Below are 265114 nucleotides of genomic sequence, written 5' to 3'. Positions count from 1 at the left end.
ACCCTGCCTGGCGCGCCTGAGCACACGTGGTCTCCCTGTTACTTCCAGAAAGAAAAGGGCCCAGAGCCCCTGCTGCTCATGTCCCCCGCTCGCCCTCCTGCCGCTACGGCAGAGGGACCCTCAGGAGAGGGTGAGACCCTGCTTTCCTTGAGAAGAAGCCCCTGAGGCCCTTCTAGGTGTGGGGTGGAGGGCTGTGCCTTGCCCCCCAGGCAGCTTGGCGGTAGTCGGAGCGCTGCTGGATGAAGCGTTCTGCTGGTGCCCATGGGCCCAGAGGTGGGCCTGCTTGGTGGTGTCGCCCAAGACTCTGGGCAGCCATGAGCATCTCCTGTGGTTCCCCCTGGTTTGGGAGCCTTACCGGCCCAGCCCCTCCACCTGGTTGGATGGCACTTCCCCACCGGCCTCCCAAGCAGGAAACCGAAGGCCACTCGTGGCCACGTGCCCTAGGGGCCCCGAGGTCCTCAGGCCTTCACCCCCCACGGGCCTGAGGGTCTCTTGGGGCATGGGCGGGGCCGTCGGGGTTGGGGTCTGCCCACTGAGGCGGAGGCCGAAAGTCACAGTCTGAGCTCCCCGCGGATGTGGGGAAAAGGGTGGTGGTGCCAGCACAGTGAGCTGGGCCCTACAGCACCCACGACCCCTGCAGCGCTGGGCTGCTTCAAGCCTCCTTCCACTGTGAGCCAGTCCAAGCTGGGATGATCGCCGCCCCCTTCCACGGGAATAGCCCTCCCTGTGACCCCGCCACACGCCATGCGCTTCCCCGCCTTCGCCCAGACTGGAGCATTTCCACTGCTAAACTTTCCCACCCACTGTGATAGGCTCTGCTCACTGGCGTCTGCCCCCGGAAGGTGCCAGAGACTCCTCGATGGGATCCCCGCTTCCCACCTGGGGCTCCGTGTCGGCTGGGTAGGGCCAGCACACCTAAGTATCTCAGACCGGTGTTGGTTTCCGGGAGACAGGTCTACAGGGTGTGGCCGCACACGTGTCCCCCGGCCTCCTGCTGGGGCTTAACTACCCCTTCTCCCTGCAGGTACTGCTGGATACCCAGCCCCCGGCCCTCTGCCTCCCCATCCCACAGAGATTGAGGGTCCCCGCAGGCCATGCAGCTGTGCCAAGGTATGGAGCCCCTCCCCAGCAAGGACAGACAGGGCCCTCCCACCTAGCTCGTGCTTGTCCTCGGAGGCCCGACCTCAGGGCTCTGCTTCCGGAAGCTCTGGGGGTTTCCCGTGCCCACTGACACCTGAGAAGACGTTTGGAGTCCAGCCTTTCACCCTGACTCCCCTGGACGTGCTGGCTGGAGGGGAGGCAAGAGGTGTAGACACCTCCTCTGGGGCCACCAGTTTGCCAGGGCCCTGAGCACAGAGTGATGTCCACAGGCCGGCAGCTGCCTCCTGGAGGCAGGGGCCTCGGCTAGCCTGAGGGTCCCCAGCCCGGGGGCCCTGGGGCAGCAGCTCTTCCTGAGGAGTGTTTACCATCACCAGCCAGCCTCTGCCCTCTCCAGAAGCTGCAAGGCCACGCACGTGGTAGGGAGCATTCTCCAGGCACACGGCGGTTTGCATTGGCTACGTCCTGTGTGCCCTGCTGAGGACCATAGGCACAGGAGGGGTGGCAGGTGTCCTTTACCTCTCCCTTGGGCCTCCCCCCACGTGCTGGGCCAGGGCCAGGGGCAGCCCCTGGAGCTGTGGTTGCAGAAAGGCCCTCCGGTGAGGCTGAGAGCTGGCACTAGGGCCCTGGGGTCAGGTCCTTTGCCTGAGGACTGCGGGCTTTCTGGGGGACCTTTCAGTCACTCATTCACGCTGCAAACATCCCGAGCACATCGTGCCAGGCACCCAGGCCCAGAGGAGTACAGCAGCCCCGAGCCTTCCTGGGGGGTGCTGCGTGGGCCCGGAGAGGAAGGGGCTCCTACGGGGAGCTGATGGGGTCCAGGTCTTGAGCCAAGAACCCACTGAAGGGACAAGGGGCCCTTCCGAGTGCCCACACATGTCCCTGCTGCTCTTGCACCTGAGGCCCTGGGCGGAGATTCAGGGACACCTCCCCACCCCCACCTCCGCGCTCCAGGCTCAGCTGTCCCAATCTGGGGCGGCTTGGAGTGAGACTTTTCTCTCCGTGGTCAGGTCAGAGGAGGACCCTCTGTTAGCCATGGTGATTTTCAGCCTGAACTTCGTGAGTCCCTCACCCCCGGTTTAGGCCACCGCCAGGGACCCACAAAGGCCAGGCAGGCTCACTGACGGCCCGTGGATGCCACGGCCTGGCTGGGCGTCTGGGCCTAGCCGGCAGGCAGGCAGGACTGGGGCCTGTCCAGCAGGTGTGATGGGCTCTTACTGATAAACCGTGTGAGTTTTGTCTTGTAATTTTGAATGTTGATGCCTTTAGTGATGCCTTCTCTCCATAGGCCTCACGGCTCCCACGGCCCTGGTGTCCTGCCCTGGCTGACCCTCCTGCTGCTGACCTCTGCTGGCCAGCCCCAGGGGGCACTGCAGCCCAACCCCAGCCTGGCTCTCAAGCCCTCCTTTCTGACCACCCCCCCAGGGGCAGTCACGCTGTCTGTCACTGCCCCGTCCCCTGTGCTCCGGCCGCACCAGCCTTGCTGCCACTGTGGGGCTGCTTCTTGCGGGCAGCGCCCCCTGCCTTCCTGGGGATCCAGGCCGGTTCCCCTCGTCTGCGTGCAGAGTTCACCGTTGTCCTGCGGTACCTTCCCAGCCCTGCTGGCGACCCGCGGCCCTGGCCCTTGAGACCTTGAGATGGATGAGCCTCCGTCAAGCCCTGGAAAAGACCCGCTGAGAGAGGGTGAGGGTCCCCCAGCCAAGGACCCCAGCCATGCCAGCAGCCATCTTGTCCAGGGTCGGCGTTGGGGGCCTCCCAGGAGACCCCAGAAACGGTGGGCAGTTTGCATTGGCTACGTCCTGTGTGCTCTGCCGAGGACCATAGGCACGGGAGGGGTGACAGGTGTCCTCTACTGGGTCCCTGCCAGCCAGTGCTCCTTCCAGAGGCAGCACAGCACGGGGTCAGATTCGGCTTCAAGCCACCGGCTTTCAAAGCCTGGCCCAGCCCTTTGCCCACAGGGTGACCTCGCCTCTCTACACCCTTGGACTTTTTATTTGAAAAATGGGAGTAATAGTGCCAGCTTCTTTTACAAGAGTTCCATGAGGATCAAAGTAGAAAATGCTTGTATATAGTCTTGAAAACAGTGCCTGGCTTTCCGTGAATACTCAAATTCTTATTCGCTCACTTTTGCCAGTGTTCTTTACCCAGGGTCACACAGGTCCAATTGAGGGAAAAAGGGGAAAAGGACCAAAGTGGGGTAGGAAGACTTCAGACGGGAGGTGATGTCAGAATAGGGCTTTAAAGAATGAATAGGAGTTTGCCAGTAAGTCCAAAGGCAAAGTCTAGGGGATCTATTGAGAAGAGAGAGGGGCTACTTAAGACTGGTCCCTTCATTTCTTCATTTCTTTACTCAGCAAGCCTTTAGCAAACCCTTTCCTGTGGGGTTCCGGGGATACAAAGAGCACCCCACTAGCCAGGTAGAAACGGGTCTAGGGACAGACGGTGCTGAGCAGGGTGGTTAGGGCTGTGGTGGGGCTGCCCAGGGCGGGAGGGACACACACACTGCCCACCTGTGCCCGTTGCCCTCTGGCCCCAAGAACTGCCCCGGCTTCTCTGCCCAGCCCACGTCACCCAGGCTGGCAACCAGTCCCACCACAAAGAGGGGAGACAGGTGGTCAGACGGGGCAGAGCCCCACTGCTGCCCAGCCTGTACTGATGCGTTTACATTTCTCCCCATAAAATGTGAGCACGTTGGCCAGGAGGACGCTGTGTGTGGAGCACGTCACAGGGAGGCGAGTGTTGGCGGGTCCTCGCGGGCACCTGCTGCTCGAGCTGTGTCCCCCTCTGCGTGCACCTCTGCGCTCTCCCCCCTTCACCGCCCACCCCCCTCTCAGTGGCGCCGGGCCCTCCTTCCGTCCCACCCTGACTCCCTGTCTCCGGCTCTCCCTGGCGCCTGGCGCCTCGGCCCATGTGCGTGGGGCGGGGCTGAGGCGGGGGCCGAGGCCTGGAGCCCACGCCTGGGGCGTGCGGTCAGCCCCGTCGGCCCGCCGCACACGGGGCTCCCGGCAGCGGGGTCTGCTGGCTGGGCTGGGGCGGGAGGCACGGCCGGCGCCTGGGCCACCGGTGTTGGGTCCGGCCCGCTCGCTGCAATATTGATGGCCCGTCAGGGCAGCCCTGATTCCTGCGCTTTCAGTTAAAAGGTTTCTGTTGTTGTAGCTTATGCAGTTGCTCTGTTGCTATGGAAACGTGACATCAAAATGACGTTTCCCGTTTAAAAGCTTTTAACTAAATTCCTGCCTGTCAGATGTAGGCCCCATTTTGAGCGCGGAGCTGCCTTCCAGGAGTGGGGCTCCCGCCCTGTGCGCAGGCCCCAGGCCCCGCCTGAGCTCTTTTAACCCCGCAGGTGCCTCCAGCATGGCGGCGGCCGAGGTGCCCGGCTACCTCGTGTCCCCGCAGACGGAGAAGCACCGGCGAGCCCGCAACTGGACGGACGCCGAGATGCGCGGCCTCATGCTCGTCTGGGAGGAGTTCTTCGACGAGCTGAAGCAGACCAAACGCAACGCCAAGGTGTACGAGAAGATGGCCAGCAAGCTGCTGGAGATGACGGGGGAGCGCCGGCTGGGCGAGGAGATCAAGATCAAGATCACCAACATGACCTTCCAGTACAGGTGGGCCCCACGTGCCGCACGCCTGCGCGCCCCCCCGTGCTCCCTGCCCGGCGCTGGCCGCTGGGGGCCGCGGGGAGCCCCTCGGAGCTGAGTCGGGAAGGCCTCGTGTGGGCAGAGCCCAGCCAGTGAGATGGGGCCTGCACAAACCGTGTGCGCAGCCTCCCGTCGGAGGTGGGAAACTGAGGCCCAGCGAGGGCAGGGCTGGCACAATTCGCAGCATACCCCAGGCCCCTGCCTTGGGTGCCACGTGCAGGCGGCTCCCGCTTGGCCCACACGCACCCTCCCGCCGGGAGGGAGAATGCAGGCCGGCTGCCCAGGCGTGGCTCTGCTAAGTAGGGTGCCTGCCGTACAGACAGGGAAACCAAGGCCGGAGGTGAGAAGGAGGCTCAGCTCCCAGGCCTGCAAGTCCTGCCTGGTGCTGACACTCGGTCGTTTCCAGCAGCCGGCGGCTGGCCGCGGTCAGGGAGCAGGGTGCGTAGTAGGGCCGATGTTGGAGCCCTGGAGCTCCCAGAAGGGCCTCACCTGTGGGAGGGCCCTCACTTGTGGAAAGAAGCAGCGGGGACCCAGGCCTGGCCCTACCCCACTGTAGCCACCCTGCCCTGGCAGCCAGAAGGGAGTTGCTGAGTCAGGGCCACAGACAGGGTTCCTGGGCAGGGGAGGAGCTCTGGCATCCAGGGTGGGAGCGCGTCAGTCACTGCGTGCAGATGGCCATGGGCAGGGCAGAGGTCACAGCCATGCAGAGGGCCTTCTTGGGTGAGGCTAAGGTCACAGGTGTGGAGTCGGTCATGGTCAAGGTGAGGGTCGTGGGCAGTCTGGGGTCTCCGGGGTGAGGGTCAACCTGGAACTGGGAGCCATGGGTGGAGAGTAGCAGTGAGGGGGGTGGGCGTCAGGCATATTGGGTGGGGGTGGGCCTGTCAGTGACCCTGGAAGGGGCCCTGTCCCAGGAAAACTTGGAGTGCACCAAGCTGCTCCCAGCCTTGGCCTCCTCCTGGCACTCCTCGTGGCTGCTATGAGCAGGGGAGCAGAGGTGCAGGCCATGCTGGGTGCAGACGGGGCCTGGGTTTGCCTTGGGCACCTCGAGAGGATCCTCGCTCCCAACAGTCGGCAAGGAGCCAACCCCTGCCCTCCTGGCCTGCAGCTCCCAGCCCGTCTGGAGCCTGGGACGTGCAGAGGCCCCGCAGGGCCCCCGACAACTTCTCGTGGCCCTTGGAGGAGGGGGTCCAGAGCCTGGGTCTGTCTGAAGGTGCATTTCTGCCCACAGCCCCAGCTCCCAGGCAGGCCCAGGGGCCAGAAATGAGGCAGCCGCTAAGGGTCTGAAGACATCCGTCACAACATAAACGATGATAAATTCCAGCCACCAGCTCGTGGCGTGAGAGGGCTGAGTTGTCTGTAGACGTGTGTGTGTGTGTGTCTGTCTGTCCCTGCCTCCTCCGTTCACACAGTGCATCCCTCCGTGCCTGTGAGGGGGCTGCAGAGGTGAAGCCGGCTGTTTTACCAGCTTGCCATCTGACTCAGTAATCCATGGGCTCTGATTGGTGTCTGGCCGACTCATTCATTATTTATCCTGAAAGCCTTCTTCAGAGTCCCAGGGGAGGCATTCCTTTCCACTCCTGGGGGGGGGGGGGGGTGGTGTGCAGGGAGGCCACGAGAGATGAGGCAGCAGAGCAGGAGCCCGGGCCCTCCAGCAGGGCTCCCCTGCAGACCCTGCCGTCTGTTCCTGAGGGCGAGGGCTGCACGTGTGACACTTCAGTTTCCTGTTCCCTGAGGGGGAAACTGAGGCCTAGAGCAGAGAGGGGACTTGCCCAAGGCCACACAGCCCTTAATAGGCTGATGCTTTGATTGGTTGACTAGTTCTTTATCTGTCTCCTCTTACCCCTACCCAAAGAGCCTCCCCTACCAAAGTCTTCTCTTATTTTTTCACTGTAGCTCTTTGCATATTAAGGTTGTCAGGCTAAGGAAGCCCGAGGGGGTGCCTGGGTTCCATGGAGCATGGTCTCTTGGAATACCATTCAGGGGCCTCCTGTGCGGGGCGGGGGCAGGCCTTCCCTCATTGCTCCAAGGAGCAGCCTGGCTTGAGTGGTCAGAACAAGCATAGGGGGGCTTCCAGATGGGCTAGAGGCTGGGTGTGGGCCCAAGCACAGTTCTCCACTTCCTGCGCCTGGAGTCTGTGCAGGCCTCCAGGGTGATGGACAGTAGTCCTGGGGTTGGGAGACGGAGCAGCCATGCCTCCCTCGGTGGCCTGTCCCTGGCTTTCTACCCAGGACATTCTGTATGCTGCTCCCAAGGCCACCTCCTGTAGCTGGCCTCTGCTCGCTGCCCTGAGCCACAGACCCCCTGGCCGTGTCCCACTGTGCCTATTTGCTGCTCGTTCAGAGGGTCAGCTCTATTTCAAAGACTAATGTGACCAGGGACCACACCCTGGCAGGAACCCTATGTCAGGAGACAGGAACCATCTGGCTACAGAGGTCCCTGTAGCCTGAGGGCCTCCCTACTTGGGAGGAGCATGGGGTAGGAATGTGGGGGCCACAGACTAAGGCTGGGTCTGATGGGGCAGACAGGAACACCTCCCCTCCACCCCCTCCCAAGTTATGGACTCCTTCCTGGCCTGGCCAAGGCTGCCCAGCTCTCCTGCAGCTGTGCCTCCCCATCCCCGACCTCCCAGAATTCAGCCAAGGCCTGGGGACCTGCAAGGCCTATCTGCAGGAAAGGATAGGACGCAGGGCTGGGCAGGGCTCCAGCCCATGGTAGGCAGAGCTGTGCTGTGCACACCCTTGGGCCTGGGGTCTAAGTAGGGTTGGGGGGTGTCAGGCCCAGCCCTACTGCCCCCTGATATCTTCAGCCAAGAATGTTATCTAGTCGGCTTGCTGTTTGCCAGGAGCTGGGCATTTCCTTATTAAATCCTCCCTACAGCTTGTGAGGAGTTTACTTTGCTCATCCCCATCTTACTGATGTGAAAATGGAGGCTCAGAGAGGTTAACGGACCTGCCCAAGGTCACACTGCAGAGTGGTGGAGATGAGACGCAGCTCAGGTCTATTGGACGCCGCAGACTGTGCTCTCCGGTTCCCCCTTCTGAGGCGTCCTCTTTAGGAACACACGCGTCTCACGTCATGATGTTTTACGTTTATATCATATGACACTTTGTTCCTACGTTTGCATACTTTATTATCTCTCGCAGGCTGACTACTTAAGAACAGCATTTGTTCACTGTAGGGAGCTTAGAAACTACAGAAGCGCAGGGAGAGGAACGGTACCAAACAGCCCAAGGCCCCAGCACTCATACGACCTCGCTTACATCTGGGGCGCGTGCTTCCTGTTAGCACCCACGGCAGGGTAGTCCCCCGGCCTGCCTTCTCTCCAAGTCTAATGTGTCCTTGGCCCTGGAGCCTGGCCAGTTTTTCTGGGGAGGCTGTCTGGCCACGAGTGGCTCCCCCTCATGCCCCGTGGCCCCCGGGGCCCCAGCGCCCCCCGAGCGCCCCTCTGTCGGGGGCCGGGCAGGACGGGCCGGGAGCAGCTCCGTTTCTCACCCTTGGCTCTTGTGTCTCTCGTTTCAGGAAATTAAAATGCATGACAGATAGCGAGTCCGTCCCGCCCGACTGGCCCTATTACCTAGCCATTGATAGGATTCTGGCCAAGGTCCCCGAGTCCTGTGATGGCAAACTGCCGGACAGCCAGCAGCCGGGGCCCTCCACGTCCCAGACCGAGGCGTCCCTGTCGCCGTCTGCTAAATCCACCCCTCTGTACTTACCGTATAACCAGTGCTCCTACGAAGGCCGCTTCCAGGATGATCGCTCCGACACCTCCTCCAGCTTACTGTCCCTTAAGTTCAGGTAGTGTGTGTCTTCCTTCCCCGCCCCCACCACCAGCAGGGGCCAGAGAAGGGGCCGGGTGCCGTGAGGGCCGGCTGATCTTCCGCCGCAGAGGACTAGGTGGTATGCAAGTGCCTCCCGGGCCAGAGAGGCTTCAGACCAGGCTGGCCTTAGACAGGGAGGCCTCAGGCAGGGAGGGCTCAGATGGGGAGGACTCAGGCAGAGAGGCTGGCCTCAGACGGGGAGGCTGACCTCAGACGGGGAGGCTGGCCTCAGATGGGGAGGCTGGCCTCAGACGGGGAGGACTCAGGCAAGGAGGCTGGCCTCAGACAGGGAGGCTGACCTCAGACGGGGAGGCCTCAGGCAGGGAGGCTGGCCTCAGACGGGGAGGCTGGCCTCAGACGAGGAAGCTGGCCTCAGACGGGGAGGCTGGCATCAGACGGGGAGGCTGGCCTCAGACAGGCTGACCTCAGACGGGGAGGCCTCAGACAGGGAGGCTGGCCTCAGACGGGGAGGCTGGCCTCAGATGGGGAGGCCTCAGGCAGGGAGGCTGGCCTCAGACGGGGAGGCTGACCTAAGACGGGGAGGCTGGCCTCAGACGGGGAGGCCTCAGACAGGGAGGCTGGCCTCAGACAGGGAGGCCTCAGACGGGGAGGCTGACCTCAGACGGGGAGGCTGGCCTCAGATGGGGAGGCTGGCATCAGACGGGGAGGCTGGCCTCAGACGGGGAGGCTGACCTCAGACGGGGAGGCTGGCCTCAGATGGGGAGGCTGGCATCAGATGGGGAGGCTGTCCTCAGACGGGGAGGACTCAGGCAGGGAGGCTAGCCTCAGATGGGGAAGCCTCAGGCAGGGAGGGCTCAGATGGGGAGGACTCAGGCAGAGAGGCTGGCCTCCAATGGGGAGGACTCAGACAGGGAAGCTGGCCTCAGACGGGGAGGCCTCAGACAAGGAGCCTGGCCTCAGACAGGGAGGCCTCAACAGGGAGGCTGGCCTCAGACGGGGAGGCTGGCCCCAGGCGGGGAGGCTGACCTCAGATGGGGAGGGCTCAGACGGGGAGGACTCCAGCAGGGAGGCTGACCTCAGACGGGGAAGCCTCAGACCAGAGAGGCTTCAGACCAGGCCAGCCTCAGATGGGGAGGCCTTAGATGGGGAGGCCTCAGACCGGGCTGGCCTCAGACAGGAGGCCTCGCACAGGGAAGTGTCAGACAGGGAGGCAGTTGGTACTGAAGTACAGGCCGTCCTGTCCATAGTCTGGGTTCATCTGGCTCCATCAATTTCTAGCTGTGTGGAAAGTCCTTGACCTCTCTGGGCCTCAGTCTCCCTTTGTAAAATGGGGATAAATCAGTACTTTCTCCGAGGATGGCTGTGAGTGTCAGAAGAGAGAACAGATTCAGGTGTGGGGCCTGGCACATGGAGGGAGACCAAGTGCCCTCCAGTTTCTGGCTTCCGGGCTTTCCCTCACCCCCAAGCAGACCCTGCCCTGGGGTCTCCTCCCTATCCTCGCCAGGCTGGCTGGTCTTCTCAGAACCAGGGAGGGGTATTGGGCTGAGCCTCCAGAATGTGCTCAGAAGCTGGTTCAGCGGGCATGCCTGTCCCCTCTGCTGTCCATCACAGACTTCCTGCTTGGCCAGCACTGGCCACGTGAGCCTGCCCTCGAGATGCCCACAGGAGGCTGGGGGACCAGAGGAGGGGACATTTGGTTGGGGTGGGCTCTCACGAGTGGATAGGAGTTGGCCAGTTGGGGAAGAAAACAGGAGGAGTGTAGGTTTGAGTTATGGCCCTGCCTCTCCCCTCAGCCCTGGCCTTGGCCTTCAGGTCTGCCCATCAGGGGTGATGGGAGGAGGCAACTCTTCAGTTGGTCCGGGGTCCCTTCCCTGGAGGGAACTTCTCAGCAAAGACCCCAGACAAAAATGCCTTTGTGGATAGCCAGACAGAATCAGTTGGGAAACCTGAGATTTTTGGCCCATGTTTCCACGGAATGACCCCAGTTCCCAGATTCCCTACTGCCCCAGACACTGCCCCTAATTTCTAATTAGGGCTGGGACGTGGGGACCGCTTCCTCGCCCCTGAGGTCTGCTGGGGCATCGCTCTGCTGAGGAGCATGGGGCCCCGGCTAGGGGACCAGCAAGGCCCTAGGGACGGGTGGGGTTGGGCCAGTTCAGCCAGGGATGCTTGCCTCCCCTGGCGGAGGGCGCAGGGCACGGCCGTGGTCACCTTCACCTCCCTGTGCGCTGGAGGCTCCAGTGCCAGGCTTCCCGGGAGAAGCCACCCTGCCCACAGCCCCTCCGGCCCTGCCTTCCTCGTCTCTCGCCCCTCCCACCCCCCTCCGCCACCCCGTGTGGCCTCTACCCCTGAGCCCCATACCAGGCCCGCACCCCCTCCCGCCCTGCCTTCCTCATCTCTCGCCCCTCCCCCCCCCCCCCCCCCCCCCCCCCCCGCCCCGTGTGGCCTCTACCCCTGAGCCCCATACCAGGCCCGCACCCCCTCCCGCCCTGCCTTCCTCGTCTGTCGCGCCCCCCCCCCCTGCCACCCCGTGTGGCCTCTACCCCTGGGCCCCATACCAGGCCCGCACCCCCTCTCGCCCTGCCTTCCTCATCTCTCGCCCCTCCCCCCCCCCCGCCCCGTGTGGCCTCTACCCCTGAGCCCCATACCAGGCCTGCACCCCCTCCCGCCCTGCCTTCCTCGTCTGTCGCGCCCCCCCCCCCCCCGCCACCCCGTGTGGCCTCTACCCCTGGGCCCCATACCAGGCCCGCACCCCCTCTCGCCCTGCCTTCCTCATCTCTCGCCCCTCCCCCCCCCCCCCCCGCCCCGTGTGGCCTCTACCCCTGAGCCCCATACCAGGCCCGCACCCCCTCCCGCCCTGCCTTCCTCGTCTGTCGCCACCCCGTGTGGCCTCTACCCCTGGGCCCCATACCAGGCCCGCACCCCCCACCCACCCAGGCTGGGACTCAGGTCACTGGCTGTGCCCACGGCCCCTTGCTGTCCCTGCGGGCGGGCTCCGGCCCCTCCTCGCGAGCTGCACGGGGCGGCCCCGGGCGGGTGCGCGGCTCAGCCCCCCTTGGGGCCTCCTCCGTGGCCGCCTGTCCGCGAGGCGGTGGGGGGGAGGGGTGGGCGGGCGGGCGGGGCCCCTGGTGCCCGGAGCGCGCGGCCCGCCGTCCACACGCTGGCGCTGTCCCTCCAGGTCGGACGCGCGGCCCGGGAAGAAGCGCAAGGTGCAGAACTGCCACCTGCGGAAGAAGAAGCTGCGGCTGCTGGAGGCCATGCTGGAGGAGCAGCGCCGGCTGAGCCGCGCCGTGGAGGACGCGTGCCAGGAGGTGCGCCGCGTGCTGGACCGCCAGAACCTGCTGCAGGTGCAGGGCCTGCAGCTGCAGGAGCGCATGATGAGCCTGCTGGAGAAGATGATCGCCAAGTCCGGCGTCTAGGCCGCCCGGCCCGCGGGGAGCGCCCCGGGGCTGCCCCTGGCTCGGACGGACGCGGGCCGGCCCCCCGGTGAGAACCTCCCGGAGGCTGTCCTCCCGTACGGTCACTGTCGGTGGCCCTTGACACGGCTTTGGGTATTACACGTGGGGTCTCGTTCCTGCCGGAAGTCATTTCCACAGCTCGCGCGGAGCACGCCAGGCCGGTCGACTGCAAAACCGAAGCCAAGGGGAGCGGCTTAGTGGCGGCTTTGTGCCCGGGACGGAACCTCTCCAAGGGGCGACGGCTGTCCTCGCGCTCACGGGGTCTGCTGCCCACCTCCTAGGATGGGCTCCGACGGTGGAGCCGACCCCAGACGGCCGCTGCATCCCTCTTCCCCGGGGCGTCAGGCCTCCCCGTGAGGGCGCCGGCGAAGCAATGACGGCTGTCCACGTGCACCACGCCGCCCGGTTTTCCAGGCCCAGGGATGTCGTGCTGACGGGGCGGAGCCCGGGCCTCAGGCACTCGCGCTCCAGCCGGGGAGGCAAACGAGTGAAGACGGGAAGGACGGGAGAGCGGGTTGTGGTCAGCGCTGGACGGGAAAGGCTGGCCCCGAGCGTGAGGAGCGGTGGCGCCCCAACCACCAGCGGGAGCAACCAGATTCCAGGAGCCCCGGACCGCGCGACTGGGCCACAGAGGCACGGGGAGCTTTCGCGTGCCGTGCTGGCTGTGGTGCTCTGGGTCCGGACCCGCGGTGCAGGGACGAGCTGGGGGTGGCGGGGTCCAGAGCTGCAACGTAGAGCTCACCTCCCCTGCCTCTGCCCTTTCACCAGCAGGAAAACCTGTCCAGACGCTTCTCTGCTGAATTGCTCCTAAGTCTTGTTGGCTCCTTGGGCTTTTGGTCCCTGGCTGCACAGGGTGCTGGGCACAGGACCGTCTGGTTCACCCCTGGGACCAGCCTGTCGCTGCCCACACAACAGGGCTCTGAGGAGACGTGGCAGGTGGGTTAGGGCAAGTGCCGTGGTTTCCCTTACGGTCTAGAAAAGCTCCTTCTGGCTGCTCCTGGGCAGACGGGTGGGGGTGGGGGCCGAAAGCAGAGGTCCTGCCAGGAGGCTGTCACCATGATTTCGGTGTGACAGTGACCAGCTTATCTGAAGTCAGCCGCCCGTGGCCGCCCGCGTGGTGCAGAGGCCAGCCCTCAGCCTGGCTGCGGTGAGGGAGACGCTGGGTGTTCTGTGGAGCCCAGAGGGCAGAGCCAGACTGGCAGGACGCCCCCTGCTCAGCCGCCTCGGGGACCTCCCCGGAGTGCGCGTGCCGTGGACTCAAACCATATTGCTTTGGTACTGAAGGCAGCGGTCTGGCGAACGTTCACAGGCGGCTCTGCTGAAGCGCAGACTTGCCAGTTCGCACGGTGTCTGCATTCCCACCAAGGCCGGTTCGGCTACCGGTGTGACGTCGCTGGACCCACGTGGGAGAGATCCACACAGAGCAGGCCCCGGCACCCCGCGGCAGAGGAGAACCTGGGGGGTCTCATGCTGAAGACCTGAGTGGGGGGCATGCCCACCGGAACCCACCAGTCTCTGAGACGAGATCCTGCCGCGAGAACTCAGCTGTTTCGCAAACACCGAGGACAGAACCCCGTCAGAGCGGCCGTGCCAGAGGGGCGCCCGAGGTGGCCACAAAGTTAGGCGGGAGGTCCCTCCCCTTACACGTCTTTGCTTTGCTGGCACCGTGGTTGTGGCGTGTTGGCGTGTGGGTAACTGCGGGGCAGCAGGCGCAGTTTTGCATTTGTGTTTAGAGATAATTTGCACTTTTTCCCAGCTCCCTCTCTGAGTGGGGGGTCAGTGCTGTTTCTGTGTCTTGCCGAGTGGGCACTGCCCACCTGTCCCGTGGGCTGGAGCGGAATCCGGACGGTCAGCGGAACTCAGCTGTAGGACCGCGTGGGCCGCGCCCTTCCTGGACAGCGTGTCTTCGGCGAGTTTCTGATTTGTTCTGTAGTTACTGGTCCGTGAAGGGGGGGAAAGTGGCCGTATCGGTAAACGCTAAGCTATTTGATAAGATTCAGCGAAACAACATGTTAACACTGAAAACAAGTCAGGAACCAGGAACTAATAACTAACTGTTATTAGTTAGCGTTGACGTTGATAGCTGATGCATTAAGACAAATGGGCAGGATGAGAGATGAAACGAAGAAATGAAAATTACCTTATTTTCAGGTGAGATCTTTGTATGCCCAGAAAGCCAAACATACAGATCAGGAGCTCTGTAAACTACCCTGACCCTGTGGCATCCGAGACTGGAGCATTCCATGCACGGTCATGACTGAGAACTACAGGGAATCTGTGAGTGAGTTTAACCAGAAAGGTGCAGGATCGACAGGAAGAAAACTGCGATTTATTGTTAAATCTGAAACGGTTCCTGAGCATGTGGGGAAACGGCATACTCCTCCAAGTTCCAGAATAAAGTGTCATCACTTTGTTAGTATAATTCCAACTATATTTTCAATAACGTTATGGTTTTCTCTTTGTTTTGAAATGGAAGGAAATAGTTTTGAGCTCATATGAAAACCGAGAGGGGCAAAGGGCCTGAGGCCAAAGACGGTGAGGAGGCGTGCTCGGCCTCATGGAGCGCCAGGTAATGCGGAATAAAACCGGAGTGAGCCTTCCATTAGTGGTTGAAGCTGGAAAACGTGGGGACGTGGAGACGCACACCTGGCAGGGGCAGTGGGAACTGGTACAAATGCTCGGGAGCAGCTGGGCCTCACCCCGCACAGCTGAGGCCACGCAGGCCTGCCGCGGCCCCAGCGCTCTCGGGGGCCCTCCGCGCACGCCAGGGATTGAAGGCCTCAGAGCTTCTGTCCGCGTGCCTTCTAACCGCCAGCATTAACACCCCATAGATGACCTTATGAGAAATTAGACCTGAGACTTAAAAGATCTTAGTCCTTTCAAGATAACAATAAACCCATGACATGCTAACATAAATAACAATCGCGGGAAAAATGTATTTTCCAAAACAAAAGGTTTTAGCGTTTTCCAAAACAAAAGAGTGGCGTTGTGTCACATACCCTCAAATATCCGGCCTGAGAGAAGCCAGCTCCACACTCAGTCTGCTGCGGGATGTGGCTCGGCTGTAAGTGTGCAAGTGTCTGTGCAAAATCCAGGGTCACACGGATAGGTGTTTGAAAAAGCAAGAGATCTTCTTGTTTTGTTTTGTTTTTTTGTAAGTTTATTTATTTTGAGAGAGAGAGAGAGAGAGAGAGCATGAGTAGAGGAGGGGCAGAGAGAGAGAATCGCAAGCAGGCCCTGCGCTGTCCGCGCAGAGCCCGATCGGGGCTCGAACCCACAAACCGTGAGATCATGACCTGAGCCGAAACCAAAAGTCAGACGCTCAACTGGCTGAGCCCCCCAGGCGACCAATAAAAACGACAGATCTTCTAATAACGTGTATGGATCACGCGGACATTCTTTCCCGGCAGGACCCCCACAGGCTTGTTGAGACGTGGAATCAGCCTACCACGAGCCGGCAGAGCTGTGTCGCAGCAGCAGCCATCCGTCCGTCTCGCGCTTTGGCGGATTGTCATTCGCCGTGCTTCTGGAACACCGTGCGTTAGGCATTTGGAAAATACTGGTTCACCGAGTTATGCCCATCTTCTTCGCCGACCCAGTGCATTAAACATCCTCGAAAACTCACTTTTGTCACTGGCGGGGTCACGCTCACAGCGAAGCCTTTCCTGTGGGACGTTAAGCTCATGGTGGTGGATGCAAGTCTTTCTGGCCTTGGTGTGAAAGCTAGACGTTTCCATCGGTCACCATGTGAGTTGGTTTCCTTTTGAAGGGACAGCTCCCTTTGCTCACTTCCAAGAGAATGTCCACCAGGTGCCCACGTCCTTCTCTCAAGCGAAAGTTGAGTTCCAGTGAGAAATGTTTTCAGCTATATTTCAGCTGGCAGCTGGAACATTCCGCAGGTGCTTCTCCCAGACGTCGACACAGGGGTGGACAGGAGTGTGTTACACGTACTATCCATGTGTCACAAGGAATATTAAAAGGATCCAGATTTAATAAAATTGAGTAATTTCTTACTGCCTCACCAGGGTCACTCTTCAGGGAAATTGGCGTTTTCTGTGGAGAGCATGTGGCGGGAGGGAGGTGCCCGCCCTGATTCTTGCTGAGGACCCAGCCATTGGACCCACGCTGCCAATGCCAACATGCTGAAAACAGCGGGGGACATTTTTCTTTCGTGATAATGGAGAATAATCCGGGCCTCAGGGACACTCGGGGGTCCACAGGCCACAGATCGAGAACTGCCCTAGGGAGGCCGGAGTGGGCGCGAGGCCACCGGGACGAGAATATGTGCCGGATCGCATCCTAGGATGCTCCCGAGTGTCGCACAGCTGGGGCAGGGGTGAGGAGGTGGGCCGCGGCCAGTGTGTGTGTGTTCTCCCCATACCTGAAAGTCCCCGTGGGTGGGCTGCTCCCCTGAGAGTGCTCAGAAGGAGGCCCTGCTCCCCTCTACCTAAGAGCGCTTCTGACCGCTGTGTGCCAGGAGCAGGGGAGTAGTTGGGTGTAAATCCGATCAAAATCCCTGTTCTGACAGGCTTTACGGCGGGAGGTGGAGGGGGGGACGCCCTCAGCAGACAAAATGGTCAGCGCCTGAGAGAGAAATAGCCCCCGAGGGGCTTCTGGATCGCAATGCACTGGCAGAGAGAAAGCCTGCGTGCAGCGAGCCAGGCTGGGGCGGGCGTTCGGTGAGGCGGGAGCCCACATTTTCCCGCCAGGGAAGCAGGGTCGACGTGCTGTCCCGGTTTCCACTGGGAGTCAGGTCCCCGTCGGGAGTCCCCACGCCGACTGGCTGGGCGGGGACCCCCAGGCACCGGCTCTGAGTCAGCTGCTGTCTCCAGGCTGAGCGAGCGCGGCCGAGACACCTGGCGGGGCTCGTGAGGGGCGGTGTTACACCCAGACCCGGCCCAGGTCCCTCTCGGGTGGGCCCAGTGGGACCCCGCACCCAGCCGAGGTCACCTACCCACTTCCTGAAGGTTCTTTGGGCCAAAGAACAGGCCCAATCCCCCAGTGGCCCCAGAACCACCTTACTTTCCAAAACTGAAGCCCCGACCGGGGCGGGAGTGTGGATCCCTGGAGCGTCTCCGTTCAGTTTCGGAGGCAGATGAGTCTCGAGGACAACAGGGGGCTCTGTCAGCTCGGTCAGGGGGAGGCAGCTTTGCAGCTGCTGTTGCACGTGAGGCCTGTTGACTGGAGCAGGTCAGCAGCCCACAGCCCGCACTTTCCTCCCAGGCAGTGTCTGTCCCCTGCCCCTGCCACTTCCGTCTCCAGGGACCTCCCCCATCTTGTCCTCCACCGGTCACAGCAGGGGAAGAGGAGGGGGCGGGTGCACGGACCTCTCGTGGAACCACACATGCACGTCGGAAGAGGAGGGAGGAGAGAACCTGGGAGGGTGCAGGGCCATCTCCCCAGGGGCTTGTGGGGCGTCCGTGGCCCGGGCCACGTCAGGAGGGCCCTCCAGAGCAACAGCCACTCGCTGGGGTGAGGGCACGGGGTGCGTTGACCCTCTGTGGGGTTGGGCAGCCACACGCCCCTCATTCTACATCCTTCGGACGTTCCGACCACAGCTGAGAGGAGTCGTGGCCGACCCACTCCAGGACGTGGCAGAGGAGGCCCTGTGCTTCAGGAAGTGGCCACACCGTCCTTGGAAGCTTACTGTTCTCCTTTGGACACAGCTCTTGTGCGTGTCCCTCTGAGCCAGAGTTTCTGACCCTCGTGTGGCCCTCGGAACTACTGCTGGTCTCCAGTGAACTCTTCTTGGTCACCCGACGTGTGTGTGACGTGGTCGGAGTGAGGAGCTGGCCTGCACAGCGCGTCTGTCCCCATCTAGACTTTGTCCCTCAACACAGCTCCGAACCGTCCTGTTCAGGGTCACAGCACACGCTCACAGGAGCCCCGTGTTACCGCAGACGAGCGCCCTCCTCCCCTGTAAGGGCAGCACCACGGTCCATGGGTGGCGGCCGTGGCTTCACGGGTCACCACTGATCGTCCTGTTCCAGGCTTTCTGTAGGCAGTGGCGCGGGGGGTGTCCCCGAGTGTGCTTGTGCACCCTAGCACGCAGTTTTTAAGTCAGACAAGATAGTTAACTTGAGGGGGGGACAAGTCGAGCACAAAAGCCCCCACATTCTGCTCCATGGCTCCCATGCAAGGGAGGGGCCCGGTTCACGTCTCCCACGCAGAGCCGTGCCACAGCGCCGTGCGTGGGCAAGCCTGTCCCTCCACTGCTACTCTTGGAACCTTTCTTTTTTTTTTTTTTTTTTTTTTTTTTTTTTAATTTTTTTTTTTTTTCAACGTTTTTTATTTTATTTTTGGGACAGAGAGAGACAGAGCATGAACGGGGGAGGGGCAGAGAGAGAGGGAGACACAGAATCAGAAACAGGCTCCAGGCTCCGAGCCATCAGCCCAGAGCCTGACGCGGGGCTCGAACTCACGGACCGCGAGATCGTGACCCGGCTGAAGTCGGACGCTTAACCGACTGCGCCACCCAGGCGCCCCTCTTGGAACCTTTCTTAACGGCAAATCGCCCAGGGGCGCCAGGCTGGCTCAGTCGGTACAGTGTGTGGCTCGCGATCTCCAGGTCGTGAGTTCAAGCCCCACGTTGGGTGTAGAGACTGCTAAAAGTTAAATAAATAAATAAGTAAATAAATAAACAAACAAACTTCAAAAACGAGCAAATAAATTGCCCCAAAACGCGTGTGTCTACATCTCCAGTCTGTGTTCCGTCCCTTATCAGTGATTTCTATTTTTGTGGCAACACGTACTGTCTTAACCACTGTAAGTCTTGAGCTCTGATACAATAAATCTTTCGGCTGTGCCGTTCTTTCTATAAACTGGATATTTTGAGTCCTTAGCATTTCCACGTGATTTTTTAAGTGTAGCAAAATGCACGTAAGATAAAACCTGTTTTGGCCACATTAGGTGTCCAGTGCAGTGGCAGGAAGTACGTTCCCGTTGTGAGCATCCCCAGCCTCCGCCTACAGAGCCTTCCCTGACTGACACCCTGTCCCCACTGAACAACACCTTCCCCTTCTCTCCCAGCCCCTGACACCCTGCGCCCTGCTTCCCGTCTGGGAAGCTGACTCCTCGGGGGGCTTCCTGTGAGCACGGTCGTACGGTGTCTGTACTTTCGTGTCTGACTTGTTTCGCTCAGCAGGTGCACCAGTTTGGATTCCCCCACACACACAGTGCACGAGGCTCCCTTTTCTCCACGTCCTCACCAACACGGCTGCTTTCTTATCTTTTTGAGGATAGCCATTCTGACGGGTGAGGTGGCATCTCATTGTGGTTTTGATTGGCATTTCCCTGAGATTAGTGATGTCGAGCATCTTCTCATGTTGGCCATCTGTGTGTCTTCTTTGGAAAAATATCTGCCCAGATTTCCTGCCCATTTTTTAAAAAAATTTTTTTTAACGTTGATTTATTTTTGAGACAGAGAGAGACAGAGCATGAACAGGGGAGGAGCAGAGAGAGAGGGAGACACAGAATCTGAAACAGGCTCCAGGCTCTGAGTTGTCAGCACAGAGCCCGACGTGGGGCTCAAACCCACGGACCGCGAGATCATGACCTGAGCCTAAGTCGGACGCTTAACCGACTGAGCCACCTAGGCTCCCCTCCTACCCATTTTTTAATTCGATTGTGTTTTCAATTCAGCTGTAGCTAGCAAGTATTTTTATGCAATAAATTCCTATGCGTGACATTGCAGGATCAAAAGGACAGGAATTGTCCAAAATGCCTTCACAAGATGCTATCTGAACTCTGTCAAACCCTAAAAAAGATGAAAACGTCCCTGTCCGTGTCTGAACCAACCAAAGCCTTAATATCAACCTGATTTAAAAAAATAATAATACAAAACAGGAAGATAAAGTGAAAATTCTAAGTAAAATATTAGCAAACATAAGACACGCACCACCGAGTACGCCTTCTTTCAGGAAAGTGGGGGACTTTGCTGTCAGAGAACCGCCCACAGAATTCACCAAACCCGCCGAATCGGCATGGGGGAGGTCAGCGGATTGCATCACGAAGACGGCCCCTTGAAAAGCTCCCCGCATACCAGGACCTGCAGGAAGACGGACACAGATGACGAGACCACCCCAACCAGCAAAGGAGAGACAGCTACACCCAGTAGGACTGTCACTGTGGGTCAGCATCAGCCAAGGACAAAGTCACGGTGCAAATGCTGGAAAAGGAGAGGCAATGATTCTCTCTTTTTGCTAGTGACATGATTGTAAAACCAAGAAACCTGAAAGAAAAATTAAAAAAAAAAAAAAAAACACTGCTAGATTAATAAGAGACAAGTATATAAAATTAATACATAAAATTCCTTTCTCTATATTATCAATAACCAGTTAGAAATGGGAAGACTCCCACTCATAACAACAAAAGCTATGAAATGCTCATGAATAAATGAAACCGGAGAGGACTCTAGTCACATTAAAGAATAGAAAGGACACCTGAACAAAGGTGTGGAACTGCATCCCTGGGTGGAGGGCATCTCTGGGGAAAAGGATGTCTCTGAGGGGGGATGTCCCTTGTGGGGGAGGATGTCCCTGGGGGAAAGGAGGTCTCTGGAGGGGGGATGTCCCTTAGGGGGGAGGATTCTGGGGGGGAGGTATGTTCTTGGAGGGGGGAGAACATCCTGATGGATGGGAGGACATCCCTGGAGGGGAGGACATCCCTGGAGGATGTCCCTGGGAGGGAAGACAGTCTTGGCATGAGGATGTCCCTGGGTGAGACGTCCCTGCGGGGGGTAGGATGTCCCTATTGGGGGGAATGTCCCTGGGGGTTAAGACATCCTTGGGCAGGGAGGATGTCCCTGGGGGGAAGGACACCCTTGGGGGAAGGACATCTCTGGGGGGATGTCCCTGTTGGAAGGGATGTCCCTAGGGGGGAAGGACATTTTGGGATGAGGACGTCCCTGGTGGGATGTCCCTGGGGGGAGTGGACTTCCCTGGGGGGAGGATGTCCCTGGAGGGGTAAGACATCCTTGTGGGGAGGACATCCGGAGGGGAGATGTCCCTGTGGGGAATCTTGCCTGAAACGACACGTTCTTTGTCTCCCCACTCGTGCACACGAAGGGAAGTCATTCCATCTTGTGCAGTGCTTGGACTCCTTTCTGAGATGAGATGCTGCCCGATTCATGAATCATCACTTAAAGCCAATTAGCTCTTCAAATGTACTCAGTTGAGTTTTGTTTTTTCATAGATAGCACCAAGCACACGGGGCCACGTGGACTTGCCTTGGAGACAGACCAGCCTTGGTGGGCAAAGATCCAGAACAGGCCAACTCCCTCGGGACTTGGGATCTGACAGACAGGAGACCCACACGTCCAACGTTCGGTGATAAGCGGTTGCATGTAACAGGCCAGGGAACAGGGACAAATCTCTCATAACCTTCTACCGGGTTGATTTCAGGTGGATTAAAGATTTAAATGTGAAAAGTGGGAAGCTTCTAGAAGAAATTTTGGAAGCACATGTGACCCTGGGGCCAAGACCTCTCTGATGAGACAAATCATAAAAGGAAAAAATGGCCTAATTTGCGGTGGCGGCAAAAAGCCTTAAAAACTGGAGACGCGCAAAGCCTATGGGAGGCGGGACTTGGGACCTGGGACTTCCCTACGGGAAGCTCTTGACGACAGGGAAGATCGAGTGTGCACGGGGCTGGGCGCTGGGGCCCGGCCAGGTCAGGGGGGTGAAGGGTGCCAGGGAGAGGGCCGCGGTGTGTGTGTGGGGGGGCCGGTTAGCTGTGCCCCTGAAGCCCCGCCCACCCCAGGCAAGGCTGGACTCCCTCCCCAGCCCCCAGGGTTGCCTCTGCCCCCCCCCAAGAGCAGCTGGCACCACCTCTCCCAGGTCCCTCCACCTCCTGCAGCAGCGCCCTCTAAGGCCCAAGGTGGATTTCTGACGCTGTGTTCTGGACTATTCTATCCATGCTCTCTGTGCTGGGAGCCACCTTTTCCAGAACCCTTCCCCTGCACAGTTCTGGGGCAGATGGGATTGAACGTGAGGCTGTGTGAGGCTTTGGAGGCAGAAGTGATGGAGATGCCATGGTGCTCTGAAGGCTATGTGTAGTTGGGGTGCGAGTGGTCAGGACTCTGGGCGGTCAGGCCTGTGGGTGGTCAGGGATCTGGGTGGTCAGGCTGGAGGTCAAGGGTGTGAGGTCAGGGGTGTCAGTGCACCATTCCACACTCAATTCTTTTTTTAGAAAAATTTTAATAGTTATTAATTTTGAGAGAGAGAGAGAGAGAGAGAGAGAGATTGAGCAGGGGAGGGGCAAAAAGAGAGGGAGACAGAGGATCTGAAGAGGGCTCCACGCGGTCAGCACAGAGCCTGACCCGGGGCTGGAACTCAAGAACAGTGAAACCATTGCCTGAGTTGAAGTCAGACACTTAATCGACTGAGCCACCCAGGCAGCCAGGACCCAGTTCTGATGGGTGTGTTTTCCCGTTGACATCATCTGTTTTCCAACACCAGCTGAGCGTCCCCCAGATCTGACTCGGTCCGACTCTGGCTCCCTGGAGATGGCGTCAGACCCCACGGGCGGGGGCTCAGTCCCCAGGGCCGCCCCCTCCCCTTCGGGCTGCAGGACAACTGGCTGTGGAGCAGAGGGTCCCACGACCCCCTCCTCGGCTTGGATCGTTGGCCGGGGCGGCTCGCAGCGCTCGGGCGAACGTGTCGCGCACTGGATCGCTGGTTTATGATGAGAGGATGTCTGTCACTGGAAGAGCGGACGGGAGGGATGCGTGGGGCAGGTGCACAGGAAGGTGCGGAGCTCCCCGCCCTCCCCCGGCCCGTGGCCTCCGCGGCTCCGCGTTCACCGCCCTGGAAGCCCTCCCACGCGGCCCCGGGTCGGCTGGGGGGTGGGTCCCGGAGGCTTCACGACCCTGGCCCGACTGACGGATCACTGGCCCTGGCCGAGGGGTCTGTCTGCAGCCCCTGTTCCCTCCGGGGTGCAGGGGCGGGAGGGGGAGACCCTCCAGTCACATGGTCGGTTCCTCCCCCAGCCCCCATCCTCGGGGGCTTTCCAGAGGCCACCTCACTCACACAAGACAGCAGTGGCAGTTGGGTGCAAAATCTGGGAATCGTCCTTAAGAAAGAGGCAGGCAGGCATACGGGGTTTTCTTGACATCCTCCTGCTTTTCCTTATCTCCTGTCCAGCAACAGAGGAGAGGGAGGAGATGTGTGGCTCTCCGGCAGCTCTCCAGCACTACGAGGCAAGGTTGAGGAGGAAGGGTGCAGCCCGCCAGAGCGGGAACACAGCAGCTCCGGTCTGACCACACCTCTGGGCCACTGCCTGGGCCTGGCTCCTCGTGTGTGAGGGAGAAATAAGATTCCGTCCCGTGTTATTTCCAGCCTCTGTTATTTGCAGCCGAACTCAGTTTTCCACAGAGAACTTAGTACCGGCAAGGCAGGAGTGCTAAGTGGAGGCAGGTGATTGGGGGGCGGGGGGATGGTGAGGACCTGCCCATCGCCGCCTGGAAGGCTGGTGGCCTCTGTCACGTCGTGGGCACCGTGTGGTCAAAGCCCACCTTGGCAGGCCGACCAAACAGATCGAGGCAGCAGCGTTAGGGGAAATGGCTGGGAATCGTTCACAAGTTTGATTGGTGCCGACCCTGTCTGGCGCTTAGAGCAAAGTCTGCAAGGGGAGAATGAAGGTGGAGGGAGCCCCCAGCCTGCTGCAGGGAGGGTAGGACACCCTGGCATCCAGGGGAGGGCTCCCCGTGCCCCTGCCGCTCAGGCAGCCCCAGGGCCCTCCTGGGGCTCTGCGGAGCGGCCCCCAGAATTACAGCCCTCATCCTAAGGCATGTCCAGCCCTAGAGCTCTGTCACCACCTGCTATCTCTCAAAGCTGCAGTGGGCCCCCGAGGGGGGCTGACCTCCAGGGACACAGCCCCGCCCTCAAGGAACCAGCTAGCGACCAGCATGGGAGGGGCTGGATGGCAGGGATGCTGGGCGTGTCAGGAGGCAGTGAGTGCGAGCCTGAGGCCCAGGCCTTCCCTGCACCTCCAGCTTGGCTCTCTGGGGTGCTCGGGAGAGGTCAGGACCCAACAGGGGGACAGGAGCTGGGAGGTGTGCAGGGTGTGATGGCTGATGTCCCGCCCCCGCCCCCACCATGTGTGCACGGCCCCTGAATCGGAGGAGGAGAGAAGCCAAGGCGCCTGGGGCTCCAGGTTAGCTCTGTGCCTGCTGGAGGGTTGAGGGGTGGGGGACGGGACACAGCCAGCCCTGCCCCCTCCCGGTCTCTGTCCTTCTGGAGCTGGGGCTGGGGCTGGGGGCAGCGGCCACGGTCAGTGGTAGCACCTCCCAAGGCCTTGTTCCAGGGGAGGGCAGAGGCGGTGCTGGCCCCCACCTGGGCAGGGGAGCAGTGTGAGGGGTGGGCATCCAGACATCCGCCCCTCCTGTTCCTGCTGCCACCTCACCCCACAAGGGTCTGCCAGCCCCGGACTTGTGTTCCTTAACCCCCAGGGTCACGGTCCGTACCAACCTAGGGTCTAGCCCCTTCTTCTTCCGGGCGCCACAGCTAAGGTCTGGGAGAAGCCTGCCTGCTGCAGGGAGGGGGCGAGGGGCTAGATTGCCAGAACCCGTTAACGTTGAAATTCAGACTCCAACTATGTGCCTAACCGCCCCCCCCCCCCGCCCCTCGTTTTCAGAAACGCCTGTTCAGAGAACTTTCCAGAGACTTTCCAAGTTCTGCTTGGGAACAGCGTGGCTCCCTGGGGTGCCAGCTGGCACTGCCTGCAATTATCCTTAAATTACAGGGACAATTTTAATTTCACAATAATTAGGAATATCAACTGCAGCTCAAGCCTTCGAAACTAATGGAATTTTAATGGGCAGCTGCTTAGGTTACAGCCAAGAATAGTAACGCTGCGCCCAGCCTGGACCCAGGAGCCCCGCGCAGCGCTGGCCTCTGGGAGGAGCGGGGGTGTGGGTGGGGGACAGGCCGCAGCTGAACATTCTGTGGGGCCCGGGGGTAGGGGCAGTGAGATTTGGGGGCCTTGGGACTCATCAGTCCCAGGGAGCAGGTCCTGCATCCCAGGCTTTGGAGCCCAAGTTCAGGCGTCTCCCCCTGGAAATGCAGCCTGCCCCCAGCCTCCCTGCTTGGATCTGAGATCTCCCCTCCCCAGCTGGAGCCCTCCCACCCCAGGTCCCCACGGCCCGCACCCGCAGAAGGCTTCTTCCCAGCGGGATGGCAGGTCTGGTGTGTCCCCACCACGCCTGGGGCTGTGCCGGCCTCGCAGAGAGCCAGGGGCTCACAAGGCCTCCTGTCTCTCCTCTCAGATGGACAGTCCCGCGTTCGAAAACAGCCCTGTCACACGTTTTGTCCGATTTTCAGAGTGGAGTGGTTGGGGCGGTGAGACACCACAGTGGAAAGTGGACATACATTGATGGTGCCTTTTGGTGGGTGGAGATTTTGCTTTTGAGAAAATCAAAAGTTTATTTTTCCTCTGTGGCTGGAACGTCCTGCATCCTGAGAAATCCTGACCAAGGGCCGGAGGGTGTTTTCATATCGGATTCTGGAGGATGTGCTTGTGTCTGGGTCTTTGATCCGTCTCGACTGGAGGCTTGTGCACGATGTGAGTTAGGTGTCCAGGGCTGTTGCTTCCCGGTGAGTCCCCAGTGACAACAGCACCATTTGTTACAAGTCTTCCCTTTCCCTCGTTGAGCTTTTCCAGAGCTGTCGTCCGAAAGCAGTTCGCTGAGGGGCACCTGGGGAGCTCAGTCGGTCAAGCGTCTGTCTTGATTTCAGCTCAGGTCATGATCTCGCAGTTTCATAGCTTTGAGCCCCGTGTTGGGTCTGTGCACTGACCGCTCAGAGCCTGCTCGGGATTCTCCCTCTCTCCTTCTCTCTGCCCCTCCCACATTCGTGCTCTGTCTCTCTCAAAATGAATAAATAAATAAACTTAAAAACAAAGTCACTGGGGACACTGGGGTGGCTCAGTTGGTTAAGTGTCTGACTTCGGCTCAGGTCATGACCTCACAGTTCCTGGGTTTGAGCCCCGCATCAGGCTTTTTCTATCCTTTTACTTTCTTCTTTGTTTAAATGTTCATTTATTTATTATTGAGAGAGACAGAGAATCCCAGGCAGGCTCCACACTGTCAGCACAGGACCTGATGTGGGGCTCCAATTCACGAACAGTCAGATCATGACCTGAACCAAAATCAAGAGTCAGAGGCCCAACCGGCACCCAGGTGCCCCTCTAACCTTTTACTTTCAGTATAAATGTGTTTTTCTTTTTAAAGTGTGTCTCTGTTAAACAAATTATAGCTGTTTGTTTTAATCCAGCCTGACATGCTCTGCCTTTTGATGAGTGTTTAGCCCATTTATATTTAATATAATAATTGATACAGTTAGGTTAACATCTACTTATAATCTTCCTAGTTGTTTTCTCCTTGTCCTGTTTGCTCTTTTGTTCCTCCTTTCCTGTTTCTTTTGGATTAACTGATTTTAAAATTTAAAAATTTTATCTACTCTGTTGTGTTTTCATCTGCAATACCCTTTTGTTATTTTCTAGAGTTTGCTCTGGGGATTCCAATATGGATCCTCGTTTACCTCAGAATACTTTGAAATCACATCATGCTTCTTCGTGTGTAAGGTAAAGACCTTTTAACACCTAGTTCCATTTCCTTTCTATCTTCTGTGCTGTTGTTGCATATAATTTACATGTACCTATAAAATAAACCTCAAGGGGGGTGGGGGGGATGGGTGGGTGATGGGTATTGAAGGCACCTGTTGGGATGAGCACTGGGTGCTGTATGGAAACCAATCTGACAATAAATTTCATAATTAAAATAAAATAAAATAAACCTCAAATACATTGTTTGCATTTTTATTTATTTTGAGAGAGAGAGCGGGGGAGGGGCATAGGGAGAGGGAGAGAGACAATCCCAAGCAGGCTCCACATTGTCAACACGGAGCCCAACATGGGACTCGACCTCACAAACTGTGAAATCATGACCTGAGCTGAAATCAAGAGCCAGACGCTCAACTGACTGAGCCACCCACGCCCCCCCAGCCTCAAATACATTGTTATTTTTGCTTTAAATGTTCAATTGTCTTTAAAGAAATGAAGAAAATAGAAGTGTCGTCTCTCATATTTGCAGACATTGACCATTTCTCGTGTTCTGCGTTCCTTTGTGTAGGTCCAAGTCTCCACCTGGCATCATTTCCTTTCAGCCTAAACAACCCCTTCTAGCATTTCTTACAGCCCGAGTGTACTAGCAATGGATTCACCAAGCTTTCATCTGTAAATGCCTTTATTTTGCCTTTCCTTTTCAAGTGTATTTTCACTGGATATAGAATTCTCAGTTGACAGTTTTTCTTCCCAGTCCTTTAGAGATGTTGTTCCTTTGTCTTTGGTTCTCCATTGTTTCCGATAAAAACTCAGCCATTTTTGGGGCGCCTGGGTGGCGCAGTCGGTTAAGCGTCCGACTTCAGCCAGGTCACGATCTCGCGGTCCGTGGGTTCGAGCCCCGCGTCGGGCTCTGGGCTTGATGGCTCGGAGCCTGGAGCCTGTTTCCGATTCTGTGTCTCCCTCTCTCTCTGCCCCTCCCCCGTTCATGCTCTGTCTCTCTCTGTCCCCAAAATAAATTAAACAAAACAAAACAAAACAACTCAGCCATTTTTATTATTGTGCTAAGTAATGTATGTAATGTATCTCTCTCCTCTGGATGCTTCAACAATCTGTGCCCAAGTGTGTTTTCTTTGTCTTTATCCTGCTTGGCTTTGTTGAATTTGGGGATCTGTGGGGTTATTTTTTAAATAAAATTTGAGAAAACTCTGGCCACTCTTTCTTCCATACATTTTCGCCACATTATCTTTCTGGGGCTCCAGTCACACATATGTCACATTACCTGATGTTATCCTACAGGTCAAGAGTGCTCTTTTTATTTTATTCAATCTTTTCTTCTTCTCTGTAATTTAGTTTGAATTATTCACATTGATCTGTCTTCAAGTTCGCTGGAAGTTTCTTTTGCAGTGACCAGAAGCCTAGCCAGTACATTTTTTTTTAATTTTTTTTTTAAATATTTTTATTTATTTTTGAGACAGAGAGAGACAGAGCATGAACAGGGGAGGGGCAGAGAGAGAGGGAGACACAGAATCGGAAGCGGGCTCCAGGCTCTGAGCTGTCAGCACAGAGCCCGATGCGGGGCTCGAACTCATGGACTGTGAGATCATGACCTGAGCCGAAGCCGGACACTCAACCGACCGAGCCACCCAGGCGCCCCTAACCAGTACATTTTTATTTCAGATACTGTAATATTGTAATTCTCAGTTCTTGAACTTCCTTTGAGATTTTAGCGTTTCCATCTATCTTTCCAAATACCACATCTCTTTATCCGTTATATCTATCCTTATCTACAAATTCTTCTACAAATTCGTATTATTCTTTTTGCATTATATGCCTGCTAATTTCAGTTACGGGACATCTAGGCCCTACAGGTTTTGACTGTGTTTTCTCTTGACGTGTCACATCTCTCTACTTCTTCGCATGTCCTGTAATTTTTTTTATTCCATTCCAGACACAAGTCAGCGGTGGAGACTGCTGTGTAATGTTTTGTTTTTATTCTGTTCTTCTTATTTCCCCCAAACGCAAACCATTTCGTCAGTTTGGGTGAGGGACTTACCAGTCAGATTCCTCCAAGGGTCAAGTTGACTCCAGAACTGTGACACAGCTTTAAATGTATTGAGTTCACCCGAGTGCACCCCACCCCTCTCCCTCCCTTCCTCTGCAGCCTTTTCCGTATTGCCAGAGTTCGATCTAGGAGTCCCGCTACAGTTTCACATCCATGTGGTTCATCTTGGATTTAACCCTGGCATGGCCCTGGGATCCCCACACCGTGAGAACGTGGACGAGTAAATGCTCTCACTTTGCTTCCCACACTTCCTTATCACTTTCCTTGCAAAATTTGAGTCAGGGTGGGAGAGGGTAGACTTCTGGGGCTGGCTCATCATTCAAGACCGTGTCTTTTCTCTTCACCAGCCCTCCTCCTTTTGCCAGTATGAGAACCAGACTTCTGTTCCAGGCATGGACGTTGCCACCACACCCTATTCTCTCGGAAGAGCTCACCTTTCTCCGGAACTCGGCTCATTAAAATTTCCTTGCATGTTCTGCCTACCAACCTGATAGAAAAGTACAATAATTTTTTGCCTGGTGTGCCCACTGTACCACGGGAGTGAAAGTGTTTTGCGTCCTGCTCCACCCCAGTGGGGGCAGAAGAGGTCCCGTTTTCTTTTATTTATTACTCTCTGCATTGAAAGTGCTTGGGCTGGTGGAAAAGACTGACAGACTCGCAAACCATTCTTCTCAGGTGGAGGAAATGCCGTGGATTCTCGTATCCTGAACACAGTTTCCCCATGGTGCCATTTGTCTTGGCTTTTCTTCCTATTTCTATTCGGGATTGTTTGCAGAGGTTCTCAGAAATTAGCAGAACATTGGTGACAGCCTCACACGGCAGCCAAGGAGCAAACTGAACATTCACACTCCTCTTCTGTCCCCATACGTGCTGGGTTAGACCGAATGGGAGTGACCTACCTCCACCGAACAGTGGCAGCAAGATGGACATTGGATGTGGAAGTTGTGACTCATTTTACCTACGAAGAGTCCACTAAATTTTTAAAAATCAAATAACACAATGTTACCGTTACTTAATACTTTATCAAGGGAAGACTGGAATACCAATGCCATCACAGCGGGTAAAGGAATAGGGAAACAAGCCAGAATTTTGGCCGAAAACCCAGAAGCCTTCTCTGTGCCAACTGTGGCACAGGGTCCGAGTGTGTTATCGGGAGACGTGGCTTTGAGGATGCCAGCGGTGATGATACGCTTTGGAATAATTCAAGGATGACATTTGATATTTTCTGCATCTGCCCAAAGATGGAGCATCCTGATGAAACATGTATCATATTTGACCTTATAATCACCCTCAGAAATGCAAAAAGAATGTCAACTAGATGCTGTCAAAACAATTAGATTTAATTTATACAAGACTCAAGCTGCATAGAAAAGTGAAATAGAACATCCTCAGACAAAGAGGAATCATGGTCTTGGGAGGAAAGTGAAACTGATTTCACGTGTGCTCTCTTGCAGCCATTTGGTGTGTTGGTTGCTGAGAATATTAGGAAAGCTTGCTAAAAAAGAAAAGAGTAGGGGCGCCCAGGTGGCTCAGCCGGTTAAGCGTCTGACCTCGGCTCAGGTCATGATCTCGCGGCTCGTGGGTTCAAGCCCCACATCAGGTCCTGTGCTGACGGCTCAGAGCCTGGAGCCTGCTTCGGATTCTGTGTCTCCCTCTCTCTCTGCCCCTCCCTTGTTCATGCTCTGTCTCTATCTCTCAATAATATATAAATGTTAAAAAAATTAAGCCTTTTTTTAATTGGAGAGAAAATAGCTTTTCTCCACAACAAATAAAAAACACTTGCATGTGAAATAAACGACAATGGCATTCTAGTAAATGTAAGGAAATCAGAACAAGGAAATGAAGATATTTGCACGAAGATGAAGTCGATTCATATAAAAATAACGTTAATTCTGTAGAGATTAGTTACCGTCAGTTTAGATGAAGACATGATCTAGATTGAAGAGAAATTTGAGTAAACTGAAAAACATTTTGGTATTTGTGAAATAATGTCTCAGTGTTAACAAATTTGGAAGAAGAACTTTAGAAATCCTCCTGCATTAATTTAGCTATTGCTTTAAGGTATGGTGAAAATCTTGCTTTTTTTTTAAATTTTGAAGTTTTAAAAAATAAATGTGTTTATTTTGAGACAGAGAGAACCAGGGAGGAGCCGAACAGAAGAAGGGAGAGAGAGAGAGAGAGAGAGAGAGGGAGAGAGAGAGGGAGAGAAAGAGAATCCCAAGCAGGCTCCACGCTATCAGCACAGAGCCTGACACAGGGCTTGAACTCATGAACTGTGAGATCATCACCTGCACCAAAATCGAGTCGGATGTTTAACTGAGCCACCCAGGCACCCTGAAAATCTGGCTCTTATGGTGATTTCTATAATGAAATTAAAGTATCTGGCCCTATTTTCTGTGATAACGTTTCATATGCAACCCAATCACAATGTTTGAACATAATACATGAAATCTGTGATTCTTTTCCCACTATAAATATTTGCTCTAAGAATTTTATGGATGGCCCTGGTGGCTTCTGCCTCCGCGGAAGAAAGTTTCACCAAATTGAAAATACAACACAAATTAGGTGGAAATCTGGATCATAACAAGCTAATTATAGATGTTGCAGAAACGGACACAAGAAAAGGTACTTTCTGGAATAAGTGTGTGAGCAGTTACGAATTTTGTGTGTCTGTTATTACCCATCTGGTCACAGTTGACCATTAACGGTCTCTAGACATAAGCAACAAAACGGTTTTGGTATTCTGCTGTTGTGTGGTCACCTCCAAAGCATAGCTTTAGAAGACATACAGATGGCCAGTCCGTGCACAAAAAGGTGCTCAACCTCGTTAACCATCAGGGAAATGCAAGTCAAAACCACAATGATATGCCGCCTCACACCTGGAAGGATGGATGGATCCTTTCGAAAAAACCCAGAAAATAACGCGTGTTGGCGAGGATGTGGGGAAACTGGGAGCCTGTGCCCTGTGGTGGGAAAGTAAGCTGGTGCAGCCACTGCGGAAAGCAGCGTGGAGGCTTCTTAGAAAATTAAACACAGAGCTACCAGCTGCTCCAGCAATGCCACGTCCGGGTGTGTCCACGAAGGAGCGGGAGCAGGGACCGGAGCGGATGCGGACGCACCTGTATTCGCAGCATCACCGTTCGCGATGGTGGAAGTGTGGAAGGTACCCAGTGTCCGCGGACCGATGGACGATAGACACAGCGTGGGCCGGCCACACAACGGAATGGTACTCAGCCTTAAAAAAGGAAAGAAATCCTGCCGCCTGCCACCACACAGATGAATCTCGAGCACAGGTTAGGGTCGGTGAATTGGGCCAGACACCGAGGGACAAACGCTGGGTGGCCGCTCACAGGAGGCCTCCCGCAGGGAAGCGGCAGAGACAGGAAGCGGATGGGGGCGCCAGGGGCGGGAGGGGCAGGGAGTCGGTGTTCGTGGGCTGGGAGGTTCAGTTGCGCGGGACGAAGGGTTGCGGGATGGAGGGTGGGCTCGGCTGTGTGTTACGAATGTGCTTAATGCCACTGAACTGGACACGTAACAGTGGTCGAGACAGCAGATTTCGTGTGTCTGTTTTATTACGTTAAACAAAATGGGGGAAAAGACCTCATCGCTTTACCTCTGCTTTTCAGTTTTGTTGTTTTATAGGAATTTTTGTCTGGGCGATATTTTACTGGAAACTTTGTTCGGTTTGGGACCAGGCCTAGGAGGAGCGGGGGTCTCCTGGGAGGAGCTGTGGGTGGCTGGGTGGGTGGATTCTGAGCGAGGGAGCAGCAGTGCCCTCGCCACGAGGCCTCACCCCTCCTGTGGCGCTGGCCCCAGCGTCGCCCTGCTGCCCGGGGGCAGATCCTTGGAACCCCAACTGTCACAGCGGGACTGAAGGGGGTGACGTAGACATTGTCTGAGGTCTTCCCTCGGGAGCACATGGGGCTGGGGCAGGGCTTTGTAGAGTTCTCTGTTCTCTCAGGAGGAGGAAGGGGGCTTTCCTGCCACAGAGACCGTGTGTTCCCGTCTGGGAAATGTCGTCAGGGCACTGCCCCTTCCAGGCCTGCTGTCAGCACTCAGGCGGCCGTGTCGGTGGCACGCTGGGGCAGTGTTACCAAGAGCAGGAGAACTGGGGTGTGGAGGAGGTTCCGGCTTCCTTCAAGTGTGGAGGGCGGGCGTCCTGCTTACACGTCAGGTGCCCGGAGGTGGGGGGACCTGGGGCTGGGGGGTTCCGAGGATGCAGGACTTCCCACGCCAAAACCCAGCAAGGCCCAGGCACTGGGACAGTTGGTCCCCGCGAAAGGGAAAGGTCACACTTTCACCCCAGTAACTCCCAAACCCTCCTCGCCCTCTGCAGCGAGTGACAGGGCGGGGTGGGGGGGGGGGACCGCCTCCTGCTACGGTCGGCTGGGGGGGCCTGGCTCTTCTGGCCTGCGGGACGGCGGGGTGTTGGGGACACATTGCTCCTTTTCACCATTTAATATTGGGGTCATACTGGTCCTGCCCGGTTTCTGAGGCCGGGTGACCAGGGGAGCGCCCACAGGTTCCCCATGCTGTACCCCAGGTGTCACCATAGAAAGCGCAGGAAGCACGTGGGAAGGGCCCCCTCAGCTCCGCTCGGTCAGCCACTGGGGTGGGTGTGGGGGCTCCTTCCTCCTTCCGCGCTGTCTCTGTCTCTGGTGCTGCCGCCAGGGTCCCTGAGCCCCGATGCCACCCTGTCAATCTCTGTGCCCCCGAGGTGGGAGGGAGGCCTGACCCTCCAGAGGCCAGTGTCTCCCGCTCGGGCCCTCCGGTGCTCGCCCACCCGCCCCAGACTCGGCGCTCCGTGGGTCCCAGGCGGAGAAGGACACACACGAGACCGGGTGGCCCCTCTAACAGCTCCAGCAGCCCTCCTCCGCCCACACGGCTTGGCTGGGCTACTCCTCTGGGGACACTGCAGGCCTGCGGTGGGTCCGCAGCATTCACAGCCAGCTCAGGGGGGCAAGAGGGGCCGCAGGGAGGGCTGGAGGCCAGGTTGGGGTGCCACACTCTCAAGGACACTGGGCAGGGCTACGTCCGCGGCCGGCGCCTGTCTCCTGGGCTCAGTCTCCACACCTGTAAATGGGCACGTGCGGGCTGAGGATGGGGAGGCCGGGGAGGCCTGCAAGGTATTACACTGTCGTTTTCCTATTTTGAGATGATGCTTTCTGATTTATTTCATGTTCATTTTCCGAGGAAGGGAGACACTCTCCTAAGCTACATCTCCCCCAAATAGGAAGAGACATTTCAAAGTCGAGTCTGTACAAGAGGGCGATGTTCACACCACGCGGGGGACCCCCTTTCCTGCTTTGTGGACTTGCCCAAGGCTGGCCTGCCTGTGGGGCCTCCCTGTCCCTGGCCACCAGCGCGATCCTCCCTGGAGCCCCAGGAAGAATCAAGTACTTTTCACGCAGGAACAATGTGCTCCGGTTAATTAGTGTATGTTCTGTTCGGTAACGATGTGGTCTATCTAATTACTGCATGTTCTATTTGGTAACAATATCCCTAATTAATACAAGTTCTATTTAGTAGCCATGTACTCTATTTAATTAATTTCATGTGTTCTGGGTAAAAACATTATGCTTCATTTGACGTATTTCCCCTGTGCACTGACCGTAATGAATTCCAAAACACAGAGGTGCAGCCGGTCGGTTTTGTGGATGTTCAGGGAAGGGGTGGCTTTCCCCCCAGGAAGGTCAGGGAGGGCCTCAGGAGGGGGCCTGGAGCCGGAGCATTTCAGGTGGGGGCGGGTGTGAGTCGAGCTGGGTTGGGGGCCCCGAGACCCACGTCCATCTCCCTGGTGACCCCTCATCTGCCCAAACCCTCTGGGTTCCACGTGGGTCTGTCCTTCTCTGGTCGTGCCTGCCCCCTTGGTTCTTGTTTTGGGGTCCGCACCCCTCCCTGGCCCACACCGCTGACCGCAGGCCCCCAGATCCACTGTCCCCATTCCGTGCATGACTGCCACTGCCCTTTGTTGTCCCCTCCTCCACACAGCCAAGGGCTCTTCTGGAACAGATCTGCCCAGCCTCCTGGGTGTGGTTCCCGAAGCGGCCCTGCTGGGCCACCACACCTGGACTTCCTGGAGCCTCCTCTCTCCTGCCCTGGACATTGTGTCCCCAAGCCTAGCACGTGCCCAGTGCAGGGGGCAATCAGAAGTGCACCCTGCCGATGGCCAGCTGTGGTCCTTTCTATCCAGGAGCTCCGGGGTGGGGGCCGTGGGACAGACGTGAACTTGACGCCCGTGCAGCATGGCAGGATGGAGACAGGTGTGTGTATGGGCCTCGTCTCCACCCGGGCAGCGCGTGTGGGGTGAGTTGATCCCTGGCAGGTGAGGAAGAAGCCGCCGGGGCGGCTCGCCAGCAGGCCCACGGAGGACAGGAAAGCAGGAGGAGCACGGGCTGGGGAGGGGGAGGGCACCCCGGGCCCAGGCTGAGTCCGTCCAGTAGACACTTGACCACAAGCACCGGGTCCGGTCTCGTCTCTCCTGGCACCAAGGGCTTTCGGCTGTGAGGCCCCCACGTCCCGTCTCATGACTTCTTGGAAGGCACACAGGGGCCAGTTGAGGACAATCGGCTTTCGTCCTGCAGAAGACGAGGCCGTGGGACTGTGAACAGGACCAGGCAATGTGTGTGGCCGGCCTCGGGCGGTGGCCCAGGGCTCAAGGGGAGGGGCCGAGTCAGGCTTTGGGATCAAATCCCAACCCCGTCACCCAGTCCTGACTTGCTACCGCCCCTGCTCCAGCCTCAGTCTCCACCTGCAGAATGGGTTCAGGGGGTGGGTGCAGGGGAGCGAGGGGGGGGGGACAGGTGTCAGGGGCAGGGTGGGAGCCAGGGAAGCTGACCTGGTGACGTCCACACCAGAGGTGTGTGTCTGAGGGAGGGGCTCATGTGGCCAGGCCTTTCTAGGTCAAGGACAGAATACCCCCCCCCCCCCCGGGAGCTGGGGCAACCGGGCTGCATGGAGTGCTGGGAGGACCAGCAGAGACCACACTGACCGGACGTACAGAAGGATGGGGTGGGCAGGGCAGGACAGTGAGGGGGCAGTGAGGGGACAGTGAGGGGGCAGTGAGGGAGGACAGTGAGGGGGCACTGAGGGGGACAGTGAAGGGACAGTGAGGTCACAGTGTGAGACAGTGAGGGGACCGTGTGGGACAGTGAGGGGCAGTGAGGGGGACAGTGAGGGGGACAGTGAAGGGACAGTGAAGGGACAGTGAGGGGACAGTGAGGGGGCAGTGAGGGAGGACAGTGAGGGGGCAGTGAGGTCACAGTGTGAGACAGTGAGGGGACCGTGCAGGACAGCGAGGGGGCAGTGAGGGAGGACAGTGATGGGGGACAGTGGCGGGAGATAGTGGGGGGACAGTGAGGGGACAGTGCGGGGACAGTGGGAGAAGGCAATGGGGTTTCCAGCGAATCCTTCCTGCTCTCAGAGCAGGTGAGGTGGATGTGCCCACCTGGCTCCAGATGGGTGACCCAGAGCGCCACATCCTCTCCTCTGGGTTGACCCAGCGCTGCCTACATCCCAGGGGACAGTAAGGAAGGTGAGCGAGGTGCAGGCCGATGGGGGGGGGGGGGGGCTGCTGGCAGGAGACCACGGGGGGCGGCTCGCCCCCCACCCCCCGGTAGCAAGTCCCACCGCAGGGAGGAGCAGACCAGTGGGGAGGGGGCAGGCACCCCGCCCCCAGGGGGAGCCACCCACGGGCCGGCCAGGAACAAGCCCCAGGCCTCCTCTCCGGAGTCCATGCCTGCTGGGGGCGGTGGGGGGCGGGGGAGGGAGGGGGCGTGTCCCCAGAGACCACAGGCTGCGGGCAGTCACTCCCACTGGTGAGCCGCCTGGTGGCCAGCTGGGGAAGGGGGATCAGCACTCAGCCCCTAGAACTCCCCCCCCCCCCCAACGGTGTCCCGACTCCCCTGTAGTCACCGGCAGGTGAGTTCCAGGAGCGCAGCAAACCCCGCACTGGTGGCCTTGGGGCCTCCTCCCCCGGTGGCATTGACCATCGGTGTGAGGGTGTGAGCGAGCTCTGGGCCTGCCCAGCTGGGGGTGGGAGGGCTCTGTGCCTCCTTTCCTAGGTCAGTGTTCTTAGTGACTGAGAAGCCGCTTTGTGCAGGAAAGCCCCCCTTTTTAATGACACGGGAAATTGGAAAATGCACAGAGCGGGGAGCAGGGGTAGAATGTGACACACACAGCCACCGTGTCCCCGCGAGGACCACGGATCGCATCGCCGTCCTTCGGAGTGTGGCTCGGCTTCTGCTGGATGGCTTTGCATCTGAGGGGACAGCCGTGGGGTCCCAGAACCCACAGGGCCGGGGACTGCTTGGGGGGGGATCCCGCCAGCTGCCGGGTAGCATCTGTACGATTTTACATTTAGGGGCGAGGGGGACATCCACGGGGGCTGCGGACCCACTGGTGCATGTGCTACGGACTGGGCCCCTCCATGCCAGCCCAGTTCTAATCTCAGGGCAGGACGGGGTTTGGGTGGCCTGGAGCCAGTGTCTGCTCAAACCCTGAAAGGGACAGTTCTCATGAAGTCCGGGCAGCCCTCTTTTGGGGACAGAGCGACCCTGGAGGCGGGAGACACGTCTGCCGTAGAGACCCGCATTGGCCTGAGGGGTCCTCCTGCCGAGGGGTCCCGCCTCCCCTCAGGCCGGCTCTGGGCCCCGGGAACAGAACGGAAATGGCCGTGGCTTTCCACGGGGCGGGGGTGGGGGGGGCACCGCAGCCTCCTGCCCACCAGCTCTCCTCTTCTGCCATCGTGGGAGCCAACCAACCTCTAGCGCCCGCTTGCCACAGAGCCCCGCGGTCCGGCCCCCACCCGGCTGCTCACTCAGGCGCCCCCCACTTCCCCCCTTGCGCCCCCGGGGCCTCAGCCCACAGCCTGTGGGCAGGCGCTCCTCAGAGGACATTTCTGAGGCTGGGTGACCAGATGCTTTATCGCCCCAAACGGGCTCCTAGAGAGAAAGGGGGAGCTATTTATAAGCCTGCTTCGGATCCTCTGTCCCCCCTCCTCTCTCTGCTCCTCCTCGGCATTATCTCTTTCTCTCTCTCAAAAATAAACTAAACATTAAAAAAAAACAGGGGCGAGGCCCCTGGATGGCTCAGTCGGTTGAGCGTCCGACTTTGGCCCAGGTCATGCTCTCACGTTTCATGGGTTCGAGCCCCACGTCGGGCTCTGTGCCGACAACTCGGAGCCTGGAGCCCGCTTCGGATTCTGTGCCTCCCTCTCTCTCTGCCCCTCCCCTGCTTGTGCTCTGTCTCTCTCTGTCTCAAAAGCAGACATTAAAAAAAATTAAAAAAAATAGGGGCGGCAGGGTGGCTCAGTCGGTTGAGTGTCTGACTCAGTTTTGGCTCAGGTCACGATATCATAGTTTGTGGGGTCGAGGCCTACGTTGATCTCTGTGCTGATGGTGTGGAGTCGGCTTGGGGTTCTCGGTCTTTCTCTCTCTCTCTCTGCCCCGCCCCCTGCTCCTCCTCCTCTCTCTCAGAAATAAATAAAAACAAACATTAAAAAAAAGAAAACACGGGTAAAGAACGAAGACCACGGGTGTGTGCCAGGCAGAGCCGTAGGGGTGCCTGTGATGAACTCGAAGTCAGCTTGCCTGGATCCCGGGGCCCCCAGACACGGGCCAAACGTCACTTCCGGCGTGTCAGGCGGGCGTCAGGCTTCACAAGAGTGGGAACAGTGTCCCAGGGCCACGACCAGACATTCTTGTTTTTTTCTGTTTTTGTAAAGCTTATTTATTTCTTTTGAGAGAGAGCACAGTGGGGGAGGAACAGGCAGAGACAGAGAGAGCCTGACGTGGGGCTCGAACTCACGAACTGTGAGATCATGACCTGATCTGAAATTAAGAGTCAGACGCTCAACCCACTGAGCCACCCAGGCACCCCTGGCCGGAGGCTCTTGTAAAGCACCTGACTGGTAGAGGGAACTTGATCGATAAGACCTGTCTTCTCAAATCGAGACTCAGTTTCCCTTTCCACCCCTTCTCAGCATGACTTTCCCCCACTTCCAGGGGTCCTGAGTGCCCCGAAGGGATGGGCCAGCACGGAAGCAGCTCCCCCGCCCCACCCCTGCTGCATCAGCACCCTCCCTTCTCCCAGGCGTGCTGCCTGCCTGCGTGGACCCGGCACACACGTGCGGAGAAGCAAGACGAAGGCAATGAGAGACCTGCTGCACCACCCACCTCCCAGGGCGGCTCTCCACTCCTCCTCCCTGCTCCGGAAGCCTCCACTGGTGGGACTCAGCAGGAGCCTAGAAGGCGAGAAAGCGGGAGGAGGGTGAGGGTGGGGCTATTTCCCAGCTTTCTCTGTGTGGAGCCATTCCCCTGCGTCCTGTCTGGCTGCTCCGTCTCTCCCTGTCTCTCTGGGTTGTCCCCACGCTCCCTCAGCCCTGGAGGCGGCACCTGTTCCCTCCACACTGTGGGTCCTGGCTCTGCACTCACTCTCTGCCTTTCCTACCAACTGGGGCTTTGTTAGACTCTTCTCAAATTTCCTCCTGGGACCGAAACAAATAATACAAGACCTAATGAGGAGGAGATCCCAACCAGGAAAACGCGGTGGGGAGGCATGGAGAGGGGAGACAAGTATTTCTGAAGCCACACAAGACAGGTGATACATTCAGAAGAGAGGGAGACGGGAGAAGGGACGGCGCTGCACGGGGTCCAGGACACAAGCGCGTGGAGGATGGACAGGCAGTGAGGGGCCTGTTTCAAAGGGAAAGAAGGCACAAGAGGAGGAGTCCAGGGCAAGCCGGAAGGAGCAGGGGCCCCAGCGCTGGTGAAAGGAAACGAGAGGATGAAAAAGGGACCCTGGCTTAAGCCGGCGGCTGAGACACAGCTGAGACAAGGCAGGGAAGACAGAATCTCGGGAGGCAGGAGGGATACGTGATACGATCAGAAGGGGCTGAGGCCTGTGACTGGGCGGGACACTGCCCATCTGCTCTCCTGCACCTGTCCCTGCACATACAGCAGAGGTAGGCTTGGGTGCTCGTCTCAGTCCACCTGGGTTGCTATGACAAAAATACTACAGACTGGTGAGGGGGACACTTATCAACAACAGAGCTCCTGAGGCTGGAAGTCCAAGATCAAGGCAACGGCAGGTTGAGTGTCTGGTGAGAGCTTCACCGGTTCACAGCCAGCCGGTGGCGAAGGACGAGGGAGCTCACCGGAGTCTCTTTCATAAGGCACGAGTCCCATCTGTGGGGGCTCCACCCTCATGACCCAATCACCTCCCAGAGGCCTCATCCCCAACACCACTGCACTGGGGGCGAGGCCGCAACATGAGTTCCCCAAGTACACGGGCCACGGCAGTGCTGCTGTGGAGACAGTGGGCCCCCAGCGTCTCAGAGCTCCCCATTTCTGGCCCCGTGGCAGCTCTCCTGGTGGCCCGCCCGCGTCCACCATGCCGGCTCCACATTCTGTGACTCTGTCCAGCTAGGTGGTTTATTTGCAACAAGGGGAAGACGCGTACTGACAATACGCTGTAGGGGGAAAATCCCCCTTGGTATCGTTTTGGGAGCTCTGGAGGGAATATGAAACGTGGCTTAGTTCTCCGGTTTTTCCATTCAACAGAAGGACTGGAGGCGTGATGGCTAGTGTATTTGTCGTGATGATTTAATAGACAACCCAGCAGGCTTCGGCCAGGTCTGAGAGCTGGCTGTGTAACTGAAAGCCAGGACCCAACTAGTCAGGAATCCTGCACTTGATTTTTTTTCCCCACTTAGAGTGTAGGGCAAATGCCCAGGGGACTGTTTCCCCAAAGTACTCTAGCTGGTCATTATGACTACAGAGAAAGTAATTTCCAAAGAAACAGTGATTGCTGAGGAAGAAGACAACAGGAGGCAGGGGAGAGGTAACCCTGGAGGGTCTCCTGGGGGACTCAGGCAGGAGGGGAGGGTTGGGGCAGTGCCCCTGGGGACCTCCAGGGCAACCCGGCAAAGCCTGCCTGGCTCTCGCACCTGTGGGAAGGACTAGGGGATGATTGTGCTCCTGGGGGGACAACACACTTCTCATCTGCTCCCCTCCCTTATTTCCAGGTGGAATTCAGTCTAGATGCACATCAAGGTCCTCTGGAGAGGGTGCGGGATCTCAGACTCTGGGCGGGGGCATGGAGGAAGCGTCCAGTCGCCTTCAGGAACCGGGCTGGAGAGGAATCGGGGCCAGAGTGGGGGTCTCGCGAGGGGGGCCCGGGCGGGGGCGCAGTTGGGACCCCGGGCTGGCGGGGAGGATAGGGGGCCCAGGAGGCAAGAAGGAACCCTGAGGGGGTAACTCGGGAATCGGGAGAGGACCCGGGTGGTGGGGCAGGAGGGAACCCGGGCTGGGGGGGATACGGGGCCCAGGAGACTCGAGGCAACCCGGGCTGGGAAGGGGGGAGTCGGGAGGAGACCCGGGGCAGGGACGCGAGAGGAGACTCGAGCTGTGGAGGAACCGGGGCGGGGGAGACGGGAAGGGACTCGGGTGGGCGGGTCGGGAGGGGAGTCCTGGCGGGGGCGCACGAGGGGCCGAGGAGATGGGAGACCTGGGCAGGTGTGTAAGGTGGAACCCGGGGAGGAGGCGCAGGAAAAGCCCCAGAATGGGAGGGGATCGGGGCCTAGAGAAAAGAGAGGACTGGGCGGGGTATCTGGAAGGATTCCACCGCGGGAGTCTCCGTCCACCTCCGCGCGGGCAGCGGAAGTCTTGTCCCGGGTCCGGAGGCTCCGCCCCCCCATATCCGCCGCTCAGGCCCCGCCTCCGGCTGAGGCCCCGCCCCTCATTTCTTTCTACCCTCGTCCCCTGGAAGCCTGGCCGCGCGCCCAGTCTCTCACCCCTGTAGACTCCGCCCCCGTAGGCCCGCCCCGCCCCTGGCGGCTCCGCCCCGTCACCGAGGCCCCGCCCCACAGGCCAAGCATTCTGGCTCGGTCTTGGACCCGCCCACGTCCTTAGAGACCACGCCTTCCACCCGCCCCGCCCCCGCGCAGACCACGCCCCTCCGCCCCCCGCCCACCGGGGCTCCCGCCCCCCGGGCGGGCGGCGGCAGCGGAGCGACCGTTGCGCGCGCGGGCGGAGCGGATCGCGGCCGGCGGAGCGAGCGGCCGGTAGGTTGCGGGCCGGGCGCAGGGTCGCCCCGCCTCCGTTTCTTTCTTCTCTGGGCGCGCGCTCGCGCGCTCCGCGGCCCGGCCGCCGGCCCCGCCCAGCGAGGCCGAGGGTCGAGGGGTCCTGGGGGCGGCCGGCGTCCCGCTCGTCTGGGTCCCCGCGTCCCCGGGCCGCCCGGCCGCCCGCCGCTCTCCTTTTGTTCCTGGGCCCTCCGCCGAGGACTTTGTCGTGGGCCCGCGCGGGCGGACCCCGCCGGAGCCTGGGTTGTGGGGTCTCCGAGGGGCCGACCGGTCCTTGGCAGGACCCGAGGGTCCCGGGCCGGAGTCGGGGTGGGGGGCGGCGGATGGGCCGAGAACCGGGGCCCGCCGTGCCCACCGCGCTCGCCCAGACCTGGGCCGGAGTCCGGGGGCCCGTGTCTGCGTCCGGTCTGGAGTTTCCTGGTCGCCCCCATCAGGCGGCCGCATTGTTTGGGTCGAGGTGTCTCCAGGGACCCTAACTCCAGCGATTAACTGTGGCAACGTCAGTGCAGCGGCCGGGAGGGTTTCCCGGTTGTGGGGTGTAGACAGGGCGGCCCAGAGTTGTGGGGTGTGGACAGAGCAGCCCAGAGTTGTGGGGTATAGAGAGAGAGTGGCCCAGAGTTGTGGGGTGTAGACAGAGCGGTCCAGAGTTGCGGGGTGCAGAGAGTCGTCCAGAGTTGTGGGGTGTAGACAGAGAGCGGTCCAGAGTTGTGGGGTATAGACAGAGAGTGCTCCAGAGTTGTGGGGTGCAGACAGAGCGGCCCAGAGTTGTGGGGTATAGACAGTCATCCAGAGTTGTGGGGTGTGGACAGAGTGATCCAGAGTTGTGGGGTGTAGACAGAGTGGCCCAGAGTTGTGGGGTGTGGACAGAGCGGCCCAGAGTTGTGGGGTGTAGAGAGAGAGTGGCCCAGAGTTGTGGGGTGTGGACAGAGTGGTCCAGAGTTGTAGGGTGTGGACAGAGTGGCCCAGAGTTCTGGGGTGTGGACAGAGTGGCCCAGAGTTGTAGGGTGTAGACATAGTGGCCCAGAGTTGTGGGGTGTAGAGACAGAGTGACCCAGAGTTGTGGGGTGTGGACAGAGTGGCCCAGAGTTGTGGGGTGTTGACAGAGCGGCCCAGAGTTGTGGGGTGTGGACAGAGCGGCCCAGAGTTGTGGGGTGTTGACAGAGCGGCCCAGAGTTGTGGGGTAGAGACAGAGAGTGCTCCAGAGTTGTGGGGTGTAGACAGAGAGCAGCCCAGAGTTGTGGAGTGTGGACAGAGTGGCCCAGAGTTGTGGGGTATAGACAGTCATCCAGAGTTGTGGGGTGTGGACAGAGTGATCCAGAGTTGTGGGGTGTAGACAGAGTGGCCCAGAGTTGTGGGGTGTGGACAGAGCGGCCCAGAGTTGTGGGGTGTAGAGAGAGAGTGGCCCAGAGTTGTGGGGTGTGGACAGAGTGGTCCAGAGTTGTAGGGTGTGGACAGAGTGGCCCAGAGTTCTGGGGTGTGGACAGAGTGGCCCAGAGTTGTAGGGTGTAGACATAGTGGCCCAGAGTTGTGGGGTGTAGAGACAGAGTGGCCCAGAGTTGTGGGGTGTGGACAGAGTGGCCCAGAGTTGTGGGGTGTTGACAGAGCGGCCCAGAGTTGTGGGGTGTGGACAGAGCGGCCCAGAGTTGTGGGGTGTTGACAGAGCGGCCCAGAGTTGTGGGGTAGAGACAGAGAGTGCTCCAGAGTTGTGGGGTGTAGACAGAGAGCAGCCCAGAGTTGTGGAGTGTGGACAGAGTGGCCCAGAGTTGTGGGGTGTAGACAGAGTGGCCCAGAGTTGTGGGGTGTGGACAGAGCGGTCCAGAGTTGTGGGGTGTAGACAGAGCGGCCCAGAGTTGTGGGGTGTAGACAGAGCGGCCCAGAGTTGTGGGGTGTGGACAGAGCGGCCCAGAGTTGTGGGGTGTGGACAGAGCGGCCCAGAGTTGTGGGGTGTGGACAGAGCGGCCCAGAGTTGTGGGGTGTGGACAGAGCGGCCCAGAGTTGTGGGGTGTAGACAGAGCGGCCCAGAGTTGTGGGCTGTTGACAGAGCGGTCCAGAGTTGTGGGGTGTGGACAGAGCGGCCCAGAGTTGTGGGGTGTGGACAGAGAGCAGCCCAGAGTTGTGGGGTGTGGACAGAGTGGCCCAGAGTTGTGGGGTGTGGACAGAGCGGCCCAGAGTTGTGGGGTGTAGACAGAGAGGCCCAGAGTTGTGGGGTGTGGACAGAGTGGCCCAGAGTTGTGGGGTGTGGACAGAGCGGCCCAGAGTTGTGGGGTGTAGACAGAGAGCAGCCCAGAGTTGTGGGGTGTGGACAGAGTGGCCCAGAGTTGTGGGGTGTGGACAGAGCGGCCCAGAGTTGTGGGGTGTAGACAGAGAGCAGCCCAGAGTTGTGGGGTGTGGACAGAGTGGCCCAGAGTTGTGGGGTGTGGACAGAGCGGCCCAGAGTTGTGGGGTGTAGACAGAGAGCAGCCCAGAGTTGTGGGGTGTGGACAGAGCGGCCCAGAGTTGTGAGGTGTTGACAGAGTGGCCCAGAGTTGTGAGGTGTTGACAGAGTGGCCCAGAGTTGTGGGGTATAGACAGAGAGTGCTCCAGAGTTGTAGGGTGTAGACAGAGCGGCCCAGAGTTGTGGGGTATAGAGAGTGGCCCAGAGTTGTGGGATGTAGAGAGAGAGTGGTCCAGAGTTGTTGGGTGCGGACAGAGCGGCCCAGAGTTGTGGGGTGTAGACAGAGTGGCCCAGAGTTTTGGGGTGTAGACAGAGCGGTCCAGAGTTGTGGGATGTAGACAGAGTGGCCCAGAGTTGTGGGGTATAGACAGTGGTCCAGAGTTGTGGGGTGTAGACAGAGTGGCCCAGAGTTGTGGGGTGTAGACAGAGCGGTCCAGAGTTGTGGGGTGTAGACAGAGCGGCCCAGAGTTGTGGGGTGCAGACAGAGCGGCCCAGAGTTGTGGGGTGCGGACAGAGCGGCCCAGAGTTGTGGGGTGCGGACAGAGCGGCCCAGAGTTGTGGGGTATAGACAGAACCCCAGGGTTGTGGGGTGTAGATGGAGAGCAGCCCCAGAGTTGGGCGCAGACAGGGGCTTCCGAGTGTGCCTCCTGGCCTGGCACCCGCCCGGCCACTTTCCTGGGATGAGGCCTTGGGCAGGTGACCGCCCACTCGTGCCTCAGTTCCCCTTAGAGGGTGGCTCGGGAACGTGGCCTGCCAGGAGGCCGCTCTTGGTCATGAGGGGTCTGTCTGGGGCCCTGGGAGCCGCCCGTGTCAGTGATGGTCACCGTGTGCTGTGGGCGGGGCCCGCGGGAGGCCGGCGGTCCCGCAGGGGGCCGGCTCCGGAGAGGAGGGGCGCAGCGGAGGGGGCAGCACCCCCACCCTGGCCGTGGGGTGAAGCGCACGGGGAGGGGTCCTGGCGTCTGGAACGGGCAGTGGGGGAGGGGAGGGGGAGTAGAGCGTGGTTAAAGTTTTACTGTGGAAACATAATTGTCACCGTGTGAACTTCATAAAAATGCCACCCCACCCGGTGGGTTTGACGACCAGAGACCGCAGGCACGCAGGGCTCGGCGCGGGACCCGGACTTGAGGGACGCTCCTCAGGTGGACGGCCCAGTGCTTGGGTGCCCACAGCGAGGGCCCTGGCCGACGGGCAGTGAGGGACGTGGGCACTTCTGGGGCCATGGGGACCAGCGGGGCGAGGGAGGCCGTGGTGGCCAGAGGGAAGGCCGTGGACTTGGGCTGGACGCGCGGGGCGGCCTTGGTGGCTGTGTCGTGGGGTGGGTCGGGGTGAGGAGAGGGGCACCGAGCAGGCCTGCGCGGCAGAGAGAGGGCAGCTGCCGGTGCTGGCAGCCCCAGGGTCAAGGGCAGGCCTCGCTCCCGCTTTCTAGAATGAAGGCTGCTGGGAAGGGAGGGCCGGGGAGCAGATGAGGCTGTAGGGCCGGGACTGGGCGCTGGCTGTGGATGCCGGAGGGCGTGGGGGGGGAGGGGCAGGGGGGAGGCTGGTTGAGGCTGCAGGACGCACGTGGGAGGGACGGGAGGGACGGGAGGGACAGGCGTGCTGGCGGCCGTCCCTTCCACCCTCCCAGGGAAGACGACAGGGGTTCACTTTGCGACTGTGTGGTCTCCCGCCCCATCTGTGTCAGAACCAACCGGGCCAGGCAGACAGTGAGGACGCAGGAGAAAACAGGGTGTCGGGGCGGCAGGCGGTGGGTGCAGCAGGTGCCCTGTTACGTTTTACCTTTTCTTTGACTTGGTGGAAGTCCTGTAAACATTGCTTTTTCGAATTAGCGCTTGAAAGAGTTTCCTGTGGCTGCTGTAACAAGTCACCACAAACTTCGGGGCTTCCGCATAGGAAGCCAGAAGTCCGAGATGGGTGTCACCGGGCCGAAACTGGGTGACACCTCGCTCCGGGAGAGCCCAGTCCGTCCCCTCTGAGCTTCTGGGGGCCGTCCTCCGTCCTTGGGCCCCGCGTCCCCGGCTCCCCGGCTCCCTGCCTTCCTCCCACAAGGGCCCCTGCCATTGCAGACCCGGGGCCTCTGCCACCTGCACGTTGTCACACCTCCAAGTCCCTGCTGCCTGTCGGTGGCGTTCCGGGTCCGGGAACTGGGACCTGAGTCCCGGGACCGCTGCCCAGCCCCCCGCCGTGCTCCGCACCCGGGGTCTGGGAGGACCGCCTTTCATGTCACACAGCTTCTGGGGTGGGGCCGGTGGCCCGGGCAGAAGATCGGCCTCAGGCGACTTGTTCTTACTGCTTGGGGGGTGGGGCGTGGTCGCTGCTCCCTTGACCGTCTGATGAAAACTGGAGTCTCTCCTGAGACGCGCTCTCTGTACACAGGCGCATGTGATTTTTACCCGTGATTTCCGGCTTCACGCGTTCAAAAGGTCACCTGATCCGTTGGTCCCTGTGCACCGGGCGGAGCTTTTCCCACAGACGACAGGTGCTTTGTCCTTTCTGGCCGTCTTCCGTCTCCCATCCCGTGGCTCGGCTGTCCCCAAGCCTCTAACCATGGTGACCCCTGAGCTACACCCTTCCCCGGCTGTGTTCCTGTTCACACGGTCATTTCTAGATAGACACACACGCACACACGCAGATGTGCACACGCAGATGTGCACCCACACACGGACGCACACGCACAGACCTATCCCTCCACACAGACACAAGACACCCACGCAGATACTGAGGGGTACACACGCACACAGATCCCCACAGAGGCACACACGGACACCTTCCCACAGACACAGAGGCACCCCCAGACACGCGTGCACACACACACCGTGCTACTCACCTTTTTCTGCATCTTGCTGTCCCTCAACCTGGGTCGTGATCACCCCTCCAGGACGCTGGGCGAAGGGCCAAGACGACAGATCGTCCACGCCTCCTGCAGTGTCGTCTGAGCTTTCCGTTTTGCCACAGGTGCGGCGGAACCTCTGCTCTCCCAAGGCCCCTCCACCCCTTCCTCTCCCTCCACCTCCCACCACAGTCATAGCTTTTGGTTAAACCTCTGACCCTAGGGATGGTTTGTCACCGACCGGCCAGGACACTGAGTGCAGCAGCTTTCCCACCCGGCCCTGCCACCCGCCTATTCCAGAACTCTCTCCTGCCTTACACCCCCATTGTGGCGGCGCCTGCTGTTGGGGCGTCTTCTCCCGGGGTCCCGCGTCCTGCCCCAGTCTGTTCTGGTCCCGGGAAGGCCCCTGCACGGCTGTCGCCCAGCGTCCCCTGTGCCACTGTCCCTCTGTGTCGGTCCCCGCACTCTGGACCCCTCTCTCCGCCTGGGCTCACTCCTCGTTTTGCTGAAGGAGGTATTCTGGATAGCTAAGGGACATTACGTAGATATTACTCTCATCTTTGGTTCTGAAAATATCTTCACTCCTCAGTTACTTTTGGTTTAGCTGGGTATAGAATATTGAAAATACTGAAAAATATTTTCTCAGTTTTTAAAAAAAGTTTTTTTTAATGTTTATTTATTTTTGAGAGGGAGGAAGAGAGAGAGGCAGAGTGTGAGCAGGGAAAGGGCAGAGAGAGGGAGACACAGAATCAGAAGCAGGTTCCAGGCTCCCAGCTGTCAGCACAGAGCCCGACGTGGGGCTCGAACCCAGGAACCATGAGATCATGACCTCAGCCAAAGTCGGACGCTCAACCGACTGAGCCACCCAGGTGCCCCTATTTTCTCCGGTTTTTGAAGATGTTGCTTCGTGGTCTTCCGTTTCCATCACGGGTGCCGTTCTGACTTCAGTTGTCCCGTCTGTGATCTGGCCCCAGGAAGCTCACGGGGGCTTCCCTTGCTCCCCCAGTGCCCCGAACTAGCCCATGATGGTGCTTGTTCTCAACGCTGTGCCGCTGTGCCGGGCACGGGGTGGGGCCCTTCAGCCTGGGGACTGACTTTTCTGTTACTCCCGTGAGAATTTCCTGCTTTCAATCTTGAGTTCTTTCTGGAACTCCGTGTATCTGGAATTGGGATCTCCTGGCTGACCTGCTAATCCCCTGATCTCTTTTCTCCTCTTGTTGATCTGGGAGACGTTTGCTCAGCTCTCGGGAGATTGTGTCCCATTGTCTCCCAGCCCTCTGTTAGTCCCTTTATCGCCATTATCCTTTTCCGTTTTCAAGAGTTGTTTTGGTTTCCCTTTTCTTTAAAAAAAAAAAATATCATCTTGTTCTTTGTTCAGAGATTTAGGACCTTCTTTTCTGGAAGATAGTAAACATACTTCAAGTTTTTATTCTGGTTTTCTTTTTTCCTTCTCCCCCCCCATTTTTCCTAAGACCATAAGACCATCTCTTCCATGAGACCAGGGTTTCTTCCTCAATAGCATTCATGGCTGATCTCAAACACCTAAAACTGCCGGGCGCGTAGAAATATCACGTAGTGTTCACATGTCCTGTGTCATTACTGATGTTGGGTGGGAGGGACTCGGGGGGTTTCCACCAGTTGCTGAGAAAGGTTTTCAGCATCTCCCAACACCGACTGCATTGGTCCGTTTCCGCTTTTTGCTCCTTCACGCTTGGTTCATGTGTGTGAATCTTTTATTAAGTTGGCACACGTTTGTGGGGATGATTGTGCTGATGAATGGGGCTTGAAGCCTCATATTAAGTCAGCCCTCCGAGCTTCCTCACGTTTACTGTTTGCACGGCACACCTCTTCCGTTCTTTTGTGCTCAGCCTGTTTGTGTCCTCGTGTTCAGAGTCAGCTTCTTATAAAACCTACGGTTGAGTCCCGATCATGTGTCCAGTTTGACAGTGTTGGCTTTTGAATGTGAACGTTTTATCCATTTACATTTTTCAGTGTTTAAATATCCCTCCCCCAAATTGAAGAATTTTTTTATTAGCTGATAAATAATAAACACAAATTCCTCCAAAGCAACTTGGGGGTGGGGAATAAATAATATTGGGAATATTCCTTTTTTTTTTTAAGTAGGGTTCACGCCCAGAGCAGAGCCCAACATGAGGCTTGAACTCACGACCCTGAGCTCAAGACCTGAGCTGAGAGCAAGAGTCGGACGCTTAGCCGACAGAGCCACCGAGGCACCCCTATTTGGAATACCCTGAAATTTTTTTTAATTTATTTATTTTGAGAGAGGGAGAGAGAGAGAGAGAGAGAGAGAGGGAAGCCCAAGCAGGCTCTGTGCTGTCAGCTCGAACTCACGAACTGTGAGATCATGGCCTGAGCTGCAATCAAGAGTCAGATGCTCAACTGACTGAGTCACCCAGGTGCCCCATAATTTTTGTTTTGAAAACTCATGTATTTGAAAAAAATTAAGGGGGGGGGGCGCCTGGGTGGCTCAGTCGGTTAAGCGACCGACTTCAGCTCAGGTCACGATCTCACAGTTCGTGAATTCGAGCCCCGCGTCGGGCTCTGTGCTGGCGGCTTGGAGCCTGGAGCCTGCTTCGGACTCTGTGTCTCCCTCTCCCTCTGTCCCTCCCCGACTTGTGCTCTGCCTCTGTCTCTCAAAAAATAAATAAATGTAAAAAAAACATCGGAAAAGAAATTAAGAGGGAAACACCAATATTTTAAAATATTTACTCACACGTCCACCGCTTCTGGTGTGCTTCCTTCCTTCCTGCAGATTTGTGTCTCCGTCTGGTATCCTTTCTCTTCCGCTTGAAACGCTTTAGCATTTCTTGCCTGTTCAGTGACAAATCCTCCTGGTTTTCATTTATCTGAAATGCCTTTATTTTCCTTCAGTGTTAAAGGATCTCTTTGCCGGATGTAGAATTCCAGGTTGCCAGCGTCTTCTGGCTGCTGCATTTGTATGAAACCCTGTCATAGCCGTGGCGTCCCGTGTGTTAGGTGGCAATGCTGCTTTCCAGCTCTCGTCTTTGTCTTTCAGCGCTTCTGTTTTGTTTCGTGTTTCGAAGTTTATTTATTTATTTTGAGAGGGAGAGAGAATCCCAAGCAGGCCCCGTGCCGTCAGCACTGAGCCCGACACAGGGCTCGGACCCGTGAACCATGAGATCGCGACCCGAGCCAAAACCAAAAGCTGGACGCTTCACTGACGGAGCCCCCGACACCCCTATCTCTCAGCACTTGAGTGCGATATGCGTGGGACGGTTTTCTTGGTATTCATCCTGCCCTGGCTTTGTTGAGCCTCTTGGATCTATACGTTTGTAATTTTTCACCAAGTCTGGGGAAAATTCGTTCATGGTTTCCTCAAGTATTTTTTTCTATCTCATTTATTCTCTCCTTTTGGTGTTCCTGTTACATTTATTGTTGGTGCTTGATGTTGTCCCACTGGGCATCAGGCTCTGTCCGTTTTAAAAATCATTTTTGTCAGTTTTCATATTGGGTAGTTTCTATTAATCTGTCTTCAAGTTAACTCACCCCTCCTTCTGCCTCCAGTTTGTTCTTAATCCCATCTGGTGAGTTTCCACATTTCAGTTACTGTAGTTTTTATTTCTAGAATTTCCACTTGCTTTACAAAAAAAATTTTTTTTTAAATTTTAAAGTGAGCTTTACACCCAGTGCGGGGCTTGAACTCGTGACCCTGAGATCAAGCCGCATGCTGTACTGACTAAGCCAGCCTGGTGCCTACTTTTATTTATAGTTTCTGTTTCTCTACTGAGATATGTCATCTGTTTATTGTGATCATATTTTGCATTAAAGTTTTCACTTTATATTAGCTGCCTTAAGGTCTTATCTGCTAATTTCAACCCCTGGGTTTCTCAGGATCAATTTCTGTGGACTTGTTTTTCTCTTGACTGTGGGTCATCCTCCCGTTTCTGTGAACATCGGGTAATCCTTGATCATGTGCTGAGCGTTGTGGACGGTCCACTGTGGTGATTCTCGTTTCTGGAGAGTTTTGCGTTTTGTTCCGGAGGTTAATTTGTCTTGACTCAAACTGAGATCTCCGCTCTCGTCTCTGCCTCACGCACTTGGCCTACCAGCTCCTCGCTTCTGCTCCTTGGGGCAGCTCAGGGGCTGGCCGAGGGCCTGGGCTGAGTTTACAGACCCACCTCAGGGCTATCTGTCTTCCACGCTGCCTCCTTTCTGAGACATTGAGGTGTCCCCCTCACTTCCAGCTGTGCCCAAACTCTGTTCTCGGCCGTGAAGCTAGGAGGCTTGCTGCCTTCCACCAGAGTTCCAGCCGTCTGTATGAATGCGTGTCTTACCCAGGGCAACCCGTTCTTTTAGGGGACGACCCCTCTGCTTTCCACCTGCTTTTCACGTTCTCAGGTGCCTTCAGATGGTTGGCTTTCGTATCTTGTAACCGGCTGGAACTTGATTTAGCAGCATAGGAGAACGCGTGAGGCTCTTTGCTTCACTGCTAGACCTCCTTGTGCTTTGCTGAGTAGCCAGGCATCGATCTTTGGGTTCACTTGTTTCTCGTCAGGAGAATCCGGGAACCAGGGAGTGAGCGCCTCTAGTCTAAAAGCTTTTCCTTAACAAACCCAGGACATCGTAAAGCCCAGGGCTGGCTCTTCTGTGACCTCTCGGGCTGGCGACCCCGGGGCCCGGCTTGAGTTGCCTGGGCGTGGGGCTCCATCTGAGGCCGGAGCGGAAGGACGCAGACCACTGGCTCAGGCACCGTGTCCTCCACCCCACCGTCTAGTTAGACCTGGGGCAAAATGCTTTCCGTGCGCGGTTTCCGTCGAAGGTAAGGTGAAGGATGGGGCCCCTGTGAGGATTAGCTAGGATAGCGTGTGTGCGTCTCACGTGGGGGACTTTTGTCGGTGACCGTTAGTGACGTCACGTCTGGGCTTGCGGTGTCGTTGCCTGAGTGGATGTGCCCCGGAGGTGCCCAGGTGGGAGGCTCAGACCTTGTGGAGCACGTCTTTTTTTTTTTTTCTTAATGTTCATTTATTTTTGAGAGAGAGAGAGAGAGAGAGAGAGAGTGTGAGTGAGCACGAGCAGGGGGCGGGGTGGGGTGCAGAGAGAGGGGAACAGAGGATCCGAAGTGGGCTCTGAGCTGACGGCAGAGAGCCCAGTGCGGGGCTCGAACTCACGAACCATGAGACCGTGCCCTGAACCGAAATCAAGAGCCGGACACTTCACTGACCGAGCTGCCAGGCGCCCCCGTGGCTCCTCTCTGAACGCGGTCAGAGGAGCTGAGCCCGGGACACATGTTCCCCGGAAGGTACTGGGCAGGTGCCCAGACCACCCGCTCCCCAGGGCCCCGCGTCCCTGGTTGCCTGGAGTCCAGCCAGATTCTGTGTCCAGCCAGATTCAGAGTGACAGCCGGTTCTGTGGGGTTCAGCATTCAGCAGCCCGTCGGCTTCCTCGCTGAGAGGCCCGGGCGGCCGGGGCCCAGGGGGAGGAGGGCTCCCTGCGCCCGTCTGTCGTGGTAGTCTCCTGCGGCTGTGGTGACAAAGCCCCACAAACCGGGGGCTCCAAGTAGCAGGAATTTGTTCTCTTGCCGTTCTGGGGGCCAGGAGTCCGCATCCAGGTGGCGGCAGGGCTGTGCTCCCTTCGGGGCTCTTCTGGGGGCCGCTGGTGGTCATGGGCTGTGGCCGCACCGCCCCGCCTCTGCCTCCGTGTTCACGTGACCTCTCCCCGGCCTGCGTCGGACCTCCCCTCCGCCTCCCTCTCATAAGGACACTTGGGATGGCGTCCGGGGCCCGCCCAGATCATCCAGAAGCATCTCCTGTCTCAGAATCCTTAACGTAAGCCCGCCCGCCCGCAAAGACCCTGTTTCCAAAGGGGGTCGTTTCCAAGTTCTGCGGATTAGGGCCTGACGTCCTTGGGGCCACCATCAGCCCACGACGCCCTGCCAGGACCTGGGAGGTGAGGAGCCAGGTGGGGTCGCCAGGGGGCGGGGCCTCCTGCCCGCGCGACCCCCTCTGGTCACCCCTCCTCCATTGCTTCCAAATGGGGTTCTGCCCTCAGCCTCCCCGTGGGCGGGACCCAGCCTTCCCCACGCTGACGTGGGCACCGGGACTGGGCGTGTTTGGGGCCTGTCCTGTCTTCCTGGGAGTGACAGAGAAAGATGTGGAGAGCAGAAGGATTTCTGTCAGCCCTGCCTGTTCCTCCAGATTCCTGTAGGGAATGGCCGAGACTATATGTGGGCAGGAGAATGTCACGTGGGGGGCCTGACATAAGGCCCATTTGTTGACGAGGAAAATCGTTCTCAGCCTTTTGTAGGTGTTCAGGGATGAGGCAAGGAGGCAGGCGAGGGCAGGGGATTGAGTGAGGGGGGCCGGCGGGCAGGTGGACGCAGGGTTGGCTCGTCCCCTCCTGTTCTTGGCCTGCCGCTGTCCACTCTGCCCAAGGAAGCGGCTGTGAGGGGTCGGGAGAGGTGCGGGGAGGGGGGGGGGCGAAGGGGGAGGGTGAAGGGGGCGGGAACGGAGGTGACAGTCCGGGTGCAGGTAATGGGAGACGGCCGGGCTCCCGCAGAGAGGAACCAAGGGCTACTGAGTCACCACGAGGGCCTCCCCCTCCTCCGTCCCTTCGGCTAGATTTGTCAGACAAAACACCATGCGGTATTTGGGACATATTTAGACTAAAAAGTTACTCATTTTTTACCTGAAATTCACATTTCACCGGGTGTCCTGTATGTTTAACTCGCTAAAGCCGACAACTCCGTAGTCCCGCTGTGCCCGGGTTGAAAAACCACAAACAATAAATATTGAGTAGAGATAAGAAAGGAAAGTTAGGGGGCACCTGGGTGGCTCAGGTCACGATCTCGTGGTTTGTGGGTTTGAGCCCCGTGTCAGGCTCGGTGCTGACAGCCTGGAGCCTGGTAACCTCCTTTGGATTCTTTTTTTTTTTTTTCTAATTTTTTTTTTTGATGTTTATTTTTTTCTGAGTGGGGGAGGGTCAGAGAGAGAGGGAGACACAGAATCCGTAGCAGGCTCCAGGCTCCGAGCTGTCAACACAGAACCCGATGTGGGGCTCAAACTCATGGACCGCGAGATCATGACCTGAGCTGAAGTAGGAGGCTTAACTGCCTGAGCCCCCCAGGTGCCCCAAGCCTGCTTTGGATTCTGTGTCTCCCCCCTCTGTGCCCCTCCCCCGCTCCTGCTCTGTCTCTCTCTCTCTCCTTCAAAAAATAAAAAAACGTTAAAAGTAAATAAGTAAATAAATAAATATTTAAAAAAAGAAAGTCGATTAACAACAGGAAGGGAAAATCGAGATGGCTTAGCCCCCGTATTTCAAGATACTGAGCTAGAATTTGTTTCTGGAATGGAGAATAGCCCCCCAGGCCCATCAGCTACAGATCCCGGAGGGTCGCAGTTCCCGCTTGGCGTGCTCCTGACTCTCGGCAGTGGTCAGGCAGGTGCCCAGAGCAAGCCGGGCTCCCGGGAGGTCTGCCCGCTGGCTGCGGGGGTAGGTTGGCCTCAGTCTGCCCTTTGGGTCCTGCTGGGTCCTGGCCGTGGGGGCTGGGCGGGGGCGGGCTGCGGCTTCCGGCCCTCCTCTGAGCTCCTGGTCGGCGTGGCGCTTCCCCTCCGTTAGGACTTCTGAAGTTCACGGCCTCGGTGTGTCCTCCCCTCTGGCAGGTGGACCCTGAGTGGATCCGGATCCTGCCTGGCCCCGCGTTGCCCTGCTCGCGGATGGGTCCCGATGCCCACACATGCTCCGAGTGTGGGTGCCGCTCCCTCAGAAGGACGTCGGAGGTGACCTAGTGCCACCCCTGGGCTGACAGCAGACGCGGCTGGCGTGTGGGGCCCGCCGGTCCGCAGGACAGTTGGGGCGTCGGTGGGCATTGGAGGAGATAGTGGGGTCCGAGCTGAGCCGGGGAGCGGTGAAGGATGGGGAGGAGTGAATTCTCCGAAGGAGTCGGGCTGCGTGGTCTCCCGTGCGTCCCCCTGACCTTCCGTGGGTGGCCGTGCCGTCCGCCAGCAGCGGCTGGCACCGGGAGGGAGGCGGGGCCGTCACTGTCACTGTTGACAACGGTCTTCCTGTGCTGCCGAAGGAGCCGGTCCGCAGCCGCCGAACGAATGAAGGCGCCCACGGGTGAGGCAGGCGCGGGACGGTCCCGAGGCGGTGACCACAGGCCTGCACGCCAGGCACACTGCGGTTTGGGCTGGCCTCGGCAGGCAGGCTGGGTCCCCAGAGAAGCGGGCCAGCGTTAGTGGTTGGAGATGAGCCCGAGGGAAGGTGCGGGCAGGTGGAGGCGGCCCCTGGTGGGCCTGGTGGGCCTGGTGGCTTCAGGGCAGGTGCCGAGTGAGCGGGAGAAGGCGCGGGGCTGAGCTCTGCCCCGGAGGCCAGGTGACGGCGGGCTGCTGCGGGGCGCTGGGGGTCTGGCTCGCCTCCCTTCTGCCGAGCTTCCTTCCGTAATCGAGGTCTTTCTTAAACTCCTTCTTGTGTGGAAAACGTCCTTCATGTGACGTGAATAAAGGAAGTCACGTCGCGGCGCCCCCGCCTCAGTAGCTTTGTGCCGTCCAGCACGGCGGAGGGAGTGCAGAACGACAGGGGAGAGTCCGCGGGGCAGGCCAGTGACCGGGCCCCTGCGTGTGCTCGGGGGACGCTGGTTGTGGATGTGGACGCCCATGCCTGGTGTCGTCCCAGGCTGCAGACTGCCCCACCCCCGAGCCCCTGTGAGCCCGGTATGACAGGGCGCACTGCCCTAGTGGTCGAGGTCTCACGTGTTGATTTCTCTTTGAGATGAGAGAGCATGTGACGTTTGCTCCTCTTGATGGGCTCGCCCACAGATTTTGCTTGATGTAAACTTTATGTCCCAAAAGATTAGAATCCCTCAGGAGATATATGAGTGTTTTTGAGCCAGTAAAACGGACCTTTGTAATTTAAATGATAGTCTTTCTGCCGAATGTAGACTTTGTCCTCCTCACGCTAGGAAAAGGGCCAGTGCTGGGTTAGAACTGCTGCTGGGAGCCGGCCGGGGCCTGTAGGTGGGACACCGGGAGCCGGCCGGAGACACCTGTGCCGCTGGGCACCATCCTGTCCCCGCAGGCCCTTGTGTCTGGAGGGCTTTGGGCACTTGCGGTGGTCGCGGGCCTCCCTGTGCGGCCACCGAGCCATGACTGGGGCCCGTGACTAGGACTGGGGAGCAGGGGCCGAGGGGGGCTCAGCCGCCCCCCCACCCCCACTCGCACCACCGCCCACTCAGGGCCACGAAAGTTCTCCTGAAGGAGGAGGCTGGGGAAGTTTCCGGCTAGTGTTTCAAGCTTTCTTTATGTAGTCAGTATGACATTAGCATAACTCTTTCTTCGACTCCACGGTATTTTCGGTGTTTTCGGAATTCCTAATGCTATTAGGCTGCGGGTAGTAACTGTACATACGTTTTTCTGATGTGTTCCGAGAGACGAGACCTTCAAGTTGCCAGGGTTTAAGCTCTTCTCTCTTTTTCTTATTTCTTTCTCCTCTTTCCTGATTGCTTATAATCGCCCTGTTTCCTGATCCGAGAGCTGCTTTGCTGTTGGAGTAAGTTCTGGTCTCCCCTGCTGATCCCCGCGGGGGTGGGGGGGGCTGGGGGGGCTGCTTAGCGAGGGGCTGGCTCTTCCTGGGGAGTGGGGAGCCCGGCCAGGAGGGCAGACAAGTCGCGCTCTCAGATCCGAGGTCCCTGCGGCTTGGCCTCTTGGTTTCTTTGGACGTGAAGCGTTGAAACCTCGGGAACCGGCATTAAAAAAAGCCCCACGCACAAAGGCTGCGTAATCACAAAGTGCCGAGCTGGAGCATTTTCTGTGTTGTGCTCTTCTGTTCAGCCTTCTATAAATCAGTCAACAAGCACACACGCTAATCATCCCCGTGGCTGCTGAGCTGCCCCCCAGGCTGGATTGGCGTCACACTGGGGGACGAGGCCACCGAGGAACCGAGACAGACTCTTTGAGGGCCAGGTAAGTAATTTTGTCGGTAGAAAAACCTCAAGGGAGGTCAGCCTCTCACGTGCTGACAGCGAAGCGAGAGGCGGCCGGGGGCGTGCCGACGGGCCCAAGCGGAATTAGCCGAGTGTGTTCAGTCATGACTGGGCAGCCTCGCTTTCCTCGTTGGCGCGACCTGCGAGGTCCCAGCGGGGAGGTAGTCATCCGGTGGCCCTTTCCCTCAGCCAGCGTGTTCCGCTCGGTCGTCCGTTTCTCTCAGGTGTGCACGGTACGATTTCCTGACTCAGCACATCACAGATTAGGTTTGAGGGAACGTATTTCGGAGCGTTAAGCATGCGTTGCTGCCCGGAAACAAATGCAGGCTGCTCTGTGTCGATAGTAGGAGTGAGAGCAGGTCAAGTGAAATCGTTCACGGTTTTGCTCGTCACCGCTGCTGCGTAACAGGTAGTCCCTGGCACGTGGCGGCAGAGGACGACCCGCGTTTCTCACCTCGCAGCTTCTCTGGTCGGCACTGTGAGGCTTAGTTGGGTCCTTTGTCCCGGGGCTGTGCCCGCGGTGGTGGCCAGGCCGCAGCGGGGGACGGTCTGCATCCGGGCTCGGCTCTCGTGGGGGCGGCGGCCCCGGAAGACGTGACGCAGCTACCGGCAGGCCTCGTGACCTCGCCGGCTGGCGGCCTGAGACATCGTTCTTTGCCGCGGGGGCTGCTTCTTAGGGCAGCTCGCGACCCGGCAGCTGACTTCCTTCGGCGTGAGCGAGGGAAAGCTGAGGAAGACAAAAACCAGTGTCTGTAGTGCTCTAGGAAGTGACGTCTCCTGCCTTCTGCCCTGTTTACTAGGGGTGAGGCGCCAAGTTCAGCCCGGATCCCACGGGGAGGGACTGCCGAGGGCGGGACGACTAGGAGGGTGCCATCGACTTGTATCACAAACACAGAGAGGCGGCAGGGGGCTCTGTCACTGTCCAGCCTCCGGCCCCAGTGAGCCCCGTCCCCCCCACGTGCAGAACACTCCTCCCGAGACCCTCCCACGGCAGCGCCGGCTCCAAGTCCCGAGTCCCGCCACGTAGACGGACTCCAGGCGTGGGTCGGCGGCCCGGATGTCGCTCCCGGGCACAGCCCCCCGAGCGCCCCCGCTCCCCATCCTGACCCGGGGAGGCCGCTCTCGGCCCCTCCACCTACAGCGGAGCGTGGGACGGCCGCTGCAGACACGCCTGCTGCTGACGAGGGCGTGCGAGGGCACGAGGGGTCCTCGGTGCGTCAGTGCTGCCTGGCAGGTGTGCAGGTGCCCGGCTGGGTCCCCGGTATTTGTGGAACGGATGCGGACAGGCACCAGCTTGCTCCGTTGTATCAGCAGAGCCGTTGTAGGGCCTCGGGTGTTTAGGGGAAAGCGTGAGATTGTACACGCGGAAGGCACTGCCGTCCAGTAGCCGTTTTAGAAGAGTGTCCTTCTTTCGCCCCCGAGTCCAAGATGTCTTTTAGGGAGGGCACGGGAAATCTCCCTTGCCCGGTCCGTGGGGGGCGCGAGCCCACCCCTCTAGGACGTCCGGGGGCTCGTCGACGGCGCACTGCTGGTGTCTCTCGGGCTCTTCGTGTCAGGGCCGCGCCGTGGACGCCGGTGGGGACCTCTGGGAGCATCGCCCGCCGCGCACCCGGCCGGCTGGCTCGGGTGAGTTCGGTCCGCGCCTCTGCCGACGCGGACGTGGGGGCAGCGGCCCGACCCCCCCAAGGCAGCCCCGCGCCGGCTCGAGCTTGCGCCACGGGTGAATAAAAAGACACGCGCCCGGCGAGTCCAACAAACGGCACGAACGGGAGGCTGCTCCCAGACAAGGGACACGCAGTTCATCGCGACCGCCGTCGCCACGGGCAGACTCACACACAGAATGCCTCGTTCGGCGCCTCCCTTGCCGTTCGTTGACCGTCGCGCTCACAGACGTGTTGGGACAGGCCACCCTTCCCTTGTGGAGCTGCCACAGGTTTGAAGTCTCGGGGACGGGTTTACGGCTCGGCTGCTCGCACGAGTGCTGGAGGGGGCGGCCGCACGTGGGGAGCGTGGCCAGGCCGCGGGCGCCCTGTGGACACAGCGTGGGGACACGGCCGCCGTGACCCTGCCGCGACACCACACCCGGGCCTGCCGGTCAGCCGCCTTCTCCCCGCTCGCGTGTTTGTTCTTCCGCCCGCCTGTGGGGAGCCGCAGAAGCTCCCTGGGCTCTGCCGTCCTCTGGTGTTTTCTGGCAGGTTCTGTTCCTTCATACAAGACCTGTCTTCTCTCTCTGAAAGTTTTTATTTTATTTTTTTAACGTTTATTCATTTTTTGAGAGACAGAGTGAGACACAGAGTATGAGCGGGGGAGGGGCAGAGAGAGGGAGACACAGAATCCGAAGCAGGCTCCGGGCTCTGAGCCGTCAGCACAGAGCCCGACGCGGGGCTCAAACTCCTAAATGGCGAGATCGTGACCTGAGCCGAAGTCGGACGCTCAACCGACTGAGCCCCCCAGGCGCCCCTCTCTGACAGTTTGATGGGACTCATTTCACTTACCCTGCGCAGCATTTGGTGGCCACTTTGTTTGAAGGTTCCCGTTTGTCTGTAGCTCGGGAAAAGAGTCCGTTAATTTTTGGACCAGCTAACCAACCAGGTTTTATTGGGTAAACATTGACTACCACTAATGAATTTAGTCAGTCTGTCCATCCACCCACCCACCCACCCATCCATCTGTCCACCCCCCCTCCCTCCCCATCCATCTGTCCTTCCCTCCGTCCTCCATCTGTCCATCCATCCACCCATCCATCCATCCATCTCTCCATCTATCCCCCCCCCCCCATTCCCTCCATCCATCCATCACTTCCATGCCCCGCCCCCCATCTCTGGACCTGTCTCCAAGATTCTCTGAAGAGAATTTTGTTTTCCACATAATGTACAATTTAAGTCCTACAACCCAAATGCACCCTACCAACCTGGGGAACCCTTTCTGGCTGCCCTCTGTGGGTGATGTAGCGACAGACGAACAGAGAGACTTATCACCGAATTATCCACGTTTTCTTCCCCTCCAGTCCCGCTTGTCCCCTTGGCGGCTTCCTGCTCCAGCCTATTCTGTATCGATCCTGCCCCTGGTCCCCCTGGTCCCCCTGGTCCCCCTGGTCCCCCTGGTCCCCCTGGCCTGCCTGCTCCCTCTAGAGGCTGCCCTGTGTTTGGGGTTTTGTAGACTCTGTTCACTTGTTCTTCTGTTTGTGGTAGCCTTTTCCTGAGGCCGCCTCTTTGTGCATGTGTGTGCGTCCTGGTTGGGGTTCTGGGAGTCTCTTTGGGACCCCGCTTGTGTCCGCTTCTGCCCGTGTGTCTGGCTGGTCACTGAGACAGAAGCAGCTTTGAGGAAGAGTTTGTTTCGACCGTTAAGTTTGAGGTGCCCCCAGACTTGCGGGAGGGTGTGGGTGGGAGATCAGCATGTGGGAGACCCTGGCCTCGAGGGGTCCAGTCGCTCGGGGTGGAGGGAGCGAGCTGGGACCCCCCACACTCGAGGCCAAGCAGAGCAGGACCCGGAAGAGAGAGGCGCAGCGTGTTGAGTTTGTTGAGAAGCCAGGGAATGCAGACCCAGCAGAGTCCGTGGGACGCGGCTCCTGGGCTCGTTGGTGGCCAGGCGAGCGTGTTTGCGGGCACGAGGGGCCGGAGGCCCGTTTGCAGAGGGAGGGCGAGGGTGGGAGGCGGGGTGCGGAGACCCCAGGAGGGCGAGCCTTGGAGGCGCTGCGAGGGGAGGAGAGGCGCTGCGGGAAGGTGAGTCCGGCGAGAGCTTTCCTCCTCTCCAGTTCAGGGGGGCTCGGGGACTGTGAGAAGCTGTGCGGTGGCCCACTTGAGAGGGAGCCACGTCACGCCAGGGGAGAAGGGGAGAAGGGCAGTGGGCGTGGCAGCTTCCTGAGAGAGTGGGGGCCTGGGGGGGAGGCCTAGGCGGAGAAGCCAACCCGAAGTGGGAGGGTGTGCGCAGGGGGGGAGGGGGGAGGCTGTGCACACCGGCCGCGTGGCCGCTGGGCTGGCGGGACTTGTCTGTTCCCTGCAAAGGAGAGCAGCAGGGGGCCGAAGATGGGTGGGTCTGGGTGCTCATGAGCGGAGCAGGACCCCTCAGGGGCTGAGGAGCATGACTTCGGGGCGGGGCCCAGGCCCCCCGGGCAATGGTGGCCGCACAGCACGTGCTGTGGAGAAAGCCCGCCGCCAGCTCCCTTGGGGTGGGGTGTCCCCAGGTGGGCGCGGAGGATGTGAGCGTGGACGAGGATCTGAGCGGGCTCTTTCCCGGTGGACGGGAGGCCGAGGGGGAAGGGCAGGGGTCACCAGGGAGCAGGGGTGAGGCCACGGTCGGAGAGGAGCCGGCGGGACACAGGTGGCCCTGAGAGGGCTGGCCAGGGTGAGGAGGAGGAGGCTTTGGGGTGAGGAGGCTCAGGGATGGCGGAGGCTGGGGGTGGCACAGCTGGTGGACTGCAGGTAGGGTGGGGGGGTGCGGCCTGGGCCCAGGGGAGGCGTGCCGTCCTAGGTGCATAGATGGATGGGGTGGGGTAGGTGGAAGTCAGGGACCAAAGAGGAGGAGTGGGAGGAGGGGGAGGGGGGGTGTAGGGGAGGGGGAGGAGGTGTTTCTAGCAAAAGGCGTGTTTGTCGGGCAGAGTGAGGTGGTAGGTGGCCGAGTGTGGGAAATGGGTTCGTAGCTGCGGGGAGGGCTCTCAGCTGTTAGGCCTTAGGGTCACCCACGAGAGGAGGACTTTGAAGCTAGAGAGGAAAGGGGTCCTGGAGGGAGGAGGGACAGGGGCATGGAGCTGGTGGCACCATTTTGTGGGGCACAGCGGGTGGGGGCCGAGACTGCCCTCCGGTCCCTGCCGCGTGTGCTGTGCCCTCGGGTCACTTGGAGGCGCTACCTGAGCCGCAGGTGTGCAGCCGGCGAGTCCGCGGGCGCCTCCCAGTGCCCTTGTCCCTGAGCCGTGGGGTCCTCCAAGGAAGGGCCCGTTCCCTCACGTGGCAGTCCTGGCCTTGCCCAGGTCCCACCCACAGTCCCGCTGGAGCCCCCGCTGTGCACAGGCATCGGGCGGGTGGTGGGCCAGGTCAGGGGCAACGGGAAGGGCCCCTTACGGGTGAAAGGTCAGCGGGGACGTTGGTTGTTGGTGCCTGCTAACGGCCTGGAGGGGTCTTGGTGAGCCAGGACCCCACCAGCTCGTCCTCGGGCGTTTTGGGGACCTGCCGTGCCCGGGAGGGCAGATCCCAGGTTGGTGTAGGTTTCGGGGAGGGCGGGGAGCGTGTCCTGGGTTCTAGGGAGCTTTCCGGAGGTCAGGCTGCGGGCCGCGAGGAGCGATCAGACTGGGTGAGGCCGGGATGCAGGGACGGTCAGCGTGCGTCCTGGGGTGCGTGACTGCGCGGGGGATGCGTCGGGTCCCCGTGCACGTTGCGGGGAGGTGGCGCCTGGTGGTGTTCGGTGGCTGGAGGTGGCTTAGGGGGAGGGTACGAGGGGCGGGGTCTGCTGGCCGGGTCCCAGTCGGAGGGCGTGGCGTGGTGCCGCCAGGCTCCCGCCGCGGAGGGATCGAGGGATCGGGCGTTGGAGGGGCTGTGCGTATGGGTAGCGCCTGCCGTCCCAGCCCTAGGGCTGCTTCTGCCTCTTCTAGGGACCCCTCTGTGTGGAGACGGAGAGAGCTGGGTTCAAATCCACCGGTGACGCTCACTAGCTGTGCAGCCGTAGGAAGTTACTCGGCTTTTCCGTGTGTCCATTTGCTCATCTGCAAAGTGGGAACGGTCGTACCCACGTCAGGGCGCCGTGCCTTGCGGACACGCGTGTTGCTACGTGTAAAGTCCCGGGAACAGCCCTGGAAGGCCCCCCACCGCGAGCGCTTCCTCCGCGCCCGGCGCTGTGCCCGAGCTCCCCGCTCCTCCCGCCCGGTAGTTCCCGGTCTCTCTCCGGCCGCCGCGCACCGTGGGTGCTGTGCTGTGTGGCTTTGGCCTTTCGGCCCCGTGCTCAGCTCCGTGCCTGTCGCACCGCGAATGTGACTCTGGTGGCGCAGTCGTGGCGAGCCGGGGCGCCGTCCTCACAAAACGCCCCCCTGCACGGGGAGGGGTGGGGGCCGAGCCGTGGGGTGAGGGACTGCCGGTCCTCCTGCGGGCGCCGAGCACACAGCGCAGTCTGGGGACTGTCTGCCTCTTCCCGCGCCTCCCTCCTTGGGGCCTGTGGGCTGCTCAGGGCCCGGCCCGTCTGTGGCTTCTGGGTCTGGGACGCTGCCGGCCCGGGCTGGGCACACATGGGACCGTTGTATCCCGACCTCAACCTCGGGGGGCAGGAGGGGAAGCATCCGGGCAGCCGGTGTGTGTTTACTTCTAGGTCCCTCCAGTCTGAGGGATGAGTCGGTAAAGGAGTGACATTGTCACTCGGAGGGACTGATCCTGGTCGTGGGCGCAGTGAGAAGGGGACCGTGTGTCCTACTGTCTGTGCTGCTGGGAAGCTGTCGCTCCTTTCTGGCCTCGATCCCCTTTTCCGTGCAAGGAGGAGGCTGGACTGGACGGTGTCTTTGTCCACTCGGCCTGCTGCAGGACACCGCGTGCGGAGCAGCTTAAACCACAGCCTGTTTGTCACCAAGGGCCAGGTGCTCACAGAGCCAGTGTGTGGCGGGGACACTTCCTGGTTCCGGATGGTCACCTTCTCCTGTCGTCACGAGGCGGAGAGCAGGGACCACGGGGGGAGGGGCGAGGTCCCTCTCTCCTCTTTTACGAGGACACCAGGGGGTAGCATTTCAACACCCTGTGAAGTGGGGACACGCCCTCAGCCCACAGCAGCCCGTCCGGGTGTTGCCACCTGTCAGAATCACCCAGAAGGTGTGTGGGGTGGGGGTGGGACCTTGTCAAAACAGGCGGCTGGACTCACTAACCCCGAATCTCCTGGTGGAGGAAAGGGACCCAGAACAGGCACCTGAGTGGCCCAGATGGCAGAAATGCCCGTGGGCGTTGGAAACTGTGCCCTGTGGTTTCTTCTGGATTTCCCCGTCTGCCCCGCTCGTTCTACTATGAGCTGATGCGGTTTAGGGAAAAGTTAACGTGTAGGCTGTGCTTCTAAAGTGTGGCTGCAGGCACGGAGACGTGACTTGGATGAATTAGAAGGAGTTAGCGGGACACGACAGTGCGAGTCGACCAGAAATATCTGGGCAGGCCACAAAGAGGACCGTCACCCTGGGTCACGTCTCAGTGCCACGACTCTGGCGTGTGGAGGGATTACAGACGGGTGGCCGGGAGGTCTTCTGTCACCGAGGAGGGCAGGAGGGGCTCGCTGGCCCCTGTCCTGGGAGGGGTCACGCCCCCCCCCCATGCTGTCGCCTGCACCTGTGCGCCCCCCTCCCCCAGCACCAGGCTGGTTGCCTTAGCGCAGGCTCCGTGGCTGCGGAACAGTGACCGCGGCACGACTCTGTTCCCTCTATTCCCTCAGTTCTGGGGGTGGCTGGTCAAAATCAGTGTCACCTGCTGCGGTCACAGTGCGGGCAGGGCCCTTCGTCCTGGGGCCGCAGGGGAGAGTCTGTCCCCTCGCCTTTTGTGGCTTCTAGAGGCGCTCTGTTTGTGCACTCTGTGGCCCTTCCTCTGCCTTCACAGCCTGCTGCTCTGGCCTCGGCCTCTCTCTGACTCTGAGCCTCCTGCCTGCCTCTGGTGAGGACCCTGTGACCCTGGGGCCTGCCCGGATCATCCAGGATAAGCTCCTGGATGGCGGCTCCTGGAGGGGGGCGTCGGGGGTTGGGCATATCTGGTGGGGGAGCACCATTCGGCCTGGAAGAAAGAGGCCCAATGAGAGACCCTAAGACACTATTCTTGGCCAACTTTAATATACGCGTTTCTAGTGACGACTAGCGAATAGTTGGATGTCCATAGTCCTGAAATGATTAATTTATCGCCACTTAGGTATTAAGCGATATGGCAATTTAGAAATAAAGTGTTCTCTTGTGACTCTTACCTCCCAGGATGATTTTATTCAAACCCGCGTCCCGCACACCACGTTCTCTGTGTCGCCACGTCCGCCCGTGGGGCCGCCTCGGAGCAAACCTTTCTGTTCTCCAGCTCCGTCTCTAACGCGCTCCCCTGGCGGACGAGACCCCGCACGTGTTGTCACAACGCGCCCCACCTGACGCCCCGGGAGAGGATGCTGGCAGCTGGTGCCTGCTTCCTCAGGACTTGCCTCCCCCCCCCCCCCCCCCCCCCCCCCCCCCCCCCCCCCCCCCGCTTTACCCTGTGCCGATGGTGCCTCGATTTCACGGGGGTAAATCCCAGCCGTGAGCATGACTGTGCCGCGTCCTGTGTGTCCTCCTCGTGGGGCATCAGGTCTGGGCTGGGCCTGGGACCCTGACGCAGGTGTTTTCTGTGACAACCAGTACTTTTAATGATGAAGTCATCCCCTGGAAGGATTAAGGTTCCTATTCGCTTTTTTGTTGTTTTACCTGTTCTGTCCGGTGGCCTCTGTGGTTGACTGAGGTGGTTTCAGACTGACGTATTTTCCCCCACATGGTATCTTGTTCGAAGGCAATTAATCGAGGGAGGTGGCGGGATATGAGAGACACAAGCTGACTCTTCCCTGAGGGAGAACTGGTCGTGACGGAGGGGCTGTGATCAAACGGGGGGTCGGCCAGGTCACCCAGGTGCCTTTCTACCCCAGGTGTGTGGCCCGCGCTGCCTTTCGCTCTGGCTCCTCCCCTCCGGTTAAGACGCCGTCGGGGTGGCCGGGAGGGGTGCCTGGGCCTGCGCAGGAGCTGGGAGCCTCCCCTGCGGCGGCCCTCGGACTTCCCATCCGGGCAGGCGGCACTGCCACCGCCCTGTGTTCCTCAGCCCTGAACGGTTGGACGGGCGTCCCTTCCGGGAGACACGCTGTCTGCTCGTGGGAAGTTTCTTAGGCTGACCTGAAGGTTCCCTGTGCAGGCTGCTGCTTCTCTCTCACTCAGACATTTGTGTGGTGACCAGAGACTCTTCCTGTGGTGGCTTTTGTCACGAGCTACATTTTTATGTTTAGGAGATACCGGTAAGCAACGGGAACACGGGATGTTTAATAACAGGCCGTCTGTTCTCTCCCTCAGGGCGTCACTTCAAGAAGCAGCACGGTAGGCTCAGGCATTCCCTGAGCGCGGCCCCTGGACTAACGAGCTATGCCCCTGGTGTCGCAGGCCCGGCGAGATGTATAGAGCAGGGGACGCGGTGCAGCGTCCGCCTCACGGGCTGGCGCCCCCTCGCCTGAGGAGTGTGGAGGTGGCCAGAGGACGGGCAGGGTACGGCTTCACGCTCTCTGGCCAGGCGCCGTGCGTGCTCAGCTGTGTCCTGAGAGGGAGCCCCGCGGACTTTGTGGGCCTCCGGGCCGGAGACCAGATATTTGCCGTCAACGAAATCAACGTGAAGAAAGCATCCCATGAGGACGTGGTGAAATTAATCGGGAAATGTTCTGGTGTCCTGCACATGGTGATTGGCGAGGGCCTCGGCCACGTGGAGTCGTGTTCCAGTGATGAAGAGGTTGGATTTTACGAAGGAAAAGGCTGGCTCAAGCCCAAACTCGATTCGAAAGCGTTAGGTATAAACAGAGCCGAGAGAGTCGTGGAAGAAATGCAGTCTGGTGGGATTTTCAATATGATCTTTGAAAATCCTAGTCTCCGTGCAAGCAGTTCCGAGCCCTTGAAATTGAAACAAAGATCCCTTTCGGAGTCAGCTGCCGCGCGATTCGACCTTGGACGTGAAAGCGTAAATCACCCGAATCCCAACCTGCTTTCTAAGGAGGAAATATCAAAAGTTATGAATGACGATTCCGTTTTCAGTATCGGCCCCGAGAATCACGAAGATTTTGCGTTAGATGCGAGTATTTTAAACGTGGCCATGGTCGTGGGCTACTTGGGGTCCATCGAACTTCCTTCCACGAGCTGCAACCTGGAGTCCGACAGCTTACAGGCCATCCGTGGCTGCCTGCGGCGCCTGCGGGCGGAGCAGAAGATCCACTCCCTGGTGGCCATGAGGGTCCTGCACGACCGCGTGCGGCTCTGCACCGACCAGGCTGCCGTCCTGGCCGAGTACCCGGCCGAGAAGCTGGCCTTCAGCGCCGTGTGCCCAGACGACCGGCGGCTCTTCGGGCTCGTGACCATGCAGACGAGCGACGACGGGAGCCTGGCGCACGAGGACGAGGGCGCCTTGCGGACTTCCTGCCACGTGTTCATGGTGGATCCAGACCTGTTCAATCACAGGATCCACCAGGGCATCGCTCGGCGGTTTGGGCTGGAGTGCACGGCCGACCCCGACACCGGCGGCTGCCTCGAGTTCCCCGCATCCTGCCTGCCGGCCCTCCAGTTCATCTCCGTCCTGTACAGAGACATGGGCGAGCTGATCGAGGGCGTGCGGGCCCGGGCCTTTGCCGACGGGGACGCGGACGCCCACCAGAACACCAGCACCAGCAGCAACAGCGACAGCGGCATCGGCAACTTCCACCAGGAGGAAAGGAGCAGCCGAGTGCTGGTGGTCGACCTGGGTGCCGGCTCCGGCAGGCACGGCCCCGGCAGCGGCGGCGGCTGGGAGGGCGCGGGCGGGAGGGGCTCCCAGCCCCGGGGCGCCCCCTGGGGCGGGGCCTTCTGCCTCGACCCCGAGGGGGGCCCCCCGTTCGAGGCCGCCCCGCAGGCGGACAGGTGCCGGGACTTCGGTAAGCACCTAGGGCCCGCCGCTCACGTGGAGCTGCCCCCGGCCTCCTCGCGGAGCTCGGTCCCCCCTTCCAAGAGGGGCGCCGCGGGCCATGGCCAGCGGTGGCTTCCGGTGCACGTCCTGCAGGAGTGGCCGTGCGGACACGCCAGTGACCAGGAGTCGTACACGGACTCCACCGACGGGCGGTCCAGCGTCAACTGCGGCACGCTGCCCCCGCCCATGAGCAAGATTCCCGCGGACCGCTACCGGGTGGAGGGCAGCTTGGCACAGGCGCCGCTGAGCACCCAGAAGAGGGACTGGCCCAGGAAGGCCTTTGGGGTGCAGAACCTTTTCGGCCCCCATCGACAAGTTAGAAAGACTAAGGAGGACAAAAAGGTAAGCCCGCTGGGCGCGGTCTACACACGTGAGCTTGATTTTGTGACGCGCTCTGTCCCTGGTGGAGCGGAGCGTGTTGACGGCCGAGTCTCCAGTCCCGGCTCCGTCGGGCTGCCCTGTGCCTCTGTCGCCACCACGGGGTGTGTTTGGTCACGTGCTGCAGGCTCTGTCCTGCCGGGGAGCCCTCTGGGTGCTGCCCCCTCTCTCGGGTCCTGGGCGGGACACCTGGGCGGGGCGGGTGACGCAGCCTGGGCTGAGGCCCTCCTTCCTTCGGGCCGTTTCCTGCTGCCGGTGCCTGGGACGGTCCTGTCCCTGGCCCCTTCGGAGCCGATGCCATCTGTGGGCTCGGGCAGCACGCCCTTTTGAGGTGAGAACACAGTTTTTTTTTGTTTTTGTTTTTTTTTTTGGTTGTTAATGTTTTATTCACTTATTTATTTTTTTGAGAGAGAGAGCGTAAGCGAGGGAAGGGCAGAGAGAGGGGGACAGAGGATCTGAAGCGGGATCTGCGCTGACAGCAGCAGGCCCGATGTGGGGCTCGAACTCATAAACTGCGAGATCATGACCTGAGCGGAAGCCAGATGCTTAACGGACTGAGCCACCCAGGCGCCCCTGAGGTGAGAAAATTCTTGAAGCACAGAGACTGTTGACTTCAGGACAGGATGCTTCCCAGGGTGTGGATCCTTGCTCTGTGTCCTTCATCTGGAAAATCCTGCTGTGAAAAAAGTGGCAGCTGAACTCAGCAGTGGGCTGGTGGCTCGGCTCCCTGCTCGCCACAGATGAGCATCAGGGGGACCCGCCGGGGCCGGCACTGCCCTGAACGTGCCTGTGTCCCTTTGGGGCCCTCTGCCTCCCCCCCGGGAGCTCGGTGTGGAGCCCGAGGGCAGGAGTCAGCGTGCGGGACTTTGCTCAGCAGGGGGGTGGCCAGCGGCACTGGTGGGACAGGCCGAGAGCCACCGTGTGGCGGTCGCTGTAACCGTGGAGCGGTGTTTCCAAGGCACTTTCCTCGGAGGACTTTCGTGATTGTAAAATTCCTTTTCTGCTTGGGTCCGCGTCCTGGTTCTCAACAGTGGAAAATGTCACAACGAATCCCTCCGAGGGCGGCTGGCAGGTGAGGGCAGGGTCCGGGACAGAGGAAAGGGGAGGGGCGGCTTGGCGAATATTCTGTTGGCAATCACACCCTTCCCGTGTCGTAGTTTTCACCCTAAAACACGTTAAAGACAATAGAAAGCGGGAGGAACGGACAGACTCCCCCCCAACTTTACCTCCTCCAGGAGGCCATGGCCACATTTCCACGTATCTAAGGATGGATGTTTGTTTTTATAAACAGTTGTGATCGTGTGGGTTTTCGACTCCTGTTTCTAAACTGCGGGCGCTTGTGGTTCTGCCACAAGCACACCCCATCCCTCGTCCCCCCGCCGCCCCGGGGCTGAACCGCACGGGGCCTGTGTTCTCGGGGCGCGGCCGCCCCCGCCCGGCTCCTTCCCACCTGCCCCCGCTGAGCCGGCTGTGGCGTGGGCTTCTCCCACCCGAGCCTCCCGTCAGCTGGGGTGAGCTGGGAAGCGGAGGCCCGGAAGGTGGCCACCGTTTCCCGAAACCAGACGCGTCAGCACCTCTTGGGGCACGTGTCCCACTAGTGCATGCACTCTCCAGCCCCACTGCTGGTGTGTCAGTGCCCGATCACACGGGTGGACAGAAATGGGATTTGTGCGGCTCTCTGTGGACCGGGTGCCCCCTCGCCCGCCCTTCGTCCGAGGTGAAGGCCCTGTCTACACGCTGTGGAGCTCCCGCCATCTCAGACCGCTCCCGGTGCAGCTCTGACCTCGGGGAACCCGTGGGGCAGGGGTGCTGTGGCCCCCGTTCTGCAAGTGAGGTGACTTGTCCTCGAGGGGCTGAGTGACTTCTCTAAGGTTTAAGGTTTAACAGGACGAAGCAGGGTCATGATTCAAACCGTGGGCTTTTTTTTTTTTTTTTTTTAAGATTTAATGTCGTTAGAGCAGTTTTAGTCTTACGATAAAAATTGAGAAAGTGCTGACACTTCCCACATACCCTCTGCCCTGACACGTGCACAGCCTCCCCCCTGTGAGCACCCCCACCAGAGAGCTGCCTCGTTACGACTGACGGACCTCCACCCCCGCGTCGTCATCACCCAGAGTCCCCAGTTCGCGTCAAGGTCCCTCTCGGCGTGTGCCTTCCGCGGGCTCGGACGCACGCGTGATGGCAGGCAGACCCGCCGTTACGGTCTCGCCCGGCGCGGTCCACTGCCCTCGACACCCCTGGGCCCCGAGCTGTTCTGCCCTCCCCGGCCCCCAGCCCCCGGCCCCCGCTGATCTTACCGTCCCCGCCGTCCTGCCTGTTCCGGAATGTCCCGTGGATGGTCGGCCACACGGCGTGCGGCCTTTTCAGACCCGCCGCTCGCCCTCAGTCATGCGCGTCCACACTTCCTCCGGGTCTCTTGCCGGCTTGATGGCTCGTCTCTTTCTAGCGCCAGGTAATATCCCGCCGTCTGGAGGGACCGCGGCTTATTCGTCCGTCACCTGCTAAGGCCACGTTAGTTACTCCTGGGTTTTGGTGATTATGGATAAAGATGCCGTTCACACCCGAGCTCAGCTTTTGGTGTGGACATAAGCCGTCGGCTCCTTTGGGTAAACGCCAGGCAGCGCGATTGCGGGATCCGGTGGCGGATGTTTAGTTCCGTGAGAAACCGCCGCCGATCTCCCGAAGCGGCCGCACCGCGATCCTGAGTTCCCGCCAGCCGTGACCGGCAGCTCCTGTCGCTCTGTGTCCTCGCCACGTGTGTGTGTGTGTGTTGGGTGGGGGGGGGCAGAGTCCTGGATTTGGCTGTTCGGACGGGTGTGCAGTGGGGGTCGCGCTGTTACTTTGATTTGCATTTCCTTGGTGACCAAGACGTTGACCACCTTCTCCATGCTCCCCCTGTCTTGTGCTTGCAGCCTGAGGCTGGTCTCGTTCTCTTGACGTGGTCTTTCCCAGAGCAGAACCTTTCCATTTGGACGCAGCCCAGCTGATCGGCTCTCGCTCACGGATTGTGCCTTCAGTGCTGTCTCTGAACAGGCCCCACCCACCCCAAGGTCGTCTAGCTTTTCTCCTGTGTCGTCTTCGAGTTTTATAGTTTTTTATTTCCCATTTAGGTGAATGACCCCATTGGGGTTGATTGCTGCGAAGGCTGGAAGGTCTGTGTCCACGTTCATTTTTCTGCACGTGGACGTCCCAGGGTTCTGGCGCTGTGTGTCGACCCGCTGCCTTCGCTCCTTTGTCAAGACCCGCGCGTGTCCCTGTGAGGGTCTCTGGCTGCTCGGTAGCCATCTCTCACCTTGAGCGCAAGCGTGGTGACAGTGAGGTGCTGGCTGTCGTGGCTCGGGCCGTGACGAGAGGCTGAGAGAGCGCAGTGGCATCGGTGTGTTTCTCCTGTTGGAAAATGACAGTCTGGCGCTCACCAGTTGACCCGAGAGGGGTTCTGTGAGCTCGTCGGGCTGGGTGTCTTTATCTTTAAATCTTACTGACAAGGACAGTCAGGTTTTTATGCGTCAGGGGATTTGCCCAAGTTCCAGTGCAAATAAGTGCTCACGCTGAGACTGCTCGCGGTCTGTCCTGCATAGACTAGTTTGTGACCTGTCTCCTCTGCAGTGGTGATGGGACACCCAGTTCATCTCAAAATAAGTGCTAATGAATGGTGTTTTATTGGGTTCTGCCATAATCTCTTGAAGGTTATCAGTTGCTTTCTACCTTGCTCAAGGGTTTCTCCTTCATTAGCTCAGCCTAATCCCACAGCCTCCCTTGCTGTAGCAGCAGAAGCTTCCAGAGGCTGGGGGGTGGTCTCCTGGTGTCCCTCCTGGAGGCTTGTCAGGATGAGGACGGGGGGGCGGGAGTGGGGTGCCACACAGTGGGGGCCCCAAGTTACTCCCATGCTTCTTGGCAGAATTAGGCTGCAGCCCGGAGACAGAAAACACACCAGGATCGGAGCAGGGAAACAGAGTGGACAAGTGTTAACTAGACCAAAGGCAGTGAGCTGCCTGGAGGGAGAGCCCTCGGGGACCCTGGGGCAGGCCCCACAGCAGGGGCGAGGCAGAGGCCAGCAGGGGAGAGGCTGCAAGCTGGGAGGCTGCCCCTCAGGGCCACGCTGCCGGGCCTCGCCTCTGGGTGCTGACCGAACGCTCTGTCCCCACGGAGACAGTGTAGAAACCCGTCGGAGCCACTGCAGGACTGGGCGGCTGTCCCCAAGAAAAACGGCGCAGCACCGCTCACCACTGCCTGGAAGACGTCCAAAACCAGAGCAAGCTCCTGTTGGAACTGTGACACCTCCCTCCCTCAAGGCCTGGGGGACCCCCCCCCCCCCCCCCCCCCCGCCCAGCGGAAGCCTGGAGGCCAGCAAGCCACGGGGAAGGGGCTTCCTGTCCTGGTTACAACAGGAGTGGCAGCCCCGGGGGCTCTGCCTCTTCCTCCTGTGGAGAGGCCAGAGGGGAGGCAGAGGCACAGACCGGGCAGGTGGGGCCTGGGCAGGTGCGACCTGAGCCGGTGACACTGTGGGAGAGCTAAGTGGTGTTTATAAGTAGATGATTTCCCGCTCTGTTTACTCTGATTTTCTTTTTGCTGGGTGTCCGTGGCCAGGATGCACTAAGGGAGCGTGTGACTGAGAGAGGGGTTGACGGGAAAGAGAAAACCCAAGACCCTGAAATGCTGTCTGTGTCATCAAAATGATTCAGCTACATTTAACTCGAATTAAGGATGTTTAATTCTGCTTTTTTGAAAACTGATATCCTCAGACTAACATTAATTAAAGTATCTGGTTAAGTAGCAAAATCCGTTGTTAAACTTTGCACATAATGGATTTTGGAAAATTTTTAAATGAAAACATGTTATTTTTTGATACTACCTAAAGGATTTATTGTTGTTATTTTGAAGTGAATTAATAAAAATTTTTAAATATATCGGTTTAATATGGAAATTGTCAATAGATGATGCCCACGGAGACAAAAGCTCTTGGGGCCTCAGTGCTTTGTATGAGGGGCATCCTGGGAGCACAGCGTTTGGGGACCGCTGCCCCGGAGAGGCTTGCCGCTTTGCAGGAGGGCCCCGCTAGGGCTGAGTCCTTCCAAACTGGCAGTGTTGGTGAGAGCCTAAAAAATACCTTTCTGATCAAATAAGATGAAAAAATGCTGTTAACTTCATGGACTCATTTAAAAGTAGGGGTGCCTGGGGGGCTGTCGGTTAAGGATGCAACTTGGGCTCAGGTCGTAATCTCATGGTTCGTGGGTTTGAACCCCTTGTCGGGCTCTGTGCTGACAGCCGGGAGCCTGGAGCTGCTTCAGATTCTGTGTCTCCCTCTCTCTCTGCCCCTCCCCTGCTCGCTGTCTTTTTCTCTCTCTTGAAAATAAATAAGAAAACATTAAAAAAGTGTTTAAAGTAAGAGGAGTTTCAGCACTGTTACCGCAGGACTAATTTCACAGTGTCCTAAACGCTGTATGTGGAGTGCGTCCTCTGTGACGAGAAGGTGTGGGCAGGCCACGCTGGCGTAGAGGCCGCGCCTTTACGAGGACCTGTTCCTTCTGTGTTGTGTTGCCATCCTCTGCCCGTGACCCTCACCCAAACTCCAGGTACAAGACAGTGTCATGCGGGGGCACCTGGGGGGGCTCCATCAGTTAAGCATCCGCCTCGATTTCCGCTCCGGTCATGATCTCGGGGTCGTGAGTTCGAGCCCCGTGCTCGCGAGAGTCGCCCCCTCTCCCTCTCTCTCTGCCCCTCCTCCGCTCAGTCTGTCTCTCTCAAATAAATTAATTAATTAAAAAAAAAAATAGCGTCATGCCCACGTTGCAGCGGGCAGGGAGCCACGGCCGGAGTGTGTTCCTGTTCCCGCGGTGCCGGGTGGGTCGGCCGAGTCCCGGGACAGCCCCGCTGCAGGGAGGCTGGAAGGTAGTCGTTAGCCGCTCAGTGGATTCCCGTGGCGTGTCAGGCGTCCGCCCCGCGTGGTGGGTCCACGCACCACCTTGTGGGAGGCTCCTCCCGGCACACGAGGTGAAAAAGGCCACAGAAATACGCATAGTCAACGTAATCCCATTTTTGTGTAAAAACCTCAGCACCCCTCAACTAAACCTATGTTTTACAGGATACATCTGTTTAAAAAAATAAAGTGTACATATGTTTATATATAAATACACGGGAAAACATTCAAAGGAAGTGCTCCAAACCGATAGTGGGAGCTACCTCGGGGGTGGGAGGCAAAACTGGGGATGGGTCCAGGACATTTTTGTTTTATCTTCTGTTATTCTGAGTTTTTATCACGGGAATACGAACATATTTTACCTGCTAAAAATAATTCCTTTGGAGAAAAAAATGATTTTTCTTCATTCTTTTCCTACGAACAGAGTGCGAGGCCTGGCACCGGATGCCCGAGGCTGGGTTCGTGTGGCCCAGCCAGTGATGGGTTCGGCAGGGGTCAGGCCAGGAGGGGACTGGGCCCGACAGACAGGTCTTGTGCAGTTTCCCAGCACAATGAGAGGAAGTTTTTTTGTTTGTTTTTTTTATTTTTTTTAATGTTTATTTACTTTTGAGAGAGAGAGAGAGAGAGAGAGAGAGACACACACAAAGCGTGAGCGGGGGAGGGGCAGACAGCGAGGGACACACAGAACCGGAAGCAGGCTCCAGGCCCTGAGCTGTCGGCACAGAGCCCGACGCGGGGCTCGAACTCACGGGAGATCGTGACCTGAGCCGAAGTCGGACGCTCAACTGACTGAGCCACCCAGGCGCCCCGAGAGGAAGTTTTAAAATAGATTGCAGATAAAAGTTCCAGAGAATACTGAAGAGGCCACAACTAAGGCTCCGTGATTTAAATCCTTCTGCAAAGAGCGGCTTTGCTCATTACCTACCCTGTGTAAACAACGCCCCAAATCGGAGGGAAGGGAAGCAAACAGATGGGCCGGGAAAGTCAGCGGGTGGCCGGTGCCCACGAACCCGACAGTGCGGGGAGCCTCCGCGGGTCTGCGCACCCCTTCCACGCCAGGAGCCCCTTTGGAGCAGCGGAGCGCCGCGGGGGGGATCGGGGCCCTGTGGGGATGCGGGTCAGGTGCCGGGGAGCTTCCCGGGGAGGCAGGACCGGGGGCTGAGGGACAGAGACACCGCTTACCGCCCTGCTGTGGTTTTGTGTGGTTTCCAGGGAAGGCCAGCGCCTTGAGAGCTCAGCGGCCGCGGCGCTCCTGCGGGAGTCAGCAGGGTTCGAGTCCCGCAGCGGTGGTTATGTAGCTTGTAGCTGTGCTGCCCTCTGGGCTTTGTAAACAGTGGTGACAACTTGTTTGGTGATCGCTCCGTGTCGTTCCACCGCTGTAGCCGCGACGCTGTCGGCAGCTCTCTCGTCTCCATCGTGACCGCAGCAGTGCACACACTCGCACGCGCACTGAGCTGGCGGAGACGGGGCGGTGCTGCTGCTGAGCTTCCTGCTCACGCCTGCGTCCCCGGCTGTGCGGGCGGAGGAGGCCCCCGGGGGCCGTTCCGGTGCTTGCTCACCTTCGCACAGTTTTTAGTATCCGCCCTCGTTCGTGTTGACGGGAGACGCCGGGTCTCCGGAGCGGGGACAGGTTTAATAACTGACTCACAACGACCACACTCGTTCCTGGCGCTCGATCCTTACCCCTGGGCCGTTGCAACGGCAGCCACGTCGGGTGTCGCCCTACACGCACCGGGGTTGTGCTGTAGGTGAGGAGACCTGAAAACAGGAATCGGGGAGCTTATACGCACGCTGAGAGGGGACAGAGACCCTGGCTCTTTGAGCAAGTGACCTTGGAGACAGAAGGGAGGACTCTGGGTTTTCCCTCCTACGCTTTGCAGTGTAGACAGATGTGTCCGGAGGGAGGGGGACACGGCCGGCCCCTCCCCAGATATGCTCACCTCATCCCTGAGATGTAAGGACTGGCCCCGGGGAGGTGAATCTGTCCCAGAGTTTGCCCTGTCTGTTCCCTCGTAATTTAGCGGCCGAGTCCAAGACCGGGAGACTGTGGGTCCAGGTTCTCCGGCTCGGTTTCCCGACGGTCCCGGGCCGCTAGCGTGAGCGCCAGACGGCGCCACGTCCTTGCCGGAACTCGCCCGCCGGGCTTCTGACTTTCCTGCCCGTCTAGTGGATGGGAGATGACACTCTACCGTGGCTTTGCCCGTGAAGACGTTGCTGAGGGACCCGCTCACACCTGTGCCCACTTGTGTTGGGTTCTCTTTTTTCTTGATTTGTAGAAGCTACAGATACCGGCTGCTAATCCTGCGACGATTGTGTCGCACATACACTGACTCCGTTTGTGGCTTGTGTTTTCCGCTTGCTCTGTGGGGACTTGATGAACAGAAGCTCTTGACCTTAATGTCAACCAACTTGTCAGTCTTCTCACGATTTTCAGTGTTGATTCCTGACCTCATCGCTATCCCGAGGTCAGGAATATTCTTCTTTTTGTCTTAAAATTGTTTTGGAGGTGATCTTTAAGAATGGAATAAGGTGGGTGGCAAGCTGATTTTTCCTCTCTCTCCGGATGACTGTGGGGCTGCTGTTACTCACGTGTGCTCTGTTTCCCATGTCCGTACCTCCACCAATACTTGACTTTTGAAATTGAGGCTTGGTAATGAGTCTTTGGATCCGAAGTGCCAGATCTCCTTACCTTATCTTGGCTATGCTGAGCCTTGCTCTTTCACGTAAGATTTTACAGTAAGTTTGTAAATTCTCCAAAACGCCGCTGACGTATTTTTGCAATTGTATTTTCGTCTGTAGACCCATGGGAGAATTGACATCCTTAGAATGTTGAGTTTTCCTATCCGTGAAATTGGTATTTGTCTCCATTTACTTAGGCTTCATTTTCTTTCAGTAAAATTTTATAACTCCCTTTTTTTTTATATATATTTTTTAATGTTTTATTTCTTTTTGAGACAGAGAGAGACAGAGCATGAACGGGGGAGGGCAGAGAGAGAGGGAGACACAGAATCGGAAGCAGGCTCCAGGCTCTGAGCCATCAGCCCAGAGCCCGACGCGGGGCTCGAACCCACGGACCGCGAGATCGTGACCTGAGCTGAAGTCGGACGCCTAACCGACTGAGCCACCCAGGCGCCCCTATAACTCCCTTTTTTAAAAATTAGATTTATTTAATTAGATTTATTTTTAGAGCTTCCTTTCTGTAATCAGCTCTGGGACACTGGGGTCTGTGTCCCCTTCCCCTGGCCAGCAGGGTCCCCTCTGGCTCTGCCTCCAGAGGTCCTGGGGGAGTGGCCAGGAGGGAGGAGGAAGGTCCAGACCCTTCCTGTCTGCTCCCTGCAGCTCCTCACCCCTGCCCAGCAGTTCTTCCTCCTGTAGCCTCTGAGACCAGTTTTCAGCTCCCCCTTCCCCCTGGGCCAGTCTCATAGTCCTTCAGGCACCATGTGGCCACATCCGAGGTCTGGGTCCCCCACCAGCGCTCCCCTCCCTCCCCCCATCTGGCTGCTGAGTTTACATCACTGCTTCCTCTGTCCCTGGGGGTGCAGTCCCTTCCCACGGCGGCCGTCTCCTGACCTCTTAGGATCTTTTTCTGCCTTTCCGGGTCTCTGACGCCTGGTTAGAGGTTCTTTCCATGAAGTTGTCCCTGTTGAAAGACGTGGTGTGGTCTTGCTGTCTGCCTAGACGCTGCCTGATACGCCAGGAGCCGTAAATATGTCGGCTGGAAGTCTTACCTCTCAAATTCTCTATGTTCCCTCTTTTTAGAAAAACCTTCAGAGGATCTGGTCTCCATTTTGAACTAAATAGTCTCCTTTTTAGGGACGCCTGGGGGGCTCAGTCGGTTGAGCATCCGACTCGGGTCATGATCTCACAGTTTGTGACTTTGAGCCCCGCGTCGGGCTTTGTGCTGACAGCTCAGACCCCGGAGCCTGCTTCGGATTCCGTCTCTCTCTTTCTGCCCCTCTTCTGCTTGTGTGCTTTCTCTCCCTCTCTCAAAAACACATAAATAAGACACGGAAGAGAAATAGTCTCCTTTGTGAGAGTTTACTTGTTCGGTAAGTGCTTCCTGACACCTGCTGTGTACCGGCCCGGTGGGAAGTGGGGGGCATTATGCGAGCAGGACAAACACAGCTCTGGCCCCACTGGGGCTGACGGTCTAGCGTTTAGACCCTGGGTTCGGAATTTCTAGTTCTAATCGTAAGTGAAACACGCAGGTCCCCGGCTCGCCCCGGGCCTCCAGCTGGGCGACCCTGAGCGGGTGCCTCACTGGCTCCCGCGTTCTTGCGGGGAGATTGAGGAGGTTGGACTGGCTGGTCTAGGTCACTGCTTGTGCTGAAATGAGCCACTTCCAGTGGCGGCTCCGTGGGACGGTTCAGTGTGGCTGCACTCTTGCGGAGGCAGTTTGGCACCCTGGGCCGTGGGGTTCTGCCTTCCCCCGTTTGCTGGTGTTCCCACCCTGGAGAGGCCCCGACACCTCTCAGCCTTGGCCGGGACGCGTGAAGGCATCCCCGAGGGGCCCTCCGCCGTTCATGATTTGAGGCGGACGTAGCGGGTGGGCGGCTTCTCCGAATCCTACGCGGGGTCCCGGTGCACGGGAGGGCCCTCTGGTTCTTCCGGAAGCCTGGCCTCATGCTGCTGCAGGTGACGCTGGCGGTCCGGCCGTGATCTCGACGTCTGGAGTCAGGCTTTGTAGGTGGCTCTTGGGGCAGCGAGACGGAGCCTGCTCCCTGTGGCTGGGCCACGCGGACGTGACATGTGACCTGGCGTCGCCCCTCGCCTCCTGTAGTACTTGGCGCTGAGTACTACTACAGCGCTCAGTACTTGTGCTGAGTTGTCAGCAGTTGAAGAGGGGAGTTGGTGCCGAAGGGGGGCCGGTGTCCTGGCCGTGTCATGTCCCCTCTGGCGCCGTGTGGGGAGAGTGAATACCCCGTGCCCGAGGGATGCTGAGTCCGCGGGCATTTCCTGGTCGTTCCCGCAGGAACTTCTCTGTCTTCACACGGGAAGGGGGCGGTGGAAGCAAGCAAACAAATGCCGAGGTTCTGCTCGTCGGTGAACTGCTGGAGTGCGGCCACCCCCAGTCTGTTCTGGGCAGGGGTTTTCTTCTGTCTGCTCGCTTGTTAAGCTTCTCTCTCTCCTTTACGCTTCAAAAGCCCGCGGGTCTGCGTGCGGGACCAGGTGTCGGCTGCGATGAGGTGGCCCGGTCCCGGCCTGGGTGTCGTCTGCAGCCTCCTGGGCTTAAAACTTACACTTGGGTCTTGTCACAAAGCCACGTGCTCCCTACCCACTCCCCCCAGATGAGGATTTGGAACAGCACACACGTGAGTTGTGCGAAGGGCTCGCCTCGTACGCGTGTGGAGGCGCCCTTGCTCTAGCAACGGACTGACGTTTGCCGCGTGCTCACCTCGGCTGTGGCCGCGCGTTCGAACGGCTGCTGGCTTCCCTGGCCCATCGGCCCTGGGCCCCCTGATGCTGGGCACTTAGGTGCCCGCATGACTCGTCTTCCTTGGCTCTTGCTCTTCTCCCAGCCCTGTGCTGGGCAGGAGGTGTTCAGAGGACAGAGGGCCCTGCTTCCTGGGCCACTTTGTGCCCCGGGGGCGGGGGTGGGGGGGAACCAGCAGCCTCGGAGGGGGCCCCAGGGCAGCCCCGCAGCCAGTGCAGTTAGCGGTGGCCTCTGAAAAGAGGAGCCTGGGGACCATGGCCAAAGGCAGGGTGGCGAAGCGGGTGCCCGGAAGTGTCTGGACGGCAGGGACCAGGCCTCACCCGCTGCGTGGCATCCCCTGAAGGGTGCTGAGCAGGGGTACCGGGCAGGTGTCAAGGAGCACATAGCGCAGGGCGGGGGAGGGGGAGGACCCCAGAGGGGGCTGGCCACCCCACACTGGCCCTGGGGCCAGGGGGAGCAGTGGTCTGGAAAGAGATGGCCGGGCTCCGGATACATTTTTTATAGATAGAATCAGCTTTTGCGTATTTTTTGAAAAAGAAATTTCTTAGACAAATTCTTCTCGAGAATGGGTCGTATCTGGTCACCTGCTGGCAGGGAACCAGCCCGGTGAGCAAACAGCAGGAGGCAGAAGGCCGGGCGGGTGCGGACAGTGTCGGAGAGCCAGGGCCTGGGGTGCCGGCCACCAGGCCGGGACGCACCTGGGTCTGAACGGGAGCCACAAGGCTCCCCCCCCACCCCCAGCAGTGTCCCCGAGACCAGCATAGAGGCAGTGCGCACAGGCCACCCAGCCCTGTCAGGGGACGAGCGGATCTTCTGTGCAACTTGATTTCTCAGCGGGAGCTCCCGGCTGAGTTCCGGCTCGGTCCACGGGGGAGGCCCGTCGCAGCTCCCACAGCTTCACCGGGGGACCGCTCAGGGTGACGGCTTTCCACCTGCTGTCCCCTGGGCTCCTCTCTGGGGGTGTGGGTGTCGTGGTCACCTCTCTGTGCTCCTGCACCCGTTGTCCCTTGTTACACTTAGCTGCTGTCCTGCTCCCCGCGCACAGCACCATCCGCTATGCGTACAGGAAGAGGGAGAGGTGCCTTTGCTGTGACAGCGTGCAGACAGACGGCTTCTCGAGCTCTTGGTGGGATGTTAGGGCTCGCGAGGTACTTGTATTACTCGTCCCGAGGACTCCGAGCGGCGGCTGCAGGTGCGACCCTCGGATGTCCCGCCCTTTCTCTTCACACCTGCCCTTTATGCTGTCCCTGAGACAGTCCCTCCCTCCCTCCCTCCCTCTGCCTCCCTCTGCCTCCCTCCCTCTCTCTCTCCTTCCTGCCCTTCCTCCTTCTCTCCATCTTCCTCCCTCCTCCCTTCCCTCCCCTACTCCTGTCCTTCCCCTTCCCTCTTTTTCTCCATCCCTTCCTCCTACCCCCACCGTCCCTCCTTCCCCCTCCTTCTCCCCTCCCTTCTTTCCCCTCCCTCCCCCTCCCTCCCCTGTCCCTCTTTCCCTCTTTCTTCCTCCCTCCCTGTCTCTCCCTCACCCTCCCTCCCTCTCCGTCTCTCTCTCTCCCTCCCCTTCTGCCCCGTTTTGCTGTTTCTGCCGCTGCTTCTTGGGTCAGTTCTTCTGCTCCCCGTGGCCAACAGGCTGCCAGTTCCTGAGCTTACGCGCTGTATTTCGGACGACTTCGCTGAAGCGTCCGTGCCAGTGCCGTGTGCGGCGTGGCCTTGCCCTGCCTGTCCCGCCGCTGCGTTCCAGCCTGGCCTCTGCTCCTGCCAGCCCGGCCTTCTCTTCTCCCTGGGAGTGAGGCCCTTTCTCAGCCTCCCAGCGGTCCTGACCCGCAGTCACTGTCCTCAGTGTAGCCTCCAGGGGCCTCTGGTTTCTTCCAGAGTGTGGCCCGCAGCCACGGGTAGCCTCTCAGGGGGACCTGTAGACGGGGAGTTGCTTGGAGCCCGAGACCTGTCGTGTGCTCCTCCCGGGCGCCCCGTGCTCCTGTGCCCGCGACCGTGCTGGAGACACTTGTGGAGAGCCCCGTGGCCACACGGAGTAGGCGAAATGAAGGCCGTTGCTATCGACACCTATGTGACTTTTTAATAAAAATGAAAGGATTCAAAATAAGGTGCTCGTTTCTCTGGTTCGGGCCTGAGTGATTGGGGGGCAGGGGTGAGAAGCCGGGTTCTGGGTGTCAGTACAGCATAGCGTGAGGGGAGCGGCCAGTGGCTGGAAGGAGCCGGGGGGAGGCCGGGAGGGGAAGGAGGGAGAGCCAGGGCTCGGTGGCCTCAGGGCCGCTGCCCTCTCGGAGGCCACTGTGACTGGAGGGCCCCTCGAGTCTGTGTCAGGAACGTTGGGTGACGGCGGTCCCGGTGTTAGGCAGCCGAGTGGCCCGGGTGCAGGTGCAGTCCGGGGACAGGGGGGGAGCGAGGGCGTGTGTGGGGACGGCTTGGTGCCGAGACAGCCCCCAGAGCTGTACGAGGCGGTGAGGCGAGGCCGCCTCCCTGCAGGACGGCCGAGGTTCTCGTGCAGGAGGAGGGTAGAGGGGGTCAGGGCCTGCCTCCCAGTTTGCAGAAAACACACTCACTTCCTCTGTGCCTGAAATTGGTCACTTTAGGGTTTCGAGTACCCAGGATATCAGAGATTTCAGCTGTGAGGCCTTTTACGTTTAAAATGGGAGGGCTTCTTTGTTGGACCCAGATCGCATTTGGGGAAGTGACAATCCCATAATGACAGTGAATTAATTCTGGTCATTTCCCAGAGAAAGAACAAGACGTGTTAATGGCCTGTTGTCCTGTGCACCTGAGTTGGTCTGGTCTTTAGACACCAGCTGACCATCTGGGGATTCTTCAATTTCCTCGGATGCCTGTGAAATTATGTAAAAGCATAACGTTTACATTAATAGTTACTTCTCTGGCCACACCCGTTATGTTTTCCCCAGTTATTCGTCCGTGGTTCTTCATTTGCTCTTTTGGTGAGAGCCTTTGGGGGCCGGTCAGCCGGCACAACCCTCCTTGCGGTTTGCAGGCGTGAGCCGGGGCTCGTCTCCGGGCACCGAGCTTCAGGGGCAGAGCGGATGCGTGGAGATCCTGGGGTGACTTTTATTTTCAACTTTGGGTTTTGGATCGGGGTCGTTCGTACAGAGCATGAGATTAACCCGGGACGACCCTCTTGTCTCCACGGCAGGGTGTCAGGCAGAACTCAGCCTCTCTTCCCGAGAAGGTAACGTGATGTACTTTTTCTTTGTGTTTAGGGCTCAAAGTTTGGGCGGGGAGTTGGACTCACTCAGACTTCTCAGCGCACTTCTGCTCGGAGATCATTTGGAAGATCCAAGAGATTTAGTATCACTCGCTCCCTTGATGATCTTGAGGTAATTGAATTTTAGTTATTTTCTTTCTCCATCAGGTTTTTAAAAATGAACGTCGGTCGTGCAGATACGCCTGAATCTTCCTGGAATCCCACCCTCACCCATTCCCCTCCCTCCTTCTCCTGCTGTCGCCCTGATCTTCAAGTGTGGGGGGCCTCTCCTGCACATCCGGACCTTCCCTGCCCCCCCCCCCCGCCCCCCGCCCGTGTCTGCGGACCGTCTCCTGTCTCATCGCTGCCCCTCTTGCCCCACGAGTCTGCGGACATCACCGTGCCTTGCTGTAAACGTGGTAGACGTGAACTTGACTCGGCCTCACAAGAATCCCGAGGGAGGGCCTCTCGTCGCCCCCCTCTAAAGACAGCGTATCGATCCACAGACACCGAGTTCTTTTCTTTTATCCATATTCCTTAAAGAGGTGAATGGACTTGGCTGTCAGAGCGGTTTTAGGACCACAGAAAGGTGCAGAGCCCCCGACCCCCCCACCCCCCGTGACCCCGGCTGTTCCCCCCCCTCACCGGCGTGGCGCATGTCGGCCGATGGGCCGGGCGGACGTGTCCCTGTGAGGTTCACGGCTCGCGTCAGAGGCCGCTCTCCGTGCTCTCCGTTCTCGGGCTGTGGACAGGTGTGTGATGTCACGCCGCCTCCATCACAGTGTCACAGGCGGGGTTTCGCGGCCCTGAGAACCGCTGTGCTCCGCCTAGGCCGCCTCCGTTCTCCCTGGACCCGTGGCGGCCCCGACCCTTCTGCGGTTCACCGTGCGTTCGGCCTGGCGGTCTGCACAGGGGCCGTGGCACCGGCTGTCTTGTTCCGCCTCCCTTCAAACGCCGCCTGACCCGCAGGCTTTAGTCCCGTCGTGTCGTGCTGTGGCGTCTGTTGTGAGCGTCCCGGCCTCGCATCCGCCCCGCCGTGGACGGCCCCCCGCTGGGCAGCTGGAAACCTGCGCCCGGGGCCCCGTGGGCACATGCGGGAGGGAGGGCTTCCCAGGCATAGAATGCCGGTGATAGGCGTGGCCACGCGCCAGTCTCGGTGACCCTTCTCACGCAGGCTGGGGTCACCGGCGTGTGAGCCCGTCACCCCTCCTCTCCGCCCTTGGTGCTGGCGGGCTGGGAAGTTTCCATTTCGGTGAAATGGCGTCTGGTCTTACCCGGCATTTCACTGATGGTGCGTGAGGCCGAGTGGTCCGTGGGAGGCTCTTGGGCTGTCCGAGTTTTCTCCGTTTTGCATTAGCCTATTCATATCCTTTCCTAGTTTCAGATTTTGTATGTACGTATATGTGTGTGTGTGTGTGTGTGTGTGTGTGTGTGTGTGTGTGTGTGTATGTTCTGGACACGAGTCCTTTGTCAGTGAATGTTTTGGAAAAATCTTTGTGGCTTATTCCCACCTTTGTTCAGGATGTCCTTCGTTACACATATGTCTAATTCGTTACACATATGTCTAATTCACCCTTTTTAAGTGTCCAGTTCAGCGCCATTAAGAGCAGTCACGGCGTCAGGGCACCTGTGACTCGTAGTTTCTGCTCAGGTCATGACCTCACCGTTCGTTGGATCGAGCCCCATGTCAGACTCTGTGCTGACAGCACGGAGCCTGCTTGGGATTCTCTCTCTTTCCTTCTGCTCCTTCCCAGCTCTCTCTCTCTCTCTCTCTCCCTCTCTCTCAAAAGAAATAAACATTAAAAAAAGGACATTCACAGTGTTCTGTGGCCGTGCCCACCCTCCGTCCCCAGCACTGAAACTCTGTGCCCGTGAAACACTGGCTCCCCGCCCCCTCCCTTGGTCTCTGGAGCCCCACACTTTCCGTCTCTAGTGTTTCATGACACTGGGTCCTTGTGAAAATGGAATCACATGGGCTCTCTGCTTCCGGGTCTGGCGCGTTTCACTGAGCATAACGTCCTCCAGGCTTGTCCACGGCGTGGCAGGCGTCAAGACGTCCTTCCTTTTTATCCACGTGATCCGTCGTGTGGACATCGCACGTTGTGTTTATCCATCCCTCTGACGACGCGCACTTAGGTTTCTCCCACCGTTTGGCGCTGTGAACACGGTTATGCAAACATCTGTTTGGTTCTAGCTTAAAAATTAATTCTAAATAAGATAAGTTCTTACAGACTGATTGACAGTAAACTGGAACTAACAGGCCTCGGTTGATTGTTGCTTCAAGTAGTAGGTTCGTTTGTGTTTTGATGTGAAACCGGGATGCTTGAATGTTAGAGGCGTAAGGGGTCTTTGAAGCCGCCCTGTCTTCTAGGCTGGATGTGGGAGGGTCGTAAGAGTCTGGGGGTGGGTCACAGAGGCAGGAGCGGGGCGCAGCCTGGAGGCTGGAGCTGGGGGGGGGCACCTTGCCCGTGGTGTCGTGGTAACTGGGGGGCAGTGCAGGCCAGCAGGCCGCGTTTGGTCAGCAGCGGTCAGAAGTGGCTCCGGTGCGGCCCCTCGCTGGGTGGAAGGAGAGAGGTGAGTGTGCCGAGTGCGGGCCTTGTTCCGCTGTGTGTTCCGCTGTGTGTTCCCTGGGAGCCACACGGCTCCCAGGGAAGGGGGTCTCGGCGAAGCCCGCGTTCTCGGGTCAGCCTGTTGGCCAGCCGTTGGCTGCATTTTTCTGGGAGAAGGCTCGTGGGAGGGGCCTGAGCCTCCCAGGGGTGACAAGTGGCCCTAGCCCGGCTCGCGGTGGCAGCCCGCGGTCAGACCTCCAGGCTCCGTGGCTCCCGCTCACTTCTCCTCGCCCAAGAGAGAGCGCTGGGCCCTCCTGCCGCCCGCCGCCCGCGTGTGCACCAGTGTCTGCGCCCTTGATCGAGGGCAGCGGGCAGCGGGCAGCTCAGTCTTTGATCTCTGACCTTCAGGTCAGCTCCGCGAGGAGACCGTCGTGCTCTCTGTCTTACAGGTCAGGAAGCTGAGCCGCAGGGACTTCCAACAGCAGCTTCTAGGCCACGCTAGGCTGCAAAGCCGTGGTCTTTCTACCACGTGTGGGACCTCTCGCTTTTGTTAAAATGGTACATTTTAGCATAGGAGACATAGGAGTGAATCTTTGCTAAGTTTGTTTTTTTTTTGTTTTTTTTTGTTTTTTGCCTAAAGGTTTCAAAATGTACAAGCTGCAAATACCTTTCTTGAACACTCATCGCTGGTCACCTGTTTCTAAGGGAAGCTTGTTGAACACACTGTCTCTCTGTAGTTCTCTTTGTTACTCTTTAGCGGGTGTCCTCAGCAGCCTGGGAGACCGTCCCCGACCTCTTGGTCCTCGCACCCTCGCACGGTCCCCTCCCCAGAGGCACCGGCTTTCACGTCAGCCTTCAGGTGGTGCCTGATCATCCTGGGCCTCTCAGAACATTCTCTTCTCACTGCACCCCGCCAGGGGCCCCTGCCCCCCCGGCCACCAGCAGCCCCGCTCCTCTGTGTAAGTCCTGTCTCGCGTCCTCATCCGGGACACCAGCAGCTCGGATTGGGTTCCCCGGAGGGAGACTCAGGTGGAGAGCTCTGCAGGCCTGGGGACCCACGTCAACTGGGGTGATGAAACAGTACGCGTGTGAGTCAGTCCGAATGAGTGGCGACTACATAAAATGAGAATAGCTGTTTTGTTTTTTTGTTTGGTTTAAAATGTAGACGAGTAAATCACAGCGTGGCCACGAGTGTGAGCGCTGGGAGGTGAGTGGACTGCAAGCCCCAGGGGATGTCAGTGCTCAGGAAGAGGGTGAAGGTGTGGTTCGTCCTTGATTTTCAAGAGAGGGAGGGAAAGAGAGAGAATCCCAAACAGACCCCGCACTGTCGGCACAGAGCCCGACGCGGGGCCTGGACCCACAAAACCGCGAGATCGTGACCTGAGCCAAAACCAGGAGTTGAACTCTTAACCAGCTGAGCCACCCTCATGCCCCAAGAACATCGCTTTTATTTTTTATTAAAAAAAATTTTTTTTGAGAGAGAGAGAGAGTGAGAGCAGGGGAGGAACGGAGAGAGAGGGAGACACAGAATCGGAAGCAGGCTCCAGGCTCCGAGCCGTCAGCACAGAGCCCGACGCGGGGCTTGAACTCACAGACTGCGAGATCATGACCTGAGCCGAAGTCAGACGTTCAACTGACTGAGTCACCCAGGCGCCCCAAGAACACCGATTTTAAATGAATCAGATATACCAGTTAAAAAGAAAAGATTGTCAGACTGCATGTAAAATCTGATTATTTTCTTTACTAGAGACACATCCAAAAGTTAAGGACACAGAAAGCAAACAAAAAACTGGAAAAGGACACACTGAGCAGTACTAATCAGAACAGTGGCAGTCGCATTAATGCCAGCGGGGCCTTTCGGGCAAAAAGCATCCCTAGAGCTAAAAAGGGAGCCTTCAGAATCGTAAGAGGCAGTGAGAAGTTCTCATCCTGAAGTTTGTATGCATTCAGTAACATGGTCTCAACGTACCTAAAGCAAAAATGGGTAGAAGCAGGAGAAGGAGTGGACTAATTGACACGGCGGGAGGTTTTTTACACTCCCTGCCTCGCAACTGGCGGCTGGAGCAGGAGAACAAAGTCTGGAAGAGAGAGGATCTGAGCGGCACGACTCCCAACTTGGCCTCCCGGACGGACGTGCGGCATTGCACCCGATGGCCCGCTCTCTACCCCTCCTGGACCGTTTGAACGTTGAGCGCGTGCTGGGCCATAAAGCCGGTCTGCGTAGGCGCGGAGGACTCTCCAACAGTGTGTCCTGTGCCACAGCCAGCGTACTAGAAACCAGCGGCGAGCGGGTGGTGCCCGTGCATGTGGGAGAACGCGACCCGTCGCTCCAAGGAGAGTCACTGTGGGGGTCGGGAGTGACGCTGCGGGCCTCCCCTCTGACCCGTGGCGTGCGGGTACGGGGTGCCCACGGCGACGTTTGTGGTGTCACGATGCCCGTACGAGAAGGGAAGGGAAGTGGAAAGTCGTCTGGGGGTGAGAAGAAGAGCTGTAAAAACGTCACGCGGGAAGGGGAAGCTGGCAGAAATGAGGGCAGAAGCAGAAGTCGGTGACACAGAAATCAACAGACTAAACGGGCAGAGGAATACACGAAGAGGGGTTACTTCCCAGCTCAATTTATGAGGCCCCTGAACCTTGACCCCCAAACCTGATGCGGACTGAGAGGAGAAGAGAGGAGAGGAGAGGGGAGGAGGGGGAGGGGAGGAGGGGGGAGGGTGGGGAGGGGAGGAGGGGGAGGGGAGGAGGGGGAGGAGAGGAGGGGGGAGGGTGGGGGGGAGGGGAGGAGAGGGGAGGGAGGGGAGGAGGTAGGAGGGGGAAGGGAGGAGGGGGAGGGGGGAGGAGAGGAGGGGGAGGGGAGGAGAGGAGGGGGAGGGGAGGAGAGGGGAGGAGGGGGAGGATAGGAGGGGGGAGGATGGGGAGGAGGGGGAGGGGAGGAGGGGGAGGGGAGGGGGGAGGAGGGGGAGGGGGAGGAGGGGGAAGGGAGGAGGGAGAGAGGAGGGGGAGGGGAGGAGAGGGGAGGAGGGGGAGGGGAGGAGAGGGGAGGAGGGGGAGGGGAGGAGAGGGGAGGAGGGGGAGGATAGGAGGGGGGAGGATGGGGAGGAGGGGGAGGGGAGGGGGGAGGAGGGGGAGGGGAGGGGGGAGGAGGGGGAGGAGAGGAGGGGGAGGAGGGGGAGGGGAGGAGAGGGGAGGAGGAGGGGGGAGGGGGAGGAGGGGGAAGGGAGGAGGGAGAGAGGAGGGGGAGGGGAGGAGAGGGGAGGAGGGGGAGGGGAGGAGAGGGGAGGAGGGGGAGGGGAGGAGAGGGGAGGAGGGGGAGGATAGGAGGGGGAAGATGGGGAGGAGGGGGAGGGGAGGAGGGGGAGGGGAGGGGGGAGGAGGGGGAGGAGAGGAGGGGGAGGAGGGGGAGGGGAGGAGAGGGGAGGAGGAGGGGGGGAGGGGGAGAAGGTATAATTTACCACAGTAACAGAGTAAAGTGGAAAAATGATATATCCTCTCAACAGAAGCAGGGAAAGCATTTGGTAAAAGTCGGCATCCGTTCATGGGAAAAACAAGAACAAAGCAAAACAAAACTTAGCAAAATAGGCATTACAGGGAACTTCCTTACCTGATGAGGTCATAAAAAGTCCCCATAGCGGGCAGCACACTTAAGCTTTCCCCTCGAGATCGAAGCAAGAGAAGGATGGATGCTGTTACCATTTTGTTCAAATGTTTCTTGCCAGTCTGAGTTTACTAAGAGAGTAAAAACAATCGATATTTAACGGCCACAAAGGAAGGACGAAAATGTTCTCCTCAGGGGCGGCTGGGTGGCTCGGTCAGCCAAGTGTCCGCCTCTCGATTTTGGCTCAGGTCATGATCTCCTGATTTCATGGGTTCAAGCCCCACATTGGGCTCTGCTGACGGTGTGGAGCCTGCTTGGGACTCACTCTCTCTCTCTCTCTCTCTCTCTCTCTCTCTCTCTCCCCCTCTCTCTCTGCCCCCAGCCCCCGCTCATGCTGTCTCTGTTTCTCTCAAAATAAATAAACTTAAAGAAGTTTTTTTAGAGAAAATGTTGTTCTCACATGATATGGTATTCATAGGAAATCTAAAAGAATCTAGAGGTTAATTATTAAAATTAATGAATACCTAGCAAGGTTGCTGGGTATAGTCAGTATACAATAATCAGTTGTGGGTATGGTTAGAAAATAGCATATAGATTCAGTGCAATTTTTCAAGTCTATTTCTTTTGGACAGAGACGGAGCTAGCGTGAGTGGGGGAGGGGCGGAGAGAGGGCGAGAGAGAGAATCCCAAGCAGGGTCTGTGCTGTCAGCACAGAGCCTGACGAGGGGCTCAAACCCACGAAACTGAGATCAGGACCGGAGCCAGAACAGAGTCGGACGCTCACCCGACTGAGCCCCCAGGCGCCCCGTAGCAGCCCGGATATTCTTGAAGGAGAATAGGTAGGAGGAGGTCCGCCATTTGCCGTCGAAACGTGTTATAGTGGAAGCAACTCCAAACAGGGTCCGTGTTGGCCCTCCTCCGTAGGAGGAGGGCGTGCATAGAGGTAGATCCCGTGCCCGTGGACGTGGGCTGTGTGCAGAGCAGGGCCGAGTGTGGTCTTTTCAGTGGTGCTGGCATAAGAGATCCACGCGGGAAAAGAAAGAAAGAAAGAAGGTCCTCGTGCCCTACGAACACAGCTCAATCCAGCTATAACGCGGAGGGCAGCACAAGAGCATTACCTGAGGGCAGTGCGGGCTCACAGCCTCATGGTGTTGGGGCGTGAGCCATAGAGGCCAAGGCTGATGCTGAGGCCCGGAGAATGTCAGGGCCCTTCATGCGTGCAGATACACCACTGCTAGATTACGGGGGAGGGGGGTGGGGGGAGGCCCCACCAGAAGAGTGGGCAGGAGATTCAGGCGGGTGTTTCACCAGACGACGGCCTGATGGCACGTCACACGGGAGAAGGTTTCCAGCCCTGTTCACCATCAGGGAGGTGCAGTTACGGCCGTGGTGAGGTCAACACCCCGGGAGGGCTGCAGTGAGGACTGACGTGTCAGCAGGAACCGGGCCGGGGCTGTGCAGGTGAGCCCTCGAGAGGAGGCTGGACAGGAGCCGGGCGCGTGGAGGCAGGGGCGGGGGGCCTGTCCTCCGAGCGGGGAGAGGAGTTACTGACAGATGGCGGGAAGGGGGCAAGGTCCTGGTGGGGGGGGGACGGTCAGGGAATGAGTCAGGCTATAGGAATGTCAGAGGGGAGTCTTGTATGTTTTTGAAAAGGTGCCCGTTTTAGTCTTGACCGTGGCGGACGGTCACCGAGGAGGCAGTGGCCTGAGAGGCGGGTCACGGAGAAAACAGCCGGCACTGTTGGCCCAGCGTGGACAGCGGGGACGTCTCCGCCCTCTAGGTGTTTAGGCAGGTGTTTAGGTTTTTAGGAAGTGGACCGACGGTGTTGGCGTTTGTGAGACAGTCCCAAGATGACCGGTGACCCAGGAAGTTTTATATGGCACAGAATGTGCAAGACTGCGTGTGTGACAGGGGGTGAGCGTGTGGGGTCCGCAGAGCGCGTGGGGAAGGTGCTCGTCCAGCACGGCGGTGACAGTTGTCGTGGTGGGGCTTGGACGTGGCCCGCGAGCCCCCAGGGCACAGGTCAGTGGAGAAAGGTGGCTCTGGGACCGTCGGTTCCTGTGATTTGGTGCAGGCATGGCAGGAAGGCTCCTGGACTGAGCTGCTTGGCCAGGGCCCAGGGAGGGGCTCGAGGGTCAGTAGGGTGAAGAAGAAGGACTTGGGGCACCCGGTGTGAGGCATGTGGTACTGGGACATCCTGGAAGGAGGCATGGTGGCCGCGGCACATCGGTGGCAAGGTGATGGCGGTGGGGGAGCTGGAATAGGTTTGTGGGCCAGAGATGGGCCCCTCTCAGGAGGAAATGTTCACAGTCCCCCAACGTGTGGGGCCCGCACACGAAGGTCTCGAGACAGGCACAGCTGCCCTGGGGACAGAAGGGAGGGAGGGAGGGCCAGCCTGAGACTTGGGTGTTATTCTAAGTGTGGTGGAAGCTTCTGGCGAAACTCACAACAGGGAGCTGAGGGAGAGAGGGGCGTGGCGTGTGGCAGGGCAGGAGGGACGGGGCCCAGCCTTGCTCTAGCTCTCAGGAGCTCCGGGGGCTTCAGGAGGAAGCCCCTAAGTGTCTGAGTGACAGGAGAACACGGGGGTGGGACCCTGCAGGAGCCCTGGGAGCTGGGGCACAGGAGAGGGGAGGGATCTGGGCCGGGCAGAAAGGCCGTGGTGAGGGCTGGAGTCGGCACCCCGTGGCCCTCAGGCCATGGGCTTGTCCTGTGAGTAAAGCTTTATTGGGGACAGTGGCAGAGTTGGGTGGTGCAGACAGTGACCCACAGACTGGATGTTTATTCTCGAGCAAGCTGGCTGCACCCTAGTGACAGCCACGGTGCCCAAGCTCGCTGTGGCCCCGGGAGGGGAGGGGACCTGGCTGCTCTTCAGTTCATGGCCTTTCTAGACGAGGCCCCTGCTGAGCCAGGCCCACCTGCCCTGCTGCCCCTGGGGCCTCTCTGGCTGGAGCCAGAGCCCCGCAGGGAGCTCCCCGCCGCTCCTTCTGGCTCTCACAACACCCCGGCCCCACCGCACTCCCCCGGGAGCACTGTGCTGGGGGGAAGGCCGCTGGCAGAGGGCCCAGCTGTGGTTAGCAGGGACTGGCAGTTCAGGGCCTGGACAGCAGGGGGCGCCGAGGCCACGCATTTTCCTCCCAACTTGTCCAGACTTCTCCGTGGGGGGTGGGGCGTGGGGGGTGGGAGCGGCCCCTGCACCTGAGGCTGGGCTGCTGTCTGCGCTCATCTCCCTCTGCCACGCTTGAACCTGTAGAGGAGTGCGTGTGTTCCCTCTGGGTCCAGCCGTGCCCGGGATGGGCGGAAGACCAGGGAAGGCATGACGGGTCCGGGGCATTTAGGGGACGATGCCCCTCGCCCTCCCGAGACTGGCTTGGGGCTGCGGCAGGAACCAGTGAGAGGCACCTGGGGAGGCGGCGGCCGCTGCAAGGGGATCCAGGATACGGGAGGAGCTCTTTGGTGGGCTCGTTCGCCAGAATTTTCTAGGTGGCCGGGTCTAGAGAACGAGGCTCCTCTCTGCCTGGCTTGCCGGTGTTCCCCCCGGGATGCCCGCTGCTTCCCCCCCCCCCCACCATCTGTGTGCTCTGGCCGGACCCTCCCCGGACATGCTCCCTGAGCTGCCCCGACCCAGCCCCCCACGGGCCCTCTGCTGCCGTCCCCGAGTGCTTGCACTGCGTTCTCAGCTCAGGACAGACCCCTGGGCAGGCTCGGGCAGAGGGCACAAAGGCCCTCTGGGCTCCCTCCAGCCCGGTGACGCGCCTGTAGCTGCTTGCTACCTGCTTCCTGTTGTCTGGCTTCCTGGGCCAGAGCACCCTCCCCCACGGCCCGCAGCTCTCCCGCTGGGGTGGACCGGCAGTGCCGGCAGCTCACGCGGCCGGGCAGGCCTGGGGTTGGGGGCCAAGGACGGCTCCGACCTCAGCTGGCCCTCTCCCCACTGCCTCTGGGCAGCTCCCTGTCCTGCCGAGCCCAAGCCCGTGCAGTGCCAGGCCACACCGCCACTGCCACCCGGCGTTTCCCGTCGTGCCCAGACCCACGCTTGGTCTTATTAGGGGCTAGTCCCCAGTTGGCCGTGAGTCAGCACGCTCGTCAGAATAGGGAGGATGCGATGGCGGGCGTGTTTGGCGCCCTGCGGGAGCCCTTGGACACTTTGACAGCCAGGAACCCCTCCTTTCCCCCGGAGGTGAGCCGGGCTCTGGGGGCCGAGGGCACCGTGCGGCACGGGCGGGCGTTGTCCCCAGGCTCTTGCCCCCGTCCCCTCCCTCTCCTTGCCCTGCGGACGGCAGAGAAGGGCAGGCTGACAGCAAACGGGGAGACACAGAAGGCCCCAAAGGGACACGAGAGCGCGTGCCGTGTGGAGCCGGATGGCGGCGGGCGGCTGTGTGGGCCACACGCGACGGCCACATGCACGAGTGGGGGTCAGCTTCCTCTGGTGGGGTATGGGCGCTTCCGTCTGAGGCGGTGAGAGTGAGAACAGGTCCGGCACCCGAGCGGCGGCGTGCACGACTCGGCACCCGGGTGCTGGGTTTCGGGATCTGCCACGTGCCCTGGGGTGTGGCCTACCAGTCCCGCGGTCCGGCTCCGGTCTCCGGTGGTCTCCGGTGGTCGCTGGTGGTCGTCCCGGGTCTGGCAGGCCTTCCGGGCCCGGGTGCTGCTGGCCTGCACTCTGGCCTGGAGGCCACTGTCCTCTCCCCAAACCTACAAGTAGTACAGGCCCCTGGGAGATCAGTGAGGACGATAACCTGGTCACAGAGTCACCGGCTGGCCTGGCCACCTATGAAAACCTCCCAGTGTGTTTTCTCTGAAAGTGTGTGTGCATGTGTGCGTGTGTGCACATGTATGGGTGCACATGTATGGGTGTGTGTGCACGTGTGTGCACACATATATAGGTGTGTGTACACGTGTGGGTGCATGGGTGCACATGTATGGGTGCACGTGTATGGGTGTGTGCACACGTATGGGTGCATGGGTGCATGTGTGTGCATGTACGAGTGTGCATGTGTGCACATGTATGGGTGCACGTGTATGGGTGCGTGTGTGCATGCGTCTGTGCGTGCACACGTATGGGGTGTGAGTGTGCGTGTTGGAGGGTGACATCAGGGCATGCGTGTCCGGCTTGGGGGGTGGCGTGTGGCCTGTACCCACTGGGCCGGGCCAGATCCTGTCTCAGCCTTGCCAGCCTGCGGTCTGTACCACACGGTGCTCTGGGCGCGGCTTCTTCTCTCTTCCCGGCCGCCAGGGGAAGGAGGTGGGCTTGCCGGCCTTGTCTGCCAGACTTGATTTATACCCAGGAAAGGCGACTCATCCGTGTGCCCGCGGGGCCTGTTTGCAGGCCGTGGCCCCCGCTTTCCCTCACACTGGCTGGCTGGCCTGCTTGGGAAAGACGATGAGTCCTGCTCTTATGGCCCGGAGAACAGGTGGAGTGGGCAGGCCGTGGCACTTGGACATGAGGCCCCTCCGGGCTTGGCGGGGCAACCGCGGGAGCCCAGGAAACCCTGGGTGGGGGGGTTGGAGGGCGCTCTCTCGGCCGAGGCTCATCCCCCGCCCCGCCCCATGCAGCAGGGGGGAGGTGGGGCAGCCCGGGGCGCCCCTGCCCACCTCCTGGGGGCCCGGGCTGAAGGCCGCTGCTCCCGTCCCCCCGTCTCACTGGGACCCCCTTCCCGTAGTCCTGGGTGGTGCCGTCTCCCTCGCGGGCCCCGGCGGCTCCTGTGCGCCGAGCCAGGCGCTTCCTGCACTCGGTGGTGGTGTGGACGGTCTTGGAGGCTTCTGCCCCTTCCTAGCCCTGTGCTGTCGGTTCATACTTTTATTGCGTGTGGATCTCTAGAGAAAAGCAGTCTGAAGAAGCTTGGGCTGATGCCCATGGTCTGTAAGATTCTCACCTCTCGGGCAGGTCTTGTACAGTCGTGCATGAAACACAGAGTCACGTGCTCCGTGTTATGGATTCTCCGTACCGCACGCTTACGCAGGGAATGCTCCCGTCTCTCCCACGGAAAAGCAAAAGTAAGGATGGGCTCCGCATGGTCAGTGTGGCCGGCTGATGGCCCGACCCCAAACCTGAGGGCCAGCATCCCAGCCTCTTGGCCCTTTGGGCATCGCGTTTGCTTCCCGGGGTCGGCTCCGATCTGACGGTCCAGGGTGAGCTGAGTGCTGGAGCCCGTGCACGTGAGACCCTACCTCCAGGGCTGTAGAGTTTTGGCAGTGAAGAAGCACTTTGTGGTGAGCACTTCACCCTGGAGTCTCCAGAACGTTGACGGGTAATTTTGCAGTGGTACCTAGGTTCTAGAACCCGTGTCTTATTTCTTTTCTGCCCCCTGTGCGTACGAGGACCCGCCGCGGTTCCCTCGCTTTGAGGTTGTGTCAGGCGTCTGAAGGCAGACAAGGCAGACAGAACAGCGATAGATGCCCGAGACGGGTTTTAGGAACGCGGCCGATTCCTCAGGTTGGCACCACACAGACTCGTGCATATGGAGGCTTATAATAGAACCGTCAGCAACTGTAATTAAGGCTGTGAACTGCGCCACGCTGCTAAAAAAAACAAATTCTCTGCAGCTGTTGGACTGACTGAGAATTACCCCTATCAGCTCAAGTTTGATTCTTCTGATTTGGTGGAGGAAATACTTGAAAAATGATCTCACAGCGTGACTTATGTAAACGGCCTTTTTTTTTTTTTTTTTTTTTTTAATCTGAGACAATTGAGATGGAGTCTGAATCCCTGGCAAACCACAGCTTCCTGCAGTGTCCTGTTGCCATGGGTTACAAGGAGAGCCAAGTGGAACTTCATCTGAAATGTCTTTAAACTTCCCTGGCATGCACAGGCTTGCTACTGGGTCAAATCGTATAGTTTAGATCTGCGTGCCTGGTGTGGGGCAGAAGTCTTCTTGTCTGAAGATGAATCTGGGCAAAGCGTTGTCCAAGGAAACACACATTTTAAGCGATCAGCAGGTAAGTTTCTTGTCATTTGGCAGAATTCTTCTAAGACAACTTGGCATCTCAGTTATTGCTTTGTTTTCAGACTATTCAGCAAATGGTAGATTTTCAGGGTAAACTTTGAAAGCTCTTCTCGTGCCTCCATCATGGAGCTGAATGTGAGTCCTGTGGCGGCGAATGCCCGGCTCTGGGACCACAGGACACCCGGAGCGAGGCTGGGCGGTGGGTCGGTCGCGGGGGGTCCAGCTCAGCCCCCGGGGCACCCCGGCTGCTCGCGCCGTAAGTCAGCCCCACGGAGAGCAGCAGCGATCTTGTCCTTCCCGCGGTAATTCTAACAGCTTTTAAAGAGGAGCGAGGGAGCTAATTTGGGGGAAGTATTAAGTTTCAACCGGATTATCCAAATCTATCATCTTCTTTAAATTACTATTTTGTATCTAATATTTTTAAATGTAACGAACTGATTTTGCTTCATACGTGTACATAGGGAATCACTGATAATCCTATTGAATGATTGATTATTATCTGAGCTTATAAAGTTGAACTTACTAGGAAACTTTTTCAAAAAAGGTTTGGGGAGCCAGGCAAAAGGAAGGTTTGAGATTGAAAAAAAAGAATAATTTTTATTTTCCTCTTGTGGCTGTGCTGTGTTGATGTAAATGTCACTGATTGCAGGGTACCAGTTTTAAATTCGTTCTTTTCTGAGGGCTGTTTCATTTTGCGGTTTTCGTGATATCTAAGTAGAACCTCAGGGCGGCGGCTGCAGGCGAGCCGGTTCAGAGGTGACCGGTTTGGGGGTGAAATGCAGGGAAAGGGGGCTTCATCCTCCCTTTTAAATGGAAGCTAGAAATAGGTCAGCTGGGTCGGTCCGGGAGGAACCTTACGCGGTCGGTGCACGTTTTCATCTATTTTAAAACCACGCAGTGTGTAGTCTGAAAAGCCCAGGCACTACTAAAGCTCACCGGAGAGGGTGGGGGGGTGGCTTTGATGTTTACGGGCGTGCCTGCCGCGTGGCCGCCCCCGGCTGTCCTGGTGCAGAAACGCCGATGTGTTCCTAGGACCCTGTTCCTCGTCCTTGATGGAAAAGTGCATTTGGGGTGTACCGTGTCCTTAATGGACCGATCAACCAGTTAGTTACCCACACATACCCGTGCACCACGCTCTCATCTCAGTGATCCATAAAGGCAAGTTTTAGGAAATGTTGGCTTTTATGCCGGGTGAGAAGAAAGGTCTCTAAAAAGCTGCCTTTGTACTTGCCCGTATAAATGATTTGGATCCCTTTTGCAATTTTTGCAAGTGCTCAAACTGGCAAATAAGTTGTTCGCGTGAGTGTGTTAAAATCTGGGCGTGCGGGTTGTATTTTAAGCAACAGAAAATGCGCAGCTCTCTCCTCCCCGGGGCCGAGGGTGGTATCAGAAGGTGGTGGGCGAGTGGTGGGGGCACCGCAGCTCTTTCTGGCTCAGAGTGGGCCCGTGGGGAAGAGGGCAGAAGGAGGGCCACTGCGAGGGGGCGATCCTGCAGCCACGCGGTGTGAAGGGGGTAAACTCGGGGGCACCGTGTGGGAAGGCTGGCTCCACACCTCACCAGCTCTGCTGTCTTAGCGCCTCTAATTGCTGGTCTGTAAGCGGGGTGCCCGGGGAGGCCAGCCTCCATCCGCAGCGCACGTGGGCTCCGTGAGCGCGGCGTGCCTCTCGTGAGCGCCTTTTATCCGGAGGCGGAGGGCTATTTCCCACGGCCGTTGGAGCACAAAGGAGAGCCGGTGGGCGCTGACCCTGAAAAAGTGTGAGGCTCCCACCGGCCGCATGAGCAGATCACAGTTTTCCCGTCGTTCACGAAGTGAAGTTCAGCATAAGTAGACTTTGCACGTGTGGGTATGCGCCTCTGTCACAACAAAGCGAGCCATCAGCCCCGACCACGTCGGGGTGGGCGTGAGCGGTGGGTGCTGGTGAGGTGCGGTGGGGGGAGACACGGAGACCCACAGCCTAGAAGGAACGCGAACTGTCACAAGAAGAAAGCTTCGACAAGCTTCCCGCGTGGACCCGTCACCCCACCGCCGCTGTGGCCCTTCTCGGGGCCGGGCCGTCCGGGAGGAGTGACGGGATCCGTGCCCGGCCCCGCCAGGCTTCCACGCTGATGGGCAGGGCTGCGCGGGAGGTTAGTCACCCTTGCGGCTCGTCCTCCCCTGCCCGCTCATAAAGTACAGATGGCACTGGGCTGTGCTCGGCCGAGGTCTGTGGTTCCGTGGCCTGGAAGCATGTCTCGTGTCACAGATGCGTTGTGAGGTCTGTCTGCCCAGGCAGCTGCCTTCAGGCTGCTAGAGTATGAGAGAAAGAACCTTCCAGAGACCAAGGGGTTTCCACCTCTCCGTGCACTGAGCCCCGTGCAAGATTGGAAACAGGAAGGGCTGCGCTGGGAAGACAGAGTCCCGTGTTCTGTTGAAGGCGCTCGGGGCGGCGGTGGGGGCGGCCACGCTCAGGGCTCCACTTGGCCGTGACAGTGCCCGGTGGCAGGTGCGTGGAGGGCGAGCCAGCCCCGCAGAAAGGCCTGGACAGGCTGGAGGAAGACAGACCCCGGCGGTGAGGAGGGCCGCCCCGGGTTTGCTCCTGGGGAGGTGCAGGCAGGGGGAGGAAGGGAGAGCGGGCCACACAGGCAGGGCCGGCCGCAGCTCTGGCAGCCGGGTCTTCCTTCCCCCTGTCGCAGACCAGGACTCTGTCCCGGTCCCCTCGCAGGCCCACCGGGTGGGCAGCGGAGGCGGTGAGGGGCGACCCGAGAGCAGGGGCGGGGTCCCCTCGGCCCGGGCCGGCGCACCTGGGGGGCTGAGCGGGCCCCGGAGGCAGTGTCGGGGTGCGGCCACGGGCCCGGCTGCCAGGGTGGCCGTGGGACGGGAGCGAGCGCGCAGGCCTGCCCTTCTGTGGGCCGACGCCCGGCTGGCTCGATTGTTTTGCCTTTGCCTGGGTTTTTCCTTCTTTAGCTCAGGCGAGCGGGCTGGTGCTCAGTGCCTGTCTCCGCTCTTGGCCTGTGCCACTCGCGGGGGGACGCGGGCTCCATCCTCTGCGCGGGGCCGGCCCTGCTGGGCTGTCTGTCCCTCAGCGCGCGTTTGCCTCGCCCCAGACCTCCTTGGACCCTGACGGCGAGTGGAGGGGGGGGCCGCAGCTGCGTGGGGGCGGTCTGCGTGTATCCCACTCAGTGGCTGCACAGTCTTCTCTCACTTTCTGAGGCTCTGATTCTGGCCATCTGTGTGAGAAGACCTCCCGGTACGTGTGAGGGAGACTCGAGCTTCTGTCTGCACGTCCTCCCCTCCCTTCTGTGAAGACGTCGGTCGCCTTGAACTGGCAGCTGGGTGACCTGCTGACCGTGTGCCCTGGCTGCTGCCGCCCTCGGTCCTGGGGTGCAGCCGGCACGCGGGCTCCTTTCTCCGTGATCCCGAGAGGGGCGCCTGCCACCCTCCATCCCAGAACCACCCGTCGGTCGTGCTGGTCATCCTGACCGGCTTTCCCGGGGACCCCGGTTACCCCAGGACCCCGCCCCCTGGCTTCTCTCCCCAGGTGCCTCCGAGCGACAGCCCTCCAGCCTGTCGCGGCAGCAGGGACCCCGCTGCTCCCAGCTCCCTCTGGATGTGCAGGAGGCGGGTAGGGAGTAGCGTTCCAGTCGGGCTTCTCCCTCGGTGTCCCCTGCCCTTCGCTCTGGCCATCCCTCGAGCCCCCTGTCACCAAAGCCCGAGGACTCAGCCCTTCAAGTGTGTCCCTGCGTCCTTACTTCCTCGCCCCCACCTCGCTCTCTTGCCTGCAGCCCTGGGGGTGCGCGCTCTGCCCTGCGTGAGCCCGTCTCCAGCCCGAGGGGACACCGCGCGTGCCCTTCTCCACGCCACGTGCTCCCATAGCACTTGGCTTGCCCAGGCAGCGGGGACGTGACGTCGACTTGCCGAGGCAGCGGGGACATGACGTCTTGGGTTCACCTCCAGCCCCCAGCATAAGCACCTGGGGGCGGGGCTGCCCGTTCTGGGTGTGCGGCCGTGCCACACGCACCCGCGTGTGCAGGAGGCGTTCAGTGAGTGCAGGCGACCTTAGCGGGATCCCCCCCCCCCACTCCCAGGCCCTGCCTGACCCTGAGGGTGGGGCTGCCGGGGCCGATGGAGCTAGCCCGGGAGGATGGAAGGACGCACGGACGGCTCCAGCTTGAGGCTCCGCTCCGCTCCGTTGGGTGGAGGTTTGGGAACCCCCTGAGGCATCTCGGCCTTGATGAGAAAGAGCTTCCCTGGGGTTGGGCCTCGGCTTCGCCCGAGAGCGGGGCTTGGATTCCGGTCTCCAGCGTGTACCTGCGTGTCCCAGTCCCGCAGAAGGAGCTCCTCGGGGACGGTGTCTGTCTGAGAGCCAGACTGAGCGCTGCCGCCCCCACAGAGCATTCCAGAGAGGCGAGTTTCCCTCCGCTTCGCTGGCCGTGCTGTCCTGTCGGCCTGCTGAGTCGTGGCCGTCTTCCCAGACCCTCTGCCGCCTCCCACCCCGTCTCCCTTAAGCCGGGCCGGCCGGCCACGAGGGGGGATTTGCAGTCTTCAGTCAGCAGTAAGGTCGGAGGGTTTCTGTGCGAGGCCGGATGTGCACGCCGGATCAATCCGCTAGCCTGAGCGTGGAGCCCGCGTGCCGCTCGCTCGTCAGGGTTTTTGCAAAAGGAACTATGTCAGGCTCCACCAAGTGCTTGACAGGAATATTCGCTCTTGAGTCCCTGGGAGGATGCTGTCGTTGTGGGTTTGGCCTCAGTTGGTCTCTTGTGATTTCATTGGAGGCCGAAGAAGCCTTTGGGTCGCGCACACCTGTGCATACGTGCCCACGCGCAAACACACGTGCATATCAGGACCCGCACACGGGATGTGCGTGCACACACGTGGCTCTGAGGCACACTTTAGAGAGAGAGGCCCGGGTTCAGCCGCGAGCCGACTGAAGGTCCCCCACTGCTGCAGCGCCTCTCCCCGTCGGGCCGCACAAACTGTGGTGTGCCGTGCCGTGATGGCTGCGCCCTCGCCCTCGCCCATGACTGTGTCCAGCTGTCCTGTTTGTCACCCGAGTGCCTGTGCCGTGTGTCATCCCTGTCTCCTAGGTCACAGAACTTCTTTACCGTGAACGTGATAGTTTGAACCTTAGAAATTGTGCACACCCCCCCGCCCGCCTTTATGTGAGCTTTCTGCCCAGGTGTCTCTTGGTGGAACCTGCTGGAAAGCCGTAGTGTGTGTGTGTGGGGGGGGGGGGTGTGCTTGCGTGCTCACGTGTGTGAGCACGGAGAGGGCGGGGTTGGGATGGAACGCCATGGAATCCTCGCGAGGGGATGCGCTCCGAGCCTGGCCCTTTCGCCAGGCCGCTGCGAGGTCTGTGGGAGGTCACACAGGCGTCTCGCCACCGAGGGACCTGGGGGCCGGCCTGCAGGGGCCGACGTGGAGGCTGTGCGGGCCCACTCAGGAGCCTGGCGAGGAGGGCCTCCCTGACAAGGTGCAGGTGGGCTGGCCAGGGGAGGGGACAGCAGGGGCTGGGGGCTTCCCACAGCGGCTCTCAGAGTCAGGGAGACACGGCAGGACCCGCGCGCGCACACGTGCAACTCTGAGGCCGGGCTCGCGCACAGCATAGATCCGGGAAGCTCTTGGGTTTCACGTTTTCCTGTCCATCTTACGTCGTCGTCGTCATCCGCACCCGTGGCTGGTGGCCACTGACCTGACCTGATAACGCCGAGGGTCGTGGCTGGGTGTGAAGACGTCTGGGCCCTCGGAGCTGAGTCAGGGCATGAGCCCAACAGGCCCCACACGCGCCTGCTCTCCTCTGCACTCGGCCCGGCGAGGGTTCACTTAAAACGGAAATGATCAAGTTTTTAAAAAGTCACATAAACATATATTAGATGCAAGGAGACTTGTTCAATTCCTCGGGGTTTTCGTTATTTGGGTTATTTACATTCTCTCTGTATTCAGAACATTTGGTGCCTTTGGGCAGCTTGCAGCCCTGGTCTCTTCTTTAGGACTCAGATACGACCAGGTGTCTAACGCTTTTTGTGTCTAAGACGGGCAATTTTGTCAGTGACTCAACGTGAAAAACGGATGTTATTGTGTGTTACTATAGATCACAGTGATTTGGAAATGATATAGTTTAAAGCTTGCAGGCTCAACCTTGGTAAAGGCTAGACTCATCATCCAGTATGCTTCGTGTAAATGGTCTAAAACTGGCACACCATTAATTCCAAATGAAATATCCATGGAATGTGTGTGGTCCAGACACATTCCCTGCTGGGAATAAACGTGATTTCTACTGAACCATCGGGCTTACGAGACTGACCCGAGGAGTGGAGATTGTTTGAACTTAAACCACGTATCTCAAATACTTCGTAAGTCTCTTTAAAACAGACTGAATTCCAGTCTTGCAGGAGTGTGCTGGAACTCTTTAGAGCTATACGATTACGGCACAGCGCTCGGAAAAGTGCTGACTTACCGGGACCTTTCTTCCCTGGAAGCTTGGTTTTTACGATTCTGCTTCTTTTGTAAGGATCACATGTAGGCATGGGAATTTGGGAAGAACCCAAAAATGCGGGCAAATGAAATCAACTTCTTAACACAAATTGTACAGAACAAACATTAGGAATGTTAAGTTGTAATTCGTAAAAATGTTTACGGTGGCCCGGGGTCTCCGTACGCCGAGAAATCGGGAAAGCCTGACTTTCAGTCACACTGAGCAGCTGGCTTCCCCTTTTGTGGGAGCTGCTCTCTGGGAATGTTCTGTGGGAGTTTCTGAAGCTTTGCCATTTGGGACTGCTCCCCCCTCCAGCGGCCAGGATGTGCTAAAAAAAAAAAAAATGCACTCCAGGCTTTAAAAGGGTAGCAGGGGTCAGAATCGGACGTGTCATGGTCCTGAGGCAAATAGAAATGATTTGGGGGTTCCCCGTCTTTCCCACTGCCCCATTGTTGGCAGGTTGTCTGCCTAGGCCTCCCCACCCCCTCCCACAATGCGGAGCGCTGAGTGCTGTGCCCTGTGCTCCCCACAGGGCACCTCCCAGACTCCTCCCCGCTGGCACCTGTCGCCGTGGGCAGGCCGCTTCACCTCTTTCGGCTCTCCCCGCTGTTGGAGCGAAGGCCCCTGATCCGTGCTCGGCCTGCTCCCGTGTCCACGTCAGGGGCTGAGGACTTGGGGTGCCGAGTGGGGATCGGCTGACGTAATGGCCCAGCTCTGCCCCTCCCTGGTGGTGTGTGCTTACAAGTAGAATAAACATTGGACAGTAAACAGAAGAGTTAGGTTAATGGTAATTGTACATTATTTACAAATTAAATAATGTGGTCAGGAAAAGTCGTCACCTGTTTCTCCGAAATGTGGGGTGGGCGGGGGACATCTGTGACCTCTGAGCCCTTACAGGCCCCTCCGGGAGGACCCTCAGCACACAGAGCCCACGAGCCCCCGGCTTTCCAGACGCCTAGAACTTTCCTTAGCATTTTAAACTTGGAAAGTACTCTTTGGGCACAGCTCCCCAAACTGGGGAAAGGGAAGGAAACACACGTTTGAGGCCGTGGCTCAGAGATGCTGAGTCCCTCCCGGAGCCTGGTGAACAAGGGTGACGCACGGAGTGCCCGAGCCCCTCTCCCGGAGGACGTGCGCGAGGGGCGCCCGAGGGGGTGGCTCTCCAGGCTGGATGGAGGGTGCGCACCCGCAGGACAGCGCTCCTTTCTGACTTTGCTGGCCCGTGTCCAGGCTGGCACCCCCAGGCACCCCCGTGGCACCCCATGGCACCCTCCCGGCCGGTCTGGCCTCTGAGCTGCCACAAGTGTGACCTTTTCCGGGGCTGTCTTCCAATTCCCAGATTTTCTTTTCAGCCCTACCACTGCTAATCTCTGCACCGAGCGTCGCGTTTCAACGAGTGCAGTTTCATCGTGAGCATCTCGTCAAGGGTTACTGGTCACGTCTGCCACCTCGCTTCCTCTTTCCTCCGTCACCACTTTGATACACGATTTCATCTTTATTCGACGTTCTGTGTCAGAGCCTCCCAGCATCTGAGGATCTGCTAGTTGTTTCGGGGAGCTCTTTCTCCTCATGGGTTCTTCCCTTGGGTTTGGGGGGATTCTTGAGTTGTGAGCTTTTACTGGGGCAGGCTCACTTTTTGGAACTCCTGTGGGCCTCAGTTGGGCCGCTCTCCTCCCAGGCGGTTTGGGAGCTGGCCGTCTTTGCCCAGGAGTCCCGGGGCGTGTGGCCTGCGCCCTGCACTCGATGCCCGGCCCGCCCCTCGGTCCCGCCTAGTGGCTCCTTTGCTGTTTACGGAGCAGCAGTATGTTGAAAGCATGTCTGTGTCTATACCGTCTGCACAATTTTTCTGTAAATCTAAAATTATTCTGGAAAAAGAGTATATATTTTTTAAGTGCATTTATTTATTTTGGGAGCAGGGGAGGGGCAGAGACGGGGGGAGAGAGAATCCCAAGCAGGCTTCACGCCGTGGGTACGACCCTGGGATCGTGACCTGAGCCGAAACCCAGTCGGATGCCCAACCGACTGAGCCCCCAGGAGCCCCTAAAATACACTTCTGTGAAAAGCACGTTGGTTGAGCTTTACCTGGATCCGTGCGCACTGCCCTGCGACGCTCCGTGACGCCCCTCTCTTGTCCGACCTCCTTCCGCCTCTTCTGGCTTCGGGGACGTGCCTCGAGTTCATTTTGGGGCTGGGCGTAGAGATTGTAGCGCACGTCAGAACTTACTTTCCATCAGCCATGGCCTTCATATTTCTGAGGTTTACGTTTCAGGATTCGTTTTTCCAGTATTATTATCGATAGCATTTCCGACGTTATGTGTGGCCTTGTGGGTTTTCTTCTCATAATCTCAAGGGAATAATTTGACTTTATGACGTGGTTGCTGGTGCTTTACCGTGAGTACAAAGGACGGCTTTCCGCGGTGTGTCGGCCTGGGAAGGGGGCTTGTGTGAGGAAGGTCACGCCCTTGGGGGGCGAGGGCTGACGGCCCAGGCCGGTTTGCCAGAGTCCGCGCTCGCCTGCCCGTCTGGCAAGATGGACGCGTAAAAACCGGACACACAACGGTGTGTGGTTTTACTATTGGAAACGTACCGATAAGGTGCCAGGATACAGTTCTGGGGCGTTTCTGCCCCAGGACCCGCGATGGTTTGAAACAGCAAGAAGCCCCTGTTCCAAAACCATCAGGACGTGGCTTCCCCGGGCTGTCAGAGGACAGGCCCTTTTTCTGGGGCAGAAGGCCATCCGTCCCTTAGCTGGGCCCTCAAGCCTTCCAGGTCTGAGACCCACGAGGTGAGGGGCTCAGAATGGGAGGGGGTCCCCCATCTTGCACGCGGGTTGGGGGGTGAGGTTTCGGGGGGCCTGGCGCTGGGGATGGGCCGTCAGCCGCGCCTTTGGCAAGAGCTTCCTCGAGTCCCGCGCTCGGGTCTCGGCTGCCTCTGCGGAGAGGACCCGAGTGCAAGTCTGTCTCTGCGCTGGGCTCCCAGGACTGAGCCAGGGAGGGCGGCGGCCGCTACTGAGAGGAGCGTGCGCGGCCTTCATCCTGCCGCGGAACCCGAGCTGCGGGGTTTGGTCCCGCGCGTGGTGGAGGCCGGGGGAGGCCCAGCACCAGTGCCGTCGGGCCTGGCCTGCACCTGCTCTCCAGAGCTGGGCCCCTGCTGTGACCGGGACGTCCCACAGGGTTGTAGGGTGTCCCCGCGGGCTCCTCGGTCCCGCCCTCGTCGGCTCCTTCCGGCTTCCGGTGGGCGCGCGCCCGGATCCTGTCCTTCCTCAGCTGCTCCTCCCGCCTCCCTCCTTCCCCGCCTGCCTGCATCTCCCCAGAGCCCTCCTCCGACGGGCCCGTTCTGTTCATCCGACCGCCTGTCCTTCCGGGACCCCCCCTCACAGCCTCCTGCTGCCTTCCTACCGGCCTGTTCTGCCCTTGCCCGACTCGTCGGGTCTTTTCCCCGGTGCCTTTGAGCGGCCCCCCTCCTCTCCTCCGCTCTCACCCCCTGCGGGCGCCCTCCTGGCCCCTGCCGTGCCGTCACCCGGGCACCTGTCACCGTCACCGGGAGGGGCCCGGTCCCCGCGGCAAGCGGAGGTGCCAGAGCGGCCTGGCGCGGGCCGGTGTGGCTTGTGGGCGATGCACACCGACGGGCTCCCAAACCGGGTTTCTCCAACGTGTTATTAATGATGCCAGACGTGCCGGGATTTGTTGTTTTCGAATGAAAAGGATGATGACTTCCGCAGAGCCCCGTGTCCCCGGCCTGCCCGGCTTGGGCGGGGTTCACCCAGGAAGTGGGAGCAGAGCTCCTGACTCACTGAGGTGTCTGGTCGTCCTCGGACGCCCACACTGGGAGCCGGGAGCCCCTCCGGAGGACCTGGCGGCTTGTTCCTCAGACGACAGGCCTGCTGTTGCCCGACTTGGTCATGAGGCTTCATTAACTCATGTCTCTCTCTCTTTTCTTTCAGTCTGCAACTGTATCTGATGGTGGTAAGTCACAATTTCTGATGTATATTTTTATTATTTTTATCGAGTGTTTGTTCACATTGTGAAAGTGTATTTGCCATTGATTCACTCAGAAGAGATGTTTTCCTTGCTTTTCCCCGTCCTCTGGGGGAGGGTTTTGGTCAGGGCTGACTTGGGGGAACTTCCCATGGCTCCCTGGTGACCGAGACACGAGTTCTGGAAGCCGTTTATTGCAGAGACATGTTAGGAACCTGACCTTGAGCGGGTGGAGCCCTTGCGGCCGTCCGGGCGTTGGCTGCAGCACGTCTCATCCCACCTGTGCTGACAAGTTAAAACACGCCGTCTTTTTAACCAGCAAGTGAAGATTTCAAAGCTCTTGCCGAATTTGAGCAATTCTGGAAATTCGGGTGAGACTGAAGTGCGATATGTTCCCTTCTTAGGAACAGCCTAGTGGGTGAGTTGAGGCCTGCGGGCTGGACAGGAGGTGAGAGCCCTCTTCCCGCCTCTGAATAGCGTGTGGGAGCTCTGTCACGGGTTCCGTCCAGAAAGGAGGTGGCCGGGCACGTCCCCTCCCACTGGCAGTTGCCCTGCTGTGACCTTATCATTTTTGCTCCGTGGTGGTTCCCTGTCGCTCGTAAGACTCGTAGAGTCCTTATGCTCACAAGCCGTGTGTGTGTGTTTTACGTGTTTTAAGGAATCTATTCTTCTGTCTTTGGAGAGTTGGATTTATAGCTTATCGAAAGGTCTCAGCCCTGTGTTCTCGCTGTCTGCTGGCCGTAGGTCTGACGCACACGAGCAGCAGGAGCCGGACGGCCGTGGGGCCCGAGGTTGCCCCGGTTTTGCCCGGGAGACAGAAACGAAGCGTGGTTTTCTCGACGCTTTCTGTTGTCCCACAACTGCTGGCTTTGGTGGGGTGGCGGGCCCTGGACGGGGCTGCTGGCGCGGAGGGCAGGTGGGGCCGGGAGCCACCGCCGGTCGCGGGCACGCGCGGAGCGCATCTTGAATTACAAACGTGCTGATACCTGAGGTGGAGACCATGGATCCTGAAGGTTGTGTTTGGGGATTGATTCATTTTAATAAAAGGAATTACGTTCCCTTTTTCACGCACGGTGATAGTCATGCCATTTAATCGGTCTTCAGCTGGGAGCGGGAACCATTTCCTTAATGAAAAGAAAGAGGGCCGGTAACCAAATCCAGGATAAAAGTGGTTTTTATAAAATTCCCTTTCTGCTGTTCCAGTTTATGCTTCCCGGTAGAAGATGCTCGTTTCTGCAGGAAACTTACACACGTGACAAGTTCAGTTTAACCGTAAATACGAGGCCTGATCAGGCTGGGACACTTTCCCCCCGTGAGCAGTGGGTGTGGGGGCCCTGACGTCCACTCAGTGTTTACGAAGCCAGGCCTCCCACGTGGGGGGGGGACCCCTGACCTGGGGTCCAGTGTGTCCTTGCTAAGGAAGCAGTGTCCTGGCGGTGGCGGGTGGGGGCCCCCTCTCCGGGCCCTGTGGGCCCCAGCGTCTCTGGGGATGGCCCCCGTGCCCCGCGAGGCCCTCTGCGGCAGAGGTGGGTAGGGAAGGGCCCACTACTTCTTGAGCACGCCCCGAATTTCAGGAACTGCACCGACAGCCCGTGTGTGTTTTATTTAGTTTTTCATACTTTTATCACTTTTCCACCTTCGATTCTCTTCCGAGCGTAAGAAGAAAACGTGTCTCATTGCGCTCGCGGGCTAGTTCTAGGAGCTCCAGCCCCACAGTCTCCACGGGAGGGGGGCAGGGACTGGGGACCCGGTCTGGAAAGCACCCCGTTCACAGGTTAGGACGGTGTCCACGTGGACACCCCGCGTGGCTCTGGTGACGGGTGAGTCACTCACTCGGAAGCACCGGCAGTCACGGCTGCCTTCCGCCTCCCGCGGTGTCCCCGCGTCTCCCTGTGTCTTACAACCTCTCACCATCTAGCTGTGTGGCTTTATTTGGAGGAAGTTGGACAATGCTGTTGTGCGACTTTTGGCGACTTGAGTGTCACCCGCTTTCTCGGAAGGAGAGGGGCTCATTGCTGCCGGCAGCCAGAGACCGCCCTGTGAAGGCAGGGCTGGATGGAGGCCAGCCTCCGTGGAGGGCACGCCAGGACCTGGGGTGAGTCCGGGGGCAGATTTGGCCTCGAGGAAAGGAAGAACATTCTAGCATTAAAGAGAGGCTTAAAAATGTAATGACCCCCCCCCCCCCCACCTTGGGAAGTTATTCAGACACTTGCTCACAGAGGAGGCCCACGGCCCAGGAGCAGAAGCGCGGACGTGGCGGCCGTGGGCTGGTGGGAATGCGCGGGCCTGCAGTGTAGACGCGAGCGGGGCACGTGGGCCTCCCGTCCTGGGCCACGGAGCCCTGCGGCTTTATTGTCACAGAAGCTCGCTCTCCTGCTTTCTCTCTCTCTCTTTTTCACTCTGTACCAGGCAGCTTTGCCAGGAGTCCCTGCCCACCCGACTCCTACATCCTCAGAAGGTCAGACTGCGTTCTGCCCTCCCTAGATGTGCTTTCGCGGTGGAGAGGCGCGGCGTGTGAGGGAGCCGTGCGAGCGCCCCCACCCCGGGCACACGGCGGGCTCGCTCACTCGCTCGCTGCGTCACCCGCGCGAGCCTCCCACTTCTCCCCTCTCCCAGCGTGCTGGTCCCAGAGTCTCAGAGACCCCTTGGGGGCATGTCCCCTGCCGCCTTCTCGTCGCTGCCCTGCATCCCGGCCCCAGGAGGCTGCGGCCGCACCCCCTTCGCCTAAACTGCCGTCCCTTCGAGGTTTGCTCCCCTCCCGACACCTCACTGGCCCCGCTCCCTGCCTGCTCAGAGCTGGGGTGGTGGTGACCCCGTCCTCCCACCCCGGTCTCACGTGTCCCTCAGACCCCTTGTATGCCAGCGCACTCCGGGTCCCGTGGCAGTGCCTCCGAGAGGCCTGGGCCGCTGCCGGCCTCCCCGTGAGACCAGCCTGGGCTTCCTTGCCGCCCGGCACTGCTGACGAGGGCCGTCGTGCCGGTCACTCCCTGTGTCACCGTACGGCCTCCGCGCCGTGGGCCCGGTGCCACGCACGGTGGGCGGTGCAGAGGGCGTCTGAAGGAAGGCGTTCACAGGACACGCGGGTGCGGGCCGGAGCCCGGGTTGGAACAGTGGCTTTCAGAGTTTTCCCTTCGTGGCGAAAGCCTCCGGTCACACAAGCAGACAAGCCAGGAGAACCCCGTTCGATAGAACGCCAACGCAGACGGCTGGTTGAGGCTGTGGCCTCCCTGGCGCTGGTGGGCGTCTCCTACCCAGGCGCCGGCCACACGGGGCAGGTCTGGGCCATCCCCTTTGTCCTTGTCCAGAAGCTGCCATCCGTCACCCCTTACTGACAAAGACACACTTTTTTTTTTTTTTAAGGTTATTTACTTATTTTGAGAGAGAACACGAGCAGGGGAAGATCAGAGAGGGAGAGGGAGAGAGAGAATCCCACGCAGGCTCGATCCCACGAACCGTGAGATCGTGACCTGAGCCGGAGTCAAGAGTGAGACGCTTAACCGTCCGAGCCACCCGGACACCCCCGCAAAGACACGTAGTTTTGAAGTCACTTGTAAACTCCATGCCATAAACTAATAGCACTTAATTCTGCTAATTTTGGTTATTCTCTTAACATCGAAGCTGGAACCTTTTTGAAACCAGAAATAATACCAGATGAAAGCCATGTGATCTTTAATTCTTGTTTGCTTTCTGAATGCAGATGGCCTTTGATTTTAAGCCTGCTCTCTTTCCTGTTTTGCTGTCCGCCCTGTTCAAGCACACACCAAGCAAGACAAGCCATAGGGCGGCAGGAAGGTAGCGGGCGTGTCCCCGGAGTGGCAGGGAAGGCCGCGCACCGAGCTCCTTGCCACCAGGCCGCTGAGGAGCCCCACGTGGCCCGAGCCTATGGCACTGAGTGGGCTTTGTTGCCCTAAACGCGGACCTTGGCTTTGCCAACTGCCCTGCCTCAGTCCTTGGAGCTCAGTCGTGGGGACACGGGGAGATGTCCCCTGCCGGTTAGTCCCTTTGTCACTGGTGGCCAAGAGGCTGTGCGGCAGGTTAGGATCATTTAGTAGCTAATCGGAGTGGAGTGCGGTTAGAGGTGCCATTACAAAATATTTTTTTTTTATGATTTTTCTTTATTTTTGAGAGGCAGAGAGAGACAGAGCACGAGTGGGGGAGGGCAGAGAGAGGGAGACACGGAATCCGAAGCAGGCTCCAGGCCCCGAGCTGTCAGCACAGAGCCCGACGCGGGGCCCGAACTCCCGAACCGCAAGATCATGACCTGAGCCGAACTCGGACCCTCAACTGACTGAGCCACCCAGGCGTCCCTAGAGGTGCCATTTTTAGCCCATCACTAGGGTTACACACGGGAGGGACCTTGGGCCTTGGGAAGGGTGCCGTCTGGAAGGAGGCCAGGCCTCACGTCCTCGGCCACACTGGGTGCCTGGCCTGTGTGCGTTCTGGCACGTCCCTGTTACCAGTACCCACACTGCTCAGGGGCTTCTTGTTTTTTTTTCCAAAATTATCTCATTTTTATATTTCCCAGCTTTATCGAGGCATGGTTGACAAATAAAAATTGTATGTGTTTAAGGTGTGCGATGTGGTGAAATGACCGTTACAATCGAGATAATTAACGTGCCCATCACCTCACGTGGTTCCCTCTGTGTGTTGGCGGGGGGGGGGGGCGGGGGCGAGGACCGTAAGATTGACTCTCTCGGCAACTCTCAGGTGGACGATACGAGCCTGTGATGTGTGGTCACCGTCTGTGCCTTAGATTCCCAGAACTTACTCATCTTTTAAGTGAAACCCTGTCAACCTTGGCCAACGTCTCCCGTGTCCCTCGCCCACCACCATTCTGCCTCGGACTCCACTGGGCCTTGGACAGCGTGGGTTTGAACCGCGCAGGCCTGCTTAGGTACAGGGTTTTTTTTCTCAATAAATACAGTACAGTCCTGTGAGCGTATCTTCCTTATGATTTTCTTAGTAACAGCTTCTTTTCTGTGGCTGACTTTATTGTAAGAATACGCATCTCATACATACAACATATGAAATGTGTATTGTTTACGTCATCGGTGAGACTTCCTGTCAACAGTAGGCTGTCACTAGTTAATTTTTTGAGGAGTCGGAAGTTACGCGCGGATTTTCGGATTTTCGACTATGTGGGGATTGGGGTTAGGGTTAGGGCATCCCAACCCCCATGCTGTTCAAGCATCATGTGTATGTTATTATTTTTTTTTAAGTTTATTTGTTTACTTAGAGAGCTAGCAAGCTGGGGAGGGGCAGAGAGAAAGGGAGAGAGAGAATCTCAAGCAGGCTCCACACTGTCAGCCCAGAGCCCGATGTGAGGCTCGAACTCACAACCCGAGCTGAAACCAGGAGTCGGGCCCCTGACCGACTGAGCCAGCCCGGCGCCCCATCAGGCGTCGGCTGTATTTTAGATCCACGCACAGGGGAGAACGCGCAGCGGCTGTGTCTGGCTCGTCTCACGCAGCGTAATGTCCTCTGGGCTCGTCCGTGTGTCTCAAAGGCAGAAGTCCTTCTTTTTCGAGGGCCGGGTGGCGTTCCACCGCGTGGATGCCCCAGCGTTTCCTTATCTCTTCACCTGCCTCGAAGGGGCGCGGTTGGCCTGCGGACGGACACTTGTTTCCGTGTCTTGACCACGGCGAGCAGCGCTTCAGTGAACGTGGGGGCGCGGACATCCGGTTTCAGTCCCTCGGACAGGTACCCAGCGGTGGGGTGGTTCTAGAGTTCATTGCCGGAGGGTCCTCCATCCCGTCCTCCACAGTGGCCGCACCGGTTCGCGCTCCCCCCGGCGGCGCGAGAGGGTCCCCTTTCTCCGCGTCCTCGCCAACCCCTGTGGCTTCTGGTCTTTTTGATGATAGCCACTCCGATGGGGGTGAGGTCATCCCTCGCCGTCGTTTTGACTTGCGTTTCCCTGATGATGAGTGATGTCCTGCACCTTCTCACGCGCCTGTTGGCCGTCGGCGGCTCTTCTTTGGAGAAGCGTCTGTGCAAGTCCTTTTTTCTCCGGTTGTTTGGATCTTTTGTTGTTGAATCGCGCGAGTTGCGTGTATTTTTTGGCTGTGACTCCTTTACCGGCCGTGGTCTGCGAGTCTTCTGCGGAGGGGCTCGTGAGCACGTGGCCACCACCGGGCGGATCAGACCGTCAGCCTTGGCATTTTCTGAGCGAGGCGCGGGGCCTGGAAGAGCCCGGGGGGCGGCCCGGCTGGAGCCGCGCACGGTGAGGGCCGAGGAGCCTGTCCCCAGGGAGCCACGCTGTGTGTCAGCCGTGCCTGTCACGGTGCACGCGGTTCCGCTTCCGTCTTGGTGGCCGCCCCATTAGGCAGGTGCAGACGTGCGTCAGAACAGGTGAGTCGCTCGCGTGCCCTGAGATCACGCCCCCTGCGGCTGCACACGTCGACACCGGTGAGCCGCAGGTGGTGCTCCGCCAGGGAAGCCGGACCCCGGAAACAGACGGCGACCCGTTTAGGCGAGAGGCTGGGAGAGCTGGGGCTCCAAGAGGGAGGACCGCGTGTGGGATCACGGCAGCCGCGCGGCTCGGAGCAGATGTACCCGACTCCGACGCCACGTCTCTCCTCCCAGCCCCTGGCATTTAATACCCACTTTATTTTCACATATTCCATCCTTGAGGAAAACGACCTTTTGGGGTAAAATGAGACATGTGTATTATAAATACGTTAAGTCATTAAAAGAAAAGCAACGGAGAAAACGGTTTTGAAAGACCAACCCAAACCCGGCAAGCCTGAAACAGGCGAGTGTCCCCACGGGTGTCCCTACAGACAGCAGCTGAGGCAGGTGGACAGGGCGCCAGACACGCCAGGACGCGAGGGCGGATCAGGGCTCTCCGGGGGTGTGCCTTCAGGCAGGCAGGACCAGGCGGGGGGCGCTCAGGCTGCTCGGTGGCTCAGACCCCGTGGGAGGCACGGCTCGCAGCTCCCTCCCTCCTCCTCTGTTCCCACCTCTCCTGGGTTCCTGGCCCCAGGGTACATTTCGCGGCAGAATGCGTAGCTATAACATCATAATTGGGGCCCGTGGCTGTGAGCTGCGGTTGTGTGTGGATCCTGTATGGACAGGGGGAGAGGAGTGAGGGTCCCGTGTGGATGGGAGGAGGGAGAGGAGTGAGGGTCCCGGGGGGAGGGGGAAGGGGAGAGGAGTGAGGGTCCCATGTGGACGGTGAGGGGAGAGGAGTGAGGGTCCCGTGTGGACGGGGGGGGGGGGGGGGAGAGGAGTGAGGGTCCCGGGGGGAGGGGGAGAGAGGAGTGAGGGTCCTGTGTGGACGGGGGGCGGGGGGGAGAGGAGTGAGGGTCCCGTGTGGAGGGGGGGAGAGGAGTGAGGGTCCTGTGTGGCCGGGGGTGGGGGGAGAGGTGTGAGGGTCCTGTGTGGAGGGGGGGAGAGGAGTGAGGGTCCTGTGTGGACGGGGGGAGGGGAGAGGAGTGAGGGTCCCAGGGGGAGGGGGGGAGAGGTGTGAGGTCCCGTGTGGAGGGGGACAGAGGAGTGAGGGTCCCGTGTGGAGGGGGGAGAGGAGTGAGGGTCCCGTGTGGATGGGGGGAGGGAGAGGAGTGAGGGTCCCATGTGGACGGTGAGGGGAGAGGACTGAGGGTCCCGTGTGGACGGGGTGGGGGGGAGAGGAGTGAGGGTCCCGGGGGGAGGGGGAGAGGTGTGAGGGTCCCCATGTGGAGGGGGGGAGAGGAGTGAGGGTCCTGTGTGGACGGGGGGGGGGGGGGAGAGGAGTGAGGGTCCCGGGGGGAGGGGGGAGAGGTGTGAGGGTCCCCATGTGGAGGGGGGGAGAGGAGTGAGGGTCCTGTGTGGATGGGGGGGGGAGAGGAGTGAGGGTCCCAGGGGGAGGGGGGAGAGGTGTGAGGGTCCCGTGTGGAGGGGGGGAGAGGAGTGAGGGTCCTGTGTGGACGGGGGGGGGGGAGAGGAGTGAGGGTCCTGTGTGGAGGGGGGGAGAGGAGTGAGGGTCCTGTGTGGATGGGGGGGGAGAGGTGTGAGGGTCCCGTGTGGAGGGGGGGAGAGGAGTGAGGGTCCTGTGTGGACGGGGGGAGGGGAGAGGAGTGAGGGTCCCGGGGGGAGAGGGGAGAGGTGTGAGGGTCCCGTGTGGAGGGGGAGAGAGGAGTGAAGGTCCTGTGTGGACGGGGGGGTGGGGGGGGAGAGGAGTGAGGGTCCCGTGTGGACGGGGGGAGAGGAGTGAGGGTCCCGTGTGGACGGGGAGAGAGGAGGCCCACCCTCAGCCCTTCAGCCAGCCTTCTCAGTGTCACTCTTTTACTGGGTCTCACTGGCAGGTTCCTGAGCCCACAGGCTCTCTTTTCCTCACGTTTCTGCTTCATCGAGAGTCAGTCTGTTCTCACCATACTTAAAAGGCAATTTGGTTGCAAAAGTCTTTTTTCCTATGACATTAATTTGATTTTCAGGCATAACTTTTCTCTTTTTTACTTTTTATTGGTTCTATAATAGTATTTCTTGATCTTGTCCTCAACTTGTTTTATCAGTGGTGTTTTCTCTCTGTTCTCTCATAGAACAGGAAGAGTTTTAACATTGTTTAGGTCGTGTTTCCTTCTGGACCAAACTTTGTCTCTGTCTCTTGCATGTTATATGTCTTCCCTCATCCATGGGCGCATCCATCCATCCACCCACCCACCTGTGTATCCATCCATCCATCCATCCATCCATCCATCCATCCATCCACTCAGCCATCCATGTGTCTTTCCATCCATCCATCCATCCATCCATCCATCCATCCATGTGTCTTTCCATCCATCCATCCATCCATCCATCCACCCACCCACCTGTGTATCCATCTGTCTTTCCATCCATCCATCCATCCATCCATCCATCCATGTGTCTTTCCATCCATCCACCCACCCACCCGTATATCCATCTGTCTTTCCATCCATCCATCCATCCATCCATCCATCCATCCATCCATGTGTCTTTCCATCCATCCACCCACCCACCCGTATATCCATCTGTCTTTCCATCCATCCATCCATCCATCCATCCATCCATCCATCCATCCATCCATCCATGTGTCTTTCCATCCATCTATCCATCCATCCATCCATCCATCCATCCATCCGTCCATCCACTCAGCCATCCATGTGTCTTTCCATCCATCCACCCACCCACCTGTATATCCATCTGTCTTTCCATCCATCCATCCAGCCAGCCATTCAGCCATCCATCATCCATCCATTGGTTTTTCCACCCACCCATCCATTTACCCATCTGTCAATTCATCTTCCCATCTACTTAGGTCAGCAGGCCCCCGTGACCTGGATCGCTGTTTTCCGGCAACGACGTCCTCAAGCCCAGAGAGGCTGCAGCACTGAGTCTCTGTATCCTACCCGCGCCCCGCCCCCCCGCCCAGGCAAGATCCTTGGTGCCAGCGAGGAATCCACCCCCAACGGTTTATGCTCGACTGTCCCCAGGTTCCCCGTTATCCTGCCTTACTGAGAATGTTTGGGGTCTTGTTGCGTCACCTCCTTTCCCAGGACAACTGCTAGGCACTCAGGGGTGGGCCAGGCATAGAACCTGTCACAAGTGTTTTGGTTTTTTTTTTCTTTTTTAATCTTTCCTTGGCTTTTTTACCCCTCCTTTTTTTTTTTTTTTTTTTTTTTTTTTTCCTTTCTCCTGTTTGAAGCTCATGGCAGGAGACTGCCTCCGCCTTTGGTTGCTGTTGTTCAGTTTGTGTCTGATTTTCAATCTGCTGCCCCACCCCTCCCTGGAGGTGTGTGGGAAAGGGGAGCCTGCGGGCCTGTTCCACGTGCCATACGTCCCTGGGGAGCTGCCCTGTGCAGGCTTGTTTTGTTTCTAAGTAGAACTTTGTTCTATAGAGCAAAGTTAGGAAATGAAAGAGGAAAGTAGGTTGCTATAGATGAGAGTTTTACAATCCTCCTTCTCACCTGCTCCCCTGGACGGGTGGTGAGGGACTTGGGTCTGGCCACTCTGTCTCCAGGGCTCAGCGAGGGACCCACCCACCCCTGAAAGTTTGAACACACCTGATGAGGGCTGATCACAGCTCACGGGCTGTCTGTGTCTTTCCAGGCTGTGTCCCCTCCTTCATCCCGGCTGGACACCCAGTGAACGATGGTGGGTGTGGCCTAGATCAGACCCAAGGGAGCACCCCCATTTCCCGCCTCTGGGGCCTCTCCTTCCTCCAGCTCTCCTTGTGGCTCTTCCTCGAGGCTCTGAGTTCCACCGGCTTCACATTCTTAGTAAACTTTGGTGTCCAGGAGTGACTCTTCCTGTCTCGGGTGCTGGGATTTGGAGAGCCTCTGCCTTGACCTCTTCCTGCAACTCACAGACAGACTCCCTGTTGCTTGTGCTTGTTCCTGGAAAGAAGTGGCGCCTCCTGTGAAACTCCACACGCGTCTGGATCCCGTGACGGGTGCTCCCTGGGCTCCTGCCACGTGGAGCCGCACGGCTCCCAGGCCGCCCTCTGGGCACGTCCCCTCCGTCTGTGTCCTGTCTTCGCCGCCGTCTGGGGGATCGCGGTGCAGGCACAGAGCGTCAGGCTGCTTGCGAGCCCTGACAGGAGGTGACCCCTGCCGATAGAGTGACTGGGGGCTAACCTCCGAGCAGAGTGCTGGAATCTTGAGTGTTTGTGGCCAGGGGAACTGTGGTCTATGAAATGATGGGCGAGAAAGATGTAAAAGGTTTCAGAGGGATGCCGTGTGTTTTTGTCCAGTTTCCGTGGATTCCCACTTTCCTCATCAGAAAGGCGGTGCAGCCTAATTGCGCATTTTTCAAAACTGTTTGCTAAATAGAAGAGCTGAAATGTTAGTTTGTAATTTGCTGTGCGAGAGGGGCTGTTTTAACCAGAGTTCTTTATTTTGGTTTAATACATCACATTCCTTATGGTTTGTTTTAGAACTGAAAAATTATACCCAGAATAACAGAGTGTATTTATAGGGTATGAAGTACTAAGTATTTGTAAGCACCAGTCAGACAGTAGATTTTAGTTTCGGGGAAGCACGGGGACTTGCTTTCTGCCGAGATGCCTTCCAGTGTGCTCGTTGCCTTCAGTCCTGCGAGATGTTTGGAGAGCGTTTTTATTAGTAATTATTTCTGTTGTGATTTTTTTTTTTTCCCAGCGAACAGAAGTTCAAAGTTAATAAAGCCAGGGAGCACATACCTGCCTCCCCGAAGTGATACATGTTACCATTTGGGCATATTTGCTTTAGACCTTTTTTCTCAAGCATGAAAATCACAGGGGAGGCCCCCTCCCCGCCCCCCAACCCATCCATTCCTCGTCCTCCCCGAGAGGCCCTCCCTGGAAGCAGGCGTGTGTCCTTCCTACGCCAAGGAAATGGATTACTTCGATTCTTGGTGGAAAACGCCTCTCTTAGGAATCTGCGGTGTGAAAAGAGTGGAGTGTACGGGCCGGACCGTTTCAGTGAGTCCTCTGTTCCCGCCAGGGGATGGTTAGCGCTTCTGGGCCACTCAGGTTCTGCCTCTTGATCTGGGAGCTGGGGCTGCGTTCCCTCGTGCAGATCTGACCGTGCACTTGCGATTTGTGCATTTTTCTGTGCGTGCTACACTTTCATAAAGAGCCTGCTGAAGAATATCGTTTGACATGCTGGAGGGCTTTTACCAAAGGACTTTCAAAATGGTCTAAAAATTCTAGAATGTTCACTCTCAGAATATTTATAAAGTTGCTGAGAGAAAGTATTTTATAGATTGCGTCAGAAATTTCGCTAGAATAATGTAGAGGAAAGTTTTGGGGGCCCCCGGGTCGCTCAGTCAGTTAAGCATCCAACTTCGGCTCAGGTCATGATCTCAGTTTGTGAGTTCGAGCCCCGCGTCGGGCTCTGTGCTGACAGCTCAGAGCCTGGAGCCTGCTTCCGATTCTGTGTCTCCCTCTCTCTCTGCCGCTCCCCTGCTCACACTCTGTCTCTCTGTGTCTCTCAAAAATAATCAACGTTAAAAAAAAAAGTTTAAGTAGACCCTGAGGGCCCTTTTCCCAGGGGCTCTCCTAGTAGAGTAGTTTTTGTACAAATTGGGAAAAGAACCCTTATCTCTGTGGTAGATAAACTGTAAGAATATAAAGTGTATGGTTCTGGGCATACCACTTAGAAAGCTTTTAAGATTTTCTCTTTATCACTGGTTTTCAGCAACTTAACTAGGATAATTCTTGAGTTGGCTTTGTGGGGATTCGTGAGGATCAGGTATTTCCTACTTGAATCAGAAGAACATTGGCCCCTTGAGCTTTTCCTACTGCCGTGGAGACATGTGCATTTTCAGCCCTTCTTTTTCTCTCCTATGCTTCACCCTTTGTAGATTCTTTAGCTCTGTCTTTAAGCTCACTGGTCTCTTCTTCCACGGTGTCTAATATACGCTAATGCCATCCCGTGACCCACCCGCTTCAGAGGCTGTGTCTTTGCCTCAGCAGCGCCCCTGTCCCTCCTACAGCCCGTCATCTCTCTCCTCGCTGCTTTCCTAGCACCCTTGAGCGTGTTTGCAATATCGCTACGTGTCTTCACGTCCTTGGCTGCTGACTCACCATCACTGTCGTTCCCAGGTCTGTTCTGTTGCCTGGTTACAGGTCACATTTTTCTGTGTCTTCACTTGTCTAGAGATTTTCAGCTGTGTGCTGGGTTTTGTTGTCTTCCTTTGAAGAGTGTGGAAGTTTGTGTAATGGGCAGTTAAGCTATTTGTGGGTTGGTTTGATCCCTTTGAGGCTTCTTTTTAGGCTTTTTAGGGCAAGTCCAACGTAGCTTTTATGGTAGGCTCTGTGAGCCACACGACTGAAGCCTAACACAGGCGGGGTCTCCTTCGAGGGGCAGGCATCCCACAAGGACTGGCTGGGACTCGGAAATCCCCCAGCCCTGTGAGTTGTCTAGCCTCATGGGGTGTCCCCCCTGTACCCACACAGCCTAGAACTCAGCAACAGGCCCCAGGGTCTCCTGTGAGCTCTCTGCAGCCCTTCCTGTACTAGCTGATGCAGCCCCTGCAGGGCCTGGCCACCCTGGGCTTCCCTGGGTCTAGTCTCTTCAGCTCTGAGCACTGAGCTCTCTTCAGCCCCGTGAGAGAGCCATCATGCACTCGGGTCCCCCTGCCCCATGCTGTACTTTTGTGCGGTGCCCCCTGGTGGGTCGCTGGACAGCCCCGGGGCTCACCTCACTGATTTCTTTTCCTTCAGGAATCACCGTCTTATGGTAACTGTGGTCCAATTTTTTGAGGACTGTTGTCGACATATTTTGCCTAGTTTTCTAGTAATATGTGGCTAGAGGGGAAGCCTGGCCCCAGTTACTCCGTCGTGGCCAGACATAGAATTCTTGTGACAGAATTTTTTCACTATAATGACGGGAGATGGTCTCTTAAAAATTCTGAACAGAACTCAGACCATGACGCTTTCTTGCACAAGGAACTTCCGTGATTTCCCATTACCTGTAGGGCAACAGCTGCCCTCACAACCCAGAACGAGCGGGCGGTCATCACCCCAGCCCTGTCCCCGCTGTATCCAATACCTGACTCAGTCTCGGGCACTAGGAACAGCCGGTGAATGAGCGAGCACCTAATTCTGGGATCCAGCAAGCTTTGGCTGGCTTCACGTGCGGGTAATATTCTGGTAGAATTTAGCGGCACCGGAGTGAACCAGTGACGTGGATGAGGAAGCCGTGCCCTGGCTCTACCGCGGCGGGACCCCTGTGGCCGTCCTAACTCCTTATAACTCGGCTCTGCCGCCCGTTTGGGGGACATCCTTTGTGGCCAACAGCACCCAGTTGTCTCCAGGAATTAGCGCAGGGGACCCCAGAGGCCCCGGGAGGCGCCCTTCCTCTGACCGGAGGTCTGGCGGCCGCGCTCGCGCTTGCCCGCGGAGCAGCGTGTGGACAGGAGGCCCGTGACGGGTTGTCCTGTAGCTTCGCCTAGGTGTGTTGGCGCTCGGCCTGTCCCTAGCGCTAGAAGCAAATCTGTGTGCCCCTCGCTCGTCCCGGTTCGTTGGTGCTGACAGGCTCCTGTGGATGTTTTAAGTGCAGCTGAACCCGACGGTCCTGACACGACGTCCTGTTTCCCCAGCTCTACGCAGGCCTCCCTTCGAGTTGGCTCACGTTAGTCAAGCTCCGGCCACTGAGGCAGCAGTGACTTCTCTTTAAGAATTCGCTGTGGAGAGGGGCCGTCATTTGGGAGGAAAGGGTCTGCCCCAGGTTGGGTTTGGCCGGAAGAGGAAGGCGAGGAACCAGGGCCCCTGCCCCGTGCCGCGCCCGGTGTGGCCTCGGCCCTCTCTGCCAGCTTCGCTCACGCTTGGCCTCCCCGTCCTCAGACCCGTGTTGTTTCAGGGCGTACCGCTGTCCCCTCCTGCAGATCGTGTATGCCGGTCCCGTCCCCCGGTGCTGGGGACACGCCAAGCACAGATGCACGGTTACTGCCCCCCCCGCCGCCCCACCCGATAACATCTGCTTGGAACACAACACAGGACAGTCACCTATGAGAGTGCTCCGTTTTTTCCCCCCTAACAACAAGTCCCAAAACTCAGTCTTGGCCAATTTGAATATATTAAACGTAGATAACAAGTCTAGAAAGGAAAGCCGATGACAGGGTCTAATGGGAATCACTTGTTTCATCGTACCAAGTTACATTTGGCATTAAGTGGTACTAATCGGGAAAGTCCACTTTTCCTTCTCTTCTCCCGCTTCGCGATTTCGTTTCATTCAGACGCTTCGGATGTGTTTCTGTGGCAACTGTTCTTTAAGCCGTGAGAACTTTCTGTTGGAGAATCAGCCACATGCTGCAGGTGCGTCGTGGCCTGAGGACTTTTCACAAAGTGAACACACTGTGTCACCAGCACCCGGAGGCCCCTCGGGCCCCCTTTCAGTCCCTGTGCCCAGCGCGGACCATTAGCCCCACCGCTGGCCCCCTCGGGAAGCGTTGCCTGTTTTGAACCTAAACACAACGCAGCCCCGCGTTGCGCCCTCCCCAGCGCCCGGCTCCTTTCGTTGAACTTGAGGTTCGTGAGTTTTGTGCGTGTTGGGCGTGTCAATAGCTGTGCGCTCTCCTCACCGCGTGGCGCTACCTTACGAGCACGTCACTGTCCACGCACCCACGGGACCGTCAGTGGTACCCGAGCGGGTTCTGACTGTTGGCTGCCGCCAGGGGCTCTGCTGTGGCGCCTGCGTGGGCAGGGCTCACGGATGACACCCGGGGCGGGGGGGGGGGGGGGGGGGGCGGTGGGCGTTTGTGTCGTGGCACGCTGGGTCGCGGTGCTGGTGCGTACCAGGCGCGACACACGGTGTCCCCAGACGACTTTATGGCGTGTGTGCTGACCAGCACGTGTGGGGTTCTGGGTGTTTCCCCCCCCCACCCCCCGCCACGCTTCACGTTGTTTATTTCAGCCCTTGAACGGGGATACGGGCACCGGATCGAGGTTGGTTTCCGCTTGTGGCTCCCTGGTGACTAACGAATTGAGCACCTTTCACATTTTTGGCCGCTTGGATATCCTCTTTGTGAAGCGCCTGTCAGGTTGTCTGCCTTTCCTTATTGATTTCTAGAAAAATTTTTAAAATATATTCTAGAAATACGTTTTGTGTTGAGTTTACGTGTGCAGGGAAGCCCCTCTCCACAACGCACCTGATCATTCCCCTAGCAGAGTCTTTTCGCTGACCGGAAGGATTTAATCTTGGGGCGCCTCGGTGGCTCAGTCGGTTAAGTGTCCGACTTCAGCTCAGGTCATGATCTCACAGTTTGTGGGTTCGAGCCCCATGTCGGGCTCTGTGCTGACAGCTCGGAGCCTGGAGCCTGCTTTGGATTCTGTGTCTCCCTCTCTCTCCGCCCCGCCCCCCCCCCCACTTGTGCTCTGTCTCTCTCTCTCTCTCTCAAAAATAAATAAATGTAAAAAAAAAGATAGATAAAAATTAAAATTAAAAAACTATTTTTTAAGTTTTTAATCGTAATATCAATTTTATCATTTTTCCTTTCTGGTGATGCTTTTTCTGTCCTTTTAGAGCAGGCCTTGCCCTTCCCCTGACCATGAGGGTAAAACCATTGTTTTAGTGTTTCACACGGAAATCTCGGATCACCGGGAACCAGTTCCTTCCTTGTGCCCAGTGCGAGCTAGGGGCCGACACTCCTTCTCCCCCGCCCGAGACCCAGAGGACCCAGCCCCACGTGTGGCCACGCTGCTCCTCTCCTCACTGAACCGAAGCTGCACCCTTATCAGGTAACCATGTATCTGCGAGTCCGTTTCTGGCCCCTGCCTTTTGTTCCAGTGGCCTCTTTGTCTGTCACTGGGTTGACGCTTCCTGCTGTAATTACTGTCGCTCTCAGTGCATTCTGAGACCTGGGTCGTAGTCTCGTCTCTGCGTGCCTCCGGGGTTGCTGTGGCTCTCCCAGGCCCTTCTCATGTTCTTGCAGGGTTTGGAGCCGACCTGTAAGCCACTGGCGGTCTTGGTTTTGGGGTCGTCTTCACTTCTGTCCGAGCTGGTTGGGACCTAGCACTTCGGGAGTCTGTGTGTGATGCTTTCGCTGGAAATGTTACTAGAAAGCCACAGACAGCCGTTGACATTAAGACAGCTGGGCTTAAGAGAATTGTTTTGCAACTATCCACTTGTGAACTTCAGTACGTAGCCACTTACTGCTTTGCCCCGGCAATAAATACTAAATCTGGTTTGGTTGATTTGTCTTTTAAAAACGACTTCTTTTAGATGACTGGCCCTTTGAATATCTTCAGCTAGGATTCATTGAGATGATTTCAGGCTAATGCGTCACCCTCAAATAGATTCCATTGTCCAAAAGAAGGTGAGGGAGAAGTCTGCAATGTTCGTGACCTTTCGAGGGTTTGCACGTAAGGTGACCTGTCACATCAGAGGAAGGCCGGTGGGAAGGCCATACCTGCCTCTGGGTAACTGGCAAACTGTGGTCAGGTGTGATGCCAGTTGGGGAGGCAGGGGTGTGGGGCCCGGCCCAGCCAGAGGTCGTGTGGCCAAGCAAAGCCGAGCCTGAAACCTGAATTGGGCTTCGCCCTAGTGCAGGTTCGGGGAGACAGGAGGAGTCAGGAAAAGCCGAGAAGGGGCAGCTGGGAGCAGCGGGAAACCTGAGAGAATGACCACCGTGGAGGGGGAGTGGAGTGAGGTGAGAGGGTCCCAAAGCCGACCCCTGGGTTTCCGCTTGGGTGCCCGCGGGGATGACCATGGCATTTGCAGGGACAGGAAGGAGTGGATGGGGAGAAACGGATGGGGGGGCGGTGGTGATAACCAGGGTTCTGCTTTGGACCCGGGGTTTTCGAGATGCTCATCAGTTTCCAAGGGGAGATGTTGTGTATACAGTTGGATACGCGAGTATAGACTGCAGGAAAGCTGGGCCTGGAAACACATTTGGGGGTCACCGGTGTGATGGTGGGATTGAATGCCTTGGTAAGCTTGGAAAATTAAAGATGGTGCAGGGAAGAAGGATCTCAAAGCTTTGGGCCGAGTGGGGCCTGGAGGGGTGAGAGGCAGCGGGCCCCCGTCACTGGCGGTGTGCCTCAGTTCTCCCATCTGCACAGTGGGGTCCTGGGACCAATCTCAGAGTTCTCGTGAGCGTCAGGGGAGTTAACGCACGCGGCTCACTGAGAGCAGCACCCGGCGCGTCATCGGGAGCTGCCTTCGTTAGTGCTGCTGTGGCCGTTTGGATCGCATTTCGGGGTCATTGAACATTGGAAGGAGACAAAACTGCCCGGAGGGGCCGGGCAGAGGAGGAGCCTCGGACAGGTCCTGAAGACGATGGGAGATCAGTGGGAGAGAAAGCCTCAAACGGCACGCACTGTCCACTCTCCACCTAGCTTGTTAAAAGTCCACCTTTAAGACAACACTGGCAGATTGAAATACTTAAGTGAAAGATCTAACAGGCAGATACTAAGGGGAAAGAAGCTGGTATGACAATATTAATCTCAGACAAAATGATTCAAGGTGGAAAAAAATATATAAGAAGAACAAAGAGGGGCTCCGTGCGCCACAAATAGGGCATCTCCTTCATAAAGGAAACTGAGATGGGACCGCAGTACAAGTGGACAGTGCTCCCAGGGGGGCGCCTGTAACATGCCTTTTCAGAAACTACGAGATTAAGCTGATTAAATAAAAAACAAAACAAAACAAAACAGTAAGACTACAGAGTATTTGAATGAGAAGATGGAAAATAAAATCTAACGGGCATATGTCGAACTTTATACCCGATAGAAAAAATACTTTTTTTGCGAAGGTGTGTGAAATAGTCACCAAAGTTGACTCTGTCCTATGCCAGAAACGTAGTTGCTACGAACTTTAAAAATATTTATAGCCTACAGAGCACGTCTACTGACAGCAGTATAATTAAAAAGATGTCAATCACAAAAAGACAACAAAAAATAATCCAGACACTTGGAAGTTCAAAATTTTACTTCCAGATAATCCATGGGTCGAGGAGAAAATTAAAAGGGAAATTACAGTACAATTTAGAACCGCCCGGAGATCGTGATGCTCCATATTGACAGCAGTGGGACGTAGCCAGAGTGGTTTTCAGAGAAAACTTCCTAGCGTTAAATGTATATATTGTAAAAATGAACAGTTAGAAAGTACAGGAGCTGATCTTTCAGCATAAGAAGGGAGGAAAACAGAAAAGAAAAGAAATGAAATGAAGGTGAAGGAAATAATCAGGCAGAAACTAACCATTTATCCATTTAGCAATTATATTTTGAGCTCTTCCTTTCTCCAGCCTTCCTCTAAGACCTGTTCTGAGCCCTGGGGACACACTTGTGAACAAAACAAGATCCCTGACTTCGTGGGGCTTAATTACATTTGGTGGTGGAACATCACAGGCACAGGAACAGATCGCGCTGTGGGCTGTGGTAATCGAGTGAAGGAGTCAAACCATATGACTATCACAATAGAGGCTAGAAGAGTATCTGATAGAATTGCCCACTGGGATTTTTAAAAGTCACACTTGACAGTTAAACATCAGAAACATCCCATTAGAGCCAGGAATAAGGCGAGGATGTTCCCTGTCTCAGCAACTATGTAGCATTGTGTTGGGGATTCCGGCCAACACGATTAGGCGAGAAGAGGAAATAAAGTCAAAAGACTTGGAGAGGAGGAAACCAAATGATCATTATTCTCGAACGATATTAGCATCCAACTAGAAAACCCAAAGCACATCAATGTGCTTGGCCAGACCTTTTAGAACTAATGGAATTAGTTTCTGTTAGAGAGATAAAAACTAGTAGCTTTCCTAAACAATATACATTGTTTCTATGGGGATGTGTATATGTTGGTAAAAGCATTAAAAATATTGGGAGGAATCAACCTCAAATTAATAAGATGGGTTTTCTCTGGGGAGGGGAGTTAGGGCCAGGATTTTAGGTGATGATTAACAGCGATTTTATATTTATGTTTAAATTTTTTAAAGGAGAAAATCAATCGTGCATTAAAACCGCAAGATGGGGGCGCCTGGGTGGCGCAGTCGGTTAAGCGTCCGACTTCAGCCAGGTCACGATCTCGCGGTCCGTGAGTTCGAGCCCCGCGTCAGGCTCTGGGCTGATGGCTCGGAGCCTGGAGCCTGTTTCCGATTCTGTGTCTCCCTCTCTCTCTGCCCCTCCCCCGTTCATGCTCTGTCTCTCTCTGTCCCAAAAATAAAAAAATAAAAACAAAACAAAAAAAAAAAAACCAAAAAACCGCAAGATGTATGTAATTGGAAGTTACGTGCCTTTTAGCCTGTACCGTAGCACTAGCTCATATCTGGGACACACGACCCACTTATTCAGCCAGTATTACTGAGTGCCTCCTGCGCGCCCGGTCCTGCTCGTCACGATGCTCGGCCAGCAGTGGCGTTCTCCCAGTATCCCTGCGGTCAGTACATGGCTCTTAGCGCAGTTTCACACAAGGTGAGCACCTCGCCCAAGCTGGGAACCGGGCAACGTGAGCCCAGGGACCACCCTGTGCCTCACCACACCTGTGCCAGGTGGCGCCGGGTCGGAGGCCCCTGCTCCTAGGATAGAGCTTGCCACAGCATGGGCCTCCAACGAGTATCTATTGAATGAACGAGAACCAGGGGCAGCCCATTTACCTCCTGTTCATCTTCGCTGTCCCCACCCGGCTTTGGGAAGAAAATGCAGAGGGTGGGCTCCCGTATGGTGGAGGCCCGATCATCTGCTCGTCGCATAGGAGGGTCAGGCTTCACGGGTCCCTATGGCCGGCCTGCGAGGTGGGCCCCTCAAGTCTTTAGCACAACCCGCTGGAAGACAGAGTGCTTTTGCAGCCCTGGGGCCCTGCCCATCAGCGGTCCCCACTGCGGAGGAGGGGCAGGGGAGCGCCGGCCTTCTCTGCGTGGACTTGCTAAGGCCCCCAGGGAACACGGGACCAGCGTGGTGACCGGGTTTGGGGAACGCAGTTTTGGACAAGTGACTTTTTAAGTTTGATCGTTTTCTTTTTCTTTTTTAAAAAAGTTTAAATCCAAGTTAACATATAGTGTAATAGTGATTTCAGGAATAGAACTTAGTGATTCATCCCCTACATATAATACCCAGTGCTCATCCCAACAAGCGTCCTCCTTAATGCCCATCCCCCATTTAGCCCATCCCCCACCCACAACCCCGCCAGCAACCTCAGTTTCTTCTCTGTGTCCCCCTCCCTGTTTTTATCTTATTTTTGCTTCCCTTCCCTTATGTTCATCTGTTTTTTATCTTAAATGCCTCATATGAGTGCAGTCATATGATATTCGTCTTTCTCTGACTTATTTCGCTTAGCATGATACCCTCCCGTTCTATCCACGTAGTTGCAAATGGCAAGATTTCATTCTTTTTGATTGCCGAGCAATACTCCGTTGTATATATAATACCACATCTTCTTTATCCATTCATCTCTTGATGGACATTTGGGCTCTTTCCATACTTTGGCTATTGTCGATGGCGCTGCTATAAACGTGGGAGTGCATGTGTCCCTTTGAAACAGTACACCTGTATCCCTTGGATAAATGCCTAGTAGTGCAATTGCTGGGTCGTAGGGTAGTTCTGTTTTTAATTTTTTGAGGAACCTTCATACCGTTTTCCAGAGCAGCTGCACCAGTTTGCATTCCCACCAGCAGTGCAAAGGAGACACTCTTTCTCCGCATCCTCGACAACATCTGTTGTTGCCTGAGTTGTGAATGTTCGCCATTCTGACAGGTGTGAGGTGGTATCTCGTTGTGGCTTTGATTTGTGGTTCCCTGATGATGGATGATGTTGAGCATCTTTTCATGTGTCTGTTGGCCATCTGGATGTCTTCTTTGGAGAAGTGTCTGTTCATGTCTTTGGCCCATTTCTTCACTGGGTTATTTGTTTTTTGGGTGTTGAGTTTCATAAGTTGTTTATAGATTTTGGATATTAACCCTTTATCTGATGTGTTGTTTGCAAATATCTTCTCCCATTCTGTCGGTTGCCTTGTTTGCTGATTGCTTCCTTCGCTGTGCAGAAGCTTTTTATCTTGATGAGGTCCCAACAGTTCATGTTTGCTTTTGTTTCCCTTGCCTCTGGAGACGTGTTGAGTAAGAAGTTGCTACAGCCAAGATCAAAGAGGCTTTTTCCTGCTTTCTCCTCGAGGGTTTTGATGGCTTCCTGTCTTACATTTAGGTCTTTCATCCATTTTGAGTTTATTTTTGTGTCTGGTGTAAGAAAGTGGTCCAGGTTCATTCTTCTGCATGTCACCCTCCAGTTTTCCCAGCACCACTTGCTGAAGAGACTGTCTTGATTCCACTGGATGTTCTTTACTGCTTTGTCAAAGATTAGTTGGCCATACGTGTGTGGGTCCATTTCTGGGTTCTCTCTTCTGTTCCATTAATCTGTTTTTGTGCCAGTACCATGCTGTCTTGATGATGACAGCTTTGTAGTATAGCTTGAAGTCTGGGATTGTGATGCCTCCTGCTTTGGTTTTCTTTTTCGAGATTGCTTTGGCTATTCGGAGTCTTTTCTGGTTGCATACAAATTTTAGGATTGTTTGTTCTAGCTCCGTGAAGAATGCTGGTGTTACTTTGGTAAGGATTACATTGAATGTGTAGATTGCTTTGGGTAGGATCGACATTTTAACGATATTTGTTCTTCTAGTCCATGAATGTGGAATGTTTTTCCTTTTTTTGTGTGTGTGTCTTTTTCAGTTTCTTTCATAAGCTTTCTATACTTCTCAGTGTATAGATTTTTCACCTCTTTGGTTAGATTTATTCCTAGGTATTTTAGGTTTTGGTGCAGTTGTAAATGGGATCGATTCCTTGATTTCTCTGCTGCTTCATTATTGGTGTATAGGAATGCAACCGATTTCTGTGCATTCATTTTATATCCTGAGACTTTGCTGAATTCATGAATCAGTTCTAGCAGTTTTTTGGTGGAATCTTCTGGGTTTTCCATATAGAGTATCATGTCATCTGAGAAGAGTGAAAGTTGGACCTCCTCCTGGCCGATTTGGATGCCTTTTATTTCTTTGTGTTGTCTGATTGCTGAGGCTAAGAATTCAAATACTATGTTGAATAACAGTGGCGAGAGTGGACATCCCTGTCTTGTTCCTGACCTTAGGGGGAAAGCTCTCAGTTATTCCCCATTGAGGATGATATTATTGTTGGGTCGTTCATATATGGCTTTTGTGATCTCGAGGTATGCTCCTTTTATCCCTACTTTCTTGAGGGTTTTTATCAAGAAAGGATGCTGTATTTTGTCAAATGCTTTTTCTGCATCTATTGAGAGGATCATGTGGTTTTTATCCCTTCTTTTATTAATGTGATATATCACATTGATTGATTTGCAGATATCGAACCAGCCCTGCATCCCAGGAATAAATCCCACGTGGTCGTGGGGAATAGTTCTTTTACTGTATTATTGGATCCGGTTTGCCAGTATCTTGTTGAGAATTTTTGCATCTACAAAAATTCATCAGGGATATTGGTCTATAGTTCTTCTTTTTAGTGGGGTCTTTGTCTCGTTTTGGAATCAAGGTAATGCCGGCTTCATAGAAAGAGTTTGGCAGTTTTCCTTCCATTCCTATTTTTTGGAAGAGCTTCAAGAAAATAGGTGTTAACTCTTCTTTAAATATTTGGTAGAATTCCCCTGGAAAGCCATCCATCCCTCGACTCGTGTTTGTTGGGAGAATTTTGATTACTGATTCAGTTTCTTTACTGGATATGGGCCCGTTCAAATTTTCCATTTTCTCCTGTTTCAGTTTTGGTAGTTTATATGTTTCTAGGAATTTGTCCGTTTCTTCCAGATTGCCCATTTTATTGGCGTATACTTGCCCATAATATTCTCCTATTATTGTTCGTATTTCTGCGGTGGTGGTTGTGATCTCTCCTCTTTCATTCGTGATTGTATTTGATTGTTTTCTTTGGAAACCATAGAAGAGGCACGGCTATTACATTGTGTTTAGTTTCACGTCTGCCATGCCACCTTCGTCAAAGCGATGTGAAATCATAACTGCCCTGGAAACCCCCAGCTATGGCCGCACAGTTTATGCCTGACGTATGAAGTAGGACGTTTCCTTCGTCTCCGTATGGCCTTCCTTGCTCTCGCAGGAGCGGTCCCTAGGTGCTGCCTCTGATGAAGGACATTTCCTGCCTCAAGCCTCCTTCATGACTGTGTATCCTGGAGGCTTCTCCTTCCTTGAGGGCCAGCCCTCCAGCCCCAGGCCTTTTGGGGGAGGTACCCTCGCCTCATCTCTACCTGCACCGCCTTGGTGCAGGCTTGGGGCTCCTGGCGGTGCCTTTAGTATCCGGTGTGGGCGGCCCTACCCTGGCTGTGGGGACAGTTTAGCAGCATTTTGGGTCTTCCTCACGGAGCTCCAGATTGGGGGTCCCTGGGCTTCTGCGTTGGGCAGTGTGCTGTAGACAGGGACAGGATGTGGCCGGGAGGTGTGCAGTTTATGTGTGGCCGTTGGGGCGAGCGAGAGAGAAGGCTGCCTTCGCGCAGTGTACGTGTCTTACCCGTTGGAACGGAGGGAATTACTTTCACAGAGAATTAACGAGTGAGTGAGTGAGTGAGTGAGGCACAGGGTTTAGGTTGAAACCAGCGGAATAAATGCATTTGATTAGGGCTAATCTTTGGGAAATGTCCCGTGTCCCTTTTTGGGGGGTCCTGGAGGCTCCCTGTGGTCAGATGCCACCTTCAGTCTGCCAGCCACGTGTGGTCGTCGCGGGTGGCCCTGAGACCGGAATCCTGAAAATTCAGTGTGACGGGTGACAAGAGGCACCCGTCCCCGCCTGTCGCCTCACACTTCCCACACTGACCCTTTTCGGTTACTGTTCTGCCCACTCGTGTGGCCTCGTGAGCTCTCCCGGCATTTCCCCCCATCTGCTTGGCATTTCACTCTCCAGAAGGACTTGTGTCATTTCAGACGTGGAAAGTGTGCCTGCTCTGCTCTGCCAGAAAGTGATAAATCCGACTTCGGGTACTGACTCCAGGATAGACTCAGAATTTAGATTTCGGCTCTGGGCCCACGTGTCTTCATGCCCCTGAAGTTCCATAAGAATCGCGGGGCTGTGCGATCTGGCTGTGGCGGCACCGGGGGCCTCGCCGTTGGAGGGCATGCCTGTGGTCTTGGCCCTGTCACCGGCCACCGTCAGGCGGGCCACGGGGCGTCTTCTGACCTCAGCAACTCTGTTTGTAAAATGGGCTGATTGGGTTAGAGCAGTGATTTCTAGACCTGTCTTGAGGAAGCGCTGTAGGTTCCAGAAACATTTTATTCTGATTATCAGTAGGGCTCAGTCGTTACCGGCAGGAGTTTTCCTGAAGGAGAGGAGCTGTGCCAGGCGGAGCAGAATGGGGCCTACCTGGGGTCTGCCCCACCCGCTGTCCTCTGTGCCCTCTCCCTTCCTCGGCCAAGCCAGACCACCTAAGAGGACTCTGTGTACGGTTTCTCTCAGAAAAACGGCCCTGCTGCTCTACATTTGTTGGCAACTGGAATGAAGTGAACACCCAGGTCCGCAGGGTGGCCGTTGTGGTGGGGATGATGTGACAGACTGGGGTGTGCGGCTGGTGGGGACGGAGCTAGGGTGGGAAGAGAGGGCGGGGGGCGGGCAGGCAGCCCCCCACCATGCTGCCACGTCTCCGTGCACAGGTCAGACAAGTTCCAGAATTCTAAATTCAAGCTGGTCTTTTGTGTTGTTGGAAGTGGGCTAATAGAACGTAGCTTATTTAACAGTATGTCAGCTCCACTGCGTTTTCAATGTTCAGATACACAACACAAAGTCCTTTATTTGTGCTTTGGCCCCAAACCCTGCAGATGCTAGTTTCTGCCCCAAGGAGAAAATCAAGAGGCCTCCGAGCCCATCCGGTCTACCCCATCCCGCCACCCAGAGACGGAAGGACTGTCCTGGGGCCCGAGGCTCCCCCCGGGTTTCCCCCTGCAGCTGAATGTCATGGTTATAAGTGACCTGCTGGCAGGCGTTCTCAAGGCCTGGTGGCTTGAAGATGGACAAGTTCACTTGGTGATCAAGCTCAGGCTTTAAAAGGCAGGCGACCCGATCGTAAAACACAGTGAGTCTTACGCCTGAGACTGTGCATTTGACTCGACGTATCGTTTATGTAAAAAAGGATTACAAACAAAGAGGGACCCTAGTTAGCGGGTTTGGTTTTTGCGCTGGTAGGAGTTAGTCGTTCTTGAACTGTCTTGTAGAGACGGTGCAGGTGTATTCTGGGCCCGAGCAAATGAGGAATATGTCCAGGACAATGGGAGCCCAGCCCCCGCTGCTGGGGAGAGGTTAGAACATAGTATATAAAATATGTAAAGTGTAGGAAAGGAGAGTGCGCTCGGGGTTGGGTCAGAGTTGGAGGTGCCCGTATGAAGTCACGGCTTTAATAGGTGCAGAGATAAAGGCAGAGACGCCTGTATATCAGTGTGGGCAGGTGTGGTCCGTTCCCTAGGTGTGTCCGCCGCAAAGTTCTAGAAGCAGTGAGCCTGCCAGTGGAAGCGAGTACCCCTTGTGTGCAGATCTCGGTGCCTAAATACCACTCTTCGGTACAGGGAACCAGCTGTCCTTTTTTTTTTTTTTTTTTTTGATGTTTTTATTTATTTTTGAGACAGACAGAAAGCACAGACTGGGGAAGGGCAGAGAGAGGGAGACAGGAACTAAAGCGGACTCCTCACTGACGGCAGAGAAGCCGACGCGGGCTCAAGCCCATGAGCTGCGAGATCATGACTCGAGCTGAACTCGGACGCTTAGCCGACTGAGCCACCCAGGTGCCCCAGGAGCCAGCGATCCTTGAAGCGAAGCCTCAGTTGCTGGGCAGGAGCAGGGCAAGTACAGTGAGCCTGGCCCAAGGTTTTGTTTGTTTGATGTAAAGTATATTTATATTACTTATTTTGAGAGAGCAAGAGCAGGGGAGGGGCGGAGAGAGAGGGAGACAGAGAATCCCAGGCAGGTTCCACACTCAACACAAGGCCCAGCACGGGGCTAGAACCCACGAACCATGAGATCATGACCTGAGCCGATATCAAGAGTTGGATGCTTAACCGAATGAGCCACCCAGGCGCCCCTGTTTGCTAGTTTGTTTTAGACTTAAAAATAAGGAAACGCTGAGGCGCCTGGGTGGTTAAGTGTCTGACCTCGGCTCAGGTCATGGTCTCACAGTTAGTGAGTTCGAACCCCACATCGGGCTCTGTGCCGACAGCTCGGAGCCTGGAGCCTGCTTCGGATTCTGTGTCTCCCTCTCTCTCTGCCCCTCCCCCACTCTGCTCTGTCTCTCTCTCTCTGTCTCTGTCTCTCTCTCAAAAATGGATAAACATTTTAAAAAAATTAAAAAAACAAAAAAAAAACAACACTGAGTTCCTGATGAGGACTTACCAGAAAGATACAGATACCGGCTTAAAGAGAGGCAGAGAATTAAGAGAGACAGAGAGAAGGGAAAGAAAAAAACCCAGATATTTGTGGATTATAAGTCATTGAATGAGCTAAAACTCCGCGGAACGCCTACTCGTAGAGATAAATGAATTTGTAAACGTGGGGAGGACAGCTCTTTGTTGCTGTGGAGTTGGCAGCTGGGGGTGGGGGAGGGGTGGTGGCCACAGGCTGGACTGGGAACAAGGTGCGTGCATCTCGTCCCAAGGGAGACCGCAGCCCTGCGGTGGGCAACCTGGTGCCCAAACCAAACGTGACCCGCGTTGCAATACACTGACGTTACGTGCTTCCCGATGAGAAGTCCCGAGAAGGACATATGTCACTTCCTGAGGATTCCTGCCAAGTGATGGGGAGACCTCAGACGGCCCCAACTGAGGGACAGCCTACAAGATAAGTGGCCTCGGTGGAGATCTGGAAGCGCGGCGGCTGGGAGTTTTTAAAGAGAGCTGACAGCTGTGTGGTTCTGCGCTCGATCCTGAGCTGGGGAGACAGCTGCACGGGACTCTGTTGGTGACATTGGAACAGAGGCCGTGTCGCACTTCCTGATGTTGATAGTTGCACTGTGGTTGTGACAGAGAATGTCCTTGTTCTTTGGAAATTCACACTGAGGTAGTTAGGGGTAAAGGGCTGTCTCCACCTGGATCTCCAACAGCTCGGAGGGTGCGTGCGTGTGTGTGCGTGTGTGTGCGTGTGTGTGCGTGTGTTCAGAGAAAGGATGGGCACAAGGAGGAGAGGCAGGATGATCTAGCAAACGGGCAGAGTGTAGACAGATGTCCAGTAAATCTGGGTAAAGGGTGTGCTCTTGTAACCCTTGTGCAAGTTTGAAGTTATAGGAAAATGAAACGTTTCCCCCCCCAGGACGGCACGTAGAGCCCTAAGAAAGGGGCAGTTTCAGAGCCTGGCCCATCCCGCTGCGGCTTCAGTGACACTGGCGTCTTGTGCTGCCCTGGTGCACACGGGGGCCCGGGGCCCGGAGACACGGGGGCCGGAGAGGAGCAGAGTCCAGCTGCTGTGGCGGTCCCCGTCCCCATGGGCTTCGGAAACGTGAGGGCACAAAGGACGTTGAGAGGGAGGCAGGAGCCGTGGGCAGGCTTCATCTCGGTGCCCCCCTGGAGATGTCGGGAGGGATTGGACATCCGTGTGGTGGGACCGTGTGTGCACCGGTGCGTCCGCAGGAGCGTCCGAGGACCACAGCCCGGAGCCACGTCCCGCCCCCTGTGGGTCGTGCAGATGAAACTCCAGCGACGCAGTCCCGCTCTGCTCTGACCCAGAAGTGCGGCCCTTCGTTCCCCAGTCGGTACCAGGCAGTTTTTGCTGAACGCTTTCCCATTTTTAAAAGATCGGTCTGTTTACGGGATTTCCAAAACTTTCAAGATACATCGGGAAATACGAGCTCGAAAGCCTCGTGATTATTATAAAAATCTACAGGTACTTGTTCCCTTTACCACCGCCGGTTTAACAGAGCGCAGACCCGGAAGGAGAGCAGCCTGTCGCCTGTCGGAGGGCCCTGCCGTGGGCACGTGGCCCTCCCAGCACACAGCTTCTGTAGCCGGGCTCGGGCAGACTAAATAATTCACGTTCCGCGAGCAGCAGCGGGCCGAACATCCCACTGTGAATTATGCATGCGTCTTCGGGCTGCTTTGTGCGAGGACGCTATTGGTTTCCTCTGCGTGGGCCTGGAGGGGGAGAGGCGCCCCTGTGGGCCCGCGGCCCGAGGCCTGGGGTCGCTGGGGAGTGTGCTGACCGGCCTCCTGGGGGAGCGTGAGCCGGGAACAATGTCCCTGTGTGTGGCCCGAGCCTTTGCCCGGGGCCCCGGGGGCCGAGCCGCCTGACCCTGGTATGGATTCGGAGGGGTGGTTTGCGGTGAATGGTTGGAAGTATTTGGTTAAGTGGCATCACAGTGGCTCTTATCGGCTCCACCCAGGTAAAGTCCCTCTGGTCTGCACGCCTTGGCTTCTTGTCGGGGGCTGGCTGGCAGCCTTCAGGTATGTCTGTGGAGGGGGCTGGGTCGCCGGGGGCAGTGACCCCTCACAGGGACCCGGACTTGCGAGGGACGTACGTTAAGGCGTGTGAGATCGCGGTCTGGACGGGCGTGCGGCGAGGTGGCTCCCAGAACCTGGTGTGGCAGAACGGGCCACGAAGTTTTAGTACGAGGGCACTGTTGACCCCGTTTGTGACACGACTGCCCGGCCAGCTTGAAGGTGGCGGCTTTCCTAGCTTTTGGCCGGCCTGAAACGGACTTCAAAAGACCTTTCTCTCCAGGAAAGCGTTTCTTCGGGTTCACCTGGTCCACTGACAGAGGAAAACAGCAAAAACGAAAACAAAACAGACCCGGGAAACGCTGTCCAGCGTGACCCTCCAGCCCGGGGGGGGGGGGGGGGGGGCGGGGAGGGGGCTCCGTGGACCTGCCTTCTCCTTTGGTTAGCGTGGAGAGAGTCTCCGGCAGAGAGTTCGGCGCTGGCTCTGCCCGCCTCCCGTCTGGCCCGGGGCTGGCAGGGCTTTCGCGCCAGCTCTCGAGATGGGTTCTTTCAGCACCGTGCCCTGTTTTCCGTGTGTCGAGAACGGTCCCGGGGCGATCTGAGGGCGGAGCAGAGGGCCAGGTGCCTGGCCCTGGCTGTGGGGACGCGTGGATGGTGCGGGCACCTGCAGCCCGCGTGAGCAGCACCTAGCGTGGCCACGCTCCGGGGTGCCGGCACCGCCCCCCCCACCCCCCGGCCCCGGGCCTCGGCGCACTCCTGACAAGCTTCTGGGAGATCTTTCGGGTAGACAACTCGGCCTTGACGTGCTCTGTGTGGCCCGCGGTTGTCCCCACTTTGCAGAGCAAGCGTGTTCCTCGAGACCGGGCCGTCAGGAGAGAAATGGCCACGTCCAGGCCTCCATCGGCGTGTGGCCTGCCCCACGGGTGACCGGGAGCGTCCTTCAGGGTCGTGGTGTCCCGTGTCCCCTCCCCGAGCTCCACCGGTGCTGGGGCTGAGGCCCAGCGGGCATTTGCGCTGTTTCGATGAGGAACAGACAGAAGGGGCCTCAGCTTTCGGTCCCGCGGTGCGGGGAGCCTGGCGGCAGGATGGCTCTCCCCAGCTCTTCGGGGTCCTGTGAGAGCCGGGGCCCGGGGCCTGCGTGCCTGCAGAAGTGGGTTTTCAGCCACCATGACTCTTCCCCTCATTTCCTGCACATGAGTCTTCCCGGCCTCCCTCTCAAGGGACGGTCCTTGCCGGCGACCCCAAGGTGTGCCGGGGCAGCGGCCCAGCCCCTCGTGGGGCGTGACACGCGGGCTGGCCAGGCGTCAGGATTTTCCTTCCTTTAATTTTCAAGTTTCTTTCTCCGCTAGACTTTTCCAGTGTCAGTCGTTGATCTGTGAGTCTTAAAAAAGTGAGGATTGGCCGGGTCTCCTAAAAATGAGCTTACTCAAAATACGGGTCATCTGTCACTCTGTTCGTTCAGCAGTGTCCTTCACTCGTTCACCCTCGCCCTCAGCCCGCAGCCCAGCCCAGGGCGCGGCGACAGGCGTCTCTCCTCCCTGCGGTCCGCGTGTCTGGGGAGCAAGGAAGGCGGGTGCTCCAAATCGCTGCTGCTTGCGTGCCTGGAGCCCAGACACCTTTTTTATTTGAGGAGCAGAAGCGCCAACACCCTTGATGGATGGGGTTCGGGTGCTCTGTCAGTTTGCAGCTCGTCTGCCTCTTTGCCGCCCTGTCCTCACGACCCCGTTTACCTGCATCCTCCCAGGGACCGAGCTCAGGGCCAACGGACCTGTGAAGGAAAAAAGTGCCCTCTTGACCTTCCCTTATTTTTCACTGCCCCCTAGGGTGTATGGTTCACACTGTGTGGCCTTACCGCCTTTCCTGGCCCTCACACATTTCCCCTAAGCCCAGACATACCAGCTGTGGGGCTGTGAGCCGTGCCTCTTCTGCCCCAGGGCCTTTGCACATCTGGTCCCTCACAAAAGGCTTTTCCAGCTCCCCTGAGGCCAGTTACCTCTGTCCACCCTTCCGTTCCCAGTTCAGCCCTTATTGCCTCAAGGAAAAAAGCTGGAGGAAGAGTGTTTTGGTGCTCATACTTAACAGACTGGCTTTTTAAAATTTATCGTTTAGAGAGAGAGAGAGCATGAGTGCGGGAGAGGGGCGGAGGGCGAGAGAGAGAATCTTAAGCGGGCTCTACACTCAACACCACCCTGGGATCCTGACCTGAGCTGAAATCAAGAGTCGGACACTTCACCGCCTGGGCCACATAGGTGCCCCGTTAACAGACTGTCTTATGTTTTTTTTTTTAACTTTTAATGTTTATTTTTGAGAGACAGAGAGAGCATGAACAGGGGAGAGGCAGAGAGAGAGGGAGACACAGAATCCGAAGCAGGCTCCAGGCTCCGAGCCGTCAGCACAGAGCCCGACGCGGGGCTCGAATTCACGGACCACGAGATCATGACCTGAGCCGAGGTCAGACGCTCAACTGACTGGGCCACCCAGGCGCCCCTAGACTGCTTCAAAAATTACTTCACTTTGTGAGAATCACCTCATTTATGAACGTAAAATATAGCAGAAAGGCGCCTCAGACCCAACCAGTTAGATACAAGATGGCTTGTGGTTTAACGTCAGCTTTAGCCCCTTGTGGGTGAAACCAGACGCGTCTGCACGTGGTGGGGAGCATCTCAAGCCCCTACGCAGTGACTGTCCACACGGTCCTTCCGGTTTTCTTTGCTCTTTTGGCCTTTGTCGTGTTGATGTGCAGGTGCCCTCAAATATGAAGACGATCAGTCCTTCGTGTAATGGATCACGGCTATTTCCCCACACTTTGTCTTTTGACTTAGTTTATGGTGTTTGTTTCACGTTCATTTCTTACCGAGGCCCAGCCCACACGACATTATGTTAGTTGAAGGCGTACGACGTGGTGACTTCACATGTGCGTGGGTCGTGGCACGGTCACCACGGTGTCGTCACCGCCTGCCGTTCCAGAGTCTTTTCTTGTGACGGAACCTTTAAGATCTGCTCTCTTCACCGCTTTCAGAGATACAACGTGGTGCTCTCAGCTGCGGTCGTTGTGCTGTGCACGACATCCCAGCACTGTTGTGTAACTGGGAGCTTGTACCTTGTGACCCCTCACCTCCCTTCACCTCCCGTCACCGTCGCCACAGACCGCGGTTTTTGCGCGGTCTGTGGATGCGTCTCGTCCCTCGCCACTCTGGGCTGTGCCTTCTTGTCCACAGTGTCTCCAGTTCGATTTTCTGACGCGTAAATCTTTGGTCCAGGTGAGATTGATTTCAGTGTGCCGGAAGGGATCCAACTTGATTATTTTTCAGGTGGTTTTCCAGTCGGCCCAGGACGAGCCGTGTGGCGCCAGCAGGGCGGGGGTGGTGGAGGGGCCGGCCCGCCACCCGGCCCTGCTTTGGTTTGTTTTTCCATGTGAACTTTTACACTCAGTTCATCTGGCTCGGTTTTTTGTTTTTTTTTGTTGTTGTTGTTGACAGAGTGTGAGCAGGGGCCAGGGGGGACAGTGGGAGAGAGAGAACCCCAAGCAGGATCCGTGGTCAGCACAGAGCCCAAGGCGGGGCTCGATCTCAACAACAGTGAGACCATGACCTGAGCCAAAGTCAAGAGTCAGGTGCTCAACCGACTGAGCCCCCCAGGCGCCCCTCAGCTTGTCCTATTCTAATAAACGTCTACTGGGACATGTATTGGGGTGATATGTTAATCTAGGGAGAGTTACCACGTGTGGGTCTTGCCCCCATCGCTGTGGTTACTTGACCCAAATCAAACACAGCCAGCGAGTCTGTGTGGCCTGTATCGCGTGAGTGTAAAACGGCCAGGTTTCTGCGTGTGTGGGGGGGGTGGGGAGTGGGGAGGGGGCGGTTCTGTGCGCGGGGACTGGTTACCAGGGTGACAGTGGAGCTGCCGGGACCCCTCGCGGCCGGCCGTGCGGTGCTAAGAGTGTAGCAGGTGGTGCACACGGGCCCTGGGGTGAGCTTCACGTCTCGCACGCGAGCTCCGGGCCTGCCTCAGGTCCGGGAGAGCGGTGCGTGCGCTGCACCACGAGGCTCACACGTCCCATGTGCGGCTCTACGGAGCCACGGAGAAGTATCCCAGCTGTCTTTCTTCCGACCTTGTCCCATCTCATCTCATTGACGTGTTCTCTATAGCAGTTTAAGTTATTACTCTTTGACTTTATGTTTTTCTTTTCTTTTCCCATCCGAGTGCTTCTTCAACTTTGAATGTCCTGTCCCAGTGGCCCCGAGCCACCAAGCGGGTCCGATTTGACCGACCCCGGGGGGTTGCCTTCTTGGCCCTCCGCCCTCTGGGCCTCCTCGAGGCCGTCTGGGCTGCGGTTGTGTTGTGGCGCCCGCGGGCGCGGCCTGTGCCCACTGCTCCCTGTGCAGCAGCCGGTGGGCATCAGAACTCAGGGCGGCTCCCCGCTGCCCCGCCGGCTCTCACTCTCCCCGTGTCCGGCCCCTCGGCAGCAAGGAGGTACATTTGCACTGCTGGGCTTAGAGCCGGAGCCGACCGGCCAGTCCCCTGGGCTCCTCCCGCCGCCAGCCCGGGGGCCGACTGCGCGCAGCAGCACGGGGAGGGGCACGGGGCGCAGCGCACGAACCCTGTTGCATCAGTCAGGGTGCTCCTCTAGACTTCGTGCCCTCCTTTCCCGCGTCATCTGGGGTCCACAGGCTGCGGCCCGGCCTCCGGTCTCCTTGGTGTTGGGACCGGGGGTGGGGGGAGCAGCCCGGCGTGGGACCGTGGGGCGAGCCGTCCGCACAGAAGGGAGCACGTCCGGGGCACAGTGTGCGTCTGGCCCTGCTCCCGGCCAGCCGGCACCCGCCCCCTCGGGTTTTGCCGACCAGGACTGCCGGGTCGGGGGGAGGCCCAGCCCGCTGCTGACGTGAGGTGGGAGACGGTGACGTGGGGCTCCCCAAACACTCCCCTGCCCTTTGTGAAGGGAGCGGGCTATTCGGGGATTCACGTAAAGCGTGAGGGAACCCAGGCTGTTCGGGGCTATTTTGTAGACGCTCGGGAACCGTGGTGTTTTCTGCGCCGGGCCGGCTTCTCACCGGCTGTCCCGACAACACGCGTGGTCACGGAGTCGTGGTACGTTTGGAGGGTAGGCCACACATTCTACAGGGAGACCGTGTGCAGGACGGGACACACGCGTGTGCTTGCCCACGGCACGCATCCCCCCCACCCCGGCACAGAACCCCTTGCGCTCTGCTCGCCCACGGTGACCCGGCACCTCCCGAACTCACGGACAGGGTCGCCCGGGAGCCCTGTTGTGTCTGCGGCGTGGGCTTGGCGCGCCCGCTCCGTGTGTGTGCGTGTGGCCGCATGAGGGCCGGGTTCGTCTCGCCCTGTGCCCTGTGCCCTGTGCCCCGTGCCCAGGCCAACGCTGGGCACGCTATAGGCGCTCGGTGCGTTTTGTTGGCTGAGTGTGTGTTTTAGAGCAGACGCCCGGGGAGAGCCCCTGGCGGCCGCCCGGAAGGCCGGGCCGGGTGCTGCCGGGCGGCGTGGAGGACGCATGTGCAGGTGGGGTCTGTGCTGGTCCCGCAGAGCTGGCCGGCGCTGACCTGAAGGACCGCGCGAGCGACCACAGCCTCAGCAGCAATGCCAGCCTCCCCAGCGTCCAGAGCTGCAGGCGCCTGCGCGAGAGGAGGGCCGCCAGCTGGGCCGTGTCGTTCGAGCGCCTTCTGCAGGACCCTCTTGGCGTCCGCTACTTCTCTGTGAGTAGGGGGTGGTCACGGGGCCCGGGGGCCGTTTGCTCCCTCCGCCGGGGGCTCCTCAAGAAGGACCTGGGGCGCACACCCCACGGTCGGCAGCGGTGGAGTCGCCGAGCGGCCTCCCGCGGGGGCCTCCCCCCGGCCCCTTGCTCGTCGCACGGGAGACCGGGGCTGGAGGGGGCCTCTGCCCAGCTCGGCCCTGGCTCTGCGTGGAGGGTCTCCCCGCAGCGGCGAGCACGGAGCCTCCGGTCAATGCTTAGCGGAGCTCCACGTGGCGAGCGCGGCTGCTGGGAAGGGTGTCCTGCCTTTGAGGGAACGGCGGCGAACACCAGCACGGTCCCTAAAGTGCGGGCAGCTTTCAGTCTGTGGTCCGCGGCCCTCGGGGAGGCTGGGGAGAGACGCTTCTGCCCCCGGTGTCTGTGGAAGGCAAACCAAGGCGAAGAGCGGGAGCGAGGCGACAGCTCGGGAGGAGGGCGGATGCCGGCGACGGGCTGGTCGCACGTGAAGGCTAATCGGTGGTGTTTTTCTTAGGATTTCCTAAGGAAGGAATTCAGTGAAGAAAACATTTTATTCTGGCAGGCCTGTGAATACTTTAACCATGTTCCTGCACACGACAAGAAGGAGGTAAGTTTGCTCACGCCTGGGGAGTGGGAAGCTCTCGCCGTGGGCTAGACCCCAGGGCGGTCTGAGGTCGACGTGACTGTGTTCTCATGGGGTTACTGAGAGACGCTTCTTTTTCAGCCTAACTCGCTCAATACACGTGATGTTTAATTTTGCCTGAACGTGGTTGACGTGAGCGCCCGTGAAACTTCTTTCCGCGGACGTGCTGCCGCTCCGCGCGTTGGAAGGGGACTTAGATCCCCGGGCAGGAGCACGCCCTGAGCGTGTGTGTTCGTGCGGCTCTCCTGCCCACGCCTCACCTGCCACCAGAGAAGCCCCCACGGGCGCCGGCCCCGGTCCACGGCGCGGGCCCTCCGTCCCGCCGCGGATGAGGCCTCTTGTCTGCCCGGCACACGCCGTGTGGCACGGATGAGTCCCCGCTTGCTGAGACCACACGCGCGAAGCGCCACGTGCGGGACGGCCCCTCGGTGCCCCGGGGCCCCAGCGGCGCCCGCTGGAGAAAGTCAGGGAGGAGCCTGTTCGGCGGGAGGTTTCCTCCCGGCTCGACCTTCGTGTACTCAAGCAGGCAGTATTTACTGGGCCCTAGGGAAGCGCGTCTGCCCCGCTGGGCCCGCGTCGGGCGTTTGGAACGCGGAGACCAGCAGCACGCTTGCACGTCGGGGGAGCCCGCGGCCCGCGCTTCCCGCCCACGCCCGTGTCCTGTCAGCTCTCCTACAGGGCCCGCGAGATCTTCAGCAAGTTCCTGTGCAGCAAAGCCACCACCCCCGTCAACATCGACAGCCAGGCCCAGCTGGCAGATGACATTCTCAGTGCTCCGCACCCCGACATGTTCAAGGAGCAGCAGCTCCAGGTAAATGTGCCTCGGTTCCCCGCGGGGACGCCTCGCCAGGGTCCTCTCCGCGGGGAGGGGTGCCCACAAGCGGGCGGCCAGCCCGGGGGGAGGGGTGCCCGCGGAGGTGGATGCGATGGGCGGAGCCCTGTGTCTCCCACCAGGCTTGTCTCGGTTGGGGGGGGCGGGGGGGGGGCATCGGTGGGGCCGTGACATAACCGGCCGCGAGCCCTGTCTGTGGTCGCTCGGACGCACACCTTTGTGTGACGTCTCGGGTCCGCGGGTGCCGACGTGTGGGCGTGTTCCGAGTTTTTTTCAGTCCCGCGATGTCACTGTGGTTAAAAGGGCGCGCTGTCATTTATCACAATAACGAGCGTTGTTTGTCAGGGCGCACGACCCACCAGCCTCCCCAGGGAGCACGCCTGTTGCTAAATCGTATGAATGGCGGGGAAAGTAGTGGAGGAAGGAAAGTGTTTCCAAGGCAGTTCTCGCTTCCTCCAGATTCCCAGTTACGTCTGGTTTCACTCTTATCTAACAAAGCGGGGCCTGTCCAGGACCGCCCGGGAGATGCCCGGAGTCTGCTCCTGGTGCCGACTTCCCGTGAGTGGTTGGGGTTCACGGAGCCGGAGAGCAAGGAAGAGGCTGGCGTGGCCCGAGCACCCCTGTGCGGCGGCCGCGGCAGGTGGGCCCGGGGGCCGAGCGCTCCAGTGGCTCATCAAGCGACAGCGTGCCGCGTGTGCCCCACAGATCTTCAACCTGATGAAGTTCGACAGCTACACGCGCTTCCTCAAGTCCCAGCTGTACCAAGAGTGCATCCTGGCCGAGGTGGAAGGCCGCTCGCTCCCGGACGCACAGCAGGTGCCCAGCAGCCCGGCCTCCAAGGGCAGCGTCAGCTCAGAGCACTCCGGCGTGTCCACGCCCAAGAAGGTGCCCGTGCGCCCGCCGAGTCTTCTGGGCGGAGGGGAGTGCCGGGGAGGGGGGGGGTGGCTGGGTGGGGGGGAGGATGGGAAAGGGGTAGCACGCATCGCCAGATCGCTAGGACCCAGCCCTCCTGGGACGCATCCTGTGCCCGGGGCAGGGGGCAGGGGGCAGGGGTTCCATTCGCGGTGGTGCTGCCCTCCGGCTGTCGAAGGGTCCGGGCCATCCCACAGACCCGCCTACAGCCCTCTTCAGCTTCCCTTCACACTTGACGTAACGTTAAAACAATGTTATGCTGGGGCGCCTGGGCGGTTCAGTCGGTTGAGCATCCGACTTCGGCTCATGTCGTGATCTCACGGTTCCTGGGTTTGAGCCCATGGGCTCAGAGCCTGGAGCTGCTTTGGATTCTGCATCTCCCTCTCTCTGCCCCTCCCCTGCTCATGCTCTGTCTCTGTCTCTCTCTCTCTCTCAAAAATAAACACACATTTTAAAAAGTTTAAGTAATGTTACGCTGTCTTAACGTCTCTGTTTGATGATAGTTGAGTGGAAAATCGAGATCAGGAAGATCCCTGAATGAAGAGCTGGGGGACGAGGACAGCGAAAAGAAACGGAAAGGAGCGTTCTTTTCCTGGTCCAGGACCAGGAGCACCGGGCGGTCGCAGAAGAAGAAGGAGCACGGCGACCACGCAAACGGTGTGTGGTGGCGGATGGGGTGGCCTGGCCGGGGTCTGCCGGCGGTGTGCAAGGGCACGTCCGGGGCACACGCAGAGCGTGGCTCTGTGTCCGCGGGCGTCGCCCTTTGGGGGCAGGCCAGCCGGAGTGAAAAGGGTGGCTTCGGTGCCGTTTGCAAAAGGGGGTGAGGGTGCGTTCCAGCCCACTCCCCACTCGGCCAGGGCACCCTGCGGGTGGGCCTGGCGTGACATCCTCTCCGGCCCTCCCGGTAGGAAATGGGGGAGACGAGACAACACAAGTGTCCTGCCTTCTCTGCACCCAGACAGCCTCTCGGTTTCCTGCCTGGGCGGCTTTCTAGGTGTGTGTAGGGGTGTGTGAGCCTTTTTAATTTTTTAAAATGTAGTACCATAGTTGGGGTATCCCGCATTTTCAAAATTGTAACTCTGTATTATTGTAGATGTTGTAGGTCGCCCATTCTAGATATTTTCTCCGTTGGCTTCTTTCTTACGTGTAGCTCAGCAGTGACAGAGGGACAGGCTCCTCCTGGGAGGCGGGGCAGAGGGTTGAAAGCAGCTTCTGACGAGGCAGAGAGCAGTCTACAGTTTACACGGGCAGGGCAGGCATGAGGCGGAAAGGCCCTGGAACCGCGTTTATGGAGGGAGCACAGGCAGGGAGCGCTGGAGAGGGACAGGTGGTGGCAGCTCCCAGGACGGGGCCCGTGCCGTGCCAGGCGGCCTGCGTAGGGTACGTTCTGTGTCCTTCTCAGAGCAGCCGGCGAACCGAGTCCTCTTGCGCCCATTTGACAGACTGCAGCAGCTTAGGAAGGTTGTGGGCTTGGCCCGGGCTCCCCAGTGTTCCTGGGGTCATGCTGTGGGCGGACAGACTTGCAGAACTGAACCAGCGAGAGACCGTCGCAGGGGCAGGAGCTGTAGTTAGATGGGGCTAGGGACCCCTGAGAACCTAGAGACAGCAGGGGCTGCCCCCCCAGGAGGCCAGGGTTCCCTGCGCCCGGCAGATCTTTAGAGAGCCGTCTGGAACAGCCTCTAAACCCTGACTGCAGGGCGCTCCCCCGGCATTCCGACTTGGTCGTCTGGGGATCTGCTGCTTTGGCAGGTGGGCCGGTGGTTCAGGAGGGCAGTGGGGCCAGGGACCGCGGTCCCCTGGGCGGCGTGACTGGGGAGGGGGGCCGGTGTGTGTCAGTTCTCGGGATCTCTAGACTAGCCAGAGGTCACGGCGAGTTCAGTCGGTGGGGGCGATGGGGCGCTCGTTGGCTCGCTTGAGCTCTTGGCGGGAAGATGGGAGTCAAGCGTGAGTAGAGGTGCGGTCACTGGTCGGGGTGCTTACCACTGTCCATTTAGGCCCAGAAGCCACGTGTCGAAGTGAACATTCCACGCCCCAGGAGCGTGTCCTTGTGTGTCTGGGGGCCGGGTACGGCCAAGGGCAGAGCGGAGTCTAGCCGAGGGGGGTGCCTCTGAGAGGCCTCTCCGTGTCCCTGGTCTGCTTGGCCTGAAAGGGTGAGGTTGGGGATGTGACCGAGGAAGGCGGGCCCTGTATCACGTGCAGAGGGGGAGAGCCGGCCTCCGGTGCTGAGTCACTGTGTTTCCCCATCAAGAACCCCTGCACGCCAACGGAGGCCTGGGTCGCCGCGAGTCACAGGGCTCCGTGTCCTCCGCGGGGAGCCTGGACCTGGTAAGTCACCGCCTCCCCCCTCCCAAAGGCCACAGCGGATTCGTGAAATCCGCCTCCGTGTTTGGCCACGCAAAGCCCCCACTCGTGAAGCCGAACAAACGCGGGTGCCGCTGATGTGGGGCCGGGGCTCCTGGGCGCGTGGGGACACGGGGGAGGGCTGCTGCTTGTGCACTAGATTATTTCTGGCTTTATTGCTGACGTCTGTTCTCATCCAGCTCCCGTTGTGTGAGCCCCACTAAGAGCCAACAGAGCTTTCCGTTGGTCTCGCGTGTGACCGTCCCGTCACCTCCTGCCTCCTTGCACCTGTGCTTCTGCTCGCGGGGGCTACCCTGAGGGGACCCCCGCTCCGGCCTCACCCCGGCCCGTGTGGCAGGCTGGCTGCTGGTCGTGACCCTGCTGTCAGTCGGCTGGGGGCACCTGCTGGCCGCCAGCTCTTGTCTCACAGCGGGCGTGGAAAGCCTCCTGGCTTGTGCTCGCAGAGTATCCTCTCCTCTCCAGGGACACTGTGCCACACTTAGAGCTGGGAGGGTTGAGCCAGTGAGCTGCCACGGGCCAGCAAACCGCCCAAACTCCAGCTTAAGAAACAACCTTCCTTACTGCGCCTGCATCCGGGGGAAGGGAGTAGCTGGGGCCATTTTATAATCAGCCTACCACCTACGGGCTCCGTTTTCTGAAGCGGTGTCAGGGCCACAGAGATTTTCAGGAGGAGACAGCCACGGGAGAGTGGCGGCCGAGGCAGGCGGCACGGTAGAAGGACACGCGCAGGAGCCGTTGGCGGCCGGGACACGCCATTGACCCACAGAGACCAGGGGAGACGTCACGGATAGACCTGAGGTCTGCCGCGAGAACAGGGCCACGGGCTGGCCCCTCGTCCACGTCCTGCCCGCTCGGGAGCCCCCACATCCGGGTGTGGGTCCTGGTACCGGGACCGAGTGCTGAGTAGCCATTTCCCGAGCCCCCGACTTAGTCCGTGAATAATGCAGACGATGAAATCACAGACTGCTGTTTCCGAAAGCCTCGGCCCGCAGTGCCCCGGAGCCCGCCTCTCCCAGCCCGACCAACCCCTTCCGCGCGGGGTGTCTCGCTGCCGAGGGCCGGGCAGGCCGGCTGGGGCCACGTCCTCACCCGGGGAGGGTGTCGAGCGTCCTCTGGGCGAAAGGGCCCCCGAGGAGGCCGGGTCCTGTCCCTCACACTGGCCCGGGGGGAGGGGCGATCTGCCAGCCGCTAAAGGAGGGTGGAGCCGAGGCTCCTACTGTGCCCCTCACAGCCCCGCCCCCTGCGCGTCCCGTGCTGAGCGTCGCATAGCGTGTGGGACTGTCAGGACACAACGCCCCTCACTGGCTTCTCTGACCCAATGGCCGGTGTCCGCGGGAGGGGTCGTCACCCCTCGGGTGCGTGTTCCTGCCTGCGAGCCTTTGCCCGCGCTGCCCTGCTCCCTGCCCCGGCCCCGGCCTCGGGCCCCCCGTGCCCTCCACAGCCCACAGTCCAGTCCTCTGGCAGAGGCCTCTGGTCGTGGGGGCTCAGGTGGGAACGGCCAGAAGGATAAGGGGGGGCAGCCGAGGGGCCTCCCAGACCGGGCGGGGCCTCAGGCCCCCCGCGTGCATCTGGCCCGCCTGGTGGGTCCCCAGTGCGACCTTCTGCGAGGCAGGAGCGGCCTCCACAGGGCGGCGCCGTCTGCTTCCAGCGCCGGGGCCAACACAAGCCCCCTGAAAACAACACGCGAAGGGCCCGTCCCGTTCAGAGCCCAGCGGCTCGTTAAGCTCGGCCCTTGTGAGTGGGTCACAGGCCGGGAAGGACGAGAGGCAGCTGCCTTCTCCCGCGTACTTAGCAGCCCCGCCCACTTGGTCGGCTCCTTGGTGCTGGCCGGGTGGGGGGGGCGGGGGGGTGGGGTGCTTCCCGGGGTGCCTGTGTACCCGTCGTGACGCTCGTCTCCCGGCTCCCCAGTCGGACGCCTGCAGGACCTCGGTGCCAGAGCGGGACAAGGCGGCCAGGCACTGCAGCGTCCAGCTCCCCGACGGGACGTCCTGCGTGGTGGCGGTCCAGGCGGGGCTGTCCATCAAGGAGGTCCTGGCTGGGCTCTGTGAGCGACACAGCCTCAACGGGGCGGCGGTGGACCTCTTCCTGGTGGGCGGGGACAAGGTACACTGGGTCTGCCCGGGGGCGGGGGTGCCAGCGGGTCTGTCTGTCTGTCTTGCTGGCCAGAGCTGCCTGGGCCCTCCGGTCGCAGGAACGCGTGGCGCTGCCTTAGCTTGTGGGCGGGGCCGCCTTCTCTGAGCGGCCGCGTGGGACGCAGGGGCGCGTCCCGGGGGCCTTGGCCCGCCCCCGCTCCGACTCGGGTCTCTGTTCTTTCCACGCGTTGCACAGCCTCTGGTGCTGCACCAAGACAGTAGCATCCTGGAGTCTCGGGACCTGCGGCTGGAAAAGCGGACTTTGTTTCGGTACGAAAAGCGCCGCTGCTGTTCCACGGGGTCTCCCGGGCCACACGTCCGTCTCCGGGGGCGTCCTTGCCAGCCTTGCCTGCGCGGCTGGGAAGGGAAGGCAGGCACCCGCTTTGTGGGGTGGGGGGGGGGGTGGGGGGGTGGCGGTGGCCGCACCGAGTCCCCAGGAGCCCGCAGCCGGTCACTGTCTGTCCTGCCTCACAGGTGTCCCCAGGGGTGGGCAGGCGGGACAGCACAGTGCTGGCCATCTGCCAGGACGGGCCCCCTCTTTGCCCGGGATGACAGCCCACTGAAAACCTCGGAGACGCCCCTCCCGGCTTCCTTCTCGTGCTGAGGGTGCTCCTCGGCCCCAGCCTGGCACGAGCTGCTGAGCCCCGAGGTGCCACGGGTCGCCTGTGGGTGCCACGTCATCCCGTCCTTGAGAAGGAACATCTGAGTGTATATTTGCGGCAGATATGTTCGTGTTCCTCCCCCTCCAACCAGGCTGGATCTGGTCCCGATCAACCGGTCGGTGGGACTCAAGGCCAAGCCCACCAAGCCCGTCACGGAAGTCCTGCGGCCCGTGGTGGCCAAGTACGGCCTGCACCTGAATGAGCTGGTGGCCAGGCTGGTGAGTGACCCGGGGGGCTTGCGGCCGTGTTCCCCACGCGGCCTGCCCGGCGCCTGCTTGCTGCCGTGGCTTGCCTCTGGCACTCCTCACACGGGTGTGTGAGCCCTTGCTTGGGGCTGGGGCGGGGGGTGGTGGGAGGGGGTGCGGCGTGCAGGCCTGCCTCTGGAGCTCCACGTACGTGCGTGTGTGACCTGGGGGCACGCCAAGGCCCTGGGGGGCAGGTGTCCTAGTGAGTGGAAATGCTCCCTGTTTCTTTACACCTTGATGGTTCCCAGGGAGCTCTGGGTGATTAGCTGAGATGTGGTTTGGGTCCAGAGAAACAAAAATGAGAAACCAACCACTAAAAACCCTGGAATCTCCCCACCGTCTGCAGATCTGATGGGCTGGCAGGGAGCCAGGGGCACGGGTTCGTCCCGCACCCTGAGCAGCTGCCGGGCTTTGGCAGACGGCCCTGGGTGCGCCCCCTCGTTTACATTTCCTGAGACCTAAAAATCTGCCGTGTCCAGGCAGGGCCCCTGGGGTATAATGTGAGCAACTGAGGGAGACCGCACGCGGGGACAAAGAAGCCGGAGTGAACCAGGGCAGGGTCCTTTTCCCCTGTGACCAGACGGTTTCGCGGGGACGTCCTAGGGCAGGAGGCTGGCACTCCCGCCACCCGGTCTGTGCCGAAATCACCGATGTGTTGTGGCGCGTTGTGCCCGCTTACCGTGAAGCGTGGTGGTTAACGGTACAGTGTTTGCCCTGTGTTCTCGCTTCGTAGAAGGAGCTTTATCAGAGCAATCTATGATTTCGAGTATTTTGAGGATTTTAATGGTCTCTGAATTGGGCCCCAGATCGTTCAAGAGCTTTGAAATGAACGAGGGGGCCGTGTTACGTTGTTCACCGGGATCCTGAGGGTAGCCCGGGGCCGCTTCCCCAGCTCGGCAGGGAGGGCCGCCGTCGGAGTCTAGACTGTGCCGGACGGAGAGGGACTTGGACTGGGCGCCACCCGGCCTCCTGCTCTCACTCTGAGATCCTGAGCTGGCGCCTCACTGCTCTCTGCCTCAGTCTCCCTGTCTGTAGAATGGGCCTGTTTGCTGGGTGAGCTGCTTTCGGGCTGCTGAGACCCTCACTGGGAAGAGAGGGTCGGCCGCCTTGGGGCTCCGGCCACGGACAGTTCTTGTGGCATGGCTTGTGACAGATGTGGCCTCGCCAGTGAATAGGGCCACCTAGGCAGGGAACATGGAGAGCGGGGCAGACCCATCAGCCATCGGTCCTTTTCCTCGGGTCTGGCACCAGTCACTCCGACTTGGCATCTGGTCACTTTAATTGTCCTCTCGACCGACGGAACTTAGGAAGGCAAACTGCCAGTTCCGATTCCTTTCTTTGAACAGCGGTGTGGCCTGGGCAGCAGGGTGGTTCCCCGAGGAGAGAAGGGCGGGCCCTGTGGCCACAGCTGAGGGTGCCGCCCGGGACCTCAAGTGGCTCTGCGAGCGGTCGCCTCTGCCTGTCTGCAGAGGAAACAGTTTGCTCTCGCCCTTCGCCCCCCAACCGCCTCTGAGGGTCGGGGAGGCGGGTTTTGACGCTCGCCTCATCAGGTGAGGAGAGGTGTGCGGAGTGGATGCGACGCGTAAGACGCCGGGTCTGTGGACTGAGATGTCCGCCGCGTTCCCCGAGCGCTCTCCCTCCCCCCCCACCCCATCCTGGGTCTTGTTCCACGAGCTGTAGGCCAGCAGCCCTGCACACGCACATCCCTCGGGCCGCAGGTGTTCCCCGAAGGCCAGCCACTGCTCGGAACCCGTGTTATCCACGTCGGCAGTGTGTGGCCGGCCCCAGGTCGGTCCCCTGCGTTGCTGGCTGGGCACCTAGCAAGCGCCCTCTGAGGCAGCCCTGCCCAGGTGATAGGGCCTGGGGGCACCTGGCACGTGACTCCAGCAGGCCCGGCACGGCCTTCCCGTCAGCGGCTGGAACACACACAGCCGTTCCAAAAAGTTCTGACCCGGGTGAGTCACTCCCTGCACCATCTCTGCTTCTAGAGTGGAGAGAAGGAGCCCCTGGACCTCGGCGCCCCCATATCCAGTCTGGACGGGCAACGGGTCATCTTGGAGGAGAGGGACCCCTCCAGAGGAAAAGGTGAGCGAGGCCCCTGTCCCCGGCCTGCTGGGGTCCCCTTTGCTCTGCCTCCTGAAAGCCCCCAGCCCTGCTACCCCGTGGTCTCATTTAGGGCCTCACAGGGCAGGATCCAACCCCAGCCTGGTCCAGCCCTGACCGCGGGCAGGAGGCCAACAACGGGGACCGCGAGCACGAGGGCCTCGTTCTAGGAGCCACGCGCCTGCTGGCACAGCTGAACGCGTCCTCTCGGCTGTAAGAGGGGCGGGTGACAGGCCTGCCAGGAGCCCCACAGGATTGCTGCGCAGGTCCAACGTGCCCCGTGTCCGGGGCTTTGGCCAGAGTGCTCCCTCCCGGGAGGCCTTGAGGTGCTGGGCCCGAGGGTCACAGGCTGGGTCCCCACAGCCGGGTGCCCAGCCTCGGGGTCAGCAGTCAGTCCTCCACGCTTCGCCCCAACGCCTCAGGGGCCTGCGCTCTCCTCAGAACACCCAGCCCCTACTTAGGCGCAGGGCAGTAGGAAGCATGCCTCCTGGAGAGGGCTTTCCGGAACCGTCTGCTGAGTCCCCGGGCGCAGAGATACTTTGCAAGGAGCTGCCGGACGCGACTCAGGGCTGCGTCTTCCCTTTCCTAGGCTCCCACCCGGCGGGGGCGCGTTCTGCTCTGAAATGTAGCTGGGCTCACAGGTCTCCGTCCCCCACCCCGGGTGGCCTCCCTGACTGCAGTGTCCTGCTCCTCTCTGCCCCCTGGTGGCGGAGGAGGGATCTTCCGGGCCCACCCTCCGTCCCAGAGAATGCTGCGCTCTTTCGGGGGCCTGGTGGCCAGACGGGGTGGGGTGGGGTGACGGTGGCATTACAGGCGGGTGCACCCAGCGTGTTTGCAAAGCTGCTCTCAGGCAGGAGCGCTGTTATTCCTCTAGGTGATTCCGGGCCAGCGGAGTGGGCTTTGGACCTCTGGTGCCGGCAGAGGCTGGCCTGTAGCCCTGACTTGGGGCAACAGCCATGTTTGAAGATAGGTCATAAATGTGAGAATCTTCTGCTGTCTAAAGAATTTTCATGCCAGACAGTACCTGAAACGAGCCTTTCTTTCACCACGTCCAAGAAGTCCCCATAACTGTAGGGTGGAGACGCCACGCCCCCCCCCCCCCCCCCCCCCCGTCCCGCCATCTTGCCCCAGACGCGGTGGGTGGGGGACGGTGGTCCCCCGTCCCTTGTTCTGAACCGGCATTTTGGCCTGTGTGTGCATACGAAGTGAAGTATCTTGAATAGCTTTGGCTTCTCGACAGCTTTCTCTCGAAAAGATATAAATGTGATTATGTTTAAACGTTCAGGCGGACTTACGATTCACTGTAATTACAAAGCTTATCTCGTTGTGTTCGGTATCCACAGATAAACAGAAAAGTGCACCAGTCAAACAGAATACAGCTGTAAATTCCAGTTCCAGAAATCACTCGGCTACGGTAATTCCCCTCTGCCCTCGTCCGCCCGGTTTCCTCGCTCCCGGCTGGCGCAGCTCAGGTCGGGCCCCTCACGCCCCTCTGTCTGTCGCCCGTTTGTGCCCACCAGCTCTCTGCTTGGGCCGGCCCCGCACCCCTGCTCCCCTGCAGGTGCCCGGCTCCCCCTGACCCTGGGCCATCGACTCTCTGTTCCCCTGCGTTGGGGGTGGGGTGTTTTTGTAAACTTCATCATTGCGACTGCTTTTTCCGCAAGGCACGTAAAGCGTGTGTCGACGCGATGTGTCTCAGGGGTCCTTTCTGTCTCTAACTGATGGGTTGTGTGTACTCTGACTTTCCTTCTAATGCAGGGAGAGGAGAGAACACTAGGCAAGTCTAATTCTATTAAAATAAAAGGAGAAAATGGAAAAAATGCTAGGGATCCCCGGCTTTCAAAGAGAGAAGAATCTATTGCAAAGATTGGGAAAAAAAAATATCAGAAAATTAATTTGGACGAAGCAGAGGGTATGTGTACTTTTTAAAACTTCCGTGTTTTCTAGTGAATGCGATGTCAGTTTTCCAGGGCAACCGTTAGAACTTTCTCTGAGTTAGTGACCTCAGAAGGATGCTGTCCTGCCTTACCCCTGCATCAGCCTGTGGCTCTCGACGTAACTCTTCCCTCTTTTCAGACTGAGTATCAGGCCCCTGAGGAGCCAGGGACTGCCCTTGAGGGGCACAGCAAGCGGTCCCCCAGGATTTGTCTGCACCCCTCCCTCCCCACTTGTATGAGGGCTCAGCTAGTGTCAGAGGGCCCCGGCCAGAGTCCCCACCAGCAGGGCGGGTGCCAGGTGGGGAGGAGGCAGCTGGGAGGGCCCTGGGCTCGCTCACCTTGCCGGTCAGAGGCCCTGAGGAAGGCTGTGCCTTAGCCTGTTGGGCTGGATGCCCTGTACTCCCCGGGCCTGCAGGGGAGAGAAAGGGTGGTCCAAGAGACCCTAGGAGAGGTGATCTCTCATGGGAACTTCTTTTTCTTCTGAAAGCCTGTAACAGCAGAATCAAATCTAACAGCTGTTACAGCGGCCTGAAGTTTGATCCAGGGAGGGCCTCCTAGTCAGCTGGGCTCCCAGCTAGCTCCCCCATGAAGGCCAACCTGAGCCTGCTCGCTCCGCCTCCCCCGGCCTCCATTGGCCACCGAGGAGGCAGAAGTAAGACATACGCCTGCTCAGTGCTGAGAGTCATTACGATTTGAGATTTTAAACTCCTGGTCATTTTTTGAAAACTAAGAGTGTAATTTAAATGCTGGAGAAAGCTCAGCTTAGACTCTGTCTACTTTGAACGGTAAACTCCAGTGACGGCTGGCGGAGGCCCAGGTAAGAGGGCAGGAGCTCTGGAGGAGGCCAGGGGCAAAGGGCAGGCTGTCCACAGCCTCCCCCCCAGGAAGGTGGGAGACAGACCACCTTCTGCCAGAAGGTGGTGACCCCTCGAGGCCCAGCTTTCACACGCTGCCTCTTGGGGGGCCGCGGGCTCACTCGTGCCTCCGGTGCCCCACCCCCCAATCATCAGGAGGGTCCGGGCTTCCAGGTGTAATCAGAGTGTGGGCGACAAACACATCACCAAAGCCGTCCGCACACAGCATGTCCAGCAGGTGCTTTGGTCTGTTCGGGTCTGGACTTCACACAACTTAGTTTTGGGGAGGGGGCCTCCCCGCAGTTCTGAGGATGCAGGTGGTGATGGAGGGCGGTGCCCGGTCAGCCCGTGGCCTGGAGTTCAGGGCAGTGGGACAGCCCACGACCAGAGCTTTCCAGACGGTGAACTTTTTGCTGTGCGTGCCCAGCTCTGAACCTCTCTAAGACTGGGTCGCTGTGGGGTTCTTTTCCAATAGAGTTTTTTGAGCTCATTTCCAAAGCTCAGAGCAACAGAGCAGACGACCAGCGCGGGCTGCTAAGGAAGGAGGACCTGGTTCTTCCCGAGTTCCTGCGTCTGCCCCCCGGCCCCTTGGAGCTGGCCCTCCCCCCGCCCGCCGCGGCTAAGGGCCTCGGCAAGAGAAGCTTCACCAGCAACGGCAAGGAAAAGGCTCCCCGGGCCCAGGAGCCGTGGGGGCCCGTCCGAGACTGCCACGAGAGCCCGGGGACGAGCCCCAGCTCGGCCGACAGCCCACCTTTCAGTGCCCCCCAGACCCCCACGCCCCACGCCCAGGAAGCCGAGGCCGGGGGCGTCCAGACCATGGAGGGCGAGCACGTGGCCGACCTGACGCTCACGGGGGAGGGGGACATCAGCAGCCCCAACAGCACTTTATTGCCGCCAACCCCCACCCCGCAGGACTCGGCCGGACCTCCGAGACCAGGTACCTCCAGGTTTGACCCCCCCCCTCACCTTTGAGTCTCTGCTAGTCCGCTGTCCGCCCGCTGTTGTCCACTCAGTTTCCAATAAAAAAAGAAACAGTTATGGTAAGTCACCCTCTACCCCAGTCCTCTAGCTGATGAGGCGTTCCGGCGTGGCCGCTATCGTCACGGTCCCCGTGGGCCGGCCGCCTCTGCCTTTCCTTTAGGAGCACGTGTGCGTGTGTCCGGGACGGGTCACGGAGGGGCTCAGGGCGAGCGGGCGAGGCCGCGCGATGCTCCGCGAGTGGTGATGCATCTGAGTGGCCCCCGCCTGGACAGACGGCGGCGCTCTCCCGCCAGCCTCCTCCTCGCTCCCGGGTCCCCTGCTGCCTCTGCGCAAGGTCCGGGGAGTTTCTGAAAACGTACGTGCCGTTCTTAAAACGCGCATAGCTGGCGCTTTTGGTGTTTTAGTCTCGAGACTGGAAACCAAATAGCATTTGTCTTGAGCAAGTGGTGAGGCCCCGTGTGATTCGGAAGGGCGTCCAGGTCCTCCGTAGGGAGGGCTGCGCCCGCTCGCCCGACGCCGTGAGACTGCAGCCGTGTCCGGCCCCGCGTGGCCGGGCCGGGGCTCGGGAGTCCTGGGGGTTCCCGGGCCTGGAATGTGCACAGGTGTCCTCCGGACGGATGCTCGAGTTAGCGGGTGTGGAGGTGAGCGATACGGCTGCCCGCGAGCCACGAGTGTGAGGTGTATGAAGCAGGGCTCCTGGCCTTCGGAGCAGCTCCGCCCCGCTCGGAACCGGTGTCCCGACGTGTGTGCATGCGTCACCGGCCCCCGGCCCCCGGCCCTCGTCTCTGTGCTGTAGATGAGGAGCCTTTTCAGTGGACGCTGGGATAGGGCCACTGGTGGCTGTCCTTTCTCCTCTGTGTGCTCCGTGACGCGCGGACACGGGCTGCGGTCGGCTGTTGGGGGTGACACGAATGCCAACCTTTGCTCCGGCCCCTTGCCGACGGCCGTCCGACTTGTACCGCGGGATCAGGGGGCCGGGGAAGCGCTTGTCGTGTGCGTTCTGTAGATATGTACATATCGGGGCGCTTTGGAGGGCACGTGCCACGTGGGCAGGCTCGCCGGGCACCTGCCCACTGACTTCGCACGGACTTCGAACGGACGCCAAACCGGGAGAAGCCCGGTCCCTCCCCGTGTCGCGCCTTCGCACGTCTGCGCGGCGGCTGACTCTCCCTCTCTGCTCTTTGTTCCGAGTCTGTGTTCTTCCAAGAGTAATAAACTCTGGGTCTTGTCATCGGACTGGTTTAAAGCTCTCTTCTTTTTCTCTTGAACGTTTCTTTCCACTTTCAGTGGGTTTGCCTTAGTACAGTGGCTTATAAAGATGTGCCACTCACTCAGGCGATACTCTTGAGCGCCTCCTGTATACCCACAGACACAGCTGTTTAACGGTGAGCATGGCGAGGGGGCAGTTTGAATGAGGGCCCCTCGGGGCGGGTGCGGGGAGATCCGGCCCCACTCCCCGGCCACACGGTGGCCTGACAGGTAGGGGCCTCCTCTCCCCGAGAGCACCGATGCCATCGGTGGGTAGTTAGGCCTCCCCTGTCTGCCATCACCTCCAGGAGACGAGAGTCGGGCGTCGTGTGGTAGTCAGCCGCCTGGAGCCCGCCGGGCTGGCCGGCCCTGGGTGGGGCTGTGCGCTCCGAGGCTGCCTCGCGGTGTCCCGCCCGCAGGGTTCACCCCGCTGGGGGCGGTTTTCCCACAGAACTACCATCAGCTCGGGAAGTGCACCCGGGCCGGCGCCCTCCGTGCCCCGGACGTGGCCCCCGGGATGTCACAGCTGCCCTGTGCTGGGCGCCTCCGGCCTGTGGAGCCAGGCCTCCCCAGCCCCCCCGGCTCTTGGCTCCGCTGAGACGCGGGCCACGAGGGGTAGTGAAGGGTCTGCGGCCACCCGTGTCTTCCCGGAGCCGATGAGCCTGTCAGCCGGGAGGGGGCTCGGGCCTCCGTCTGTGCGACACGCACCAACCCAGCTTGACGAGGGCCAGCCTCGTGGGGGCCTCCGAGCTAGGCTGTCCGTGGGCTCTCTGTTCATGAGGATCTCCGGCCCCACGACAGGCCTGCGTCGGGCGCCTCCCTGTCGCGATGGAAGGAAGCCCGCCCCCGAGATTCGTCCGTCAAGTGAGCGGACAGCGTCTCTCGCTAAGCACTGAATTTTCTCAGCTCGGAGGACAGGTTCCGCCTCAAGTCGCTCTCAGATTCTAACGATTGCCGTGACATACTTTTAGCCACACGGTGGCCGCTGTGGATCCGCGCGGGAGATGCAGAGTGTGCTGATGCCCCCGCGGCCCAGGCTCCCCAGCTCACGGCCACATCCAGGCCACCCAGCTGGTCGGCCAGCTGCCAGCCACACACCCCCAGGCAAGGGGGGTGTCCCTCTGAGGACCACACCACCCGCCCACCCTGGTCCACAGTCCCCAGCACCCTTGCACCAAGAGGCTGTCCGCGCCTGCGTGGCCAAAGCATAGAAGTTCAAAAGGACGTGTGCACTGAGAAGGGAGCCCGGTGCAAAGCGCCCCTGCCCTAGGCACAGCCTGAAAATGAAGTCTGTGGTTGCTTTGAGCCTAATTCCCAAAGACGCCCCGGGAGTTCGTGGGCGCCCTTGGGCGCTTCCTGTCCTGCAGAGGACCAGTGGGGGGCTGTGTGTCCTCGGGTCCCAGCAGGAGAGTCAGATTCCCAGTGTAGGCCCTCCGTGGCCGTGCACAGGGTGGTGCCGGCCTCTGGCTGGTGTGAGAAGATGCCCACGTCCACATCCTCACGGAGGGCGTCGGGATGTGCCCTGTGGGGCACCTGCTTCCTAGTCAGCAAAACGATCTGTTGGAGTGAATCTTGGGTGAGAGTGCTCAGAGCCGGCAGGGCACTGGCAGCCCCAGCAGCCCCTCCCCCAGCCCTCCCCCACCCTCAGGCGGTGCTGGACCCTTGGCTGGGGTCCGCTCGTGAGAAGAGGGTCAGTGGCCAGGAACCCCAGGGAACAGGGCTTGACCGTGTGGTATTCGGGAGAGGTCTTTGCGAGGGGACGTGTGGAGTCGCTCCCTGATGGTCTGGGCTGGGAGAAATCTCTCCCTATCTGCCCCCATGTCTGAGTGACGGACGGGCCAGGAGGGCCCCATGCCCCCACCCCTCACCCAGGCATCAGGCGGTCACGGGAGGAGCCCAGGTTTCCTCCTCATCACTGTCTGGCCGTGCTGGCGTTGGGGGTGTGGGTCAGGGTCCTGGCTGAGCCCCTTCGGGCCCCTTTCAGGAGGCCAGGCTCCCAGGGACCCCACCGGCCAGCTGCCCTTAGCAACTGTGGGGCCCCTCGGTGACCACACGGGCACGGCCAGTGGGGCTACGCACCCCTCCCTGGAAGGGGGCCCTGCTTGGCCATTCTGGCCCGGAGTCTGGGGGGCTCAGGTGTGAGGGGACGCTGCTCAGCGTCTGAGCAGTCTGGGGGGCACAAGTGGCTCCCTTGGACACCTTGCTCCACTGTTCCAGTGTCCGGGGTCCCCAAAGGCACACAGCCCTCGGGGGCCCACAGCTTACTTACCAGCAGACACCTGGAGCTCTCGGTCCACCAACACGTAGCCCATCCAGTGGGGGTCGCTGTGGCCCAGTAATGTGGTTTCCATGGGAACGAGCTGAAGAGTTCATCAGAGGCCTTGTGCACTTGCGGGGGGGGGGGGGGGGGCGCGTGCCCTTGACCTTGGCAATGAAGGTCGCCACAACCCTTGTCGCGGCTGCAGGCTCGGGAGCCTGTCTGCACATAGCTGCTCGGTGGTCGGCCCCTCCCCCTCCCCAGCCGTAGTCCTGATGGGTCACATCTGCTCAGTCCCAGGTGATGTGGAAGCCCTGCCTTACTCCAGCCGTGTCCACGGTAGCCACAGGGAGGCCTGGCATGGCCTGGGATGGTCCCAGGGCCCCCCCACCCCGTCTCACCCTCCCCCCTCCTCCCCCCCCCCCCCCCCTGCCGCCCCGCCCCACCTCTGCGCTTACTCTTTCTGAATGCTCTCTCCAGCAAAAGCCTGTCCCTTCCGTCCGGGTGACCAAGGGATCCCCCACACTGAGCACACCTGCCTCCTGGGGGGGCAGACAGCCCAGTCCTCCCCAGTACAAACTGTGGCGTGCATGGAGGCGACTGGCTTTCTCAGGGATACGTCGGTGTGGGGGGGCCTGCCACCAACCTCAGGCCACTAGTCGGAGGGAGCCCTCTGCTGGGGGCCTCGCCAGAACACCCCTTTCCAGGGGAGTATTCTGGCGTTCCGGCCCCGCTCTGGCTGGGGTGGGCCCAAGCAGACCTTCCCCAGCTGGATGCCGGGCGGAAGCCTCCGCAGGCTTCCCAGGGCCGACTGTGTTTGCCCAGCCCCCCACCCCCCCCAAGCCCCAGCTCAGGCTGTGACAAGTCCGTCGTCCTCCCGGCTGCTGAGGACGAGATGGCCCTGGGACCCCCGCGGTGCAGCCATGCTCGGTGACCAGCCTTTTCTGTGCGTCCTTCCCACCATGCCTGCATAGGTCTGCTCCACGTGACTTCTGGGTCTGAGTGGGAACCACAAGCCGCCAGGGGCCGCCTGGGGTTGGCACAGCCAGAGCACCTGCCCGCGGCACCCCCCAAGACCCCATGTCCACGCCTGCACCCCACGTGGCCCCGGGACTGCACGGCCTCCATTCTCCCTGAAGTCATCCCCTCCCCCGACTGCGTGCTGCTACGTGCAGGTGCTCGGTACAGGCTTTTGCTGAATGAAGACCCTTAGACCAGTAACCCCCTCCCCGCCCAGCACATCACGTAGTCCAGTGGGCCTGGGGACCCAGTCAGCCTCTGTGAAAGTGGTGGAACAGGGAACCCGGGGCCAGCAGAGGGCTGGGAAGGGCCAGGGGCCAAGGTCTCCTCCCTCCCCCCTGAGTTTGCTAGTTCAGCAGCACCCACGCCTCCTCGGGCTGTGGGAGCTTCTGGGGGGCAGCCTCACAGGTGATCCAGAGCACGGGCACCAGAAGTCCCAGCAAAGGCTCTGCAGGACAGAGAGGATTCCTCTTGGCCAGGAAGGGCCATGGGACAGGCAGCTGGGCTTGGATCCCGAAGGAGAGCTTGGAGGTGGCCGAGGGGTCGAGCCAGGCCTCTGGGTCCGGCCCCACTCTACAGCCCTGTGCCCTGCTGTCCCCGAGAGGAGGGGCCCGGCTCTGCTGTCCCGGTGTCCTCACTCGGAGCCTTGAGAATCAGAACAGACCTGGCTCTGGTGGCACAGAGAATGCCAGCGGACAGCGGAGGGGTGGCCCAGGGACGGACGGCCCACGGACGGCACGCGAGGGGCAGGGGAGCTCCCAGCATTCCAGATTGCAGGGGGACCTCCAGCAGGGTCACGCTCGGAGGGGACAGCCAGGGGGCAGGGTCTCCAGTGCCCTGAGAAAAGGAGGGGTCGGCAGAGCAGCCCGAGTGAGCAGGAGACCAGGTGTTGGGTGTTTGAGGGACACGGGACAGAGGACCTCCATGAGCCTCGCCAAGCGCGGGCCTCGCGCGCGGGGCAGAACCAGGTTCCCTTCGGAAATGGCCGCCGTGTGGCCCTGTGGGGTCCCCACGCTGGCCCTGCCGGGGAAGCCTGCTGCACGGCCCCGGGTCCTGCCCTGAGTCACAGGCCCGGGGCCGCCCCTCCCTCAGGGCGGCAAATCTGAGCAGGGCGGGCTGTCACCCTCCCTGTGACACTCGTGCCCTTGACCTGTGGACCCCCCCCCCCCCCCACTGCCCTGTCTCCAGAACCAGTCACTCCTTCCTCCCCATCCTGAGCCCACTGAGTTGCCCTGGGGCCCGCGGCCAAGACCTGACCGCCACCCCCGAAGCTCCCTGTGTTCCCAGGGGGTCTGTATGGGGCTGGACAGGAGAAGACTGGGCTCCTGAGCCCGTGTGGGGCCACAGGCCCTTTCATGCCCTGGACAGATGCCCACACTGGGGGCAAATGATTAAGGGGGGCAAATCCCTGCCTCTCTGCCCGCCCCCAGTCCCAGGAGAAGAGCAACTTCATCATCCCCGGGCCCCGCAGCCTGGTGCTGGGGCTGTGGGAACGCAGTGACGAGCCGGGACGGGGAGACCCCAGCAGGCCCCGGCAGGGTGTCTGTTGAACACCCGAAGGGCTGTGGCGTGTGGACCCTCGGACCTTCTGGAGGGCAGGCTTTTTGGAGCTCCACCGACCCCCCAACTGCTCTGCCACCACTGGACCTGCCTGAACGGGACGGGCCTCGAGCAGCCCTCTGTGGGTCGGGGGTGACCCACGCGGGCCAGGCGCCTGATGCCGATATGCGTGGAGGCCCAGGTGAAAGGCCCTCCTTCCGCCTCCTTGACTCGTCGCTGAGAGGTCGGGCTGGACGCCCTCACGGGGGGGTGCGTGCCTCTGCCCGTAGCCCGGACTTGCCCCGGGGTGGGGGGGGGGGGGGGGCGCGGAGGCGCCTCCAGAGGTGTGGGGTGCGGTGGGGTCGGGTGACGCTGGGGGCCACAGGGCCGCTGGTAAGCCCGGACTCCTGACCTCCACAGTCATCCCCACTCTTGCTTGTAGGCCTTAGAACCAGGGAGGGAACAGTCTTCCCCTCCACGGCAAGGCTGGGGAAACTGAGGCCCAGGGACGGGCAGTCAGTGGAGCAGGACACCGTGTCCCTGGGGGCTGTACTCCTTCTCCAGCCTGTCCACCGTGGGCCGGGGCTTGGGGCCTAGGGCTCCCCCTGCCCCCCACAGGCACCTGAGGGTCCAAGGTCACCCCTGCAGATAGGACAGCACTCCCGCCTGTCCCTGGGCAGACGAGGGCCCTAGAGTCCTGCCTGTGCGAGTAGCCCTGGTGGCACCGCTGGTCCCACCCCGAGGGTGAGCCGGGAGCGTGGTGAGGGGGGCCGAGGGTGTGGCCAAGCACACCCACGGCCGCCCCAGGCTGGTCCCCGGGGCTCCATCCGGAAGACACACTTCTGCCCTCCAGTGGCCCTGCTGGGAGACGTGACTCCTCCCCCCCCCCCCCCCCCCCCAGGGTCTAGAAGCTTCCAAGGTGGTTTCAGGCAGCCCGGGGGCAGGGGTCGGGTGGAAGGAAGGTGACAAGGGGTGCCCAGGACCTGGAGGAGAGGCTGGGAAGGACCAGACTTTGTGAGGGTGAAGACGTGTCCCCAAAGCAGCAGTCCGGAGGACAACCAGGTGGCCAGGATGGGAGGGCTTGGGGCGGAGGGGGGTGGTGGTGGTGGCCAGGAGCCAGGCTTGGGCCCCTGCCCGACTCTGGCCTGAGCCCCAGCCTGCGGAGAAGCCCCACACTGAGGTCCGCAGGTGGAGGCCGGGAGCACCTGGCCTGAGGAACAGCCCCCACCCAGTGCTGCGTCCCCCCCCACCAGCCTCAGGAGAGCTGCTCCCCGGAATCCCCTGCATGGCCAAGGGCCCCATCCCACCCCCCACTTCCCTGAGACCCCCCACCCACCCTGGCCTGAGGGTGAGCCCTGCAGACAGCCCCAGCAGGAGGGATCAGGGGGCCACACTCGCTCGGGCTAAGGGGTTTGGGGACCTCAGCAGGTAGCTGACTTCTGTTCTCAAGCCACAGTCGGGCCACGGGAGGGCCACGGGAGTGTCTGAAGGGCACAGGTGACCCGACCCAGGGTCCCCACCTTTGCCATCCCCCTGCACCAGCCTCTTATGACTCAGGCCCAAGCCCCCTGGCTGGGCCCTCCATACCATGCGACCCATCTGCTGAGAGCCCCCCGCCATTCTGGGTGGCGGGGGGCCCGTGAGGGCCTGGGGGCGTGCTTACTTAACAAGAGGTTGAGGTTGGCACCTGCAGACAGCTGTCTGCAGGGCAGACCTTCCCGGCACTTCTGCCCCAGGCCCAGGGCGCCCAGGGTCACGGATCACCTGTGCCTGTGTGACGAGGGTGGTGCAGTCTGCTGCCCTGGGTTCCTGCCGGGCTCCAGAGCCCAGGGCAGGGCAGGCTGGTGACAGTCTCTCTCTTCTCCCTGTGACAGGAGGCGGAGCGAGAGGCAGCCAGGGCCTCCCAGTCAACACCATCATCGACGTGGACCGCGTTGCTGGCTTGGCACCTGGGCCAGGCAGCAGCATCCCCAGGGTGCGGACGGGCCCCCAGAGGTCACGGGCCAGTGGGCCCCTGACCTCGGACCTCCCTAGCCCGAGCCCCGTCCCAGGTGGGCCTGCCAAGCCCAAGGCCGGCCCACACCGCGCGACCTTCGTCTGAGGCTGCCCCGAGGCCCGACCCCGCGTCTGAGCTTCCCCACCTGGACACGTGTGCAGAGGCCCATGATCTCGTGGGGACAGCCCCATATCATCTTGAGGGCCTTGGAGGGGCCACCTTGGCCGCCACACCTTCGGGAGCCAAACCAGGAGAGGGCAGGGGGGCCCGGCCTCGGATGCTGGCCACAGCTGGCTCAGCGGGTTCCTCGGACCCTGTCCCCTGCTGCCCCTTGGCTCCGGCCTTCCCTCAATAAATCAACTTTGGGGACCCCCCGAGTGTCAGCCTCATGCTGGGTGCGGGGGCCATAGACCCTGCGCTCGGGAAGCCATTGTCTCGGGGGCTAATCAGGGGAGGGGTTGAGAAGAAAATGGCTCTTGGTGCTGAGGTCAAGGGTGGGCAAAGAGAATGAAGGCAACCTAACGGGACCCAAGATCGTGGTGCTCCGGAGCGTGAGAGGAAGCGACCCTTCTGGGTCAGGGCTCCCGGTCACGTCCGCTTTGTACCGTGGCCTGCAGGTCAGTGCGGGGCTCCTTCTGGGGCCACCACCGGTGGGGGCAGGGCTCAGCCTGGGAGACCCACAGACGGCGGGGCACTGGGCTGCTGTGGCTCCCACGCGCAGTGGGGACTCTTCAGGCGGCCCCGCCTCAACCCCTGCGCCCGGCCCCAGAGGGGTGGTCTGGCGGGGCCGTCTGCGGAGGAACCTCCGAGAGGAAACCTGACCGCCCAGAAGGCCTGGGCGCAGCCGGCCCGAGGCCGTGGTGAGTTTGGTTACAGAGCGGCTTGAGCCTCATGGGGGGGGGGGGGGGCAGGCCAGGCCATCGGGCAGGGCCACCGTATGGTGCTGGCTGAAGCAGGTAGAGACGGTCGTCGGCCCAGGTTGCCTCAGTGGAACCCCAACATGGAGCGGCCGAGGGGCCCGGCACCCCTCCCTCCAGGGTTGCTGGGAGGAGCCCAACTCACGAATACTCAGCAAGGCCCCCGGGGTGGTTCCAGATGCTTGTAGGGGGCAGCGCCCAGCGAGCAGTGCTCTGGATGGGGCCTTGGGAGGGGTCAGAAGGGAGAGCAGGGCCCAGCACCCACCATGTCCCCCCCACCCCCCAACACTCACCCCTCTCCCCTCCCCCCCAGGCGCCCACCATGCTCCCCATGCCCCCCCTGAACCCCCGCACCCACCACACTCCCCCACCCTGCACCCACCATGCTCCCCTCCCCCCAGCACCCACCACGCTCCCCCCACCCCTGAACCCCACCCCCACCATGCACCAGGCTGGGTGCACACTCAGTTTCCACTCTCCCTCCTTTTGTGCAGATGACAAAATGGGGCCCAGAGAGAGAGTGGTCTGGGGGCACACAGCGAGGTGGCCACAGTGCCCAGCTGATCCCTAGGCCAAAGTGAGGGCCAGCCCTCGCCTCCTCCCCATGTGGGCCACTGAGCTAATCTACAGGGAACCCGGGGCGGCTCTGTCTGGCGCCCTCCAGTCACGCGTTCTGGGACTCGTAGGGGTGGGGAGGACCTACTACCATGGTGTCCAGGGGGCAGCCCGCCCCAGGTCCCGGATGGAGAGCGCGAGGTGTATGCAGACCTGGGCAGGATCCTAGGCCATGTCTCTGTGGCCTTGGGGGGCCCTGGGTGCCTGGCTGGGGCTCTTCTGGGGACCTGAGCCACCCAGAGATAGCTGGCCCCAGCCAGAGCTCAGGACGGGGTGGGGGCAGACCCAGACACAAACGGGGACAGCGTCACGTCAGCTAAGCTGTGAAGGGGAAGCCCAGGGCTCAGGGAGTCCAGGGGTGGGAAGGCTTCCTGGAGGAGGTGCCCCGGGGGTCCAGGCCAGGCGGGGGAGGAGACATTCCCGGGCAGCTTGCAGAGTTAGGGCAGGGGGACTGCCGGCTCCGGTGCTGCCCGCCTCCCCAGCTCTACTCCCATGAGAGCCCCCACCCCAGGCTTATCCTGGGAGGGGCCAAGCTGGAGTGCTGGGGACAGCAGGGGCCCCTGTCCTGGGCTCATTGCCCACAACACTCAGCCCAGCGCACACACCCTCCTCTGGGCTAGCACCCGCCCCCCAGGCCTGGGAGGCTCAGCACTCGAGGCCACTCTGGTTATCGATAGTTCACTAACAGACCGCCACCAGCCCTGCGGAGAGGCGGGGACCGGATGCTGGGGCCAGGAGTTCAGGTCCCCACTGGCTGTGTGTCTCAGGGGTCTGAGGATATTGTCAGGTCCAGGACTAGCGTGGCTGTTGCCAGAGGGACAGCTGGACCAGGTGGGGAGAGCGGGGCAGCAGACACGAGGACCACGTGGGGCCAGCACTGGAGACAGCCAGGTTAATCATTGCCAGGTGGCCTTGACCCCCCACCTGCCCTGGCCGCTCTGTTTCCGCCTCCTGCTGCCCCTCACGCCAGCTCAGGAGCCACAGGGCGCTGGGCCTGGGTTCCCAGCCTTTGCCCCCTGCCCGGAATGGCCCTGCTCCTGCTGCTGCTGCTGGTGCCCTGCGGGGCCCAGCCCCAGGCTGGCAGGGTGAGCGCTGAGCCCGTGGCACGGTGGCCGCGGCCTCCCTGTGCCCACCCTGGGTCCTGGGGCCGGGGTGGGCTGTGGAACGTGGGAGGGCTCCAACTTGGTGAAAGCTGGCCTTCGGCGGGTGAGGTGGCATGCTGGCTGGCCTAGGGGGCCTGGGGGCCTGGGGATCTGACCTGCTGGGCCCCCGCCCGGGGGCATCAGGGCCACTGCCTTGTCTTTGGGTCCCACTGTTTGGGGACTGGGTGGGGGACCTCTCAGGGCCTCACGGCTGCTCTTTAATCCCCCAGAACAGAAGGCAGGGGTGCCCCAGCCTGGGCAGATGCCGAGCCCACCCTGTCTAACCCTGTGGGCTCGGCAGGAGGGAAGGGGACGGGGCCGGGCTGAGGAACTCAGGACGGCCAGTGTCCCCTTGGTTTCTCCTCTAAAACTTGAGAGCCGCCATGTGGAAACCAGGCCGGGGACTGCGACCAGCCCAGCCAGCAGGGCCTGAGTGTGAGGGGCGCCCATCCCACGCCGACGCGATCTCAGCCCTCTTTGCCCTTCCCAGAACCTTACAGAACCCCCAGAACCTAACGCCACAGTGACCCCGGGGACCCCCACGGCCCCCGTAACCTCGGTGACCCCTGTGACCCTGGCCACGAGTGCTCCAGAGACACAGGGACCCCGTGGTAGGGGGCTGAGCCCCCCGCCCAGGGCTCCCTCCAGCAGCAGCCCTGGGAGCCCAGGTGGGTCAGGAGACCTCCCGGAGGTGGGAGGCTGCACCTGGATGGGCGGGCTGGGAGGGGCGCGGGGGACTGCTGGAGAGTGGGGTGTGCGGTGTGGGGTCAGGAGGTGCCCAGCACGGGAGCCCCTCGACCCCTCTCGCCTCCCCCCGCAGTGCTCACAGAGGACGGGCAGCCCTGTAGTTTCCCCTTCCGCTACGGTGGCCGTATGCTGCACACCTGCACCTCGGAGGGGAGCGCCCACAGGAAGTGGTGGGTCGCCTCTGGGGACAAGGCCCGCATGCACAGACCGTCCGCCTCCCCTCCTCCCAGTCCCCACGGCCCCTTGTCCAATCCGGAGACCCTCCCGCCCTCCACACACACCCCCCGCCCCCAGACAGCCTGGCACACAGCAGGTGTAGGGAACGAGCCCCAGGGCGGTCAGAGGGGCCACCCTGTGGGCATCACACTGGGGCGGGCTGATCCCCGGCCCGGGGGACCCAGGTGCCTCCTCTCCCCCAGGTGCGCCACCACTCACAACTATGACCGCGACAGGGCCTGGGGCTACTGTGCGCAGGCCTCAGCGCCCAGGGAGGACCCAGGTGGGTGCCCAGGGAACGGGGTGGGGGGTCCTGAGCCCAGGCTAGGAGGGGGCTGGGGGCGGTGAGCGCAGGGGAGCATTATTAGGGCAACGTGCCGATGGGGCAGGGGCCAGGGGGACAGAGCTGACCTGGAACTGGGGGCTTGCTTGGAGTACGCGAGGGGACTTCGGGGTTGACCCCGCTGCAGCCCTGGGGGGCTGGGAGGGGACAGAGGAGTCATCAGCCCAGGGGCCTGCAGGAGTGTGGAAGGTGGGACCCCTCCCAGACAGGACCCTGCCTTCTCGGAGCCACCACGGTGCTGCCTCAGTCATTGCTGGGACCAAGGCGCCCCCTGGTGGTGTGGCTGGACCATGCGGCTGCACAGTCCGAGTCCTGGACAGAAAGGAGGGCCCGTAGGGTCGACGGGGCACAAGGGTCCCAGGGCACACAGGTGGGGACGGTGCTGTCTGACGGCACACCGGTACAGGGCCAGAGGCCCGCTTGCCCAGGGTCTGAGTGCTGGGCAGGGGTGCTGGGAGACGGGGGAAGGTCTACGCCCCTTCCCGGGACAACGGCACCCAAGGAACCCAGAAGGGGCGCCTTTAAGGTGGTGGGTCCGATGAAGGCCCCGCAGTCCTTGGCAAACAGAGAGGGTCGCAGGGTTTGGGGTACACCTGCCCCCTACACCTCCCCCCGTCCCCCCAGCTGCCCTGGATCCCTGTGCCTCTGGCCCGTGCCTCAACGGGGGCTCATGCTCCAACACCCAGGACCCCGAGTCCTACCACTGCACCTGCCCCGTGGCTTTCACAGGCAAGAACTGCGGCACAGGTGAGCAGGGCCACCGGGGCTTCTGGCGGCGGGAGGGCGGCCGCCCGGGTGCAGTGGGGTGCAGGGCACTCTGCGACCCCCAGAGAGATGCTTCGATGAGACGCGCTATGAGCACTTGGAGGCGGGCGATCGCTGGGCCCGAGTGAGCCAGGGCCGAGTGGAGCAGTGTGGGTGTGCGGGGGGCCAGATCCGCTGCGAGGGCACCCGCCACACAGGTAGGCCACGGCAGGGGGCGGGGCTCGCCGGGTCCCCCAGGGACAGCGTCCTCAAGGCCTGAGGCCTAGCTTCTGAGCCCTCCCCCCAGCTTGCCTGAGCAGCCCGTGCCTGAACGGGGGCACCTGCCACCTGGTCGTGGCCACCGGGACCACCGTATGCGCCTGCCCCCCGGGCCACGCTGGGCGGCTCTGCAACATCGGTGAGTGCGTCCGCCTGCGGCCTGCGCCCCGGGGCCGGCGTCGGGGTGACGCGGCCTGGGGCCCCGGGCTCATCGCCCACCGTGCTGCCCACAGTGCCCGGCCAGCACTGCTTCGTGGAGAGCGGTGCCGAGTACCGAGGTGTGGCCAGCACAGCGGCCTCGGGTCTCAGCTGCCTGGCCTGGAACTCCGACCTGCTGTACCAGGAGCTGCATGTGGACTCGGTGGGCGCCGCTGCCCTGCTCGGCCTGGGCCCCCACGCCTACTGCCGGTCAGCACTGGCCTGCCCCACCCCCCACCACCTCATGCGACGACGTGGGTGGGGTCCGTCCTGGGGCAGAGGTCAGGCCCACGGGGCCCAGGGCCGCTATGTCCACGCCCAAGCGGAACGCTGCTGGGGAGGGGGCGTCAGGGGCCCCACCCTGCCGGGTCCTCCCACCCCCCTCACCGCCCGCCCACCCGCCTCTCCACGCGCCAGAAACCCAGACAAGGACCAGAGGCCCTGGTGCTACGTGGTGAAGGACAGCGCGCTCTCCTGGGAGTACTGCCGCCTGGACGTCTGCGGTGCGCGAGGGTGGAGGCCCCCGTGGGCCTCCCTGCTCCCCTCCCGTGCCTGGCCTCCCCTCTTTGGAGGACCACTGCCCCGTCTGGCAGATGGGGGCACTGAGGCTCACTGAAGCAGGGCGCGGCCAAGGTCATGCGGCCAGGGGTCAGAGCAGGTCCCCTGGGGTGGCTCCCACTCGGCCTCAACGGGGCCCCCGACGGCCCCCAGAGACAGGGAAGTGCCGAGCAGGGGTGCATAGTGTGGGCAGGGGGTCCAGCGGGCACCCCTGGGAGTGGGCAGGGGGCCCCGTGCCCCAGGGCCGTCTGACCCTCCTGGGCTCCCAGGTCCCAGGCTGCTGGGAGGGACAGGAACACCTGCCAGCTTCCCTCCCACCTTGGTTCCCACAAAACCCTGTGATTGGGTGTCATTTCCCCTTCCTGCAGAGGAGGAGAGCTGGGTGCCTGCGAGGGCGGAGCTGGGCTCAGCCCTGGACCCTCTTCCAGATGAGCTGCCTGGGGTGGGCTGGGAGGCGGGGGGAACCGCCTGGGGGCCTGAGGATGGCAGCCGGGGTGTGCGACCCAGTGACCTGTGCTCCCAGAATCCCTGGCCAGAATTAACCCCCTACCCGCCGAGGTCCTGCTGAGCCAGCCTGAGCCTGCCTCCACGGGACACCAGACCTGTGGCAAGAGGCACAAGAAAAGGAGCTTCCTCCGGCCACGCATCATTGGTGGCTCGTCCTCACTGCCCGGCTCCCACCCCTGGCTGGCCGCCATCTACATCGGGAACGACTTCTGCGCGGGGAGTCTTGTCCACACCTGCTGGGTGGTGTCTGCGGCCCACTGCTTCTCCAACAGGTGGGCGCCTCTGGCCAGGACCCCCCACTCCATGCTTCATCCCATCCACCGGTCCCCCTCCCACCATCTACACTCCGCCCTCCCGGCCGCCCTGCCACCGTCCATCCACGCCTCTGCCCTCGCCAGCTGCCGCCCGTGTGCCCGTCCACCCTTCACCCCCCATCCTCCCACCTACCCGGCTGCCTGTCCTCACCCACTTGACGCCGCCCGTCGCTCAAGTGCCCCCACGTTTCCCCACCTGCCCGTGTAACCCCCACGTCTGGCCCCTCATCTGACCGTCGCCCCACAGGCCCAGGAGGGACTCGGCAATCAGCCCGGTGCAGGGGTGCAGGGCGTGGAAGCTGCAGAGACCAGCCCCACCCCTGCGCCCCGGGGAGCCCGGGCAGTCCTGCGTCGGGGGTGGGGCGGGGCGGCTCTCGGAGGAGTGGCCCGGTGCCGAGAGGGCGATGGGCGGGGCCGTTCTCTGTGAAGATCCCGCCCCTCCCCGACCCAGACCCCGCCCACCCCGCCTCCCTCCGGGCCGCGGAGGCCTCGCCCACTCAGTGAGCCCGCAGGCGGGCTGGGGCTCGGGCCGCCGCTTGGGCAGTGGGGGTCCAGGGCGTGGGGCCCACCGGCACACACCGGAGGAGCGGGAAAGACCAGCCCCTCCCCAGCTTCCACCCGCTGTGATGGGGACAAGGTTCCCCATCTGGGCGTCCAGACTGGGAGGCTCCCCCCTGGGGGGAGGCCAGTGGGAGGGGATGGGCCTGAGCCCCCCTCAGTCAGCCAGGGACCATGGCACGGGTGGGGGGCAGTGGGCTCAAGTCGGGCGAGGGTTTAAGAGGCTGGGGCAGGGGGTGCGCCTGGGTGGCTCAGTCGGTTGAGCCTCCCGCTTCCGCTCAGGTCAGGATCTCATGGTTTGGGGGTTTCGAGCCCCGTGTGGGGCTCTGTGCTGACAGCTCAGATCCTAGAGCCTGGTCCGGAGTCTGTGTCTTCCTCTCTCTCTGCACCTCCCTCGCTCATGCTCGGTCTCTCAGCAGTATGATAAATGTTAAAAAAAAAAAAAAAAAAAAAAAGAGGCTGGGGCAGGAGAGCAGGGGCCCACTCCTCCCACCCATGGCAGGGCTGGGGAGGGGCCAGGCAGGGGCAGTGAGGTAGACAGGGGTGTTAGAGGGGGGTTCCTGGACTCCCAGGTGCCCCTCAGGAGGGGCATGCTCCTTTAGCAAAGGGCAGAACCTGGCACCCAGAGCTGGCAGACAGCCCGCTCCTCCCTGCCCTGCACTTGGGCCAGCCCGGTCCTCCTCCTGTCCCTGGAGGCCTGGGGGCTCCAAGCCCTCAGTTCACTGGCCATCCACCCTGAGAGCCCACCTGAGCAAGACCCAAGAATGGCCGGCTCTGGCCCTGGATAGGGTTGATGGCCTTGTCCAGAGGCCAGGCACCCAGCCCTACTGTGTGCTGAGCATCTGGCTGGCTGCCCATGGCACAGGAGCCCGTCTTCCAGAAGGGCCTACGGCCTGGGACAGCCTAGTGGCCAAGGTCCCACAGTGGCCTGGAGCTGGAGTCCAAGGCAGGAGGGCCAAGCCAGCATGAGAGCTGACCGCTTCCACAGGAGATGGGAAAACAGAGGCCCGGAGAGGGGACCGAGAAGCTGACCATGGGGGCCCAGGGCTGTGCCCAGCAGGAGTGAGGGGCTGTATCTGGGGGTCCCCACAGGCTAGATAGAAGCTGGGTCAGGGCTGCCAGGCAGGGCTGGGGTCTCCACCCACTCAGGCCCCGATCAGCACGGCCCCCATGCCCCCGTCTGCGTGAGGTCCCCAGAATTACTAAAGGTTGTGTGTGTGTGTGTGTGTGGCCAGAGCCCAGCACTCTCCTGCCCCTGCTCAGCCCCCCAAGGGCTGCAGGGGGCCTGCACAGTCCTGGATCTCCAGGACGCTTGAGCCATCATGGGTCATGGGGAGAGCCAACCTCAGGAGCCTGAGGGGAGGGCCCGGGTCCTGCTGTCACCAGCCGTGTCGCACAGCCCCCGCAGGGAAAGTGTCTTAGTGGTCCTAGGCCAACACTTCTTCAACCAGACAACAGACGTAACGCAGACATTTGGCATCGAGAAGTACATCCCTTACCCCATGTACTCAGTGTTCAACCCCAGTGACCATGACCTGGGTAAGTGAGGCTTGGGGCTCGTTGGGGTGCAACAGGCCAGAGCCAGGAGAGGGGCAGGGGTAGGCACGAGGCCGACCTGGGGAGAGGGGCATGGAGAGAAGGGGAGGGAGAGGAGGAGGGAGGGGAGGGGAGTCGGGTGCAGGGCAGCGAGGGTGCCCGGGACGGCAGAGTGGCCTTGGCCTGGTGGGAGGAGGACCCGGGTCTCCCAGTGCACGGCCCCTCCGTCTCTGGCACCACCCTCTGTCCGGCAGGGCCCCCCCCCGTGCCCCAGGCTGACCTCTGGTCTCTCTCCTGCCCAGTCCTGATCCGGCTGAAGAAGAAGGGGGACCGCTGTGCCGTCCGCTCCCAGTTCGTCCAGCCCATCTGCCTGCCTGACCCCAGCAGCCCCTTCCCCGCTGGACACAAGTGCCAGATCGCCGGCTGGGGCCACCAGGATGAGAGTGAGTGGGGGTGGGAGCATCGCGGCCAGGGGTGTGGCGGCCCGCCCCGGCAAGCGTCACCCAGCCTCAGGGCACCTGTCCGCAGACGTGAGTGGCTACTCCAGCTCCCTGCGGGAGGCGCTGGTCCCCCTGGTGGCAGACCACAAGTGCAGCAGCCCCGAGGTGTATGGGGCCGACATCAGCCCCCACATGCTGTGCGCTGGCTACTTCGACTGCAAGTCTGACGCCTGCCAGGTGAGCCGGGGCTCTCAAGGATGCCGGCCCCCCACCCCGAAAGGGACCTTGACTTGAAGAGCCAGCAGGGGAGCCGGGCAGAGCGTGCCCTTCCCAGTCAGTGGCCCGCACCCCCAGGCTGGGCGTCCCTCTCACATGATGGGGAGGCTGAGGCCCAGGGAGGGGCAGGGTCTCAAAGCCTGGACGTGTCCCAGTTGCCCAGCCACAGGTGGGCACGTGACACTAAAGGCCAAGTCCCTTTTCGTCCAGAGTTCCTCCAAGTGGGCTCGGTCGACGAGCCCGTCCCCAGAGCTGATTTATCGAGGGCTCCGCGAGCACTGTCTTGTTTAGGCTACACGTCAACCCCGAGACGGAGGAACAGCTTTACTTGCCATTTTATAGACGGACAAACTGAGGCTCAGAGAGGTCCTGTCACTCTTCCCAGGTCACACAGCTCAGGAGCGGCAGGGTGGGGGGGCCTTGACACTGGACCACATGATCGGACGAGCACCTTTGGGGGAAGTCAGGATGGGTTTCTGCACGAGGGGGCATTTGCACTTATTTGGAGGATGAATAGGAGTCTGCCAGGTGGCTGGGAGGGCATTTCAAGGGGGGGACTGAGCCTGAGCCAGAACACGGGGACCCCCCCCCCCGCCAGTCCGTGCAGGGTGCGTGCTGGCGGGCCGGCTCAGGAGCCCGATTGAGGAGCCCACTGCTGGGCGTGGGGCTGAGAGGGATCCATGGCACGGGTGCGGTCACAGCGGCCCTGGAACCCGGTGACCTCGTGTCTAGGAGGCTGGGGGAGGGGGGACAGTGCTCCACCTGAAACACCCTTGTCTTCTGTCCCCCACGCGGTAGGAAGTCTGCATCGGGAGCTCCCGGGAGTCCTCACCACAGGCTCCTCTGGAGACATTCTCGGGGCTGGGGCTCGGGAGGCGGGAGCGGGAGCACCTCTGTGCTGCTGAGGGGCTGAGCCGGCCTGCCTCTGCTGCAGGGGGACTCAGGCGGACCCCTGGCCTGTGAGAAGAACGGCCTGGCCTACCTGTACGGCATCATCAGCTGGGGCGACGGCTGTGGGAGGCTTAACAAACCTGGTGTCTACACCCGTGTGGCCAATTACGTGGACTGGATCAACGACCGGATCCGGCCCCCTAAGCGGCCTGCGGATCCCTCCTGAGGCACCCCACCCCTGGCGTGGGCGTCCCGCCTCTCACCGTTCCCAAACTCCTGCAATAAAGATGTCTCCGAGAACCTGGCCCACGCTGCCCGTGCCTCTGCCCCCGGCTCAGCCCTCCGTCCCGGGCCTTGACCCCCGGCCCACGTCTGTAGGTGGCGTGGCTGAGGGCCAGGGCTCCCGGAGCCAGGGCCCCACCTTCCTTTGCTCAGTGGAGAAGGAAGCCTGCAACCCCCCAGGAGGGGTCTGGCCCCAAGACCTGGGGGGGGGGGGGGGGTCAGGGCAGGGGACTTAGTCTGGAGCCTGTCCAGAGCCCGAGCTGTCTCTAGCCACCCCACTCAGGCCACCCCCAGGCAGGTAGGGCTGGGGCCCAGGCTCCCCACGTTGTCCCAGGGCAGAGTCCAAGCCAAATAGTGCATGGGACCTTAAGACTTACGACAGGTTCGTTTGAAATGGCTGCTGGCCCTCATTTTCCTTCAAGAGGGCAACCTGACTGCAGCTGTCCCCAGGGGGAAGGCCAGGGACTCCCTCTGAGGGAGACCAGCAGGCCCAGAGACCGCCAAGGGCGTCCAGGGCGATGGGCCACTACTGCTAGGTACCTCCAGGAGCCAAGCTCCTGCAGCAGCTGGCCAGGACACCTTGGGAAAGGATTCACAGTTGCTGGGAAGAGCCCAGGATTCCAGGCAGAGAGAGAGAGAGCGGCAGCTGCAAAGGTCCTGAGGCAGGGGACGTGGCTTGTTTGAATCAAAATAAGGAAGTGTGGCTGGAGACCAGAGGAGGCAGGGATGGGGGGCTGCTGTGGGCTGCAGTGAGGTACGGGGTGTGCCCTGGGGTCCCTGACAGGGCTTCGGCAGGGTGGACACGCAAAGACCTCTGTGGCCAGGGGGAGAGACCTGGGTCTGCCCCATAGCAGACCCATAGCCCTGCCGCCATAGCCCTGGTGCCCAGCAGCGTGTGCCTCAGGGAGCCGGGGGCCCTGGTCTCGGGGAGAGGCCGGGGGATGGCCCCACATTCAGTGCCTCCGCACGGTCCTCCACGCAGTCCCCACCCACCTCTCCTGCTCCTCGACCCCCGAAGCCTCTTTCTCCCCTGTCGTCTCCACGGCCCCCGCCTTGGACCAGGTCTCACCACCTCTCTCTGAAGTGACAGGCCAGGGCTTTCTGAATGTCACTGCCCTCCTACCTCGGAACCTCCCCTAATCCCTGTGGCCTGACCCCACCTACCTCCCACCCCTCTTCTGTCCCCGCCCCCCCCCCCCCCCAGTCTGTGCTCTGGCCACTCTGGCCTCCCTCTGTCCATGCAACTGACCGGAGCCCTCACTCATGCTGTTCCCACTGCTTCTAGAATGTTCTCTCCCAGGCCACCCCTCCCCCTTTCACTCGGTGGAGCTCAGGTTACTCGTGGAGGCTGCTCCTGAGAGGCCAGGCTAGTCGGGTCCTGCCCCAGTCGTTCCCGTCCTCACGTGTGCACGTGGGTGCAGAGGACATGGGCTTTGCCAGGCGCCTCTGCTCTTAGCCTGTGTCAGGACTGCGTCCCGAGGCTGGGCGGATACAGCGGGAACAAAGGCAGCTTTGTCTTCCTCCTGTGACCCGGTGCGGCGCTCGGCCTCTTGCTGACATTGGTTTGCCAGCGATCCGTTCCTGTACCGAGAGAGGAAGACGCCCCAGAGCCCCCTTCCCTGAGACTTCTCGCACTAAGCTCTCATTTGCCCGAATGGGGCCCCAAGGCCACACGTAGCTGCAGAGGAGGCTGGGACGGCAGGGGACTGGGTTGTCAGGACTGGATCAGACACATCACGATGGACACGCACCGCTCCAAGCAAGACCAGAGAAGAGAGCCCGGTCCTGAGCCCTGGCCCCTCTCCCCACGGCCCTCCGGCTGGCCGGAGTGCCCTGCTGAAGCCCCCACGTGTTGGTCCCAGCCCAGGGCCGCGGAGTCTGGTTGCCGTGGCCACAGGAGCTCCAAGTGTGGGGCATGTGGGGCCTCAGGCACCTGTGCTTGGCTCCGCCCCACCATAACCCCCCGCCCCTTCTCCCCTGTGGGTGTTGGCCTGGCTCTGTTAAAGAGGTGGCTCTCGATTATAGACTGTCTAGCACGAAGCCGACCTTGCATTCCTGGAGGGCACTGTGCTGAGTCAGAGCGAGCCAGCCTCTCCCGCTTGCTGTACACACTCCCAGATGTGCACTCACTCTCCGCCTTCTCCACCTGGAGCTCCGTCCCAGGAAGCTGATCCCCTGGACAGCATCAAAGGGCTCCTGTGCCCGCTGGGTTATTCAGGACATGGGGGAGCCCCCGCAGCAGCTCAGAGGAGGGAGGAGAGTGAGACTGGGATATCGATTTCCCTGGCTCCCTCCTTTTGGGGCCACCTCGATGTTATAAGTTGAACTGTGTCCTCCTAACATTCATATGTTGAAGTCCTAACCCCCAGGACCTCAGAATGTGATCTTATTTGGAGGGAGGGTCTTTACAGAGGTGATCAATCAGAAACGAGGTCACCAGGGTGGGCCCTGATCCAGTATGACTGTGCCCCTAGAAGGAGGGGAAAGGTGGACACACACACACACATACACACACACACAGAAGTGCCACAGTGGAAGGTGGCCTTCGACAGGCCAAGGGCAGAGGCTTGGGGCAGGCCCTCCTTCACAGCCCCGGAAGGAAGCAGCCCTGACGATTATCTCGATCTTGGACTCTGGGCTCCAGAATTGTGAGACCATCGATTTCTGCTGTTTCAGCCCTGTCTCTGGCACCTTGTCCTGGGACCCTAGAGGACAGACACACCCAGATCCCTTGACTGAAGGTCACCGCTCCTTTCAAAGATGGGAATGACCGTTGCCTTCGTGGGGTGACCTCTTCCTCTGGCCTAGAGGCAGTATCGACCCCACCGCACCCCCGTCCAGCCCTGGGCCACCGAGTTACCCTTGGTGGCTCCCCTCCAACACCACCTGTCCGATTATCCTAATGCTGTGCCAGCCTGTTGGGACCCTGGCTGATCCACGCTGCCTTACTTTTTACAAGCTTTTTGGGATTTACTCTCATTTTTTTTTTTTTTAGGACTTTATTATGCTTCTGAGTGAGATCCGCCTTTCTTACACTCCTTGACTCACACAATGACTTCAGGAGTATCCCTTCTTTTTTTTTTTTTTTTTTTTTTAGATTTTTTTTTTTTCAACGTTTTTTATTTATTTTTGGGACAGAGAGAGACAGAGCATGAACGGGGGAGGGGCAGAGAGAGAGGGAGATACAGAATCGGAAACAGGCTCCAGGCTCCGAGCCATCAGCCCAGAGCCTGACGCGGGGCTCGAACTCACGGACCGCGAGATCGTGACCTGGCTGAAGTCGGACGCTTAACCGACTGCGCCACCCAGGCGCCCCAGGAGTATCCCTTCTTTTATCGTTCCCTGGAGGACTCTGGAATGATCTATCTTTGAAAGTTTGGTAGAATCCTGTATAAAATTCCCTGGGTCCAGAGTTTTCTTTACTGCTGGTTCAGTATGTCAGTAGTTGCTGCCCTGAGGATTCTGTTTTTTCTTGCACCAGTTATGGGAGGCTGCTTTTATGAAACTGTCTGTCTAAATTGTCACATTTGTTGCCGTGGACTTGCTGACGGTGTCCCCAGTCACTTAATTCAGACGGACCAGAGCCCACCCTTTGCGTCAGCTGCCTCCTGGCCTCCCGCGCTGAGGTCGAGAAATCTGCTTTACATCAATTGTTCTTTCATAAGGACCCTCCATCCTCTGGTGGCTTTTAGGACGTCGGGCTTCTCCCCGACGTGGGGCTCCTCCCTGTCTCCTACCTTGCTTGCTGTCTGTTGGAACCTCACTCAGCTTGAAGGTGGCTGGCACCCTGCCTGGGTGGTGACTCAGGGATCCAGCCTCCTTGTATCTGGAGCTTCCGGTGTCCGGTGAGGCTTGGAGTCCACCCCCAGACACTTTTTCTGTGTCACCACTAACCTCGAAACTCAGGGTCCTGATCCGACAGTCATGTACTGAGCTCACCATTCTGTGGGCTGGTAACTTGGCGTGGGCGGGGCTGGCCGGTACTCTGGGCGGGGCTGACCAGTTTTCTAGGAGGGGCTGGCTGGTTCTCTGGGCGGGGCTGGTGTGGGCGGAGCTAGCTGGTTCTCTGGGCGGAACTGGCCACTTGGCATGGGCGGGGCTGGCCACCTGGCGTGGGCGGGGCTGGCCGGTTCTCTGGGTGGGGCTGACCAGTTTTCTGGGCGGGGCTGACCAGTTTTCTGGGAGGGGCTGGGTGGCTCTCTGGGCGGGGTTGGTGTGGGCGGAGCTAGCTTGTTCTCTGGGCGGGACTGGCCGCTTGGCATGGGCGGGGCTGGCCACCTGGCGTGGGCGGGGCTGGCCGGTTCTCTGGGTGGGGCTGACCAGTTTTCCGGGCGGGGCTGACCAGTTTTCTGGGAGGGGCTGGGTGGCTCTCTGGGCGGGGTTGGTGTGGGCAGAGCTAGCTTGTTCTCTGGGCGGAACTGGCCACTTGGCATGGGCGGGGCTGGCCACCTGGCGTGGGCGGGGCTGGCCGGTTCTCTGGGTGGGGCTGACCAGTTTTCTGGGCGGGGCTGACCAGTTTTCTGGGAGGGGCTGGGTGGCTCTCTGGGTGGGGTTGGTGTGGGCGGAGCTGGCTGGTTCTCTGGGCGGGGCTGGCAACCTGGCATGGGCGGGGCTGGCCGGTTCTCTGGGCGGGGGCTGCCTCATTCTCACAGCTGGAGGCATCAGTGAGTCTTGGGCTATTCTGCTTCTGGGAGTCACCTGGCTGTTGGCTCCTGCCATGGGGTGACTAGGCCACATGTCGCTCCTCATCCAGTGGGTCAGCCTGGACTTGTTCGCGTGGTGGAGGCTGGGCTCCAAAAGAAAGAGGAGCGGATGTGAGCATTTCCATTGTGCTTCATTTGTCGAAGCCAGCCATATTCCAGGTGGACAGACAGATTCCAACCTCAGTGGGAGGACGTATACGGTCACACTTCCAGGGTGCGGGTGTGGCGGGAGGAGTCACTGCAGCCATTTGTTCAAACGATCTCCCACATTGTCTGTCCCAGCTCAGACTGCCACCAGCTAGGTAGGGCTTAGACAACAGGAACTTACTTCTCACAGTTCTGGAGGCTGAAGTCCTAGATCAAGGTCCGTCAGGGCCGGTTTCTAGTGAGGCTTCCCTTCCAGGCTGCAGAGGCCACCTTCCCGCTCTGCGCGTGCTCTGAGAGAGGGGACATTGCTGTGTCTCTCCCTCTGCTGGGAAGGCCACAGTCCTGTGGGATTGGGACCCCACCCTTATGATCTCATTTAACCTTAACTGCTTCCGTAAAGACCGTATCTCCAAATACAGCCACGTGGGGGGTTCGGGCTTCAACCCAAGTGTTTTGGGGGACATGATTCAGCCATGTCACACCCCCTCATTGTGGGGTGAATGTAGAGTGTGGGAGATGGTGCCAGGTGCCCTCAGCTGGGCCTGGAAGTGGGGCTCATCTCTTCTGCCCGGACTCCACTGGCCAGGACCCCTTCGTACAGCCCCACCTATCCGCAGGGGAAGGGTAGACACAGGGCACGGTGTTTGCCCCTGTCAGGCGGTTCCGAGCCCCTGGAGATCCCAGATGAGGCAGCCCGGCCCTGGTCCCGATCGTCGCTGTGTGTTTGTGAACCCGTGATCATTTTCAAAGACCCTCACACACACTGTCTCACGTAGGGGCTCATCATCATAATATGAGGCAAGAAGAGGAAACGGAGACCAGAGGTCACGTGACGGTTAAAGTTCCTTTGGGTGGTGAGTGAGTGGCAGGTGCGGTGTCTGGGGCCAGGTCCTGTGGCCCAAGTCTGTGGCAGTGGCAGTGGCAGCGTCCCTGGCCGTGATGTCCAGCAGCAGCACCCCCGGCCGTGTGGTCAGTCAGGGATGACCACACGTCATTAACGTCACTAGCGGCCATGGGGTTCTTGGGAGGGGCCAGCCATGCCCCGTGGCCGTGAGTCCAGCTGTGTGGTGGTGCTGGGCCGGGGCGGCATCTGGTGTTAGGAACGTGGCTGTGCTTCCCTACCGCCCTGCCTCCCAAAGCTCCTGCTGGCTCTCCAGCCTCCCCTGGGTTCTACTAGAGGCCTGACATTCTTCCAGCAAATTCCTTCCTGCTCCAGCGGCCAGAGTCAGTTTCACCCAGCAACCGGGGCTGGAGCAGCTGAAGAAACTGTCTCAGTCCCCTTGGACCGCTGTACCAGAATGCCGCAGGCCAGGGGGCTGTTTCTCACAGTGCTGAGGCCAGGAGTCTGAGATGAGGGCACAGGCAGTGTCGGGTTCTGGCAAGAGCCGCTTGCTGGCCGCGGAGGGCCACCTTGCTATGCGCTCACACAGCGGGGAGAGACCATCTCCTTGCGTCTCTTCTTACAAGGACACTATAAGGACACTACAGATCTTCCCCAACTTACGATGAGCTTACCGTGGAAATACTAGAAGTCCAAAACGCACTGAATACGTCTCCCTAGCGAACGTGGTGGCTCAGCCTGGCCTGCCTGTCCCAGGACACTCACATCAGCCCACAGTGGGGCAAAATCATCCAGCACAAAGTCTGTTTTATAACAGTGTCGACCATCTCACGTGTCTCATTGAAAGCGAAAAGGGTTCTGTGGGTGTAGACGGTTGTCAGTGCACCGATTGTTCCCCCGGTGACTGGGTGGCTGGCCGGGAGCAGCTGGCCAGGGGCCTCGGGCCTTACAGACTGTGCCTCACAGACCGCTGGCCTGGGAAAAGATCCAAAGTCAGAATCTGAAGTACAGCTTCTACGGGATGTGGATTGCTTTCTCCCTGTCCTGGAGTTGAAAAATCCTAAGTCGAACCATCTGTAATTGGGTCATGGGAGCTCTACCCTCATGACCTAATCGTGTCCCAAAGGCCCGACCTCCTAACTCCATCCCACCGAGCGGGGGTTTGATCTTCAACACGTGAATCTGGGGGGACACAAACATGTGGACCACAGCAGGGACGGAGGAGCAGAGAGGCCCGAAGTCTGGGAGTAGGAGCCGGGCAGGAAGCTCTCCCCCCTTCTGCAGCCCCGGCGGCCACGTGGAGGGGAGGAGGCTGTCTGTCCTGCTCCAGCCCGCATTTTCCGGCCGGTGCGGGAGCAGGTGCAGCTGCCAGGCATGGCAGGAGCCTGGGTCTCGGCCAGCGCTTGGGAATGCAGCAGGGCCCTGCCCCTCCCTGCAGGGATGACCGAGTGCCAGGCGCCTGGGGCGGCGGATGTGTTGCTGGCCACAGCCCCCAGCCGCCATCCGGCTCCACGCCGGCTGTCCCACGCCGGCCCCTGGGGGCCTGAGATGTGTGGGGGCATGAATGGGGCTCTGTGGCTAGGCAACTGCTCCACAGAGGGCGGCTGCTGGCTGCACAGGTGATGTGGGGGTGGGGGAGCCGGGGGACGTGGGAGAAACAGAGCCGCTTCGGGGCCTGGTGTGACCCTGCTGCACATCAGGCCCCAGCCAGACGGCACCCCGGCACCACATTCGAGCCCGTGGCCCACTGGGGACCCACCCTGTCAGGTCCCCAGGGGCAGCGGGAGCGTGTGCCCAAAGGGGGTGAGCCTGGCTCTCTGCACCCGGCATGGCGGCTGCTCAGTGGGGACTCCGAACCAGGGCTTGCCAGGCCCTCCCTGCCACTCCCCCCTCGGCTACAGACTCTGCTGACCGGCTCAGTCCTGGCCATGAGACCCCCTGCACACCGCTCTGACATTAGATCCCCCTCAGTGAGAGGCCCTAGCCCGAAGGGCCTGCACAGGGCGAAGGCTCGCATACATGCCCCACAAACGCCGGCCTCCCTGCCCGTGCCGATCGGAGTCAACGGAACAGTGTTTATTCCTCCCCACTCTCCCTGCCAGAACATAAAACTCCCTGAGGCTGGGAACACTCTGCGTTTCCTTGCTTTCCCAGGGCACTGCCCCGTCCCCTCTGCTGCTGTCCCCCTCATCCTGTGATGCTCCTGGAGGCATGGGCATTGGAAGCCATCTTAGAAATGGGGGCAGATGTCCAAAGTGTAGGCCTGCCGAGTCCCCCAAACTCCCTGGGCTCTGGAAGAACCAGGGGCAGCTGGACAGGGTTTACAGGGTGGAGGAGGAAAAATCCAGAAGCTCAGAGCCCCCCACCTCCTGCTGTGAAGGGGGCTCCTGGTGGGTCTCCCACCGAGCAGTAGAGCCGGGTGTGGGGGAGACCACGCACAGAGACCCGGACCCCCCCTGCCCCCCCAGCAATCCAGCAGTCCCACCTGCACTGGGGTCCATGCCGCCAGGGGGCTTGAATGGACTCCCCCTCCACTACCCTGCCTGGGAGAGGCGAGGGGGCTGGAGGGCTGGGGGCGAGGCGGCCTCCTAGGCCCCAGTCGTCCCAGGTCAGTGGGTTGTCAGGGGTGTCTGGTGACAGCCCTAGGGCGGTGGGAGGGGCAGGTGCCGGAGGGAGAAGCCAGGTGGGGGGAAGACGCCCCGTGAACGTGTCTCCGGTTGCCAGGTCGCGGCCTCTGCTTTTGGACGAGAAGCCGCCCCCACCCCCCCCTCCCCACCCCGCGCCCCCATCCGGGCGGTGGGGGCGCGGCGTCCGACCCACGCGGCCGGGTTCCGGAGGGCGGGGCCGCAGGTGGCCGCAGGTGCCCCGCGGGGCCGGCGGCGCAGGGGGAGACCGGCGCCCCGCCCGCGCCCCGCCCCCGCCGGCCCGCCCCCGCCGCCCTGCGCTCGGCCCGCCCGGAGCTATTTTGAAAGTGACCCTGGGCCGGGCGGCCGCGGGGCGGCGGGGAGAGGCGCGGCGGGCGCCGCGGGAACCATGACAGAAGATGACCGAGGCGGCGCTGGTGGAGGGCCAGGTCAAGCTGCGGGACGGCAAGAAGGTCGGGGCGCGCGGCGGGCGCGGGGCGGGCGCGGGGCGCGGCGGCCGCTTACGCTCCCTCTGTCCCCGCAGTGGAAGACTAGGTGGCTGGTGCTGCGCAAGCCGTCGCCGGTGGCAGGTGAGCGGGGCGCGGGGCGCGGGCGCGGGGCGCGGGGCTGACGCGGGGCGCCGCGGCCTCGGGCGCCGGCCCGGAGCGCGGCCAGCTCGCCCGAAATAGCCGGCGGCGCCGCGCGGGCTGTAACCGGAGAGCGCCGCCGCCTCGGCCTGCTCCTGCCCGACGCCGGGACCCGCCGGCGCCCGCACCTCCCCGGGAGGGGCCTGCGGGGCGGCGGAGGCTGGAGGGGTCACGAGTGCCGGTGCGGGCGTGCTCTCCCCTCCCCCAACACGCAGCAGGGAGCCCCGGGGGGAGGGGCCGGCTTTGTGCGCCCTGAGGGAAGGGGGGCGAGTGGTGCCGCGGAACCCAGCGTGGACACTGCCGGCCGCGCTGACCCGGGGGCGCTCCCACCTTCCCCAGGTGGGCAGAGGCTGGGCCACCAGGTGGGAACTGTGTTGCCTCTGTGCCCGAGAAAAGAAAAGTCTGCCCGGGCTGGGGGGAGCAGCTCTGGGGGCGGGGGGTGGGGGGGCGGGGAAGGCCAGGCCCGCGCGAGAGCCCCGAACTTGGGCTTCTCATTCTTGTGCGTTCGGGAGGATCGGCAGCCGTGTGGCTGCAGCTGTCTGGGGAGACAGGTGCCCTGGAGCGGACCCAAGCACCCTGGGGTCTGTGTGGGGTGCTGGGGGTGTGAGTGCACGCTGCCTCCCCCATGTGGGACTGCTGGAATGTCTTCCGGGCCGCCTGGGGTGTCTGCCATTTCCCTGGAAGGGGGTGGGGGCTGGGCGCCCTCCCTGGTCCCCCCTCCCGGGTCCCCTCCCCCTTCCCTGCCCTGCGCCTGCCCACAGTTGCAGTCCGAGGGCCTGATTTTGGTCCTGGACACCCTCTTCCTGCCTGGGCCTCAGCTTCCCCTCCAAGGGGTCCCGGGCTTGACTGACGGCTCGTTCAGCCAGTCAGTTCTTCACGCAAAGACCCTGTGCCTGGTGCCCCGGGGGTCTTGTCCAGGGGAAGCTCCAGGGAGGCCCGGTAGAGGAGGCATAGGGGTGGGGACACCGAGTGGCCCCTGGAAGGCAGGGAATGGAGAGGCAGGCCCGGGCTGAGGGCAGCGGGGCAGAGGCCCTCGGAAACGTTGAAGAGGCTCGTGGCTGTGGGGGGCTGGCGGCAGGTTGCTTGGTGGGATGGGGGAGGAGCAGGGGGGGCCTGCACGGCCCCACCTGAGGAGCAGCCCCACCGGTGGTCTCTGTGGCCTTCCTCCCTCTCTCACGTGGGAGGGTGTGATTTGCAGCCCCTGGTGGTGGATTTTACCTCCGGATCCAAGAGAGCTTCCTGCTGGAGCCTGGCGTGGGTCTGCCTGAGGAGGGAGGGTCCTTCTGCACACGCGGAGTGTGCAGGGGTCCCCGGCACCCAGAATCTGGGTCTGTAGGACCTGGTGTCCATGGTGCCTTGCCTGGGCTCTCCCACGTGCATAGGAGCGGTAGGAAGTGCGGGGCCGGTGCGGAGAGCACCTCAGGATGTGGGGAGGGAGGAGCCTCCCGCAGAGGAGCCAGCTCTGGATTTGAGGGGGGCCGTGGGAGGAGAGAGGGCAGGACACCCCAGGCGGGGCCTTGCGTTGGAGAGCCCCTGAGCCCCCGCAGGGTGGGAGGGGATTAGGGGCAATGGAAGGTAGGCTCCCTCCCGCCCCTCTGGGCCGCGCATCTGTCACCTCGTGTCCCTGAACCCAGGATGGCCCCCCCCACCCCCATCCCTGCCCGCAGTCCTGGATGGCAAGGACCCCGCATCGCCAGCCAGAGGCAGCCTGGTGGGGGCTGTGAGCCCAGCTGCCGTGGCAACACCCGGGGCCACGCAGACTCACCGGGAGCGGGGCCTCGGCGCGTGGCCCGTGCAGCTGGCAGCTTCTCTGAGGTGGGCCAGGCACCAGGTGCTGGTGACGGGGAGGGTCTGTGTCCCACGGGAATGGGCTCAGTCCCAGGCCGGACAGGCAGCCCAGGACGGAGTGTGAGTGGTGGCCAGCCTTCCTGTCCCCGTGGGGACATCGAAGAAGGGGCCTGGGGTCCCCACAGCCCCGGGTTCAGGACCGGGAGTTAGGGAACCCCGAGCTCAGATCTCAGTGCCGCCCCGCGCTCCCGGCTGACGGCGCCTGGGTGGCCCACCGGGCGGGAGGGCTGAGCACCCACAGCCTGCGTGTCCCCGCTGATGCCTGTGCTCTCTGGGCGGCCCGTCCTTGTGAGCCACACAGACCTGCACGCCCCCCCCCCCCACCCCCTCCGGCACCGTGAACTGTTTCCTTCCTGGGTCGGATCCCAGACGGGCTGGGCCCACACTCCATCCTGCGCCTGAGGCTCAGCGAGGGCCCTCCCGGCTTCGGCCCCATTCCCGGCTGCTCCCAGCTGCCCCCAGGCTGCTGCCCCCTCAGCAGGGGTCCCCTTGGGCTCTTCCAGCTGCTGTGCTGAAGGCACCGTGTCAAGGTCACCGTGACACGAGGGCCGAATGCAGCAGCCGCTTCTGCCGCGTCTCGTGGGCGTCCGCGTCCGTCTCCACCCTCTGGGCCGGCCTCTCCCTGAGCCTGGAGGCCCGGAGGTTTGCCTGTCCCCAGCCGGCCCTCCCCGAGGCTCTCCAGCCCTGGCCGCAAGCGCATCTGAGGGCTCATGACCCCACGGTTATTTTTACATCTCCAGACGCCCACGTCCAGCCGCCTGCGTGTGCGGTGTCCGATGGGCCTCTCCAGCTCACGTGTCCAGGACGGAGTGGCCCAAGCCCCGCCCCCGCAGCCCCCTCCCAGGGCGTCCCCTGCCCGCCCCCAATCCAGTGTGATGCCTGCTCTTCCTGCCCCCGGAGAAGTCCTGTGGGGAAGGTCCCGTCAGGCTGTCATCATGGTTAGTGCAGAGCCTGCCCCTGGCCCCCTCTCCCCGCCCAGCCTGGGCCAATGGCACCTCTTGCCTGACCAGCCGCAGGAGCCTGGAGGCTTCTGCTCTCGCCCCAGGCGTCTTCTCCGGGCGCAGCCAGGCTGAGCCCCCATTGCCTACAGCCCCCAGGGCTCACCAGGCCCTCCTGACCAGCAGACAGCGTGGGCCCCTCTTCCCTCCCTCTCCTGCCCGCAGGCCCTCTGCGTTCCTACCTCTGGGCCTTTGCACTGGCTGTTCCCTGTAGCACAGCACTGATCCCTGCAGGGCTGCTGCACTGGCTCCTTGCATCACTTGGGAGTCATTTTTGTTGTGCCCTCTGGGAGAGTCTCGGCCCCGCGTTGGGGCCCCCGCAGCCACTGCCGTCCCCTCAACGGTACTTCCCATGGTGGCCTCCTTTGACCCTGTCCCCTCTTGGGTGTCAGCTCTGTGAGGGCTGGGCTCTGTCCCCCGGGTCCCCTGTCTGCTCACAAGCACAATGAACTGGGCCGAGGGCTTCTGGGGAGACGCACCAGCCTGTGGCGCAGGGTGGGAGGTGTGGGAAGGCCCTGAGGGGTCCCGGCAAGGCGGAAGTTCCTGGAGGACAGGGGCGGACCCAGGGCGAGCCATCTCCCCAGTGCCGAGTGATGCTGTGGGGCTGTCCCAGGCCCGCGCTGAGGTCCCCTGCCAGGCCACCCTGAGCTCGCCGGCAGGGTGGCGAGGCCGTGTTAGCACCTGGCCTGGGCCCGGTGGGTGGCGTCCATCCCGCGGGCGGAAAGCGGGGGCTCTGAGCGCTGGGGGTGCGTCGACAGCCGTGGACGGGGTCAGCCAGCCTCCCACCCCGGAAGCCGTGCACAGGGAGGGGCCCGGCGGCCACAGCAGTCATGTGGAGGTGTGCGTGTAAGTGTGTGCGCGCGTGGATGTCCGTGCGTGTTGTGTGGGTGAGTGCACGTGTGTGTGCGCCTGTCAGCCCTCGGTGCCTTGGTTTACCTCCTTGCCTCCTCTGCCTCCTTTCACCGTGATGGCCCCACATGCTCCAGGGAGGCGCCCGCTGCCCTGGGCCACGCCCTCTCCGGGCTCGTGGACGGCTCTGTCTCCCGCGCCTGGAGCCACGTCACAGAGACCCTTCGGCCCTCCTGCTGTGAGCAGGGTGCACCCGGCCCGCGTGGACAGGAGCTGGATGGAGGCCCTTCCACTGGGTGGCCCGGTGTGCTCCCTGGGCCGCTGACCCGGAGGCCTCACCGCAGGACCCGTCCCTCTGGGCTTCCTGTGAGGGGCGCGGCCGTGGGGTGCCCCGTGGGGCTGTCTGGCGGGGGGCGTGCGTTCCTCAGCCCTGTGTCTGCGGGGTGCAGGCAGTGTCAGTGCCCCCCCCACCCCGGCCGACCCTGCTTTGTCACGGGCAGGAAGGGAGAATTTCTGTTCCTCTGGTGCACTCCCCCCCGGGGCGGGCTTTAAAAATAAGAACAACTCATTGCCCCCGGGGACGTGGCGGGGACGTGGCGGGGACGTGGCGGGGACGTGGCGGGAGCAGCTGCAGTCGCAGGGCCCCATGGGCCGCACAGTCACTGCGTCCACCCAGCCCCCTCCCCACGGTCCCAGCCGAGCTGCCGGGGGGCTCGGAGCACCGAGCATGGGGTGGACCCGAGCTGCTCCGGCCGAGCCCAGGCCGTGGCCGTGGCCGTGCCCGGCCTCTCCGTCCACGTTTAGAAACGCGACAAGTGACTTGGAGGACGTCCCAGGTTCCTGGGCTGCAGACACCCGCTCTCTCACGGTCCCCGGGGCTGGGGGTCCAAAATCAAGGTGTCGGCAGGGCCACGTTCCTCGCGGAAGGCCCTGGGGAGGCTCCCGCCCGCCTCTTCCAGCTCCTGGCGGCTGAGGCGCTCCGCCTGCGGCCCCATCACTTTGCGACTGTCCTCACGTGGCCTCCTCCTCTCTGCGTCTGTCCTCTGGCCTGTGCCTTGTGAGGACGCTCGCGGTTAGATCTGGGCTCCCCCGGACGACCCGGGACCACCTCACCTGGAGGTCCTTAACTTGACCAATAAGGTGGTGCTCCCACGCTCTGGGGTCAGGCGTGGACGCGTCTTCCGGGGCCTGATCGGCCCCCGGCGGATGGGCGAGGGTGCCCGCGGTTGTGTCCGTACGGGACGGGATGGCGGCTGCTCAGGCCCGAGGAGATTGGACAGGCTCGGGGACGCGTGTGGCGCTCACACGCGGGCCCCCAAAACCCGTCCCACGGGTGCGCAGGTCTGGGATGGGGGCGCCCGCCCGGCCGCGGGAGGCAGCCGGAGGGCGTGGCCCTTGTAGCCGACTCGACTCTAGCCCCGGAGTCGGCCAACCGCAGCCCCGAGCCACGGCGGGCCGCTTGTAGTAAAGTTGTATCGGAACACGGCCACTCACTCGCGTGTTACTCTGCTGTCCTCACAGTCGGGCCGCCGCGACGGACCTTGTGTGGCCCATGAAGCCAAACAGTTACTGTCTGGCTCTTTACAGGAAGGTGTGCTGACCCTTCCTTGTGGCTATATTCCTGGGAGCATAACTCCTAGAACAAAGGAGGTGACAGTCTCGCTCTGCCGTGCAGGTCGGGCCGGGCCTAAAGTGACAGTCTTTTGTTTGACAGATCACCCCGCACCGTCCTCATGAGGGGCACTGGGGATGTCACTGTGCACAAGCGGAAGGGGGCCTGCCTTCAAGAGCCCACCCGCGGGGCTGGTGGGAGTGGGGACAGCAAACGGACAAGGCACAGACCTGGCTAGAAAAAGTGCTGTGAGGGACCGCAGAGCCTGCTGCAGGGACCGGGTGGCAGCTGTTTGTCGCTGTGTGCGGGGCTGTGGGGGGCCGGGTGGCGGGGCTGTCCTGACATGTGCTACCTCCTCCCTGCAGCCCTCCCTGGCTCCCTTTGTCCTGTGCGGAGGCCCTTACCCGGGCTTTTTCTTGGCTCCCGGGCCTGACTTCTCTGGTGACACGTGAGGGGATGTGTCCTTTGCAGCCCATGTGCCTTATTTCTCTGTGGCCCGGCTGTGAGCTTCCAAAGGGAGTGGGCCGAAGCCACAGCCTCTTCCCGGGCTGGTCCTGGGAGAGAACACACACCGGAAGGCTCGGGGGAGCACGTGGGTTTCTGTGGCTTCTGGGCTTTTCCCCCTCAAAACGGGAACGTGTTTGCTTTTTCCTGATGTGAGCGTCTCAGACACGAAGGACGGGTTTGCGAGCGGGACGGGCAGCCGGCTCGCGGTCCCCCCGACTTTGCGGCCACTTCATGCCGCAAGGACAGAGGTGCGTCGGGGGCTGGCGCTGCCCTCTGGCCCTGACCAGGGAGGTCTGTGGACCCCCGTGGGCCCTCGGAGGGGCCGTTGCTGTGGTTTGCCGGGCCTCGCACGGCAGGAAGCACGTGGCTCACAACCGTGACTTGTCCCCGATTCGGCTTCAATGATCTGTGTGCGTCGAGTCCTTGCGGGATTTGGTGGTCACGTGGGTTGGGGGGGGCCTGCTCTCAGAGGCCAGAGTGGGAACGTCACCGCACCCCTTCCGCAGGTCCCCACGGCTTCCTCCCCCACCCTCTCCGGCTCTCGCCAGGGGCCTGATTCCTCCAGCTTTCTCGTGGGATTTGGGGCGTCTCACACTGAAAGGTGCCTCGGCGTCACGTCGGGCCCCCGAGCCCCCCACCCTCACAGACGAACGGGTGGCCGGGGCCCAGACAGGTGGGGACGCCCCGTTAGGCAGGCCCGCGGGGGCCCAGGGCCATCTGATCCTCTGTGGCGTGCCTGGACTGGTGCAGGTGGACGGCGTGGGGGCCGCGCCCGGGGCCGCGTGCGGCCTCAGCGGCTCTGGCTTGCTGTCCCGCTGGGATGACGGGGCCGGCGACCATGATGCTGAGGGAAAACGGGGACTCTAGGACCGAGGCGTGGCACCTGCCAGTCCTGCGGGCGGGCTGGCGTGGGGTCCGGCAGTGGGCCCGAGGGGGCAGTGGCTTCCTCCCCGACACCCCCCGGAGGACGAGAGACCCAGGAGGTGCACGGGAAGGGGGCCCGTCCCCGCGGGCCTCGGGCCACAGCTCCCGTGGGCCCGGCGGCCCCTGAGGGTGGCCCCTGTGGGTCCCGGAGCCTGGGGCAGGGTGGGGGATGGGGCCGGGCCCAATGTCCCGGGCCCACTCCTGCCCCTGTGGCCCGTGGGCCGTGCAGGGTGGGCGACGCCCCTGGAAGATGAAGAGACTGTGCCTCCTCAGGGCGGCTGGGGGGCTCGCTTGGGGTCGTACCTCAAAGCCGGGACTCTCCGGGCGGGGGACGCCGGGGGCTTGGGGCGTGGTGTTGCCGGCCCACCGTGCCTCGTCCGGCGCCCTCGCAGACTGCCTCCTGATGCTGGCCTACAAGGACAAGTCTGAGCGAGCCAAGGGCCTGCGGGAGCGCAGCAGCCTGATGCTGGAGGACATCTGCGGCCTGGAGCCCGGCCTGCCCTACGAGGGCCTGGCCCACACGCTGGCCATCGTCTGCCTGTCCCAGGCCGTCATGCTGGGCTTCGACAGCCGCGAGGCCATGTGCGCCTGGGACGCCCGGATCCGCTACGCGCTCGGTGAGGGTGAGTGAGGCCAGGGCGACAGACCCCGCGTCCCGCGGGGCCCTCATCCACAGGCCGCAGGGGCCGCGATGCGACTCCAGGGTGCGATGCGGGAGGGTTTGCCGAGCACCAGCCCCCCCCACCCCCACCAGGCTCTGCGCTTGGGGCCTGTGGTCGCGCTCGGGGCCTGTGAGGGGAGGGGCGTGGGGGGGGGGGGAGCAGCCGGGGCCCCGGGACCTTCCGAGCTCCTGACTCGATCCCATCAGAACTAGAGCCGTTACCCCGAGCGGGCGCTGGCCAAGCAGAGGGAGCTTCCACACAGGCCTGACGTTCGGCCCCTCCCCTGCCCGGAGCCAGGTTCTGGGGGAGCGAGGCCACAGTCAGCGTCCCGCTGCACCCCGCTGGGGGCGCCTGAGCCAGGGAGGCGGGGTGGCCAGGCCGGGCCCAGAGGAGGGCCCGGATGAGGGCGGGCGGCCCTCACAGCGGACGCCAAGGAGCACAGCCTTTAGAAACGTCAAGATCTCGCACGAGCCCGTGATGAACGCAGTACCAACATCTGGGGGGAGGACAGGTTGCAAGCCTGCACGGCCCTTCCCCTTCCTTCCTGACCCAACCCCGAAACCCTGAGCAGCCTCGTCTTTATTCAAACCTTTGATACTTGGCTCCTCACGGACTTTTGCGTTAATTTTTATTTGCTTAAAATAATCGTTACAGTTTCACTGGCCTCTGCCGCTGAGCATTGGGGGCCCGAGGAGGGGGCTCTCTCGGGAGCCGGCTGAGGCCGAGTCCGGCTTGTGAGGACGGGGGTGGGGGGAGAGTGGCATGGGCAGGGCAGCCCCCCCCCCCCCCGAGGGCCTGCCTGGCTCCAAACAGAGGTGGTGACGGGTGCCCGGGCCGGGAGCTGAGGGCATCCCGCCTTCAGGACGGACGCCTGGGAGCTGCCCCCTCTGCCGGGCCTCTGCTCCCAGCCATGCCCTCTCGCCCCTGCCCTGCGCTCAGTGCACAGGTTCCACGTGACGGTGGCTCCAGGCACCAAGCTGGAGAGCGGCCCCGCCACCCTTCACCTCTGCAACGACGTCCTCGTCCTGGCCAGGGACATCCCTCCGGCTGTCACGGGGCAGTGGAAGCTGTCTGACCTCCGGCGCTACGGGGCTGTGCCCAGCGGATTCATCTTCGAAGGCGGGACCAGGTGTGGGTACTGTAAGTATGCGGGGCCGCTCGGAGTTCGGCTTCACCCCAAAACCCTCGGCCTGGAGCCGCCCGCCCCACCCGTGTGCTCGCTTGGCTGGCGTCTGGGAAACGTGGTGGGCGAGGCCAGGTGTCTCACAGCCCGGTGCTCAGCGCTGCGGCCACCGAGGAGGGAGGACGGCCCCTCCGGCTGCAGCCCACCCGCACCCCTGCAGCCAGGCCTGCCTGTCACGACGCGTGGCCTTGTGCCTGAAGTCACGGTGTTCGGACTGAGTGAGAAACAAAAAAAGGGGGGAAGAATGAATGTGTGTGTGTGTGGGGGGGGTATGCCGGGACACGTGTGGACCAAGGATGCCCCGTGGACACACCATGCCCGGGGGCGGGGCAGGTGAAAAGCTGTCCCGATGTTACAGATGCGCCCCCCTCAGAGCCCCGAGGGCCGCCGGGTATGCTGGGGGCGGGGGGAGCTGTGTGCCCCATCTCCGTTCAGCCTGGGACCCCCCCCGGACGGCGATTGGGGCCCGCTCCCTTGCGTGCTCCACAGGGGGCACCAGTCCCCCCACCCCACAGGCTCACGTGAGGGTGACGACCACAGGGGCTCACAGCAGGGTCTGGCACACGCGTTCGGCCAGGTTTGGGTGGCGTCCACCGGGCTCTGGGACCTGGGTCCTGCCGGGATCCCTCCGGTAGAGGGGCTGTGCTTGAGGCCGTGTGCGTGCCGGCCGGCTGGGCCCTCGTTCTGCAAAGGGCGGGCAGGGGGGGCCGTGTCCCAGTGGGTCTCGAGGTAGGGGCCGGCCCTGTGTGGCAGGCAGCCCGCGGGGCCCTGTGTCCAGGAGAAAAGTCATCAGCCTCAAAGACCAACGAGCAGGTGAGGCCGGAGCCCTCGCTCGGGGCAGCAGGGCGTCCGTCACTGGCTGTGGCGGGTCCGCGGGCTGGGGCAGTTTGGGTGGTGGCCCCTGCAGCCCCGGGGTGGGCCCAGCTGCCGGGGAGCCTCCTCTGGGCCGGCATCGGGGACGGGTGAGACACCTGCTGGTGCCCCCTGCTGGATGCGCCCTTGGGGCCCCTGGTTCTGGCACAGTGGAGGTCCCAGCGCTCTGGGGTCTAGAGCGGGGCGGGGGGGCAGGGGACCCTCACCCAGCTGTGTGGGTGGTCAGAGCCGGGGGCCACGGTGCGCTGGGTCTCCCCTGGAGGAGGGGGCGTTATGTGGGGCTGCTTTGAGGACGGGGTGCACGCCGCCCGGGGGTGGTGCCGGCGTGTGCCCCCAGGGAGGCCGGTCAGGAGGACCAGCCGCCATGTGATAGGACGCACTGACGTTTTCCCTCGGAGGCCTCAGAGCGGGGTGGGCTCCCTCCTGCCGATCAACAGCGCCAGACGTCGGGCCTTGGCTCTGGTGGGCAGAGGCTGCTGTGATTTCCCTGGGCTGCCGGCAATGCAGTGGGAGCCCTTCTGGGGCCGTCCTGATGCTGTTCCCGGGCGGGCCGGACGCCCGCCCCGCTGCGGGACGCTGACCCGGGAGCGCAGACGTGCTGGGGATTCAGGCTTCCCTGCTGCCCCCGGCTCTGCGGAGGCCGCCGTCCAAACGCCTGGGGGGACAGGTCGCGTGCGGCTCTGTTGTCAGGGACAAGTTCTCGCGGCTCTGCCCACGTAAGCTGGGCTTTACGCTGTCCTCGATGCAGGGCTGTGGGTGGAGGGACGGCGCACCCCTGCACGTGTGCTCAGACCACCAGGCCACTCGGGCCCGGGCGTCCCGGGGGGAGGGAGGGTAGTTCAGGTCCAGGGCGGGGCGTGAGTCGGTGTCCCGGGGTCGCCGGACCGAATTATCCCAAACCGGAGCCTCAGAGCAACGGAAACGGTTCCCCCGCAGTTCTGTCCCAAGTCAGGGTGTGGGCCCGGCTGGCTCCCTCCAGAGGCTCCAGGGAGCCTCCCTCCCGCCTCTTCCGGCCCCTGGAGGCCGCAGGAGGCCCTGGGCTTGTGGCCACGTGACTCCAGTCTCTCCTCTGTCGTCACTTGGCCGTCTCCCGGGGCCTTGTCTTCCGACTCCATGGGACACAAGTCACCGGATTTAGGGCCACCCGACGAGCCAGGATGCCCTCGCCTCGCCTCCCTCGCTTATGCCTGCAAAGGCCGTTTTTTCAAATAGGGTCAAGTGACACATTTTCGGGTGTAACCGACCTTTGGGGACACCATTCAACCCGTGATGTGAAGGCCTTAGAATTTGGATCCCGACAGGCCCGTGGCCCTGGGCGCGTTTAGTCTGGAGGACAGAGAGCTGGGCTGGAATCATGGGGGGTCCTGGGAGGTCTGGGGTATAAGGAGTTCACGTCGTCTCCCTCCCCTGGTGCAGCCCGAGCCCGGCCCCCGCGCCCTCCAGGACCACACCCCCTTGGCCCTCGGCCACAGACCATTCTCCAGAGGGCAGGAAATTCTCAGAGAGCTGAGACATTTGGTATGACTGTCAGGGGTGGGGTCAGGACCCTGGAGGGTGTGGAGGTGGGGTCCTGGCCTGGTAGGCGTAGGGGGGCATCAGGCCGGGTACGTGGGGGCTCCGTGCGGCTCTGGGTACCTTCCCGGTGGGCATTTTCTCTCTGTGGCCTGCACGTGGACAGTGGCCTGTTCGGAGTCAGATGGGAGTGGGCTCGTTGGCTGGGAGTCCAGGGTCTCCCAGTGTGGCCTCGCTGTCTCTGGGGACGGCCCACGGTGTGTGGTTAGGGCTCAGGGGCGTGAAAGGGAATGGGAGAAAGGGGGCCACCCAGAGCCCGGGATGGGCACGCGAGCTGGGCCTGAAGGCCGGTGGAAGTGTCCAGGAGGGGCCCAGAGGAGGTCTCTGTCCCCTGCATTGGCGGCCCCCACCCCCGTCAAGGGCATCTCGAGGGCACTTCCGCATCCACGTGAGCCAGCTGCATTTGCAAAGGCTCAGGGTCCTTGGAAGCTGAGGAATTCAGCAGGTGGCAGAAAGGTCCCCGAGCCTGTGGCAGAGGCACGTCGTGGACGGTGACCCTCAGGAACACCCCGCCCATGTCCTGGGAGTGGCCTCCGTCTGTGCTGCCCCTCCTCCGCTCGTTTGCCCCGCTCTCTGGGTCCAGCTCACTGCTTCAGCCTCTTGGGGCACAGTGAGCATTTTTAAATGACTTTTAAGCGAGTAAAGGACGAAGGCTTAAACCGGGAGAAACTCTTGCAAAGCACCTGTGCTGTCCAGCTGATAAGTCATCTCGGCCTCCCTGGCATCTGCTGGTCTGAATGCCGGGTGGTCCCGGCAGAGCTGGCTGGAACCCTGGTCTCTGAGCCCAGGAATGTGGGCAGAGGAGGGGACGTGTTCGGTGGCTTCTCCAAGCCAAGTGGGGGTTGGGGCTGGGGAGCACGTGGCCAGGCAGGGAGAACTCAGAGCCCGTATGAGACAGGTATGAGACGTTTCCGGTCCCCAGGGCGGCTGTGGGTGGGGCACAGATTCCAGCACCCCAGAGGGGACCCCGAGTCCCGCTCTTTCAGGCGGAGATCCCTGTGATAAGCCCGACCGGCCCCCTGCATAGACTGGGGCGATGGGACCAGCCCCGCCTTCCCCGATGGCTCTGGGTCAGCAGGTCACCGTTGACACAATGTTCCTGGTGGCAGAGAGTCGGTCTGAGTCTCCCAGCCTTGGCGTGGCTCTGGGAGGCCCTGGGCTCCGTGGAAAGAGCAGGGCCTGGGCTGGCGTCTCCACCCGAGGCTCCCGGCCCACGGCTCAGCTCTGTGTCCCACAGCAGGGATGGGGAGGACGCTGGCCGACGCCCTCCGCTGCCCTCCCACAGCAGCCCTGAACACCGGACCTGGGGCACGGGGGCTGCCTCTGGAGGCTGGGAGGGTGCCTCTGGCCTCCTGGCTGCTGGGTCACTCAGGACACCATTTAAGAGAACGGGCTGACGGACAGAGCCCTCAGCTGGCCCCGGGGAGACGCAGAGAAGTGGAAGATCCCAGACCTGCCCTGAGGAGCCTCTTACCTGAGCCGGGAGTGCCCGGGTACCCAGTGTGGCCATGGGGCCAGGGTGGCCCGGCTGCCCGAGAGGAAGGTGGGTCACCGAGGAGCGGCCTCAGCTGGACCTCGCAGGAAGCTGGGCGTCGAGGGAGACAGGCCACCCCTACTCGGGGACGGAGCCCAGTGCCGCGGCTCACCCGGCAATGTCCCTACACTCTGCCCAGGGTGGTGCCGGGTCCTGCCCGGGCTGTTGTGCCCCAGGGACAAGTATGCGTGTGTGTGTGCACGTGGGTGTGTGCGTGTGTGCATGTGCGTGTGCACGTGTGTGTGTGCATGTGTGTGTGCACATGTATGCACGTGGGTGTGTGCACGTGGGCGTGTGTGCGTGTGTGCATGTGCGTGTGCACGTGGGTGTGTGCGTGTGTGCACATGTATGCACGTGGGTGTGTGCACGTGGGTGTGTGCGCGTGTGTGCATGTGTGTGTGCACATGTATGCACGTGGGTGTGTGCGGGTGTGTGCGTGTGCACGTGGGTGTGTGCGTGTGCACGTGGGTGTGTGCACGTGTGTGCGCATGTGTGCGTGTGCATGCATGTGGGTGTGCGCGTGTGTGCGTGTGCGTGTGCACGTGGGTGTGTGCACGTGTGTGCGCGCGTGTATGCACGTGGGTGTGTGCGTGTGCGTGCATGTGGGTGTGCACGTGTGCATGTGCGTGTGCACGTGGGTGTGTGCGCGCGTGTGCGTGTGCACATGTATGCACGTGGGTGTGTGTGGGTGTGTGCGTGTGCACGTGGGTGTGTGCGTGTGCACGTGGGTGTGTGCACGTGTGTGTGTGCTCATGTATGCACGTGGGTGTGTGCGTGTGCATGCATGTGGGTGTACGCGTGTGTGCGTGTGCATGTGCATGTGCACGTGGGTGTGTGCACGTGTGTGTGCGCGTGTATGCACGTGGGTGTGTGCGTGTGCGTGCATGTGGGTGTGCACGTGTGCATGTGCGTGTGCACGTGGGTGTGTGCGCGTGTGTGCGTGTGTGTGCATGTGCGTGTGCCGGGTTGTCACAGTGATCGGGGCACGTGCCGGGCACTTAGCGGGAGTGGCTGCCAGGACGTTGAGTGCCCTGCAGTGTGGGCTCCGTCCTGCACTGGTGGCTGTGAAGAGGGTGCGGGGGGCCTCCCGGGCACGGGCAGGACAGAGCCTGCTTCCTGGAGGAGGGGTTTGTTCTGTTTGTTTACTGGGGCAAAATATACATAGCACAGAATTTACCATTTTAACCATAGTTAGGCGGACAGCTCAGAGGCATCAGGTACATTCAGGGTCATGCGGCCGTCCCCACCCTCCATCCCAGAAGTCTTCTGTCTTCCCCAGCTGACACTGGCCCCAGTGAGCGCTAACCCCCGTGTCCCCTCCCCCGGCCCCTGACGCCCACCGTCCACTTTGTCTCGATGACCTGGCTCCTCCTCGGGGCAGTGGGACCACGCGGTATCTGTGCCTTCGTGAGCATCGTGACCTCCAGGCCCATCCCCGCGGTGGCAGGTGGCAGGGGGTCCCTCCTCGAGGCTGACATCCCACTGTGTGGCTGGACCACGCCGTGTGTGTGCCTTCCTCTGTCGGTGGACTCCTGGTTTCTTCCTCCCTTGTCTCTTGCGACTAATGCCGCTGTGCACGTGGGGGTCGGGTGCCTCTTTCACATCCTGCTTGCAGCTCCTTCTGGGGCCCCCAGACGTGGGATTGCTGGGCCGGACGGTGGTTCTGTGTTTGAGTTTCGGAGGCGCCTCCGCGCCGTTTTCTGCAGGGGCTGCACCAAACGGGTGCATTCCCGCTGGCGGTGCACGGGGTTCCGGGTCCCCCACTCCGCCTCGTCAATGCCCGTTTTCTTCTTTTTTGTTTGTTTTAAATTTTTAAAAAATGTTTATCTTAGAGAGAGAGAGAGACAGCATGAGCAGGGGAGAGGCAGAGAGAGAGCGAGACACAGAATCTGAAACAGGCTCTGAGCTGTCAGCACAGAGCCCGACGCGGGGCTTAAACCCACGAACCGTGAGATCATGACCTGAGCCGAAGTCGGACGCTTAACCGACTGAGCCACCCAGGCGCCCCGTTTTTGTTTTGTTTTTAATCACAGTCTTCCTAGTGGGCAAGATGACCGGGTGAAATTTACAACTTGATTTCAAGTGAACTCCTTTAGTTGAACTTTGATCCTTCCTCCCAAAACAAGGGCAGAGAAAAATGAAATTCTAATCAGTAGAGGTTTGACTCTGTTAGGAAACCCACAGGCCATGGGTGTCTCACAGGTGAAAGTCTAACTCCAGGCAGGTCTGGTGCTGCCTGGACAGAGCTTTCTAGAACCTTCTCCGCACGGAAGTCCTCCAGATGCTTTCAACACTCTCTCCCCAGTGGGACTTCACCGTGTGGTCCTTGTCTCTGCGGAGCCGGGATACCGACCCGCTGGCAGAGTCAGGCCACGGGAGGTCATCTGAGGACTAACTTCCAACGGGCATCAGCCCACAGAAGTGGGAACATGGCACGTTTGGATGAAAGCGTGTGTTCTTCCCCTTGGAGCTGGCGACCCTTTCCGTGGGGTGCAACACCCACGCCACTGGGGATCGTGGCTGAGGGTGATTGCATTTGCCAAGCCTGTGAGGTCTGCCTGTGGCCCCTGGAGCCCGCAGCGTCTGCCCACAGCAAAGGGCTGGCCTCCCGCTCAGCAGACTCTCCTCCCCGTCTCCCTGTGTTGATTATTGCAGAGCAAGGGACACCCCAGAACTCGGTGGTTCTTTCATTGCTGGTGACCCTGTGGGTCAGGGGTCTGGGTGGGGTGGCTCGTCCCTGCTCCGTGTGGCAGACAGATCGCTCGGGTAGTGGCATTCGGTGGGCGGCCCCGGCCGGAAGGCCCGGGATGGTCGCGGACACGGACCCTTGGGTGGGGCTTTGTGGATGGGGACGGAAGGCGGAGCAGGGGTTGTCTCTGTAGTGACCAGGCGGCAGAGTGGCCCTACGTCCTCCGGCCCTGCAAACAGGCAAGCAAACGAGATTCAAGCAACGCTTTCGTGGGTCGGGGGAGCGGGGTCGGCTTGCCTCTTCTTCCCTCTTTCCACCCCCACCCCAGTGCTGGGGGTCCCCTGGGCTGGACACTGGGGCCCAGTGCCTTGGAAGTGTTCCCTGCCTGTAAGACACCAGGCTGGGCGGCCAGGACGGCACCCGGATAAGGGGGTGTCACAGGGGACGCCCCAGAGGAGGTGCTCCCCGAAAGCGGCCCCGAGTGAGCGATCTGGGGTCAGGGGTCCGGAAAGGCAACGTTAGGTACGCAGGGTCCCGACAGGTGAGGTGGCATTACAGGGGGCCGGGGGTGTTGAGGGACAGGGAGGTGTGCCGCCCACTTCAGGGGGCTCCCGGTGTCCCAGAGCCTGGGGCGGGGGAGGGGAGCCCGAGCGCCAGCCAGCGGTCCGCGCCCCGCGAGCTGTGTCCAGGAGGCCTCGCCTCCCTCGGGGGCGGGAGACGTGTGCCGTCCCCAGGGAACCTCTGGCGTCAGCTCGCTGGCGTGTGTGGGGGTAGCGGCCGGGCTCCCGGGCCTCACCGGCTGCGCCTCGGGGAGCGTGACGCTCAGCAGACGCCTGGTGGAAGGCTGCCGGCTCCGCTCCCCTCGTAACGTGGTTTTTTATAGTCGGGGGACTGGCTGTGCCGTGACCTCTGCCAGCTGACTGTAAGCTCGGGATTAGAGGCCCGGCCCTTTGTGTGCCGGCGGCCCGGCCTTCCTCTCCCCGGCCCCTCAGCCACTGGCGGGGCGCGAGCCGGCGGCTGGCAAGGCCCGGCTCGGGGGCCCATCCGTCCGGCCCGAGGCCCCGTGGTGCCGGCACGTGCCCTGGTGGCCCGGCGGCCTCTCTGGGCCTCAGTTTCCTCATGGTTAAAGCAGGCGTGTCACCTGGTCCAGGGGTGTCGGACGGATGGAGCGCCCACAGCTGGAGGGCGCTGCCCGCCCACCCCGCCCCCCCAGCCCTGGTGCAGCCTCTGAGGGGCACCGGGGCCCTGCCACGTGTCGGGGCTGGACTGCGTCCCTGGGAGCCCGAGAAGGCAGGCCGTGATGGTGGCCGGCGGCCCACGCATCCCCCTGCCCACCCCGGTCTGCCTGTAGCCGAGGGACGGGCACGCCTGCCTTTCTTTGGGCGGCGGGCAGAGGGCGGGGCTGAGGGATTCCTGTGCGGTGACACCAGCCCAGTGTCCACGTGGCCCGCTGTCCCCATTCACTGGGCGGGTGGTGAGGGATTTCATTCACCCTGGCGGGGTTAGGCTGTGGGCTGTGCTGACTCACGCGGCCTGCCCTCTGCTGGCAGGGGCCCCGTGGGCAAGACCTCAGCCCCAGCCCTCACGCCGTGGCCCGGTTTCCTGCCCCAGAACACGGCCGGGAAGGGGGCCTGTGCGGTGGGGGGACGTGTCACCGGCCACAGCGGCGGTGGCCGCCTCGATTGTGGGGCGGGCCCAGCTCTCGCATCTTCCTCCCCCTCAGAGCAGCCCTGGGTCGGGAGAGCGGGACGGGGGCACCTGCCGAGGCGGAGGTCTCCTGGCTGCGTTCTGGGATGTGGACCCTGCCCCAGGCGGCCCTGTCGCCTGCCCCTGCGGCGACCGGGGGCGTCCTCACGGGCTTCCTCCCGCGGCCACATCCTCCCAAAGCAGCCCAGCTCTCCCTGCTGGCCCGTGGAGGCTGGCAGAAAGAGTGGGGACCGGGCGCACAGAGGCAGCGAGGTTCCCCGGGGCCGCCCGGACGCGCCGTGTGGGTTTGAAGGACGGGGCGCGGTTGGCCGGGGCCCGGCAGGGGCTCTCCCTCCCCGCGTGGCCGTCTTGCGGGTCTGCTCCAGGCTCCCGCGCCGTCCCTCCTGGCGGCCACTGGGCCCGGCTGCCAGCAGGGTCTGTCCCCACCCTGCAGGGGCCGGAGTCTTCTTCCTGTCCTCAGCCGAGGGAGAGCAGATCAGCTTCCTGTTCGACTGCATCGTCCGCGGCATCTCCCCGACCAAGGGCCCCTTTGGGCTGCGGCCGCTTCTCCCAGGTGCGTGTAGGAGGGTGGCCTGGGTCGGAGGGGGGACGCCGGGTCCGGTGGGCTGACCTCGGTGAGGGCTCACGCTGCCGGACTCCCAGGGCGACCGCTCGCATCCCCGCTGCCCTTCCGGGCCAGACTGGGGTGGGGGCCTGGCCCCACACGGCTGTAGGTGCTGTAGGTTGAGGTCAGGACGGGCGGGGTCCGAGCTGGAGCGGAGGCTGCTTTGTGAGGTTGCCTGGTGTGCGGAGTCTCACGGGGCGGGGGGGGGGGGGGGGGGTGTGTGTGTGGCTGGGGCGCATTCGTCACGAGCCCTGGGCCGGGGCGGAGCCGGAGCCCAGAAGGGCCAGGCTGCCCCAGGCACTGGGGGGGCTCAGAGCAGGGCTGGACCCCTAGGTTCTGGCCCCTCTCTCCCACTGGAGGAAGGTCTGCCCTCCCCTCGGGGCCGGTGTGGAGGCCTGAGGCCCAGCTGCCGCGGGAGGGGCAGAGGCTGGTCGCCGAGGCCACACCGGGTGGCACGTAAACAGGACAGCCGGGGCTCCCCGCAGCCCCGTGAGGTGGCACTTGTCCCGCTGTCCAGGTGGGAGACAACAGCCCCTGGCCGTGCAGCACGTGGTCAGTGAGCTCACATCTGTGGCCTCCTTGTGTGGGCAGCACAGCCAGGGTGCGGCCCCTCATCCCACCTCCACACCCCACACAGGCCCAGCGGGGATGGGCTGGGGACCCAGGGGGTAGCTCCTGTGGCCTGAACCTCCACAGTCTGGGCTCCGCTGGACGGTGTGGTGGCGCCCTCTGCTGGCACCCTCCTGCCTTGCAACCACAGGTGTGGCGTAGACGATGGATGTGGATGGGCGGGTGTGGACAGGACTGTGGATGGGCATTGTGGACATGGGGTGTGGACAGGACAGTGTGGAAGGGCGATGTGGACGGGCGGTGTGGACAGCAGGGTGTGGACAGGACAGTGCGGACGGGCGGTGTGGACAGTGAGGTGTGGACGCGTGGTGTGGACAGGATAGCGTAGACAGGACAGTGCGGACGGGCGGCGTGGACAGCGAGGTGTGGATGAGTGGTGTGGACAGGATAGTGTAGACAGGACAGTGTGGACGGGCAGTGTGGACAGCAGGGTGTGGACAGGACAGTGTGGATGGGCGGTGTGGACAGTGAGGTGTGCACAGGACAGTGCGGACGGGCGGTGTGGACGGACCGGTGGGGTCTGCCCTGTGCGTCTGGCTGGAGTTTTGTCTAGGCCCCGCGATCACCAGGCTCTCCTGACATGCAGTCTCCACTGTGTCCGCAGCTCAGGCTCCGGGCTGTCCAGGGTCCTCTTGCCTTGACCCTGCTCGGTCGGAGCCACGTGGACACCAAGACCCAGGGAGGCTGGCCTCCTCATGCTGACAGTCGGGAGGGGAGGGCAGGGTCCGCCCCACCCTGAGTATACCCTGCGCGTTCCTGGCCCGGTCCCACTTTGCAGACGTGGACGAGGGGCTCGGGGAGCCCGTCTGATGCCAGTGTCTTGCTGCCCCAATGGCTGCCAGACAGGAAGTGGCCAGGAGGACACGCGGGCGTCCCCGCCCCGGGCGTTGCCAGGACACATGCCCCCTGTAGGGGCCTGCCCGCTCCGGGCAAGGGACACAGGCTGGTGGCCGGGGGGCCTGGAGGGGGCAGGTCGGGTGCCCTGAGACTGGGGTCCAGTAGCTGGCGAGTAGGTGTAGGGAGAAGCTGGGACTCCTGGGGGTCACCTGTGGCCCTGCTGTGGCCTCAGGGCAGAATCAGCACAAGCGTGGCCCCGGCGGTGCTGGTCCCGCGTGATGTCCTGGACAGCGTGTGGCCTGCGGCTGGGGGTCCCGTGGGGATGGGGCTGAAGCCGCGTCTCTGCTGACTCTCCCTCTGCCGCAGACCCGAGCCCTGGGGGGACCCCCACCGCGGAGGAGCGAGTGGCCCAGGAGGCCCTGGAGGCCCTGAAGCTGGAGAAGCGGCTCAGCCTCCTCTCCCATGTGGTCCGGCCGGGGAGCGGAGGTAGGTGGGCCGCACCTGCCGCGGGGAAGGGGTCGACCTCTGGGCTCCTGTTTGTTCCTCCCCTGTGCTCATTCGTTCATTCCTTCTGCTGTGCTCACTCATTTGTTCCTTGCTTGTGATGCCACACATACCACCTGCCAGCCTGGGCCCTGAGCAGAGGTGTGGTGCTGCCTGAGAGCCGGTGAGAGCTGGGTCTGAATCCCTGCCGGCCACCAGCCACGTGGCCTGACAAGGCCGTGGCCTCTCCTGCCTCAGCTTTACCATTCGTGCTGAGACAGAAGGGCCCCTTCTCAGCTCCCGGCGACTCTTGGTTTTCGGAAAAAACAGACAGAAGGGGCTGGCAGCCGGCCAGGGGCCTGCCTGGGGGTGGGGGTGGGGGTGGGGGTGGGGAGCCCGTCTGTCCTCTCTGACTGCTGCCAGTCCCATGCCGGGCACCGGGAGGACCGGGGCCTCCCCTTCCCGTCCAGGCCTGCCCCCGGAGGCAGAGTCTCAGTCTGTACCGAGCAGCGACCTTACGGCGGCTCGTGTCGGTTCCCGGAGGGTGGTGGCCAAGGGGGCGGGAGGAGGGCTCAGGTTGTAGAGGGGGCTGGAGGAGGTGAGGGGCTTGTTGTGGGCAGCGGCCTGACCCGCGTGAGCCTCCGGGCAGAGGGGGAGCCCGGAGAGGGGGTGCTGCCTGCCGTCGCCCCCAGGCCCCGAGCCCCGGAGCAGCCTCGACAGCCCCGCCCCTGCCCTCTGTCTCAGGGGACGACCGCAGCCTGTCCAGCTCGTCCTCGGAGGCCAGCCACTCGGACGTCAGTGCCGGCAGCCGGCTCACGGCGTGGCCCGAGCAGTCCTCGTCCTCGGCCGGCACGTCGCAGGAGGGCCCGGGGCCGGCAGCCGCCCAGGCCCCCGGGGAGGCCGCGCCGGGCGCCTCGAGGCCGCCACCCAAGCCCCTGCGGCCACGGCAGCTGCAGGAGGTCGGCCGCCAGAGCTCGTCGGACAGCGGCATCGCCACGGGCAGCCACTCCTCCTACTCGGGCAGCTTCTCGTCCTGCGCGGGCAGCAGCCTGGACGTGTGGCGCGCGGGAGACGAGTTCGGGTCCTCGCTCAGCCTGCCGCCCGCGGCCGGGGTGCCCGACCCCAGCCTGTGCGCCTGCCCGCCGGGGACGGCCGAGTACCAAGTGCCCGCTGCCCTGCGGCCACATTATGACACGCCACGCAGCCTGTGCCGGGACGCCAGGGACCAGACCGCCACCGCACAAGGCAGCCCCGACGACGGAGGGGCCGGGGACTTGGGTGGCCAGGCGTCCGCGGGGTGTCCCTCCGGCTGGCTGGGCGTGAGGCGGCGGGGACAGGCGGCGGAGGCCCCGGGCAGCGAGGCCCCCGGCGGGGCCTGGGAAGCAGGCAGTCCCCACGCGGGGCTTCCTCCGGCTTTCTTTTCCACTTGTCCCGTCTGTGGAGGACTCAAGGTAAACCCCCCTCCCTGAGAGCCGTGGCCCAGGCCCGCTGCTGCGGGGGGCTGGTTCGTCTCTCCCGACAGGAGGGGAGGGGGCACCCTTTGTGCTGCTGGCGGAGCCAGCCGCTGTGTGGCGCGGTGGGGAGGGCACAGCGGCGACAACCCCAGAGCCGCCTCCTCTCTGGGCGTGAGGCCTGCAGGGGGGGCCCACGGGACTGACCGGGATGCGGCCGGAAGTACGTTCTGGAAAAGCGGGGCAGGCCGGGGGCTGGCAGAGTCCCAGAGCCCGAGGATCAGGTGCTGGGGGCACAGGAGGGTGCTGTGTCCTAGGTGGCTCAAGCCGTGCCCTCGGGGTGAGCAAGGCTGGGGGCGCCCCTCGCCGGCCTGTGCCACTGCCTGCCTGCTGGACGGCCACTCTCACGCCTCAGATCCGTCCCCTCCAGTGCACAGTCACCCCGCCCGACAAAAGTTAGGTCCCCCTGCAGCCGCCGCAGACCCCCGGTTGCCGGGCCGGGAGCACGGCACGTCGTGCGTGCGAGAGCTTTACCGATCTGCCCCGCCCCGCCCCTCCTCTGCAAGGCAGCGCCACTGCTGGCCCGTCCACCAGGGGAGGAAACTGAGGCTCAGGAGGTACAGGGGCTTGTAGGGTCTGGGTGTCCACGGCTCACCCGCCAGCCTTTCCCTGAACCTGCAGCCTCCGGGGTGAGGGCTGGGCCGGGGGGCGCGGCCGCAGCCCCTGGAGCAGGGGGGGCGGGGTGGTGATGTCCCTTCCACCGGCTAGCCCGGCAGGGCCAGCTTGCCAGGGGGCCCCTGGGGAAGCTCGTCCACCCCCTGGCTGAGCTCGGGCCTCCGGGGCCCGTCCCTTGGCATCCGGAGGGCGCGTGGGCGCCCTCCGCGTCTGTCTGCTCGCCTGCATGGGGTGCGGCTGCGTTGCCTGGTTTGCCCATCGCTCTGCGGCTTCGTGCACCTGCGAGAGGCGGGGCCTGTGCCGCTCCAGGCTCCGGTTGGCGCCGTCCCGCGCTGTCCGGAGTCACCCCCATCGGGGGGCAAACAGCTCACCTGTAAATACGTGGCTCTGTACCTTCACCGTCGGCTGAAGACGTCTGTCGCTCTTTTACATTTTTGAATCTGACGCTGTTTGTAATACATCCTTAGACTGGAAATAAAATTTTCTTTTCTTACGGTCTCGTTCTTTTCCGTCTGCCCGTCCTCTCCACCTCGCGCCCCGGCCCTCCCGGCGGGGCCCCTGCTCTGAAATCTGGGGGCCTGTGGGTCCCAGGGAGCAGCATGAGGCCTCGCCTTGTAGTGGCCTCAAGTGTGAACGCACCAGAGACCTGAAAAAGGAAAGGCGGCTCCCGACAGCCGTCTGTGTGTGTGTGTGTGTGTGTGTGTGTGCATGCATTTGCACGTGTGTGTGTTGTGCACGTGCAGCGCGGTGCATGTGTGGTAAGTGTGCTGCGTACATTTGCATGCGTGTGTGTGCATGGCGTTTGCACGTCTGGTGTGGAGCGTGTGCACGTGTGTGTGTGTTCACGCGCACACATGCGTCGTGTGTGGTGTGAGGTTTGTGTGCGATGTGTAATGCACACGGGCGTGGTCTGTGTGATGTGTGTGCATGTTCCTCTGTCCACTCGCGACCACAGTGAGGGCCTCGGTGGTCACGCGGGCTCAGGCAGTGGCTCCCTGTGTCCAAGTGAGGGCTTTCTGGGCTAGTGAGTCCCGGCTCTGAGCCTGGGGCCCCCACCCCCTGCCGTCTCCCCCCTTTGGTGGCAGAGCTCCGGGGACCCCATCTCACGCCTGCACGCCCTGCTCTGGCACCCCCATCTCCGCCCTTGCTCACCACCCTGTTGGCGGGGGGAGGGGGGGGGCAGCTCCGCGAGGGGAGCCGGGAGGACCCAGGTCCCCGTGGAGGCCGAGCTGGGAGTTCTGGCCGGGGTTCCCGCCGCACCACAGTGCGAGCAAGGCCAGGCTTTGGGGGCTGAGCGGCACCCCGCCCCGCCAGCTGGGCCGCCTCAGGCCAGTGACTACACCTTTCTGAGCCTCAGTTTCCTCCTCCATGGATGGGGACAACAGTCCCTCCTCCCCTGGGCACACGGAGAGGGTCCAACGAGGTGACAGACACAAGTGTGCAGTAGGTGCCTGTTGAGGGGAGCTGTCACCAGACACCCCATCGTCCCCCCCGCCCCCGAGGCGCCCCGGCCACTCTTGCTGCAGGACAAATAAGGCTGTGACTGGCGTCTGTTCGTCTGTTCCTGCCAGGGCCCCTCGTCGTCCGGGCTCGGGCCTGCTGCCTCCCCCCCGGCCAGGCTGGACAGGCGTCCCTCCGCCCAGAGCAGACAGAGGCCCCAGTGGTGGAAAGATTCGGCCCCTCCCCACCACACCTGCCCCTTGCGGGCATCCTGGCTCCGGACTCCGGTCTCCTCGACTGAGACCGCTGGGACTTCAGGGGAAATCCGTTTGGGGGGCGAGGCAGGAGAGGCAGGCTGAGCCAGGTCGCCCAGGGGTGGGGCTTTGGCCGGGGGCGTGGCCTGGGCCGGTGGCGGCTCAGGCATCTGGTGTGATGGGGTGACGCTGGGCGGGGAGCAGGGCGGGGCCCTCCACAGCCGTGTGCGTCAGCCGCCCCGCACCCCGGGGTGGTCCTGTGTGTGGGGGCACAGGGGCCTTACCCGGTGGGGCTGGGCGCAACCAGAGTGGGCAGATGCGGACCAGGAGCCTTTTCTCCTGGTCTCTCTGGGGCCGTGTGCACCAGGGGGTGAAGGGTCCTGGCCCCCAAGGAGGGGGAGGTAGGTCGTCGTTTGTTCATTTTCCCCGGTGCTCGTCGCGTCCCGCCCATGCCTGGGGCTGGGTTTGAGGCTGTACCTGCGGGTCTGGCCCCTGGACGCGGGTGGGGCTGTCGGCACTTAGCGACTGATCCTGGCCTCCTGTGGGCAGACGGCCGGCCTCCTACGTCGGAGGGCGGTGTGTGGGGACTCCTGGGGGGCAGCTGGCCTCCCGTCGCAGTGCTGGAGGTCAGACGCGTCCTGCCCAAGCTCCAGGCCCGCACAAGGGTTCCTTAACACCAGGTGACGGGTCAGACCAGCTCAGCGTGCTCAGGGGTCCTTGAGCCTGGCCCAGGACCAGGGCTGGGGTGCCGTGTCTCGAGTCTGTGGCACCCAGCTGTGTCCCCGGGAGCGGCGTTTCGGGCCTCCGCACCCGCATTCCCATCCGCAGCTGCCCACCAGGCCCCACCGTCGGGCTGTGATCCCCAGACCGCTGGCGATGCTGGACCCTTTTCGGTCCCTTGCCCTTGGCCCTGGCGGGGGCTTGTTCCTTGAGGGCTTCCGGAGATTGAAGCCCAGGTGGCAATGGATGTGCGTCATGGGCCGCTGTCCCTCCCTCCCGGTCAGAGCCTGTCCTCAGCTCCGAGGCCACCAAAGCCCTTTCCTCCCCCGGGCCCGCATGTCGAATGAGGCGCCAAGAGGCCCCTCAGCTGTTCTGGGGGATGTGGCTCATCTCCCGTGGCCTCCGTGGCCCCTCCACCGGCGGCCGCTGCTGGCAGCCGGCCGGTGGCGTCTGGAGGGGGTACGGGTCCCAGCCCCTGCGCGGCTGGTGGCCTCACGCCCTGCGGCACAGCCGCGAGCAGAGGCCGTAAGCAAGACTGTGTTTATCGCGACAGGCGGCCCGGACTCGGCCTGGGGGCCATAGTCGCCAACCCCCCTCCCCAGAACAGGGCAAGCGGGTGTCGGGGCTGGTGGGCCAGCTGAGGTCCCAGGGAGACAAGGAGTCTGGGCCTGTGTCCCCGGTAGGTGGCCCGACCCCGGCACCGCATGTCACACTTGGGTTAGCGTCCTGCTTCTCGGGCTGGGTGCAGGATGAGTGCGAGCCGGACGGACAGACTGACACATGTTTTCTTTGGTCCAGGGAGCAGCTGCCCCACCCCCTGGGCTTCCGATGACGCGTTCAGGTAGGCCCCAGCTTTGCACCGCCTCGGGACGGGGGAAGTGAGGGTCACGGTGGCTGTGGCTACGGCCGGCCAGAAACCGCACCCGACGGGGCAGCACGTGGAAGAGGGGCAGTGGTGGGAGCCAGGCCGGAGGGGGCTGTGGGTGGTGGGACAGCAGTGAGCAGCCGGGAGGGGCCCTGGCCCCAGCGGGGGGCAGGCCCGGGCAGTGAGGGGAGGGTGGCGTGGCTGAGTGTGGCCAGATTGCCCGGGGGGGGGGGGGGGGGTGTAGTGGATGGAGCGGGCAGGCCCGGGCCGCCTTGGAGCCTCGGCCTTCGGGAGGGAGCCCTGTCCTTGAGGTGACGGAGAACAGAGGTGAGGGGTCCCAGTGACGGGCAGGGAGTGAGGGGAAGACTTGGGGTCCCCCAAGCACAGTTAGAAGGTGAGCGCTGGGCAGAAGCAGGCTCTAACTCCGGGAAAGGCCTGGGAAGTTGGGGGAAGCTGAACTTCGGGCAAGGTTGGCCTCGGGCAGGGTGGGGAGGGGTAGCTGGAGGTCAGGGCTCCTGACCTTATGCTCTTGGCAGGGCCTCTGGGCTGGGGGACCCTAATGAGCTCGGATTCTCCATCCTTCTTTGGAGATACAGGACACCTGTTGGGGCCGTTGCCTGCAGGCTGACCCGGAGGGGACGTCTGGGGGCAGGAGGGGGCGGGCAGGGCCATCGGCAAGCAGGGCCCACGGGAAAGCCCCACGCCAGCTGACCTTGGGGCTCCCTGGGCGGGGATAGGGTCCTGGGGGGCCACCTCTGTCCCTACCGTCCCCTGACATCCACTCACAGACCGTCCTAGACACCTCCCCTGCTGTCCAGCCGCCTCCTCATAGGGGCCTGTGGCCGCCTGTAACCCAGGCACAGGGTGTGCCCACAGCAGCAGCGGGTGGGGCCGGGGGCACAGGTGTCAGGATCTGCTAGAGGATGTGGGCCCTTCCCACTGAGGCCAGGGGCTGGGGACTGGGGCCCCGGGTCTGGCAGGGACAGAGACGAACTGGGCCCAGGGTTGTGTGGCCAGAGCCTTGGTGACGGCGGGGGCGCCCAGGGCAGGCAGGACTGGGCCTGCCGTGTGGTCGGGGGGATGGGGGGGCAGGGCAGCACTCACTGATGATCTGCTTTGTTCCGGAAAGCATCTAAGGAGATTATGAGATGGTGGGAGCGGCTTGAACACAAGGAGCAGGAGGGGGGCGGGGGGGTGAGGGGGATGAGATGGGGGCAGAGTGGGGGGCAGCAGGGAACCAGGGGGGAGCTCACAGTTTGCAGGGGGTGGTAGGGCACAGCACCCCCTGTCCCTGACAAACACCAGTTAGAGGCTGAGGCCAGGAAGGAGCAGCCAAGGACTTTCTAGAACAGTTCTGGGCTTTCTAGAACCTTCCCCCCTTCTGCTTCCTACCCCCAGTAGACTGTGAACTGGGGAAGACATGGGTCTAACCCCAAAAGTAGCTGCGGAGTCTCAGGGACTTGTTCACGTGACCTCGGGCCAAGGCCCAGCCCCCTTCTTGGTTTCGAGGAGCCCCTGTGCAGAGGCCGGGCTTCCTGCCTAGTCTCCCCTCAGATCCCTTTTCAGCCCCTGAGGGGCTCTCCCAGCTCCACCCAGGCCTTTGCCTCTGCCTTTCACCTGTTATTCCTTCTTGTCCTCTATCCCTCGGTACATGCCTCCTTCTCCAGGCAGCCTGCCCTGATCTCTCCTGGCCTCACTAGTCTAGGTGTCTGCCCCGTCCTCTCGGGTTACGTGGGGGAGGGTCTGCATCTGACCCTCTGTGTGCCAGCCCCCTCCCCCCAGGCTGGCTGGGGGAGAGTCCCACACTGTTGGTGTGCAGAGCCCGCGTGGACACGGTGTGGCTGGGCCCTTCCCTGGTGCCCGCGAGGGGAGAGGGCCCTGGCCCTGAGCCACCTGCCAAGGCCACCGTCCGCTAGGAGGAGGCTTCCTCACCTGTGGTAGTTTCTGTGTGCTACGAATGCAGCAGGGCCACCGAACCCCTCACCTCGGAGCTGAGATCTTCCGGGGACTGAAAACAGCCCGTTCTTCGCTTGATAAGGGCACACACGCTCTTCGAACCGCCAAACAGAGCAGGCCCGGTGGCATGACCTCGCTGGGCCCCGAGCGGATCCGGGCACCAAGTGCCCCAAGCCTGGCTTAGAAGCTGAGTGTGCAGAGGGCCCTCTCCCTGTTCCTCGGGATCAACACATCCCGCTTTGCCCAAACCAGGAAGGTGGCCACCCCACGTCCAGCAGGAACCTGCCTTCCCTCCTCGAGGACCCTGGTCAGCTCGGTGCAGCCAGTCAGTGACGGCCGTTGCCTGATGCTCGGGCCCTCCCTCCCCTTCTCTGCGGCAAGGTCGTGGGTCTCCCTCATCTGGGACCCATCCCTGCTCCCAGTCTCCTGCACGCCCCCCCCCCCCCCCCGCCACGTACAGGCCTCCATGGGGGTCTGGAGCCTCTCCTGGGAGCCCCACGCCCTCCAGGCCTGCTCATCAGCACTGACGGGCAGCCCCATCTGCGTGTGGACTCGAGGTCTCCCTGCGGGGTCAGTGAGAGGAACACGGGAGCAGTTTTCGGGGCTTGGAGGGCCGCGGGCATCAGTGTTAATGTGTTTTATATCAGTAAAGTGGGGGCAGCATCCCGAGGGGGTCCCACCCTGCACTGCAAGAAGGGGGGACCCTCGGGGGCCCCCAGGCCGGGAGGGGCAGGAACCGTGTGACTTGCTTTGGCTCATGGAGTCTGGTGAGTGACCCCACACGGCTGGGCCCAGTCTGGCTCTGCCTGGCCACCACGTGCTCCTGGCCTTGGCCGGAGCTCAGGGTCTCTGTGGCCCCAACCTCCCCGCTGGGAGCAAGCAGGCAGTATTGTGCCCCCCACCCCTGGCCTTGCTGGGGCGGTTAAAGGGCAAGAGGGTGAAAGGCACCCGGGGTCTACTTGCTGAAGCTCCCAGCCCTGGGTTTGGCTCCCTTGACCCGCGGACAGCAGCTCAGAGACAGGATGGCTTTCCACCGCCTTTATCCGAGGAGCAGGGAGCTGGCCGGCCCACCCCATGTGTCTGTGCCCCGAGGGGACCCTGAGGACAGGAGTGTGGGGGAGTCTGCTGGACAACAGCCAGACAGGACATCACCCTGGGTCCCCTGAGGCTGGGGTCCTTCCTTGTGGCCCAGTGTGCAGGGCCGTGGGGCCAGGTCAAGTGCATCTTGGCAGCCCGCTAAGGGGCCGCACTCCTTTGTCCCCTGGCTCGTGCCACAGCCCCTCCAACACCCTGGCGGGGGGGGGGGGGGCGGTGCAGAGTGAAATGGGGGAGGAGCAGGGACACATTTCTTGGGTAGGGAGGACTTGAAGTGGCTGGGGCCATCCCGGAGGAGTGTCGCTGTGGCTGGGAGAGGGATTTATTGTGGAGATGCACTGGTACAGAGGGGGGTCTCTGAAGCCTGGAGCCAGGGAGTGACCCAGGAGGACAGCCGAGGGGGTTGAGTGTGGGTGGCGGGGGGGCTGAAGATAGAACGATGGGTCACTTGACTGCAGTGGCCACAGGGGCATCCACGGGGACATCCACGGGGACATCCACGGGGGCAACTCAGCAGTGATTAGCCCACTGCAGGTGCAGAGGTGCGGGGAGAGGGGCACACCCTTTCCAGCTCAGTGGTGAAGGAGAGAGAAAGGAGGTGCTGGGTCCGGAGGGACGCGGGTGCTGGGCAGTTCTGGGGGAGTCCAGGAACCGGGGGCCAGGAGGTCCCCCAGGCTCAGGGTGGGGGGGGGGGCGCAGGACGGGAGGGGTGCCGGAGGGGAGTGGGGAGCTCTTGGGGTGGGGGGGCGCAGGACGGGAGGGGTGCTGGGGGGGGTGGGGAGCTCTCTGGGTGGGAGGGGCGCAGGACGGGAGGGGTGCGGGGGGGTGGGGAGCTCTCTGGGGGGGGGCGCAGGACGGGAGGGGTGCCGGAGGGGGGTGGGGAGCTCTCAGGGTGGGGGGACGCAGGACGGGAGGGGTGCTGGGGGGGGTGGGGAGCTCTCTGGGTGGGAGGGGCGCAGGACGGGAGGGGTGCGGGGGGGTGGGGAGCTCTCTGGGGGGGGGCGCAGGACGGGAGGGGTGCCGGAGGGGGGTGGGGAGCTCTCAGGGTGGGGGGACGCAGGACGGGAGGGGTGCTGGGGGGGGTGGGGAGCTCTCTGGGTGGGAGGGGCGCAGGACGGGAGGGGTGCGGGGGGGGTGGGGAGCTCTCTGGGGGGGGCGCAGGACGGGAGGGGTGCGGGGGGGTGGGGAGCTCTCTGGGGGGGGGGGCGCAGGACGGGAGGGGTGCCGGAGGGGAGTGGGGAGCTCTCGGGGTGGGGGGGCGCAGGACGGGAGGGGTGCTGGGGGGGGTGGGGACCTCTCTGGGTGGGAGGGGCGCAGGACGGGAGGGGTGCGGGGGGGTGGGGAGCTCTCTGGGGGGGGGGGGCGCAGGACGGGAGGGGTGCCGGAGGGGGGTGGGGAGCTCTCAGGGTGGGGGGACGCAGGACGGGAGGGGTGCTGGGGGGGGTGGGGAGCTCTCTGGGGGGGGAGGGGCGCAGGACGGGAGGGGTGCGGGGGGGTGGGGAGCTCTCTGGGTGGGAGGGGCGCAGGACGGGAGGGGTGCTGGGGGGGGTGGGGAGCTCTCGGGATGGGAGGGGCGCAGGACGGGAGGGGTGCCGGGGGTGGGGGGTGGGGAGCTCTCTGCCGAATAGTCTACCGGCCGGGTCAGCCCAGCCCTCGGCCGCCCCCGGAGACTCACTGTCCTTTCTCCCCGCAGGAGCCGCGGGGCCTGAGAGACCGTGGGGCGAGGCGCCCCCCTACGTGAACATCCCCGTCAGCCCCTCCTCCAAGACGCAGCTGCACTACATGGGCCTGGAGCTCCAGGGCGCCGGCGCGGGGGTCCGAGGTGGGTCCCCCCCCCCCCCCCAGGGGCCTTCCCCTCCGGGGGGAGCTCCTCCCCCAACGCCCCCGAGTCCACGCTCCTGCTGACTGTGTCCCCTGAGGGCGTCACCCCACCTGCCTCCCAGCTCGGCCCCCCTGCCCCCCATCGCCCCTCCCGGGCCGTCGGGGCGGGGGCCTCTGCGGGAGGCGTGGGCCTCGCGGGGCTGACCGGAGGCCGGGGCTGCTTTCAGGGGCCGGCGCCTCCCGCTACGCACAGATCGACATCACGGCCACCGAGGCGGCCCACAGGGCGGGGGCCCAGCACGCGCAGACCCGGGAGGAGCGGCTGCCCGAGCTGGAGCAGAGGAGGAAGGGGGCCCCGCGGTGAGGACGGCTCCGCGCAGAGCAGGCCTCCCTCCTGCGGGCGGCGGGCGAGGGCACGGGGGGGGGCCCGTCATCTTTGCCGCATCCCCGGTGGTCTGGGCTCCGTGACGGCGGTCTCCTGGCCGCGACCCCACGCGCTCCCCGCCCCCGCGGTCACTGGCGCCCAGACCCAGCCTCCGTAAGTCACGCCGGAGCTCAGGCAGGTCAGGAAGGGCCATGCGTCCAGGTGCCAGCTTGCCGCTGGTTACCTGGGCCGGCGCCGCGTCTCAGCCGAAGGGGGCCGCGGGATCGCACAGCAGTTTCCGTGGCGCTGGGATGCAAACTGCCCCCGTTCCACGGGCGTGGTGGCCACCCGACTGATGACAGACATGTCCTCGGAAAACACGTGTTCCCAAGCCACAGCAAGGCCAGACCAGGCCCCGCCTATGCCGAGCATCCTGCCGTCCCCCCGGTTGCCCCCGCTCTGCAGCAGCCTCCAGCTGCGCCCACTCCTGGGTCACCCCTGTCCCGTGCCGGGTGACGGCGCCAATGAGCGCTGGGGGCAGGAGGACTGTTCCACCTTCAGACCTGTCAGGCTGCCCGCGTGGCCCCCACATGTGGTCACCTGACCGCACGGCTTCTTAAGACCCATTACAGTGAGTCATGTAAATAGTTCAAAATTGTTAATGTTCTATTTTTAATACGCACATTATTTTCCTGAAGGATGAGGCGACTTCTTTCTTGTGCTGTGTCTGTAGCGGGCCGTGGCTTTGCTTGACCCTGGACATGGTTCTGTCATCTTGAAACAGCACAGGTGCTCAGGGCCGAGGTTACCCCCGACCTTGGCGGGTCTGGGTGGGGCGTCCATAGGTGTTTCCTCCCAGTGGTTCCTGGGGCCTTGGGGAAGTTGTGTGGCATTTTCATGGCTCAGAGAGCTGGAGGGGGTGGTCGTGGCTCCACTGGCCGATGGGCATCTGGGTGTTGGGAAGTTTCCAGACATTCCCGGGGCTTCCTGACATTCCTCCTTAGGCATGAAAGGGAAGCACCGGGCTGGGCCCTCTGACCCTCATCTCAGAGATGAGATGGGGTCTGTTCTGCCTGACCAGGGTCTCCACCATAGCCCCCTCAGATGCCTCCCATCCATCCACCCACCATCCATCCATCCACCCACCATCCATTCTGTCCACCAACCACCCATCTATCATGCAATCATCTGTCCATCACCCATCCACCGTCTATCCACCCATTACCCATCACTCGTCACTCATCCACATCCATTCATATCCCTCCCCCCCACCACACCCCTGATCCACTAAGGGCCCAGCCAGTACAAGGGTAGCACATGTGGGTGACACTCCGTATGTCCTCCTCAGCCGAGATCCCTCGGGTTGGTGGGTTTCCCAACACCAGCACCCTTTTCCTCGCCCGGTCTTCTGAGCTGACACCTGACTGCCGGGGAAGCTTGTGAGTCAAGGCAGAAGGAAGGAGGCTCAGCCCTGAGCCTGTAGGGGCAAATGTCCTGGGCGGGATGCCAAGGCCTCAAGGTTGATCCTGTGAACAAGTCAGGCTGTCAGCCTGAGAGGCCCCCACTAGCACGCCCTGAACAAGATTCTGGGGTAGACGTCCCTTTCAAATTACAAGGTGGGGAGCGGAAGCGTGGCCTGCACACCGCGGTCCAGGGTTCCAGCAGTGAGGGGCTGCCCTCTGGGTGAGAGGGGCTCAGATGTCCACACACATCAGCTCTGGGACAGGCAACTCGGGGTCCTGGGCCTTACCAGCGACCTTGAGTGGTTGGTGTCTGGGGTCCACTGTTACTCAAAATGAAATAAGGCTGCTGTGTTTTTGTGACACTGAAACAGGGTCATGGATGTGTTAGGCATTCACAGCTCCCCGAGGGGCTCAGCCACCATGAGCGTGGGTGAGGAAGGTGTGCTTTGGCAGGGAGGGCCTCAGCCAAGGCCAAGGGTGACCGCCCTCCAGCCCAGGAGGCCTCAGAGTGTGGGGGGCTCAGCCAGCTGTGGCGGCCACACAAGCAGAGAAGGGGGACAGCCCCCCGTCCTTCCAGAGCCGTGAAGGGCTGCACAGCGCTCCGTGGCCAGAGCCCAAGACTGGGGTCAATCCGGCAGAGCGGCTGCAGCTGCCAGAAGGCGAGGTGCACAGGCCACTGTGTGTGGCCCTGGAGGGGTTTGGGGGACCCTGTGTAGCCGAACCCAAGTTCCATCTGCCGGAAACACAGCAGAGACGATCTCTGAGACGTCAGGTTTGCAGCAGGAAAAGGGGTTTGTTCAAGAGGCAGCCAAAGGAGGAGACGGGAGTGGAGGGAGGGGGTGTGAAGGGGGTAGGGGGTGGCGGTTGGGGGGCAAGCCTCGAATCCACCTCCTCAAAGGAGGGGGGTCGGGGGAAGTCTGAAGGCGGAGGAAAAGGTCTGGGTAGAAGCTGCGGCTGTGATCAGTCTCATTAATGCTTTGGTTTGCCACTTTCACCGGGACCCCGACTCGAGCCCGGGAAGGGCTGGCTCCCGCCTTTGTGGAGAGGTGAGAGACGACCCCGGCCCGGATCCCCGCAGCCTGCCCCACCTCCCTGTCGCGCCCTCGGGTGCCCTCTGGCCTTTGCGGGCTCAGGCTGGGGCCCTGCGGCATCGCGCACGCAGCTGGAGGCCGGGTTGGGTTTAGTGTCTTAGCTCTGGGACATCCGTGTCAGATGGGAGACCTCATCGTCTCGGACGCACAACCTGGCATCGGTTTCGGATACAACACGGATTCGCTACTTGTGTGTGCCGCGAAAGCGTCACCACAGCGCGTCCATCCTTAACCGTCCATCTCGGCAGAGTTACCAGGTTTCCCTTTGCCTCCCTTAGCGAAGATCTCCTCCCTTAGCGACTTTCAAAGATACGACACAGTGTTGTCAGCTGCAGTTCCCGTGCTGTGCACGTCCCCCCACCGTTGCGTAACTGGAACTTTGTACCTCTTGACCCCCTTCACGCGTTTTGCCCGGCCCCACCTCCGGCACCTATGAGCTCTGCGGTTTTTCTTCAAGATTCCACCTGTGAGTGAGAGCATACGGTATCCATCGTTCTGACTTATTTCGCTGAACATAACGGCCTCCAGGTCCATCCACATTGTTGCAAATGGCAGGACTTCCTTTTTCATGGTTGAACGGTATTCGTGTGTGTGTGTGTGTGTGTGTGTGTGTGTGTGCACGCACACATGCACTACGATCTTAACCCACTCATCCATCAAAGGACACTTAAGCTCTTCGGTTGTTTCCGTGCCTCGACTACAGGGGCTAATGCTGCAGTGGACATGGGGGGGCAGGTATCTGAGTTGGCGTTTTTGTTTCCTTTGGATAAATACCCAGAAGAGTCATTGCTGGATCATGTGGTAGTTCTTTCTCTTTCTTTTTCTTTCTTTCTTTCTCTCTTTCTTTCTTCTTTCTTTCTCTTTCTTTCTTTCTCTTTCTTTCTTTCTTTCTTCTTTCTTCTCTCTCTTTCTTTCTTTCCTCTTTCCTTTTTTGAGATCTGAGGAACCTCCATCCTGTTTTCCACAGCAGATGCACCAACTTACATTCCCACCAACAGTGCCCGAGGGCTCTCTTTTCCCTGCCTCCCCCCCAACACAGGTTACTTCCGGTCTTTTTTATAACATCCATTCAGGCAGGTGTAAAGGGATTTCTTGTTGTGGTTGTGATTTGCATTTCCCTGATGATGAGTAACGTTGAGCATCTTTTCACGTGTCTGTTGGCCATCTGTAGGTCTTTGGGGAAGAAAGGCTATTTAGGTCCTCTGTCCGTTTTTTAATGAAAATTTTTTTCCTTTTTTTTTTTTTTCTTTTTTTTTTTTTTTTTTTTTTTTTTTAACGTTTTTTATTTATTTTTGGGACAGAGAGAGACAGAGCATGAACGGGGGAGGGGCAGAGAGAGCGAGGGAGACACAGAATCGGAAACAGGCTCCAGGCTCCGAGCCATCAGCCCAGAGCCCGACGCGGGGCTCGAACTCACGGACCGCGAGATCGTGACCTGGCTGAAGTCGGACGCTTAACCGACTGCGCCACCCAGGCGCCCCTACTTTTTTAATGTTTATTTACTTTTTGAGAGCGAGAGTGTGAACAGGGGAGGGGCAGAGAGAGAGAGAGAGAGAGAGAGAGAACCTCAAGCAGGCTCCGTGTTGTCAGCATAGAGCCTGACTTGGGGCTTGAACTCACGAACCATGAGATTATGACCTGAGTTGAAATCAAGAGTCAGACACTTAACTGACTGAGCCACCCAGGAGGCACCCCCCCCGACTTTTTTCTATTAAGTTGTCTCAGTTATTCATATATTTTGGATATTAACTCCTTATCAGATAAGGCTGTCATTTCATTTTTCTCGATGGTCTCCTTTGCCGAGCAGAGGCTTTTTTGTTTGATGTAGTCCCACTTTTTTTCTTTTGCTTTTGGTGTCAAATCCAAAAAATCACCACCAAGAGTGATGTCAGGGAGTTATCAGCCTGTGTTTTCTTCTAGTTTTACGGTTTCATGTTTTACTTTCAAGTCTTTAATCCATTCTGAGTTAGTTTTGTGCATGGTGTGAGGTAGGGGTCCAGAGGCTGTCCCGTATTCCCAAACCATTTACTGAAGAGACGGTCCCTCCCCTATTGTATTCTCATTTTTGTATTGTATTCTTAGCCCCTCTGTTGTAAACTAATTGACCATTTAAGTTGTGGGCTTATTTCTAGGCTCTTTATTACGTTCTATTGATCCATGTGTCTGTTTTTATGCCGATGCCCTACTGTTTTACTACAGCTTTGTAATATAGTTAGAAATCAGGGAGGGCGATGCCTCTAGCTTTATTCTTTTTTCTCAAGATTGTGCTGGTTCCTTAGTCTTTTGAGGTTCCATACAAATTAGGATTTGTTCTATTTCTGTGAAAAATGCCATTGGAATTTTGGTAGGAACTGCACTGAATCTGCAGATTGCTTTGGGTAGTCCGGACCTCTGAACAATAGCAATTCATCCCATCCGTGAGGACAAAGTATCTTTCTGCTTATTTGTCTTCAAGTTCTCTCATCAATGCCTTATAATTTTCAGTGAGCAGGTCTTCTGCTTCCTTGGTTAAATTTATTCCTACACAATTTATGTATGTGATGCAATTATAAATGGGAGTTTCTTAGTTTCCCTGACAGCTTGTTATTATCCTGTGACTTTACTGAAATTAATTAGCTTTAACAGGGGTGTGTGCGTGTGTGTGTGTGTGCGTGTGTGTGTGTGTAGACTTTAGGGTTTTCTATATACGGTTATCATGTCATCTGAAAATAGTGAGTTTCACTTCTTCCTTTCCAATGTGGATGCTTTCTGTTTCCTACCTGACGGCCGCGGCTAGGACCTCCATCCGTACTTGAATATGGTGGCCGGCTTGTCACATAGGGCCTCTACTGAGGACACCTCATCTTGGAAAAGCAGAATATGAGGGACTGCCCACCAGTAGGAAAGCGGTGAAAGCAATGTGCAGCTGCTACAACCAAAGGCTGCTAAGTGCCCGGATGGGAGATCCCACGAGACGCCGGTGGGGAGCAAAGCGGGGTGTGCAGGGGCGCACAAGCAGCCTTCCGTTTGTTCCCACGCCTGTACACACGGGTGCTCACTGGAGAGGACCCAGCAGGAGGACCATGCCCCTGGTCTCTGGGGAGGGGGCTGCAGGAGGGGCAAGGAAGCCTCGCCGAGATGCTAGGACACACAGATTGGAATAAAGAGTGATTCACACATGTGTCCCGCCCACCGGCCGAGGGGAAGCCGAGGCCCCTCGTGCCAGGTCTTTCCCTTCTCTGTCCCAGAGGTGACGGTGCTCCCCCATTTCCCCGCACCTCCTCCTCACCATCCCTTCACACACTGTCGGTCTGTGTGAACAGCACCTCCGGTGGGAATCCCTGCGGCCTCCTTCTTCTCAGCATCCATCCTGCTGCAGTCCCGACCCCGAGGTGCCACCCAGTTGTCATGGGTCCACATGGACACCCAGGGGCCCCGCCCCACCATGGACAATGTGGCTCCAAAGTCCCGAAACGGCCTCTGGGAGTGGGCACTCGGGCGGGCCGGGGTGCAGTGGGAGGGAGCGGTGGGTCGGAGCCCGCGTGTCCCGGCTTTCTGGGATTTGCCACGTCGCCTTCCGAGCCGGCTGTAAACGCATGCCGAGAGAAGAGCCCTGAACGGGCCGCCGTGGTGCCCAGAGGGCACCTCACGGGTCACTCCCTTCCCTCCCCCTATCACTAGTGGGACGAACGCGCTCACTGGACGCAGGGACTTTCTGTCCTTGAGTTGCCCACTTTGGTCTTTTGCTCTCCTACTGAGTTATCGAGAGACAGTAACACTGGCTTGTGGGATGTTTAAGTATTTTGTACCGGAGATCCATCCCACGTGATTTCAAGCCAAACCTTCCTACCGGGACTGTTACAAGGACAGCCCCGCCCCCGCCCTTTCAACTCCACAGACACTCGCACCAGGTCCTCGGAGCCACCACGGAACCCGCGCGCGCCGGACGTCTGGGCTCCTCATCTCTAGACCCACACCCCCGCAGCCCGCCCTCACACTAAGCGCACACCTACCTCCTTCCCCTCGGTGCATTTACGCCGGGATGTTGGTCAGATCAGTATTCCAACGGCATGTTCTGTCGGCACGTGAGGATTCCAGCTCCACCGCAGGTTTTCCGGAGCGCCACTCTCCTCGCGGTCGCCACCGCACGCGCTCAGCTGTCCCACGGCTGCGTACATCTCAGGATAGTCCAACGTATGAGGCCGCCCTCAACTTTATCTTCTTGAATGAGTCTCTTCTGGAACGTTCTGACCTGCTCCCATTGGGAGCCTCCTGTGCAGCTCTAACCCCCCCCCCCCCCCATCAATGTCTCTCTGGGTCGGATCCCTTTCTCCTGGGTCCAGTGTCTTCTTTCCTGACTTGATTCTTCCTTTAAGGAACGCTTCCCCCGGTAGGAGCCGAGGGCAGGGTGTGAGGGCAGGTCTGAGAGCCTATGTGCTCAGGAAACGTCTACCTCCACTTTCACGCTTACTGTGAGCTTGGCTGGGTGTACGATTCTAGATTGGAAAGGGTTTTCCTTCAAACTCTTGACCGCGCTCCTCCGTGCTCCCGCTGCTGGCGGTGCTGCCAGCGCCACTCTTCATTCTGAGCCCGTCCTCCTCTCCGCGGGACACTCAGAATCTTGTCTCTGCCTCCACTGCTTTAAATTTACCAGTTACGGGGAGCCTGGTGGCTCAGTTAAGCATCCGGCTTCGGCTCAGCTCATGATCTCTGGGTCCGTGAGTTCGAGCCCTGCTCTGGGCTCTGTGCCACCAGCTCAGGGCCGGAGCCTCCTTCAGATTCCGTGTCTCCCTCCCTGTCTTCCCCTCCCCCACTCACACCCTCTCTCCAAAAAAAATTTCAATTACTACTTTCACATCTTATACTGGGGTCTTTCATTCTGGAAAGTTGCTCTTCAGTTTCAGGGGCTTTTCTTGGACATTTTGAGGTCTCCTCTCTGGTCTCTCCTGGGTCCTGCTCCTCTCCTCTCCTGGCTCCTGGGCCACTGGCTTGTCCTTTCAGTTTGTACGTGATTTTCCATCTCCTTCTGTGGTTCTTTGTGCGATGCCCTCCTTTTTCACATCCGTTTGGGGATTTACTTCCGCCATCAAACGTACATTCCCTAGAGCTGGTCCCTGCTTCTTACGCACTGTATCAGTGCACGGATGCACTTTTCTCTCTCCGACGAGTTTCTCAGTTACAATTTACAAACAGAAAGCCACACCAATCTAAAGTGCACAGCTTGGCACACTTTTACACATGTATGACCCAGGTCCCCACCACCCAGGAGATAGAGGGCATTCCCCATCACAGAAATTCCTTCCGGCACTTTCGAGGCCACGCCCACCCCAGCAGGTGACTATTTTGACCTCCTTTCCTAGCAATTGACTCTGTCTCTTTCACATTCCTCTTCTTTTGTTCAGAATGTTGAGATTCCTCTCCATTGCTACCTTAGCTGCTCATTCTTTTTAAACTGCTCCCACACTGGAGCTTTTCTGCCTGTTGTGTGGGACCGGATGAAATAAACTTGAGCGCAAGTTGCACCACATTCTTGTACAGGCCTTTGGTGGACATACCCGCTTAACTCTCCCGCAAATGCACGCGATCAGCAGGGCACACGGTGAGCGAACGTTTAACTTCAGGAAGGAACTGCCGACCCTCGCCGTGGACTCTTCTCATCTCAGTTGTCCTCGTGGGTGTGTAGGGCTGGCTCCTCCCACGAATTTGCATTTTTCTGATGACTAATGGCCTTGATCACCTGTTCGTGTGCTTGCTGGCCATCTGGATGTGTCCTTTGGTGAAGGGCCTGTTGAAGTCTCGTGTCCATTAAAAAAGCGGGTTTGTGGAATTTTGGACCTGGGCCCGGTCTCAGACATGGCCTTGAGACCACTCCTCATTCTCTGCTTGGCCGGTTGACAGTCTTAACGATACACCTTGACGAGAAGTTTCTGATTTTGATGAGATGCAGTCTTTGTTCCTTTTTCTTTTATGGTTGGAGCCTTTTGGGGCCTGTTTTAGAAGTCTCTGCCTACCCTCTGGTCAGAAAGATGCTCTCTTGTTTTCTAGAAGCTTCCACAGCTGGGCCCATGGATTGCCGTGGATTATTTTGCATCCCTCTGGTCAGAAAGATGCTCTCTTGTTTTCTGGAAGCTTCCACAGCTGGGCCCATGAATCACTGTGGATTATTTTGCATGCTTCTGGTCAGAAAGATGCTCTGTTTTCTAGAAGCTTCTTCCACAGTTGGGCCCATGAGTCGCTGTGGATTATTTTGCATCCCTCTGGTCAGAAAGATGCTCTCTTGTTTTCTGGAAGCTTCCACAGCTGGGCCCATGAATCGCCATGGATTATTTTGCATCCCTTTGGTCAGAAAGATGCTCTCTTGTTTTCTAGAAGCTTCTTCCACAGCTGGGCCCATGAATCGCCGTGGGTTATTTTGCATCCCTCTGGTCAGAATGATGCTCTCTTGTTTTCTAGAAGCTTCCACAGCTGGGTCCATGAATCACCATGGATTACTTTCCCCCAAACATGAGTTTCTCCAACTTCATTTACTGAAAAGTTTCTCTCCTCAAACTAGAAGTTTCCAGTTCTTTCCTCCAGAATCTAGAGGTTCTATTTGGTTCTTGGAGTCTGTTAGCTTGTTCTTGGAGACAGTTCTGAGTCTGTCCTGTATTCCGTAAACAAACAACGACAGGACTGCTGTATCCCCACGCATTGGGATCATCATGGTCACTCCAATCTGTCTTCAGCCTGTGGCTGCCTGTGTTGACTCCCGTCTTCGTGCCTGATTGTTTTCTTTTTTAAATTTTTTTTTTAATGTTTATTTTTGAGACAGAGAGAGACAGAGCATGAATGGGGGAGGGGCAGAGAGAGAGGGAGACACAGGATCAGAAGCAGGCTCCAGGCTCTGAGCCATCAGCCCAGAGCCCGACGCGGGGCTCAAACTCACGAACTGTGAGATCGTGACCTGAGCTGAAGTCGGACGCTCAACCGACTGAGCCACCCAGGCGCCCCCCTGATTGTTTTCAACTCTGCATTTGTGAACAATTATGCTTCGGTTTGAGAACTAGGGCAGTTCCTTCCAGAAAGGGTTCTTTTAACGTCTGCCGGCCCAGAAACACCAGACCTGCTGTTTGTGGTCTGAGGCCCAGGACCCAGGCACGGACTCTGGCCCTCTAGTCCCCCCCTCTGCACAGGAGCCAGCCAGCCCCCACTTCCTGGGGCAGGCGGAGGGGTCCAGGTTCGTGTGGAGGCCCTCCCCTTAGGCACCCACCGCACCCCAGCTCATGGCCCTGGATGTCCACATCCGCGGGATGGACGCGGGGTCTCGCACTGCACTGCCTTCCTGGGCTCTTGTGGTTTGTCTCGCCCTGGTCACATCTTCCCAGGCTGTCCCATTTCCACCGCTCCTCAGGAGGGAGGCCGACTCCCCAGTGTGGCGGCTCCTTGCAGTGAGTTAGAGCCCCTAGCCCAGTCACACTGTCACCTGTGGTTGCACATTTGCCCAGAGGCTCACTCTGACCACGCCCCCCCCTTTGATGTGTAGTATTTTCACTGACATTCAATTAAAAGTATTTCCTAACTTCAAATAGCATTTCTTCTTTGGCCCACGTGTGCTTTTAAAGTTCCTAAATGTTCTTATTTTAATTGTCTCTTTGTTACTGAGGGCCTCCTTTGTTGCACTGAGGTCCAAGAACGTGATCTGTATCATCTAACCTTGCTGCTAATTTACTGGAATCTTCTGTGTCCTGGTACACGGTCAGCTTTTAAAATGCTCGTGTGCACTAAGCACATGTTCTCTCCAAAGGGCACAAGGAGATCACACCTGCTGTCTGCACTGCATCCATCTGTGTCCTCCGTCAGTGACCTGAGCTGCTGTGTGGAGAAGCTGGCACAGGGGTGGCGAATTAAACGCAAATGAGACATAGAGGGTAAAAGCCAATGAAAGAAAACTAACAAACAATGGGGGGAAATCAGCGAAGCCGAAGCTGGCTCTGGGGGAAAATGTCTAACACTCGACAAAGCCTCTGCTAGACTGACCGGGGGGTGGGGGAAAGGGGGGACAGCAGAATCCAGCAGCAGGAACAAAAATGGGGCTCCACCGCAGACCCGACAGGCATCAAGGGGACAACTTTACGCCAACTGTTTTGACAACTCAGATAAAATTGCTCAGATACAGCCCTGTATCTAGCCTTAAAAACCGAGTTCTTAATCAAACTCTTGGCACCAGGGACACCGTGGGCCCAGGAGGCTCCAGCAGGAAGGCTGGGGCATGTCAAGGGGGAAGGAATGCCACTCCTGCGCCGGCCACGGCAGAGCCTGGCAAGGGACGCTCCCGGCTCGCCTCAGTCCGATGTGACAGCAAGTGTGACGCGCTTCACGCGGCAAGAACAAGGCCCACGGGCCCGTGTCCCTCGCGGGTACATGTAAGCGAAGGCATGGCGCTCAGGGAGAAACGACACGAGAGGGCGCGCCGACACGCGGGGATCCGGCACACAGGGCGTGAGGTCATTATATGAAAACCACAAACCGAGGTGAGGAGACACTACAGACAGTGGCATTCGGTATAGAACACGCGGGGAGAAATGTAATGAAAACGTGCAGCGTCTGTGTACAGAGAGACACAGGGCCGGCTAAATAAACGGGGTACACGCAACGCGAGAGGCTCGAGACTCGCTCCCGGGATGTCGATTCTCCCCAGAGCGAGCCGCGTACTCAAGGTGATCCCTGTCAAAATTCTAGTCGCTTTTGCAAAAACCAAGAAGCTGACTCCAGGATACACATGGAAATGCTAAGACCCGGAATGAATCTTTAAAAACAGGAGGGAAACGCACACCCCCTGATTCCAAGCCTTGTTCTAAGGCTACCGTAATGGGGACGGCGATAGCACGAGGACAGTCTAGAAGCAGCCACACCTGTGTGTCACTTGAGTTTTCACAAAGGCACCAACCCAGGAAACAAAGAGGAAGACGCCTGTATGAAGAGGGCACTGGAACGTAAGGAAGCAAGCGGCCCCGCCCTTCAGCGGCCGAGGGCGTGCGGTCAGGGGCAGGGCACCGCTGGACGGAGCGCACACGCGCAGCGAAGCGCCTCCTCGCGGTCGGGCTCCGTGTGCGGACGGTCGAGCGCAAGCAGAAGCGAGCTCCGGGGAGAAAGGCGGGTTCGCCCGCGGGCGGGGGGCTCGTCCTCGGGCATCTGCGGCCGTGAGCGCACACGGGGCAGAACGACGCGCGCCTGGGCTGCGGGGTGCGCGCGCCCCCTCCTCGGCGCTCGAAAAGTAACCAAACCCCGGGGACGGGCCACCCCGCCAGCGGAGCCCTCCAACGCGCAGCCAGAACGTCCAGTAGACTGGACCCCAAGCCTCTCGCGGCCTCCTGCCGGCCAGTGGCACCGCGAAAGCAGTCGGGGCCGTCCTGCACGCTGGAGGTGAACGCATCCCGCGGGACCATCGCTACCACCAGAAGCCTGCAGGGCGCATGCGCACACGGGGACGTTCACCACGGGGCTCCCAGCCTGTGTTACCACCCAGACCCGGAAACAACTCGACTCCAAAACGTCCAACAAGCGCACCACGGACTACTACGCGACAGCGGAAAGGTACACGCTTCCGTGAAATGATACGATTGCATCTCGACACGCCAGCTAGAAGCCACACTGCCCCCAACCCCACACAACTGCGCTCTCATTTCTTGCCCATGAAGTTCAAACAGGGAAGCCCAGCTTTACTGAATCAAGAAAGCGATGCCTGGGTCAGAGACAGACTGGGTGGTTCGAACAGCAGGCGTCTGTCCGTTCTGGAGGCCGGAAGTGACGATCAAGGTGGGGGCAACGGGGTTCTGGCGGGGCCTGCTTCCTGGACCACAGACGCAGACTTCCTGCTGCGTGCCCGCACCGTGGAGGGCCAGGGGGCTCTCTGGGGCCTCTTCTTACAAGGACCCTGGTCCTGTGTGCAGTTCCTCCCTCGTGATCTGATCACCCCAAGGCCCCATTTCTGACACCCTCACCGTGGGAATTAGGTTCTGGTGTATGAATGTGGGGGGGCCATGTGGTCAGCTGTAGGAGAGGAGTGTGGTGGGTCATCTCCACTTGTGGACCTGGGGTTGGGTTCCTGAGCACCCACTCGGGAGGACTCCTGGGCCCGGCCTGGGGCCCGACACATACCGGCTTCCTCCAGTGGCAGAGGCAACGACAAACCATGAAGACCCGTCTGGTTCTCTGGCACCTCTGACTGAAGGCCAAGAGCTCCCTCAAGTCGGTTTCTTGGATGGTAAACTGAGTCAGAGGTCCTATTCTGTTTGCCTCCATGTCCTGGGCCCGACCTCCTCCTGGGCCCTGCACCCCACACAGGGGCGCTCAGAATGTGTGTGGCCTGGAGTGCGGAGGCCTGGCGACCGGCCCTTCTCTGGGCCTCAGCCGTCACCTGAGCCGTCCCTCACCCTGCCCTGCCCTGCCCGTCAGGCCTGGCAAGAGCCGTGTGCGCAGTGTTGGGAGGGCCACCCCGGCAGACCCGGTCAGGAGACACGACAGGGGCCCGGGGTGAGGCTCCTGGGCGGGGGAGCACAGCAGGAAGGCCCGCCCCTCGCCCAGTGGCCCACGCAGGAGCCTGTGGTGGGGCCACCCCCCTGCTCAGCTTTACCGTGTCCTGACACACCCAGCTGGCACGCCACCCTTGCACTGGACTCTTCCCGCAGTGACCGCCAAAGGGATGGACTGTTTGGCGGACCCCAGGGTTCCCGCTGAGACCCGGATGTGGCTGATGCCGCGGGGCAGCACTGGGGTCAAGCCTCTTCCAGGTTCAGCTCTGAGAAGCGTGTCAGGTCCCTGTGTGGACCGTCGGCCGTGAGGCCAGAGAATGGTCCCGCAGAGCCATCACCCCCGACACAGTCAGGCACTCGTGCTGGACACGGAGGCCCCGTGGGCTCGTGGGCTCTTCCCAAGTCCAGCCACAGAGGTGGGCAGGGAGGTGCCGGCTGAGCCCCCAGCGGGCCTGGGCCAGGTCACCCCCAACTCAACTCCAAATCGTCAAACCAGGGGGACCGTGGCCCTGGGGCCCTGAGGCCCTGAGGCCCTGAGGCCCCGGGCCCCTCCCACATCACGTAACGGAGAAGCCGGGGAGTGAGGTGCGGGGGCAAAAAAGAAACAAGACGCAGGTGCAGTGAGACCACCAAGACGCGTCAGATCACGTCAGACCATTTAAATCCCGCGACACGTTTTTCCGGACGCGGCATCTCCAGGGGCAGATTCACGAGTCCGACACGCCCCCGTCGGGCACTCGGGCAGTCGGAGCCGTCCTCCCGCACCGCGGACGCCCGGCCAGTCCCCCGCACGCCTCCTCCAAGGTTCTGTGCGCGTCAAGCGCCGCCATGGAGCGCCCGGGCCCGTCCTTGGGCGGACCCCGCCCGGCGCCCCGCTCCTCCCCGGCCTTCAGAGTTCGTTGTGGCGCGCTCTGGAGATGCGGCCCGACAGGTCCTGGAAGTGCTTCTTCACCTGGAAACGAGGGCACAGCGTGAGCCCAGCGGCAATCCGCCCGGCAACCACACGCGCAGTCTGCAAAGTGCAAACTCCCGGGCTCCCTGCTTGTTTTAACTTACAATTGCACCCATCCGGAAACGGCCAAAACCAAATCCCAAAAGCAGCGAACACCGGCCGGGACACCACCACCAAATACTAACGACACGCAGCGGGAGACAGATCGCCCCGAAAAACAAGAGAAACGTATCCGTCGTCCACCCCGCTTGCTTTCAGAAGCGGCTCCCTCTGGGAACCCGCCGTCGGCCCCAGCCCCACGGAGTCCATTCCGCATGCTTCCCACCCAGCACGTGCCCTTCTCCCACGGCGGCGAAGCTCGCTTGCCCTCCCCCATGACAGCGGATTCCCCTCCGCAAATTCTCGCCCCGCGACGTCACTCTGCAACCGACGTCCCCCGCGGGCACCTGCCTCCTCCCCGACGCTGCACCACACGCAGGCACAGACCCACACACGCGCTCGGTGCCGCTTCTGCCCTGTTTCACTTAAAACTTTGAGTGTGAACAGGTAGGACACCGTGTGGCTCCAGATTCAGAGGCACAGAAGAAGATCCCTCCTCCCTCCCTCCAGAGACAACCCATCCCATCTGTTTCCAGAGTGTTCCATGCGTCCTGGGAACAGCCTAGGCTCGAGCCCTCCTCCAAGCGTCCACACTGCCCTGCTGCCTCTTTTTCCTGTGGAGTCTGACCCAGGGGCTCTCCTCTGTCAAGAGCCCAACCTCCGTGCCTGGACGGGCACGTGATTCGTAGGTCACCGGCCGGGAACCGAACTGGCCCCAGAGTGACCTCACTCTGCTCAGGCCACCTGCCGCTGCCCTGGGACGGTTCCCATCCTCATGAGACCAAACGAGGCCTCCACACGCACCACACCAGATTCTCGGGGGACCCCCTGCCGCGAGCACGCGAATGTGCCAAAGCCACGGCCCCACACGCGCGGGCCCTGGCTCACGTCCCACACAGGGTCACCCGATCGAGAGTACGAGTTGGTCCACAGGTGTCCCTGGCTCTAAACAGGCCCAGAGGAGAGGGCTCGGCCCTGCCCCGGTGGGAGGTGTGTGGTGGCAGCAGGTGCCCCCACCAGGCGCACCCCGCCGCGCCCCCCCCCCCCCCCCCCCCCCCCCGCCTCCGTGGAGGAGGAAGCGGTGCACACGCGGGGCCAGGGAAGGGATGCTCTCCGGGAGGCCGCAGTCCTGGTGCGGACGTGACGGTCACCTGCCGGCCCCCCGCAGACCGCGCGCCCACCTTGTAGCCCAGCTCCTTGGTCTTCTCCTCCAGCATGGCGTATTTCTCTTTGTTCCGGCTCACGTGCTCTTGGTCCCCGAAGCTCTCCACGTGCTTCAGTTTCTGGTGAGAGATTTCCAGCTGCTTCTGGTAGTGGTTGTGCTTTTCAATTTTGGCTTCAAAGTGCTTAAGCTCCTCCTAGAATAACATTCGAACAGCCGACTGTCCCCCAGCGGACTCCCCGGGCAGACCTTCCCGCTGCCCCAGAACATGGGCGGCAGCCGCCCGCCTGGGGCTCGGACCCGGTCCCGCTGGGGATGGGGCTCAGCGCGGGAAGCAGGGGGCTGCCCCCTGAGGGCGCACACACCGAGCCCCTCCACGTGCGGCCTGACGGGGCAGCTCCAGGGGGCCATCCCCACTGCCACCTGATCGGGAAGGTGGAAGGGGAGCACGCCCACGGGCGGAGGCGCCCGCCACAACCTGACGGCCTTCGCGGGCCACCTGCCCACACCTGGCACCTGCACCCTGCCCTCAGCGAACGGAACCTGCCGGGCATCTGGCTCCCTCTGGCCCCGACCCCACATGCAGCCTGACACCTGGGGCTTGGGCTTCGACCACGACTGCACTGCTCGGTCTTCTCCTCTGTCCCCGTGGCCATCTGTCCCTTCTGGAGCAGCCACCAGCTTGGGAAGGCTCTGCGACACTGCCCTTCCTGCCTCTCCTGCCCGCACAGCGCTCTCGGGTCAGGCTCGCTGGCTCATCCCCCACATCCTGATCTCGGCTAACTGGTCAACCCCTCGGGACCTCCAGACGGGGGCCAAGCGCCCTGCCCAGGGCCCACGAGAGCCAACAACATGCTTCCCTCTGAACTGGGCCGAGCTCCACAAGGACGGGCCTGCCCACCCAGCTGCAGACGGACGCCGGTACAGGGACCTCTGCTGGGCACCCGCCGCCCTCCCTGCTGCGTCTCCGGCTGCCGTAGCGTCCTGGTTCTCCCGCCTGCCGAGGACTCCTCGGAGGCCCCCCTTTCTGCCCTCCCCGACCCCGGGACTGTGGGCCCACCCCGCACACATGAGCTCAGCAGCGGCCTCCAGGGCCCACATCTCGGAATGACCTCTCACCCCACGGGCCCTACTCGGAGCCCCACACCCCCAGGCTCCTGTCCTAGCGAACGGTGGCCTCTCGCCTGTGCCCTTCTGATGCCCGACCCGCTGGCCTGTGGCGGCTTGGTCACAGCATGACCCACAGAGGTGACACTCAGGGAACCCAAAGGCCTTTCCCCCTGGGCCCACTGCCAGGGCCACAGGCAGGGTCTGCCGTTCTCCTCCCGGCCTTCGTGACCCGCGTGCTTCCTCACCAGCCCTCTGTCCTCAGACCCAGCACACCCAAAGCTGAGCCGGACCCTCCATTCCCTGGAGGCCAGCGCTGTCCAGACGTGAACACGGAGGTCCCACATGGCTGCCAGCCAGCACGGTGAGGGGCGCGGGGGACAACAGGGAAAAAAACCTGTGAAAACCCTGGCCTGTGTCAATCCCGGTGCGGGGAAGAGTCTCGCCACGCCAGCCCAAAGCTTAAAAGGTGCTACCAGGTACCGTGAGCCGGCGTCTCCCTGCACCTTGCTTACCCGAAAGGACTCCAGCTCCTTCTCAGTGAAGTTGGAGGACTTGGCCATGTCCCACAGATCTATCACTCGGGGTTCCTCGAACTCTGGCAGAAAGGCAGAAGCAGGCCGGGTGACTCCGGCGGCACCCCCCATGATGCCCGGGGCAGCGTGCACGTCTGGACACGCGTGCGTCCGGTGTCCTCGGGAAGCACACTGAGCGTTGTTCCCACGTGCGTTCCAAGGCCCCGTTAGCACGCGGCCCTGGCGACGCTCTCACTGCCCCGGGTTGCGCACGAGCATTAACCCGCACCTCTGACAGGGAGGGTCTCCCTTGGTGCACAGCCACCTCGGGCAGGAGTCGGGGGAGAGGGCGCGGGAGTCTTGGGGCCTCTGGGTCAGGACTGTGTCAGGCTACCCACGGTTCTGGGCTGAAACTCAGGCCACTGCCCGTCCTGTCTCCAGGGCAAAACCAAGCACCTGGAAGGGAGCCCTGACCCCAGCCAGCACTCCTGTGCAGACATGGCGATGGGGCCCTGCTGGGCCAGTCACCTGTCCTCCAGCCCTGGAGGAAGCCCGGAGCAAGCCAGGCCCAGCCGCCCGCCCCTCCCTCAGCGGACCCTTCCTGCCCTGGGCCCTCAACGGGCTTCGCGGGGAGTGTTCTCGAAGGACCCGCGCACCACAGGGGAAGCAGAGTCATTGGGCCGGGTCCCTCCTGGGAGGGAGTGGTTCAGGCGGGGAGGAGCGGTCAGAGTTACCCGCACCGCGTGGGCGGCCCCAGCACCATGTTCCCGACCTGGCACCGAGTCCCCGACCTGCCGCGTCCGCAGGTCAAGGAAAGCACCTGCCACACTGACGCTCCCCGAGCCCGTGACGGAGAACACACGGACGAGCCAGAAGCCTGGGGAAAGGGGCACCCAGGCAGGGTTCCCGGCCGGCCGCGCGGGCTGAGGCGGGGGGCGTGGGCGGGAGCGGACTGTGGGCGGGCGGACCAGCGCGGGGGCGGAGCACGCAGAGGGGTGGCGTGGGACCCTGGGACGGGGCGCAGGACCGGGGGCCGCCCGCCCGCTCACCGGCCTCGGCGCCATAGCCCCGGTGGCTGACTTGGCGCAGGCGGTCGTAGCCCTGGTTGATGGCGCGCAGCCTGTCCTTCAGCTCCGCGTGCTTGCTGTGCAGCACGTCCTCCTTGACGCGGCTCACGTCCAACGGGCTGATGACGTTCTCCTGGGTCTCTGCGGGGACAGGAGCCGTGAGGGGCTGGCCGCGCCGCGCCCGCTGCCCGGGACCGCCCTCCGCAGGAAGGACCGTCTGTGGCGCACTCGGGCCGACCCCGGTGGCCCTCCGGGAACTCTGGGGGCTGCTGACTTTCGGGGGGGGGGGGCGGGGCGGGACCGCGTGCAGGGGTGGCTCCGCGGTCTCGCGCGCACCTTCGGTTCTGCTCAGGGCGTCCAGCAGGACGTTGTACTCGTGCACTTTCTCCCTGTGGTGCTGGAGCTCCCGCCACAGCTTGGCCAGCTCCTCGCTGGAGAACTTCCCCGAGCTCTTCGCCTGGAGGAGCGCGCTCTGTGAGCCTGCCCGCGCCCCCGCCCGGCCCCTCAGACCAGGCGGGACCCCGGCTCCCGGGCCAAGTGTGCGGCCCGTTCTCGCCCCGATGACCGTCCGACCAGGGGACGCGGCGGGAAAATACAAAGCAACGTCACCAGGCTCAGCAGAGGGGTCACGGTCACCAAAGGTGCGGGAGCGGCAGGATCCCCGGGGAGGGACCTCAGGCCAGTCACCTCCTCGCCATCCACCTGCCCCACGGGCCGAGGCGACACAGTGGCCACAGCAGACCCCCGCTCCCCCTGCTCTTGCACGGCTCCACCCCTCGGACCAAGGACAAGGGACTAGCGCGAGAACCCCGATTCCTGGCCCCACTCACTGTAGTCCAGACAGAAGCTGGGGGATGAAGGAGTGGAGGGACTCGCCCCGGCCACCGCCCGGTCCCACCGCCCGCACTGCCCACTCCCGCCCCCCTCAGGAGACCACAGGGGGTGAGCACCGCCCCGGCACGCCCGCCCCGCGCTGAGCACAGCTCTCTGGACCAGACACCACACAGGCTCAAACCCCAACTAGCCGGACACAGAAAACCACAAAGCCGTGTCACGCGTGAGCCCGGGTGTTCACGAGCGATCGGCCCGCTCTCCTCACTCCGGCAGCTACACGGCTCGTGGGATTCCCTGGCTGGGGGCCCAGGAAGGCAGGGAGGCCTCATGGGTCCACGAAGAAACCACTGCCCCCCAGGAGTCCCTCTCAATGAGCTTCCATGCAGAGAGAGGCAGCCCCAGCAGCTCCCCTTGACTCTCAACGCCAGGGCGCACGTTCTGGGGTTCTCGGGGAGCCCCGAGGGGGTACCTTGTGCCACAGCTTCTCCAGCTTGGGGTCTCCCAGGCTGTCGTCCTCGGCGGTGTCGCTGAGGTAGTTGCTGTTCACGGCCTGGGCGTCCTTCCTGCCGTCCAGGCCGTACTTGGCCAGGATCACTAGGAGAGACACAGGTGTTCCGTCCGGCCACCGGCCGACTGGCGCCGAGAGGACCCTGGGCCCAGGCTCCGCACACCCGGCCACAGGGCAGTCGCAATAGCCCCCGAGCACGGGAAGGAGCGACGGGGAAGGAGGGAGAATTATGTCGTTGGGCTCGGCCTGGCCCCAGCCTCCCAGGACCGAGCGGGGACGCCGCACCGGACCCCCTCAGAACACAGGTCACGTGAGTCTCAGGCTGCATTCAGCACCCCGGAAGGCAGAGGGTTCTGGATTCCAGTAGTGCTGGGTTCAGCATGAAGTGGAGCCAGAGACAAGCATTCAAGCCGGAAGAGGCCCCGTGGACCAGGAAGCCCACCTCACGGGTGAGGCCGCTGGAGCCTTGGCACGTCCCCGTCGGGCACCGGGGGACACTGTGGTGGCCATGGTGAGGGCCGGGCAGCAGAGCGGACAGAACAGGACCCACCCGTCCAGGACTCAACGTGGGACAGGAGGGCCCTCCGTCAAAACCAACGGCCTGGACAAGGCGACGGGTCCAGTGTGGTTTGCTCCCTAAGGTGCTGGTGCAAGGCCGGGGTGACCACGAGGCCGGCGAGCCCGGGACAGATCCGGTTATGCCTGGTCCTCCCTTTCCTGTCTCAAGTCTTGGTCTGACACTGCACTTTGTGGTCCCCCAGGTGTGGCATCAGCTGTGCTAATGGCACTGGGATGGGGGGGGGGGGGGGAACTGAGGGCACGCGGAGGCTCCCGGGCCACCTCTAGGATGCGGCCAGCGGCCTGCGCAGGGGGAGGCCTCCAGCTCGCCGGTCCGAGGAGTCCTTCCAACCACATCACCTCAGCATGTGAGCAACCCGTGCCACCCGCGCAGAAACAGATGGCTCCACCGGGACTGGGAGCCACGCCCAGGAGGCCACGGAGGCCGGAGGGAGCCGGGGGGCCGGCCCACCTTTCTACGCCCTCCCGCTCTCCTGCCTCAGCCCTGCGCCATCCACTGGGGGCTGCTTCCTTCCAGAAAGGAGGACGTACGAAGGTTCCCGGGCCCTCCAGTGCCTTCTCTCCTGCTGATAGCTCCAGGTCAGGCCCTGGGGGGCCGCCCCCCAAACACTGGCCGGGGGCAGTCATGCCTAGTGTCCTCTCAGCTTGGGTTGGTTTTTTTTTTTTTAATTTTGTTTAATCTTTATTTTTTTTTCAGAGACAGAATGTGAGTGGGAGAGGGGCAGAGAGAGAGGGAGACACAGAATCCGAAGCAGGCTCCAGGTTCCGAGCTGTCAGCACAGAGCCCGACGCGGCTCGAACCCACAATCGTGAGATCATGACCTGAGCTGAAGTCGGCCACTCAACTGACTGAGCCACGCAGGCGCCCCTTGCCTTGGCCTTTTATGTGTCTTGCCACGTTCGAGTGCGGCCACACGTAAAGCAGCAGTTAGACCGCTTTCCTCACCGCAGAAGCAGATGCACAGTACGACCCAAACAACCCACAGGGGTCTCATGGGGTTAAGAGATGCAGGGCAGCTGGGTAAACATCACCAGCTGGGTCAGAAAACCCTGCCCTCAAATCCTGCGGTGCTCACGGCTGTGACTACAGACAAGTTACCTACCCTCTGAGCCTCTGTCACCTGTGAGTAGGGACAGGAAGTACCTCAGAGAGACCTGAGTGGACACAGAACACCTGGTCTCAAGAAAGGACTCTTGTTTCCACAGAGGACGAGCATTCCACGTGTTTCCAGGCCAGCCTCCGGCTCCGCGAGCGTGAGGGGTTGGGGGGCGTTCCCGGGCAGCCTCCGGGCCCGGCCACATACGGCCCTGCAGCCACGACCGTCCCCGCCCCGGCGCTGCGCTGTGGGGAGCTGTAGCAGGCTCAGACTGGCGAGGGCGCCCACGTCCCGGGGCAGCTGACAGGCCAGGGCGCCGCTGGCCTCCAGGCTCGGGAGCGAGCAGGCGAACAGGGACGTGACTCCTACTCTCTGCTCTTTGCTACAGTGACAGCAGACCGGTCAGCTCGGAAGCAGACCCCAAGACACAGCCGATGTGGGGCACCCGGGGCATGCAGGCGGCGAGCTGAGTCATGCCAGACAGGAGGAAGGTGACCTCTCGGCCCCGAGGATACAGGTCTTTTGCACAGTGGGAGACGGAGGCAGACGCCCGCTGTCTCTTCTGGAATACATAGTTGCAGCAAGCAGCTCACTACGTTCCACCGTAACTGTTAGAAAATTATCTTTGGGGCGCCTGGGGGGCTCAGTCGGTTAAGCATCCAACTCTCGATTTCGGCTCAGGTCGTGATCTCCTGAGATCAGGCCCCACGTTGGGCTCTGTGAGGACAGCGTGAAACCTGCTTGGGATTCTCTCTCTCTGTCTCTCTCTGCCCCTCCCCCCTCAAATTACAGAAATACACTTAAAAGAAAAAAAAGAAATTATTTTCAGTACAGACCTGAAATCTACCTCCCCATACCTTCCAGACTCCGGGAACCTCCTTATGGACTCTGCCTGGTGACCATGGGCAACTCGGTGGCCCCGGCCTCCTTCCCAGGCCACGCAGCTCCGGGGCCGTCAGCCGCCGAGTGCCAACGCGTCCGGGCACCCCTGCCCTGACTCTCCCCGCAATCTGCCGAGAGCCTCCCCAAACGGCCCGGCAGCCGTGTCCACGGCTGAAGGCTGCTCCTCGGAGGACCCGCCCCGGACCACGTCAGAATCGGCGGCCAGGGCTCCCCCCACACAGAAAAGGAAAGGAAGGTACCGCTGAGGTTGCGGAGGAGCTTGGCTGCTCTCTCTCCGTCTGCGTCGAGGCCCTCAGCCTTCAGCTTCTTCCAGGCGAACTCCTCTCTCTCTTGCATTTTCAGGTCTGCATGGAGCTCGGACAGTTTCACGGGGGAGAGCTGGAGCTACGGAACGAGAGCAGAAGGTTTCGGACAACCGGCCACAGGAAGAACCGGCAGGACAGCCCCGGAGACGGCGACCCGAGAGAGGGTGGCCAGGAGACAACAAGACACGAGCAGCAGGAGTCAGGGTCCCGGGCAGTCAACACGTCCCACGTGCTCCCGTTCGAGAACCTCAGGGCACTGCCGCCCTGCGGGACGAGGACCACTGGCCTTCGCACACGGAGCCTCGCCAGCCTCACCAGATGTCCACTGCATGGCATGACCTAGAAACGCCCAGTGAGGGCCTGCCCACCGCCAGCGGCTTGAGCCCGGGGGCTGCCAGTCCTCCTGAGGACACCACCCCGGCGACGGGCTGGCTCCTGCACCAGGACGCCCCGCCTCCCACCCGGAGGCTGGGGGCCTCCGTGGGGCCCCCGATACGGGGGTGGGGGGATGCAGGGACAGAATGCAGAGCACGGGGAGGAAACCTTTCCCTTTTCCTTGTGTTATGTAACTAGGATAGAAAATAAACCGCGACTGGGGGGACCGGCTCACTAAATTACGGACAACGTCCACATGAAAAGAAAACCAGTTAGTGAACGAGGCTCACGGATGCCCCCACCCGCAAGCCACTCGCTAATGACGCCACAACGACAAGAGGCTCTCGGTGCTGTGTCTCTGTTCCCTGACCCAGCCTGGGGTGAGGCGGGACGAGCCCCGCGGCTGTCTTAAGTGGCCCCGAGGCTCCGGAAAGAAGCCCAACCCCCAGGGAGGCCAAGAGGAGACCCAGAGCTTGCTCCCGCCTTTCCCGGGGACTTGTCAGCTCAGGCCCCGTCCACCAGCTTGAAAAACAGCCAGGGAAAGTTCCTCAGGAGTAAGAAGATGGCACCACATGAATGGCAGGGCCTAGGGCAGGAAACTCTTCCAACTCTCTAGAAGTTTCTTTGATCCTGCTCTGTGGGTTCACCACCTCCTTTGCTGGCTGTCCTGGGGCAGGCACTAGTCTCCCCGGGACCCACACCCCTACCACCGCTCCCAAGCCCAAAACACTTCCTTTCAAAGCCTCTGGTGTGCCCCCACCTAGATGCCCTAGTCTCCTCAAATGGCACCCGCCTGCCCTCCCGGGCTCCATCCCAGGCCCCGTGGTCACCTGGATGCCCTCTGTGGACACTCGCAGGAGAACGCCAGGCCCCTGGGGAGCTGGGGCTGCAGCCTTGCCTGACCTGCGTGGCTCCCGGGGCGGAGGAACAGGACAACGGTTTGGGGCACACCGATTTCCCAGGAAGGGCACATCGGGCGCTGGGTGGTGAGGAGTTGGGAAAGGCAGGCCTGTAGTCCACCCAGGCCGAGGACACAGCACCAAAGCCCAGGCACCCACAGGGTCTCCCCTCTGCAAGCGCAGGGCTGTGTGCATCGGGACCCACGGCCAAGGACGGCGAGGGCCTGGCTCCCGGTCCAGTGCCGTGTGGATGGTGCAATGGCACTGGCGTTCCTCTTGGGGACTTCAGGGGGAGAGGACCAGCGTGCTCTCTGACCGCCAGCCGGCTCCGCTGTGGTCCCCACTCACCTCCTACTTTCTCATCTGTCCGCCTCTCCGGGACCCTGGGGGGAATCAGTGGGCCTACATCCGGCCAGGAGCCCCATGAGCTGCAGACTCGGGCCCACCTGTGCGTTACGGTCACGCCCCGTGTGACTGCGCTTCAGGTTGGAAGCCTTTGGGGGCCTGGATCACGCGCTGCATCTCACAAAGATCAGTTCTGATCTGGTGCCGCCCTTCCTCCCAAATACCGAGGCCTGTTGAGTTCAGTGTGGGACGTGCCACGTGTAACGCCCCAGACACGGCAGCATCGAGTCCTACTGAAATGGAGGAAAAGGGGGACACCTGGGTGGCTCGGCTGGCTGGGTCTGACTCTTGATTTCAGCTCGGGTCACGATCCCAGGGTCATGGGATCGAGCCCCGCGCCGGACTCTGCACTGAGCTTGGAGTCTGCGTGGGATTCTCTCCCTCTGGCCGCACCCACCACACTCCAGAAAAAAAGTTTCAAAAAAAGAGGAGAAAAGGAAAAGAATTCATATGCAAACAGCTGGCACACTCCCCAGATTGTTTTACTCTCTTCAACTTAGTTAAATGTTAACGCCTCACATGGAAAAGAACTAGTTAGCAGAAAATCAAACGCAAAACAGAACCTGTTCAATATTAAACAGGTAAGTAAATCATCAATAATTAAGAGACAAGCAAACACACAGGAAGAAAGCCACTCATCAGAAACAACTGATATGTCTACGGCATACGTGGGGAGGATAGTTTCACAGGTGTGTACCTAACTTCAAACTTAGCAAGATGAATACATTAAATGTGTACATTAAATACATACGTCAGTCATATCTCAATAAAGGGGCAAAAAAGTCACCTGGAACCAGGGTCCACTCAAACCTCTGCCAGAAGTGACTGTGTGCAGGGCACCATTCAAGGAGGTCTGCCAGCTTCTGAGCTGCTGTCAGGACAGAGACCTTAGCTTGCCCTTCCTAAGTCCCACCTGCAGCAGAGGAATGTGGTGTGCAGAGAACAGGGGACAGGAGACTCCATCTCCCCTCCCCTTCTAGCCCTCCCACCTCTGAGGACAAGGCTTCAACACGTTTTAATCACAAGACCAGGATAAGAACCCGATAGGAACACTCAGAACGGGGTCTGGCACTCTGTGGGTCTGCTCAGGATGTGTCCCCCTCCCCCCCCCCATCCTGTCCCGTGTCCCCCCACCGGGCCACCAGGCACCCCTGAGCAGGGCCAACACCGACCACAGAGGATCAGTGCGCATGTGGCTCCTGCCCAGAGGCACCCACCAGGGCTCCGCTCAACCCCAAAGCTCCAAGGACAGCCCTCGGCCACCCCCACTGCAGTCTTGCAACACTGGAAGATGTCACAAGACCACAGCGGTGGACAGAAGTACCCTGGTTCCCATCCCCCAGGCTACAGCTCTAAGCACTGGTCTCCAACGGGAACTGGACAGTCTCACAGAAAGTCAAGACACCGAGGTGGAATGATGTAGCACGAGTGCCCCGGTCGGGTCTCCCAAGACCGGAAGGGAGTTTCAGGGTCTTCCCAAAGGACCCCCCAACCCCAACCATGGCATCTGCGTGCCAAAGGAGGAATCACAGCGCCAGCGCGGGCTGCGGCCCCCTCGGTCGCAGGAGACAGAGGACGCCCCGGCCCCGCGGCCCCAGGGTTACAGGTGACAGATGTCCCGGCCGCCGCTCACCCGCTGGGCCTTCTCCCACAGCTGGTTGAGTTTCTCCATGCGGAACTCCCCGCCGGGCTCGCGCTGCGGCGGCGGCTCGGGCTCGTTCTTCTCCCGCGAGTACTTGCCGCCGTGGCCCGCCGCCGGCCAGGGCCCGAGCAGCAGCAGCAGCAGCAGCAGCAGCGAGAGCGGCGGCGGCGGCGGGAGCCCGCGCGACCCGACTCCGAGCCTTGACGACGCCATCTTCCTCCTCCGCCAGCCGAGACCCCCAGTCTCGAGCCCAAGAGGCCCCGCCCCCGCCCCCGCCGCGCGCCGGCCCCGCCCCCGCCGCGCCGCCTCTTGGGAGTTGTAGTCCCTCCTTGTGCGGTCGGCCCAGGCGAGGCCGCCGGCGGACTACGAGGCCCGCGAAGCCCTGCGGGGGCACGTGAGTGTTTCCTAGACAACCACGCCGCGGCCTCGTGATGCCGGGCGCCCGTGCTTAGGCGGAGTGCGACTTGGGCTGCCCTCCCTGGGTTTGCGAGGTTGAGTGAGGGTCGAGCCCTGACCACGCGCGCCGCGGACTCCGGGATGGCCCCGGGCCCCTGTCCCATCTGCTCCGCAGGGAGAGTAGACAGTTCAGAGACGGGGACCCTGTCTGGCTGAAACCTTAGATATGTTCCCGTGTCAGCGGCATTGACAGGGAGCCTTCCTTGTGGGTTTCCTGGAAGGTGGCCCCTGCTTGGCGGTCAGGACGTTTCGAACCACCCAGCCCACTCCTTCACTCGACAGAGGAAGGCAAGCTGAGTCCCAGGCCGGTCCAGGTGTCTGGGCTTCTCATTCCCGCCCCGCCGAAGCCTTTCCCCAGACTTGGGAGCGCCTGCACCCCAACAGTGTCTTTGAACTGCATCCCTAACAGTTAACTCCGCGCACTTTTTCTGTGTTAGAGATGCGTGTGTACCTGCTTCATTTCTCCCCACCCTGTTACAGCAAAGTTCACCCTAGGGAGCCCGCGTGTCGGGGTTGGGTGGTGCCCTGGAGCCAACCTCAGGCCGCTGCCCTCGGGTAGCTTGAGGTAGGTGGTTGAGTAGGGGCACCAGCTAGGGGCTTTGGGGCTTGGAGAAGGGGCAGGTGAACCCATATGCTAAGAAGGACCTGAAAGGCCTCCCAGGGTGGCAGTGTTGTGCCTTGAAGGGAGGACATCCCCACAGGAGGGAAGAGGAGGACAAAGGAAGGGGGTGGAGAGTACCTGGGCCTCTTGGGAGGAATCCTGCCTCCGGGACTTTACAATTGGGCCCTGTGTTGTCCCAAAGGGTCACGGTCAAGGAGTGCTTTGCTACCCTTCCCGCCTGATGCCTAGCATCGTGGGAGCAATCATTTCGTATGTCTTGTTCAGTTGTTCAGTTTTGTTTCCAACAAAGGTTAAATTCAGTCCCTGTGCTCCATTCTAGCCAGAGCGCAAGTTCCAGCTGCTGTTAGCATTTAACGCACTTATCCTGTTTATTACTTACCTTAGGCTATTATAACAAACTCCAAAATGCATAAAGGCCCCAAGAGGATAGAGGTTTTTTCTTTTCCCTGCTCGAGACTGATCAACAGGCAGTTGTCCCCTGGGTGGTGATAAGGGGACCCAGGCTGCCCCATTGTCAACACGGGGCTTCTAAGATCGCTTCCCCTTGGGCACGAGGGGAGAGCGCACAGAGGATATCACAGGGGAGGGAGTCGGAGAGCCAGGCCTATCACTTTTGCGCACGTTCTACTGCCTAGAAGCAATCATATGGCCACCTCTGTTAACACGAAAACTTCAGATCGAAAATGGAGTCGTGGTAGGCCAGGTCACCAAACCAGGGCTGAACATCTAACCTAACTGGAGTTCCACCCTCCCCCAGAAATGTAGTTTCAACTGGCCAGCCAGGAATTTTCCGGTCAGCACCAGTGAAATAAAACTCCATCCTCCAAAGGATGTTGAGATCAAGTATGTAGTAAGACACCAGCCCTTCGCCTAAGGGAAGGTGACCTTGCCTGAAACAAACCTTTCTTTTATTTTGCTAATAACTTCTTGCCCTACCCTGCTTTCTATAAGCAACTCCTTTGTACTCCGTCTTTGTTTCACAGACTGATGAGTGAAGGCCACAAGATGGAGTTTGACTTGCCAAGTCACCTAATTACTGAGCCGCCTCTCATCTGGATAGATTCAAGATCTCCTTATTGGCCTCTCTGCTTCTACCTTGTTTCCTGAGGAGTCCTGTTCTGGATACAGCAACCAGAATTAGCCTTTTCTTTTATTTTATTTTATTAGTGTTTATTTTTGAGACAGAGAGAGACAGAGCATGAGCAGAGAAGGGACAGAGAGAGAGAGAGACAGAGACAGAATCCGAAGCAGGCTCCAGGCTCTGAGCTGTCAGCACACGGGGCTTGAACTCACGAACCCGTGACATCAAGACCTGAGCTGAAGTCGGACACTTAACCAACTGAGCCGCCGAGGCGCCCACAGAATTAGCCTTTTAAAATACAAGTCTGATCAAAAGAACTCCAGACCAACATTCCTCACGGACACGAACACAAAAATGCGTAACAAAATATTAGCCAATGGGATTCCACAGTACATAAAGAAGTTTGGCTTCATATTTGTAAATGGGTCCATGTAATTCTCTTTATTAATAGAATAAAAGAGAAAAAACCCAATGGGTAACATTCACAAATAAGCAGAAGTGCTCGACGAGCCCAATACCCGTTCATTGCGATAAAACCACTCAGCAAACTAGCAACGGAAGGGGACCTTCTCAGTTGAATCAGGGCATCTACAAAAAATGCAGAATGCACATCATACTTCATTGGGGAAATGTTGAGCACTTTCACCTTAAAAAGAATGTAAGGACGCTCTCCCCCGTATCCCTAGTATTCAGCACACTGCCTCATGCCCACGAGAAAAGCCAAAATTAGTTAGTTCACAACGTCGTATGTTGAGAAAAATATGAATCCACTAAGGCTCTCATACTTTGCCGGCGGGAGTGGAAACTGCTCAACCCCTTGGCAAAACCCTTTGTCAGTTCCTTATACAATTAAATACCTATTCTATGACCCAATCCAATTGGCTCAGTTCTATGAATTTGTAACCGGGGTGCAGGGGTGTGAGAGCACCCGACTCGGGGGGTTCCAAACAGACCAGGTTTGGCCACTCGGCTGCTGACAAAATCCAAAGGCAGAGAGCTGAGTGGTGGGGAAACAGGAAAGGGATTTATTGCAGGAGGACAACACTTGGAAGAAAGCGGACGAGGGGCTCAAACACTGTCTCCAAAGTGCTGGAGATACAGCCAGCTTTCTATGAGGAAATGTGGGATAAAGGTTGGTGGGTCCATGCGGCTGGGCAGTGAAGGTCAGGATGATCACTGTCTTGGGGTCAGTGGCCAGGGTGGGGGGAGAGGAAAGGAGGGGTCTTACTAGCCCCAGGGCAGCTGCTATTGCTTGAGGGGAAGTTTCGGTTCCCATCAGGATGCTTTGCTCCCTGAGTCCTTTGCCTGAGTTAAGAGCTAAGCTGGAGGGGCTTCTGGGTGACTCAGTCAGTCAAGCATCTGACTCTTGGTTTCAGCTCAGGTCATGATCTCACGGTTTGTGGGCTGGAGCCCTGCATCAGGCTCTGCACCGTGTCAGAAAGGAGCCTGCTTGGAATTCCCTTTCCCTCTCTCGCTGCCCCTCCCCAACTCATGCGCATGCACTCTCTCTCTCAAAATAAATAAACTTAAAAAAAATCTTTTTTAATTAAAAAAAGAGCTGAGCTGGAAAGAACACATCAAGCCTAGCGATTCCACTCCTAAGTTGCCCAAGATAAATCAAAACATGTATCTATAAAAAGACTGTACAAGAATGTTTTTGGCAGCTTTATTCATGACAGACAAAGATTTTAAACAACTCAAGCGCCCACCAACAGGAAAATGGTTAAACAATTGTGGTAGACGCGTATAAAAAAAAAGAAAAAAATGAAAAACGAACTGCTACGTGATATGGACCGGTCTTACCATTATGAAGAGTTCAATAAGCCAGAAACAAAAGGGAACACTGGATATGACTGCGTTTTCTGAAGTTCAAGATCAGGCAAAAATAATCTATGATACTAGGTATCAGAACATTAGTTGCTTATGGTGGGGTGGTGGGTGGTTGGGGATGAACTGGAAGGAAGCACAAAAGAACTTTCTGGAGTGATGGAAATGGTTGATATTTTGATTGAAATATCGGTTAGAGGGGTGTATTTTTCGTGAAAATCCATTAAATTGTATGTTTAAGATCTGTGGTTTCATTATGTATAAAGTTTCTCTTACGACAAAATTCACACGTGCACATGTACAGCAGGGACTGAATCATCCTGAATGCGGACTGTAGAGGCTCCTGTCTTCTTTCCCTGCTCAGCTGGGTCCTCAGCCTCCAGATCGGAGATTAGAAGAAATGTTTCTGTTGAGTCAGACCATCTCAATAGGAAAGAACCAAAGATATTGGTAGCAGAGTTAACCCAACGAGGTCCCACCAAGATCACTCTACGCTGAGAGGTCCTACGTCAACAAGTCTCATGCAAGCATGCAGGGTCATGGGCAGTCAGCTAAGGATTCGTGCAAATCTAAGGACAGCTCCTAATGTGGAAGAGAGAGGCAGAGACACGTACAGATAGAGGGGCTAAAACAAATAGGCAATAACAACAGAACAACTAAGAGAAAACAAAAACCATGCAGGGAGAAAAAAGGGGCAAAAATGACTATTGTTACCCTCACAGAGACAGGAGAAGGTGTGAGATCCACAGAACGCACACATGCACGCACACGCAATTGTAGAATTACATGTAACATATGATGTCTTAGAAGGAAAATATGTATAATTCAGAGAACGAGAGCAGCTATTGGAAACTACGAACATGAGAGCAGAAATAAAAACCCAAGTAGAATATAGGAAAATAATATTGAAGAAATCTCTGATAAAGGAGATTGAAGGAATGAAGAGAAGACAGATAGGAAAAGAATAGACAAGAAGAAACCCTAGATTTCCAATTCAGGAGACCTGGAGCTTGATTAACAGAAGTTTCAGAAAGGAGAGAGAAAGTGAGGAGCGGTAGAACTATTGAAGAAATAATTCGAGACAAATTTCAAGATCCAGAGGACAGAAGTTGCCAGGTTGAAAGGACCCATCAAGTGACTTTCACAATGAATAAAAATAGACCCACACTGAGGCAGATTAATGTGACATTTCAGAACACTGGAGGCAAAAATAAAATTTCATAAGCTTTTGAGGAGAAAAATCAGTAAACGGTATAAAATAACCTTTTTGATAGCAACTTTTTGATAGCAACAGTTCCAGTGAATCTTAAATTGCTGAAGGATCACGACCTGTGACCTAGAATTCTATACCCAGCCACACTACCAAGAAAGTATGTAAATATCAACAAGAGTCTCTTAATAAAGATATTCCAGATATGCAAATGAGTTGGCTCAGGCGGTTAAGCGCCCAACTTTGGCTCAGGTCATGATCTCACGGTTCATGTGCCCACGTCGGGCTCTGTGCTGACAGCTCAGAGCCTGGAGCCTGCTTCCGATTCTGTGTCTTCCTCTCTCTCTGCCCCTCCCTTGCTTGCACTCTGTCTCTGTCTCTCTCAAAAAAAAAAAAAAAAAAAACATTAAAAAAAAATGGAGACCAGGCCTAAAACTCGCAGGGAGAGAGAAGCCACAGTAGAGCCAAAGCCTTCTTCAAGCGGCACAACCACCCTTCTCCCACACCCGTGGCCCAGGCTGGATGCAGACGGCTCCGGGTGGAGCCGAGTGAGGGTGAAGGGGCGTATGTCCAGACACAAACATGGTGCCAGGGAGCCCCAGGGCGAGGGCCCCCGCCTTTCAGGAGGACAGACAGCTAGGCTTTCCTGTGTTGCAGGAAGAGGTGCGTCCAGGCCGAATGTGTCACCTGCTAAAGCAGGGGCAGCTCGCTTGCAGGACGTCTCTCTGAGCAAAACAAACGCATGACTTCAGGAGGCGCCTTGTGGCAAGGTCACCCTCAGCTGGCTCCCGGCAGGAGTGAGGCCCGTGTTGCCATCTGCCTGGCAGACCCGAGGACTGATCTGGGTCTGCTCCTTCTCCCTCTGGATGTCAAGTTCAAGTCCCCCAGGCCAGCTCTTGCCCTATAGCTCTGGATACCCCCTTCTCTGACCCCTTGTCCCACCACTCCCTAGCCCCTAAAACCTTCCATGGTGCCCTCTTGAACCGATGACCAGCCATGAGCAACATCCCTTTTTCCTGAACCTTTTGTCGGAACGTGCCCTTGACCCTGCTCTAACGGAAAACGGGTGCTCGCTGGTCCTTCAAAAACAGCACTGCTCTCTCTCTAATGCTTCTCCCTTTGTGGTCCTTGGTGGTTTCCATCCCCAGGTGGGTGATCCCTCCACAACCCTGGCCTGCTCTCCTCTGGAACCCCAACTATGCCAGTCGCCCACTCTCATGGCCACACACCAGGCGTTGTGACTGTGACCGTGAATTCTCCCTGCTCCCTAAACACAGTCTCAAGCACCCACTCAGCAGTCACCACCCTGTCTCTGTCTGGTTGACTTGCCCCGTGCCCAGCCTCGGCAACTTCAGCTGCTGGGACTCACCACACCCCAATCTCACCCACTGCTGACCCCCTCACCACGTGTTTACCGCTTATCACCCCCTTTGTCCACCTTCTCCCCTGCCAGCTGCCATGGCGGGCATCAAACACTGCTGGCAACAACGTCCAGTTCCTTGAGTCTTCTGTTCCTCAGACCAGTGACCCAAGTTGTCCCCCAGGATGTGGACCACAGGCTGGCCATTTTTGCATCTTTGTCTTGTGCCTATGTCTGCGTCCTCTTTCCTCTGGACCGTGTGCTCTCTGAGATCAGTTGTTTCTCCTGCATCTCTGTCTCCCGTTGCCCAGAATTGTTGCTCAGTGAAAGTTTGTGGAAAGGATGGATGATGGATGAATGGATACATGGGTAGATGATGGATCGACGGATGGATGGAAGGATTGAAGGGTGGGTGGTAGATGGATGGATAGATGGGTGGTGGATGGTGGAAGAATGGATGGGTGGATGGATGGATGGGTGGTGGATGGATGGTGGAAGAATGGATGGATGGATGGATGGTGGATGGATGGATGGTGGATGGATGGATGGATGGGTGGATGGATGGATGGGTGGTGGATGGATGGTGGAAGAATGGATGGTGGATGGATGGATGGATGGTGGATGGATGGATGGGTGGTGGATGGATGGTGGAAGAATGGATGGATGGATGGATGGATGGATGGATGGATGGATGGGTGGATGGATGGATGGGTGGGTGGATGGATGGATGGATGGATGGGTGGTGGATGGATGGATGGATGGATGGATGGATGGATGGGTGGATGGATGGATGGGTGGGTGGATGGATGGATGGATGGGTGGTGGATGGATGGATGGATGGATGGATGGGTGGATGGATGGATGGGTGGGTGGATGGATGGATGGATGGATGGGTGGTGGATGGTGGGTGGGTGGATGGATGGTGGATAGATGGATGGATGGATGCATAGATGAAGGGCTATGGATAAATTGATGGAAAGACAGAAGACAGAAGACAGATGGATAGATGGAAGGATGAAGGATAAATTCCTCCCTTGTTCCCAGCTCAGTCCTAGAATAGGCTGCCTTTTGTCAAAAACTAGGTGCCACATCCCTGGTGACGATGGAAAAAGGAATGGATGGTGAAGATCTCATACCCACTTCAGATCCAGAACGGGCCCACGAGAGACTCAAGTGGGATCTGCTGGCCAAAGGAGGCTGGTTGAGGTTGGCAGCTCTAAGCTTCCTTTTCCAGGCTCCAGACGGTCCCCCACTCCCCCTGCACCCGGTGCTTCTGCCCATTCAGGCATCATGTTCCCAAGGAGGTGGGGGCTGGCCTGGAGACGCCTTCCCCGGGCAGGTAGCTGTGGAGGGGATGTGGGGACCCCTCCCCCGTCTTCCCCTGGGCCCCTGCACCAGTGCCCCTCGCCCTCCCTGGAGCATCCTGTGCTGACCGAGCCGGGAAGCACCCCACCCGGGTACCTGGATATCGCTCGGTTGTTCACCCCACACAAGGACAATTAACTTGTCCGCTATAAACGCCCACTTCGTAGTTCCGACATGAAACTCCCACCAGGCTGAAACTTGGTGCAGAACAGCAATCACTGAAAATAGGCTTTAAAAAAATTGACGTTCTTATAAGAGTTCACCCTCCTCTGCGCACCAGCCTCCCCCAGGGAGGCACATACTTAGGTCCTTTCGTGTGACTCTGACTTTGTGATGCGAGGTGCACTTGAAATGGCTCTGGGCCCAGCCCCCCCGCCCCCCTTCCCCCCCCCCCCCCGGCCCACCACGCCGCGAGGTCCCCACTGTGCCGCCGGGTCTCGGGGTGAACCTGTGCTCGGTGCCCCGGCCGCCGCCACCTGGGCGCCCAGTGCTTTACGAAGCAGCCCGGTGCCCAAGGCCCTGACTCAACGAGCTGTGGAATGTGGGGAAGGGACTTCGTTTCATGATGACGGGAGGGAGGGACGTGTGCATGGTCTCAGGAAGCTCACACCCCTTCCTGGGGCCGTGTGGCCGTCTCCTGAATGGGGACGGGGCCGCCGGCCTCCTGCCCACGAGGGAGGCAGTGAGGGCTGCGTGGGCTGCGAGCGGTGGGCTGTGTCTGGTACCCTGCTGGGAAGCATCCTGTGAGGGCGGGACTGCCCCCCCCAGCTCACAGGTGAGGACATGAAGGTCTAGGGAGGGGAGGTTGTTTGTTGGCGGTCAAACAGCTATACAGGTGCAGAGGCAGGATCTGAACCCACGTCGGCCGATGTCACCCGGCAGGCGAGGGTGCGTGACGGTGGCGACTCTCTCCGACCTCCTCCTGCCCCGCTGCACCCCGTTTCTAAGTCCGGCTTCTACGGTGTTTGCCGTAAACCAGGAGCCTGTTCGTCCTCAGGGCGGATTTTGCCAAGCGCTCCCTGTGTGTCAGGCACGGGATTCTCTGCCCTCACGGGGCTCCCCTCCCAAGGCAAGTAGGCAGGAAAACGCAAGTTCTTGTAAGTGGTTGCCAGCTGGTATTGACGGCTGTCGTCTCAAGATGGAGGGAGTCGCTGTGGATCCCAGACCCGGACCTTGAAGAGAGTGCTCTGCGCTGACACTTGAGTCTTGGTCTCTAAGTGGAGATGCCTGGCCGCTGGCCCGCTGAGGGCCCCCCAAGGGGCGCAGGTGAAAGCGTTAATAGCAGTGATCGTGAACTGCATCAGGACCCCTGCCTTCCAGGGAGGGTCTGGCCCTTGCTCCAGTCCGGTTAAGAAAGTTACAGAAGGCCACCGGCCCCCGCCACCCCCTCTGCACCACAAAGCCCCGCCTTCCCCTTCCTGCCGGTAACCGGTAACTGGTAGTGGCTTTTTGTCACCTTCTTTGTAGTCTTACACCACTGGTGGCACCGTTTAGGGGTGCTCTTTATGGAGATGGAATCGTGCCGCGTGTGCCCTTTGTGTGTTTTTCTTCCTCCGTCAAAGTCCCGTCGGTGAGACTCACCCACCTTCCGAGCAGCGCTGGTTCCTGCGCTCTCGTGGCCCCCGGACATCATTCGGCCTGGGGAACACACTGCACTCCCTTCACCCTGTCCGCTGGCCGTCTGGCTTGTTCCCGACCTCGCGACTGTCAGCAATGCTGCTAAGGACAGGCCTGTATAAGCTCGTGCCTTGTCGGAGTATGGAGAGTTCACATAGAATAGACTTGCTGGGTCACACGGTTTGCATTTCCTCGGGTTCAGCAGATGGGGCAACAGAGTTTCCCGAGGGGGTCAAAGGACGGACGACCCACGTTCCCGCCGGCCCTTGATGTCCTCAGGCCGTCCCCACCTCGTGGTTCTGCAGTTCCCAGGGGGCTCGCTAACAGTTCCGGCCATGATACAGGTACACGCTGGCTCACCCCGGCCAGCCATTTGGATTTCCCCCCCGGGAAGATCCCACCCGAGGGCTCTCTAGTTTTCCCCTGTTGCTTTTGCCTTTTCTCGTTGGTTTACCAACCTCTACTTCAAGATCATGAATACACTCTTGTATGTTATCTTCTGAATGCTTCGCTTTTTATGGCTCGGTCTTTAATCCAGCTGGAATGCATTTTTGAGGATGGATTCAGGTGGGAGCACAATTTCTCATCCCCCATCACACACGCAACCTGTCGTCCCAGTGATGTTTACCGAGATGCCCTCTCTTTTCCCACCACGGGGCTGTGTCACCGTCGTCTTAAATCAGGGGTCCACGCAGACAATTGTGTTCTGCTTGTTTGTTAGTCTTTCCCACAGCGACCCCACACCGTCTTGATTATGAGGGTTCACGACGTGCCCTGGCATCCACAGGAACATGTCTTCTCACACCTTTCCTGGCTTTGTGTTTGAGCTGTTGTTGTGCTTTGCAAAGGTCACCTTCAGTGAGGTCCCCCTCAGCCATCTGCTAGTTCGGCAAACTCTCCCCCACCCCCCGCACCCCCAGCAGCCCACCTGCCCCTCACCCTGCCCCGCTGTTCATCTTCCACAAAGTCTTTATTATATTACCCTTCGGCCATGCTGGGTAAGCCGCTTCTTGGGGTGATGTTCCTCGAGGGTCTCGCTGCTGGGACGAAACCTGCACAAGGCAGGGTCTCTGATGAGTGTATTTTCTGATGTATCCCAAGTACCAGGAACCATAAATGTTTGCTGAGTCGAATTTGTATTTCCATGTAGATCTTAGAATCAGAATGTTAAGTTCCACAAAAACTCAGGTAGGATCTGGATAGAAATTTCTTTGGTTCATTTTTTTTAAAATGTTTATTTACTTTTGAGAGAGAGAGAGAGAGACAGACAGACAGACATAGTGTGAGCCAGGGAGGGGCAGAGAGAGGGGGAGACACAGAATCCAATGCAGGCTCCAGGCTCTGAGCTGTCAGCACAGAGCCCGACACGGGGCTCGAACTCATTGACCGTGAGATCATGACCTGAGCTGAAGTCAGACGCTTAACTGACTGAGCCGCCCAGGTGCCCCCCAAATTTCTGTGGTTCTATAAATTGATTTGGAGCAAATTAATGAATTTGGGGAGAATCTGTATCGAGTCTTCTACTCCACAAACATGGTCTCTCCAATTCTTTAGATCTCCTTTAATGTCTCTGGTGATGTTTTGTAATTTTCCTGGTAGTGATCTTATACCTTAGTTCTAGATTTTTGATATTTTCGCTGCTGCTGTGACATCTGTTTATGAAACTTTACGTTCCCAACAGCGTTGCTACCACATAGAGATAAAGTTTGAGTCCTGCACATAGACTTTGTATCCCCCGCCTTTGCCGAACCCACTGCGAACGATCGTCACTTCTCCCAAGACTCCTTAGCGCCTCTTACACACACACACGCGGTCACGTCCGGAGAGCAAAGGCGGTTTTGTCTGGCCGCGCAGGCCGACCGCCGCATCCGGGCTGACGTCGGAGAGCAGCGGGCGCCGACGGGCCTCTTGGTTTCCTTGCCAATCCGAGAGGGAACGCGTTCGACATTTCCCCGCTAACTTGGACCGGCGCTCTAGGTTCCCGGGAGAGGCCTTCGCCGGCCCAGCCGCGGCCCCTCCTCTAGCTCGGCCGCTCTCGCAGAAATCACGTTTTCTGAACGCTTCCTCGGTGTCTACGGAGACGGTCAACACGTGAACGCGCGAACCTTCCTTGGTGCCTGAGCGTCCTCGTGGTCTGGGGAGGGGAGCGCAGCTCGTTGGGGGGGTAGGGAGGAGGTGGGGGGGGGAAAGGAGGGAGGGGGGGGAAGGGAGGGAGGAGACGGGGGGAGGGAGGCGGGGGGGGGAGGGAGGAGGCGGGGGGGGGGAAGGGAGGGAGGAACGGGGGGAGGGAGGAGGCGGGGGGGGGAGGGAGGAGGCGGGGGGGGAGGGAGGAGGCGGGGGGGGGAGGGAGGAGGCGGGGGGGGGAGGGAGGAGGCGGGGGGGGGGAGGGAGGAGGCGGGGGGGGAGGGAGGAGGCGGGGGGGGAGGGGGGGGGAGGAGGCGGGGGGGGAGGGAGGAGGCGGGGGGGGGGGGGGGGGGGAGGGAAGACCACAAGCGCCCCTCCCCCGCCAGCAGGCCTCCCGCAGCCCCTCCCTTGCTGCGTTTTCTCGCACAGGTGCCTCCCTCGTGATCCAGAGTCCGTTCCCGACCCACCCGTTTATCCAGGGACACACGCACCAAGCTGCCGTCTCTCGGGTCCGTGTCACCCTGGGGCCGAGTAGCGACGACTGGGAAAGCCCCATGCGCAGAGCCTGCGGGAAGTACTTACCTGGCCAATCCGAAGTGGTTCCCCTGCCCTACCTTCCCTTTCCCGTGAAAAGCACTTGCTCCAAGCCTGCCCCCCCCCCCCCCCCCCCCCCCCCCCCCCCCCCCCCCCCCCACGGCCCTCGGAACCTCAGGCCTCTCTTCTCTAGGGATCTGTGACACTGAGCTTACCTTTCAGCGGCATTGACCTCTGTGTCACCACGCAGTCACCTTTATACATGAAGACCCAGCACAGGACACCCCTCCAGCATCACGACCTGGAGGCGCGGGGCAAGGGCGGAGATGGGGAGCTGGGGCGAGCACATCCGTGTGCCCCCCGCGGCGAGCACGCAGCTTGCGGATGTGCGCAGGCGTCAGCAGCCCGGCGCGCAGCCGCACCTGGTCAGAACGGAAGCGCCGTGGCCGGAACAATGCGCCACGCACCACGCCTTTTTGCGCAAGCGGGACCCTCCCGCGTGGGCGTCAGATCCAGGCTGGGCGTGGGCCGGGCGCTGCGTTCTGCACGTCCCGACCACGCAGGAGAGACAGCGCGCTTCGACCAGCCACGCTGGAAGAAACGCAACTGCGGCCCTGTTTCTGTTCCTTCCGTGGAACGTGACGCAACACTGTCGTACGCCGAGATGACTGAGAACATGTGGCCAAGAAGGGCAGGACAAAGGATTATAGAGACGGATCAGGCGGCTCGTTGATGCAAAGACGCCGTTCCCTCCACGTTTTGTATGTTTTGGGTTTTCTTTTTTTTTTTTTAATGTTTATTTATTTTTGAGAGACAGAGATGTGGCACAGGCCAGAGACACAGAGACACAGAGACACAGAGAGGGAGACACAGAATCCGAAGCAGGCTCCTGGCTCCGAGCTGTCAGCACAGAGCCCGAGGCGCGGGGCTCGAACTCACGGACCACAGATCATGACCTGAGCCGAAGTCGGACGCTCAGCCGACTGAGCCCCCCAGGCGCCCCATGTTTTGGGTTTTCTAAACTCGGAAGTTGTCTTAGTTTTTTTTCTGACTCTGAATCGACGTCCACTCTGATGCCTGGCTTCATTTCCATAGGTTTGTATTCTTTTCTTTAGAGGGTGCCTTGGGTCGGCTCCAGGAGCCCCAGACCAGCTTGGCTCCTGTGCCTGCCGCTGCCAGCTGGGCCACGTGGGAGTGGCTGTCCTGGGATCCTGCCTGGAGGTGGCCACCTTCCCTGTGCGCCTCCCTTCCTTCCTTGCCAAGCCCTTGCCAGGTGTCCGCAACACGCTGGACAGGGGTCATAAGGAGCCGAGCTGGGCCAGGACTGTGCTGGAGATGCCCCAGGCTGCAGAAGGGGTCAGACATGGTAAACGGGACCGTCTGGCTCCTGATCATTTCTTCTCAACTGGGGGCAGTTTTGCCCCAGCGGACAGGTGTCATCGCCTGGAGATGAGTTGATCATTGCATTCGGGTGGAGGCCGTGCTGCTGATCTCTAGGGGTAGAGCAAGGGACACCGCTAAGCGTCCGGCTGTGGCCACGGCAGCAGGAGCACGGGCTGGGGAGCCCCCGTGCCGAGCCGAGGCGTGGCTGGTCCCAGGGCCTGGAGGCTGGAGGTGCTCTGGCCACTCGCCTGGCCTGCTGGCCCCAGAAGCAGTCTGACTTCCCGCGGGGGAGAGTGTGGTGGCGGGACAAGGTCCCATTTCACAGGTGGGAGGGCTGTGTCCGCTTCCGTGGCCGGCCCAACAGCACACAGCTCAGGGTTTGAATCCCAGTTACTCTGCCCAAGAATGGTTCCTGTGTGTGGGGAAACTCGACCTTCCTAAACGATTTTTATGTTGTGCTCTCAGCTTCTGGGAATTCAGAAAGCAAGTTACCTTTCCCCACTTTACAGGCGAGGAAAATGGGCGGGGGCAGAACTTTCCTCCCACCGCCAGCCCAGCCGGCTGCCAGCCCCCTGCGCTCCCAGCCCCAGGACTTGCTCGGCCAGAGGCTGTGCCCCGGGTCCTGGAGACCCTCTGAGCTTGGGCCTCGAGATCCTGGTTCAGGACCCTGACAAGGGGGAGCTGCTCAGATCTCTCAGAACATAGCAGTTGGCTAATTGGGAAAGAAAATTACCCTCAGGAGGTCTCGGGGCCTTCTTAGGTCTTCCAGGGGTGATGGAATTAAGTGTAACACCAGACTGCGGGATGGCCAGGAGGTGCAGTTGTAGGGGGAGCAGGATGAGGGTGTGGTGGAGGTCCGTCCAGGCCCACCGGTACCCCCTGGGCTACAGCACACTCAAGGCAGGGCTGAGAGGTCTCCCTGCCTGCTCTAGCCTCCAGGCCTGGCTTCCCCGTCAGGGTGTGTCGGCCTGTCCGCGGCCTGTCCGCTGCACTGCCCTTGGGCGCAGGGCTGGGGTTTGCGAGCAGGGCCAGGTGTGGGCTCTGTTCTCCACGGCTCTGCAGCCAGGCCTCGGTTTGCCCATCTGTAAAGGGGGCTGGGATGTCTTCCCGTCTGTGCCACACCAGCTGCTTAAGTGTAAATAGTGCATCAGGGGCCCTGAGGTGGGGGGGTCTGGGCAGGCAGGGTGGTTTCTCCAGAGTAGCTTCAGGTCAGGGAGGGACTGAGCTGGGAGGTGGGGGGGAATGTAGCTCCTGGCTGGGCGGAGGCTCCAGGGCAACACCAGGACCCCTCGGGGGTGGGTGGGCCCCCTGCCTATCCCTGCCTGTGCCCTTCCAATGACCCGTGAGTGAGAACAGCCTGGGAGGGAAGGCCGGAGGGGCTGGAGGGAAGGGGGGGGGGCAGGCCCTGGTGCTGGGGGGACCTTGGGCTCCTGTGCTCGCTGCCTGAATTCTGTTCCCTGGCCCCCGGGGAAGACAGCTCTGTTTCCCTTGCAGTGGACGGGCCGGGTGGATGCTTCTGGAACATGGTGCCAGGGGCCAGGGAAGCTGGGCACGTGTGGGTCTATGAACCGTGATAGGCAGGCTTCTGTAGAGGCAGGTTTTTTTCCTTCCAGCCTTTCGCTAACGGGTTCAAAGCCGACGGAGAGCGGTGGCACACTACTGGCTGATCAGCTTTGGTGGGAGTCTACACCCCGGAAAGAGGCAAACGCTACCAATCGGGCCTTTCCCCACCGAGAGCTGGCTGAGTTCTGGGAACCGCCCTGCGCCCCCACTCTTGGCCCCGGGGGAAGGACGCGGCCCTGCAGGGCTGCCTCTGGGGTCTGCCTGGTCACCCTCTTTCCCGACCGGAAAAGCCCAGCCCAGGCCAGCCGGCCAAAGATGATGCCTGCGTACGTCTCCCATCAGAGGGCGCAGAGGCCTTGCTGCCCCCTCTTCTGTCCACGGCCCCTGCTCACGCTCCCTCTCCTGGTGGCTTGGGGAACGCCAGAGCCCTGTCACCGAGCATTCCCGGGGAGGCTGCTGTGGCAGCCAGCCTGGGGGCCCCTCCGCGGCCCCGGACGAGCGTCTCCTCCTTACTCATGGTAAGCGTGTGGCCCCGCGTGCCGTGAGCGAGGCGCCCCCCCCCACCTGCAGTCTCAGAGCCTGCAGCCCACCCCTGCTGGGGGAACCCCCCCAGGGCACTTCACTGTCCCTGCTCCCAGGAAGACGTGGCCGGTCTGCGGGCGGTGATGACTGGGTTTGGGGCAGGGGACCCTGAGCTTGTGGGGGAGGGGTCCTTCCATGCTGGGGTCCTGGTCCCTTCGGCTCCCGTGGGCCCCGAGTTCATGTGTCTGGGACGTTACACGGGGAGGGATTGGGGCAGAGCCCAGGATTAAAGTGGGGGGCGAGGTCTCTGGACCAGAAGGGGGTTCCGTTCCTGCTGTTTGGGGGTTGGCGCCAACAGCTGTGATGTCCCGCTCTGCCCGCGCGGTGGTGGTGGTCTCGCGGGGCAGTCCTTGGGAGGGGCCTCCACTTACCCCCCTCTGCTTGGGGGCCGTGTCTGTCTGGGTGCAGGCAGGGGTGGCGCCCAGCTTGTGTCTCCTGGCCCCTCCCTCCTCTGCTCTCCTAGGCTCTAGCTCCGTCTGGAACGTGCTTCCGCCTGTCCGCTCGTTGTCCTTTGACCCACGGCTCATCCGGCGGAGCTGGCCAGGAGCCCCGTGTCTCCCCGGTGCCTTGGCTTACCGTTGCTGGACCACATGCACTTGTGTGCCATGTCTAATTTTTTTAATGTTTATTTTTGAGAGAGAGAGACAGAGAGAAGAACGTGAGTGCGGGAGGGGCAGAGAGAGAGGGGGGAGACACAGAATCGGAAGCAGGCTCCAGGCTCTGAGCTGTCAGCACAGAGCCCGACGCGGGGCTCGAACCCACGGACCGCGAGATCATGGGGTGCAACGTGGGGACGTGGGGCTCCATCCCACGAACCGTGAGATCGTGACCGGAGCCGAAATCGAGAGTCGGACGCTCAAGCGACAGAGCCACCCAGATGCCCCCGGAGGGCTATGTCTCTACCTGAGAAGTCCAGGAATTTTGTCAGTGAGCCCTCTCGCCCAGCCACACACCCCGTGGCTATTTCTTATCCTGCTTCCCTGAGGCAGGGACTGGAACATTCCAACCCCCACCAGAAAAGCCCTGATAGAGACAGCAGGCCTAGAACACCACACCCAACGTCCCTGTTCCTGCCCACGGTCAGGTCACGGGCTGAACGCCTCCGGCCCCACCTGCGACCACGCTCCCTGCCTGCTCTCCTGCCCGTGCCCCCTGAACCTCTCCCCTAGGAAAATAGCGTCCATCCTGTGGGCAGAGAGGTCGGGTGTTAAGGCCCGAGCCCGCCGCCTCCCCGCACGCCCTCCAGCTGCTGCATCCGAAATACCTCTCTCCCCTCGTCTCGTCCAAGACCTGGTGGCTCGAGTTATTGGCTTCTCTTACCATGAGTTTGTCCGAGTTCGCTCCGCGACAGTGTGGGCAGGCCCGGCCTGGACCTGCGCTCTCTCCCTGCCCAGCCCCCTCGCGGGTTGGAAGCAGGTGGCCAGGGAAGCACCAGGGCTCACCGCTCATTGCCCGAGTTAGCGGCTGGGGTGCATCTCTCCGTGGCGGGGTCCTGCCGTTGACCATTCTGGGCCGGCCACCCAAGAACAGGGCACACACATCTTCCTTTATTTCAAGGAAGCTTTCTTGAGTAATAGTTTAAGCGTTTGTTCTGAGTGGTCACACTTTGGGGGAGGATGTGGCCTTGGTGTTCGAGTACTCCTTCCTGTTCAGATATGAGCAACAGGGGTGCCTGGGCGGCTCCGTCGGTTAAGCATCCGACTTCGGCTCAGGTTGTGATCTCGCCGTTTGTGAGTTCGAGCCCCGCGTCGGGCTCTGTGCTGACAGCTCGGAGCCTGGGGCCCGCTTTGGGTCCCGTGTCTCCCCGTCTCTCTGCCCCTCCCTCCCCCTCTCAAAAATGAATAAACACCAGGAGCGCCTGGGTGGCTCAGTCGGTTGGGAGGCCGACTTCGGCTCAGGTTACGATCTCGCGGTCCGTGAGTTCGAGCCCCGCGTCGGGCTCTGTGCTAACAGCTCAGAGCCTGGAGCCTGTTTCAGATTCTGTGTCTCCTTCTGTGACCCTCCCCCATTCATGCTCTGTCTCTCTCTGTCTCAAAAATAAATAAACGTTAAGAAAAATTAAAAAAAAAAATGAATAAACACCAAAAAAATTAAAAAAACAAAGAGACGTGAGCATCAAAAACGAGCACGACCTCCACTTTTCCCAGGAGCGCTACTCGTCAAGATGCAGAAAACTCACCAGATGAGCATTGCCACGAGCTGATGAAACTTGGGACAGAATATTCCAGTATGCCTTTGAGCTCCAAAGGGAGACCACACAGAGTTCCACAGAAAAGCGGAGGGCACGCTCATTTTTGTTGTTCGCGGCGGCGGGGACCGGCCAGGAGGGCCCGAAGGAAGCGTCCAGGGCGACGGTCATGTTTTGTATCTTCATGGGATTTGCATTTGTCAAAACTCTCTTATTTGCACTCTGATATTTGTCCCATTGCGGGTTGAATTGTGTGCCCCCAAATTCATATGTAGAAGTGCTAACCCCTAGCACATCAGAACGTGACATCATTTGGAAATAGGTCTTTGCGTGTGTAATTAGCTAGGACGAGGTCTTACCGAAGCAGAGTGCGGCCTAGTCCTGTACCACTGGTGTCCCTATAAGAAGGGGACGTTTGGACACAGACACACGGACGAAGAACACCGTGTGGGATGAAGGCATAGATTCAAGGGGATGCATCTACAAGCCAGGAACGAACCCCCAGGAGCCGGGAGAGGCCCGGGGCAGCCTCGGCGGGAATCAGCCCTGCCCACATCTTGACCTTGGACCCCTGCCTCTGCATGGCTGTTCAAGCACTTTGTACTTAGTAACCGAGGCCCCAGAAAGCTGGCGTGGTCGCTGCTTGTAGACTCTAGTAAAGGCTGAACTCCAGGAAATGATAACGCGTGCCGAATTGTTTAGAGACGGAAATCGGGTGGGTTGATGGGTAGAGAGAGGGATGGACAAATGGACAGAGATGAGATACAGTAAGTTTAAGAAGGGGTGACAGTTTGGGTGTAGGGCATGTGGGTGTTCAGCGAATGATTCTTCTCTTCTGCACGCTGGAAGATTTGCAGGATAAAACGTTGAAAAAACCTAGGCGTTTAACTAGACATTTCAGGTGTCTTTGAATAACCAAGCAAAATGACAACTATCTGAGGGGAGGGGCTCTCTTTCTCAGTCAATGCTGCAGTGCCCGTGGGACATGCTCAGGCACTAGAGTGACCATGAGATGGGTCCCTGGGACAGAACCAGCAGAAGGCATGCTTTTCCGTCCTGTCCTTCTCCAAACGTCTCTGCCCGTCCCACGGCCTAAATGGCTGGAGCTCCAGCAGCCATCTTGCACCGCGAAGTGGCTTTGGGGATGGAGGCCGTGCACCGAGGATGGGGAGGACCAGATGGCAGGAGTCTGGGTCCCTGAGGCCATTGTGGAGCTGCCACCCTGAATCGGTCACCTTCACGCTTTTTTACTTAGGAAGGAAACGTGTTTTTATCCTGTTGTGTCTCTTTTGTTGTGATGGGTCCATTACGAGCAGCCAAGCCAAAGCGTAATGGATACGTTATTGTCGGCAGTCACCATAATCGTGACCGCGCTCCTACTGGAGGGGCAAACTGAGGCTCGGAAAGGCGCTTGCTCGAGGTCACACAGCTGGAAGTGGTGGGTCAGCCCAGGTCTGCGTGGTTTAGTGTCTGCCCGGTACTCCTGGGACCCCGGGCCTGGGGGCCACGCGGTGGCTCTCTGTGAGTCACACGATGGCCAGTCTGTCTGGCAAACCACCCCTAGCTACTGAAGTCTGGCTGGAGGGGCCCCCTGGTTTGGGGACAGAGCACCTGCTCAGGGGCAGGCTCTTTTCCCCACCAGCTGTTGAGCGGGTTTTATGAGAATTACTTCCCTCTCCTCCTTGTGTTTGGACAGATTGAGAAGTAAGGCCCAGGAGACAGGTAGATGGAGGACAGGATAGCTTTATCACTGATAAGGGTGGGCTCAGCACGGGACCCCCAGCCCCCCAAAACACACACAGACGAGCTTAGTGATAACGAGAGCCTTCTTACCTGGCCTTTTCCTGGGCAGACTCAAGCTTACCTGCCGCACATGGGGGCGGGGGAAGCAGCCTGGGGCAGGCAGTCCGCAGGGACGGCCTGGGGACTGAGCCAGTGCCACGGTCAGTCCTTCCTGGGGCAGCGAGGAGCCCACGAGCCACCTCCTGGTGCTTCGGAAAGGGAGGCGTGCCCACTTTGTGGACCCAGTAGGGGATGCTGGGGGGGGGGGGGCGTTGGAGACGAGGGGCTGTTCCTTGTGGCAAAATAACTGCTGTGTCACTTTCTGGCCTCCACGGGTGACAAGGATGTGCACATTTAGCGGCACCTGCCCTGTGCCCCTTACGCCGTTTACACCGTCGTCGTGATGGTGGAAACGTGCCACCTACCTGTGCTGGTGGGCGTAGCTGCACGTGTAGCTTCTGGGGTCGCCCTGGAGAACCCCCTTCTCTTCCTAGACCTTCGAAGCCATGGCGGTGCCCCAGGAACATTTTCGTCACTGTGTAAAGTCTCCGGCTTTCGGGGACCGTTCATCCCTTCCTGTGCAAGTGCTTGCTTTGTGCCAGGCCTGAGCCGGGCCCTGAGGAGGAGGCTGGGTCCCCGCACAGAGTGACGGCCGTGAGGGACACGTGGGAAGAGCTGTGGGCACTTGGAGAAGGACCCTCTATGGGGGGGGGGGGAGTCACAAGACCCCCGTCCAGCTTCCCAGGAGCACGGCAGAAATGAACACGGTCGGCTCTGCAGATGTCCACACTGAGGTGTGGCCCTGTGTCATTGTCAACCCCGAATTTCTGCTTCTGGTAGGAAGTGAGAGCAAACGGGAGCAAGAAAGCTGTGGGCACCACCCAGGAAGAGCCTGGGGCAGCCCCAAGGATGGGTGTTGGGGGTAGGCCCTGGGGGTCACCTCAGTCCCTCTGATGCCTGGGTTGGTCTCCCATCACCACTCAGTAAACTCCCACTGTGCTCTTCCCAGGGCTGAGATGCAGGGACTGACAGCGATTGCTTAGGTGCCGTGCTTTACCCCACGATCCATCCGTCCACTTACCCACCCATCCACTCACCCAACATCCATTCACCCATCTCTCCATCCACCCGCCCATTCGTCCCTCCCTCCTTCCCTCCCTCTCTCCATCCCTCCATCCATCCACTTACCCATCCATCCACTCACCCAACATCCATTCACCCATCCATCCATCCGTCCATCCATCCATCCATCCATCATTCATCCACCCACTATCCATCCATCTACCATCCCTCCGTCCCTCCATCCATCAACCGTCCATCCATCTACCATCCCTCCCTCTCTCCCTCCCTCCCTCCACCATCCATCCATCCATCCACTTACCCACCACCCATCCATCCACCCATCCATCATTCATCCACCCACCATCCATCCATCTACCATCCATCCCTCCCTCCCTCCCTCCATTCATCCACTTACCTACCCATCCACTCACCCAACTATCCATCCATCCATCCACCCATCCATCCATCCATCCATCACCCATCCATCCATCCATCCATCCATCCACCACCCATCCATCCATCCATTCATCCATCCATCCACCACCCATCCATCCATCCATCCATCCACCACCCATCCACCCATCCATCCATCCATCCATCCACCACCCATCCATCCATCTATCCATCCACCACCCATCCATCCATCCATCCACCACCCATCCATCCATCCATCCATCCACCACCCATCCATCCATCCATCCATCCACCACCCATCCATCCATCCATCCATCCACCACCCATCCATCCATCCATCCACCACCCATCCATCCATCCATCCATCCACCACCCATCCATCCATCCATCCACCACCCATCCATCCATCCATCCATCCACCACCCATCCATCCATCCATCCATCCACCACCCATCCATCCATCCATCCACCACCCAACCATCCATCCATCCATCCACCACCCATCCATCCATCCATCCATCCACCACCCATCCATCCATCCATCCACCACCCATCCATCCATCCATCCATCCATCCACCACCCATCCATCCATCCATCCACCACCCATCCATCCATCCATCCATCCACCACCCATCCATCCATCCATTCATCTGTCCATCCACCATCCATCCATCCATCCATCCATCCACCACCCATCCATCCATTCATCCATCTATCTGCCATCCACCTATCCACCATCCATCATCAATCCGTCTATGTATTCACCATCCACCCATCCATCCATTTATCATCCACTCACCCATCCACTTATCCATCATCCTTCCACCCATTCCCCATCCATTCAGCAGTCATTTACAGATCACCCACCATGCCAAGGTGCTGGGGGCCCAGTAGTTACTCAGGATATCCATTGGTCCTATACTCTGTATTGGGCTTTCTGCTGGGGGGAACAGACAATTAGCAGCTGGTCTCCAATGGTAGGAAGCATGTAAAAGAAATAAAATAGTGAGATGGGATAGAGAGTTGTGAGGTCCCTGAGGGGCTCAGTAAATAGCCTGCTCTTCTGTTCTGCATCCTGAACCCATGGAGAAATGAGTCAAAAAAGCAGTAGCTGGAAACCTCAAAACTTTTACTAGGCTGATTTCTTCCCCAAGTGAAGCAGGCTCAGTGCCAGCATCCATGAGACTTTTAGGGTCACGGAAACGTTTGAAATCCTTTTAAAAGCAGAAGAAAACACAATCCAGCTTAGATTATGTTCATCTTTGTACCAACACAGTTGTGAAATGTATTTTTTGATGTTTGCATTGAAAGTAAGGGAGCTACAGAGGTCACCATGTGGGTTTGCCCTCTACTCCCGACAGAGGCTGGTCAGAGAACATTCCTTAGTGTGAAGGCCAGGTGGGCCTCCCACCCCAGCATAAGACGGCGTGCGGTCGCTGGCTGAGCAGCTGGGTGAACCCCGCCCCAATTCACCAATGCATGGGGGTGGGATGAGAACAGGGAGCAGAGGCGGGAATTAGAGTGACCCATTTTCCTCCGTAGAGGGAGCCTCGGGAGCTGGGGAGAAGGGCCCCAAGTTCCCCACCACCACCGCTGCAGTCTGCTGGGAGGGACACCACCTGCCTGTGTCCCCAGCGTCCTCGCAGTGCGGGCTCACTCCCAGGGTTAGCGAAGCCGGCCCCGAGGCCCCTTTGTACCGGGGCTGACGATCTGTGCCCCCGCCTTGTGTCTGCCCCACTGTCCCCTGCGTGGAAGAGGTCGTGCAGCGACAACACAGAGCCTTCCGTAACAGCATGGAGGCGTCCAGCCTCCACAAACACGTCTCTGGATGGAAATAGTTCCAAGATGGAATCCCACCAACTACTGGTCAGAGGCGTTATGTGAAAATCCATTTTCTTGCTGTCAAGGATGAAAAGCCAAAGCCCCAGCCTTTTGCGTTAAAGTCCCCAGTGACCTTATCCAAGCTCCCTGTTCCCCGCAGTCCCGCGGAAGGGGCTGGGGCCGCTGCAGCAGGTTCCCAGGGATGTGTGTGTCTCTCCTGAGGATGTCAGCCAGGCCCCGACACAGGGGAGGGCGTGACCGCTTCGTGCCCTGGCCAGCCTCCTTCTGGTGGCCTTTCTGACCGTTCCCAGAGGCTCTTACAGCTGGGGTTCAGCCGCCGGGTGAGGTTTTGGGGAGGCAGAGGTCTCTGCCTGCTGTGTCCACCCCCAGCAGACGCGTGGTACCCTCGGAGGCTGGCCTTTCCAGCGGCGGCTTCCTCTCCTGGGCACAGCTCCTGGGGGTGCCCACGGGGGAGACAGTGCGCCCACCTGCGCAGGAGCAGGGAGGTGGGCAGAGCGGGGCGCCTGTGGCTGAAGAGGCCCGCGGGGCTCCCTGCCTGGGGGACCCACCAGAGGGTTCCAGCAGGAGACTGTTTACAGGATTGTTGACTTTTGAAAAGCATTATTTTATACTGAAAAGAAAAAACTTTATGTTTTAGCAAAAGGTTAGATTTAGATCAAAATCGGGAAGATAATGCCGAGATTCGCCACGTACCAGTTTCCCCATTACTGCCTTTTGTTAGCATGGCATATTTGTCCCAGTTAAGGGCCAGTATTGGCGTGCTATTATTAACAGATTTCCTTTGTTTTTCCCTAATGTCCTTTTCTGGCCAGGATCCTGTCCAGGACGCACACCTCCAGCCACTGGCCCTCAAGCTCCTCCTGGCTGTGACGTCGGAAGGTTTTCCTTGTGATGGGACCCTCGGGCTGTGGGTGCAGAATGTGTTGGTGGCCCTCGGGGCTTGTGGTCTGGGGTTTGTGGCTCCGGGTACCCAGCACTCAGGCTGTGACTGAGGACCCCAGTCCGTTCTGGCTGTTCCCCTCTTTTGCACGTGGTTTGCATGTCGTGGCTTATGTGTGGTTTGCGTGTGATTTTGCGACTGCCAGTTCTCCTCTCTGCTGGTGGAGAGAGAGGCCTGGAGCAGGACAGACGTGAAATGGGGACCCCTGCATTTGCCTGGGTGACCCCACAACTCCCACACTGCCCCTGCTCTGCTCCCACAGCCTGTCTGTCTGTGCCGCTGCCCCGTGCCCCTCCCCAGGACGGATGGAGCCTCGAGGCAGGAGCCGGGCAGGGAGGGGCGTGGGGAGCACTGACCACAGCCTGGGCAAACCTCCCCTTTGTCTTTGATGGGTCTCCCGTCCGCTCTGATGCATCTGGACTTGGATTTACTTTTATTTCTCAGCCTTCCTTCCATGGGATTCATATCTTTAAAATATTCAGGCTCTTTGGGGATCGCTGCCTCCCTTTCCAGTGCTCCCCCCACCCCGAACCCCTGTCTCCCCTTCATGACTCCTCCTACAGGCCTTCTGCCAGCTGCCCTGTGCCTGGGGCTCCCCCGGGGCTCTTCTTCCAGCCACGGGAGTGGCTCCTGCTGGGGGTTTATGTCCCCGGGGGTCACCCCTGACCAATGGCGGGCTGGCGCGAGGGCAGTGCCCTCATCTGGAGGCAGGACCAAGTCGGAGGTGGACTTTGCACTCTTGAACCACCGGGGGATCCCTCTCCCTCACAGGGTCCCCCCAGCAGGTGCATAACTGCTCACACTTCCAAACTTCCCTTGGACCCTGGGATGTGCTGGCTCCAGGCTTCTCAGCTTCTCGCACTTTCTCTCTCTTTGCCTCTCTGTGCTGCATTCTGGGCAATTTTCTTCAGCCGTATGTATGTGTCTGTCTTCATCATCTGTCATCTGTCTATCCACAGAAAGGGAGAGAGGGACGGGCGGAGGTTTGCAGACAGGAGGGAGGACAGCCCTTCCAGCCGACCCACCCTTGGAGTGAGGTCACACTTCTGTCCCCAACACCTCTTAGGGGTGTTCCTTCAACAAGGCCTGACGCTCTGTATCCACTGTGGTGTCTGCCGCTCACAGACCCTGGAACACAGCCCGTACCTGAGAAGGCGCAGCGGGTGACGGGACGGGACAGCGCGGCCACCGCTCGCCCCCCCCCCCCGCCCCTCCCTGCCTGGCACTTAGCACCCAGCACCTGAGGGCCCGACACACCTTCGTGTATTTCATTCCCACGCGGTGAGGGTGGGCCCAGCGGGGAAATGCTGGTGCCTGAAGGGTGCTGGCGGGGGGACGGGGGGCGGGTGGCACGGAAGCTTCTGGTCTCCAGGCCGCTGTGGTTTTAGGCAGGGCTCAGAGCGGGAGCCTCAGCAGAGACAGATTTAACGCCGGGAAGGAGATGTCTGCACGCTCGGAAGAGGGGGTGTGCCGGGTCCCTGCACCTGCCCGGCACACTTCTGAGGGCGCAGCCAGCCGGCCTGCCACAGCCACCAGCCCAGGGTCACGCCCGCATGGCTGGCACCAGCCCCTGGGGTCCCCTGTGCACTTTTGTGACCACGTCTCCAGTCTTATCATGAAAATCGTAGGGACGTGGGCCATCCCGGCCGGGGATCCGCATCACGGCCTGTCGGAATGGCACGCGTACTCCACTCACGGGGAACCCGACCCGACGGCGAGGGGCCTGGCCCGGCAGGTGACGGCACCCTATGGCTTACAAAGCCCTGTCCCGGCTGTGGCCTGGCTGACCCTCCCGGTGCTCCCCAGAAGACAGGCTGGCTTCGATTTCAGGGGAGGGACCTGCGGCTCAGAGAGGGACGGAGGCTTCCCCAAGTGGCCCGGCTGGGCCCGCGCCCCTGAGCCCAGACGTAGCAGTCCTCCACTGCCGCCCACCGCCCCTCCCCCGGAAGCCTTGCGTGTGGCTGGGCTTGTGAAGCGTTTGCCCTTGGGGAACCTTCTCTTTGGGGACAGAGTCAAACCCTGCCACGTCCGGGGTAGGGGCTGTTGTTCCGTCACCAAAGAGGGACGGGTGGGGAATGTGGCAGGGATTGGCCGAGCCCTGGTAGTTGTGGGGGCGGGGGCGGGGGGGAGAAGGAGAAGGTGGTTGGGGAGGTGGAGCTGGAGAAGGAGGAGGAGAAGAAGGGGGGTGGGGGGAGGGAGGAGGAGGAGGCAGAAGGGGGAGAGGAACGGGGAGGGGGCAGAAAGGGGATGGGGAGGGGCAGAGGGAGGGGAGATCTGGGGGCAATGCCCAGAACTCGCTGTCCCCTGGACTCTCTAACCTGCCTGCTGGGTAGTCGACTGGCTTTACCTTGTACACTTTCAGGGACGGGGAGCTCACCACCTCACGAGGCAGAGGTTTCCAAGAGCCAATCGTTCTGTCAGGAGTCTGTTTTCCTGCGGCTCCCCCAGAGGCCCCCACTGTGCTCACTGGCCCCACAGAACAGTCTGCCCTCTTGCCTGACTATTATCAGTATCCGCCTCCCTTTTGTGTCCCCTGGGTCCCCGACTCCCCTGAGACAGGAGCCTGTGCAGGCCAGACTGCCTCAAGGGACCCACATCCGTCTATTTGTGGCAGGAAAGGTTAGTCGGCTCTTGGGAAACGTCAGAGAATAAGTCAGAGCCGGCCAGCGGCGAGGCCCAGTGACGCTTGTCACTTTATGAGTCTCTCCCTTAATCAGTGGAGGAGAAAAACAAGCCGCGAAGGTTTTCCATGGCAAGCACCAGAGAGCAGAGCGTTCTCTCTGAGTCTGAGCTTGTCCCCAGAGAGGAGTCTGGCAGCAGCTGCTGACCCTGGCCCCACGTGGCAAGGGCCGTGTCCGGGGTGGAGTCCCAGGCGCCCGGGCTTGGGCTGGAGGACTGGAGCGGACACAGCTGATGAAGCGCATCTACGCCATGACACCACGGAGCAGACCGGGGAACAGCCCAGGGAGGGGCAGGCGCTCACTGCAGTCAGAAAGCAAGTTCGCGGAGGAGCCAGGACTGGGACCGGGACCTCAGAGGGACACTGGTCTGCTAGACTAGAAACTTATTTAGTCACTACTTCACCATCCACTTGCCTAGCCAGCCACCCATCCATCCATCTACTCACCCATCCATCTCTCCATCCGTTTATCCGTCCGTCCATTCGTCTATCCATCCATCCCTCTGTCTGTCCGTCCATCCATCCGTCCATCCATCCGTCCATCCATCCATCTGTCCATCCATCCGTCCATCCGTCTGTCCATCTGTCCATCCATCCATCCGTCCATCCGTCCGTCCGTCCATCCATCCATCCATCCATCAATCCGTCCATCCATCCGTCCATCCATCCATCTCTCCATCCATTTATCCGTCCGTCCATTCATCTATCCATCCATCCCTCTGTCTGTCCGTCCATCCATCCATCCATCCATCCATCCATCCATCCATCTGTCCGTCCATCCGTCCATCCATCCATCCATCCATCCGTCTGTCCATCCTTCCATCCATCCATCCATCCATCCATCCATCCATCCATCTATCAATCCGTCCATCCATCCATCCACCAATCCATCCATCTACTCACCATCCATCTCTCCATCCATTTATCCATCTGTCCATCCGTCTATCCATCCATCCCTCCGTCTGTCCATCCATCCATCCGTCCATCCATCCATCTGTCCATCCATCCATCCATCTGTCCATCCATCCATCCATCCGTCCGTCCATCCATCCATCCGTCCATCCATCCATCTGTCCGTCCATCCATCCATCCGTCCATC

General features: G+C 60.3%; 5 protein-coding genes and 2 long non-coding RNA genes across 15 annotated transcripts; 5 read left to right on the top strand and 2 right to left on the bottom strand.

Annotated features, from left to right (window-relative positions):
• The first annotated feature begins 2735 nt into the window (after window positions 1-2735).
• MSANTD1 (Myb/SANT DNA binding domain containing 1) lies at window positions 2736-12078 on the top strand. Its single transcript, XM_042934078.1, has 4 exons — window positions 2736-2781; window positions 4442-4706; window positions 8259-8534; window positions 11697-12078. Exons 1-4 carry the CDS (start codon window positions 2736-2738, stop codon window positions 11935-11937), a joined length of 828 nt encoding a protein of 275 aa, XP_042790012.1. The 3' UTR covers window positions 11938-12078.
• Window positions 12079-41622: 29544 nt separating this feature from the next.
• RGS12 (regulator of G protein signaling 12) lies at window positions 41623-162575 on the top strand. 6 transcript variants are annotated; one of them, XM_042937027.1, is made up of 20 exons: window positions 56160-56464; window positions 56746-56877; window positions 65911-67879; window positions 82491-82607; window positions 105956-105977; window positions 140306-140475; window positions 141004-141096; window positions 141800-141943; window positions 142424-142522; window positions 142670-142849; window positions 143380-143533; window positions 145125-145201; window positions 147146-147340; window positions 147566-147639; window positions 148123-148249; window positions 150265-150361; window positions 151723-151793; window positions 152138-152291; window positions 153646-154107; window positions 162090-162575. In XM_042937027.1, the coding sequence occupies exons 3-20, from the start codon at window positions 66008-66010 to the stop codon at window positions 162314-162316; spliced, it is 4335 nt and encodes a 1444-aa protein (XP_042792961.1). In that variant the 5' UTR covers window positions 56160-56464; window positions 56746-56877; window positions 65911-66007; the 3' UTR covers window positions 162317-162575. The 6 variants fall into 6 exon arrangements, with proteins under 6 accessions (XP_042792962.1, XP_042792965.1, XP_042792964.1 ...); XM_042937028.1 differs by lacking the exons at window positions 56160-56464; window positions 56746-56877 and adding an exon at window positions 41623-41660; XM_042937029.1 differs by lacking the exon at window positions 142424-142522 and having other exon boundaries at window positions 56161-56464.
• A 1295-nt stretch (window positions 162576-163870) lies between these two features.
• On the top strand, window positions 163871-172797 carry HGFAC (HGF activator). Its single transcript, XM_042936748.1, has 15 exons — window positions 163871-163884; window positions 164714-164828; window positions 165376-165553; window positions 165706-165802; window positions 166052-166131; window positions 166816-166938; window positions 167022-167153; window positions 167243-167353; window positions 167448-167622; window positions 167830-167915; window positions 168494-168749; window positions 170749-170888; window positions 171188-171328; window positions 171414-171562; window positions 172536-172797. The coding sequence occupies exons 1-15, from the start codon at window positions 163871-163873 to the stop codon at window positions 172716-172718; spliced, it is 1980 nt and encodes a 659-aa protein (XP_042792682.1). The 3' UTR covers window positions 172719-172797.
• An 8695-nt stretch (window positions 172798-181492) lies between these two features.
• On the top strand, window positions 181493-203872 carry DOK7 (docking protein 7). 3 transcript variants are annotated; one of them, XM_042934074.1, is made up of 7 exons: window positions 181493-181562; window positions 181634-181679; window positions 188867-189097; window positions 190076-190276; window positions 199128-199247; window positions 201132-201251; window positions 201993-203872. In XM_042934074.1, exons 1-7 carry the CDS (start codon window positions 181509-181511, stop codon window positions 202715-202717), a joined length of 1497 nt encoding a protein of 498 aa, XP_042790008.1. In that variant the 5' UTR covers window positions 181493-181508; the 3' UTR covers window positions 202718-203872. The 3 variants fall into 3 exon arrangements, with proteins under 3 accessions (XP_042790008.1, XP_042790010.1, XP_042790011.1); XM_042934076.1 differs by having other exon boundaries at window positions 190076-190265; window positions 201993-202521; XM_042934077.1 differs by lacking the exons at window positions 188867-189097; window positions 190076-190276.
• Window positions 203873-225577: 21705 nt separating this feature from the next.
• Window positions 225578-237634, bottom strand: LRPAP1 (LDL receptor related protein associated protein 1). 2 transcript variants are annotated; one of them, XM_042937026.1, is made up of 8 exons: window positions 237374-237634; window positions 233996-234140; window positions 231139-231263; window positions 230172-230292; window positions 229818-229976; window positions 228769-228851; window positions 227166-227267; window positions 225578-225885 (listed from the first exon to the last, which is right to left on the bottom strand). In XM_042937026.1, the coding sequence occupies exons 1-8, from the start codon at window positions 237593-237595 to the stop codon at window positions 225823-225825; spliced, it is 1020 nt and encodes a 339-aa protein (XP_042792960.1). In that variant the 5' UTR covers window positions 237596-237634; the 3' UTR covers window positions 225578-225822. The 2 variants fall into 2 exon arrangements, with proteins under 2 accessions (XP_042792960.1, XP_042792958.1); XM_042937024.1 differs by having other exon boundaries at window positions 227166-227342; window positions 237374-237632.
• An 11060-nt stretch (window positions 237635-248694) lies between these two features.
• LOC122218665 lies at window positions 248695-249865 on the bottom strand. The gene is made up of 3 exons (XR_006202053.1): window positions 249794-249865; window positions 249536-249609; window positions 248695-249054 (listed from the first exon to the last, which is right to left on the bottom strand). It is a non-coding gene; the product is annotated as an uncharacterized LOC122218665 (long non-coding RNA).
• A 672-nt stretch (window positions 249866-250537) lies between these two features.
• On the top strand, window positions 250538-256208 carry LOC122218664. The gene is made up of 3 exons (XR_006202052.1): window positions 250538-250673; window positions 252575-253042; window positions 255254-256208. It is a non-coding gene; the product is annotated as an uncharacterized LOC122218664 (long non-coding RNA).
• The last annotated feature ends 8906 nt before the right edge of the window (window positions 256209-265114 follow it).

This window comes from Panthera leo, chromosome B1 (assembly GCF_018350215.1).
Source record: "Panthera leo isolate Ple1 chromosome B1, P.leo_Ple1_pat1.1, whole genome shotgun sequence".
Classification (NCBI taxonomy): domain Eukaryota; kingdom Metazoa; phylum Chordata; class Mammalia; order Carnivora; family Felidae; genus Panthera; species Panthera leo.
This window is presented reverse-complemented; position numbering and strand designations above follow the sequence as displayed.

Bases quoted from the DNA above. Each gene is read 5' to 3' on its own strand.
- HGFAC (XM_042936748.1), top strand. The intron at 167,916-168,493 runs GTGCGCGAGGGT...CTGTGCTCCCAG, and splicing joins CTGCCGCCTGGACGTCTGCG to AATCCCTGGCCAGAATTAAC. The intron at 168,750-170,748 runs GTGGGCGCCTCT...CGTGTCGCACAG, and splicing joins GCCCACTGCTTCTCCAACAG to CCCCCGCAGGGAAAGTGTCT.
- RGS12 (XM_042937028.1), top strand. From the start codon at position 66,008: ATGTATAGAGCAGGGGACGCGGTGCAGCGTCCGCCTCACGGGCTGGCG. The intron at 105,978-140,305 runs GTAAGTCACAAT...CTGGTCCCGCAG, and splicing joins TGCAACTGTATCTGATGGTG to AGCTGGCCGGCGCTGACCTG. The intron at 152,292-153,645 runs GTATGTGTACTT...CTTTTCCAATAG, and splicing joins TAATTTGGACGAAGCAGAGG to AGTTTTTTGAGCTCATTTCC.
- DOK7 (XM_042934074.1), top strand. From the start codon at position 181,509: ATGACCGAGGCGGCGCTGGTGGAGGGCCAGGTCAAGCTGCGGGACGGC. The intron at 181,680-188,866 runs GTGAGCGGGGCG...GCGCCCTCGCAG, and splicing joins CAAGCCGTCGCCGGTGGCAG to ACTGCCTCCTGATGCTGGCC. The intron at 199,248-201,131 runs GTGCGTGTAGGA...CCTCTGCCGCAG, and splicing joins GCTGCGGCCGCTTCTCCCAG to ACCCGAGCCCTGGGGGGACC.
- MSANTD1 (XM_042934078.1), top strand. From the start codon at position 2,736: ATGGATGAGCCTCCGTCAAGCCCTGGAAAAGACCCGCTGAGAGAGG. The intron at 2,782-4,441 runs GTGAGGGTCCCC...TTAACCCCGCAG, and splicing joins AAAAGACCCGCTGAGAGAGG to GTGCCTCCAGCATGGCGGCG. The intron at 8,535-11,696 runs GTAGTGTGTGTC...CTGTCCCTCCAG, and splicing joins TTACTGTCCCTTAAGTTCAG to GTCGGACGCGCGGCCCGGGA.
- LRPAP1 (XM_042937024.1), bottom strand. From the start codon at position 237,595: ATGGCGTCGTCAAGGCTCGGAGTCGGGTCGCGCGGGCTCCCGCCGCCG. The intron at 227,343-228,768 runs GTAAGCAAGGTG...ATGTTATTCTAG, and splicing joins AGGAGCTGGAGTCCTTTCGG to GAGGAGCTTAAGCACTTTGA. The intron at 225,886-227,165 runs GTGGGCGCGCGG...CCTCGTTTCCAG, and splicing joins CCAAGGAGCTGGGCTACAAG to GTGAAGAAGCACTTCCAGGA.